Source organism: Mustela nivalis (assembly GCF_964662115.1).
Source record: "Mustela nivalis genome assembly, chromosome: 7".
NCBI classification, from domain to species: Eukaryota; Metazoa; Chordata; class Mammalia; order Carnivora; family Mustelidae; genus Mustela; species Mustela nivalis.
The window spans coordinates 14,700,338-14,987,996 of record NC_139026.1 but is presented as its reverse complement, the minus strand read 5'-3'; the positions used below and the strand labels follow the sequence as shown (position 1 = coordinate 14,987,996).

Below are 287,659 nucleotides of genomic sequence, written 5' to 3'. Positions count from 1 at the left end.
GGGGAGGAAGCAGGCTCCCTGCTGAGCAGAGAGCCCGATGCGGGGCTCGATCCCAGGACCCCGGGATCATGACCTGAGCCGAAGGCAGCGGCTTAACTCACTGAGCCACCCAGGCGCCCCGAAACATGTAGTGTTTTTAAATATTCATGGAAATGGCAGGAAAGCTTGGGAAGGAGTTACGCATCTTCAAAAGGCATCTATTAGGAAGGAGCTTCCTGATCATTACTGATGACTGAGTCTTACTGATCGATGATCATTGCTGCTGCATGCTACTGGTTTGAAACCAAGTGGGGACACAGTTTAACCAACTTGTGTTTCCTTGTAGCTCCACCCATGAGAAAAAAAGCAGAACCAATATGGCTGTGAAACAGGGACGATTTTATTTGAGGCATAATACGTTGTCAGAAGATATTCCCATTGTCATCATATTTAAGGTAAGGCTGCAGGTGCCTACTGAAAATGATAAGAAGCCTTTCTTGCTTTATTTTCATATGTCATTAGAAATTTGGAGGCTAAGGATCTCGAGGAATGGAAAGATTTGTGGCATATGTACATTGTCAGTTATGTAATATATTTTAAATTGAAAGCTACTAAGATCAGGGTTCATGTGTTTTCACTATTTTTTAACAGCTATGCAATAAAAAATCCTAAGGTACGAAAGGATATATAGTGAGAAGTAAGCCCTTCTACTCCCTGGGACCTAACCACATAGTTATCCTACCTGGGACACTGGTGCTCCTGGTTTCTGGGAGCTTCCCTATGACCCTGCAATTGCTCTCCTGGGTATTTACCCCAGGGATACAGATGTCGTGAAAAGAAGGGCCATCTGTACCCCAATGTTTATAGCAGCAATGGCCACGGTCGCCAAACTATGGAAAGAACCAAGATGCCCTTCAACGGACGAATGGATAAGGAAGTTGTGGTCCATATACACTGTGGAGTATTATGCCTCCATCAGAAAGGATGAATACCCAACTTTTGTAGCAACATGGACGGGACTGGAAGAGATTATGCTGAGTGAAATAAGTCAAGCAGAGAGAGTCAATTATCATATGGTTTCACTTATTTGTGGAGCATAACAAATATCATCGAGGACAAGGGGTGTTAGAGAGGAGAAAGGAGTTGGGGTAAATTGGAAGGGGAGGTGAATCACGAGAGACTATGGACTCTGAAAACACAATCTGAGGGGTTTGAAGTGGCGGAGGGTGTGGGAGGTTGGGGTACCAGGTGGTGGGTATTATAGAGGGCACGGATTGCATGGAGCACTGGGTGTGGTGAAAAAATAATGAATACTGTTTTTCTGAAAATAAATTAAAAAAAAAAAAAAGAATTTCTTCTGTGTAGAATTGCATCTCCAGTAGAGGGCAGTGTGTTCCCATGGATCAAAAAGAGTTTCATGGATGTTTTAGAGGCTTAATGTCGCTTTGGACTACTTTCCTTAGACCAGAAATTAAAAATTGATTATAATAATGCAGTAGTCTTATGTTACTCACATGGAAAATACATCACATTTTAACATGGACATGTTAAAATCAGAAAACGTTTATCAAATACTTTTTTGGCTAAGTAGCAAAATTTTGATAAGACAGTTTCTTCTGTCGAATTTAATATTATATTGCAAATGTATACATGTGCTTATAGCAAACTTAAGTTCTTTTTAGAATGGGGCTGTAAATTAATATGTACTTTAATATAACCTGTAGTTGAGATTTCAGATTTCTCCTTTTCTGATTATAAAACAGTCCTTGAATTGTACAAATTTAGAAAGTTACTGAAAAGTAGAACTACATTTTTGGACCTGTTTTTTCAGACCCTTCTTCCTTTGCTTTGGTAATATACACATAGATTTTATTTTTTTCCTGCTGAACAGTGAATTGTGAAAAGCTTTCCATATCTATAAATACAGAGCTACATCATTATTATTTTTAGTAGGTGTCCTACAGGAATTAGCCATGGGTGGTGTAATCTGTTTAACCAGTTTCCCGTAGGGGGACATTTAAGTGTCCTTTTTCCCCCAAGTTTTCACTCTGATACACAACCCTGGGTCTTCTTCTACATACATATTTGTGTATATTGCTGAGTAGTTTGTGAGACTTAACTCCTGGGAATGGAATTAGATGTTTTTTTTTAAAAAAAAATTGGGCATGTGGCCAGAAATTTCTCATGAGACCTAACCATTGCATGCTAATCAGCATGTATAAGAATGACAACGACTATTTAAATTTTTTCAGTTTAAATAAATGAAGTACATTGGTCACAGATAGTCCCGTTTTGCGGTCTCCTGTTAGAGGGACATTTTAATAGCCTGATGGAACCTTGTCTGATGACTTCTATGAAGACTTTTCCATCTGGGCAGCAACACGGAAAATGGGAGATCTTAGCATCAGACAGCTCTAGGCCAAATTCCAGCTTCTCTACTCGTTAACTGTGTGACCTCAGGCAGATTTTCCAGTCTCCCTGCGTCCTGGATAATTCCCCTGCAAAGTGAAAATTTCACCTGGGAGGGTTGTCCCGAAACGCAAAGGAGATCATCTATTTTTTGAAAAATGGGCAGCCTAGAATGAAGATACTGTTTCTCTTGCCTTCGCTCTGCCTCCACGTTCAGTGTCTGGAGCTGGGGAAAATAAACTGGGAGACCAGGAAAGTCACATCATTTCTCTTTCTGTGTTGTGTGGCCCTAACACAGACCTTGACAGTCATTAGGACTTGATGGTTGTTGATTGTGACCAACAATTGGCTAAAAGTGACAGAAGCAGCAGGGTTTCCAGGTTCCATGCTGGGTCTGAATATGACGGCTAAAGCTTTTTAAGACCTAGATCAGCCTTATTTATGGACTTGAATCACTACAAAGGTTCTCCTGCCCATGAATCTTTCCCACTTTACACTTTGTATTCCCAAGTATTCAGCAGGTGCTCTGTGATGGCCTCTGTAGTCTGAAAGTTTTTATGGAAAAGAAGATCAGATTTCAAGGGGGCTGGGCATTGTTTCTTGGAAACAAACTTACATTGAAATTTTTGACCTTTAAAGAGAAAAGATTGCAGAGTTAAAGAGGGCCATCGCAGTTCTTTTGGTATCTACTAAGACTGCTTTTAGTGATAGTAGATCGATTCCTGTCTGAAGAAAGATTAGAGATTTCTGAATATTAGGTATTTTAAGCATTTTCTCCCCATCCCTCCATCGCACAGTGTATTTCAGCAAATCACTGTCAGTGGACGTGTTCGTCTCTCATTAGTATTCGGTCTTCACAAGTCACACTTGTAGTCACACTTAGTGGGTATGCGAAGAGAAGACTATGACGCTTCCTAAAGAGCATATGCCCTCATTTTTGTTCTGTCTTACTCCCCATGGCCAGACTGGGTGACCTGCTGAAACGTATCATCTCTGCTGTTTCTTCACAAGGTCATTATACAGCATTCATTTCTGACTTATTAGTCAGGTGAAATGATTTCAGATATCTGGAGTACAAAGAGTTCCTTATAAAGCTAGTTTTCAGATGTCTAAATTATGTCTGTAAAGCACAATGGTTGAGCATTTTGCTGTCGTTTCCATAGCAATATGTCATTTATTTGTAGCTCTGACTTCCCAAGGCTGAGTAGTCATAAAATCAGTTTGGTCTTCGGCACTGGACCGCTTTCGGTGATAACCTGACCGAGTTACCACCCTGTTGTTCAGTGACCTGGTAGAGGAGGAGTTTAGTCCTTGTAGAGCAGAGCTTTGCCACTGATCCTTCTCCCTGCACATATGGTGTCATTTACCATGTACTTGGCGTATCTTTGCTTCGTGGCTTAGAAATATTTGGAAGGCCTAAGCAGTCTGTTTAGATCCATGTTAGAACACTTGAAAATTTTATGCAGTTATAAAATTACTGCTCAGATTCAGCTTCGGGACAGCTTGAAGCAGCTCCGTATGTCAGATGAGAATGTGGGAGGACTTTTTCACTACTGTTATACGCCAAACCTATGTAGTCTTTTTCACTTAGAAATTGTTGAACTAAAAATTAATTACTAAAATAACCCAGGTGGCTTCGGTTCAGGTGTAGAGGTTGTCCTGCCTCAGGAGAGGGGACTGATCCAGAATGCTACTGGCCATTCAGCTCTCGTATTCCACTTCTGTCCCAGCGAGAACTTCTCCTGCACAATCATTTTGCACGCTCCGGTTGGCATCCGTCCCATGTGGATCTCTTTTAGTGTTTGCACTTTCCCCTGGGGAGGGAAGTGCATTGCTTACAAAGTTTTATTATCAATGATTTTAGGAAAGGGTGACTAGATTCTACTGCAGATTACTTGCCTTGGTGTTGTTTTTTGTATATTTGTCTGTTTTGATTCCGTTGAAACACATATAACACTCTCCTGGGAGATTGAGAGGCAAAAGTTAATTTATATTCTAATTAGCTTTTCGCAGAGAAATACTCTCTTCTCGTGTTTCTCTCTGGCTTCTTGCAGACCAAGGAGAAAATGTAGACAGGCCTACCTACATACCATCACTGTGAGAGTAGATGCCCTCCCTATACTTCATCAGAGGGTAATCTAGGGTGTTTTCCTTCATTGGTTTAAAAATTAGAACTGATAACAGTTTTTTTAAGATTGCTCTCTTTTCATCCATGAACTTTTAAGTGTTTCGAACTTAAAATTTTTAATTATATTTTTAGTATTTTTAAGTAGTGCTGTTTATGTGTGTCCATTTGAACAAATGTGTCCTATCAAATTAGAGCAAAAATGATGAAAATTAAAGTATAGAAGAGATTTGGGTTGTGAGAGCATCTTTGTTTCCAAAACACAGTTTTGAGCAAAACAAGTTCTACATTTACAAAGCTTTTTTTACGTTTAAATAGCAAATTTAATTCCAAAAGTTGGTCTGTTAGATATCTGTGCTGTGTAACAAATTATAGCACAGTTGCTGTTGGTCGGAGATGTGGAGGTTGCTTGGCTGGGTGGTTCAGGCTCAGGGTCTTTGAGGAGTCAAGTTGTCTGCCCGCGCTGAAGTCACCCAGAGGCTGGACTGGAGCGCCGTGGGGTCCGCTTCCATTCACGGCTCCCCCATGATGGCATTTCAGTCCTCACCACCGGACCTTTCCACAGGCTGCACGAGTGTCTGCAGGACATGGCCGCTGGCTTCCCGCCCACGTGCTCTCCACGGGCAAGGGCAAGCAGGAAGCCGCGGTGCTATTCATAACCAGGGCTCCGCAGTTGCACTCTGTGCTTCTTTCTTATAAAAGGGAGTCATTGAGGGGCACCTGGGTGGCTCAGTGGGTTAAAGCCTCTGCCTTCGGCTCAGGTCATGGTCCCAGGGTCCTGGGATGGAGCCCCGCATCGGGCTCTCTGCTCAGCAGGGAGCCTGCTTCCCTTCCTCTCTCTCTGCCTGCCTCTCTGCCTACCTGTGATCTCTGTCTGTCAAATAAATAAATAAAAATCTTAAAAAAATTTTTAAAAATTAAAAAAAAAAAAGTGAGTCATTGAGTTGAGCTTCCACTCTGAAGGAGGAGTCGTCTTTACCTTGTGAAGAGAGCGTCAAAGAATTCGGTGAATGTTTTTCAAACCACCACAGGTGGCCTGAAGGGACATAGCATGTATTTAACTGCCCCCCCACAAAAGTTTCAAACCTTCAGTCAGTTTACATCTGACCCTGAAGTATCCACATCGAATTTCGGGATCACAGATTACTCAAATTCAAATGGAGAGCTGTAGAATTTTGCATCCTCTTGTTCAAAGATATGAAGAAACAGGTGGACAAGGCGGTTCAGCAGTAGTGGTTGTGAGGTCGGTCACTGACCTTGTTTAAGGACGGACACTTCTGATCTCGTGACTCCGAGAGGTGCTCTGCCCGCTGTGCCCTGCTTATGTTCTCCACGTTCCTCCCTGGAACCTGAGACTCGGTGTCCCTCCTTCTCCCCCATGTGTGGGGAAGCAGGCACCAGAGCATGGAAGACTAACAAGACGGTTTATTAATGTGGGTTCCATTTGTTCTCTGGTTCCGTTTTCTCTGCATAGCTGAAGGAAAAATTTTAATGCAAACATAACTTTTCCCGTAACTTCTAAGAAGCACATTCTTTTTCTGCCAAGAGAGGTTTAGTGAGATTATGCTCTATTTCTTGATATGGCAGAAATCCAGGCGGATGTGTGAAGGAGTGAGCCCTAGTGCCATATGGAATCTACAAAGACCGGTGTTGCCGGCTGCCACCTTGAAACACTTAAGATAAGTGGGTTTCTTAAACCTCTTAAGTGTGTTTTTAGTTTAGTTTAGTTTTGTTTTGTTTTTTTAAAATCTTCTTAAAACCTGCATTAAGTATAGCTTGGTATCTCTGGAATAGTGAGTTAAAACATCCTTTAGGAAAAATTCTTCTAGCCTAAATGTGAATGAATCGATAGTACTCAGAAAAATTAGTCTTGCGACAAAACTAATTGGGGTTCTGTTTACTTTCAGCAGTGCGTATTTTCTGATTTACCGCTCTTTGGCTGTTTTGTTTTAATTTTTTAGTTTGCTTTCGTAATTGCGATCAGTGTCTCTGCTCTATCTTCCTACCTCCTTTTTCACGATGACGCTTGCAGGATATTCAAACGTTTTAGAAGATTGCACACATGAGAAAAAAGTGCTTGAGAATGTTTGTTTTCCTCTTCCCAATCAAAATTTCTATTTCAGGTTCTTCTGCAGCTTGGGCTGGGGCTGCCAATGCCAGATGGCACCGTTTCTGAGAAAAGAGCTAGCTTTTGCTTAGAAGTAATACCCACAAACAATGCCAAATTAGCATAAGCAAATGTCAGTGAGTTAACACAAAGCCAACACTCTTTCTGTCTTTTCTTTCCTTCCTAGGCCATGGGTGTTGAGAGTGACCAGGAAATTGTACAGATGATTGGAACAGAGGAGCACGTGATGGCTGCTTTTGGGCCCAGCTTGGAAGAGTGCCAGAAAGCTCAGATTTTCACACAGATGCAGGTGTGTCTTTTCATGTCGTCCTTTGCTATGAAAGGGAATTGGAGATTTAATGTTGCTCGTGCATAAAGCATCAGATGCAGTGACTTCTTGGGGTGTAGGTGCGGGAGGGTGTTCAGGAGTTGGGAGGAACAGTAGAGAAGCTTCTTTGACTGGTGTGTTAGGAATTGGAGGAAGGAGTCTGCCTTGATAAATTATCAGCCTATGGTGTCTAACCCTGAAGGGGGATATGTGTCCAAGAGGCTTTTGTTCTGATAAAATAGCAAGTACTCTTCTTTCAGTTACTTGCCTGAGTGATCTATGTTTTTGTTTTTCTGTTTTTTGGGGTATTTTTAGAGAGATTTATTTATTTATTAGAGTGCATGTGAACGAGTACACAGCAGGGGTTACAGAGGGAGAGAAAGAATCTTAAGCAGATTCTGTTCTGAGTGCAGAGCCTGATGTGGGGCTCGAGCTCATGACCCTGAGATCATTACGTGAGCTGAAACCAACAGTTGAACACTTAACCTACTGCACCACCCAGTTGCCCCAATATATGTTTTTGAACTACAGCAACTCTAGTGTAGAAGATTTTTTTCCTTCATTTCTCCTCAAGTTCCCTTCTTATTCCCTACTTCCAGTTGCTTTCAGTGTCCAGTTGTATATGGTCTCAGTCCCTTTTTCTGAATTCCTGGTGTCATCAGCAAGAAAAGCCAGGATCAGAAACCCTTTACCAGTACAAGCTTTCATCGACCTGCCAAAGAACTTCTAGCTGGACCTTGGGGATTTTAGGACAAGATTAGTTTCTTGTCTTCATATATATATGTGTGTGTATGTACACACGCTAAACATAATAGAAATAAAAAATATTAAAAACAATTTTACTTCCCTGCCCTTGTGACTGGAGCCCTCACAGCCACACGTCGGGTGCCAAGTCCCACATTTGTAAAGTACTTTGCTAAGTATCAGTCCGCGGCAGTGCACCTCATAACCATCCTGAGAGGTAGGGATTCCTGCTACAGAAGCACAGTAGACAGTGCTTACTACATATCTGTATTACATTGTCTGTTCTGGGAGTTACGTACAGTGAAGTATAAATTCCAGGTGGCATTTTTCTTGTTACCTAGGATGCTTATAGAGATAGCATTTTCCCACTTACATCTGTTAGTGTGTGTTCTGAAAAATCACACCTCTATTGATATTTTCATAGACTGAGCCAGACAAACATTTAAGGTTAATCATCATATGTAAGTGTATATAATCCCAAAGCACAAATCGGTAAGGATTATTCTTACCCCTGCCTTCTTTTCATGCAGTTAAGTAAGAGTCAACTCAAGTTCTTGGGCAGGCCGCATCAGGAGAAGTTGTTTGGATTTAGGAGGTTCTATGTTTGGTCTGTATTGAAAATGAAATATGTAGTGAGCATGAGTCTTTGTTACACACTGGAATTTTATTGTCCAAGGGCTCCAAGAACATGAAGAGGAAATGTAAAGAAATACCCAGGAGTTGGCCAAGTTTGGGGAGATACACGCTCTCCTCTAAAGCTGTGTAACGTTCGGGAAGAGCATTCTACCTTCACAATCCTTCAGTGGACACAGTGAGATCTGTTACCCCTTTTATAACAAACAGCATCACCGGTGCTCAGATAGCCCTGTAACCCCGGCATCACAGAGCTGTGTGAGCAGGGCAAATAATGGGTTGGGAAATCATTTACTTCTGCTATACAGGTGCTGACCGGAAACATTAGCTAACACAACGAGAGTTCAGTTCAGAGATGGGAATATGCAGACGGGGTGTGACACGAACATGGCTCATACTCTGCTGTGCTGGGTTAGAGCAGGGATTAATAATCTGCAACTAAGAAGATGCTCTTGAGGCCATGCATAATCCAAAATGGTTGGTAAGTGTGACATACGAGTTAGGGCAACGTGGGTATTGTATGCTATTGTACGTGAGCAAGTAGCAAGTGCGTGGTGAACTTTTGGTGACGTGGCACTTAGTGGATTTCTTAACACCTGAGTTGTGTTTGTGTTGAACGCTTCCGTTGGTGTCTCTCCTCCATGCCTTCTGCTCACAAAGCCACTTGCTGGGTCTTGCTCACGGATATTTTCTGTCATTCTCTTCAAGGGCTGTGGCATAGAGAGAAGAAATTATTTATAACCTTCTTCGGAGGATAGGATGCACGGAGGGGGTGTCACGTTAACCTGTTCATGCCCGGGTCAGGCTCTCACCCCGACTCTCACACGGCACAGCCATGATAACATTATTACGCCAGAAAAAATCTGACTGCAAGCTGACTCAGAAGGGGTACTAGGCCCCTGTGTTCCTCTGTTTCTCTCCTCAAAGTGAAGAATCTTTAGCTTCTTTCCCAAGGGAACTGGAAGATCAGAATTTCATGAGGACAGTTGAGGGAGGACTGAACTGCTTGTCTCTTGGCAGTTCCCACTGACTGTGGGCTGGCTTTTATCCGGTGCTGGATCCTACTTATTGCTGGGTCACGGTGGCAGGGGTTGGCACGTCTGAGGTTTTGTTTTGTTTTGTTTTGTTTTTTGAAGATTTTATTTGTTTATTTGACAGACAGAAATCATAAGTAGGCAGAGAAAGGGAGGGAAACAGGCTCCCCACTGAGCAGAGAGCCCAATGCGGGGCTCGATCCCAGGACCCTGAGATCATGACCTGAGCTGAAGGCAGAGGCTTTAATCCACTGAGCCACCCAGGCGTCCCGAGTGTGAGTTTTTCCATATGCTTTAATGGACACTAAACAGAGAGGATCCTCTGATGTCCTGTCTTACCACGGAGGACTTCCATTCAAAGAAAAAGATGACACAATGTCTAGTAGGAATGACATACCTGTAAATAGTTAAAATATGGCCAGGGTCTAAAGCGGAATGAAAGCACTTAGTTCCTTATGCATAAGGAATTCACATAGCAGAGAAAAGGAGTAGGTGATACCTGAGCTAGTTTTGAAGCACAGAAATTTCCCAGGCACATAACTGGGGACAGGAATTCCAAGATAAAGAATCAGGAATCCCAGCCCCTTTTTCTGACTAACTGAAAGCCAGTTAAAAAAAATGCATTCAGGGGCGCCTGGGTGGCTCAGTGGGTTAAGCCGCTGCCTTCAGCTCGGGTCATGATCTCGGGGTCCTGGGATTGAGTCCCGCATCGGGCTCTCTGCTCAGCAGGGAGCCTGCTTCCCTCTCTCTCTCTCTGCCTGCCTCTCCGACTACTTGTGATTTCTCTCTGTCAAATAAATAAATAAATAAATAAATCTTTTAAAAAAAATGCATTCATTGTTGTTTGAAAATTATCCTCTTTAAAAACTTCTTATTGTGGAAAAACAACATGTGCAAAATATACAGAAGAGTAGTATGAACCCCCTTGTGCCCATCACCCAGCTTCAGTAATTAACGATGGTCTGCCATCTTGTTTCATCTAAGTCTTCACCTACTCTTCACACCCACTATTTGATTAGTTTTAATACTTCATATTTTAGGTACAATTTATGTGTGCTGAAATATACAAATCTTAATTGCATAATTTTACATAATTGATGTGGAATATTTTTCCATTACCCTGGGGAAGTTCCCTCGTGTCCCTTTTTTTTTTTTTAATTTAAATTTTTTATTTTTATATAAGCATATAATGTATTTTTATCCCCAGGGGTACAGGTCTGTGAATCGCCAGGTTTACACACTTAACAACACTCACATAGCACATACCCTCCCCAGTGTCCATAACCGCACCCCCCATCTCCCTCCCCCCCTCCCCCCAGCAACCCTCAGTTTGTTTTGTGAGATTAAGAGTCACTTATGGTTTGTCTCCCTCCCAATTCCATCTTGTTTCATTGATTCTTCTTCAACCCACTTAAGCCCCCATGTTGCATCACCACTTCCTCATATCAGGGAGATCATATGATAGTTGTCTTTCTCTGCTTGACTTATTTCGCTAAGCATGATATGCTCTAGTTCCATCCATGTTGTCGCAAATGGCAAGATTTCATTTCTTTTGATGGCTGCATAGTATTCCATTGTGTATATATACCACATCTTCTTGATCCATTCATCTGTTGATGGACATCTAGGTTCTTTCCATAGTTTGGCTATTGCGGACATTGCTGCTATAAACATTCGGGTGCACATGCCCTTTCGGATCACTATGTTTGTATCTTTAGGGTAAATACCCAGTAGTACAATTGCTGGGTCATAGGGTAGCTCTATTTTCAACTTTTTGAGGAATCTCCATGCTGTTTTCCAGAGTGGTTGCACCAGCTTGCATTCCCACCAACAGTGTAGGAGGGTTCCCCTTTTTCCGCATCCTCGCCAGCATCTGTCATTTCCTGACTTGTTGATTTTAGCCATTCTGACTGGTGTGAGGTGGTATCTCATTGTGGTTTTGATTTGTATTTCCCTGATGCTGAGTGGTATGGAGCATTTTTTCATGTCTGTTGGCCATCTGGATGTCTTCTTTGCAATGTCTGTTCATGTCCTCTGCCCATTTCTTGATTGGATTATTTGTTCTTTGGGTGTTGAGTTTGCTAAGCGCTTTATGGATTTGGGACACTAGCCCTTTATCTGATATGTCATTTGCAAATATCTTCTCCCATTCTGTCAGTTTTCTTTTGGTTATGTTAACTGTTTCCTTTGCTATGCAAAAGCTTTTGATCTTGATGAAGTCCCAATAGTTCACTTTTGCCCTTGCTTCCCTTGCCTTTGGTGATGTTCCTAGGAAGATGTTGCTGCGGCTGAGGTGGAAGAGGGTGCTGCCTCTGTTCTCCTCAAGGATTTTGATGGATTCCTTTCTCACATTGAGGTCCTTCATCCATTTTGAGTCTATATTCATGTGCGGTGTAGGGAAATGGTCCAGTTTCATTTTTCTGCACCTCATGTCCCTTCTTAGTCCCTTTTTATCTCCATCCTCTGATTTTCTTCCTCGCTGTTCTGATTTTTCACCACAGGTTAATTTTGCCTGTTTTAGAACATACGAAATTGTTTAGAATATACTCTTTTGTGCCCAGTTTCTTCTCCTGAGCGTACTGTCTGAGATATTGTGTCATTTGGCCATTATTGCTGAGTAGTATTACACTGTATGACTATCCCATGGTTTATCTTTTCTTGTGGATGGACATTTGTTTTTTTTTACTCTGGGTCTTATGCATAAAATTGCTGTAAACATCCCTGTACAAGTCTTTGCCTGAACAGGTCAGTATGTCTCTTAGATAAATACCTACAAATAGGATTGTTGGATCAAAGAGTAGTTGTGTATGTAACTTTGATAAAGTTGGAACTCCTAAACCTTTTCCCAAAGTAATTAGCATTTTGCAGTCCATCTGCCACCCCACGCACCCCCAGTGCAGGAGAGTTCTGATCGCTTCCTATCCTCACTGATATTTGGTCTTGTCTGTCTTTTTAATTTTTTTACTCTTTATACTAGGTGTTGGATGTTGTGTGTCCCATTATGGTTTTAGTATGCATTTTCCTGATGACTAATGATGTTGGACACTCTTCATGGACTTACTACTCACTTTCTTAGTAATGTATCCAGATCTTTTGCTTATTTTCCTCACTGAGTTATCTTTTTAGTATTGAATTTCTAGTCCCTTTTTTAAAAAAAAAGTATCCTGAGTATAAATCCCTTGTCAGATTTATTATTGTAACTATTTTCTCTCTGTCTGTTGCTTCCCTTTTCATTATCGTAACTTTGTCTTTTGATGAGCAGTTTTAATTTTGATAAAATCTAATTATCAGGGGGTTTTTTGGTTTGTCTTATGGTTATCAATTTCTATGTCCTGTGTAAAGAAATTTCGGCTACCCCAAGGGCAAGAATATCTCCTCCTGTGTTTTTCTCTAGAAGCTTTATAGTTCTAGATTTTATGTTTATTTCTAAAATCCACATAAACTGATTTTTTTTTTAATTTGGTGTGAGGTAGGGGTCAAAGTTAACATTTTACTTAGTATATACTTATATATGTAGATAAAATATGTAGATATTTATATATATTTATATGTGTAGATAAATATGTAGATATTTCAACATTTGTTGAAAATGTTTTCCCTCACCTGTTGAACTGCTTTAGTATAGTACGTCAATCAAAAATCATCTGACCAGGGGGGCCTGGGTAATTCAGTTGGTTAAGCTTCTGCCTTTGGCTCAGGTCATGATCCTAGGGTCCTGGGATCCAGCCCTGCATGCAAGGGAGCCTGCTTTTCCCCTCTCCCTCTGCTGCTCCGCTGCTTGTGCTCTCTCACTCAGTCAAATTTATTTTATTTATTTATTTACAAAATCTTTTAAAATATCCTCTAACCATGAAAGCCTGGGTTTATTTCTGGACATATTGTTCCATTGATCTGTTTGTCTGCCCTTATGCCAGTCTCACACGGTCTTGATTACCATAGCTTTCTAATCAAAAGTAGGTAGTGGCAGTCCTCTACCTTTTCTTTTTCAGGATTGTTTGAGCTATTCCAGGTCTTTTGCATTTGCATGTCAATTTTAGAATCCATTGATTTTTGTTTTTTTAATCTCTCTCTTTTTCTAAAGACTTTATTTATCAGAGAGAGCGAGCAAGTGCACAAGCAGGGGGAGCGCCAGGCAGAGGGAGAAGCCTGATGTGGGACTTGATTCCAGGACTCTGGGATCATGACCTGAGCCAAAGGAAGATACTTAACTGACTGAGCCACCCAGTCATCCCCGATTGGTTTTTTTGTTTTGTTTTTTAAACCCGGGAGTATTAATTTCCAGGAACAATTACGATGTGCCTATTCATCAGTTTGGAGAGAATTTAACAGTAAGCCATCCTAATACTATTAAAGCTTCCAGTCTGTGAAAACAGCATAACCCTTGATTTACTTAAATTTTATTTTTTCTCAGCAGTGCTCTGCAGCTTTCGGAATAGAGGTCTTCACATGGTGTGATTCCTTTTTTGAGGGGAGAAAAGTACAGCTCCGGAATATTAATTGTGGACTGGGGTTCTCTCTGGGTGGAGGGTTGGTGGCTGCTTCATATATGTAATGTGTATATATGTGTGTGTGTGTGTGTGTGTGTGTGTGTGTATACACACATCTTCTTATTTATATATTATAATTTTCCTACAGTGATCATGTATCAGTTTTTTAGTAAGAAAACAAATAATGAAAAGGGAACTAGTTTATTGGACAGCATATAATGCTAGTTTTTATCATTGATTCATGACAAATGTTGATTTTTGACTGAGCTTCATGCAGCATTCTCTGTATCCAGAGCTCATTTTGTGTATAGTGTTTTGTTTGGGTAGGTGTTTAATAGATTCCTTCCGATGGGTGTCATTCAAACATGATGATATTCTGTTTTTATAGGCATTAAAATATATAGGGAACAAAGTAAGGAGGCAAAGGATGTGGGGAGGTGGACCAAAGAAGACGAAGATAGAAGAGGCAAGAGAGCTCCTGGCTTCTACCATCCTGACGCATGTGCCGGTGGGTAGCACTTGTGCCGCTGAGAACTGGGGGCCCCGTGGGTCCGTCTGCCGTGGGTGCAGGTTCAAGTTATTTAATATCTAGTTCTGTAAGAAAAAAGAGAGAGTCTAAAAAAAGACTAGGCTGCCCCATGGAAATAACCTTCTGTTATCAGTAGGTTATTTGTACTTTGGGGAATGTTAGCTGTGTGATATCATTAGCATCATGTTTATTCTCTCTGGGTCTTGTTTCAATCTAAAACTATGGTTTCCTGTGTTCACACATGTATGAGAGCTACTACTCAGTCTCACGGTTTTGAAGGACAGAGGTGGTATTAGATGTTTTTAAATGAAACAAACTTGCAGTGCCTTGCTAATGTATTTTATTTTATTGTAAAATACTTGACATAAAATTGACCGTCTTTAAGTGTGTGGTTCTGTGGCCTCAAGTACGTTCTCCCTGTTGTGCTACCGTTACCACCATAGACCCTTCCTAAAAAGCTGGATAGTTCATCCCTTAGACCTTGAGTTTCAGAGTTCACATTGTCCAGCCTCCTTTACTTCCGTTGAAGGTGCTCGGGTCCAGACAAGCTGGGGGGTTTGTCTTGTCCCCCAGCCGGTTACTGGTCAGAGAGAGAGCTAGAATCCTTCCTCTGATCCTAGAACCCATGCTTGATACAGGTGACTCTTGAATAATGTGTGTTTTAACTACTTGGGTCCACTTAGAAATGTGTTGTTTTTTTCTTTCAGCAAGTACAGTACAGTGCTGTAAATGTATTTTCTCTTATGATTTTCTTGATGACATTTTTTTGGTAGCTTACTTTAGTATAAGAGAAAACAGTATATAACAATCAAAATAATGTGGTGTTTATGTTATCAGGCTTCTGGTCAGCAGTAGGCTATTAGTAGTTAAGTTTTGGGGGAGTTAAAAGTTATACAGAGATTTTTGAATGTGTGAGGGGCTGGTGCCTCTAATGGTGTTCAAAGGCCAATTGTGTTCACTTTTTACTTATTTATCATTAAACGGAGATTGGCCATGTTGGCCTGTGGGGTGTGGGCGAGAGTTCTCATTCGTCTCTAAGGTAATATTACTCTAAGTGACAGAATTATTTGTTAGACAGTCTTGCTAACCAGATAGTCTGGTTTTGTAATGAGTTACCATGTGAATTGTTCATGAATGATCTAATTCAGGGGTCGCACACTCTAGGCGCTGATCATAAAGTCAAGTCGAGAGCTCTGTGGAAATGGGGAGTCACCACATAAACACAGGAATTTCTTACTTTAAAATACCTTGCTGGCTAAAAAAAAATACATATCTCCGATTCTGCCCTTTGGCTGCCATTTGTGTGTCTTTTGAGCTAATTCAAAGAATTAGAAAATTCTTACTATGAAAGCTGGGACTCAACAGAACTTTAAACTCCTCTGGATGACTGGAAAGACCATTTCAAAGTCAAATAGCAACAGTGAGTGTCTCTGGCTCCCCAGTGCCTTTCCAAGCAGGCTTTCTGTCCCCAGCAGTGTCCTGGCCTTCTGCCATGGTGCCTGGGGCCCCAGAGGAAGGAAGTGGCAAGTGCAAGTTAAAGCCCAGGGAGGGTTGGTGGGCGCCACTTCTCTGAAGGAGAGGCGTGCAAGGTGCAGGGAAGGAAGGAGTGGATAGCGGCTAACGTGCATTGTCTCAGAAATTTTCTCTAACTCCCAAATCACAGGTTAAAGAATTCAATTTCCGAGCGAAGTGTATCTACACTGCCGTGATGGTACGAAGAGTGATTCTGGCCCAGGGAGATAACAAAGTGGACGACCGGGACTATTACGGTAACAAGCGACTGGAGTTGGCAGGACAGGTGATTTACTTGCCTTATGTCAGCAGGCCTGCGCTTCAGGCCTGGGGGTCAAGGTTTTCCAGAGTGTGAATGCTTCCTCGAACTCCTCGTATTAAAACAAATAAAAGGGGAGCCTCCCAGCGTGACTCGGAATCTAAGGGCTTATTTCTCTGCCTGCTTGCCCTTCCCCTGCAACTCCTCTGTGGAATTCATGAAAGTCTGACTGTTCTGTAGGGCAGAACATAGTGTCTTGAGCAGGGCTTCCAGGTCCCTGGCGAACTCCCGCCAGCGCGCCTTTCCAGCCCTGCCTCCCGCCAGGGCAGGCAGCTTCCCCCTTCCCAAGCACAGGGTGATGCTCTTTCATCCTCCCTGCCTTTGAGTTAGGCCTTCTGCCTCAGTGGCCCCTGCCTCATCTCCCTCTGTCCTCCCCCTAGTGGTGAGCTCCCGCCCATTCTTCATTCTTTGAGTCCCCCTCTCTGAAACTTCTTCTTGGTTCGGGCCTGTATTTACATGCTGAAGTATGCACGATTCTATACCTGCAAGCCTCTTTCCCCATTAGACAGTAAGCTCATTGAGGACAGGAGTCACTGATACTCGTCTCTCGAAGACCCAGGTAAAGCTGCTAGGCACCAGAGGACGTGTCGGTGAGTGACTTCTGTGACGCACCTGCTCTCAAAGGGCATTTTGGTGGGAGAGAGACCGTGAGCACGTGAACAGTAAAGAAATGAGATAGTAGGAAACAATCTTGTGTTTAAAGAAAACCCCAAATAGGGTGATGTTAGAGAGCTGCGGTGTTGGTGGAGGCAAGGGAGGTTACTTTTATCAGGATGATGAGGAAAGATTTCTTTGACAAAAGTGATGTATTTTAAGCTGAGCCTTCAGACATTCCCCCTGAGACATCAGTGAGGAGAAGCAAATCGCCTGCAACCTTGGGAATTGCATTCCAGTAAGATACCCTTGCGAGTGTGTCCATCCCCTCACGGTGCTAGTGTGGGGAGCTGGTAGACGGTCACTGGGCTGGGCAGGAGCTGTGGGGGTGGGGAGGGAGGACATTGGAGAACTAGCCTGGGGGCCATGCAAGGGGGTTTGGATTGAGTTTCCTTGCTGTGAAAAACCACGGAAGAGTTTTAACCACGCAGGTGACACGCTCTGATTTTCAGTTTAGAAAGATCAGATTTGGAGACAACCAGGGAAGGAAGCGAGCCAGTTAGGAAGCTGTGGCCATCTTCCAGATGACAGATGGTGGTGCCAAGGATAACAGATACTACAACTAAAATTTAAAAACTGGGATTAAAAAATGATGGCAGTTTTAGGTTTTGGAAAAGGGTTAGTGTCTGGACACTAACTTCAGGGGAAGTTCCATGTGGTTCATGGTTGGTGCTAGCAGGTGGGTTTTCTGCCACCTTCAGACTGACCTCTGTTCAGGGTTTTATGGGTGTCCCATCACCATCAGTCCCAATTTTTAGTTTCTTAATAGGGAAAAAAATCATGCTGTTAAATGAGGCCATGAAAAGAAATGTTGATTGTTTAGAGGAATAAGGAATGGAGTCAGGAGAGGAGAGACTATCCTGTTGCTTAAAAATTAGAATTAAAAAAGAGGTTCCCATGCGCAAGAAAACATTGCTTTATAAACAATGTAAAGACATAAAAGGCATTGTGTTGGCAAAAATGTGGAAAAACAATAGCCGCTAATTTCACAGCCCGTGGGACGAGGGAGTATAATGTGCTTCGGCTTTAGATAACGGGGCTGCCTTCCACTGGCCAAGTGGGTTCACAGAGCTTTTCCGTAGTCTCTCTGCCACCGGAGGGCTGGCAGGCCAGGCGCCAGTAGAGGTGTTAGCAAAACCTACCGATTTCAGGCTTAATCTTTTCACCTACCTTTTCTTTTTCGGTAATGTGTTCATTATTTGCTGAGCATTACTCTGTTCTTTGTCTGCAAATTTTTTGTTTCTAATGCAGCTTGCTTTGTATGGGTGAGATATGGAACGGCACCAAAAATCCGGCACCCTGGAAAGCCAGGGATTTCCACCCTGTGACAAAAGAATGCCGTCTTGACTTCAGAGATTGCCTAATCCCAGCTGTTCTGATAATGTAATTAAGGCTGCCTAATGTCTTTAATTTTGCAACCAGTTTGTGTGAAAAGGAGAATTTGGCACTCTGAAGGCTTAACACTAAATAGCAATCTCAAGACGCCTAATTAGAATTCTCTGACATTAAGCTAATTGGTGAAACTGTATTTCAGCAGCTTAACTTCTTTATTAATTTTTTTTTAGCATTTTCATTGCAAATCAATTGATGAGCTGTCAGCATTTTTTCCCTTTAATATAATTTGCTCTTAGTGTTCCTGTCCTCGACAAGCTGGCGGGCCTCGTACGAATATTATCACCAGTGCTTCATCTCTTCTCATCCTTTTACTCTTGACCTAAATAATGCAGCTTATTTTGTGATGTGGCCCGGTAGTTTCTCACTGCCCCATGAACTGGGGAACGTAATTTCTCTTAAACCAAAAATTTAGAGGTGGAGAAATTTTAATGAGGCAGTACTTCTGTTGCGCGTGCCCTCAGGTTTTACTTGTTTAGAACGAGAGGTGTTTCCTTGGGTTTGAATTGGGGCCACAACCATTTCAGCTGGAATCCAAAAATCTTTGTTGTAATTTGAGACACGAAAGTCTAAGTGTGAAGGACTCGTTAAAATAGAGCTGACCTTCTGTGGTTTAGGTGAAGGGCATTTGCTTCTGTTCAGATTGCTTATTCAAGTCCCTTTTGCCAGTTTGCCCAGGAAGCTGCTGCGGTGGCCCTCTCCAGCCTGCTCCCCCCTCTGCACCTGCTTCCCTTCCCGTATCCTTTCTTCCCATGAGTGAGGCTGCTGGGTCTGAGTGGGAGAAAGGTTTAACAAGCTCTCAGAGGAGGAAGTTTTCTTTGTAGAATGCTTCTGACGTCGTACACTCAAGTCTAAAATCCTGGCTTTCTATCTGCAAAGTTGATTTTAGTAGGAAAGTGGGAGAACGTGTCTAACTTAAAATCACATTCCACTTTGGAATTTTTTCAGTAGTAGGTAGCTCGAGGAGAAGACTCATTTGCTTTCAATATTTTCTTCCTTCTGAGTCCAAAATTTACCTATGGGTTGTAAACATTCAAGAATATAGTCCGTATGGAACTTGGGAAATCTTTAGCTTACGTGGTTTCACTGAGTTTCAGAATTCCCTTGTAAGTAAACAGTGTATATGTCACCCCCCATGATAGTACTTTAATGTTTTGTTAGTAATTTACATTACAAATAGGTCAAACTTTTTTCTTCCTCTTTTAAAGGAAGAAAAAAATGCCTACGAAGGAAAAAAAATAGAAGGCAATTAATTTTACAGAGGAACTCAAGTACTTGTAATATGTATTATATTTGATTATTGAAGAAGCACACCTACTATTTATTATACCGAGCCACCTCTCTAGTCTCAGGAAATTTTCGTAAATGGTGTTCCGGTTATCTCTTGCTACATGACATGCTATTCCCAAACAACCACCATTTCAACTCACAGTTGTGGGTCAGGAATTCAGGCAGGATTTGGCTGTTTGATTCTTGTTTCACATGGTGTGGATGGAGGTCACCTGGCAGTGTTCTGCTAATGGTTGTGGGGAAGGCTGGAAGGTTCTTGCCTAGGACCTGACCTGTCCAGTGATGTGTCATTGGTGGCTCTGGGCTGTGAATGAATGTTTCCCATGAACGAGACAGAGCCCAAGGGGCCTCCATAACTTGGTCTTAGGCTTTTAAAATTTCTGTTGTATTGGAAGAAGCAGTTACAACCTCCACCCAGATTTGGGGCACTGGAAAGACGTGGGCCACACCTCAGGGGTCAGCCAGAGACTTGGGCTAAGTTTATACACATAATTTGGGGGTTTTCTCCCATAGCTCAGATCTTTTTCATCTGGGTCTTCAATCCAGTAAGATCGCGGGTCTCTCTCTGAATTGTAGCTTCTCAGCATAGCTTGAACCCTTCTTACCAATGTGGCCTCCCCATAATTCAGGTAGTTTAATATTTTGTCCAGACTTTATTATCAGCAGGTGAGTCCATCTGGTAGGAGCTACTCTTACCAGTTCCGGAAACAGAACCATCCTTGTCTGTTTTTAGGACTTTCTATTCATCCCATTGATTTGGCTTCTGTGGTTATACTGTTTCAGATAGTCCTCATGGTTTAATATCATTTAATTTTTGTTATGTAATTTTAACATGAAAATAAAAATTCAAATGTTACATATATGTCAGTTATGAAGGGGAGGGTACGAATAAAATCAGTACCCCCAGCTCCCCTCTTGAGAAATTCTTAATAATCAACCGTTATTAATACCGTTCCATTCACCTGTGTATTTCTTACTCCATTCATCTTTTTCTCCCATCCTGAATTTTTGCACTTTTTAAAATTACATCTTTAAAATTTTTAAATATTTTATTGCAATAAGTTTTGCTTATTTTTGAGTTTTATAAAAATAGATTCATACCATATTCATTTTTCAGCAACATTTTTCTTCACTCAGCATTGTTTTTAACATTTGTCTATATTGTTGCATGTCACTGTACTTCCAGTTTGGTATTATATTCCGTTGTGTATATGGAATATGATATGGTATATAAGGTATGTATATATTCACGATAAATAACACTTTATTTTGTCAGTCATTCCTTTCTATGATTTTCCCTTTTTAAAAAAAATACTAACATTCTTATTTATATTTTCTGGTGCCAATATGCAAGAATCTCTACAAAGAGGAATGCCAAGTCCGGGAGTCAAGTTAAATCTTTAGTTTAACTGGAGAGTATCAAACTAGTTTCCCAAGTATTTGTCTGTTGTACGGTATAGGAGTTCTCATGACCTTTGTCCTGTGCCTTAGTATCAGACTTTGAACACTATTGCCTAGTGGGTGTAAAGTGGTATCTCCTTGTGGTATTGATTTGCATTCTCTCTCTCTCTCTTTTTTTTTTTTTTTTTTTTTGTAATTCTGGGTTTTGCTGATAGTATCTTCATGGCATCTTTATATTATATATTTCTCTGTCCTCTAAATTTTTTGTAAACCAGGAATCAAATTCAGAGGCTGGGTTGTAGTCAAGATCTCTCTCTCTGTTTTTTTTTTTTTTTAATATTTTTTTGGCTAGAATGCTTCCTGGATTGCATTGTGCAGTTGGCTATTGTGGCCTATCAGGGAGAGTATGACTGGTTGTTTCTATACTTTGTGTCATTGAAATTGGTGATCACTGGGTTTAGGGGTGTGGGGCCCTGATTCATCCATTGTAAAGTTGCCCATCATCTTTTATCCTGATTTTTTTTTTTTTTTTTTTTTTTTTAGTGTTTGGTTCTCTGTATCCCTTAGGATTTCTTTTTTTTTTTTTTTTTTTTAATTTAAAGAGTATATTTATTTATTTGACAGAGATCACAAGTAGGCAGAGAGGCAGGCAGAGAATGCCAGGTTGAGGGGGTGGGAAGCAGGTTCCCTGCTGAGCAGAGAGCCTGATGTGTGTTTCGATCCCAGGACCCTGGGATCATGACCTGAGGCAAGGGCAGAGGCTTTAACCCACTGAGGCACCCAGGTGCCCAAGTCCTGATGGTTTTATTTAACGACTGATGATGATCATTCTATTACCCATTGTTTGATTAGGGCATGCAAAGTAGTGATACTCTAATTTACTCTTTCTGCTTTTTTTAGCTCAAATTTTCAATCAAGAATACTTTTCTCTATCATCTCTTTGGTTACTCTGAGATGTAATTTATGTAGAAAAGGCAGGGTAGATGCTTGCTAGATTTTTTTTTTTTACCCAGTTTATGGAATACTGTTTTAGCTCTCTTGTTTCTTCCACAGATGAAGGTTTTTTTTTTCTATCATCATAAACTTGGGAATTTTAACATTTTTACTTAAATATTAGAATTAGTGTTTTTAAAAAAAGCCTGCTAGTTTTTGATTGGTATTTTGATTGAACTTATAGTATAAGTTGGGGAGAATTGATGTCTAAATAATACTGAGTCTTCTAATCTGTGAACATAGTGTATCTCAGATTCTTTTAAATGTCTCTCAGTAATGTTTTAAATGCAGTTTTTTGGGGGGGTGCCCAGGTGGCTCAGTCAGTTAAATGCCTAACTCTTTGTTTCGGCCCAAGTCATGATCTCTGGGTCATGAGGTCGAGCCCTGCATTGGGCTCCTTGGTCTGCATGAATTCTGCTTGAGATTCGCTTTCTCCCTCTCCCTCTGTCTCGCCCCCTGCTCATGCTCTTCCTCCCTCCCTCCCTCTCTCAAATAAATCTTTTTTAAAAATTTAAACACAATTTCTTTTTGTATACTAACCTTGTATCTTGCAGGCTTGCTAAACTCACTTGTTGGGTCTACTAGTTTTTGTTTTGTTTTGTTTTTTAAGACTCTGGGATTTCTTGTGCGGACATTCAGCTTATCGGCAAGTAATAACAGTTTTACTTCTTCCTTTCCGACTTTTATATATTTTCTTTTTCTTGCCCTAGTGCACTGAACGCTACCCCAAATACCGCGTTGAGTAGAAGTGGTAAGAATGGGCATTCTGTCCTGTTCCCCAATTTGATAAAGCAGAGCTTTTCATTTCCTGCCCATGTCTGGTGTCTGGCCCTTGTTGTGTACCAGTGCAGGATCCTTGACCCAAGCATGTTTCCTGCTTCTCTCCCAGGGAAGATGCAGTTTGGCTTCTCTCGCCTCTTCCATCTGGCCTTGTCCTTTTTCCTGCAGTTGGTAACCAGAGGGTTCGCTGGCCTTCCTGAAGTGGTAGGCTTGCTATTCCTTCTTACTAGATACAAGGCTTATGGTGGGAGCAGGGGGCTGTCCTCTCCAGCCTCAGGGACAGAAGGCTTCTATCCCTCTCTCAGTGTGGGTCACCTTTCCCTGGAGCTGTGTTGGCAGGAGGGTTTCCTGACGCTTCTCTGGCAACTTGAAGCTTTTGCTTCATCTGAGCAGAAGTCAGGGGAGACAGGGTTTTGTTGCTTGTTCCAATGAAGGAGTCTTTTTCAGGTCTTTTGTTTGACACCAGTCTTTTGGGAGCACTCCACGGAAAAGAACTTGTGGGTGTAGAACCTCTTATGTCAGAGGTTCCGAAGGAGTCTAAGCTTGCGTGAGAGCTCATATTTGGTATTTAAGAAGTACTTAACATTTTGTCACATTTCTTCTTCTGTGGCAGATGTCCTCTCTGTCATGTGTCCTGTCTCTTCCTGGACATCCAGACCATAACCCTTGTATTCGGTTCCTCTGGGTGCCTTGCAACCTTAGCTCTCAGCTAAACTCCAAAAATGTATGATTTCATAGTTGATTTATCTTTTTTTATTATTAGAGTGGAGGGGATATTGTCTTCTGGCTTTCTGCTTCTCTTGAATATGGAATTTGCAAATCTTTCTCAAGCTCTCCACGCCCTCCAGAGCCGAGCCTGCCTTCCACCTCTACTGTTCATCTGTTTCATGGAATCATTCATTAATACTCCTTTCCAATAATTTTCGGGTGACAGCTTAAACACTTTATTTATTTTCTTTCTAGCATAGGCTGAACTGTCTTGTTTCAGACTTTACTTTGGTCTCTGTTGCCTTTACGTCATTCTCTGCTTATATAGATTGTACCCAGACCACTGGTTGGAGGATTGGTGTGAGTCCATGGTTCAGTTTTCACTGGTCTGAAGAAGAATGAGCAAGGATGGATGGTTTGAGTTTTATTTGAGAGAGACAAAGGGTGAGAGGTAGTGGCAGATGCAGAGAGCAGAGGGAGAGGGAGAAGCAGGCTCCCCACTGAGCAGAGAGCCCGACTCAGGGTTCTGTCCTAGGATCCTAGGATCACAACCTGAGGTGAAGGCAGATGCTTAACTGACTGAGCCACCCAGGAACCCCCGGATGGTTTGAGTTTTATCAAGCAAATTGTATTTACTTTTTTGTGGTTTTCTTCTGAGATTATTTGCTCTCCCGTTTTTTGATATTAAAATGCCCTTTCAAAGATGAGATGATGTCAGAGTAATTGGTGGGTAATGTATTACAAGCTTTTTATTAAGGAAATATTGCATATAGACAGAAAAGGGGGTGAAACATGAATTTCAGCTCACCAAGTTGTTAAAAAACGAAGTTGTAAGTTGTAAATAGTGCTCAGATCGAGAAATAATATCGTTTGAACACTTCAGTAGCAGTTCCCCCTACAGCATGCCCCTGCCTGATCAAAATCCTCCCCCCACCTGATTTTTATGGTATTCGTGTCCTTGCTTTTCTGTAGAGTTTTGCCATTAAATTAGAGTTCAGTTTTGGTGGTTTCGAACCTTATGTAAATGCAGTCATACCATACATACTCTTCTGTGTGTGGTTTCTGTCACTCAATATTATGCTTTTAAGATCCAGCCATGATCTTACTCATTTCGTTTCAATTTTGATTATTTTCATTGCTTTATAGTGTTCCATTATTTCGAGTCTGCCACAGTTTATCTAACTAAATCTTATTTGTATGGCTTTCAGTTTTTAGCTTATGCAGATAATGCTGCTGTGAACATCTTGTATCTGTACAGACGCACATTTGTGAAGGGCAGTGATGCCCAAGGTGCCCTTCCCCCACCAGCAGCTGGGCATCTCCTGGGAACTTGTTAGAAATGCAAATTCTTGGACCTATTGAATTAGAAACTGTAGGGGTGGGGCCAGCAATTTGCGTTTTAACAATCCTGGAGCATGATCACCATGCTTGCCGAAGTTTGAGCAGCTCTGTGGTGGGGTGGGGATGTACCTAGGGAAGGAACTGAGGGGGTTTAGGAAAGACTAGATTAATGGCAACTGTCCTCCTAGTATTTGTTCTGATACACATTTTTACCAGGGATAGAGGAGAAGTCCAATCGGTGCCACATCTTTGGGGTTGTCAGACTTTTTTTTAACAGTAATTCTTTTCCTCCACCCCTTTTTGGGGTTTTAATGATCTTTATCTATAAAATTAAAACTTAGGTCATTGATCAGAGAAATCTACATGTCTGGAAGTGAATGGTCTAAATTAAATGTCCTTCAGTACAGAAATTATATCATCATTTTTTTGGTCTCATTCCCAGTGCCTCATAAGTGATAAGCCCATAGAAAAATACATGTTTATCTAATTGAATTTTAAAATATTTTTTCATCGATAAGCAGTTTCCCCATCTTTTTAAAAAAAACAATTTAACAAACACCTAACATTTATTAAATAGACTAGTAATACATCTTGAAATTTCACCATATGCTTTTTTTTTTTTTTAGCTTTTGTCACTTCTTTTTGAAGATTTATTCAAAAAATTTAATTCCGAAATGAAGAAGATTGCAGACCAGGTGATTCCTAAGCAAAGAGCAGCTCAGTTTGATGTCGTGAAGCACATGCGTCAGGACCAGATCACCAACGGCATGGTGAACGCCATTTCTACGGTAAGGCTTCCGTCTTTTGGCTAGGGTCTGGGGACTTAGTTATATATCAATTCCGTGGAATGGAAGTTTAAAGGACTTTGGGACTCTAGGTGAAAAAACATATTTAAAGGGTGTTTTTACACATCATAAATTTTCTATTTTGAAAGATAGTCTACAGATGAAATATCAATCACTAGGGATTTTGTTAGAATATAGCTTCATTGCCAAATTGTCATCCCTGTTGTATAAGGCAATAAGAAAACAGATCCTCTTACGTGGAGGGAAAATCTTTTAGTTTAACTGGAAATAGCCGTTCTTTCAATGGATACTTTCCTATTGTTTTCTGTGATAAAACTGACATAGTGCAAGTAGTTTTATTAATGATAACTTTGGTCCAAAACAATACAGAATGTTTCATTTCATTGTAGGTTTGTATTCCTCAGAGGGCATCAGCTGTTCCTCACGTGAGTGATGGATTCAGGCCTCGGCAGCTGCCATATGTGCAGGGCCCCTGGCTTTCATAGAAGGTTATCAGATGGGTTTGGGTTCCCTTTCTTAAAGCATCACGCCTCTACGCCTATCTGATGAAGTCTCGTCGTGTTTTGCACGGCAGACATAAGATTGGCTTTATAGATGGGATTTCACCCCGGCAGAGTAGTGTGGAATAACAACACATTGATTCTCTTGACAACGAAAGAATTCGTGGCAGACTTGCTGCCACGTGTGTTTTTAGAAACTAGCCAGTGGATCTGTGTGAACAGCCCCTGCGGTGATAGCCACCTCTAACCCGGGGTGACCCGGGCCCTTTGTGCCCATCTAGGCACATTCAGCTCTTGTGGCCCACGCCTGTGTGAAAGTAAATCCCCACGTATTAGAAGCGACGCCCCCAAAGAGCACTCGAGCACACGTCTGGTAGAGTGACTTTTCCTTGCGTCCCAACCCATGATTTTCAGGTCACAATAGCTTTTTGGAGTAGTTCTTTTGCCCCCTAGTGACACCGCTTTACCTCCTGGAGAAAACTGCTCACTCAAAAAGTTGGCAGGACACCTTGTTGCAGGTGGACCCCAACGCGTTGGCATCTAGGAGAGGATCAGCTCTAAAATTCTCTGTATTTAGTAGCATATTTTCAACAAACAATGTTTTCTCCAAAGGGAAGTTCTAGACTCCTTGTCTGTTCCTCTTCTCTCCCTTTTGTAAGACTCGTGCAGAATACTAGAACAAACCCTCCCATTGGACATCCGGCTTCGCTCCCCACCTACTTCCTATTTGCCAGCAGCTGCAGCCTTATTTTAGCTCTGTGCAGAATATTTATTTACTTTCCTCACGCCTACTCTCGGGGTGCCAGTTGGTTTACAAGGCCTCCCCCGTTCAGAGCAGGAAAGGAGTTAACTGAAAAAGCAACAGAAGTTGTTAACTTGTGGAATAATGTGTTTGCTCTGTTCCTTTGCTGTGTAATGGACAGTTTATTCCTATAATTTAACTCTCCCAGGTTTTCGGAAACCTCAAGCAGTGATGGATCTTAAATAATAATGATTATGCTTCAGTTTGTGAGAGAACTTCCCCAGAGTCCCATTTTTTTTAGCAGGCTCCCTGCTGAGCAGAGAGCCCGATGTGGGGCTCAATCCCCTGACCCCGGGATTATGACCTGAGCCAAAGGCAGAGGCTTTAACCCACTGAGCCACCCAGGTGCCCCAAGAGTCCCATATTTTAATTCAAGTGGATCACCTTATCTCCTTCTGAAACTCTGACAATTTTTCTCCTGTTAGCATTTTTAGCCTGGGATCCCTGAGTCCTTCCCTGGAAGTGGGATGTAAAATTTTGTGTTTGTGGGACCAGGCACATTTTCCCCAAGAGAACAGACATAGCTTTTATTAGAATCTCAAAAGAAAAATGAAGACCTACCATTTAGCAGATGTAATTTTTGCTTTTGAATCAGAAAGATTATTGAATCAGTAATTTTTTGGGACATGTTCTACTTCACTTTTCTATGCGTACTGTTTTCTACTATTCATGTTGCCATGAACTGAAAATTTAACCATTCCTAACCTTGATCTTCAAATTGTCTTTCAGAGTATTTAGTGTGTGTGTTTAATACAGTATATTCACTGCATAGGAGATAAACTAAATGTTCAAGATTTATTTCCTATACACCTATTTTAAGATTGACATGATAGCCATAGAGAATATATAATATCTCTTCATATAAATATATATGCAATTTTTAACCTTGATTAAGAAGCCTGCAATTTATTCATTATCCCTGATAACCTGCTATTGGAGTCATTCTTTTGGTCATTTTCTATTATATTTTTCTCTAATTCAGACAGATTTTGGAAGACATCCAAATAATGGCATATTCCCACATGAAATTATCTTTTTGAGCTTCGAGCTACTTTTACCTTAAAAATGTGTATAGAAACTTCTAGTGTTCTATTAATTAGCCTACTGCTTCCAGTGGGAATCTGTGGTTGAACCAGCTTATTCAGGATATAATTAGTTCTTTAGAAAGTAAACACCGTGATGTGATAATGTTGATACATCAGAATGTTCTGACCTGCTTGCTGGACATGGGTGATATTCATGAAAGCCTTAGAAAGCTCGAGTTGAGTGACTTGGCTCAATTTTCATTTTAACTGTGATATTTTGATTTTTGAATGTACATCATGGCTCTAATTTCACAAAGAAATTGTTTCTGTGATGAACTTCTCAGAGTGACTGCAACATATCAGGCAACATATGAGCACATCAGAGGTGGTCTTATGTCTTTTTTTTCCCCCTTCACAGGGAAATTGGTCTCTAAAGAGATTTAAAATGGACCGTCAGGGTGTGACTCAAGTGCTGTCTCGCTTGTCGTATATATCCGCACTGGGCATGATGACAAGAATCTCCTCTCAGTTTGAAAAAACAAGAAAAGTGAGCGGTCCTCGTTCCCTCCAGCCATCTCAGTGGGGAATGCTCTGTCCTTCGGACACTCCTGAGGGAGAGGTGAGGTACCCGTGGCGTCTCTGCTGTGTCAGAGCTAATACCTGTTGCCGGTGTTCTACTTCTGCCCCCATTCCTGCAGGCCGTAGCCTTTCTCGGGTCAGCCACTTACCTAGCAGAGAAATAACTGATGCAGCAGTCAGGACATCATCAGTGCCGTCTGAAAGCCAGTGCTAACAGAGGCAGTCGATGTAGTGTCTCACCTCAGTTAGAAATATGGTCCCCATGTTCTTGCTTGTTTTAGCCTGTCCCCGAGAATCAAGCCATGCAATGAAGAGGGGTTGAGATTGTGAGAGAAAATTGAGAGACTCCTCACCTTTGGTCACGGGCATCTCTTTTTAAGCAACTCCTTATTTTCCATGGCTGTACTGAGAGGGCATCAGACTTGGCAGTGACAGCCAGTAGAGGCACAGAACCAGGCAGCTGACGGAGGTTCTGCACCATGGCCTCTCTCCTTCATGCTGACCATTGTTGGTGTCGCCTGATTCTGTTCGTTGTAAACTGCAAACTTCTGAAGGAAGGAACCTTGTTAGGTTCCCGCTGCGTCACAAGCTTCTAGCCCAGAGCCTTGTTTTCAGATATCTGCTGAGTGAATCAATATGCTTGTTATGACATGTGAAAGATGTTCCAGAATGTAGGAATTTGTTATGACTCTGGGGAGGTGAAAATAGAAGTCCATATAGAGTTAAGATTTTTAGAAAATTACCATTCCACTCCTAATTTATCTTAAACCATATGGAAATTCACACTAGAATTATGCGGCTTGTCAAATTTGCATAACTTCTACCCGTTGGGCTTTGCAACACTGAATTTCCCAGAGTTTGTTTTAGCTAACCTTGAAATACCTATATTGTATATCACCACAGCAGATGGTTTGAAAGAATCAAAGATAAACTCTACACGTTACGTTGTCTCAAGTGTTTTGTTTTCTACTTGCTGTGTTATGTCCTTGTTCGTATTTTGTCTTAGATTGTGTTTTGGTTGTATGAAAGTTTAAAAATACTTTATTTCTTTTTCATTTTAAAGTCATTTGAAATGTACACCAAAGTTGCAAAAATAGCAAAAAGAATTTCCATAGTCCCTCACTTGGATTCCCCAAATATGAACATCTTACAGGACCATTGCTCAGTTATCAACCCGAAATTCGCATTGGTAACAGGATTATAATCCGTAGATTATAGAATCTAGACCTTGTTCGCTTCTTGCCAGTTATCCCACCAGTGTCTCTTTTCTGACCCATAATTACACTTGCTTCTTGCCATGCTTCCTCAGTCTCTTAATCGGACCGGTTCTTTGGTCTTTTCTTTGCCTTTTCTACCAAGAAACTTTATAGGATACTGGGCATTAAATTTGTTGACGACTCATTTCTGGCCACTTGTATATTGTCAGGTACCCACACCCATAAGTGTTTTCCTTTACTGTTTCTGTGCCGTGTCGTCTTAATGGCCGTGGCGTTCCGTCGTCAGGGAGTAACAGCTTATGTAGTCAGTTTCTTTTTTGAGGGAGCATTCATGATGCCATCCATATTTGCTGTTTCAAATAGTACTTTGCTAAGCATTTCTGAGGCTAAATTTACGTTTATATCTTTGTTTACTACCTAAGGATAAATTCCTCCATGTATACGTTTTTAAGCCTTTTGTCTGAATCTCCCAAGTGTCCCCTACGAGGCTGTGCTGCTTTATGTGGCCGCCAGCAAAGCAGTGAGCTTTCTTCAGACACAGACCGTACCTGGGATTACTAACGGTCCGTCTTACACATGACTGTCTTCTGTTTTCAGGCGTGTGGTCTGGTGAAGAACTTGGCCCTCATGACACACATCACCACAGACATGGAAGACGGGCCCATTGTTAAGCTGGCCGGGAACCTGGGCGTCGAAGATGTGAATCTGTTATGTGGGGAAGAGCTCTCTTACCCAAACGTGTTTCTCGTCTTCCTCAATGGTGAGTGCGTTACAGAGATGTGTGGTGCCTGATGGGCCTTTGGGTGGGGAGGGGGAGGGAAGCTCTTGTCATCCAGGTGTTTAAGGACAAATAAACTTCGGGGCACCTGGGTGGCTCAGTGGGTTAAACCGCTGCCTTCGGCTCAGGTCATGATCTCAGGGTCCTGGGATCAAGTTCCGCATCGGGCTGTCTGCTCAGCAGGGAGCCTGCTTTCCTCCTCTCTCTCTCTCTCTCTCTGCCTGCCTCTCTGCCTACTTGTGATCTCTCTCTGTCAAATAAATAAATAAAATCTTCAAAACAAACAAAAAAAAAACCACTTCAATTCTGGGTCCAGGAGGCCTTAAGTGAGAGGTAGAAACATGTTGACAGAAACCGTTACCCACCGGCTTGTCCTCAGGGTCTGAGAGGGTCCCGCTATCCAAGTCCAAGGTTACTTTGCAGACACTGGCTGCCTTCTGCCCTTTCATAGCTGCCAGCTGGTCCACTGCGGGAAAGGCTCAGCATGGTATCGTTAAGTTCAAGCTTAACATGTGAGACATTCTGCAGTCAGATCAGCCCTGACAGCGAGTTGACTCACGTTCCGCCGCTCAATGACAGATTGTCGGCAACCTGTGGCCAGAGACCCTCTCCTTCGGCTCATGCTTCAGTTGCTGCTGTTACCCACTGCAGAGCATGCCAGAGTCTCGGCAGCGAGGGTGCCTCATCCTTCCTTCTTGGGATTTGGTGGTCTGGGTGCCTGTCCCCTCGCCTGTCCCCCAGGTGCTCGTCCTGACCCCCTATCTTCCATGCTCTTCTCCCCCTTCCTCCCGCTCCCTGCATGGGCCGCTGAGCAGCAAAACAGGGCTGGCCCCTGGCCACTTGCTTCAGTCTATCCCCGTGGCTAGCGCAGACTGAGCTCCTACTCCGCACTGTCAGGCAGGACCCTCTGAGTCCTCACGCTGACCTGGGGCCCGGCGTCCACCTTCCCCATGTCTCAGATGCCGATCACAGGAAGAGCAGTCAGAGAACAGCAGTGACTCGGCGCTCGCCAGAGCTCGAAGCGTTTCTCGGAGGAGCGACTCCTCACCTCGCTGCAGCCCTTGGGAAGTGATGAAGCCGGTGTTCCAACCCGGGGTTCTGGACCCCGAGGTCCTGTCCCCAGCATGTGGACTCGGGTGGTCGGGCGCCGCTGGCGGCTCCACTCTGCCGCTGGCCTGCAGCCTATGGGCCGGCCTCCTGGCTGGGTGACAGGGTCTGCCGAGCGCGACTCCATGTTACGGCCGCTCTTCCTCGGGTGGAAGAGGTCTGTCGTTTGTCACTCTTAGAAATGTGCTTCTTTCTGCTCAGGTAACATCCTGGGCGTCATTCGAGACCACAGGAAGCTGGTGAACACGTTCCGCCTGATGAGAAGAGCGGGCTACATCAATGAGTTCGTGTCCATCTCAACAAACCTCACGGACCGGTGCGTCTACATCTCCTCTGACGGAGGAAGGCTGTGCAGGTATGAGTGGCTGAGAAGAGTTTTAATGTTTGCTTCTGACAGAAATGTGCTTGTTTCTGTCTTTGAACCCACTTTCACCTCTTGCCCTGTTGAGGGGAGTTGAATCCAGTTCGCGGACACCTTGTGCGTGTGCATCTGGGAGCTGAGGATGCGAAGATGAACGGAATCAGTCTCTGCCCTCAGCTCAGCCCACGGGCAGAGGCAGAACGGTGGCTAGTAGCACCCGCCATGCTAGGAAGGGTGCTTGCTGCCGTTATGATGTCAGTAGGTACACCGTGTGTGATGCTTGAACGCCACTCGGCCGTGTAAGGGTGGGTCACCTTTTCATTTAGCACACGTGGAACGAGACCTGAACAGCTTACCCAAAGCTAGATGGTGGCGGGGTCTGTTCTTTACCTGACGGCCCTTATAGTTCGTCTGCCTCCAGCAGTCGTGATTTTCCCCACTGGATTCTTCTGCTGTGAGCCGAGCCTTAAAGGATGTGTGGGATCGTGTTCCCTGGACAAGGGAGGAGAGGAGAGAGGCTGGGGAACACGGAGGCACGAGCGAGTCGCATTAGACCCAGTGCTTAGGTGCCGTCTCGCCATTCAGCACATGGTAAGGGCTTACTATGCGCAGGTGCTGGCCAAAAGGTTGGGGCACAGAGTTGAGTGTAACAGGATGTCTGGTCTTGGGGGACATCCAGGGACATCAGTTAAGGATGGTATCTTGTTTTGTAAGTCTCTGTGGGTTTTTTTGTAGTTTTTTGTGGACCTCAGGTAGGGCGAGGGCCCAAGTGAGTAAGCTTGCAGTGGTGGGAGTGGTGGGAAGAGCTGGGGCGTGGAGGTCTGTGAGAGGTGAGAGAGCACTGCCCTTGTCTGCCCAGCATCCAGCTTCTCCTGCCAGGGACCCTCCTCACTTGCCTTTGGGAACTGCCCCTCCCCATTGGCAGTCTTGTGAGAACAGTCAGGTGCCCTCTCCTGCTCAGCCAGAGGTCAGACACATGACCCTAGCTCGGCCAGTCACACTCTCTCCTCAGAGAATTTGAATCCCCAACAGAATAACTCAAGGAAGAAGTGGTGGGAGCTGATTCGTGCTGACAGCGACACATGCAGGACACCGCCAGTTACCCTCCCCTTCTGGATCCTTGGGATCCTTTTCTTTGTGAGCCTGGGCATTTTACCTTTTTCTTGTCCCCCATTCTTCTCCTTGTGATAAATTCCTACACTTTCAGTAAATTCTTTCAAAAATTTTTAAAAATTTTTTTATTAGTAAATTCTGTTTTTGCTTCAATTAGCCAGAATTGGTTTCTGTTCTTTGCAACCGAAGAACCCTAGGTGATGACGTACCTCTGAGTCCTGACTACCCCTCGCTGACTTGGGTGGCTCTGACTTTAGTACTTTCCTCGGCTGAAAGATGTAAACGATCATGATACCTCCCTAGGGTTGTCCTGAGAACTAACTGATAGAAGGTGTGGCGAATGCCTTGTGGGTTCCGGGCACATGTTAGCTGCTTATGTACCGCTGTTAACATAGTCAGGGCGGGGAAAACAGTAACATTTTCTTAGGTTACTCTTTTTGGGGATTTTTCTCTTTCATTACATTCAGTATATTATGCAATAGAATGAAAGAAAGGATTTATATTTCAGAAGTCACCTTACAATGGCCGGACAGAGGTCTGGCAGGACGAACAGGTAGTTTATTGAGTAAGTAGCCGGGCCGTGAGGTAGCTGAGTGTGTCCACTCCCGTCTCCTGCGTCTGTCCTTGTCCTCACTTGTGAGTCTCTTGGCCCGAATGCCCTGCGGCCCTTGAATGAGGTAGCAGTGCTCTCTGCCTCCCTCCCCAGAAAAAGCCAGGATTTCGAGGTAATGTTGATTTCCATGAAAAGTTGACTCAGTTCATTTCTCGGCAACTTGTGTTCCCCTTTTGTAATTGTGCAGCTCTTCTTCTTAACTGTTTAAAAGTGCTCATTAGTCCTCGAATAGTTATTTGGACTTTAGGGTAGAGCGCACAAGGGTCTGGTGGTTGCTCGCTCCTCTCTCTGAGAGCTGCTTATCCAAATAGCAACAGCCCTTGACGTTTCAGGGCCGCATGCCATCCTTTGTGTCCGTGTTTCCTGGTGGTGGCGAGGCCCTCAGCAGCGGATCACCGCTGACAGTTACAGGTTAATCTACCAGAGTGCGGAGACCAAACGCTCTCTCTACCTCACACCCATTAGCTCACTCAAAATCACAACGTAAAAAGGCTTTATTCTCTGTAAATGTGTAGCTTTAGGTAACCTGCCAGTGTAGCCTAGTGATATCTGTCCAGAAAGAAGCCCCTCTGAACAGCGGCTGTCCATCAGACCCTGTCTCCTCAGGGAGACATTGTTCTCCTCAGGGACAGTTCCCTGTCTGCTGGCTTCCTGGGCCGTAGACCACATATTCCTGTGTGGCATCCTGTGAAATGCCTCTGGTGTGATGTGTTTATACCGTCCATGTAAAAAAATAAGACAGTAAAGATTTTGTTTCTAGATCTTACTGAGGATCATTTTGTGTGGCCTTTCCATTTAAAACCAGGTATTTCCTAAGATGCTTGGAGGAAGTGCGTGCATTTGTGTGCATGTGTGTACATACATGCGTGCTCTGGCCTGTGCACGTCTGTGAACGTGTATGTGAGGGAGAACAGACAGGCCTTTACACGCTCATATATGCAGAGAACCCCTCAGGTCCAGGAATTGGTTTGATCATGTCCCACTTTCCCTCATTTCACTATAGTCAATGTACTTGCTGATTTAATTCTTGTTTTGAATGCTGTGAATTTGTTATTTTATTTTATTTTATTTTTTTATTTCAGACCCTACATAATTGTTAAGAAACAGAAGCCTGCCGTCACAAATAAGCATATGGAAGAGCTGGCTCAGGGGTACAGGTAAATGGTGGAAAGCAAAACCTCTCAGACTCCTTCATAGTCATAGATATGATTTAAGCAGCAATGGCATCATTTGATCTGAGCTTTTAAGAAAGTATATTTTCATTTTTAGTCCCTTAATTCCTCCCTACTCAGTGCATCAGCCTATTAAAACCTATTCTTCTCTATGTGAACTTGCCTAGACTTACCAGTTTGTATCATGAGGATCAGAGTGTTGTTGTAAATTAGCACACTGTGAAGGAACAGAGGGATATGTTGATGTGGATGCTGGGGGTCTCATCGTAGGGGCTCCTAAAAGTCATAGCAGACATTTTCAGAAGTGGGGACCAGATTAGGGCACCTGGCTGGCTCAGTCGGTTAAGCATCCGGCTCTTGATTTCAGCTCAGGTCATGATCTCAGGATCGCACTGGGCTCTGTCCTGGGCATGGAGCCTGCTTAAGTTTCTCTCTCCCGAGGCACGTGGGTGGCTCAGTGGGTTAAACCCCTGCCTTTAGCTCAGGTCATGATCTCAGAGTCCTGGGATTGAGCCCCTCATTGGGCTCTCTGCTCAGCAGGGAGCCTGCTTTCCCCTCTCTCTTTGCCTGCCTCTCTGCCTACTTGTGATCTCTGTCAAATAAATAAATTACATATTTAAAAAAAAAAAAAAGATTCTCTCTCCCTCTGCCCCTCCCTACTCCAGCCCTGCCGGTGTGCTTGCACTCTAGCTCTCTCTTCAAAGAAAGTGGGAGTGGGGGCAACCAGATTGACAAATATCATAGATGTTTTATTTCAATAATTTGTGATCATTCTGTGATCCAAGAATAACATGTTTCAAGCATCCCAATATATTGATACTTTCTGGGAGAGAAAGGTGCTTTGGGTGTACATGAAAGCCAGTAGCCTCCTCCATTACCACATGTAAAACATTGCAGTGAAATGCTTATTAGTAATGTACATTTCACCAACATTTTCCTAGGAATTTTGAAGATTTCTTGCATGAAAGTCTAGTTGAATATTTAGATGTCAATGAAGAAAATGACTGTAACATCGCACTCTATGAACATACAATTAATAAGTAAGTAGGATCCATAATAACCATAATTAAAACCTGTTCTGATTCTAGAAATCACCTTTTCATTTCATCTCTTCTGTTATGTTGCCTCTTGGTAGGAATTGTTAGAAGTATACTGTCCTGTAATAAAGCATAACCCATCATTTATCCCAATGTGGGGTTATCACAAAGTTGCCAACAATCCTTAGACTTAATAACCTTTTCTATTCATGTTACACTTAGTGTGTATTTTTTAAAAGGAATTGAATTGCTTCTCTGATTCTGATGTTTGGTTATTGTCAAAACTGAACGAGTGGATCAGACTACGTAAGGATGTATTTCTGTCTTCTAGAGAGGACGTCTAATTCTTGTTGATACAGGAATTCCTTATATTCTATGTTATAAGGATGTCTTTGAACTTACATGCAATATAAAAAACGATGATATGCTCACAGTGTTTCAAAAAGAGTGTTTCACAGTGTTTCAAGTAATAGTATTTTTAGAAGCATCTGTTCTATTTGGAATACATTAGAGGATGTTTCTATATCTTTCTGTCTGATGCATGTAACTGGTGGTACTGGTTACCTGAAACTGGAATTTTTGCACTTCTATTGTGAAATAATTAGGGAGCTTCATACTACCATCTGATAACTATTTAAGTCTTCAGTTGAGAAAGTACTTTTCTGTTTCCTATACCAGATGCTTCATTGTTGTCTTATTAAAATTTAGTAAACAATGCTTTTCAGTCATAATCTTTTTCCTTAAAGGTAGGACTATCTCATTTGAAAACAAAAGGAGGGGTAGGACTCTCTCAAAGTGCTATTTTTATACTCCCATTTGAAGATTGAGTGACTACAAAGACTTCTTAGGCAGTAACCCTCCAAAGAGTAGCCCGTCCTTCCTGTTTCTCAGAAACCTGTTTCGGCCTTGACGCCTCTCCTCCTCTACACCCACAGCTGATCCCGTAGCCTGTGGTGTCGCCCCTCAGTGTACCCCTGGGTCTAATCTCTCCTCCACCTCCACCTCCCACCCTCGTCCAAGCCACTGCCATGGCTTACCTGGGGACTTGCAAAAGACTCCTGTCTCTTTTGCCCTTGTTCCCTTACAGTCTGTTCTTCGTAGGTTCAAGTGGTCTTTGCCCTTCTCTTCTCAAAGCCTCAGTGGCTTTCCCCCTCCCTTGGAAGTTCTTACAGAGGCTTCAAGGTCCTCCACGATCAACCCACCCCTCCTGGGGTCTGCAGCATATTCGTCCTTGCCTCCCTCACTCTCTGTAACCACACTGGCCTCTTCCTCACACCTCAGGCATCCTTCTACCCCAGTACCTTTTCACTGGCTCTTCCCTCGCCTGGGACACTCACCTCCATCATCACCCACTCCCTCACCTCCTCCAGGTCTTCCTCAGGGGCTTCCTTCTCAGTGCCTTTTCCTGACGACCCCATTTAGAATGGATACCCCTCCTCTGTGCACCCCTCTTCACTGCTTTATTTTTCTAGGGCTTATTACCTTACAATAAGATCAATAAAATGCATTTTATTGATTTATCTGTGTATTATTTCTCTGTCCACTAGAAACTGCACAAAAGGCAAGGATTTTTCTCTGTCTTGTTCACTGTTACACAGGAATGCAGCCGTTAGTATCAGGAGCACCCAATCACCAAGCCGACCCATGTATCAGACTCATTTTATTTTAAAAATAGAAAAAATTTGGTATTCTATAATTCATACTTGTGACTCTTTTTCAATTGTAGACCTGCCTGAAGTAAAAAGAATGAATCCCCTTCCTTCCCCATCTCACCAAACTCTAGCCTCCAGACATAATCAGTGCCAGTGGTTTAACATATACTCTTTTAAGGGTTTTTCTAAGTAAATACAAACATACATACATGGTCTCAAGGCAACATATTTTAATTATCTTCATTTTTAAACTTAGCATCATTGTCAACTTTATCATTCTAGATACATTTCTATATTAGTGTATGTTTGTATGTTTATATAAATACATTAATTTCTTTATATTACATTGTCTGACTACATGTAGTTTATTTAATCTGTTGATGAATATTTAGGGTGTTTTCCAATTTTTCCGCTGTTGCAAACAACAGGTTACTGAGTCTTCATTTGAGCTAAACTTAAGGCTCTTATACATATTGACTAGAAAGTCTTCTATTTCCTGTTCAGGACAGAAGATTATGGTGGTTATAATTTTGAATAATAGTATCCCTTTTTGTTTCATAAAAATCAAAATCCAGAGCATTTGGACTTTGAAGAATTGTTAGATAACGTATGATCTTATATATGTATTTTTTGGTACAAAAAAATAAGAAACTTCGGTCTGTACCTTTCTTCATTTTCAGCTTGTTTCAATCTATACATCTGAAAAAGTAGTTTTTATTTACATGGGGAAATTGGCCCATATTGTGAAATTGGTCAGTATGTAAACAAAACAGTACATTTAAGACTCTGTTTTACTCTAGGACATAAAATGTCACTATAAGCTGTTTCTCTTTTCAAAAAAAAAAAAAAAAAACCAAGAAAGCAAAACCTAGGCTTCTTTCCCTCTCTGCTGACAAAGGCGTAATGTGTCTGAGAGAGTTGGGGTTCTACTAGGTCATAAGGTCAAAATTATGTTCTTCAAACCAAGAGCTGCATGGAAAGCATCCTCTGTAACCAAACGAGGGGCATAATTCATACATGTACTAAAGAAAAAGAAAAAAACCCAGTGGATAAGTGGGAGGTCTTTTGCCATGTGTATTGCAACTGATTTTTCCCAGTGAGTTGGGTTATCTTGGAAATCACTTGTCTTCACAGGTACTGTAAACCTTTGAAGTTACCGAAGTTATGCTTCACAGGTACTTGAGGAAGGAATAGAGGGTCACTAGAGTCCACAGACCCTGCGTGTAATCTGTAATGTCTGTTACTTCCAGAAACAATCTGGCTGCCCTTTTCCTTTAAAATACCTGAGTTGCTGTATCAGCCAAAATGGGGATTTTCACAAAAATATATTACAAAGCAGCCAGATTATGACACCTACTAGATGAAGTCTTACTTTATATCCAGTTCCTACAGCTAAGCTCTTCAAGAAAAATACCATGTAAGCCCATATATATTTAAGTTTTCCAGTAGCCTCCTGAAAAAAGAAGAAAAGAACCAAGTGAAGTTAATCTTAATAATTTTATTTAACCCACTTTATCTAAAATACTACCATGTTAACATGCAAGCAATATAAAAATATTGAGATTATTTTTTCCTATAAGACTTGAAAACACATCGCAGTTTGAGGGCTAAATGTTCATTGGAAATACCTGATCTGATCATTACATTTCCAGTTGAAAGAATAGATTCACAAGTGAAAGTTGTTACAAACATGAAGGTTTTGACTAACTGAACTGAGTTACTTAAATTTGAGTTTTAAAATGTAAAGTAATTAGAATTAAGTCAAATTAAACCTCCTCCAAGTTCCTCAAGCATGCTAATCTAAGTGAAAAGTGCTGAACAGCCACATTTAGATAGTGGTTATGGTATGGGTCCCCTTAGGTCTAAGGTAACTATTCTTTTTTTTTTTTTTTTTAATTTTTAATTTTTTAGTAAGGTAACTATTCTTAAATGGGATATATTCTTCTCTAAAATGGTGAAGCAACTTTGTCATTGATACAGGTTGGAAAAGTGAGAAAAAATCAGCCCACTCATCCATGTGGATATTTTTTCGGTATTGCATTTGGATATTACCCAGTAATTTCTTTATGAGTATTAGTTATTGTTATGTAATAATGTTTTAATTTTTTTTTAACCTGGACATTCTGTACTCTCTCTTCTTTTGTATTTCTATAAGTAATAAGCTTCTATTACTGAAGAAAATAATTTGTTTTACTGCATTTTATTTAAGTAGGTTTTTTAATCAGTTTTACTGTCATCCAATTTTATTGTTCTTGAAGTTTTATATAAATTACATATAAATTTTTATACATAGCTATATAAATTTACACATTTTATGTAGGTCCTTTGGGGACCTTGGTGGCAATATTTTTTTATGACCTTTCAGAGATTTATTCTAGTCCCTGGTGTCTGAGATGTCTGATTCTTAATTAACTTGACAGAGATACCACCCACTTGGAGATTGAGCCCTTCACTCTGCTTGGTGTCTGTGCTGGCCTCATCCCATACCCTCATCATAACCAGTCCCCAAGAAACACGTATCAGTGTGCCATGGGGAAACAAGCAATGGGTAAGATTTCCTTCTTGAACTTGATTGTAAATACTTGGATAAAAGACTTGAGCCTTATTCTTACTTCACTAGTACTAAATGCTTGGCTAAGTCAGGCGGTGCTGGTTCCTGAGTGTTTCTAACCTGAGGGCTTGCAGGTGCCCCGGGTCTACAGCCTCTGCAAGAATAGAGAAGACCTCTCTGTACTTACTTCTTTGGTCAAACGAGAGGATATGTAATAAATGTCACAGAATGATGAGAGGGTAAATAGAGAAAAGCTCTGTAAAGTGTAAGATGTGAACCAAGAGGAACAGGAGAAAGAGCAGAAGAATACAAGTTTGAGGAAAGAGTGGGAAAGGGAATAGAGCCTCCGGTGCACAGTGTGTATTAGAAGGTGTTCGGGACGGTTGGGTGACAGTTGTTGAACACATCACGTCCTTGCGGTTGCTCCTGTAGCTTCTGAAACATGACACCGGTTTCCGAATTCCTTTTCCTTTCTTCCTTCTCTTCTGTTATCCGTCCCCAGCACTTGTTGAGCATCACGGATAGACCAGACGGTGAGGCTGGCCCCTGAAAATGGAGGGAGGAGAAAGAGCCCTGTCCTCAAGGAGCTCACAGTCTAATGGGGCAGCCCAACAAGTACAACTGGAATTGAATGTGTTTGATAAATGCTGTTGTGGACCGACAGCTAGAACCTTAGGGAAGGAGAGTAGAAGGGGCACTTGGGGTTAGAGAGTAGGTTGCTTCTGAAGAATAGAACTGAACTGAGTCTTGAAAGACCCTGAGTGTTTTTCACAGGCGTGGAAACAGAAACAAGCATTGCATGGGGATCTTGGTGCTTTGGTCTGGCTGTCGAACATGTTGTGGGAATAGTGTGATCTGGAGAGTTGCAATAGATTAGGGAGTTTGGGTTTTATTTTGAAGATGGTCCAGCCCCCCCCCCCAATTTTTTTTTGCTTATAAACTTTTCTTGAAATGTTTTAAAAAATCATTTAAGTCCCAGTAAGTTTAATTTATTTCCATACATATATCTATGACATCAATATGACTTGTCAGTCCTGGTTTAAAGTACGCTACAGGGAGCTTCATGAAGAAACTGAAAGGTTTTTGCACTGCCTTTGGGTAGCATCCAGAATGCATTTAGCATCTCAGTTACCAGCAATCAGCTGCAATGGACCATAGCTTGACAATTAAGGAATCCTACATCTCATCCCGGAATAAAGACTGTGTATTTCTTTCTGAGTCTTTGTATTGCCCTTTTGGTTGGCAAAACATGTTGTCCTGCAACCATTTACCTGAATGATGTAATGCCTGGACGGTTCAGAATAATTCCCAGTGGGAAAATCTAAACAGCGGCTCATCAGTTTCGCTTTTCCCATTCATCTTCAGCCGCAGTGCAGGCTGATTTCCCGCGTGTGCTTGTGACTTGCTAACAAGTTGAAATATACAGTACTGAACCCTGTGTGTCATGAAAGGACTATCACTTCTATTGGGTTTACCAAACCATTTTGTTTCATGATGTGAATCCTGGCTGAAACAATATACCTTTTGTGTAGAACCTTCAGCAGAATTAACGGAAGACTAATCACTCTGTCGCTAATGCCACTCTTTGGTCATGTTTGAAGATTAAAACAGAAGGAGCTATGAATCTGTCTCTACTTGGTGAATCTTTTTTTTTTTTTAAGTAAAGAAGTGACTTGAAGGAAAGAAATATTTTTATTTTTGTAACTCCTCTCCTTACAGGGAAAAAAAAAAAAAGCGCCTTTATTTTGTGGCCATGAGTATCTGAAACGTTTGGTTAGTTACCACACACAGTTAAGCAGGATCAGTGTGTACAGAAAGCCAATTCAGTGTCTGTAGAGTTCTTTTGTAGTTTTCTGTGTGAAGGTTTTTTTTCTCGTTTTGTTTTGAGTGTCATTTGCAATTCATTGTCTGTGTTTTCTGAGGTTGGTGTATTCAGCTGCTCTGACCCTGGGTCCTGCACATTTAGCTCCTTGGATACAATCCTCTGACGTTCCTGCTGACGCTAGGAAGACAAAAGCCACTGAATATCTTAAGTAATTAAAAAAAAAGGCTTTGTTACTGTTTGTTATGATAAAACACCTGACTGGAAAGAAAAGCATCGAGATAAAAGTACATTCAAAGTTGGCACATTACATGACCACATTTCTCTTTGGACACTCATATAGCTAAGTACTCAGCGAGGGGGGTATGAAAAGTCACAAAAGGAACAAGGCCGGCAGAGGGAGAAAACCGCACAGCAGAAACCCAGGTCTGTAAAGCAGACCTAGCACTTTGAGTTGGACTTCTCTGAGTCATTTTAATTCTGCGCAGTCTTGGCAGCTGGTAACTAGAAGGCACGCTATCCCTTTTTAAGCATGAGCCATTGCCGAAGACGGTCTGCATCTCAGAGATTCTCTGTGAATGGTCTGAAGTCATATTTTAGTTGCTGTTCATCCATTAGTCTGTGTGGCAAGTGAAAGTAGCCCGGAATTAAATCACTACACATTCTTGCCAACCTGGAAGATTTGCTATCTCCTTTTCACTACCCAGGCCCCCCCCCACCCCCATCAAGAGTGAAGAAATGAGAGAAAGTCCTTTTCCTGTCACTAGAAAGGAGACCAAGGCAAGCCCAAAGCGCAGAGACTGAAAGCCTCAGCTTTCATAAGAAAGAGCACATTGTAGTCAACATGAAACATCAGCAGAGGTGTTTCTTAAATCTAAGATTCTTTAAGTTATTAATAAAGTGCAGGTTTCCATGTTCTGTTTTAACTGTCTACTGAGGAACACCTAACCTTCCGTGATACAGCTCTGTGGTGACTAGGTTCAGAGCAAGAAACCAGGTAGACGCAGATGGAAATGGCGAGGTCTCTGGGTCACTCAGCACAGCAAGTAAAAAGCTGTGTGTTGGAGCTGCATTGTATGGACTCCCTGGCACCAGACGCCAAGTCCGCATGAGTCACGCTTTCATATCCTGTCCATTTTATTAGTTGGCAATCCTCTAGTGGAACACTTTCTCCTGGTTAAAAGGATCTTGCAGTCGCTATCAGCTCAGTTAATGAATATGCATCACATACCTCCTCTAGCCACAGGCTCTTCCCAACCCTCTTTTACCCCCAAATTGCTGAGACTTTTTTTTTAAGCTCAGGAACTAATGCAGCTTCTGTGTTTGTTTTTGTTTTTGTTTTCAATAGATTTTGTTCCAAAGCAGATAGTTCCTTCTCTTATGTTCCCCAATTTATACTAGGAAGAAATGTCCTAGAAATAACCTAGATTTTGCGATCCTAAAATCACATAATATGCAAAGATCCTCATAAAATTTTGTTTCACTCTATATCTCCTTCTCCTGTTTCATTCAACTTTCTGTTTGAATTTTTTTTTTTTTTTTTAGAAAATTTATTCTTTATCCGTTTGGTGGATACAAGGTGAAAAAAATGTGTTGGCCAAATTATCTCTAGCAGTTACATTTTTTAGAATTTCACTGTTGGTTCAAAAAAAATTGAAATCATTGTAGCTACTTCAGATATAAGATGATACGATATTTCCTGAGACTAGAAAGTTAAATAATGAATACTTAATGGAGATAAAGTTGCAGTGTAGTTTAGTATGTAAAGTTAGAATGGGAGGCAGAACGGGTGATAGTGTAGGGCCCAGGGGTGTGTGTTTGTCGTTCGTAGTATTGTTGGTGAATGTTGCCCCTTACTGACCACTGAAATGACTTAGACACATTTCTTTTAATTAATCCTAATAACCCTGTCAGACAGAATACGGACCTTTTTTGTTTCTGACAAGGAGAGGGAACCCCACTTTGGTTGAGTAACTTAGAAAAGGTTACATTCTGTCTTCTGGGCAAGACATAATGTAGCTATCTGTACTACTTACACAATTCTTCTCAGTTGAAACTAACTTCTTATGTCACTTTTTCCCCTTCATGGTGGGTCCTGACCTCCTCAGCATCAGTGAGGATGTGGAGCAGCTAAAAATCGCACGCCTTCCCTGCTAGCCTGTAGAATATAAGCACTGCGAGGACAGGACTAGGTCTGTGTTATTTATTGTGTCCTTGGTGCCGAGCAGGATGCCAGCTCAGTAGGCTTAGCACATTAAAGTTGTTAAGAAATCTGGTGCATGTTTTTGAAAAGAACTAAGTTGGAAAGCTTATACAACTTGACTTTAAGATTTGCTGGAAAGCCACGGTAATGAAGACACTGTGATACTGACATAATGGTGGATGTATAGATCAGTGGAACAGAATCAGGAATCCAGAAACAGACCCACATGTCTTTGGGCATTAGATTTTCAGTGAATATCAGACAATTCCAGGGGAAAGGATAATCTTATCAACAAAATAACATGTATGTATGTGTATCTGTATAGAAATAAATGATCACCAACTCCTCCCTCATAACCATACAGAAAATGAACATGAAAAATGGATCATAGCTCAGAATGTAAAAGCTAAATCCATAAAATGTGTAGAAAGAAGCATAGGCAAAAAGTCTCCATGACCTTGAACAACCTAAGTGAGATTTCTTAGAACTCAAAAAGCGCAGGCTGTGAAAAAGAAAAAAACATTAGTAATTCAGACTCTCAAAATTAAACTTTTACGCTTTGAAAGACACTGTTAAGAATATGAAAGACATCAAATCCAAAGAATGGGAGCAGGTATTTGCAGTATATACATCTGATAAAGGATCTATGCCCGCTACATGTAAGAACTCTTCAGTGGTGAGACTACTCGGTTTAAAGATGGCAAAAATGAAAATCAGGCGCTTCACAGAGAGTAATAGGAATGACGCGTAAGCTCATGAAACTCTGTTCGATGTTATTAGTCGTCAGGTAGATGTAAATTAAAACTGAGACCCCCACCACCTGCTCATTAGAACAACTGAATTGGAAAAGACGGGCACACCAAGTGTCCAGAGTGGAGCAGCTACAAAGCGCATACGCTGCTGGTGCAAATGTAAACGGTGTAATACTTCCGAAAATTCTCAAGCAGTTTTTTAGGTTAACCATACCCTTACCAAACCACTCAGAAATTCCACTCCTGTGTATTTGCCCAAAAGAAGTGGACACACAAAGTCTTACGTGTGAATGTTCATGGCAGCTTTATGCACAAGTGCCCCAAACGAAACAGTTCACATATCTGGCAGCAGCTGAACGGGTGAACAAACCGTAGAGACACACAGTGCAGTAGTTATCGACGGTGGCAGAGAGTGGACTGTGATACAGCCACCTGGGCGGGTCTCAGGATCCTTAAGCCAAGTTGAAAAAACCCGCATGGGAGTTCATACTGCAGGATTCCATTTATATAAAATTATAGAATATGCAAACTGTAATGATAAACAGAGCCGTGGTTGCCCCGGGGTCAGGAACAGAGGGTGGGATCTTTTGGGGGTGTCGGAAGTGTTCTGGATCTTGATTGTGGTGGTGGTTTTACAAAGGCATGAATCTGTCAGAACTCATCAGTTTTGTACAGTTCAAATGGCTAAAGTTTATTGTATTTAATAATGTTATTACATTTTCAAAAATTGGGCAAAGGGAGACAGAAAAAAATAGTTAAATGCATAAAACTTCATTGTTTTTCAGTATACATTTCTTAAGCTATTCAGTCTCAGCTGTACGTATGTTTACTAACCTTTTTTCATCCCGTCTTAAAATAATTGTAACCTACAGGGACATGCCTTACAGTGCCATCCTGTGGCTTCTTAAGAAAGTTATGAGTAAGAAAATATGATTTTATAAGAAGGATCATGTCCTGGGTAGTAAGGAAATGAGTCTATAGGTATAGCCCCGAAGACTGAAGTTACAGCAACATTGGACAGTGGAGGGAGAACCCTGCCAACAGATACTCTCATCGTGTTGATTTATTACGTACATGCAATGCCCGTTTTAATAAAGAAAGCTGAAAATAGTAAGAGGCATCCTAGTTTGGGCGCGTACTTCACCCAGACTAGTCTTTTAATGTCCGCATGACATTTTCTCAAGAAAAGATCGCTTATTGGCAAAATAGTCATTCAGGATTTTTACAAAAATGTGGGGTGCGATGGCATTTTGAGGTTTTAGAATAGAGAAGTCATAGCTTATAATCTTGTTTCCACCAACATGCCTGTCAGTACAGCTAAACACATATATCCATGTGTGTACCCCTGCGAGTTCTTTAAAAAGTCTTTGAAGAAAATTTCTGATGAGATCATAAGCACCAAACATTTGCTAAACCATTTTGCTGTGCATCCATTCAGTTGTGATGCCTGAGAATTGCGTTCTGGGTCCGGTAGCACAGTTTCCAGCAGGAGCCAGTCTCTCTGGCCATTGTTGGGAGGCGCAGCCGTGAACGCTTCCCTGCTGCATAATCACGCCTGTCTCAGGTTTCAGAAGCCGTGTTTGGCAGCCTGGTGGGACATTGCCTGAAACCTCAGCTCAAGCTGGGTGAAGTGTACAATTGGAGCTGAAATCTTGACATAAATTTTAAGTGATTTCATGTAAAAGGACAAACTTATTGTTAGTGAACTTTACCATGATCCAGGCAACAGGCATTTTATTTCTAAAACAGTAAGTGATCTATTACCAGGTGTCTGGCCCAGTTTATTAGTTGGCACTAAAGTAACATAAATTAATGGGCAGTTTATAAGTGTAAACTCAAGAAACAGTTCATGATAAATTTCCCGAGATTTACGTACAAACATACTATCATGAAAAGTAGGGGCACCTGGGTGGCTCAGTGGGTTAAAGCCTCTGCTTTCGGTTCGGGTCATGATCCCAGGGTTCTGGGATCGAGCCCCGCATCGGGCTCTCTGCTCAGTGGAGAGCCTGCCCCCCCACCTGCCCCCCGCCTGCCTCTCTGCCTACTTGTGATCTCTCTGTCAAATAAATAAGTAAATCTTAAAAAAAAAAAAAAGTATAATGCGGTTCGGTTTCATTTACTGACATTTATGGAGCAGCTGTAGTGGGCTCCCCACTGTACTAGGTGTTCATATCCTAGAGATTTCATTATTTCTTTCAGTAATAATTGTCAAGGAGTGCCATGTCATTTTTGCTGCCTGAATAGGTTATTTTCATCCCTGAATTGAAATCACCATTGATTTTATGCCACAAATGGGAGAAAAAGGTGCAGGAGACAAATACCAAGTTTTGGTTATCTGTTTCTCTTAGAACCGAACTCCATTAAATGATACTTAGGCTTCTTGGGGTGTGTGGGTGTTGAGGATGTGTCGCCATGGAAGCCTGTGCAAGAGAAAAAGAGAAGTAAGGCTACCTTCTTAGCCATTCAAGGGAAAAGAAGAGATACCCAGGAGAAGTTAAAGAGGCAGCGTAGCCCACACGTGGGTTTAGTAGTAGGGCAAATGCGAGTCCCCATTCTAAGATCTCTGAGTAGGAGAGTGTATTGTATTCACAAGACCAGGAGAGTGAAGCCCTTTTTTTGGTGGAAGTCTGTGAACCCTAGTGAACCCCTTTGGGGAAGAGGGAGAAAGGGTAACATTCTGATTTCACTTCCAATTGATAGTAACAACCTTCCAAGGTCCAGTGAGGTGGAAAGCCTGATTGCTAAGGACCTGAAAGTCTATACCTGATTGAACCAGACCCTGGATTTTCCCCTGAGGACCACTTTATCTCTGGTGTTGGAAACAGAGTAGTGTTTATTCAGTACTTTGTAAATGAAGAGTTAAGTAGATGAGTAAATCCACCCTCCTCTGCTTTCACTTTCCTCCTTTTCCTTCCTTCCTTTCTTGTCTTTCCTTGTCTTCTGTTTTCTTTTTTATTTAGAACTTTTGTAATAGTTGATTTCTTTTTATGGAATGGATCTGTTTGTCCTATTCTGTAATATCGTTGCCTGTCAGCACTGAAGTTGGTTTCTAATTACCTTCCAGAACAGCTTTGGGAATGGGTCTGCAACATAGTAGAACTGAGTGCAGAACTGTTGGCCTCCCTGGTTAATTTCACAACCAGTAGGTTGAAGTTACTTATGTTCTAATACCTTGGGTGTGTTTTTTTTCTTCTTCACAGAACTTTTAACATTACTGAGGGAAAAAAAAATGCTTTTAAATGTCGGTAGGCACTGTGAGAGTCTTGCTTTTGAAATATTTAACCTGAAGTTTTCTTCATGTTAATTAGTGAAAATAATGTGGGATTTTCTTTTCCATCTCTATATTCTTGGCTACCTAATTATTTGACATAATAGAATGTTGCATTTTGCTTTCTCCAATATCATGAAGGTACCATTGGATACAACCAGCGGAACAGAATCGATACTCTCATGTATCTGCTAGCATACCCACAAAAACCCATGGTTAAAACAAAGACCATTGAGTTGATAGAGTTTGAGAAACTTCCAGCCGGACAGAATGCAACAGTTGCCGTGATGAGTTACAGCGGCTATGATATTGAAGACGCCCTGGTTTTAAACAAGGCCTCCTTGGACAGGGGTAAGTGGGTTTTCAGAGCTCTGACACCAGAGGCACTCTGCAGAGTTCAGGCATAAGGACAATCTGTTAAAAATCACCTGGTGTCAAAATGTTAACGTTGGCTTCAAGTGATTTGAATTTTATAACATACAAACAGGAGGCGGCTAGGTTTCGGTGTTGACTTTTTTAATGAATATTATGTAGAGGTAATTTGTCAAATGAATTACTGAATGTGTTTTTCCTATATTTTACTTTATTGGTAGTTTGAGACAGTTCCTCAACAGAAAACATGCAAGAATTTATTTCCTAGCAGAAATTCTAATAAATGAAAGGCGGTGTTTAAATCTGTCTAGTTATATGTTCAGCAACAAACTGAGAAGTCAGTAGTAGTATTTCTGTGTTAAAGGCAATTTTTGTTAATTCTGTGTTTCAGCCCCACAGTGTTCATACCTTTTTGTTAGCAAAATGCTGAAAGTTAAAAATACAAACACACAAACGCTTAGCATTTATGCAACCCTTTGTCTGCCTTTTGACAGTTTACTTTTGCAAGTCACCACTTCTAGGTTGGTACCCGTCACCTGACCTGAAGTCTGACTCGTCTCTTCATAATCTGTTTCTCTTTTTCCTCCCTGGCATGCCCACTCTGCCTTCCCCTTCACTCTCTCTAGTTGCTAGGCAGCCATAATAGTACTCCTAGACATGTGTCTTTGGCATTAATGTTGGCTGCACTTAATTTATGCCTCTTTTTTTCCTCCAAATGACAACAGCCATGCTTTAAAACTAGATGTTTTCCTTTCTGATTAACTGGTAACGTTTATGTGGAAATCTGAAGACTTTGTGATATCTGTCAGAAACTCCACAACACAATTTAATGATCTGAGTTTACTGTCGTCCAGCCTTTCAGCTATCACCTGTAAATAAAATGTCCATTTACGCTTAGAGGAAAACACTTTTTGATTTTAGCCCATTCAGATTCCCACTGCACTCCAGCACGTTGCAGTTAATGGCCATTGTATGGAATTTCAAGATCATGTAACGTTTCCAAAGCAGCTGGCTCTCAGAGCGGAGTTTATTATGGCTGTACACAATTTACTAGGGGCCACACTGACATCTTCATCTACCATCCAGATGTAGAAATCAGTTATTTCATCGCACAGTCACCTTCTTTAAAAATTGCATTAGGGCACCAGGGTTTTATTTAGAAATCTACTTTTTCCTGATCTTCCGAACTCCCGTTCTTAGATTTCTTGTAAGAGTTCTGCCTTAGGGAGGATCGTTAAGTGAAGGATTTTACAACCATGCATTTTATCACCTCAGTAATAGCTGGTGTTTACTCCCGAGACTTTTTCCTATTGCAGTGAGCCTCTGACATGGCTCAGTATATCCTGGGGAGGTTAGAGAAAATCCAGCTTAGAGTAACTGCTTGGCCAGAGGGAGAAAAAGGAAAAAAGAAAGACATGCAGTCACAGAATCTTGGGAAATGATATTTAGTGCTGAAGAGTTGACACTTCTTCTGGGCAGCTCTGCAAGCCGTGAATCTTCTTGTGGGATTCAGTGCTGGAAGTTTCTGCTCCATGTGAAGGTTTCCTTCTGTTCGTGTTGCTGATCTTTCATAATGTGCATTTAGCTTGTAAGTTGGTCTCAGGACTTTCCCCTCATGCACTAGACACATGTGATCTAAAAATATAATCAGAATAAACTCTGATCTCTTCTGATCAGGGCACAGGCGAATGATTTCTCCCCTTAGAATCATTTGATTGCAGCTGCTTTTCATTTTCTCACCTCTTTGGAGAAAAGTTAATCTTTTGTTTCCTTGTTTGGGACTTCCTCTGAATGTCAATCAGGAAAAGGAAAACTTCTCAGAGCAGGTTAGCGGAAGTGAGGCACCAGAAGGATGTGTAGGAAGAAGGGTTGTGGCTGACCAGTAGACTTGACATGTTTTAATTCTGCCACCAACTTACTGAGTGACCTTGGTCACGTCACTTCCCTGGACCTCATTTTGTAGCACTCATAGCTCCTGTAGACAGCGAGGGTAAGCCAGGTGGCCTCCGGGGCCCTTTCTAGTCCCCGTACTCTGTGGCTCTGTGCTCCAAAAGAATCACAGTGACACTCAGACAAGGTCTCTTTCATGCTGACACGTGGTTGTAGAGATGTCAGTGTTTATGTAGGTGGGGGATTGGGGAGGGAAGCCCTGAGCCAGCTCTTGAGATGATTAGATCCCAGATTAGCCAAATGTAGAACATGTTTGGGGGAGTGGGTGTTCACTAACACAAATCTCATTTTCTCCTAGTCCTGTTGGTCGTTCTTATCCCTGTTGGGGTTTCATTTTAGGCTTTGGGCGTTGCCTTGTATATAAAAATGCTAAATGTACGTTGAAACGCTATACCAATCAGACCTTTGATAAAGTGATGGGGCCGATGTTGGACGCTGCCACAAGGAAACCCATCTGGCGACACGAAATTTTAGATGCAGATGGTATTTGTTCTCCAGGTAAGGGCCTTTTTAAAGAAACATTTATATTTTTGAAATATGAAAGTTATTCAGCAATATTTCTTAATATTCGGTAAACAGAGAAGAGAAAAGATAACAACTTACAAAACCACTTTCCTAACTCAATCAGTGAGGTCATTTTTTTAAAAAGTGTTTTTTGTTTGTTTTTTAAATTGGAGAGAGATAGCATGCAAACATGGGGAGGGACAGAGGGACAGGGAAGGCATCTCAGGCAGACTGCCCACTAAGCGCGGAGCCGGACACAGGCTTGATACCACAACCCTGAGATCATGACCTGAGCTGAAATCAAGAGTCAGGTGCTCAGCCGACTGAGCCGCCCGGGCACCCAGTGTGGTCCTTTTTGATGAATTTCCCTTCCAGTCTGTTTTTCTGTGCATATATTTCTACATAGTAGTCCTAGTTATGCTTCTCTACTTAAAATTTTGAATCTCAGAAGAGCCACTTTAAGGGGTTGTTTAGAAGAAGGTCCTGTCCCTACATTTACACTGGCACGTCATCATTTGTGCATTTAGCTTAGACCAGCTTTCTTAGAATCTTCTTCCCCTAAAATGTGGGACACCATTATAATTACAAACTTGTAATGAACTTTGCTGATGCAGCCCACAGCAGTCGCCCTTGTGAGTCTTACAGGCAGGCCAGTGCGGAGACAGGCATTGACCAAAGGGTCATATGTGAACCTATATCCAGTCACAGCCGGGTTAAGGAATCCTGTAAAGAACTAGGAGGGCATTTGATAGCAAGAGGATCTGACCTAGGCAGGAAGCTTGGGGTAGCCTTCCGTAAGGAAGCAGAGCTGAGATCTGGCGGATAAGTGCAGGTAACTAGCAGATAGGGAGAAGAGTGTATTCTGAGCTGTGCAAGGGCTTGTATAACTATTAAGCTGCAGGGCTCGTTAGTCAAAACTTCCGAAAGGAGGCCACTGGGAGAGTACAGGGGAGGATGCTAAACGTGGATCTGGAGGGAGAGAGAGGGAGGGGCAGGGCCCAGACACAGGCTTTGCAACCACGCTATTTTCTTTTTCTTCTTTTTTAAAGATTTTATTTATTTATTTGACAGAGAGAGATGGCAGGTAGGCAGAGAGAGAGAGAGGAGGAAGCAGGCTCCCTGCGGAGCAGCCACGCTCACTATTTTCATTATGATCCTAAAACCAATGCTGTGATCCGATGGCATTTTGAAATGATCATTCTGATCACAGTGTGGAGAAAAGAGTAGAAAGGGGCCAAAACAGGGGACACCAGCAGAGCAGGTAATGGGAGCCGCAGTGAGGTGGAGCCCGGGGGTGAGGGGAGGCCGCCGGGAGGGGAGAGCCACGCGACTCGTCCGGATGGTGCACGGATGGTGAGTGCTGTGTCCACTGTGCCCACAGCCCCGTGGTGCACGGCTTCCCCTCTGCCTTGCTGCAGTTGTTTCCCTCTTAACCTGGGTCATGTGGTTTGGAAGGTAGTGCCATGACAGTACTGTAGTTCTTGGCCTTTGAGCTTACCAGGAAAAGATGCAGAGAGAGGTGAGAAGAGCAGAAAAAATCAATGAAATATTTTGATTTCCTCATTGTCCAAGTTAGGTCGGCAGTGACTTACTATTGGTTGAAATAACTACTAATAGAAGTAAGTGGCCCGGACTTGTTCCAACACCCTAGAGATCTATAAAACTGCCACTTACTGGGGCCCCTGGTGTCTCAAGTCGGTTGAGTGCCTGACTCTTTGTTTTGGCTCAGGTCAAAATCTCAGGGTCATGAGATCAAGCCCTGTGTCCGGCTCTGGGCTCGGCGCAGAGTCTGCTTGAGATTCTCTCCCCGACTCTGCCCTTCCCCCCACTTGCACGCACATGAATGCTCTCTCTAAAATAAATGAAGAAATAAAATCTTTTAAAAATAAATAAAATTGCCACTTATTGACATGAAGTTAGTATGGTCCCCTAAATCAGTTTCTTGACCTTTTACACCTGTGTGCTCATCTGATTTTTCAAATGGTCTGGCACAGTTCTAGACGAGTCCTGTTGAACTCTAGCTCACATGGAATTGGCTTTTTCCTTCCTTGTGTGCATTTCATGGACCAATCTAACCGCATAGTTGTAGGCTACAGTAATGTTTGTATTCCACAGAGATGGTAATGACCGGGCTATGATTCCTTTCTCTTCTTCTTAGGTGAGAAGGTAGAAAACAAGCAAGTGCTGGTCAATAAGTCCATGCCCACAGTAACTCAGATTCCTCTGGAAGGAAGTAATGTGCCCCAGCAGCCGCAGTACAAGGATGTGCCCATCACGTAGGTATTGGTTGTACCTCGGAAATACGTAGGAAGATTCAAAAAAGACAGAGAGAGAGAAGGGCTAGGGGAAATGAGAAGTTACTCTTGGAGGGTTAGAGAGGAGAAATGACAGTTCGGGGTAGTAATAGTTCTCCTGTGGAGACAGCATGGCATGGAAGGAAAATCTCATCTGTGGAATCGTGGGGGCCTTCCAGCCTGGGCTTGAGTTCGGGGCCAGATAGGCAGGGGTTCCAGGTAAGGGGACAGTGAGTGGGAAGGCCCCACAGGCAGAGGAGCACCTGGGTTTGGAGGACCAGTGTGCCCTGCTGGGACGAGGCTGTGCAGTACTCGGGAGTTAATTCTGTAGATAGTGATACGATCAGATTTGTGTGAAAGAAGTAAATAAATAAAACGCACTGGCTGCAGTGTGGCGTCACCATCAGGGTGGATGAAGGCTGGGCTTTCATACTGGGTGTGCCGTGGGTTACCTTACGTGGGTGAAGCACTCAAACTCTTGGGCTCGGTGCTTTCATCTGAACAATGAGAGACTAGTGCTTGTTAGTTTCCAGATGTCCTCTGGGCTCTCGAATACAGTGAGATACGAGACCTTATGAGATGAGCCACGGGCCAATGGTAGCAGCCACACTGGCACATAAAACTAAAAGGAGTAACAGGATATTCAGTCTAGGCCAGGAACTGAGTTAATCCAGTTCAAGAGGTGAGCCAGGGCGTGACACAGGAGAGCTGGATTCCTGGACAGCGGAAGGCAGTCCAGCAGATCCTTTCAGCACACAGCCGAGGTCTGCTCCGGGCCAGCCACAGTGCTGCATGTCCCAGGGACACATTGCTGAGAGATACCACCAGCCTTGCCTGCAAAGAGCTGCATCTAGTTAGCAAAGACCTACACAAACGCCTAAGTACGGGGACCATCAGATCATCCTTCATGGTTTAGCCGAGAATGTTCACTGTACCAGCTACCATTCTGGGCATCATACAGGTGTTAGCTCATTTGTTCTTACCACTACCCTGTGAACCAGGCTCTCTACATGGCCTTGTTTGAAAGACAGAAACAGGTTAAATAATTTACCGGGGTCACACAGCTACAAGTGGCAGTCAGGATTTGAACTCTCGCAGTCTGGCTTCAGAGCCCAACTCCTGCCCAATATGCTAAATGCTGCCTTGCTGTGGGTGCCATGGATTTGTCTGTGCAGTCGGAGCACAGGGGAGAAAGTGGGCCCTCTACTTAGGGGAGGGGTCGGGACCCTTGCACCCAATCCTACAGAGCAAAAGCTGTTTCAGAATGACAGAGGCGGTTGTGCTAGCTGGTTTTCTTCCTGTCCTGGAGGAGGAGAGCTTTTTTCCTCTTCAAAGCTTGCCCCTCCACTTTCCTGGGTTCTTCATTTAATCTAGACCTTTTTAGGGACCTGACTGTCATTTTCTTTTCTGTCCTTCCATATCTTCAACGAGTTTTCTATCAATTCCTTCCCTGGAGGCTAGAAAGTGTGCTCACATATTTCTTATCCTTAAAAGAAAAGGAAACCTCCCTGGGAGCTCTGTGATCCTTCCAAGCTGCCACTCTTGGTGTCCAAGCATCCCTTTCCCTTGTCTGCAATAAGGGAGTAGCCGTGTGTGAATATGTGTGGAGTGGGTTACATTGCCTTAAGCCTCCCTCGTAATAAGTGTTCACTAAATGTTAGCCATTTCAGACCAGGACTGTAAAAGGGAAATTGTAACCTTAGAATTTAATGTTGAGAAACAAAAGGCACGTTTCAGAGTCCAGAATAGAAATGTCGAAACATTTTGTGGTTGATATTAAATAAAATATGACCTGTGAGCGATAGGTTCACGAAAGGCAGTTTGAAAACTATTTTGATGACTTCCTCTTAATATTAGCTACAAAGGGGCAACGGATTCATATATTGAAAAAGTGATGATCTCTTCAAATGCCGAAGATGCTTTTCTGATCAAAATGCTGCTGAGACAGACCAGGCGTCCAGAGATTGGAGACAAATTCAGCAGCCGTCACGGGCAAAAAGGTAAATTGTATCATTCTTCAACTTGTTTATAAAACCAGAAACAGTACTTATTAACCACATACACGAGAAATGTTGTATAACCTTCCCCCGTTAAAGAAAATTTAGTCCATTGAAAAAATTATTACATTGGGATCAAAATTATGCTTGCTTTGTGCCTTAGGTTAACCTGTTGATACGTTAATGGCATTGAAAAAATGTACCACAGAATTGCCTCTCTTTGTCTTTATCTCCTTCTCTAGCAACTGCTCCTCCGCCAAGATTATGATCCCATTCTAGACAGTATACCCACTAAAGTGCAGGTAGCTGTTTGAAAAAATAAATAGCAAGACCTATATCTCATGGAAGGTGCATATTTCCAGTGCTGTCTGTTGGGCCATGGTATTGTAGGAGGTCAGCACAGGAAGGTGCCTTCAGGCCCCATGGGGAGGTGTGAGGAAGCACAGAGCCCGGGTGCCGGTAGCCAGGCCGAGGTGCCGACCGGCAGCCCAGGTCTCCCGACACCCACGCAGCGCCCTTCTTGCCCCCTGCCCCGTGGTCCCGCTCCTGGATGGGTTTCTCCACCAGACCGCGCTGCCGAGCCCCATTCCTCGCTGGTGGTTGCCGCTGAGTTCTCCTGCACTCGTGGCTTTGTTTTGTCTTCTTATCTTCAGGAAACAGCACGGTGTCACTACTGATTAACTTATTCTCAGTAGGGTCCCTTTTAGTTGTATATCTACCACGCTGCTGAGTGGAACGTTGGCTCCGCCGGGTTTAACTGTGGCGTGTCTGCCGCTTACCTCGTTGAAGAACCACTGGAGCAAAGAACACTTTGGTGGCACTGACTGTGTGCCGGGCAGTGTTCTCCGCACTTTCCATGTACCGACTTACCCAGTCCTGGGAAGTCAGTGCTGTTTTCTTCTGCATATTAGAGGTGCACTGACGTGACTCGCTTGCCTGGTGTCCCCAGTCGGTGGTAGATGTGGTTTTTGAGCCCTCGCCGTCCGTCTCCAGAGTCCACGCTCCTTCCTGAAAACTGTGCTGTGCTGGGTGGCAAGCAGTTAAGTGTTGTGCCGGGAACACAGTAGGTGCTCAAGAAGAGAACAGCGAGCACTAGATCACAGATGCTGCTTGTCATGCCTTCTGCTTTCCTCTTCACTGGTAAATTCCTAGTGCATTGTCTTCTTGTTTTTAATTGATAGGTCTAGAGATAATTGCATTTTATGTTCCTGCTGATTTCAATTTTTATTTGCTAAGCAAGTGTCTATGACAATTTGTTTAGTCAAATGAATCCAGCCTTAGTTGTCATTCCTTCCATCAGTGAAACTGTTCCAGACCAAGATAACTGTTTCATCAAAAACATTTTTAGTTCAGATAACAGACACAAGATTGTTTTGGCCTGTCAGTATCTTATTAAAAAAAATTCATTTTATTCATGTGAATTTGACACTTCTACTTCATACAATTCCCTAAGATGCTAACTCTTCATACCTTTTCAGTGTTTGTAAACATTTCTTGAGATTCTAGTGTTTTCTGCCGCTAGTCAGTGAAAAACAAATTCTCTGTATTGAAACTAGTTCTCCCTTTCTCTAGGTCTAGACAGTTTCTGAGATGCGCTCCTAAATTATTCCATAATCTTGTTCACAGCCTCTATTTCACTTGACCTGTTCCCTGGATAAGGGCAAAGTTTGGTACTCTTCGTATAAAATGTTGGCACTGGATAATTTACAAGAATGCACCCTGTAAGAGAAAGTTTCCATTCTGAATCTGTTTACAAACTTCAGATATCCAAGTCCTCATGTTTTATTCCACTGGAGTATTACGCAAAGAGTGGAAGGCTGGCAAACATTTCAGCGATTATCCACTCTGTTCTGTAACTTCACTAAACTTGAGGACAGAGGTCATATGCTTGTATTTTCATGAAGCCTGATAGAGCCTTTCTCATGGAGGATACCTGATAGGTAGTTGATAATGGTTGAATATATGAGTAAATTGAAGGTAGGGAAATGAAAGGGGACAGATGTGGTCCTCTTGATGGACTGATTTTACTCAGGTTATCATCTATAGATAATATGTGAGCATGCATGTGTATAGTGTAGACAAAACAGTACTTTTGAAAATGAGAAACACACTTGTTCATAAGCTGCTGTAAACACAGACCTGTACAGGCACAGGTAAAGTGTTAGCAGGTCTTTGTGCTCTCACATTTGTCAGACTATTAGTATGATAGGGATAATGTTCATTGACAGAAGTGGTTTCCAGTCTGCAATGATGTGACACAGCAGATTTTGGAGATTGGTTCAACCTTAGTGGGGCTTGATTTTGTACATCTCCACGAAACAGAAAGAAGCTCTCTTGGGGTTAGGTGACCTTTCACTTGTAGTGAGGAGTTTATCTCACTAGTTTTCTTTTCCAGATGGCTTTTAATCCAAGGATGAAAACCTGATTAGCCTCGATTTCCCTTGATACCCCCTTCTCTTACAGCTTCATCAGATTTATTGAAAAGATGGGGAGAAAATGGGCAAACAAAAAACAGGTAGCGTAAGCCTTAAGAAAGTGATGGAAGGATGATGTAGGACCCGTACCTAAGCATGGTTTTTGTTTAAGTATGTTTTTTTAAATCAGATAATAAATGCACTGGTTTAAAAGGTCAAATAGTACAAAAAGGGGGTTTGAACTAAAAAACTGAAAAACAGTCTCTGCGTTTTCTCCAGTTCTGGTTCCCAGAAGCAATTTCTTCTCCTTTTTACCTTCGTATTTCAGAATAATATTTTTAAGCAGCTGAATCTTCATTCATCCATTGTAGAGATGACCTATTGATTTTCCGTGATGGGTGACAGGGGGAGCGAGCATTTCACTGCCTCTCTTTCTTACTCCCGACCTCCATTCCCTGCACAGATGTGTCATAATTGGGGGCGATTTAATTATTTAATTATTTGAATTGCATTATTATGATCACATAAATATTGTTCACCCCCAAACCAAGTAGTTGAATGTGTTTTCTCTATTGTGTAACTGTACTTTTTTTCAGAAGTTAATAATTACCTTGTTTTTAAAATTTGCTCCATTTTCTTATTCTCGTTCCCGTGTTTCCTACCATCAACAGCCTCTCAACAAAATTTCCCACGTGACCACTCGTCTGCTAGGACCATTTCCCTCCACCAGAAGCCCCCGTCTTCAGCGCCGTTCTTCCTGCTCCCCACTGCAGTGGTTTTCCTCTAAGCCCCAGCTTCCCGGTCAGTGGGTTCAGAATGGGTCCCCATAGGCCAGGGGAGTGGAGCCTGGCTCAGCAGGGGTCCTGAGAGACCTCATCTGTGTGCCCCAGAAATGTTTTCAAGAAAGGTTAGAAAGTACTCTGCGTTAGTTTGCTCTAACCAGATACCACAGACTGAGCACTTAAACAACAGAAATTTATTGTCTCACAGTTCTGGAGCCTGAAGTCTAAGGTCAAGGCCATGGCAGGTTTGGCTTCTCCTACCTCTTTCTGTGGCTTGCAGGCAGCCATGTGGCCCTGTGTCCTCACACGGTCTTTTTTCTCTGTGTGCCTGAACCCTGATGGCTCTCCCTCTTCTTACAGGGACAGCCATATTGGATTACGGCCCACCCCATGACCTCATTTAGCCTTAATGTCCTCTTTAAAGACCCTGTCTCCAAATAGGGTCACATTCGGAGGTCTCCTGGGGGTTAGGACTTCACCATAGGAATCTGAAGGTGGGGGACACATTCCATAAGACACGCTAGATGTGCTAAGTGGTAGTCACGTATGGAATTCCCATTTGAACCCCTTTTGCTTGGCTCATCCCATGTCATCCCCACGCCCGACCTTCCTCCACAGTGGAATAGTCTGTTCATTCAATTGCTTGAGAAAGGATGCACTAGAAGTTTTTTTTGTGTTTTGTTTTTTTAAGATCGTGTATATCTGAACATGTTCTGCCTTCATACTTGATTTCTATTCTGGTTGGTTATAGAATTCTAGATTAAAAAATTCTTTACTCTAAGATTCTAATGACATTGCTGCATTATTGTCTGGATTCCATGTTACATTATTTTTCCTGATCTGTGTGTATGTGCGCCCTGTTTCACTCTCTTTCCCTGCCTTCCCCCTCCTCACTTGCCTCCCCCTCCCCACAAAGCTTTTACTATCCTTCTTCTGTTCTGGGAATTCTAAAATTTTCATTTCTTCTCCTAGGAAATTAGGTACCCTTTCTGGAAGTTCAGGGTCCTTCCATTTTCAGACATTCTCTTATTTTGTTGATAATCTCCCTTCATCATGTTCCTCATTGTCTATTTCCTTACCTTCTTGATTTTCTTTGTAGGAGATTTGAATTTTAGTTTCCAGATTTTTTTAAAAAGATTTTATTTATTTGTTTGACAGAGGGAGATCACACGTAGGCAGAGAGACAGGCAGAGAAAGAGGAGGAAGCAGGCTCATCTCAGGACCCTGGGGTCATGACCTGAGCCGAAAGCACAGGCTTTAACCCACTGAGCCCACCCAGGCACCCCTAGTTTCCAGATTTTTTTTTAACCTATTTTAATTTATAGTAAAAATTTTAAGTTTAATTTTTAGACTTTTTTATAGCAGTGAGTATATATTTTTAGCATTATTTTCATTTTTAGTTTTAGTTTTTTGTTTCTGTTTTTGTTTTTTTCTTTTCAGCTTTCTTCTGTTCCTAATTGGCTATATTCCTTGAGTCTTCCCCTTCTGTGTGTTTTCGGGTCTGATTGTCATTGTGTTTCTGTTAAAATAATTTTATATGTGCTTAAATATCCAGAATACCCTGTTGGCTAACTTAGGTAAGTACATTTTAGGTTCACTGAGGATAGGAAACACACCCTACTAATTTATTTTACTTCCAAAGCACCCAGCACACACTTTGCCTATAATGTGGTTTCCCGTGGCTGTGTTTGTGGAATAATTTAGTAAGTAGAGTATCTTAAATGTACAGACACAATAAGCCAAAATCATCTTCCCCAAATTAGTGCAACTTATTCTTCCTCATAAATATCAGAAGTGGGATGGGTCATCGTTGTCTAGACTGGTGTCGGAGCCTCACCACCCAAGGCTCCAGCTCCCCAGGCATACCTGAAATCACAAGCCCCCTGGGCTTTTCCAGCCGAGTCACTAAGTATTGCATGCCCACCCCGGGCACGGATGGAATGTGTCTTGACAGCCCCAGAGAAATCTGTTTGGTTGTATTTCAATCACCATTGTGGGTTCAAAACTCTGCTGGGCTCATAGGAGCTAGAAAGGACATGCCGCCTCTGCTAAGGCCCAACAAGAGTTGTCTCTGCCCCTGAAGCAGCAAGAGGAGTACAAAGGGTCACATGTGGCCACAGGCTAAATGTCATGAGGAAGACCAGTAGTGAGAGAGCAGGTGGGAGTTATTAGTGGGTAAGAATAAAATCTTGGAGTTCGAAAAGACCTTTTAAAAGTCTGGTCTGGGTCCATCTTCCTGGAATAAGAATTCTTTTAGCTTATCTTTGGCAGGTGGTTTTCCACTTTGTGTGTGCCGGTGAGGGGAAGCCCCTCCTGCTTTCCGGGGCAGCTGCTCTGGGTGCTCCCATTCGGATGGTTCCGTGGCGTTCCATGTGCGCTGTTCTGGAGCGTGTCCTGTGTGGGGCGTAAACGGATGCCTTCCCCTTTGCTGCATGGCCGCCCTCTGTTCAGCATTTAAAGAAGGGCTTCCGGTTGGGAAGTAGTGGGACAAAGAGGTAGAGGTCTTGAGCCCTAACCAAACGAGCTGTTTTCTCTTTATGCCTTGGTCCCCCCGTCTTTGAAATGGGGACAGTTGCCTAGGAGTTGTCCCTGTGATTGAAGGAATTGATGTGTGTAAAGCAGCAAAGCCAGTGTCTGGTGCACGGCCAGCAGCCAGGAAAGGTGGGCGGCCGCTGTCAGGTCTGTCCCCGGTCCCTCGCAGAGCGGGCAGGAAGGGAAGGCTCGAGACTGGGTGAGGTGGATGCAGCGGGGCTGGGGAAATGGGTGGGCGAGTCACGGGGTTCCTTGACCCACAGGAACAAACAGGAAGGAGCCCCTGGGCCTGGCTTTAAGCGGCTTTGTCTCATTGAACTTGAGGTGATAGAGGATCATCTCAGGTGCTGATGTCATTAGCTTGTTCATTGATTGCGCTTTCACTGTGTCCCAGGCAGGCACTGTTCTGGGTACGGGAAATGCAGTAGTCAGCAGGACCAACAGGGTCTGTCCTCTCCTGGATTGGGAGTGTGTGCCCAGGAGGAACACTGCCAGAGTGGGGGCAAGGGATGCCCTCGGGGGGTGCTCTGGAGGCCCGGCCAGCAGGACCAGCTGATGGCTGAGGTGTTGGGCGAGGAAGGGCAGGAGCTGAAGGTGAGGACGAGGCCTGAGCAGCTGCTGCTGCTGTTTACCAGGCAGCGGTGGACTGAGAGGGGGTGTTGGGAATTAGGCTGGGGCAGGGGTTGAGGATTTGGGACCTCAGGTCTGAGAGAACCCTGGGAGCCTCCAAGTAAGGATGTTAGATGTGTTAGATGTGCACTTGGATATGGAGTCTGGAGCTCCAGGGAGCGGTTAAGGCTGCGGATAAAATGTGGGCTTCGTGTGCATGAAAATTTGTAGCACTTTTTGCCTTCTGTGTTAGTATGTTACAAGCATTTTCCTTCTGTCCTTAATCTTCACAGTCTAATTGGTATCGTTACTCCTACTCTGTAGAACCTGAACCGTGAGGCTCAGGGAGATGATGAGTAGCTTGCCAACCGCAGCTCCTTGCTGGCAGAGTCAGGATTCAAATCCAGGTTTTTGGTCTGGGTACATTTCCTACTCTGGTAAATCTCATCAAAGGGCACTCTTGTCTCTTCTGATTCACTCTGCCCCCAGATCGGAGTATTCCCTGGGAATCCCCCCGCCTTGAGAGAAACAATCTTTTCTTGAAACTGACACCTCTTACTTCTTACAACTTTCCTATATCTCCTCCTTAAGGCGGTCATTTTCTCAAAATTCCCATTCTTGGATAAGCAGGTTTACAGGCTGTTCTCTGCCACAAGTCTGGAGTCCATACTAATCCTTGCATACTTCGTTCCAGAACCACCTGCCAAACCCCCTTATTAAGACATACTAGTAACATAAAGCTGTGTTTGTCAGGAACCCCTTCCCTTCTAGCATCAATTCGTTGTAAAACACAGTCCCTGTTCCCTTTTTTCATCAGTCCTCTGGCCAGGCTTTCATGGCCTTGGTTAAAATTCTGTCAAAAATTTGAGCAGATACTAAAAGGAAGTAAATTGTTGCGCCCTCAACTTTGACCCTCCACCTGATTCCTCTGGCTGGCTGGGATAGTTAGGGCCCTAAGGGACAGTGAGGACAGTGAGCTGGTTTGGAGCATTCACGTGCGGTGGACACAGTTCTTGGCATCTGCAAGGAACCGTAATACCCAGCCACCTTAGTGCAGCCGGAACTGCTTCAGGCCTAGGATAGCTGGATGTTGGCAAATGGGATGTGAAGGGGATGGAGAAGGTCGTCCCCAGCCTCAGCCCTGCTCTGTGACGTTGTCGTGAAATGAGCTGACGGTGTTCCCTAATGCTGGGAATCCCACGATTCCTGCAGTGATCTGGTTCTCTTTGGGCCCAGACGCATGCCAGAGGAAGAGCCGAGTTAGCCAGACGTCGTTTTCACTCCTGGAAGGCAGGATTGTCTGTAAACAGTATTTCGTCCTTCATAGCATTACCCACAAGTGGACACATATGTGGGTTCTACGAGCAGATGTGAGGATCATTTTGATTTAATGGATCTTCGTGCCCGTTTCTTTTTCCCTCCTGTGCTGAGAGCATCGCATGTGTTCTCTCTGGTGTTCGGAAAGCAGCGTGTGCTGCAGATTGCCTGATTGTCGCCCCTTGTCAGCGGTTCACTTTGATGAAGCTGTTGTGAGCAAGGTTTCCTCCGGTGCACGTGGCGTGTGGAGATCGCATTTCCACTCCAGCAATTAGAGGAGACTTCAATCCACGTTCACAGAACTGACTGTCCTGCTCAAGCCTGATCAGCTCCAAGGTGGGGGACGTCATGAGTAGCTGAGGGAGACAAATGGGAAGTGGAGGCCACTTGGCCATGGTTCTGGGCCGGGTGTCGTACCAGCTCTGGGGGCCAACGACAGAGCGGGGGGCGGACTGGAGCAGGAGCTCCAGCACCGGGTCGTCGGGAGCGCACGTCCGTGCCGGGCGACAGGCAGAGAGTGATGTCGCTGACCGGAGAAGGCCTGCTGAAGAACCAAAGTGTTGGGGCAGGAGCTGTTCAAAACGTCACAGCCTCGTAAGCAGCATCGCCTTCCATGACCTCAGGAGTGGAGGAACGCGAGCAGAGAGCCAGGTGCGGAGCAGGAAGTCTTGCGTGAAGAAGAGGGTGTCTGAGCGCAGAGACGACTCCAGCCTCAGCGAAAGGCAGGAGTCCCTCTGCGCACACTTTTTGAATGAGGGAATTCAGAGAATTGCAGTGCGGCACAGCCCTCCTTTGGGTTTTCCTGAAGCCTGTTCTGTATCTCATCCCTAAATGCCACTGAATCCGCTCCCCCCCCAGAAGAGCTGGGCCTTTGATCAAGAATCTCTAGAGCAGTCCCTCTTCGGTAGAATGCAAAATACTTCCACACACCGAAGTTGTGCACTTGTTGTATTGGCTTACAATGGAAGGAAAGTTTTGTTCAGTGTGTTTTGACCTCAGCTGGGAAGAGTATTAAAACCCTGAAGTCTTGTCCTTTTTTCCAAGTGTTCTAGACCTCTAGGTACCTTTGAGGGACTTTAGCAGTAGAGGCACAGTGATGCTGCATGGGGGAAAACAGAGCAGAATGCAGATCTAGAATGTTCTTTATGTTTGTCTTCTTATTATTCTTCAGTTTGTACACAGAGTTGAAGGTAGAAGAAGACATTCACATATGTGATTGGATAATGAGACTCTTTATTAAAGTCAAAATTACGTATTTTTGCCTCTCGAGCTTTGGTATAAGTTCTGTATGAAGGGAACTCGTCAAAGGCAAACATTTTTAATCTTGAGCCTTGCTTTTTCTGATGGTTATTTCATTCATGCGAAGGGTGAGCGGATTTCCTGATCTTTTTTTAAAAAGGAATGTTTAACAGAAATTATCTGTCAGCCTAAGGAGTTCCCAGGTTAAGTTTCCCTTCAGAGTGCAGACAAACCAAATTATTATATTTCCAGATTTCCTCCTACTTTTGCTGCCCTTCACAACGAGGGAGGAAAAAGTGGACTCCTTTGATGTGGGGGGAAAAAAAGCAATATATCACTTCCCTGAAAGAACATTTCTCAGTCTCTCATGTGAAAAAGGATTAGCACCTCCAACAAAGGTCCTGTAGATCACAGAATCGGGCAGCAATACCAAATAGTACTCCTAAGGAGAGGAAAAACTGTATTTGAGCAAGAGTGTTTGTCCTGGCAAACAGAAGCTTTTTAATAACTGCAAATCTGAGATAAAGGCCTACGCTCCTCGGAGTCTCCCCGTAAATCCTCAGCCAGTCTAAACAGAGCGAGGCTGACTTTTGTTTTAAAATAGAAGTATAGTCTCATCAAAATACAGTGTTTTCGTGGACCAGCTCCGACTACCTGTGGCTCCTAAGGATCCCGTATTTACGGATAAAATGGTTTGTAAGATTCTTCTTTGACCCTCTCGTGTCAACGGCAGTTTGTTAGAAGGCGGCTTGCTTCTATTTCACATTGATAAAAGTTGTTCCAAAGCAAAACAAGTTGCGGAATTAATGCATTAAAGTTATTCAGCCAAACAAGTTGCTGCGTTACTGTATTAAGATTTTGGTTGAGTGTTTATTAGACGAAATGGAAACCCACCCTGACTTCCCTTATACGCATTTGGTATAAAGAGGCTGTGGGAAGTAAGAAAATGCCAATTCTTGTGCACCAGAAAAGCTGAGAGGGAAGTTCGCTCAGTCAGTCTCAGTGCAAAACTCTGCTTTTTCCAGGTGTTCCTGCACTTCCTTTTTCGGGAGTCTGTTTTCTAAAAGTGAGAGAATGAAAAGGCTCTGATTGAAGATACCATCATACTAATAGCACCTTGTACACATGTGGCACTTGAGGTGCCCCCAGTCCGCTCTGCTAGCTGGAGCTTCAAAGTCTGCATGTCGTTGGCTCCCTACTTTGCTTGATCCTGCCTGAATGAAAGATTCTAAGTGGGAGGGGAGAAGGGGGCCTGTGGAGCAAACAGTGGGAGCCCCGGGACGAAGGGTAGGATGCCAAGTGACCCTTCAGAATTTTGGTCCAAAAACAAATTCTGGGAACTCTTTAATGTGAGAAATCAGGATTATTTTGTTCACATGGGCCCCTTAATTGTAAGATTTTTTTTTAATCTACTTTTTTAAGAACAAATTTTAGTCTCCGGTAGCTAGTTAGTAACCCTCTGACCTTTCAGTAAATACCCAACTAAAGCTTTGAAATTAGGGTGTTTAGTGTTTTATGGCCCAGAATAAAAATCTCCAATTCTGTTTCCAAATAGTGTAGCCTCAACACATTTTATTAAGCTCTTGACACATTCAGCCGTGTGTATTTTGTAAAGTTCCTATGGTTATTGTTTTACAATAGCTGCTTCCAGAAGCATTGTAAGGGTTTCAATTAATCAGCCCTTTGTGTGCTTCAGACTATGCAAATTTATCACATCAAACCATTCAACTGCTCATGGGAAAGCCGTGTAAAAACTGTATTGTCTTCTAGCGCCTCCTCTCATTTAGAGTGATGTTTTAATAAGAAAGCTAATCAAGTTTTCTTATGCATTATTTATCTGTTAACATGTAAGGAAGAGCCGAATTAAAATTATGTCAACCGGGATATGGCAAGAGATGTGATAGATCTGGAAGTGATTCAACGGCAAAACAAAGCTCATATGATTCAACAGTTTTTGTCTCCTCCCCTCCCCCTGGGGATTATTTAAGGTGCTGGTGTGAAAAATAAAAGAAGGTTAATTCAATAACTGGAAAGGCGGGAGAAAGGAGGAGCCACCTGTGTTCGCCTTCACGTTTTTGATTGAGAGATTTACATTTCTGAATATAGAAAGGCTTATCGAGAGGAGGTCATTCAAAGCAAAACACTTCTTCCTTGATACAAACAGCCAAACTGGAAAGCGGCCCCGTTGCTTCCCCCTGCTTTCATCACTTAGCCCCTCTTTCGCCCTAGAAGTCTGCAACCCAGGCCCTGTGGGGAGTAAAGTTAGTCGGGAGCCCCATCCTGCCGATGTGAGATGGTCTGAACAGCGAGCTTTTCGGCCGCTCCTTCTGTTCATTAGGCTGGTCTCTGCTTTGCTAGTTTGCTTCCTGCTGAGAGTAATTAGGTTTCTTATATAATAATAATTCCTTGTATTTAGATGCTGCCTTTCTCTAAGGACCTTAAAGTACCTCTCAGACATTAGCTCATCTGTTCTTCTAACACAATTGCCTCATGAGATAGGTGCTAATTATTCCCATTACAAAGACCAAACAACTAAGGCTCACCAGAAAGTGGTGCTTTCCCTTCAATATCACTTGAATGGCAGAGAGTCAAATTAAGGTCGCCCGATTACTTGGTATCCTGCCTTACTTAGATCTGAGAGTCGGGGGGGGGGGGGACGGTGAGTCCTTTGTAGATGGAACCCCCTGAATCCACAAACCTCATTAACACCAGGCGTGGCCAAGTGGTCACTCACTGAACACCCACACTTTTCTTCCACTGTGACCGATAGAGGGAAATCACAGCAGCCTTTCACCTTCACTAGTGCAGAAACTGTTCAGTTTACAGAATAAACAGCCTTGTCTCAGAGGTAAGCACCTGCAGAAGGTAAAAGTAGATGAGTTAGCCCCCAATTAGTATCATGTCAGGAGAACCTACTCCAATCTGTCTGCCTCATTTAGAGCATTTGAAGGTGGCACGCTGAATGGTATCGGTGTTTTTGTTGTCGATGCTCAGTCGTTTTAATCAGCACAGGACACCTCTCACGTGGAGTTGGGTCCCGAGCCTCTCCCTGCCCCACCTCCAGCAGGTGCTTGTTAAGGGAGGGAAAGGACTGTCCTCACCCAGAAAACAAAGAGGCGCCTCATGGATGAGCCTGGGGGCACTGCACCAATCCAACGGTGGTTATACGGAGAAGGTTAGACCTGCTACATAAAAATTACAACAATTAAAAAGTGAAACAGAGTGTGTTACTCAGATGTGACCAGTTATAGATGAAAACCCTTCTCTTGTCGGCACTCAGCACACTGAAGTTACATCAAAAACAGCTCTTGAATTAAAGATTTCTTTACAGTTTTCTTCTGCTCCCCTTCCTGTCTTGACAGGGTGTGAGAATGTGTTCGTTTTTCCTTCTTTTTTTTTTTTTTAACCTTCTTTTAATTTTTTTTGTTTGTTTGAATTAGGATAGTTCCATTACACTAAAACTAGTTTAAAAAAAAAAAGCCAGAAATGACTGGTGAACAAGTCATTTGCTGTTTATAATTAGAAATACTTTCTAAGAATGATTCATTAGATTAACCAAACTTTTGCTGGGCAAACCTATTCTTAAAATGATTTATGTTATGTTCTGTGAGGGCATGGAAATAGAAATAACAAATTGGCGTTAAGATCCTCCAGTGTCTAGAGCCTGACACAGAGAGAACTGTGACAGTGGGTCCCCACATGTGCCTTTCCTGCGTGGCTTGGCGGTCAGACTTGGGCCTCTAGACTCCCTAAATTCTTCGCCTTTACAATTTGAAACAAATAGTGCGGTTAGTGGAATAATATATTATCTATTGGGTATCTGTGGAAGTATCCTGCTCATTCTGTGTTCTGGTTTGTCTTCTAACCTATTTTCATTTCTTAGAAGGTGTGCAGTGTAGCCTGTGGTCTGATTCCGGGTCGGTCCCTGTGAGTCCTTGACGCGTCTGGGGGCCTGTTCAGCGGGTGTGTTTGCGTTCTGCTGCCAGGAGGTTGTGCTATAAACAATGGGGTGGAGACTCCAGCATGAGCCAGGGGATGAAATTTTATTTTAAAATCTGAAATGCTGTGTAAGCATTTAAGGTATGAATCGGTAATTGTTTCAATAACAGCTTCCATTAGATATGGTTTATTTGTAGTCCGTCCTCTTTTCAAGGGTCCAGGGGAGTGTTAACACACTGGAGCGGGCTGCATATCATTTACATTTTTAAACCAGCATTAAGGGAAAGTGACTGTAACTTTTGAGAGTTCTAAATCTTGGGAGAGATTTTACGCCTCCATCCTTAGAGAAAACTTTTTTAACGTATCACGTGAAAATAAGAAAAGAAACCTTCCTTGGCTTTGATGAAGGCTCTGAATGATTCTGAAACCAAGAAATACGTTTTTTAAAAAAAGAAAAGTCTGGTTCAGAGACCAAGAGCTCTCTTCTCCCCTCCTAATGAATTCCGTAAAATACGAACTTTTTAAAAATCATCTGTCTCATTTGAGATTCAAGATCATCAAATTCTGTCTAAATATTTTGTTTTAACTTCTAAGCTCATTATGGTTTCTTTGTGTTAACTTGTATTAAAATCTGTCAGCTATGACTGGTCTCATAAGCACAGCCAGCGGACCAGAATAAGTTAATTATTTACTTGTGTCACTAGTGCTCTTCATCTAATGAAATGCACAGCTGTGTTAGATCTGCAGTTGGATGTGTAGCTCCCATTGTTCCACGAGTCAGCAGAGGGTAGAAGCCCCAGTGATGGAGAGCCCTCAGTTCTTTCTGCTGTTCTGGCTTTCTGTGTCGATTTCATGGATCTTTTATCATTCACTTTCACACAAAACAAACAACACAGGGCTGTCTGCTATGGGAACCATCTTGGCATATAAAAGGGTTTTCAGAGCCTAAAGTAATTTTAAGTTAGCTAAGATTTAATTTTTGGCTTACAGGTGCCCTTGATTCGGATGTGGCCAAAGCAGTTCCTATAATGGAATGAAAAATTCCCAAAGTTACTTGTCTGTATTTTTAAATACCGTGTCAGAAAGAGGCCGGTAGAATTACTTCCCAAAAAGGAAACTGCTACTACATTTTAATCACATTTCAAGCAAAGTTATTAGAAATTTAGATTTCAGGGGAAGGAGCATTGCTTTCATTTTAATAGCAAAGTTAAATTGGCCTGATTAAATGTGTCAACGGAAACTGAAAATACAAGATGCAAATCCCCTCTCTGCTTACCCTCCCCCCATAGGATTCCCTGCTCCCCCCCACACCACCCCCCCAGCTTCTGTACCTCCTCCTCCTCACTCCCACCTTCTCAAGTTGGGGGGCGGACGCCAGCTTCCCCCTGTGAGCCGCAGCCGCTGAAGGGTGCCGAGGTCTTCCTTTGGTTTTGTTTTTAAAGAATCTAACCAAACCCTCCACGTCCTCACCAGCCAAAGTGACATTCTGTCCAGAGCACATCCCAGGACCGGCCTCCACAGGAACTGCCGTTTTTAACATTTTGTTCACTGTTACACAATGTTGTTGTCGGTGCACCTAGATTTACAATTTGATCTCTTTCAGAGACAATTTCCCCAGTAGCCTGAGTGTTTGTCAGATAATTTCAGTGTGGACAAGATGGATTTGGGGAGGGAAGAAAGAAAGGGTCACACACTCGGCTTAATTTAAATTCTGAGACGTCGTAGTTGAATTTGAAATAAACTGAACTGAGTGATTGTTTCTGTGCTTCATGTCGGAAAGCATACGTTCTTTATGGTAAACAGTACAATCGCAACCAAAAAGCCAGTTAAAGCACCTACATGCTCTTGAATTCAACACCACAAATCTAATTACCGTATCATTGGTAGCCACTAGAAGTCAGAATATCAATAACCAGTACCAAAATAAGCAAATGGCTTTCTTTTTCTTTAGACTTTAGCTCTTGGCGTTTATAACACATCACAAAGATTTTATTTTATTTTAAAACAGTTTGATTTTGTAGAAATCACACTGAGGAATGCAAACTTTCTGGGAGAGCAGTTTCTTCTCAATAGGTACAGATGGTTGATAACTTTATATACAAGGGAAAAAGAATTTGATCTTAGTAGATATAAAAGGATCTTATTTCTTCATCCAATGCCATTGTACATTAGTTTTCTCATTTTAAATTATATAAATTGGGGTTAACAGTCTCAATTATGCCCCTGTCCCTCCTACCAAGAAAAAGAAATCAGAGCCATTAAGAACAACTTAAGTGACAAAATCCCCTACAGGTTGAAGTAATATGAAGGGAGTAAGAAAATACAGTTAATTTAAGAGACAGCAGTGTTCATAGAACTGAGAGGTTTTTGTTTTGTTCGGTTTCCATCCTTAGAATTCTGCTTCTAATTCTAGTCTTTTCTTTCAAGAACAAGTTGACATTTAATTTTCTTGTTCAACTTCACAACTTCCATCAAAGATCACTCTTCTAATGTCTTGTCAGCCATAGGAATTAGAATTTCTTGAGGCCGTTTAGGCCCAGCCATGGAAGCCCCGGGCAAAAGCCAGCCCGCCAGCCAGTGCTCTGGTCGCCGTATTAGCACACCAGCCACCCACGAAGACTTATTGTCACAGCTGTTTCAAACCACAGCAGAAGCACACCTGTCATTCAGGTAGTTCTGTGCTTGATTGATGGAAGAGTCGGAGCCCTCTGACTTGGGTACAGTAGGTAGCAGATCCCAGAGGAGCAAAACTGCCGCGGCCTAGAAGCTTCAAGGTTGGTGGCGGGGCCGGGACCCCTGTGAAGGTGCTGCTTTTGGGTCCCCATGGCAGGAGAGGTTGGGGGAACAGTCAGACAGCACCATCGTGCTTCATGCCCACAGGCCGGTCACAGGCCGTGATGCCTCTCTGCGGGGACAGCTGTTCTCAAATGGTTGCTCTGGCGGCAGGATCGTTGGAAATTGCTTTTGTGACTCGGTAGAGACTGGAGAAGGACACCGAGAGAGCCGGGGGCAGATCCCAACTGAGTCCTGTGGTCGTCTCTTCTGCCGGCACGCTGTACATGACATGGGGTCTTCTCTTCCCCCAGGTGTTTGTGGCTTGATCGTCCCTCAGGAAGACATGCCATTTTGTGACTCTGGCATCTGTCCGGACATCATAATGAACCCGCACGGCTTCCCGTCGCGAATGACGGTCAGTACGTTTTTCATAGGTACCGCTTGTGAGGAAGAAAGTGGGCAGTGAGTTTGTAGGTGGTGCTGGCCCCGGGACCCTGGAATTTATTTTCAGAAAGATCCCTTGACCCTCTTCCCAGCCCCCAACAGTGCTAAGTTACTCTCCCGTGTGGAGGGAGGTTGGAGCGGGTCTGCTGTTCCCTTCGAGAGCAGTCTTCTGAAGGAGGAACATACCCCTCGGCAAAAAGAACCCCTTGAATTGACCCCCACGTATCTCCAGTCCGGTGGCATGGCATCCTGGCTCCACTGCTTAGCAGCTGTACAACTTGGGAAAGCTGCTTAACCCGTCTGTCCCTGAGTTCCCCCGTGCATAGCATGCATCCCATGGGGATTTAGGGGCAGGAACTTGGACCCCATGTGTTAAGCTTTTCCAAGGGCCACACAGTAAGAGAGCGATAAATATTTGCTGCTATTAGTCTGCCTCGCTTATTAATAATCGTCATCTTGGTCTTTGCGGGGAGTAGGCTCTACCTAACTAAACAGACTTCCCGGACCACGAGGAGGTGCTGACTTGGGTTATTCCATCCCACAGGTGGGGAAGCTGATTGAGCTGCTGGCGGGCAAGGCCGGCGTGTTGGACGGCAGGTTCCACTACGGCACTGCGTTTGGAGGCAGCAAGGTGAAGGACGTGTGTGAAGACCTCGTTCGCCATGGCTATAACTACTTGGGGAAAGACTATGTTACATCTGGTATCACAGGGTGAGTACGTTGGTAGACATTTTAACGAAAAAGTTAAAGTGTGATTTTATTAGAATAAGTGGTAAGAGTCCTTAAAGCATACTGTAAGATGAGCTGTTCTCTTATAAGAAATCAGGCAGAAGAAAGTCTAACTTTGGAACTGTTACCTTCTGCTGTAGTGGCCGTCATGTTGGCCTCCATGAGTCTATCAAATCAACACATCGCACACTTTAAACTTGCTCAGTTATATGTCAGTTATATCTCAATAAAACTGGGAGGGAAAGGAAATCCAGATTCACAGAACTGGTAAATTAAGGAGTGGTGTTTTACTGGTGAGGCTGTTATTTAAAAAGGAAACAAGGTAACTTACCAAGGTAGGGATTCTGTGCAACTTTGATTGTATATAATGCAAAATCCCATCACCCTTGAACTTGCTCTGTATTAAGAGGATGAATGTCAGACAGTTCATGCTCTGATGGCCTGAGAGGCCTGACGTGTGTGTACTCGTTCCTTAAGTGTGAGATGGCGAGCAAGACGGACAGGGTCCCTGAGCTGTGCAGCTGACCAGTGAATTTTGTTGCTAGACTTATTACAAAATGAGACAAAAAATAACTTCTCAGCAGGTCCTACCGTGACTCCTTAACTTGAAACTACAACTCCATGTTATCCATTTCCTACCTTATTTTTCTCTGTAGCGTTTATCCTTCTCAAATACCCAGAGTAATAATGCTGTCTAATACTGTATCTGTCTCCTCCCTGAGAGCAGGGTCCGTCTGTCTTGTTGACTGTTTTATTTCCAGTATCTGTGCACACAGGCACTCCATAAATATTTATTCAGTGAAGGAATGAGAACAGATTGGTACAAATAGCTCTCACTGAAATGAAGGCAAAGAATGGGTTAGGACACCTCTGTGAGGTGGTGGGTGTTTCAGTGGTGATAGGAAGGGTGAGAAGAATAGACCGTTTGAAGACTGATACAGAGGAGAGGCTGGGTTTGACACCTTCCAAGGGATAGACCTCAGTTCACCTGAGGTGAGGCTGCAGAAGGAAAGAAGGTTCTCACAGGCAGAATGTTGGCTCCTCTCTCCTCTCTGGGGAGAACCGGAGATCCCTGAAATTCTCGGAAATGACCGGCTTTTGAAACTTGACTCACACGTGGTTTTAAAGGATCAAATCAGTTGCTTAAGTTAAGACGCACATTGTATTTTGTTCCAGATAAAACTCTGGGACATGGTGTTTCTACTGTTTTACTGAGGCTTCACTTGTACTCAAGCAGTACTGGGCGTGGACCCAGGGCTTGATTTGGTGCTGCAGACTATAGTGATGGGATTAAAATGGTCAGAATTGGTATCTTTTAAAAAATACTGGGTGCTGGCTTCTCCAACGAAGACATACAAATGGCTATCAGACGCATGAAAAGATGTTCATCATCACTAGCCATCAGGGAGATTCAAATCAAAACCGCTTTGAGATACCATCTTATACCAGTTAGAATGGGCAAATTTAACAAGACAGGAAACATTGTGTGTTGGAGAGGATGTGGAGAAAGGGGAACCCTCTTACACTGTTGGTGGGAATGCAAGTTGGTGCAACCACTTTGGAGAACAGTGTGGAGATTCTTTAAGAAATTAAAAATAGAGCTTCCCTATGACCCTGCAATCACACGACTGGGTTTTTACCCCAAAGATACAGATGTAGTGAAAAGAAGGGCCATCTGTACCCCAATGTTCATGGCAGCAATGGCCACGGTTGCCAAACTGTGGAAAGAACCAAGATGCCCTTCAACAGACAAATGGATAAGGAAGTTGTGGTCCATATACACTATGGAGTATTATGCCTCCATCAGAAAGGATGAATACCCAACTTTTCTATCGACATGGATGGGACTGGAGGAGATTCTGCTGAGTGAAATAAGCCAAGCAGAGAAAGTCAATTATCATAGGGTTTCACTTATTTGCGGAGCATAACAAATAACACGGAAGACATGGGGAGATGGAGAGGAGAAGGGAGTTGAAGGAAATTGGCGGGTGGGGGGGGGGGAGATGAACCCATGAGAGACTATGGGCTCTGAAAAACAATCAGGGTTTTGGGGGCGCCTGGGTGGCTCAGTGGGTTAAGCCGCTGCCTTCGGCTCAGGTCATGATCTCAGGGTCCTGGGATCAAGTCCCGCATCAGGCTCTCTGCTCAGCAGGGAGCTTGCTTCCCTCTCTCTCTCTCTACCTGCCTCTCCATCTACTTGTGATCTCTCTCTGTCAAATAAATAAATAAAATCTTTAAAAAAAAAAAAAAAATCAGGGTTTTGAAGGGGCGGGGGGTGGGGTGGGGTGGGAAGTTGGGTGAACCTGGTGGTGGGTATTAAGGAGGGCACGAATTGCACGGAGCACTGGGTGTGGTGCATAAATGATGAAATCTGGTACACTGAAAAGAAATTTAAAAAATTAAAAATTAAAAAAAAAATAGGGATGGGATGCTTGAGTGGCTCAGTTGGTTAAGCATCTGCCTTCGGTTCAGGTCATGATCCCAGGGTCCTGAGATCGAGCCCCACATTGGGCTCTCTGCTTAGCAGGGAGCCCACTTCCCGTCCTCTTCCTCTGCCTGCCCTTCTGCCTACTTGGGCCTTTCTCTCTCTCTCTCTCTCTCTCTCTCTCAGATAAATAAAATCTTTAAAATAAATAAAATGATCTATCCAAACCATGATAACATAGATTTCCATAGAGGTATCACACCTGAGATGTTCTAGAAACTCACATTGCAGGAAGAGAGTAATGGTCTGTTTCAAAAGCGACTCACTGAAGTAGCCGAGGTCCACTTCAAAAATTACGGTTGTCGTGGCGAAACTGATAGTCTCGGTCTTCACTCTGCACCCAGAAATAATGCAGAAGTTGACCAGAAGACCCCTGGGGATAAAAATATATGTTTATAAAAAATTAAAAATTAAAAAAAAAAAGTTGACCAGAAGATGTGCAGAACCAGTGAATGGATTTGGCTGGCCTTCTGAACGTAATTTCACTGAAAGATTTGAACGAACGGGTCATGCTCTGCTTCCCGCAGATAGCTTCGCATTCTGTCTCCACCCCCTTCCTCGGTGCCTACTGCTGTTCTCACACCTTTGCCAATGATCTCAATGGCAGAGTTTGAGAAACCTGAGTTTAGCTTGTCAGCTGAAAGTTTCCCAGAGGGCTTGCCAACACATTCACCTACCAGCTTCACAAACCCGTGCCAAATTCTTGAGTATAACTAGGAGTGAAAATGGCACGTGGCTGTCTTCAGTGGTCGATGGGATGGCATTAGGGGGCAGAGTTCCCTAGATTGTACCAGGAGCAGCCATACCGAGAAGGATTGGAATCCTCGATGATCAGAGCTGGGAAGAACCTTGGTCTGACCTTCTTGTTGTACAACTAGGAAAACTAGGATAAAAAGGTCATGTAATGACTGCGTGACAGAGCTGGGACAGGACCCATGTCTCCCAACACCCCGTCCATTGTGCCTTGCACTCTGCTCTGTGTCTTCCACGAATCTGGCTGTCTGTAAGCCAGCACAGTGGCTTGAAGGCCGCAAGCTTCTGTGCGGGTGTTGCTAGCGTGGTATAAGATGAGGCAGGCAAGCAGGGACCAAGTGCTTCTGTGCACCTCTGCTGTGTTGCTCCCTGCCTTTGCTTCCAACACTCGTGCTTCATGCCGTGGCCCAAACACACTGCGTGTGAGCCAGGGAGGGCCCTGGATTCCCTGCACTGCTCACCAGCTCTGATTAACATCCCTGACCTGCTGGGCCTATTCCTTTCTCTTAAATAAAAGAGGCAGGATGGTGTGTCCCTCCCTGGATGGTTTATGGACTAAATGGCACAGGGCAGATTCCTCCTTACTTTTGAGGATTTTCCAGGGTAGGTAGATTTTTTTAGAGGCATGAATTTCCTTCCCGCTGTTGCTCCAGACTAAAGGAGAAAGGTTTCTTCTGTCAAAGCTGTGAAATAGTCACTGTCTTTTACAATTCTTACTACAGTTTTGGTTCATTGAGTCCGCTGTGTTTTAACAGACCTATACGAGCACCAGTCAGAGCCAGGCAGGGTCGCTAGTGCTGGAGACAAAATGCTTACCCTGAGGAGTTTGCTTCCACTGGGGAAATGGGCAATAATCAGGGAAATAATAACTGTGTGTTAAAATATCAAGTGGTGGCAAGTGCTCTGAAGAAAATAAGACAAAGATGAGAGCTGAGACAGCGTGGGGGCTCGGTGATGGGGGGATGAGAGAGAGCTCATCTCACAGGGAGGTCTGTGAGGAGGTGAAATGTTTGATAGCCGTGTGAATACCTGGTGGAAGAATATTTTAAAAAAACAGGAAGTGCAAAGGCCCTGAGGCAGACAGGCTTGCTCCATTTGAGGAGCAATGAAGAGACTGGTGTTACTGGAGTAGAATGAGCAGTGGGGAAAGGGAATAGGGCATGAGTCACAGCTGGGCAGGAACCAGACTACACGAGACCTTATGGCTGTGATACAAAATTTGGGTGACACAGATTCTGAGTGTGGTAGGAAACCTTTGGGAATTTAGAGCAGAAGAAGACCCTGCTATGATTTACATTTTATTTATTAATTTATTTTTAAAGATTTTATTTATTTATTTGACAGAGAGAAATCACAAGTAGATGGAGAGACAGGCAGAGAGAGAGAGAGAGGGAAGCAGGCTCCCTGCCGAGCAGAGAGCCCGATGCGGGACGTGATCCCAGGACCCTGAGATCATGACCTAGCCGAAGGCAGCGGCTTAAACCACTGAGCCACCCAGGCGCCCCTGATTTACATTTTAGAAGGAATCGCTCTGGTTTGTCCTGTGAAAGACAGATTGTTGAGGGCTAGGAGCGGAAGCAGGGAGAGCAGCCAGAAGAGAGTCTGCAGGGCTCCAGGTGAGAAAGGACAGCGGCCTGACTAGGGCGGGAGCCGTGAAGGAAGGACCGTTCTGCACATACATTCTCACCACCTATCTAAGTTTTCATTTCTTAAGTAAACAGGGTGTCTTCTAGGGTATCAGTGGTGTTTTTCTGTTTTCAGATGTAGCCTTTCTATTCAGTGACCAAAAATCCTTCTCTCTCATTCATTCATAAGCCTGTTCTGAAACAAACAAGGCCTTCCCAGGGAGGGGTCCTGGAGAAGGCTGTCTCTTGTTAGCCCAAACCTGGTTTCTTAGCTCAAAACTCTGACCTTTCTTTCAGCGAGCCCTTGGAAGCCTACATCTATTTTGGCCCTGTGTATTATCAGAAACTGAAGCACATGGTGCTGGATAAGATGCACGCCCGGGCCCGGGGCCCACGAGCTGTTCTTACTAGGTAAGAGAAAAGCATTTATAGAAAGAATTTCGAATGCATTCGAGTCTACCTTGCATGCCCCAGATACAGCAATAGGCAGACTCAGCAAAGTTTCCGTTTCCCTGAGATGTCAAAATTTGAAGTGTTAGGCATTGACAAAAATCCTTTATGTCTGGCTAGCATGAAACAGTAGCAACCAATTAAAAATCATTCCACAGGCACAGGCGGCCCGTCCCAGGTCTTGCCCATGGTCGCCTGACTACTGTTTACGAATGCGGGCTCATTCAAAAAGGGTCATATGTCAGAACGTAGACACACTTACGTCCCCACCACATATGTACACGTGGGTACATCTTTGTGCTCCCGGGTGTACACAGAAAACACATGCATACATTATTTGGGAACCCAAGCACAGCTGTCATTTTCTAAAACTTCTGTTATTGGAGCAGAAGGCACCCGTACCTGCACGCAAATCTGAATAAGCTCCGGGAGGTCCACGCGGGCCGCATTGACCAGGGTGTTCTCAGCTCCAAGCCCAGTGTCTACATGTTGATGAATGCGTGGGTATAATTGTTGGAAAGGGAATGACAAATGCTAAGTGTCACGTGTTCTTATTACTACATTTTTCAGTTGGAGAAGAATAGTTCAGGATAGTCGTTCTCAACCACTAGCAGTTTTGTTTTCCAGGGGACATTTGACAGTGTCCAAAGGCATCTTGGGATGTCACAGCTTGGGGGGGTGGGGAAGGGGCTACTGCCATCTGGTGGGTGGAGGCCAGGAATGCTGCTGAAGACCCTACAGGGCACCGGGCGGCCCCCACTGCAGAGAATTAACCAGCTCAGTGGGGGCTTTGTGCCAGGGTTGGGGAACATGGGCCTCGGAGCCAGACAGACACAGATGTGAGCTCCCCTCCACCTCGTGGCTTACCGTGAGCCTTGGACAGATCACTTAGCTTCTCGCGGCTTCGGTTTTCTCAGACATGAAGTGGCAACAATAATGCCCACTTCACAGCATTCTGGGGAATCTCCAGTGTTCAAATACAGAACGTGTATAGTGCCGATCCCTGGGGGATGCTCCAGAAATGGTCTGTTCCCTCCCTGCTCCGCTGATCCCGGCTCAGATGTTCCGGTACAGGGGAAGGGTAGGTATGAAGTGGCAGGCATCCCAGTTTACTTTTTTTTAAAGCCAAGGGAGAGGTGTAGATGACTCAGTCCCGTGACCACTTAAAACTGAGCAAACACACGTGCCTGTTGAAATGGTAGACATACATGTGCTCCAAACTGCGGAAGAGGGAAGAGAAGTCAAGATCCTCAAGGCACTGGTGAGCCCAGCAGTGAGACCCTACTGGGGTTAGGTTTGAGGGGAAGGATTTATTGTTACATCAGGTAATAGTAATCATTTATTATTACCACTTAATAACAGGAGCAACAAGTAGGGAGGCTCTTTGGGAGCCTTAAATTTTACAATTTACAAATGCAGCCCAGGGGCGGGCTGGGCGGCCTGGCTCCAGGTCCCTGACCAGTAAGTGATTTGAATCCAGCCCTGTGTTCATAGCCAGCACGGGATGCTGCCCCTTTGTCGGTTTAATCTAGTAACAACACATTTGTCGGATTTGTTTCAAAGGCAGCCCACGGAGGGTCGGTCTCGTGATGGCGGTTTGCGTCTTGGAGAAATGGAACGTGACTGCTTAATCGGTTACGGAGCCAGCATGCTTTTACTGGAGAGACTAATGATTTCAAGTGATGCCTTTGAGGTTGATGTCTGTGGGCAGTGTGGACTTCTGGGGTATTCTGGCTGGTAAGTGGATACCATATGTCTTTCATACACACACCTTGCCTCTTAAATCACAGCCCACGAGGTGACCCTGGATCATACCCACATACTCTCCAGCCTTCGCCATCCACACATTCCTGGAATTGGGGATTTTCTGTATACCCGTTTAGTTCATCTGCCTAATGTTCTGCTTTCTACACCACTGGAGTTTAAATACCCAAGGAGCATGGACTTTTTCTTTTTCATATTATCTCAAACACCTTTTATTTCTGTTCACCTTTGAAAAATTCCTAGCAAATTCATTGTTAGGTATGAGAAGTAGAGCGTTTTGTAACTAGAAACTTTTTTTTTCAACCTCAATAATAATCAAAGAAATACAAAGTTATTTATTTTTTTTGACAGACTTAATCTCAAGTGAGGTCTGATTTTTTTTTTTAATTATTTCCAATTAGCTAACATACAGTACATCATTAGTAACTAGAAACCTTTTTGAAAACATTGGGTTGAATGCTGTTATTTAACCTCAAATCCCAAGAGCTTTGTATGCTGCCACAGGACATATAGGAAGTTGGTGCAGATCTAGGACGAGGACCTGGTATCCTGACCCCTTAACTGCTCTGTCTGCACAGCAAGCAGCTTTACACTCCGACTGTGAATTGCATCATAGTGGAGACAAGGTCTGTCCCAGTCATTCAATCAACAAACAATTTCTAAGAATCTGCTAAGTGCCAGACACTGTTCTAGGCTCCAGAATACAGTGGAGAACAAGGCAGATGAATGGATGCTCACAGGGCTCTTCTCTTCTAGGTCATTCTAACTACATTTGCCTTGTTTTCCCCCTGCTTCTCTGCTTGGGACCTGGTAGATACTTAGTAACAGATAATTGCCAGATGACACTAACCCTGTGTGTGGAGGATTACTAGTAGGTAAATTGTGTAAGTCATAAAGCTTACAATTTCTGTGGGGAGTTCAGTACACAAAGGCCAGCCTAAAAGGTAAAGCTCCATATTTGTTGGTTTGGTTTGTGGGGGAGGAGCACCTCTCCTTGTAAGCATTCCACCCTACCACCAAGGAAGGGCTCCTCTGCTGAGGGTCATCATTTCTGGGGCCCTGACTTACCCTGGAGGCAGGAGGGCCTGTAGCTGGCCAGGCGCCACTTACTTTCTACAGGAGATGAGGTCTAACAAGGTCTGAAGCAGGGGCTGCAGGGACAGGAAATAGCCTCTACTCCCTGGTCACCCTTCCCCTGCACTCCCAGCCCCCTTCCCCTAGGGAGGCACCATCCCCCGGAGGATGGAATTAGGTGCAGATGAGCTACCCTTGCGAGAATTTGAGGGCTGCCTGAGCCACTTTTTCCCCACTGCGTCTCTCCTCAAAGCCTCCTTCCAGTGAGAGTCCCAGCTCCCTGTCGTCCCAAGTCTCCAGTTCCTTGGTTGAATAAAGCAGATCAAGAAAGTAAGTGGGCATCTTAGAATAGAGTGTATACCTTGCTTGATATATAACAAAGCCTTTGAGCCCATGACTTTATGGGTTTAAGTGTAGAAGAGGTGATGAGACTTGGCTGTGAAGAAGTCCTTTCATTTAAAAACAAAGACGAGGGGCGCCTGGATGGCTCAGTAGGTTGAGCCTCTGCCTTCGGCTCGGGTCATGATCTCAGGGTCCTGGGATTGAGCCCCGCATCGGGCTCTCTGCTCAGTGGGGAGCCTGCTTCCCCTTCTCTCCCTGCCTGCCTCTGCCTACTTGTGATCTCTCTCTCTGTCAAATAAATAAGTAAAATCTTTAAAACAATAATAATAATAATAAAAACAAAGATGAGAGGTGGCCATTCGCAGTGCCTTTCTTTCATAAGGTTGTGGAGGTGGGTGACGTAATTCTAAGCATTAGCCTGGCTTTCTTATGTCAGGGACCGGGCTGGGGGTTTCAATTCGGAGATGTCTGTTCGCCTTTTGAAATGCATATTGATTTTGCCCTTTATTGTCCTGGCTGTGTCACACAGCAACCACGCAACTGTAAGAGGAAGGTGCCTGGGACCAGTGCCACTGTGCCTGCATCTTCAAATTTGGCACAAGGATTTTTAAGTCATTTACTTTGAAAAGACGATACAGAAGAGTCATTTTATTAAAAATAGGGATGATGAAACTTAAAATGGATTTCCTTTTCTTCTCCATCTCCCCTGCATTTTCTCCTGTGCCTCTCCCAAAAGAGAGAGATAGAAAGCAGTAAACCAGATTCACTCACGGACTTTGAAAATGTTCCCCTCTGTTTTGCTGAATATTCAGGGGAACCAATGAAAGCAGTAATCGATCTCAATATGATTGTTACATTCATAGCTTTTTTCCTACTTCATTTCTGTCTCATTTAGAGATCGTGTGATGGCAGTACCTGATTTTGAAGCTTGTGTGTTCTGTGTGTATTGTGTTTGAAATCCTTTGAAAGAGGGCTAAATCAGGTTACATGGTTTAAGGATCTTTACTGTAATTAAACCGACCTGGCTGTACTGTGTCTGGTTTTGAGTGGCCTGCTCATACCCTTGTTGCCAACAGAAAAAAATCCTAATCCAGCCTGGTAGTCTAGCAGTCTCCTTGTGCGGCTCTCGGTAGAGGAGCATAATGATGCGGTCCTTTGCCATCATTACCTGGGCGTGTGCGCCAGGCCGTGTGGGAGGGAGCACAGGCGTGTGTGGGAGGAAGTGGCTCTTTAATGAACAGCACAATGGAGGCTGAGTAATTAGAGCAGTTCAGAACCTTGAAACTGGCCTTTTGTCAGTGATTTGCACATTAGTAAGGCATTGCTATGGGGATGTTTACAGCAAGACTGTTGTTGTGCAGGAGACATGAAGGGCATAAGTCACAAAAGAGAGGTCCGGAAGGAAAACTGCAGAGAAAAGAAGATCCCTATTAAGATAATTAGCTCATAGAGAACATTTTACTGGACAGTCATTTCTCATGTAAAGCCACAGCTGCCTCCTTTTGCTGCCTTTGCCCTAAAAAGTCAGTTTATTTTATTGTTGTTGGGTCAAGTTTCTTTTGAAATCATTCAGACACAGGGTGAGATAATGTAATAGCTCATCATTTATATGTGTGTTATATATGCATACATATTTATATATGTATGCATGTATAATAATGCGTTGGAACATTTTAAATGGTCGAGAAATGTTTAATAATAGAGAAGGTCAGTGGGCTTTCTGGATTGTGAAACCTTCAATAAGCTTGGATTAAAGTCACAGAATAGCATAGAATCAGCAAGAAGTTGCTTCAGGTAAAACCATTCTCCAATTTAATTAAAGCACAAACATGATTCCTGAATAAATTAGGTCAACCAAGCACATTAAAAACATAGTTCTTAAATGATAATGCTTTAGCGAGGTCTTGAGGTACAGTCTTCCAGGAAGAAGTCCTTTACCATGTGGCTAGGACTGTGATTGTTGATGGGATCGAGCACTGCCCGTGTGTCCTCGGCTCCTGCAGGCCACCCGTCGTGGGAACCACCACACCGCGCTGTGCCGGCTCCTCTTTTCCCCGTGGGAACCACCACACCACAGGGCTGTGCCGGCTCCTCTTTTCCCCGTTCCCTTCTCGGGACATTCACGTCTATAGTGTCATTAACCACCGCGCTCGAACTCTTCGTGCTTTTCTTTTCTAAAATAACAAAGGCTTGATTTTGCTGATTTCAGAAATGATCCCTGCACTTTTATAAAGTATTCAAAGTTATTTAAAAGAAAAAAAAAAAAGAAAAATATAAATCATCACATTAATTCCCATCACCCAGAGGTGACCACTGTTCACATTTTAGTGACTCTTTTCGAGACATCTGTTTGCCCAGTACTTAGTTATGTAACATAACCTCCCCCCACCCCCAGGTTGTTTTTTCTTTCTTTAATAATGAACTCTTTGAAATTCTGGTAATAGCAGCAAAATGGAAATACATATTCACACACAAAAAAATCTCATTATATATGACTTTGGGGGCTTCATGTATTTTACGGGAACCCATCTGAGGACCTCCTGGGGCCAGGCCATTAAGCAAACTTCTTTTTTCACTCCACAGTGTGTCTCAGACACCTTATTTCAATAAATACAGGTCTACATCATCACGTTTAATGGCTGCACAGCATTCTTCTGCATAAACATCTTATCATCACAGGACCAGTTTCCTCCTGGCTCTTAGCAGTCTCCCGCTTTGTGCTGTTCTAAACAGTGTGAACATTCTCTTACACTCCTCTTTGCCACTTTTGTCGCACATTCGTGCACATTTACGCTGTTACACATGCTGTCTTACTGCCCCCCACACTGGCCTTCCCCTCTGGTCCCCACTCGGCTTGGAACTTTCTAAGCCCCGGTTGGTGTTCCTCTTGAACTCCTTCACCCCCGCTGTTGACTAGTTTTCCACCCAAGGCTCAGCTGCCCCAGGTTCTTGAGGTGTAGGGTGAGGTCCTGTTTGGGTCTGAAAGCTGGGAGGACTGTTCACTTCCTCCCCGGGGACTCTTCATGAGTTGTGGACACTGATGAAGACCTACGTTTGCTCTTCCTGAAAGAAGAGAAAAGAAGATCCTAATTGGAATAGTAGACGTATTGGTTAGGAGCATGGGATATTGTAGGAACTAAATGACAATATATGCACACCAGGGGAACATGTTGTAAGTACAGTGGCTTCTCCTACTTGTAGAAATCGCCAAGCTTGAAGAGCACTGGAAAAATAAATAGCATTTGGTTGGCCACCACGTTCTCTGTGAAAGTCCTGTGTGTCCCCCATCACACTTCCGGTGTCTCAGTGACCAAATTGTAATTGTTGAACGTCCTACCTTGAACAGTATAGTATAATAGATTTCTCTCAGATACATGGAGAGGAATCAGTTATACAAATTTTCGACATTGAGAAAATCTAAATCTGAGTAACTTGGAGTTGGCTCAGATTTCTGGGCCCCAGTCAGAACAAGTAAATGGGCAGGTGTTTTGCATTTTCAAGAGGTCTAGAAAATGGGAGTAAGTAGTTAAAACTGTGTGCTTTTAAACCTGCAGGAGCGATAGTTGTTTTGCTTTTTCCTTTGCCTCCCTTGGATGCTGCTTTTTGGGGGGTGGGCGGTGGGGGGCACATATGCCCATGTTTGATAGCGAGACTGGACGCTGACAGATGGAATGGAACGGGTAGGATGGTGGTAGGAGCCGCGCGGAGGCCTTGTTTTCCGAGCGATCATCCCTCTGACACGTGCCGACTTGGGTTTCAGGTGCCATTACTGCAAGTCTTCCTGCCATGTGTCCTCCCTCCGCATCCCGTACGCCTGCAAGCTGCTCTTCCAGGAGCTGCAGTCCATGAACATCATCCCCCGCTTAAAACTGTCCAAATACAATGAGTGAAGACGGAAAAGGTCAGCATTTATAGAGAACCACTGAGAGGTCAACACGGTGGAAAACGGGGGATTGAGGACCCCGTCTGCTTCTGTGACTGATTCCCTCGATGGCTTCCCCTCAAGAAAGAAAGATGGAGAGGCTTTCTTGCCTTGCGGACGGACGGCGCAGCCTTGAGCCGTGAGCCTCGGGCTCTGGGAGACATGCCACCCACACGGACCAGGAGGCAGTCTCCTGTTTCTGGGCTGAATGTGCTTCACAAATGGACATGACTTAAAAGAGAAGCAAACTTTTACTTATGTTCTGGTATGTTGAAATCTACTCATGAGAAAGATCTTCCTCCTTTAAAAGACATCTGGTGTTCAGTTCCCCCATGGTGCCTTCCCCGCTAACAAAACACCAAGACTCTTCGGACGTCTGAAGGGTATGAAGAGTCTCTTTGAATGGGTGGTGTGGCCTGTGGCCCTTGTGGAGGTGGCTGACGGGAGCAGGGCGTGAAGGGAGAGCGCCGTGGGAAGCCGAGAGCAGCGGATGAAGGGATGGCTTTCCTACCCGGTACTGTGAGATACAATAAATTCCTCCCATCCTAAGCAGGTTTACCAAGGATGTCCTCGTTTCTTATGGACTTGATTGCTTCTCTTTGGAACCTCCACAGGCAGGCCATGCAGTAAGACTTGTTGAACATCTGAAAATAATTCCATGGTGCTTTGTGGTTTTTTGTTTGTTTGTTTTGGTCCCTTCCATTCCTGCCAGGATGTTAGCTATGCATTTTCTTTTTAATCTGATGACCTTCTTCACTTTTAACTCTAATTTGTTCTTAATTGCTCTACCCTAAAGGCAGAGAATGACTTGTATTAAGGATTGTCTGTAAAGTAAGTCAGAAGAGCTTGGAGTAATGGTCTAAGGCTACAGTTCCAGTGTGTCACGTTGACGTGTTTCACAGAATATCAGTAGGTATCAGATGCCAACAAGAAGCAAACTCTAGTATCGAATAAGATTTAGAAACTGGATGTAACCAAGGTAAACATACTAGGAACTTTTTCAAAGCCTTTATTTACCAGGCTCCTATCCTGAGACTTCTCCCAAAGAGGGATATTCAGGGATATCAGGGAGCCAGGCTAGTCATTGCCTTGAGAACTCAACCTCAACATCATTTCATTTACTTCACAATAAAAAGCTCTAATTCAGAAGTAAAAGTCTAGGCACTTAACAGGAAAAGCAGAAGGAATGAGGGACATAGCATAGGTGAACGGGCCTTCCTCGTTCATCACCCCATGTCTCCGTTCATTTCAGGGGCTCGAAAGCTGTTAAAGAGGCAGAGGGGTTTAAATGCTGGATCAATTGGCTTTGCCGATTGTTCCTTTTTAGTTCTTAAAATTGATGGTGCCTTGGGACACGTGGGTGGCTCAGTTCGTTGAGCGTGCAACTCTGGATTTGGGCTCGGGTCATGTTCTCGGTCGTAGGATCGAGCCCCGTGTCAGGCTCCATGCTGGGCGGGGAGTCTGCGCAAGATCCTCATTCTTCCTCTCCCTCTGCCCCTTCCCTCCACCCCTCCTTCCCCCCACTTTACCACCACCCCCTTTTGTGCACTTGCTCTTGCTCTCCCTAAAAAAAAAAAAAAAAAAAAAATTGATGGGCCTAAGGATTGCACTACTGGACACTGTTCTGCACCACATGGGCTATTCAAGGGGTTTTGGCTATTTCCCATCCCAGGACAACCCCACCGACCCACTTTGCTGGGAGAGGGGGACGGCGGGTGCACACCTGGAGGGCCGGAGTGGAAGAAGCTATGAGGCCTGCCACGTTGATCATTCTGTACCTGCTCTGTACTGAGGATAGAAAGAGAGCAGGACAGGGTCCCCACCCAGAGCTCCTAACCCAGTGAAGGAGCCGACAGTCAGGGCTAGGAATTCAGCCCGGTGAGGCTGAGGGAGCTCCTAAGGCACAGGTCACCTGTGCTACAGAGACGTGGAAACACTTCATAAATGGGAATATTCCCTTTCTCCGGCTGCAGAAATGGAAGCACCACGTGGCTGGCCCCCAGGGCCACACCACTAATGAGGGAACATCTTGGGCCTCGAGACCAGGCTTCCTTACTCTGAGTGCTTTGTTTGGGCTCATCCATGATTGTATTTTTCATTCACCAAATGTGACTTTTTTTTTTTTTTTCTTTTTAAAGTGCCCCTGAATGGTTGTGCTTCTTAAACACCTTTTTTTTCAAAATGCATTCCAGGCAGTTCCGATGGTTTTGAGGAGAGTTGCCTATCCTTCTAGGAAATTCTCAGTTCTCTAAGTTAGCAAGATCTGGGAAGTGTGGGTGTGGGAAAAAAATGTGTCAGGTCGATATTTCAGAAACCAGCAGATAGGACATTTGAATAGGTGTTTGACTCTAAGAAATACTGTAATAGAAAGTGGCCAGAATTGCTGAGTTAGTCCTACAGTTTTATTTTGTCGCGTTACTTGTAAGTTCCTTGTTTTAACAACTACCAATTAGATTTCTATTTTCAGTAAGACAGAGTAAACTTTTTCAGGCCACCCTCGAAGCCCGTTTTCCCCCTCAAGGATTTGCCGTGTTGGGAGTGGCACAAGGAAGAGAGGCTGAGAAGCCACACCAAAGCCACCGAGAGGCCACAGCCCGACCTGAGTTTTGGCACAGTCAGTGAGCTGGGGAGACGAAACTGTGAGCTCAGAGTTGCCAAGACACCAGAACGAGAAAGGCCAAGATACCAAATAGAAAGAAAGCTCATTGAGGTGAGCCCAACTTCTCCACCACTTTTACCCTTGGTTCGTCTGCTCGGCTGTCACAACAGAACACTGCAGACTGGGTGGCTCACACAACAGCGTTATTTCCTCGCAGTTCTGCAGGCTTGAAATCCAAGATCCGGGTGCTGACAGGTTTGCTTTCTGGTGAGGACTCCGTTCCTTCCTGGCAGCAGACGGTCACCTTCCCACCGTGTCCTCACACAGCCTTTCCTTGGTGTGTGCGAGGAAGGCGGGCGAGCGCTGGTGTCTCTTCCACTCCTTGAAAGGATGCCTGGCCTGTCAGATTAGGGCTCCTTGTAACCTCATTTAACACAAACTACCCCCTTAAAGGCCCCGTCTCTAAAACAGTCACGTTGGAAGTTGGGGGCTTCAACGTATGAGTTTTGGAGGCACACAGTTTAGACTGTAATACCTCTCAAGGCATTTGGCAACTAGGGTAATGCACAGGTTGAAATGCTCGAAGTATCTGTTGAAGTTGAACATACCTAGCGGGTCCACTCCTAGGTGTATGTAAGCCCAGCACAAGTGTACCCACATGTGTCCCCAGTGCTTCTCACAGCATTATTTGTGGTGGCTCCAATTTATAAATACCCCCTGCCCCTTAAAATAGGATAAATCTTGTTATGTTCACACCATGGAACACTGTAGACCACTTACACTATCATAGATTGATCTCACAACTGTAATATTGGGTAAAAAGAAAAAGAAGAAATACAATACCTACTGTATTGGTTCCATTCAAGTTCTAAAAGAAGCAAAACTAATCTTAAGATCTAAGAAGTCATGATAACCGTTCCCTGTGCAAAGTGGGTGGCTAATGACGGGGCCGGAAGGGTGTGCTGCTGGTATTTGGCGGGGGTGGGGGGGTGGGCGGAGCTTGAGTTACTGGTTACATGGGTGTGGTTTTTTATGCAAATTCACTAGGCTGTATACACTCAAGATTTTTCATTTTTCTGAGTATGTTATACATTGAGTTTTTTTTAAAAGAATACGGGTTCTAAACCAGTGTTTCTTTCTTCACTGAGTACCTCTGTCACCCCAGGTAGAATATTCTGTCTTTGCTCTTGTTCTCTCGTCTTCAAAATGGGAGTGATAACTGTGCTTGCACCTAGGGCCGTTTTTAAGACTCAGTGAGATGACACAACTAAAGGGCTCAGCACAGTGCCCGGCCCCCAACAGGTGTTCACCGACGTTTGCCATGCTTCCGTGGCTAATACCGTTCTCCTGCCGGCACCTCAAGGACGGGCCTTACCCTCGGCCACTTCGCTGGGAAGGAGGACAGGCAGGCGCTGGGCTTGCTTTGGAAGGAGGTCAGAAGCTAGGACCACGTGCAGAAACTGCAGGGCTTTGCACAGGCTGTTATTCGAGAAAGCCGCCTTGCTCGGGCGGTGATAGGAAAGCAGGAGGGTGAGAGATCAGAGAACGCACGTCCCCAGAACAGCCATTCACTACAGACATCAAAGCGAGGCCTGTCGTCGGCACGGGAGTCCCAGAATAGCTTCATGGAGCCCTCAGAACCGGTTCTCAAAATGCTTCCATGTGGTGAGAGTCAAGAAAAGGGTTTAAAAAAAGAAAAGAGAAGAAAAAGGCCTTGATTGGGTGCTACATAATGGGATAGTTTTCAGCTGCTTTGGAGCATTTGGGGCCAACACCTTTATTTGCAGTAATGAGTCACATGAGAGCACGTTAGGGCTGGTGGCTGGGCCCATCCGCCCCTTGGCCGGCGGAGTAACAGAGAAGCCAGTTTCGGAGAGACCTGTAAATAATTTGTGAAACGGATGGTCGGAAAAGTGACTTGTAAAAGTAGCACCTCTTTACCGTCCATATTTACTCCATATGTTCTTGAAAACAGTTTATTTCATTTGCTGAGCAAAACTTGGAGTTTTACTACATCAGTCCTGCAGGGCCAAGGCTGGTGGGAAATTAGAGTCAAGCTTTAAGTTTAGGCCATTTTCGAATGGAGAGGGAAAAAAAAAGCCCAAAAAACTGGTGGCAATCCGGAAGTGTATACTGTTCGTTGCCAAGACCAAGCTACCAATTTGGATCTCAGATATGGGCCCCAGGAGCAATTAAGAGATTTGCTTCAGCAAATCAGATTCACTGTGACCAGGATGTCATGGCAGAAGGTTTCGGAACAACCCAAAACTCCCATTGCCCCTCCCAAGTCTCAAATCTCGGACCGTGGTCAAAGGAGTTAAAGTATTAGCCCTCGTTCCATGCGCAATAAATTTTAAGTCTGGTTAACTCCCAATCATTCACGTTATTGGAGGCAAGGAACAGTTTGTGTAAATTAAAACATGATGGATCCACACTCTTTCGTATTGGATGCGGGGGTGAAGTTGACATTCACGTTCTGAACAGAACGTGAGTGAAGGTTCGGTTCACTGTACGTGAAACAGCGACGTCCACGAGCCCCGTCTCTGAAGAACCCGGAATGAGAATGTCCTCTGCAGTTCAAAGAATGATGACAGATCTTGGAGGGTCGGGTAGCCTGGCAATGGGGGCCCTCTAGGCCAGTGGCTCTCTTGAGTGTGGTTCATGGGGTGGCAGCATCAGCATCACCTGGGAACTTCTGAGAGATTTGGGTACAACCAGCTATCTGTGTATTAACAGATCCAATGCAGCCTACAAGCTAAGTCCCCCCCCCCCCCGCCGTTGTAAGCTACACGAAGAGCTTTGGGATCCCATCCTGTCTCAGAGCCAAGCGTTGGATTTTTAGGGTGCCAGAGAACGCACCTCTTGAGAACCAGCCGCCCACTTCCCTCTTTCTTGCCTGCGTTACACTCCTCTGTAAGCACTAGCTTGTGCTGGACTGCCCCCCCCCCCCCGCAGGTTCCAGCCGCACCCCTGCTCCTCCCCGACCTCTGCCCCAGCCAGTGGAGAGTCTACACAGAGGACGCTGCCATCAAAGGCAAGATTTATACCGGAAAAGCTCCTCTCCAGCTGCTGTTCACTTGTGCTGACCAGGTCCTGGCTCTGGCCTTGAGCTTTCTGTTCTCTCCTGCAGCTTTCCGCCCCTCCCCGCGCTGCCTGCCAGTCCCACAGAGACAGCCCATATCCAGAGTGGCCCTTCTAGAATCACTCTTCGGAGAGCTCCAATGTCTGTCTCCCGGCTGGTCATTTCGGTCTGCCCTCGCAGGTCCTCACAGGGGGAGCACGGTTGCCTCTTCCAAAGCCAAGCAGAGTCCTCAGAGATGCCCTGGGTGCTGCAAGGCTTCCTTAGGGCCTGTGGAGGTAGTCCGGCACTGTGCTTTTCCAACTCTTTCCACCTCCTGTGCCTACAAGGGTCGGGGAGCCCCCACAGTGACTTACCTGCTCTCTCGACAAAGAATGGGTGGAGGTGTCATCAGCAGAGAGACGGAAGCCACCCTGCCCTTTCTGTTTTGTGTGCCCTGGTCTGGCACTGGAAGGCCCAAGTCTTCCCCTAACAGCAGGAGTCTCATCTTCAGCATTCAGGAGGGGTGTAACCTCCCCACCTGCCGCCTCTACCCCCACGCCAGCCTGTAGGGCTAAGAACAGTACCTCCCCGTAGGTTTGCTGGGACAAGTCCTGAGTGAGCGCAGGTGAACGGTGCCTTAGAACGGAGAACACTGCCTGCTCCGAGGAAAGATTAGCTTTCCTCCCCTGCTATCTGTAAACCTCAAACTAAACCAGAGTTCCTCACTCTCAGCTCTGTTAGCATCTTGAGCCGAATAATATTTCTGTGTAGAATACTGTCCCGTGTACCATGGGCTGTTGAACAGCACCCCCAGCCCCCGCACTAAATGCCAGGAACATGCCCCAGCCGTGACAAGAGCGTCTCCAGACACTGCCGCACGTCTCCTGCGACAGAGCCACGGAACTAGACGATGCTAACGAGAGTGGCGTAAACTGCAAAGCCAACAAGAACCATTCCAGCTTTGCTTTTGGGTTTAGTGCTATGAATTGGTTCCCAGGAAATGGACAGCTGCCGTGCTTCTGGGTAATTGAGTGACTCACGTTAGCATGGCACAGCCCTTGCTTTCTCTCCAACGCACCGGCTGTGAGTGGCGTAAGAGACAGTTGACGTCAGCCATATCGGTCATCAGGTGAAATAAGTTTCAATCCCTATTGTAAAATGTGCTTTTGTATGTCTGATGATAATGTTACAAGGATTAAAAAATAAGGTCGTTATCATCTCCATTTTTATCCACATTTGCCCACAGCCTGATGTTTTAGATCGGACTTTTTTTTCTTTTCCTCAAAGACGCTCCCTGATTTTCATCACTAACCTAATCAAACCTCGGCTGTGCGCCTGTCCACCTGCCTGCTATGTGGTGGGCACTGTTCTGCCCTCAGTCCACCCCAGAGCCAGAGACTGCCATCCCTTTGAATGGGGCACGTCGGCCCAAGAAGTCAGTGGGGCCATAACCCCCTCCTAGCAAGCTTGAAGGTGAGCAGTAGGGTCCCCAGAGCAGATTTCTCAGCAGCAGCAACTGTCTTTCTGAGTTACTGGACAGTTTCCTTCCCCATTACTCTGGGTCCTGCATACTCCAAGTAGGTCTACAATCTGTCAGGACCTGAAATATAACAATGACGGTCCAGAAAATGCAACAGAAGGCTGTTAGTGATTCATTACCTGCTCTGCCTGCAGGGAGAATTGCTCTGATTACTTAGTCAGTGTCAGATGTTACAAAAATCTAGGAGTAAATATTTGTAGAGATTGAAACAGGCACAGTTCTGAGAGTACAGATGCTGTAGGACCTTTGAAATAAAGTCAGGGAGGCAAATACCCGTACATGTGCTTCTAGTCTGTGTCTGGATCCCCTTAGGCTGTTCCCTCATTACACAAGGCAGGCTACTCGGCTAAACCTGAATTTGGCCTCAGACCCTTGAACCCCCAGCTCAGCCAGCCGTCCCCCATCAGCCAGGAGGCAAGAGCGTGCCGGGATCGAGAGAGAGGACTGCAGCCAGACTGCCTACCTTCATATCCTGCTCCACCTTCTCCTGGCTGTATGATCTGGGGCGTTGAGTTTCGCTTCAGTTTCCTCCCTGTAAAAATGAGGCACTAGAAGTACCTACTCATAGGGCTAATGGTATCAATGCATGTGACCCACATAAGAAGTGCTCAGCTATGACGCGTGTTGCAATGGAGACCAAGTTGAAGGGCGAGGCTGACTGAGGGTGCAGCCACGGGCACTCCCGGAAGAGGAACCGCTGATTTACCTCGCACTGGGTTAGGAGCTCCGTCTCCACCTGGGGAGGCAATGCAAGACATGCGCAGGGCATCGGCGGCCTTCCCGTCCGGCGTCCCCACTCCCTCCAGTTACCAGATCACGTCGATACCCTTAGATTCAGCCGTGTGCACTGAACTTCCCGCCCGCATCCCCCCAAGTAAGAATCCAATGACCTCCATAAGAAAGAATTCGTGTATGAAGGAATCTTTGGCTTATGTGCAAAGGAAAAAGTCTCCCTCGGAAACATACAGGCCTTACACATTTCGCAGACCCTCGTGTCCACAGAAACAGTCACTGGCAATTAGGCAGCCGCTGAAAGATCAGAGGCAGGAGCCCGCACATGAAACACAGGCAGCGCCTGAAGATCGCCGCCTTCTATCTGAGTTATGGGCGGCCAAGGTTGCCTCCCCCTGGGCCCAATATGCTCTGAGCTTTTCCTGCTGTGGACGGAGGCCCCGGGGACTTTTATGCACCCCAGTTTTCATGCAGCTTACTGATCCCTTTTTCACATGAATGAAAAACGCCTTTGATTTTGAATACTCATGTCTGTTTTGTGTAACACTTAACTGATGTGCCAGAATCATTCTGTACCTTAAAGGGGGTCTTGCGCGGGGTTATTAAAATCAGTCCTTCTGTGAAGAGTCACTTTGTTCACTTAAAGAATAACCGCCCTGCCTTTCTTAATGATGCTCATCTCGTTAAACCTGGATTAGAGAAGAGAGAGGCAAGCAGGCCAGCAGTCGGAACACGTCCAGAGACCATCGATGAGTTGGTCCAGCCACAGAAGAGGCTACAAAGAAATATTGTCTGCTGATCAGCTGGGCTGGAGGCCTCTGAGCCTCTCAGCCCTGCTCTCTTTCGGGAGCCCTGATTTAGAGCAATCATTCCAGTTACAGTCCTGATAAGCCAATAGAGACCTTGACCCTTCATTTGCTCAGATGGCATAACGTGCTGTTTCATCATCTGTGGAATTGCCCATCGCTGGAGAGGTCCGTGAAGATAAACCATTCATCCACGCAGCCAGCGTTCTCTGTTCCCTCTAGGTGCAGGCCATTGCAAGTCCTGGGAATGAAGTCCTGAGTCCGATGCTCAAAACTGGGAGGGAAGCCAGAGAAGCTACAGGGTTGAGGCTTCCACTCATATATGTAGCTGTGGCATGTTCAACTACATGTTCAGCACCGGAAAACCAGAGGAAGGTAGTATTTACGCAAAGCTGACAACTCTTCTCTCATCTCCGCTCTCATTGTTGAGTCTCGACGAAGTGGCGTGTCATCTGCTGTCTGCTCCCGCCCCTCACAGGGTGAGATTCTCTGCTGCAGTGAGAGTCTCGAGAGTTAAGAAGACTGTAGGTGGTGGCTTTGTCTTTTGTACATTATGGACCCTAACTTTAAGACACCGTTTTTTGGGGGGCTCAGCCAAAGAGCCAACTGTTCCAATGCTGAGTGGCTTAAGGTGTCTTCAAGGGTAATTTTGACTTCATGGGGTTTTCACTTTAAATGCTGTTGGTAGAAGCTACTCCCCAGTGAGACCAGATTCCTCTGTCATAACCGCAGAAGGGGAGCCCAGCTGTGACATCATAAAATGGAAGCCTCCGAGCAGTCGGGACACCTTTCCCAGAGGAGGCAACTGCCAGAGCTGGTTTTGGAAGAACGAATGGACATTAGCCAATGGAAGGAATACCTGAGTGGAATTGGTGGGGAGGGGAAGGAGGAGGATGACGGTGATGATGATGACAGCAGGTGGAGAAAGCTAAGTGACAGGACTCTAGGAAGTCAGAGAAAGAAAGGAATCAAGGAGGAGCTCTGAAGTCACGGCTTGGACACCCAAGTAGCAAACTAAGTAAGCCAAGTTGAGCAGCAGACCAAAAGTCAGTGGTAGAGGGACAACGATGTGCTCCCTTTGGAGTAGGCTGAGTTGGGTGCCTGTGGGACACCTGAATCAACAGCATGCCTGGAGATGAGAGACAGGAGCTGCCAAGGCAGACTGGGAATTCGCCAGTGATAGAGGGCCCTGGAATGAATGTGACATCCTCTCCAGAGACGTACAGAAGGAAGAGGACCAGAGATGGAACCTCAGAGACACCAGCATGCATGGATGGGCATGGAGAGAAGCAGAAATAAAGAAAGCCCAAAACAAAAGTGTCCAGCAACCCAAAGAAGGACGGATTTTGAAACGGGAGTTGGGGATCTTGAGTAGGGCACTGGGGAGACAGGAAGAGGATCAGGAAGAGGAAGTCTGAAGGCATCCTAGGGATATCTAAGCTATGACAGCAGACTCAAGGGCATGAAGGAGCTAGGCATTTGCAGAGGAGGGTCAGTGGCAGGTAGCAATTCAATAGGGTGCCATGGAGCTTCTAGTCTCCCTCCTACTTAGTGGTTCACACGGGCCAACACCAAGGGAACACACTGGCATCTGAGGAGCCTCTTATATGTTTCAGTACCCTTTACCAGAGTTCTTTCTCCATCAGTCTGCCTGAAACCCCTACCATCAGACTCCTGCAGGCAGGTCTCTGGGAGAATGCATTAATTAACCAATGAACACGCTGATCAGTATCATGACAAGAGATTAGCTCACCTATATTCTCAGGTCCCTAAGGGGATGCACAGAGATCAGAAGTGGATGAGGCCAGTGAGAGAGGAACAAAGTGGGCAGACTCAGCTAGAGGTCTCTTTCCCCTACCCCATTCCACCACCACTCCCATAGTGGGGCTCTTGGATTCATGATCAAAGGGACAAGGAGGGTGATATGAGAACCTGATGTTCTCCTCACAGGTTTGACAGTTTTGAGTTTGACAAACTTGAACAATCTTGGTAGTAAAGGAAATTAGATTGAGTACCTACTATGGGCTAGCCCCTTTGTATAAACTATGCCACCACCCAATTCTGCTAGGTGGGCATTATTTCCCCCATTTTATTCCCTCTAACCAGATGTGATGGGAAAGGTGTCTTAATACCAATTAGTAATCTAGACTTTTTTCTGTATATAGTTATACAAGTGCACACACACATACACATGCATGCACAATCTCTTTTTTGAACTTTAATCATGGAAAATTCCAAATATTTACAAGACTAGAGAGAAGAGCATAGTGGTCTCCATGTACCCATCACTCAATTTAAACAATTATCAACTCATTACTGATACTGATCTTGTATCTGTAACCCCAACCACTTTCCCCACCTAGGTTGTTGTGAAGCAAATTACGGATTTACAGTATCATTTCACCCATAAATCCTTCAGTATGAACCACTAAAAGGACTCTTTTTAAAAACTATAACCATGGTACCATTGTCACACTCAATTATAGGTAAAAATAATCTCTTATTATCAGTAAGTATCCAGTTAGTGTTCAGATCTCCTAATAGTCTCATAAATATTTTTCCCAGGTGTTTTATTGGAATCCAAGTAATTGACATTAGTTAATAGATCCTTTAAGTCTCCTGGAATGTGTACTAGTCCCTATGATCTCCCATGTACCGCTCTCTTTTCTTAAGTTGCAATTTATTTGTTGAAGAGCTGGAACATTCATCTTCTAGTTTCCCATAATCTGGACTTTGCTGACTGTATTTCCTTAGTATTATTTATCATCTTTCTCTGTCCTCTGTATCTTCTGCCAGTTTGCATTAGATAGAAAGTCTAGATTGGATTCAAGGTTGATTTTTTTACGAGGACTCCTTCATGGGTGGTTGTGGTCTTCCAGTGGGAGGCACGTTCGTCTTGTCTCTCTTTCTGTGATGTCAGCAGCCATGGGTGCTCCAAGCTCCATTCCTTCCATAGAAGTTGCGGAATGGTGATATTACTGATTCTATCACTTCCTTGTTTATTAGCTAGGATACACCCATTTAGAGGACCCCCCCCCCTTCATCAACTGTTCTGCTGTTTAGCAGTATATTTCATTTAGTAAGGGCTGGATATGTGCTTGATTCTTTACTTACCAGTTTTCAAAATAATGAAAGCATTCTTTCAGTGAGACCAATGACATCTCCATGAGGGGACTCAGTGAGTTTTGGGGGAGGGGGATATTATTATGATTAAACATGTTTCATAGGTCCCAACCCATAGTCATTTCTATCTTTCTGATGCTCCTTGTGTCCCATCTTTGGCCAAGAGAAACTATTCACATCAGCTCCTGAGTCTTTTTGATACAAACCCAGTAGCCCTTGAGAACTTGCCTTCTTTCATGCCATAATGTTCCAGTCTCCTATTGTACATTTCCTGTCCAAGGACTGGACTGATCAATTTCTCCAAGGAACACAGGTTTTTCCGTGTGTGTGTGTGTGAGGAATGATACTTCAAGACCACAATCCAGGTGTTAGGAACACTGATTATTACTAAGCAAGTAATTGTTTCTATGTCTTTTTGCTAGTTAACATTAAGATCAATGAGAGAAAGAAGGGGGAAAGGGGGAGAGAGAAAGGAAGGAAGAGAAAGTGTATCACAAGTTCATGGGAATGCTTTCAGTTCAGGACTACAAGGTTTTCTTAATTTCATCAATCTGACTTCTATTTCCATACCAAACTCCCAGTACCCAATTTTTAACATCAGTGTAATAACTCACTATCCCAGAATGCATGCACCACAGTCTCTGAATAGCAAAACCAACACCCACACGATTACTGAAGAGAGTTTAATGTTCTTGTGGTCTTAGAGTTCTTTATACAGTCTATTCCCTAGGGATATAGAGTTAAATTACTAGTTGAACAGTAATTTAGGATTGTTCTCTCTGAGGTTTCCACTGATAGCATATAAAGTTAGGTTCATTATTTCATTTGGTTTGGGGTTTTAGGGATTTTTAATTTTGTGTTATATGAAGTCTAGCTTCTATCCCTATTCTCTAGAAATAACAATTTAAATTTTTCATGTTTATATTTTCATTGTTTTTGAACTATATCATATAATCTCCTCCTCCAGAAACAAGCATACTACATACACTTTTCCAACATGATTTTTTCAGACACGTTATATCCATGAGACCCTTCCATAATATTTGTGGAACAAATGGGTCTGTCAGTGAGACGAGATACTACATGCTATTCTGTAGCTTGCCTTTTATCACCTCATACTCCAGAAGCTGTTTCCCCCTCCTCCAGTGTTCTGGAAATACCATCTGATGCCCATCAGCTTTGTGGGAAGATCCCCATGGCAATGCTTTTTGGACTTTTGGCTTCATCCATCAGTGAAACACTACACGTATGTAGTCCACCAGTTTTAGGTTGCATTCCACAGTTTCAATACATTTTGTAAACAAAAACAGTATTTTTTAAATTTTTTTTTTAGATTTTTATTTATTTGACAGACAGAGATCACAAGTAGGCAGAGAGGCAAGCAGAGAGAGAAGGAGGGGAAGCAGGCTTCTAGCCGAGCAGAGAGCCCAATGCGGGGCTCGATCCCAGGACCCTGGGATCACTACCTGAGCAGAAGGCAGAGGCCCCAACCCACTGAGCCACCCAGGTGCCCCTAAAAACAGTATTTTAAATTATTCCCACTTGTTTTAAATCTATGAAAGGGATGATATTTGCCATTTTTTACTCAGGATTTATATGTAACTTGATGGTGAATGGCTAAAGACCTAGGCAGGTGTCTCCATGAGTCCTGTCTTGTTTTTTTTTTCCCTCAACTATTACATTTCACTCAGAAAATTTTAACTCACATGTATTTGGTATTTCTAATTGTTCTGGATGCTCATGTGGAAAGTGCCTTAAACCACTTCAAAACTTAGCAGCTTAAAACAGTAATTTATTTCTCATGATGCTCTGGGTCAGGAACACATGCAGGCTTGGCCACGCAGTTCTTTGGCTCCATGCCATATGCGTCCAGCTGGTGGCTGGGCTGAGCTGGGCTAGAGGGCCCAAGAAGACCTCATTCACATGTCTGTAGGGGAAGTTAGGAGTGAAGCTTTGGGGCCAGAGGGACCGGGTTTAAAACCCAGCTCTGCCACTTGTCACTACACACATGGACTGTTGGTTAGGTAACCAGAGTCAACCGGTCATGGACCACATTCTGAGAACTCCTGACACTCCACATGACTTGTTCTAAGAGTCCTTGGAATTGCTTGATGGGGAGTGGTTGGAAGGCAGGAGTGAGGCTGAGGCCCAACTCATAAACTTCTCAAAGGTATCTGTGACCACAAAAATTTTGAACTAATGATGTAAAGAAAACATGCCTTTGTTACCTTCTGAATTGGTAGGGGGCTCCTGAATGAGAACATATCAGAGATTATTATGTTGTGTTGTAAAAGGAAGTTAAAATTGGATGCTTTGGGGTTCTCTGTCTTTTTTTTTTTTTTTTTTTTTTGACTAAGGTCCCAAGGTGAGACTTCCTAATTTGAGGTACTAGACACCCTAGGTGGGGCATGCTGAGATGAAACCTCTTCTGTCAACATCAAGAATTACCCACCTCTGCTCACAAAGGGAAGTGGTTAGAGAGGCCAGAGGGGAAGATTTCTTTGCAGAGAGGAATTGGATTGTTGTGGGATTTTCCCTTCCCCTCACTTATGAGGGACTTGTGGGGAGCCCAATTCTTTCCTCCCTTTAAAGAAGGTTGGATCTGAAGCTTGACACATGCCTAAGAAAGCAAAAGTGAGAGGCTGAGGCATGGGACCGAGGAAGTATAGGACAGGGCTGTTCACATTCACAAATGACAGGGACAAGACTGCGTGAGTTTCCCCAAGGGTCTGTTGTACTCACAGGGGTGAGGCTGCCTCGCACAATTACTGGGGAACACCAGGCAAGAGAACAGCTTCCAGATATTATGCAACTTCACGAAAGTCAAAGTAGGACCATATTAGTTAGGATTTAGTTTGATGCAAGTCAGGAAAAAAACCCACAATAGCAAGGCGAGAAAGAAGCTGGTTTCTCTCAAACAAGACTTAAAGGAGGAAGTTAATTTCTTTCAGGTAAATGTAAGCAGGCCAGAGCTGATATGGTGGTTCCCAAACCATCAGCGATCCAGGATCCTTTCGTCTTGTTCTGCTACACTCAACACATAGCTTACACCAGAGGGCCCGACATGACTTCTGTCTGTCCATCCCTTCTGCTCACAGCCAGCTGGGAGGAAGGAGAAAAGCCGTCTCCTCAGATCTGAGGATCTTGCACATAAGACTCTCACATACCACTGGTGAGAACATGTTTATTACAGGCCATGTCCAGCTATGAGGCAAGCTGGGAAATTTCATTATGCCAATTTGTCATGTGTTCGGCTGGCTGGGGACTCTGCTTCTGAGGAAAGAGGGTAAAATTGCTGCTGGGGAGTAATTAGTAGTCTCTATCACATTGGTAGACTGCACACAGTCGAGAATTGAGTTGCAAGAGACTGGGCATAAGAGAGGCATTACCCAGGTCAAAAGGAATTCCAGGAAGCTCCCAGCAAGGGCATCACCAAACACATTCTCATTGCGCCACATGACAGAAAGAATCCACGCCAGTACAGACAACGGAACTCACCATGTAAGGCTGCGTCTTCTTTTCACCAAACTGTCTTTCCCTGCCAGACCTCAGGGGGGAGGATTTGGAAGCCATGACCCATAAGTGACAGAGGAACCAGGAAAGACAATAAAATCCCCTTTTGCCATACTTCAAACTGGGGTCCAGGCCAAGCTGGAGGAGGGAAGGCACATTATGTAGGTAAGAACTTGGAGTTTTAAATTATTATTCTACACTTTTAAATGACTAAGATAAGACTTGCTGTTTTTATAAGTGCCTGGAGGACTTCAAAAAATCTAACAGTGGCATTTCCACCAAAAGTTAACATAGAATTACCATATGACCCAGCAATTCTGCTCCTAAGTTTATACCCCAAAGAACTGAAAACATATGTTCACACAAAAATTGTCCATGAATGTTTCTAGCAGCATTTTTCATAATTGCCAAGAAGTAGAAACAGTCCAGATGTCCATCAACTGATGATGGATATACAAAATGTGACATATCCATACAGTGGAATATTGTTCAGCCATAAAAGAAATGAAGTACCAAAAAATTTGAAAACATTATGTTAAGAGAAAAAAGCCAGATGCAGTAGACCACATATTGTGTAGTTCCATTTATAAGAAATGTCCAGAATGGGCAAAAGCAGAGACAGAAAGTCAGTTAGTTAGTTGTTGTCAGGGATTGGGACTATTGGTGGGTAACGGGGGAGTGACTGCTAATGAGTATGGATTTTCTTTCTGAGATGATGACAATGTTCTGGGCTCAGATAGTGGTGATGGTTGCTACACCTTGTGAATATACTAAGAACCACTGATTTATACACCTTCCCAAATTTCATGGGATTTTAATTATACTCCATTTTTTCAAAAAATTTAACCTAATACGAGCCAGAAAGTTATCCTACCTGAGATTCTACCTGGAGTTGTGACAAGAACTCATGCATGGGTGTATCTACAGAGAGTGGGAGAAAGGGTTGTTTTTAAATTATACTTACAAAAGCCCAGTCCCTTCCATATAATGGTTACATTTACGGAGCTCATCTCTGATCCTTGATATGATAAAGATGTGATCAGAGCAGTCGAAAGGATTAGAGGGCTTCAGGCTCAGCTCCCACATAGCTTATAGACTGTCATTCCCATTCTTCCAATAAGAAAAAACCAAGTTAGCTGAAAATTAACTTTTTTGAACCCAGCAGAGAACAAAGTCTGCAGGTAGGCTGCTATAACTAAGTACCATAGACTGAGTGGCATACTAACAACAGAAATGTATTTCTCACAGTTCTGGAGGCTGGAAGTTGCAGACCAGGTGCCAGTGTGGTCAGGTTCTGGTGAGAGCCATCTTTCAGGTTGCAGACTGCCAGTTTCTCACTGTGTCTTCACACAATGGAAAGAAGTCAAGTGAGCTAGCTCTCTGAATTCCCTTCTATAAGGGCACTAATGCCATTCATGGGAGCTCCACCCTCATGACCTCATCATCTCCCAAAGGCCCTATCTCCTAATATCATCACATTGCATGTTAGAATTTCAACATATAATGGGGATGGGGGGCACCAATACTCAGTTTATAACAGCAGAGGAAACTGCCACCTTGAAATCCAGAGAGACGGGAAAATCCAGAGACACATCTAAGATCTGCTTACCTGGAGCAGAAACTGCTGGAACCATAAACTAACAGGAAACTTTAAAGGTAATTTTGATGAATTTCTGGAAGATGAGTGGGGACTAGCGTGAAAGTGAAAAACTTCAGGGGCCTTCAGTTTTGGGAGGCCCTCACACTTTTGTGAGCTTTACCTTTAGTAACTCTATCAGGTTACCAGATGAAGATGCTATAAACATCCCCTGGTGGCTCTGGCAGGGGTAGGGGAAGAATTACCATTGTTACTCAACCCTGAGTGTTGTCCATAACAAAGACTACTCCAGGGAAAAAGCCTACACCAGAGCATTATCCCACCTAGGGGAAGGGTAGTGCTCCTGCTTCAGCCCCCTCTAACCTCTGATCTCACTTAGGGAAGAAAATCTATGCCAATAGAGAATCACTTGTGGAGGTCACAGCCAGAGGCATAGCTCACAGGAACACTGAGCTCTGAATGAGGCCATAAAATGCTCTCCTTCCCCCAGTTTACCACCACTCCCACAGAGCTCCAATACAATGACAGTGGAATACAGCATCAAGAGCTGCAAGACACTGACCTTCACTTCACAGATGAGGAGCACTTAGGGAAGCCTAGAAGTCAAGAGAGAAGACAAAAGCAAGAACGCGAAGAGGAATTTGAATCCTTTGGCACCTGTAGCTCCAGGAAACCTGAAACACAGTCCAAATCCTAACCAGATTAACAGAATCCTCATACTAAGGGCTCAGGCCCTGTTACTCAATACAACATGTCTGGCTTTCAACAAAAAATTACAAGGCACACCAGAGGCATGAGAAAAGGCTACAGAGATCAAGCATCAGAACCAGACTCAGATATGACACAGATGTTGGAATTATCAGACTGAGATTTTAAGATAGCCATGATTCATGTTAAGAACTCTAATGGGAAAAGCAGACAACATGCAAGAAATCATGGGAAATATAAGAAGAGAGATGGAAATTCTAAAAAAGAATCAGGAGGAAATGCTAGAGATCAATACTCTAGCATAAATTAAGATTGCCTTTGATAGGATCATAAGTGGACTCACCATGGCCAAGGAATGAATCAGTGAGTTTGAAAATGGATCAATAGAAACTTCCCAGATAGAAATGCAAAGACAAAACAAACGAAGAAACCGGAACAGAACATTCAAGAACTATGAAACAATCTCATAATTTAAAAATATATAACAGATATGTAATTGGAATATCAGAAGGAGAAAAACAGAGCAAAAGAAATATTTGAAATAATGTCAAGAATTATCCAAAATTAATAACAGACACCAAGCCACAGATCCAGGAACCTCAGAGTACACCAAGCAGACTAAATACCAAAAACTATACATAGGCCTATCATACTCAAGTTGCAGAAAGCTAAAGACAAAGAGAGAATCTTGAAAGAATCCAGAGGGGAGGGAAAGGACCTTACCTATAGAGGATAAGAATTACAGTGAACTTCTCATCGCAAAGCAAGTAAACAAAAAGAAAGCAGAATGAAATACCTAAGATGTTGAATGAGAAAAGCCACCAACCTAGAATTCTATATTCTGCAAAATTATCCCTCAATAGAGGGATAATAATAGGAGTACTAGAAGTACTTCTAGAAGTAGAAGTAGTAGAAGAAATAAAGACTTTCTCAAACAAATAATAATCGAGGGAATTCATGGCTGGCAGACCTGCCCTACATGAAATGTTAAAACATTTTCTTCCAGCAGAAGAAAATTATATAGGACAGAAACTTGCATCCACATAAAGGAGGAGGAATAAATGACAGTAAAATAAAACCTTTTGTTTTTATTTTTCTTAACCTTTTGAAAAGATTTTATTTATTTATTTGAGAGAAAGAGAGAGCACAAGTGGGCAGGAAGGGCAGAGGGAGAGGGACAAGCAGACTCTCTACTAAGCAGGGAGCCTGACATGGGGCTTGATCCCCAGATCCTGGGATTGTGACCTGAGCCAAAGGCAGACATTTAACTGACTGAGCCACCCAGTCGTCCCTACTCTTCCTAGTATTAATAACTGTTTAAAGTAATAATGATAATGATGATGTGTTGGGTGGTTATAGCTTATGAATGAATGAAGTAAATGACAGCAATGTCCTTGGGATGAGTGAGAGGAATTCACAGTTCTCTGTTAGAATGTACCTGCACTGCACACGAGCTATAGAGTGTGATTTGAAAGTAGACTTGGGTTAGTTAAAAATGTATTTTGGAAACAGTAGGGCAACCATAAGAAAAGTTTAAAAAGAAGTATAATTGATATCATAACAGAGGGGATAAAATAAAACCATATAAAATGCTTAGTTAAAACCAGATAAAGCAGAAGGAAAATAGAAAAAGAAACAAAGAACAAATGCAAGGAATAGAGCACATGTGAGATGTCTAAATACACCAAAAAATCTAAAATAAGCAAAACAATCCTGAAAAAGAAGAACAAAATACTAGTGTTAGATGTTAATAATAAGTGTTCATGGTTGCAGGATATATGTGAACTCTCTGTATGATCTTTGCAACTATTCTGTAAACTTAAATTGTTCTAAAATAAGAAGTTAATGTTTAAAAAAATTATAGAGAATTCCTTAGAACTGCAATTAGAATGATTTAAGTTTATATTTCATCTCTGCATGCCAGTGAAATAGTAAGCAAAGCAATAGTGAATGCTAAAATTTTAAAGAAAGGATTAGAGAAAATTATAATGGAAATACCAATGTACCCATTAGAATGACAAAATTTCTTGGTTTGATAACATTAAGAGATGATGTTAGCAATGATGTGGAGACAACGGAACTCTCATACATTGCTGGTGGAAATGTAGAAATGATATCTCTTTAGTATAAGTTAAACATGCCCTTACCATATGGTCCGATAACTTAGCTTCTAGGGGATCCCTCAAGAGATCACACAAAGACTTATTCATGAATGTCCATACAAACTGGTAACTGCACCCAAATAGGTGAATGGCTAAACAAAATCTGGTATTTTTATACAATGGAATACTGCTCAGAATTAAAACAGAACAAACCAGGGCTTCTACGTGGCTCAGTCCTTTAAGCATCTGATTTCAGCTCAGGTCATCATCTCTAGGTTCTGGGATGGAGCCCCACATCGGGCTCCCTGCTCAGCAGGGAGTCTGCTTCTCCCTCTCCCTGCCCCAGGCTCATGCTCTCTCTTGCTATCTCTCTCTCTCAAATAAATAAATGAAATCTTTTTAAAAATAAAAAAAATTAAAGGAAGAAACCTACTGATATATGCAACAAAGTAGGTCAATATCAAAAATATTATATCCAGTGAAAGAAGCCAAACAGAAAAGTACCTACTAATCTAATCTGTAATGATAAAAAGCAGATCAGTGGTGGCTTGAGGCTGAAGATGGGAGGTGGAAACTGAGAAGGGGCAAAAGGGAACTGGTTAGAATAATGAAAATATTACCTATTGATTATTGTGGTTATATAGATTTACATGTTTACTGACACTCATCCAACTGTAAACTTAAAATGTGTGCATTTTATTGTATATAAATTATTTCATAATGGAGTTGATTTTGAAAAAGGAATAGAGATAAAATAACCAACTGAAAGATGTTGGAGATGAAACTTATGCAAAATTGACATCCCAAGAAGAATACCAAAGAAATGGAACAAAAAAAAAGTCCTTAAAATTTTAGAAAACCTTTTTGCAAAAAAGAAAAGCCTTAAACCACAGTTTGACAGACCCATCATACCCCCGGAATATTTGATACAGGAGAATCAACACTGAAATTAGAAGGTTTACCAAAGAAAAGTAACAAATATTTGGGGTATCCATGTAAAAAAAAAAAAAAATCACCTATAATGGGAGAAATCATAGCTGGCCACACACTTCTCTTCTGCAAATCAACCCTGGAAAACAGTTGGGCAATGTCTACAAATTCCTCAGAGAAAATAAAGATCTGTACCCAGCCAGTATTCTTTGAAAAATAAAAGCAAACAACAAATATGTTTGAACCTACAGGGAACATATTGCTCAGGAGCCCTTATTAAAGAAGCTGTAGGCAATTCCAGCCAGATGGCCCCCTCCTTGGGCTCCACGCTCAGTGGGAGTCTGCTTGAGATTCTCTCTCCTCTCTTCCTCTGCCGCACCCCCACTCGTGCATGGCGCTCTCTCTCTCTCTCTCTCTCAAATAAATAAATAAATTCTCCTTTAAAAAATGTACTGATTAGCTCCTGTTTGACAACCTGACTTCGAAGGTTATTAAAGCTGAGATATTACAACTAACAGACATAAAAGGATATTTTAGTTATTTAAAAGTTAAAACTTCGGGACGCCTGGGTGGCTCAGTTGGTTGGACGACTGCCTTCGGCTCAGGTCATGATCCTGGAGTCCCGGGATCGAGTCCCGCATCAGGCTCCCAGCTCCATGGGGAGTCTGCTTCTCTCTCTGACCTTCTCCTCATTAATGCTCTCTCTCACTGTCTCTCTCTCAAGTAAATAAATAAAATCTTTTAAAAAAAAAAAAAGTTAAAACTTCAAAAAGTTATTTAAGTTTAGATATTTAAAGTTATATAAAGATATATAAAGGTATAAAGGATATTTAAACATAAATACTAGAAGAACCAACAACCACAGTATAATACAGGGAACTGAAAGTTACCACGGAGGGGAGAAATTGACAGGGGAGGTGGGAAGAGGCAGAAGCATACTAACTTTTATTGCACATAGTCAAGAGCTGATAACTGTTATTTGAAGAAAAAGGTTAATTATATAAAATTCAACCACTAAAATAAAAATACTAGCCATTGAAATAACTAAAAGCCAACTTAAAACCTTTCAAATCCTCAGGAAATATGTGCACAAAGTTAACACAAAAAATACAAATCACATATTAAAAAGATTTTTAAAGGGATAAGCAATATATATTGTGACATAAAAGACCATTAAAAATATCAAATGTATCTGTTGTTATTGATAAATTCAAATGGATAAACTTCCTAAAATAAAAATACCCAAGCTGGATATCAAAGCAAAAGTCAGCTATTTGCAGTGATATAAAATGTGATAATGAAGGAAGTTTAAAACAGAAATACAGGGTAAAACTCTGGGCTATATAAACAAAAAGAACAAAAGTGGTCGCTTAATAAAATTCAGGGGAAAAATATTAAATGGGGGTAAATAAAGACAATTTATAATAAGGAGAATACTATAAGAAAGACCTTATATTTATATATATTTATATATATTTATACACCAATTACAATACCATTCAAATACCATTTGCTTCAGAAAGCAAAAACACAAAGAGGTAAAAGAAGAGGAGGGGTAGGAGACTTTATCTGAGAAGATGACAAGTAAAGTTCATAAAATAATAAATAAGCTGAGAGAAGACCTGCATAAATACTTAAGACATATTTTATGCATTAGCTCACAGAACAAGTAGTCAGTATCTTCTCAAGAACCGCACAAGATAAAACCTTCTCCAGTCACTGTACAGAAAAGCTCACAATCAATGACAAAACTAGAAAACAAAGAAGAACAAGCAACCTCACAACTGTTGAATCAAAAACTGAAACAAAAATAGAATCTTTTAGAAAATAACTGTAATGAAAACAATTCATATCCACGTGGACTTATAAGATATGACTAAAATAGCATACAGAGAAAAAGTCAGAGCTAAAGATGTGGATATTTATAAATTAAAAAATGAACCCTGGCGGGCTCAGTCGGAGGAGTATGGGACTCTTGATCTCACGGTTGTGAGTTTGAGCCCCATGTTAGGTGCAGAGATTACTAAAAAATATAAATACTAAAAAATGAAAAATGATCTAACTCAAGAAATTAGGAAATAAATGGAATAAATATGAGGACAGAAGAAAGAAAAACGGATGGAGACTTTAATGTATTAGAAAAGAAAAGATTTTAACTAAAAAGTAAGCAGGGTTGTTTAGGATAAAAACAACCTAATCAAGAAAAAAAAGGAGAAAGCACAAAAAATACAATAAAGAAGAATGATGAAAATAACCTCAGACTTAGAGTAAATAATTACATATAATTATTATTAAAATAATTACAATAATATTAAATATTAAAATAATTACATGTAAAATAATTACATGTCTTATTTGTTTAGTTGCAAAATGAGCTAAGATGATTTTCCAGAAAAAAAATGAATGTCTAATACTAACCTTAGAAAAGAGAAAAATCTTAAACAGACCATTATTTAGAAAAAAATTAAGTTTTAAAGATTTAGTCAGCTGTCATCCACCAAAAAAAAGGCTGATGTGTTTTTCCCAGGTGGAATTGAACCAAAACTTTAAGGAAGTCTAATGTTTAAAAAAAATTTTTTTCTGGAAAATTAAAGAATACAAGTTCTGAATGTTCATGCATTGTGGCATGTGCCCCCCCTCCTTTTTTTTTTTTTCAAACAGCAATAATGGACAAATACACAAACAGAAAATTAGACAAATAGAGCCAGTTTCAAAAACAAATTAAATATCTCCAGGCACTAGGAAACAGGACAGTAACATGCAGTGAAAACCTGAGCTATGGACACTGGGCTCTGAACCGGCCATGGCAGCTGGGAGCTTACCTTTTGTAGGGTCACAGGGTCTAAGCATGATCATATGTAGCCAGGGTCATCGCCAGAATAGAGGCTGCACCAGGGCTCCTCCATCTAGGAAAGGAGGCTGAAAAGCCATTGCCAACTGTGCCTGGTACAAGGCTTGTGTGAAGCTGTGGTCCTCGGGAGGCAAAGAACACAGCACATTTTATGACCAGGAATTAAATCAAGCTGTCCACTGAAAGCTTGGCAGCCTTTTTACCATTGCTTCAATATCACCATGGGGCAGGAACCCTACATCGCCAGATAAGACCGGCTCAGGAGTGAGGGAGCCGGGTAGGTCCACTGGGCTGGCTGGTAGGATTGTGAAGAAAGGGGGAAGGGGAGGGGAGTGATGACAAAACAGTTTCCAACACACAAAGACTAAAAGAGGTTATTGTACATCAGATGTGTCCTTTAGCAAGAAGAAAGGAAGAAAGCTGTGGGTTTCAAGACACAATGATGAATAAAGCAATTAATGAATGTGTGCCTAAATTTAATTAACTGTAGACTATAAAAACTGTTAACTTTTTTATGTATAGAAAAGTGAAACAAAGTATAGGAATCAGTATTGGGTGGGGTTTATGTTCATGAGGCAATATTAAAGCCTGTTGAGATTCTTATTTTATGACATGGCTTTTTATAAGATTTATTATTTATGTTAAAACGTCAAGTGCAACCATTAGAAGGACAGAAATACAGTCAACACAAAAGGAAGTAAAAGAACATAGGAAACGTTATCAATCCAGTAGAAATCAGGAAAGATAATTAAGCAGAAAAAAAAAACATGATAGGGGCACCTGGGTGGCTCAGTCAGTTAAGCGTCTGCCTTCAGCTCAGGTCATGATCCTAGGGTTCTGGGATCGAGCCCCGCATCGGGCTCCCTATTCATTGGGGAGCCTGTCTCTCCTTCTCCTTCTGCCTCTTCCTCTGCTTTGCTCTCTCTCTCATTCACTCTCTCTCTCAAATAAATAAAACTTTTTTAAAAGATGGTAAACAAAACACAAAAAATAGGTGTTAAATATAAATAAACCCAACTCTGCTATTTACCACAATAAGTATAAATAGAATTATTCATTTTCCAGGTCTGCTATTACCAAGGTACCACGAACTCAGTACCCTGAAACGGCTGAAATTTACTCTTTCAGTGTTCTAGAGGCCAGAAATCCAAACTCCAGGTGGTGCCAGCAGTGTCCTGCTTCCTCTGAAGGGTCAGGAGAGAATCCTTCCTTTGCAGCTCCCACCTTTGGCCTGTGGCTGTATAACTCCAGTCTGCCTCCTTCTCATGACCTTCTCTCTTGTGTCTGCCCCTGGTGTGTCTCTTACAGGAACACGTGTCATTGGGTTTTGGGTCCATCTGAATGATCCAGGATGATCTCATCTTTCCCTCTGCAAAGACCCGTTGTCCAAATACCACATTCACAGGCTCTGAGGGTCAGAAAGGGTTTATGTCTTTAGGGGTCACCATTCAGCCCACTACGCAGGTTAATTTACCTACCATAACAAAAAAGAAAGACTATAAAATTGGATTTTTAATATCAGCTATATACCAATTACAAACTGTATACCTAAAGGTAAATCTCCTATAATGATTGAAAATAAAGGCAAAGAAAAGTATATACCAAGCAAGTGCTAATCAAAAAGCTGATACAGCAGTAGCAGACAGACAGCCTTAACTTGTATTTTCACTCTATTTTCAGTGTCTTTGATGAATAATTCTTAATTTTATGAGATAAATGTATCAATATTTTCTTTCATAGTTAATACTTTTTAAGATATTCTTATCTCTCAAAATAATATATACCTGTGTTTTATATCAAAACTTGTAAAATTTTTCTCTTGACATGTAAATTTGTCATCCATCTGGGTTAAATATCTATGGTGTGAGGTAGGGATAAATTCCATTTTTTTTTACCAATATGAATGACTTTTTTTTTTTTTTTTTTTTTTTTTTTTTTTTTTTTTCAGATCCACTTGTGGATCTGAATAGTACTTCTTTTCACCACTGGTCTTCCATGACAGATAAATAGATCTGCTCCTGGAACCTTTGCTCTATCCAGTGTTTGTCCTGCACCATGTTATCTTCATAACCATAGCTTCATCATAAGTCCTAATTGCTGAAAGGACAAGTCTCTCTGCCCTACATTGTTCCTCTAGAAGATATTGACCTCTTTGGGCTTATTATTCTTCTCTATAAATTAAGAGACAATAAAATCTGAATAAAAAGATCTATTGTGTTCAGGAAGCTCTATTATTGTCAGGAAGATAAGAACATAAAGATGCCAGTGCTCTCCAAAATGACCTATAGATTCAGTGAAAATTCCAATCACAATCCCAGCAGGATGTTCACAGAACTTGATCAGCTGATTCTAACATAGTTGTTCTCTTTGATCCAGCAATTCTATTTCTAGTAATACATCCTACATATATTGCACATATAGGCAAAGTGAACATATAAAGAAATTCACTGGAGCAGTATTTATCCTAAAAGAAAACTAGAAACTACCTACTATCAACAAAGATGGAGCTGATTAAATAAATTATGGAACAGCCCTACAAAGAAAGACATAAAAAATGTTTTTAAAGACCAAGGCTACTCCACATACATATGTCAGGAGCTCCCACATACATTATTAAGTATGTAAAAAGAAAAGAGCAGAGTAATTTAAATTATGCTTTAAAATTATTACTTGTAGTTATTTTCATTAATATCACTAATACATATTGAACATTTATTATGAGATGGGCACTTTTCTAAGTGACAGAACATGGCTGAGATGGTTTTACCCTGAGGGGTGTTGAGAAGTGGCAAAGCAGCAGTCATCTACCATTGCCAGAAGGAAGGGCAGGACACATGTATATTTACCTTGGAGAATTCAGCCCTGTGTTCAGGAAGAGGGAGGCAAGCAGGAAGACATCATGTAAATAGTCTGGAAGTCCTATTTACCATTCTACTCAATGAGCACATGGTCAGAGGAGACGGACCCTCTCCACCATTGATGAACATTGAAAGAGTGATTAAAAGACATTGACCAAAGCTCTCAAAGGAGAAGAACAAGCATGATAAAAATCTATGACATAGAGATTATTCATTTATTTGGGACTCTCTTGTTTGCAAGTAGCAAAAGCCAAACTCAAACAGCCTTAAGCAAGAAGGCAAATTTAATGGTTCATTCATTTGAAAAGTCTAAGAGGAGATCATCCTTCAGGCATAGTTGGATCCAATCATTGGGACTGTCCCGTCTTTCCTTGACTCTGCTTCTGTCTGTCCAGAATTTAGCCTTGGGTAGCCTCTCCTCTTAGTCTACTTCCAGCAGAACCTGCAATTTGCCCTTCCTGTTTAAACTCTTGCAAGAATTCTTACAAGATCCCAGGCTAAGTTTGGGCCACATGCCCACCCCTTGACATGGGAATGGAGTCAGTTCCATATAGGTCAGCCACAGAGACCAAAGCAGATGGTATCAAAGAAAAACTGTTTTTTAACAGAATGAGTGTGCATAGAGAGATGCTGAGTGTGCAAAACCTACAGATATTTATAGTCGGGGCTTAGCCTAGTCTGGAAACCCAGGAGTGGCTATTTTGGGAATGTGGAACTTAAGACAGAATATTTAGAAAATTCTACCAAATATGCAAATGTTTACTGCTCTTCCAAATAAAGACTCCTGGTGCCTTTTATTGCTTCTACCCTTATATGACATTAGTGAAAATTCTCCTAAATTGGGAGGCAGTGGAGGAAGAGGCATGAAAGCCTTGTCTTTCCTTTTTGCCTTTAGCCCGCATCTACCCCCAAGTATAGGAACAATGTCTTATTCTTGTTATATGCCTAGAACATAGCGCAGGACCTGGACTGTAGTGGGGAATAGGTAAGTATTTGACAATCAACGGTAAAATAATGAATAAAATATCATTTCTAAGAGTATCTTTTGTTATTAGATCTGCTTAACTGGATTCTTGTACTGAGCTGTTTCGTCTTTCTGTTCTTCTTGCCATTCTTTTTGCTGGTCTCTCCACCTCTTCTGCCCCTCAATTTTGTATCTGGGCTCCCTTTAGTCACTCCATGCTGTTTATGTTTTTGATGACTCGTTTCTTTAAAAAAAAAAAAAAGGATATTACTTACTTATTTTTGAGAGAGAGAGAGCATAAATGGGGTGGGTGGGGGGGCAGGAGCAGAGAGAAAAGCTTCCTGCTGAGCAGGGAGCCCGATGTGGGACTTGATCCCAGGACCCTGGGATCATGACCTTAGCAAAGGCAGGTGCTTAAAGAACTGAGCCACCCAGGCACCTTTGATGACTCATTTCAACTCGTTCTCTCATAGAAGTTGAACCCTCAGTTTTTATTCAGGTACCTGAATGTCAGTTTAAAAAGTCTGTTTTCTAACCTCCTTTGCAGCTAAGCATGGCCATACAACCTAGACTTAATTCTGGATGATGGGAGGTGAGCCTAGGTGTCCTCTAACAACTTCCAGGAAATTTCTATGATTGCTCATCTCCAAAGACGTCTCCCAACGATTCCAGCCTCCAGGACGTGCAGGCCACTCTTGGCATCAGGAAGTGGAGCGTGTCCACCACCACCACTTCCTTGGGCTGCTCCTGTGACTGCTTCAACCAGTGCAATGCAGTAGGAGAGACATTCCGGGACTTCCCAGCCTCGGCCTTAAGAGAATTAGAGCTATAATTTCCTTCCTCTTGGGACACTCATCCTGGGCACGGTCCTTTTCAAATGCAGCTTCCATGCCTTGAGGGGCCCAAGCAGCTGTGAGGAAAAACCCTCAGGAGGGAGAACTGAGGTTTCAGGCCATGGCCCCATCTAAGCTCCTAGCTAACAAACAGCCAGTGCCGACTTGCCAGCCACGTGGCCGAGGTCTATTTGGACCTGTCAGCTGTCCCCAAATGTTGGCCAACGCCATGTAATCAGAAGAACTGTGCATTCCACTCACAGAATCATGATTTATAATAAATTACTGTTGTGAAAAAAAGAAGAAAGAAAATTACTGTTGTGTTAAGCCACATAGTAATGTTAACTTGTGTTAAGTGTTGGGGTGGTTTATTGTGCTGCATTAGAAAACAAAAGCACATTCCTTAAAAAACATTTCTCATATGCCCTTTGCCTCTTCTTTTTCCCTTTCTCCTTCCGGTTGGCTGTGACAGAGGCATGGTCAATAGAGCTAAAGCAACTCTCTTGGACTATCCCTCATCTTAGGGATGTAGGTCATGAAGGACAAGATAACTACACACACACACACACACACACACACACACTTAAAAGAAATAAACTAGAATAAACCACTGTTCTTTTGGGTCTCTTACTCAAGTTGAACCTAATTCTAGCTGTATTGACTCATTCTCCAGGCACGATTCAAATGGTAACTTTTGCACATTCCCTCATTTTCTTCGGTTTCTTATTCTTTTCATTTTTTTTTTTAAAGATTTTATTTATTTATTTGACAGACAGAGATCACATGTAGGCAGAGAGGCAGGCAGAGAGAGAGGGAAGCAGGCTCCCTGCTGAGCAGAGAGCCTGATGCGGGGCTCGATCCCAGGACCCTGGGATCATGACCCGAGCCGAAGGCAGAGGCCTTAACCCACTGAGCCACCCAGGCGCCCCTCTTATTCTTTTCATTTAAAATTAACTTTTGTTTTATCCAAGAGACACGTATATATGCAGTTTCAAAACTCTAAATAATTTGGGCATTCCAGTCTCTGATAATATGAGGGATAAGCTTAGCCTCCCTGATGCCTTCCTTCAAGTCCCCTACCCACCCACCCCTGCCATAAATGCCACAAAAATCAGAAGAAAGTTCTGTGAAACTGAGGTAAATTTGTGAAAACTCTCTGGAGCACTGGGAGGTGTTTAGGTCCCGGTGTGAGGGAGAAATGGAAGCCCAGAGCCAACATGGCTGAACCTCATGGATGGAGACCAGGGGCATCTGGGTTGCGGAGACTTTGAGATGTACCTGGGCTCTTTAACACTGTCCTGGGCAGACCTTGTCCAGCCCAGTGCCACAGTGAAGCAGAAAACACAGTGGCCAGCCCTGTACTGTCAGGACCGCCAGGGTAACAACAGAGTGGACATGCTAGCCAAGCTGGGTTGTTAAGAACTAGTTAACTGTGGGGGCACCTGGGTGGCTCAGTGGGTTAAAGCCTCTGATTTCGGCTCAGGTCATGATCTCAGGGTCCTGGGATCGAGTCCCGCATCAGGCTCTCTGCTCGGCAGGGAGCCTGCTTTCCCCTCTCTCTCTGCCTGGCTCTCTGTCTACTTGTGATCTCTGTCTGTCAAATAAATAAATAAAATATTAAAAAAAAAAGAAAAGAACTAGTTAACTGTGTCTGAAAACTGACTGGCTAGCCCCTTTGCATTCCTTGCTTGCCCCACTCTGCTTTATGGTGACCCCTGCTTCACAGACAGTTCTTGAAGAAGAATGAGTGTGAACCATTATATACCGAGATGGATTCTCACTCTTCCTGCAAACCCCAAGTCAAACTTATCCGGACAGATAGAAGCTAGGGCTTATGCTTTGGCCCTTCTCATCAGCTCAGACATCTAATATCTCTAGGGTAGAACTTCTCATCCTTGGCTTTAAGGACAGTTTGGGCAGATAAATTATTATTGTGAGAAGATTTCCGGGACCTGGTAGGGTTTTCAGGAGATCGCTGGCCACCACTCCCTAGAAGCCAGTAGCCCGGTTCTAATACTGCATCCCCTCCCCTGAATGTAACCTCATAGGAAACGTAATAATAACAATTAGCTTGTTGGGAGAGCCACTGGGATATGAAAAAAAACAACACATGGAAAAAATGTAGATGAAGCAAATTCAGCAGACCAAACAGATCAAGAAAGAAAAATATATCAAAGCAAAAAGGAATGATTGTAAAGGCAAAGGCATAAAGGAGCTCTGAGAAGAATTCCTGAGTATGGCGGGGGGGGGGGGAGTGAAGGATTCAATATTTTGAATAGCAGAAAAAGAATAATCGAAGAAGTGGAGAATTTGTTACAGAAAGCATCAGGATGGGTTATAGAGATGAAATACAAGAAAGAAAAGAGACACGGAAAATAGAAGCATCAACATTCAAATAATAGAATTCTCAGAAGAAGAGGAAAAATATAGAGTGGAATATTTAACTAAATAACGACAGGTTTTCTCAGATTAGAGAAAGTTTTAAAACCTCGAATTACAAATACAAGGACTTAAAGAAATAACAGATGAGGAAAGACAGATGAGGAAAAACATACGTAGGTACATTTTTGTACCACTTAAGTACATAAAGACAGAAAAAAGCTTAAACTCTTCTAGATGCAAAGCAAATTGCCTCTAACGGAAGAAGAATCAGATCAACATTATTTCTCAACAGCAACATCTGCAAGGAGACCAAACAGCGATATTTTCAGTAAAAGAATTGGGACCTAAAATTCCATAGCCAGCTAAACTCTCATTTAAGTGTGATGTCAACATAATTACTGTTTAGCATACGAAGACCCTCTTTTAAAACCTTCTTAGAAGAAGTGGTCCAGCAAGAAGGGAAAACACTGGGGGAAGGGGAGGGAGGGTGACTGAATATGGAGGTACAAAGAAATAATTCAGTAAATGTCACTGTTGTAAAAGTCAGCAACCATTACAGCAAAATAAGCAAACAAAAATTTTACATACACAGCAATCAGTAACGAAGATTGATCAGATAGATCGGGGCACCTGGGTGGTGCAGTCGGTTAAGTGTCTGACTCTTGGCTTCAGCTTAGGTCATGATCTCAGAGCCTTGAGATCAAGCCGCAAGTTGGGCTCCAGGCTCAGTGCAGAGTCTACTTAAGACTCTCTTCTCTGCCCCTGTGGCCATGCTCTCTCCCTCTCTCCAAAGTAAATACATAGGGGGTGCCTGGGTGGCTCAGTCCTTAGGCATCTGCCCAGGGCCCTGGGACTAGCCCTGCATCGGGCTCCCCACTCCGCAGGAAGTCTGCCTTCTCCCGCTCCCACTCCCCCTGCTTGTGCTCACTCTCTCACTATTGTCTCTCCCTGTCAAATAAATAAAATCCTTTTTTTTTTAAGTTTCAAAAAATAATAAAACAAATAAGTCTTTTAAAAAAAGGTAAAACATTGGTCAGATATATTGAAATTTTTTTGCCTGAAATTATACATTCAATTATTTTTAAAAGATTTTATTTATTTGACAGACAGAGATCACAAGTAGACAGAGAGGCAGGCAGAGAGAGAGAGAAGGAAGCAAGCTCCCCAATGAGCAGAGAGCCTGATGCAGGGCTCTATCCCGGGATCCTGGGATCATGACCTGAGCTGAAGGCAGAGGCTTTAACCCACTGAGTCACCCAGGTGCCCCTTATACATTCAATTTTATTCTCCTGATGGTTGCTCATAACTACTAAACCCAAACTTGGTTTAATTTTCCCCTTTGTAATGGAAAGTAACAGGAAAGGAAAAAAAAGAAAAAGAAAGAATGGTAGATAGATTACATGAAAAAATACTGATGGGTTTTTTTTTTAAGAATTTAAATATAAGAGTAATTGCAGTAAGTAGAAATAGATCAAACTCCGTATAAAAATCTAAAGACTCAGAAGGACTTATCTACAAGAGAAAGCCTTAAAGCAAAAGGTTATAAAAAGATTAAAACCATGGGGATGGAGAAAGTCAAATCAGAAAAATGCGAAATTTTTAAAAATGTAGTGATGTTATCAGAACAAATAGATATGACCAAAAGGATGCTATATATATATTTTTTGATTATTTATTTATTTATTTGACAGAGAGAAATTACAAGTACACTGAGAGGCAGGCAGAGAGAGAGAGAGGAGGAAGCAGGCTCCCTGCTGAGCAAAGAGCCCGATGCGGGACTCGATCCCAGGACCCTGAGATCATGACCTGAGCCGAAGGCAGTGGCTTAACCCACTGAGCCACCCAGGCGCCCAGGATGCTATATTTTTATAAAACATACTTCAATAGATAAAGTGATCATATACTCACCTAAGGATTTTCATTAAAATGGTCCTCTAATGACCATTGAAAGAAAGAATTGAGTGAGCAAGTGTAGTTGACAGACTGAGATACACAGCATGAGAAGCATTTCTCATCCTCATGGAACAGTACACAAGATCTGAGCATCTTACCGTATGGAAATTATTCCTGTTTCGGTAAGGGTCTTCTAAGAAGTAGGAGCCAAAACAAGATGGGACACAATAGAAATTTATTGGAGGGAAATCTCCATAAAAAGTAAAGGGAATGGAACAGAAAAAGGTGGGGAGAATCTTCACCACAGGGCATGTTTGATACCTGTGAAAGGAGAGGAGGAAGGGAAATTGAGTAAAATACTCTCAGACTTCCACTTGGTTCTAAGAATGTTTCTGTTAGGCGGTTAGGAGAAGAGGAGACCTCAAGGCAGAGTCTGCATCCTGTAAGAATGAACCAGCTCTATCACCCCTGCTGTGCCCAGTCATTGAAGTGTGGCTCCTGTAGGCAAGAATGAGAGGGGGATTCAGAGTGGTAGCAGTGGAGGATATGCCAGTCAACCTCATTGCCTGAGCAGGTTCCCTTGAAGGAGACCTTAGTGGCACAGCCCCAAGTCTGTCCCATGCTGAAATAAAATAACCCAAGAGTGTCCTTCTGTACCAGCAATAGCTATGTATAAAATACGGGATATCATGGACAACAGCAGCCCAACCATAAAGCCTCCTGGAATGAATCAAACCAAAGCGAAGTCCTTTATCAAGAAACTCAATTAAAGGGCACGGGACTTTTTTCAGTAAGTAGAAAGATTATACGATGTTCATATGTGGAATGAATAACATGTAAATGTGCTGATTCAACTCAGTTTAACTCAAGTCCATTTAAAATATCTCGGGAAGTTTTAGTAAATCTGATAAATCTATTTTAAAATATATGTGAAATCATTAGTTCCATGAGTAGCTAAATTTTGAGAAAGAATGGGAGAACTTGCTTATATAGCACATATATAAAGAAATGTTAGAGAGCCATAGTGATAAAAACAGAGTAGTGCTGGTCAGGGACAGGCAAAGAGATGACAGGAAAAGACCAGAGAGTACAGGTACAGGAAACTAGAATATGATTGTGAGGGCACCACAGAGGCTGGGGAAAGTATGAATTATTTAATAGATAGTTGGTATGGACTGAACTGTTTTCCCCCTCACACCTCCCCACAAACCTACACGTTGTAGCTCTAACCCTCAATGTGACTATACTTGGAGAGGGGATCTTTAAGGTGGTCACTAAGGTTAAATGAGGTCATAAATGTGGGGACCTAATCCTATAGGATTAGTGGTCTTACAAGAAGAGGAAGAGAGAAAGATCTCTTCATCTGTGTAGGCACGCACACCAAGGAAAGGCCATGTGAGGACACAGAGAGAAGGTTGGCCATCTGTAAGCCAGAAGGGTGGTCCTTCCAGGAAGTCAAGTCAATTAGAACTTGATCTTGAACTACTAGCCTCTAGAACTTTGAGAAAATTAAGTTCTGTTCTTTAAACCACCCAATCTCTATTATTTTGTTATGGCAGCCTGAGCTGACTAAGACAATAGTTTTGGTGGTGGGGGAGGGTGGGGGGAAGTTAACTTGTATTGAAAAAAAAATTGTTTACAAAGATGAACTGCAGACAGATTAAACATCTTTGATGGAATGGTCAAAAGTTTAAGCTAATGAAAGAAAAATGAAAACATGTTTTATAACCTTGGGGACAACAAAAAGATTTCTTAAATAAGACCCTCAAAGCACAAACCACAGAGAGGGGGGGAAAAAAAAAGAACCCTGAAAGTGACATCCCATCATTTTTACCAATTGTATTCATTACCAATAAATCACTAGATTTAGCTTATGCTCAAGGAGAGAGAATGGCATAACTAGATGAATACCAGAGGTGTGGTCCCTGGGAGCCATTTTAAAGGCTGCTCAACACAAAACAGAAGTAAGCAATTCCTTAAGGACAAAAAGCAAAAACTAAATAAATAAATGAAAAGGCACTAAACCCCACTAATATAAATTAAAAGAGCAATTATTCATCATTTTAACTTCACATTTGGCTAAACATCTTCTAAAGTAATGACATTCAGTGCAAGTATGGGCTTGCAGAATCTGCTTCCTTCATATATTGGTGGTGGAAGTGCGAACTGTTAAACTTTTGGGGAAAGCAATCCTTCAAAGTCATTAAAATATTAAAGGACCTCACATTGCTCTTCATAACAATCTATTTGATAGAAATAAAAGTGCCAGTACTTAAGAACATATGTGCAGGGATGGTCTATTGTAACATAATTGATGGCAAAAAAAAATCCAACAACCTAGGAACAACCCAAATCACATTCAAAAGGAGATTGCAGAAATTACAACACAACCAAACTGAAATGTTCTTATCCAGTTATTAATGTTTGAGCCTAGGGAAAGGTATGGAATCACATATACCAAATCATTAGTATGTTATCACAATAGGATTATAGGAGAGAAAAGAGATAATTAATTTTCATATAATTTGAGTTATACAGCTATACATGTTACCTCATTATTTAACAAAGACAAACATAATTTTTTTGAAAAGATAAAACACTTTCTTACCCGTTGCATTGATTTACACTTCCAGATGAAATAAAACCACATTGGAATTTCTCTTAGAATTGCATTAAGTATGTAAATATTTTCTTCCAAGTCATTTATATATTTTAAAAGCAGACATTCACTCATTTGTTCAATGTATAGTTCCTGAGAATGAAGAGCCCTGGCTCCTGAGAGTAAACCATTTCACTCTGATAAATCAGTTCTTCTCATGAACAAGAAGGGAGAGAAGTTTTTGCAGGGCGGGGGACATGGGTTTTATTTACACCCGTCAAACTCAACCAGGGAACCAAGTTTGGAAGATTCCATCTTGAGTGATGAGTGGAGTGCTAAGTTTTTGCCATCCTCAGTGAATATTATTTCTCACAAGTGAACTGTTGATGGAATCAAACAGGAGAGCATGGAAGTCATGTGCTCCCGCAAGGCAAGGACCTGGAGTGAAGGTATTCACGGACAAGATGTATGTTTTGTTAGTTGAGCAGAGAGCCCTTCCCATTACACAGCATGAAGTTATGCAAGGCTGATCCTCTATTGAATGGTATAGCAGACACAACTGGCTACTCATGCCTCTCCTTCTTCCTTGGTAACTGAACGCAGATTTGGTTCATGTACCTGATGTCTGTCTGTTTTAGAGGAAGGTGGGCCCTTCTTTAGCCCCTGGGGAGAATTTTAGTTCATCTTAGCCTCCAGGGTATTTATTTGCCCTTTGTTATTGGTCAAGGGATGGACAGGTAAATCAGTTACCTGATGGGACAGGAGGAAAAATTATCCAAGAGGCTTCTGAGAAAGTTTTCTTACTCTTAAGAAAGGATGGGGGAAGGGACAGCTTCTTTTTTCTCCTTCCAGTCTTTAAGAAATGTATGAGGGAAGCTATGGTACTTTAGCAATTATAGCCATTTTGTGATCATGAAGAATAAATGAACTTGTGATCATGTCCTTAGTAGCAGAAGACAAGAAAAGTGGGAATCTGAGCATAAGTGGAAAGAACCTAGAGCCTGATAACACCTGAACCTCTCGTCTTCTTAATAAGCCAGAGGGAGACTATGTGAATTCCTGCGTGATACAACAGGAAGTATGCATCACCACCAATGTGCTATTTTTGCCATAAACTTGAATCTGAATCTGATCGTGTCTCTAGACCCAGCTAACAATTTACAGGAACTATAGGGGACAGAAGAACATGTTAAATAACACAGTGGGGATGCAACGAACATATTGCAAAATGTTGGGCACACAACAGAAAAGACAACTTGGCTTTTGGCAACAAATAACTGAGAAGGAATGAAATAGGGAGGGAAAATCTCCAGATTCAAAGAGACTTCAGAGACATAGCAACCAAATGCATTGTGTGGACCTTCTGTGGATCTTGATTCAAGCAAACCAACTTTTAAAAAATATTATCAGACAGTTGGGCAAATGTGAACAGTGAAATTTGGTTATGGAATTATTGTTGATAGAGGTGTGATAATGGTAATATGATAGTGATTTTGTAAAAAAAAAAAAAAACCTTTCACTTTAGATTTTGCATTTTGCATTTTCTGGCTATAGAAGACCGTTGTGAACAGAAATTAATTTAACCTTCAGGTGCTTCCTGAGTGAGCTGGGGGAGTCCCCTCCTTCCATGGCTATCCAAGGTACCCCTCTTGTACAGTACTTATCCATCTGTTTTATAGTTTTTCTTGACCTTCTCCTTCACTGAGCCACGACTTAAGGTAAACACAGTCATATCAGACTATTTACACTCAGAACTCACAGAGGTACATAGAGGGTGCTCAGGCAATGTTTATTATTATTATTCAATTATTATTGAAATAATTACTTAGCTAATTAGCAAATTAACCATTTACAAACATAAGGTTGGGGCACATGTCTTTACTATAATATAAGATCCATGAAGGAAAGATTGCTGTCGTTTCTTTGTTTATTGCTCTTAGTTTCTTTGTTTATTTTCAGCTCAGCCAATAGAATGTAAACTCCAGGAGGTGGAGGGGGGAGGAGGACACTTGACTATCCTGTTCACCTCTGCACCTCTACCTTGAGCAAAGCCTGGCACATGGCTTGTTGTTCAGTATTGGAGGAAAGAAAAGGAAAGACAGAGAGAAAGAGGGAGGGAGGAAGAGAGGTGGGGAGGGAGGAAGGAAAGGAAAAGGTCTTATTCTGTACAGGTTTCTCTACGGAAGGTGATCTAGGCTTAGACCCAACCATAATGCAATTCTAAGCTATAGATGTATACAATGTGTACATATTTGGGAGATTTTTAAAGACGAGATATTTTTCCATAGATTTCATTTTTAGAATCAGTTGAACAGAGCTCTGATTTTCACTTAGAATAACTAAGAACCTTTCAGTACTATGCGAAGTGCAAATCTTGTGTCCAGCGACTTTGTTGCACAAGGAAATCCACCTGTGCTCTTGTGGGTCTGTGTCACCTGCTTCCAGTCAGGCCAGGGGATGGGTTGTTCATGGTGGCCAATAAATGCTGTCCAGAGATAAAGATGAGAGCAGTGAGCAAGAAGGAAAGGTCCCAGCCCTCCTGAAGCTTGCATTCTGACGTGGAGAGACATACAACGAACAAGGAAACAAACAAATAATTTTAGATGGTGGTAAGCTGTGTAGACAAAACAAAGCATCAGACAAGCAAACGATCCCAAGACTTTAGGATTAGCAAGTACAGGGCACCACGGAGAGTGCAGCAGTGGTGGCAGAACATACCAGATGACGGAAAGGGAGGAGTCTTGCACCTTCCCCTTGTGTGTGGCTCATGCATCCATTCTGAGGGTTCTAGCAGCCTCCCAGGGCTATACAAGCAGTTCTAACCCCATGCTTTTGTGGGACTGCCTCCTAGTGGGCCACTGGGAAGTTTTATGAGCTCTTCAAGTCACCCAGCTCCTAGACTGACTAGTGGTGGGCACATAGTAGGTGCCAAATCTCTAATCCTGCCATTCCCACCACCTCCCCCTGACCCTCCCCCCTACCGATGATTTCAGGGAAGGGTATAAATAGGCCAAGTCAGAAAATTGGACATCCGTCTTCTGTGTCCCTCACTGGTCACACCCAGGCACCAGCAAAGCTGGTGGATGAGTCACCTCTCCCTGCCCCCACTGTCAAGTCTCTATTCCAGACCACCATGATCTTTTTCCCAATGACCTCCACCTCTAGGAACACCATGTGGGCACACCATGACCACACTGGCATCTCCAAAACACAAATCAAGTCCTGTATGCTCAGAACACTTTCAGGATAAATTTCTTAGCCTGACCCTCCCGATCTGATCCTCACCTACCTCCCCAAGAAATTGCCAGTTACTCCTTGCCTCCCATTGCGTGTGTAGCCATGCCAGGCTCAAGTTCTCAAGCATACTGCATAGGCCCTCCTCATGTCCTTACAGCTGTTGGCAACACCCTCCACCCCTTTGCCTGCTGCGTTTGGCCCCTGGCTTAGTCATGACTTCCGCTTCCTCGAGGGGCCTGCCTCAACACCACAGACTCTGAGCCTCCCAGACTCAGTTTCCCCTCTCCTCCCTTGGTCCCCCTCACACCCACACACTCCCTTCTGCAGGCCTTGCTATATTTGCTTTAGATTTCAAGCTCTGGAGACTCAGCGCTGCATTGTTTGTGATTCTATCCACGGGAAAGACAGCCACGCTGAATCCCAATTGTCCTCCTCTGAAAAGTGGAGACGAAAACAATATTTAATGTTAGTTGTATTGTATGGGTTAAATGAGATAATGTGTGGAAAGGCCTACCACAGTGGAGGCACAACCCACGCATGAAGAGTACATGGTAGCTATTCCTCTTATGTTACTGAACCTGAACAAGCTTTTTATTGAGGTTTGAAATACATTCAGAAAAAAATGCATAAAATCCCAAGTGTACACAGCTCAGTGAATTTCCACCAAGGAACACACCCTTGTTACCAGCCCCTAGGATAGCACTGTTTTTAAACTCAAATGTTATCACCTCAGAGAGGTCCTCCCTGGTCCTACCTGCTACATAGCACTCCTCACTGGACAACCTCTATCATCTAATGATCTATTTTATCTATTAGCTATTTCCCTTCCTTCCAGTGTAAGTTCCAGGAAGGCAGGGATTTTTTTAAAAGTCTTCTTTCTTCACTGCTGCATCCCCAGCTCCTAGACTGACTAGTGGTGGGCACATAGTAGGTGCACAATAAAAATTTGCCAAGGAATGAATGATGCCTGCTTATTTGCATTTCTTTCAGCTCCAGGGTGCTGCAGCACTGTCAGTGGGGAGCGCTAGTGCCATTCCAGGTTAGACAGCACAGGGCAGGATCCCCCGAGCACCAGCCCAGCCCGACCCACCTGAGACTTCTTTTTCTTCACTTTCCTCGCCAGTCAGGCCCACTCCACCTCACCCCACCTCCATTTTCCGTGTATAATTAAAATAATATTAACAACACACCATCTTGCCCCCCACCCTCACCCCCCGCAGCATCCCTTTAGAATTGTCCCGCGGACCCCCAACTCTCCGGGTGGTGGCAGCTCCGGCTGCCCTCTGCAAGCACCTGATCGAGCTCCTGGCCAGTCTTCCACTTCCCGTTGGGCCTGCAGGCGGCCGAAGGTGGGCTTTTATCATTCGTCCCACTCCGCTCAAGGAGAAATCCGTGAGGTAGACCCAGACGCTCAGATCCCTGGACTCCGAATCCCGCTGTCTTCACCACCAGGCACACCACGACGACGTGCGACAATCGCCACCGCCACCTTCGGTCGCCACAGGTTGTCATCGGTTTTCCGGTCGTCAACCATCGCAGCTGGAAAGAACGCCTGGCTCGGTTCTGGGCCTTGGGCTTGCTTGCGCCTGTGAACAAAGTTTCCGCAGAAACGAACGGGTATTGAAGGCGGCAGCGGACCGAGTCAGAGGGGACCCGCACAGAGAGGCTCAGCCACTCCCAGGAGGCAGCCCTTAGCGGAGCCCCGGGTGGTGGGAAGGAGCGGGCCACAGGGCGACATGCTGTTGGGGGGCGGGGGGGTAAAGAGCAAGTAAATGCTCGACTCCTGCCACATCCACTGCCTCATTGGTTCTTCCCCTAAATTGGAGAGCGGACATCTTTGCCCCATTTTACAGACAAGGAAGCCGAGGCCCAGAAAAATGAAGGCATTTATCGAGTCGGAATTCGAACCCAGTGCTCTGAAATATGCCAAACCCGGGCTCTGTCCAGCCCTGGTTCGGCGCCGCCGCCTCCTCCCTCCCGCACCGTGACCTTAACTCGGCACGTGCTGGCCCCTTGCGCCTCCCCCCACATTGCCCCACTTAGCCCTGCCTGGAGGGCAGACTGGGGGGCTTTGCGAGGGACCGCGGCAAGACGCACCCAGCTTGGGGTCCTGGGTTAGAGACCCCCCTCGCCAGGCGTTAGGGACCCCGCCCGCGCGCCCCGCCCCTTCCGCGGCCCGGCCGGCGCTGCCTCTGTCCATGGTCAAAGCACCCGGGGTAATCCGCCTTTCTCTTCCGCCTGCAGAGCCCCATTCATATTCTAATCACAGCGCTGCCGGCCCGCGAACGGCCACTTTATAGGGGCCCTCAGAGACGCAGCCTGCCCCCCCCCATTTCCACTTCCAGACCCCCAGCTCCTCGCCCCCCTCTTTCTGCACTTTAAACTCAGCCGGGGAGGGGGTCCCTGGGAAAACAGCGTCTCCACTTGGACGCCGGGCTTCTCACAAACTTCGCGGCTGGCTGGGGGGCGGGGGAGAGGGCGGGGGGAGGGAGGGAGGGAGGGTCTGGGACACAGACAGACTGACAGAGTTACGGGAAGAGGCGGGGAGGGGGGTGTCAGAGAGACCAAGGGGGATAGAGACAGAGGAGCAGAGTCCTAGGGAGAGACAAAGAGACGTGGGGGCAGGGGCTGGACAGAAATACTGGCAGCCAAAACAGGAGAAATAGAGGGACACAGGACGAGAGAAGGACAGAGTGAGAGGCAGAGACCGGGAGACAGGCAGAGAGCGAGAGCGAGGCAGGGAAAGGGGAGAGACTCGGTGAAGGAGATGGATAAACCCAGGGAAAGACAGAAAGTTCTGGAGGAGACGAGTCCGCCCCTCACACCCTCCCCGCCAGGCGGCCTCCTCGCTGCCCAGGGTGGGGGCTGGGGTCTTAGGGCTGCCGTTCTCTCCCCCACCTTTCACCCTCCGCTCCCTCTACTCCTCCACGCGTGTCCGCGGATCCGCGTGTAAGGCAGTCGAAGCATACCTCCTCCCCATTCCCAGGGCCCCCACTCAAAATCTGACCCGGGACCAGACTGGGAGGGGGGCACAAGAGGAGAGGGAAAGGAGCCCACTCGTGGCCGCGTAGGCGACTCCCCAGGCTCCCCGGAGTCCCCTGCCACCCCCCACCGCCCCGCCTGGCCCGATCGGGGGGAGGGGTGGGGAGAGAGGAGGGGGCCACATCTAAGCCAATTTTGATTTCGCCTATAATGAGTGCCGGGCGAAGGCTGGAGAAGGCCTCTGGAACTTTAAATAAGAAAAACGTTGCTAATGCTATAATAGAAGGGGGAAGTCGGAGGGCTGGGATTGCGTCGCTCTGAGCCCCCCTTTTCGGAGGCGGCTTTTCTTATTCAAAACAGGCCCACAATGGGCTTCACAGTGCGCCTCGCCACGGCCCCATCTGACGAGCGGCCATTCATCAGGCCGGCTGGCCTATCAATGACATTGCTCCCATCGGGGCTCCTATAAAATGATGCTTTTTCCCATGAAACATCCGCAAACATTTTGACGGGTTTGGCTTTGCCCGGCTGGATTACTGAGTGTCCCCTCGCTCACTCGCTCTTTCTCTCTCCCCCTTCTCTGGGCTCTCTCCCTTCTCCCTCTCTCTCCTCTTTCTTCTTTCTCTTTTCTTTCTTCTTTCTCTTTCTTTTCCTTTCCTCCTCTATCCTTTTGCCCTTGCACTCTCTACGTCTCTTTTTCTTTCAGACTCCTTTCCTCCCTGGGCATCTCTAGCACAGGGGATCCCCAAACATCAGGACTTTTGGGGGGCGCCCGTGCTGTCCATGGGAAGAGCATGCATTGTGGGTTACTGGAGGAACCCGACATGGATTCCACAGGTCAGTCCTACTGGTGGGGGGTGGGGGGGGGAGACATTGGGAGGGAAAGAAAGGGGAGAAGGGGAACTTCAGAAAGAGTTGCAAAAAGTTCAGAAGGGTCAACTTGACAGTGGAACCCTAGGAAATAGCGGAGAGCGTGCACAAGTTTTCAATCCATCGCAATGTGTGATGTAAGTGGATGCGTGGAAGTGTGTGTGTGAGCGTGTGATTGTGTGTGTAAATGTGTGTGTGCGCGCGCGCGCGCTCTGACGAGCGCGCTTTTGCTTGTCCTGAACACAAAGTTACGTAAAGATTCTCTGGCTCGCGGCGAGCTCGAGGTGCCGCTCGCAGAAACTTTGCGAGCCGACCGCCCCCTTCTCGGGCCCGGCTCCTCCCCCGGGTTTGGGGGCCCCGGAATAGCGGTGCGCTCTGAGGCTGGTGGCTAGGGCCAGGAAGCCGAGCGGAACTCCCCAGAGGCGGGGGAGGGCGAGGGCTTCGCACAGCGCCTGGGAGGTGGGGACGGAGGCTCCGACTGGTGGAGACGCGCAGCTGGAGGGAGTGGCGGCGGCGAACACGGTGGTCCTGAGGAATCCGCGCCGGGTCGGAGGTGGGAGCCCCCGGCCGTCCGAGGCGGGGTGTAACCTCCTTGCCCGGAACGGCCTTCCGACGACGCGCTCCGCTGCGGGGCTGTAACTCCGCTGCGGGGCTGTAACTCCGCTGGAGGAAGGGCCGGACGCAGTGCGGCGGCAAGGCCTGGCGTCAGGGTCTGCAAAACTCCTCCGCACTTTGGAGGCTGTGGGCGTCAGGTTTTGGGGTGGCGGCGGTGCATAACAACTGAGGAAGGAAACCAAGGAATCTCTTACAACGAAAAAGCCCAGCGTCTTGTTTCTCCAGTAGAGTTTTCTCCACCTTCCTTTTCTAGCACTTAGGAGGAGCCGCCAAACTTCTAGATCTAAGCTATGTACCCTAGCTAGGCTCGTTCCAGGTGGAAGAAGTTCCCTAGAAGCCCCCCCCCCCCCCCTTCTCCAACCACAGTCCCTAACCAGTCCACTCCCATCGCCACTCGGATGCAGCCTCCGGGATTCTTGGGGAGATAGGGTCGGGGAGAGGCAGGAGCCGGGTAGTGAGCGCAGCCTGGGCCGAGGCCGCAGCTTGACGAGATCCTGGGGCTGAGGTCTAGGAGCAGAAGGGAGCAACAAGTGCCTTCTAGCCGCTGCCATCTCTCGCGTCCCTTCCCCGAGCAAATAAACGACCACCACCAAAATGTTTCTTCACCACCCCCCCAAACAAGCTGGAAATAGATGGGGGGTGGGGGTGGGGGTAGAGGTCATCTGGGCGTCGCCCCAGATGGTCTTTCATCAGTCCGCGCAGAGATTTCCAGCCTCTGCGGGCTTCTGCCGAGGCCCTGGTGGCCAGGACACCCATCCTCTCGGGCGGGGGGGATCTTTGGTTTTCCTGGGTAGTTGCCTATCTCTGATCCCGAGAGTCAAGTCCCTCTCCCACTTAGTGTGGGCCGCCTCGGAGAAGGGAAAGGCTGAGCCCCGCAGTCTTCCTTACTGTATAAACCGAGGCAAGGAGAGGGGTCGCCTGCTTCTCGTTCCAGCCTGCAGGTACCCGGCGGGCCCCGCTGGGGTGCTCTCTGCTGGCGGCAAAAAAGGTACCACAGAAGGAAAGCAAGCCCAGCCCACTATATTTTTATGTAGAGCGCTTGCATCAGCACGCACCCCAAGCACCCCAAATTTAGAAGCAAATATCCTTGAATAAAATTAAACCCATGTCTGCATTGTTTGCAGCCAAGTATTCACAAGGGGAGCCATGTATGGACTTGGGGTTTCCCCACACCCCACACCAGCCAAGCCCCAGTTTGGGGTTTTAAGTGCCCTCTCCACTAGATGGGACCTCCTTGTGCGTTCTAGAGAAGGCTTATCGGGCGTGAAAACGTTTTGTTTCTTGTCCTCGATATAGCTGGTGGCCGTGGAGGCATCTGGTCACTTTTACCCCAACCGCAAACACCCCACACGGGATCTAAAACAGAAATCTTTTCCACAGCCACTCCCCTCTCTTTTCCGAAAATCGGAGACATCCTCAGATCGTCATGCTGAAATCAAAATAAAAGTTTTGGGCAATGACAGGGTGAAGAAATGACACGGGGAGCACCAACTGACATTTCACAGTCGCAAACCCGACGACTAGGAAAGTGCAGCTCCGCGCGGTCCGGTCCAGGAGCCTCCCCGCACCTCCCTTTCCGAGAACTTAATCCAATTAGCTTTTCTTCAGAGTTTCCCTTGTTATGTAAAGGTCCTTTCTCCCAGCTCGCCGAGACTAGCGCTCCGAGGAGCAGTTCGATTCTGCTCCTTTTCCAGCAGATTGCGTGCGACCGGAACCACGAGTGTGATGCTCACGGTTTCATCCTCAAAGGGCTCGAGCAACGGATTCGCAGCAAGTGCTGGAGCCAGGCCTCCGATCCCGACTCTTAAAAGGAAAATCCCCGCAAAGTGCCTCGGGCCCGGGAGAACCGTTTTGCAGGGGCCGGGGCTCTAGTGGTCTGCCTCGGGGCCACTTCAGCGTGACCTGAGGAAACGCGCCCCTTTGTTCCGCTCACCGAGTCGGTAATATATTCCCCCAGTTTTCCCCCAAATACTCATCAAGTGCGGGGCTAAGACAATGGCCCCGTCGGGGGAGGCCCGGGAGCCGGCGCGCGCGCCTCAAAGGGCCCTCCGCGCGCTCGCGGCGGAGCGCGACAAAGCCGAGCCCCTTTCCCAGGAGACCCGCGGCGCAGACGAGCTCCGGCGGACGGCGAAGGCCGCAGGCGCGCGCGTGGGGCCGTCGACGCGCCGCCCCGCCGGTGCGCGGTTTGCGGTTGGGGCGGGCGCACGCCGCTCCCGGCCTGCGCGTCGGCCCCACGCGGCCGCCCCACGCCGCTCGCCCGCCGGCACCCGGCCGCCCGGCCCGCCTTCGCCTCGAGAGCCGACCGCGGCGGCCACGCGCGCCTGGCCCTGGGGGTCCGAGCCGGGCCGCCCTGTCCAGGCGAGCGTTGCTCGGTGACTCAAGCCGAAAATTCGAGAACGAGAGAGAAAAGCAGGTAGAATTTTAGGCCACGGAGAACTTGTGCCAAGTGGGCCGGGGCGGGGTTGGTCGGCTACGCAACAGAGGGGTCGTTTCTTGTTAAACGGGATGGCACGTTAGAGAGGGGCACTGCCCAGCCCGAATTAGAAATTTCTGCCTCGACCACTTTCTGCCCGGAGATCCAGAATCCAGAGCTAGGGAGGCCGAAGTACCCCTGGAGCCGGATTTGAGCACCACGGGCCACAGCGGCGGAGAGGCACGGCCTACGGGCCCCGGCTCAGCACAAGGCCTGACCTGGCCCCATGGGCCCCCAGGTGCGGACAGATAGTCAGTGGCCCTGGCTTGGGGACCCCGGGACGGAGAGCGCCCGGGTGGGAACAGGGCCCGGGCCTCCTCCATGCTCTCCTGGCCATGGCCCTAGGCAAGGAGTAGCCTTCTCCCACGGCGGGGAACCGGTCTGCCGGCTCAAGGGAGCAGAGGGCTGGGGTCTGCCCTTCGCTCCTGCGCCCACATCAGGCTGTCCTCTCCCTCTCCGGGCGTATGTGTGTGTGTGGCCGGCGGGGTGGGGGGCATGAGCGCCCCCACCCTCGCCACCTGCCAAGCGCCGGGGTCTGTGAGTTTAGCAGCAGGGTCAAGTGAGAGCCGCGTGGTCCTAGGGTCCCCAGGCCGGTGGCTGCGGCCCTCGCCGACGCGGACGCGGTGCTCAGGACAGGTCCGAGAAGCCCCGCAAGCGACTCCGCGCGGCGGCGGTGACAGCGCGCTTTTCCACCTGGCCTGCAGGATCGGGAGACCCGGAAAAGTTTGTCGGGCCGCAGGGCCTCTAGGCCCTAGGATTGCCTTAGCGGCGCCCTCCCCCCCGCCCGGGCGCGTCGCCATGGTGACCGCTGGAAGTTGGTGGTGGAAAACAGACCCGGCGCAAAGCAAAATATTATGAGTGCAGTTGGGGTGACTTCATGGGGGGCGGGGGACCGGAGGGCAAGAGCGGGAGCCAGAGGCACAGGCCGACAACAAAGGACCCAGTGCGAGTTGGAGAGAGGAGTTTACTCGGGGCCTTCCCGCTGCTGCGTGAGAGCTGGGCTGACCTGCTCCCCAGAGGCGCTGAGGTCTCTAATTTCTCTGCCCACCTGTGAGCCCTTCCTCCCACACCTCTTCTCCAGGTTCTCCTGCAGCCTCACTCCCCATCCCCAGGTTAGGCGCCAGCTGGGCAGTGCGCAGGCCTCACACAGGAGCCACAAGCTCATCAACATGAGAGGTTCAGGCTTTTTTTCCCCCTCATGCCCTGTAGGTCACCCAGGAGGAATTTCTCATCGCTCCTTCTCAAAATCATTCTTAAAAGGGTGAGGGAATGGGATAAGGCGGGAAAGAGAAGAGAAGGAGGCTCCTGGTCTGAAGTCAGAGGGTGGTGGTGCTGGTGCTGGTATGGGAGCAGGGAGATCCTGTCCAGTTTTGTTTTTTTTTTCCTCCTTTGCACAGTGGGAAAGCTCTGAGTTATAATTCCAACTCAGCCACTTATAAATGTTACTTTAGTAAATCTTATAGAGCTTTGTCAGATTTTCATTTGAAAATCTAATAAAACGTTAGGCAGCTTATAGTCTGGGATTTTCTGATAGAGTAGATACAAACCTCTTTATGATAGAATCCAGGAAACCTCTTTACTTGTAGAACCCAGGAAGCAAATAGGAGCCGGTAACCACCATCTGAACTGTGACCCACTGTACAATTAGTGCCTCTCTTCCCACACTAATGATACACTAAAATGTTTCGGTGAGCCAACTACTAGGATTTTAAGAGTCAAGGACCTTGGATAACCACTTTTTAAAGGTCTATAATTTCCTTTCCTAACTATAGCTAAGGTGCATTTCTGAAGACAGGAATTTTATGGGGCTATACCCGCATCAGTTTAGGAAACGCTGAAATGCATCTGGAGGATGAAGCCAGCATCACAGACCCTCATTTGTGTGGGAGACGGATACACACTGGCCAAAGAAGGGAAATGTTGCAATCAAAGGAAAGCCAGACTCCCATTCTCCCTTGCTTTTAGAAGGGGGAGAGGGTCTTCTCACACAGCCACCCCTCCTGGTGATAATTCGAGCAGAGGAGCCCTTCCCTTCTCCCTGACGCTCTGTTACCTCATTTATAGTTGAATGGACTCAATGTAAAGATCGCTAGGGCCCACCTAAAATTTTCCGTATGGTTACCTGCTCGTTTTATGTATGTGGAATCTACCATACTTTGTAAAGCCGTTTTCCAGACATTGATCCTCAAAAGCACCCCAAGAGAGGGATATAATTGTGGCCTGCACCAAGCACAGGGTTTCTCTTCCATTTCTAATGCCGTAAGGTGGTGCTTCTAAGTCAAGTTGACATGTGTGTGTTTGCCTTGGTGTCTGCACCCAAAAGGCTGAGAAGGCATATAATGGTGAAATCGCAGCATGGGGGCGGGGGTGTCGGACAGGCAGGTCTCCCCTTGCACAGGCCCCTGAGGGCCAACCCCATGTGTTCTGCATGTCACTTGGGACTTCCTTCAGCCACCCCTCCAGGGCTCTGCGGGGTGGAAAAGGTGCAGGAAACATCTAATGTTGGTTTTGCCCCTTCCACTCTATTTGAGATATCTGTGCAGTTTTAATTAAGGCTAGGGGAGAGAGAGTGAACTCAAACAGATGATTTGGAAGCATCAGGTAAAAGTAAAAGGAAATAATTCTCGTGAGTTTATTGGAGGTTTTGTTCAGTCTCACTCGCTGAGCACCTGCTGGGTGGCAGGAGGGACAAGGTCACAGTCTCTGCTGTCAAATGCAGTGCATTTGAGAAGGGAAGGCATGGACACCCTGAGAGCCGTGAGTGGCCAGGGGACATAGGAATAGGTGCTCCTTGGAGCCTGAAGGAAAGGATGTGCTTTCTTGTCGAACCCTCTATTGGTCAGCCCCGTCACAGGCACATTTTCACACACGAGTCGAGTAAACCTGACCATAATTCCGCGGCATCCCTTTTGTGGGATGAAAGAGGGTCTGGAACTTGTGTGGGGTCACAGCTCCTATGAGACCAGACTGGGAAAGCCTGCCCCTCGCCACAGCCAGTCCCCCTCCCATGGGTCCCGCTAGAATGCTAGCCTGGCAGGGCTTGGTGACGCCTCTGGCCTTGAGATGGATTTGAATTTCACTTGGAGAGAAGTGGATGAAAGCAGAGAATCATGGAAAGTTTTAGTCTTGGCTCCCAGAGAAAACGTCTCTGAAGGAGTCATGTGACTCTTCATTTGGAGAGGGTTTTAATGGATGGCTGTGATGGAAAGCCATGTATCATTGTGGTTGAATGATGATTTTGGACACATTTTAGCTTTATTCATTCAAGAAAACTACATGTATCCGGTGTGCCAGGCACTCTCCTGGATGCCAGGCTTACAAAAATGCCAGCAGTGCTCTTCTGAAGCATAAATTCTAGACAGACAAACAAGGTAACATACACAAACACACAAAATAGGTAATTTCAGTGTGTGATAAGCACTCTAAGGAGAAAAACCACTCCCTGGAGTGAAGAAGGTAGAGCATGGTGATCGGAAGGTTCCTACCTTCTGGGTACCCCATAAAGCTGGATGCCCTTAATCTAGAAGCTTACTTTAATGAGCCCCAGTGTTCTAATGGAACTGATCCAAGCATCTGAAAGGGCCCTTGTATAAAATGTGAAAATGGCCATACGTAACCGTCAGTACATATCTCTACTGTGCTACTAAGCATTTTTATTTAAATGCATTGGCTGGCGAGCGCTCCCAACAACCCTATATATATAGAAGGAACTGTTGTCATTCACGGTGTAAATGGGGAAACCAGCAAGCAAGAGACAAAATTTAAAGCTAGGAGCTGTCAAGTGTTCAGTGAGTTTCTGAGCATCAGAAGCTGGGCTGGTGAGACGGACTGTGATTGCACCGGAAGCAATGTCCGCTGTGTGTGCCTGACTTTCACTGATGCAGCATGCAAGCGCCGGCTCTAGCTTTGCACTTGGGTGTTTAAACTTTGTTACGTGCCTTTCACGTGCCAGGCATGAACTAAGTGCTTTAAATGCATTATTAGTTGAAAAAAGTAAATGCATTTTTGGCCGCATTTTAAAATATGTGTCATGGGTACTACTATGATCTACTCCATTCTATGCAGTGATTTCTGGGGCAAAAAGGGTACCCATGAAGGGAGTAGGTGGCCTAACCTGCGTGTGGTCCTCACTCTTAGTCACAAGGCTATACTGATGACCTTTTCTTCTTGTTCCTCCTCCTCCTCCTCCCGCTCCTCCTTCCCTTCTGTCTCATGCTCCCCCTTCTCCTCCTCTTCCTTCCTCCCCTCTCCTCCTCCCCCTCCTGCTAGTGAGGGAGAGGGTTGTGTTGGAAAGGATGTCCAATAAGGCATGTATCATTTTAGTGAAAGCGAAGGACTTGTTATTTTTGTCCCCATATGAAAGTGGCAGTGTCGTCCATTAGACTGGAGGCAAATTTTTTTTAACTATTGTTGGCAAAAATAGGGAGATAAAGCATTCATATCTTTACTACAGAGGTGAAATGTACTTTAGTCTTTGGGATTCATTTGAACTTAACATTTGCTTTGTCCCTGAGAATGTCACAGCTTCCTTCCTGCTCACATGCCGACGTACCTCCATAAGATTAAACTAAAGAGGGAACAGCCATTAGGTCATGTGTGAATAAACGTAGTCTTCAGGTGACTTATCCAACAGTGTATTGCAGAGAGAAGTCATTCACAGACATGCATTAACCTGTGACTGGAGGCGAATGTGGTCTGACAATGACAAGAACGTAAGCTTTACCATCACACAGACCAAGGTTTAAGTCTCAGCTCATTTGCTTTCTAGCTGTGTGACCCACGGCAAATGACCCAACTTCCCGAAGCTTTCCGTTTTCTTCTTTGTGAAACCATCTACGCCGTACGTCTCAGGGTTAAGGGAATATAATGAGAAACTTAACACGTGTTAAGTTAAGCCTGGCTTCTAGAAATTGCTCAGTAAGTGGCAGATAGCATTCTTAAAAATATTTATCTGGTCTTCCTACACCCACTTCTGTGTGTCTAGTTTGGAAAAGGGGATAAGACTCCTGAAACAAACGTGGACTGTTTCAGCATAGCTAGATGTTTTCTGTTACTGTGTAGATACGACCTTGACTCTAATGTCCAGATAAATCACTCTTCTCAAGTTTAGAAGGAGGGATTAATTTCATCCTCGCTTCCCTACCTTTCCATGAAAAAGGCATCTTAAATGCTGCCGTTGGCCACGATTTCATCCTTGTGTTGTCCAGCTTGTTAAAGGAAGTAGGAAATGTGTCTTAGCAGAGAGAACACATGTTTGCTGGAATGTGCACCCTGGAAGGAAATTCCATGGGGCCCTCAGAGTAGACCTACGTTCTGCCCCCCTGCCGGAGCCCCCCCCCCACAACTCCCAAGACCCTTCCCATCCTGGAATAGGAAGGCCTACCTTCTCCGTCCCTGCCCCCCACCCCCGTTCTGCTTGTAGGCATCACCGTTTTAAAGACAAACATTTTGGGGTCCTGGGTGGCTCAGTGGGTTAAAGCCTCTGCCTTTGGCTCAGGTCATGATCCTGGGGTTCTGGGATTGAGCCCCACAATGGGCTCTCTGCTCAGCGGGGAGCCTGCTTCCTCCAATCTCTCTCTCTCTCTCTCTCTCTCTCTGCTTGCCTCTCTGCCTACTTGTGACCTCTGTCAAATAAATAAATAAAAATCTTTTTAAAAACCCCACAAAAATTATAAAAATAGATAAAGACAACCATTTTACACTTGATCTTCAGGAAGTGGTAAATTCTGTTTCAAACGAGCCAGTCTCTGAAACTCAGTTGAACAAGATACACAGAAAGAGTTTCCTCCTTTTGCCTTTCTTGCATACTTTTTTCATGCAAGGGGCAAAATGTTTGCCTGTCTCTGCCTTTATCGTGAGTTTTTAAAATCTATGTTGTGATTTGTAAATTTTCTGAAATGTGAACCACTTGTTTTAAAGGGAAAGCGAGAGATCATAAAAGGCAGAAAAGAATGAAACTCAGCCACTAGGTGTTCAGTTGACTATGACCCAGACATAGGTGAACAGGACTGGATTGCCAGCAGACTTACCAGTCTTACCAGCAGACTATCTGGTTTTTGTTTGTTGTGTTAGATAGGATCCTTAGAGCAGAGTAACTTCCAAATATGTATGTAGTTTCCACTTTTGAGGGTGCTTAATCCCCAGTGAAGCATAAAAGTGTGATCTGCCCCTGAGCAATCAATTATTATCAGTAGACAGATGAACCTGGGCGTGGTGGGTTTTCATCTCCGTTAGGGTCTTGTTTAATTTAGAGGGATAACAAGAAAAGCCTTTGAAAGGGCTGCAGCTCAGGGAAGGTCTGTTCGCACTTTGTGTCCTGTGTGCTTTCGTTGTGCTAAACGTCAGTGTTGTTCAGACGCAGCCTAAATGGGTTGGACGAACGTGGCAGATTTTTATTTTTATTTATTCTGAAGCGGAGAACCACCGCTTTAGAAGCGCTGATCCCCTGACTCCGTCTTGTTGGCAAAAATGCATCCCCTCGACACAAGTGAACTCCTCTTGAACTAGATTTTAAATGGTCATTTGAAGAATCTGGAGAGTGACGAGCGATTGCTGATTTACACCAGCAGCATCTAATTTTTGAGGCGTGGATGCGTTTCGTGAAGAAAATTACGGCAGCGCGTTTTTTTTGCTTTTGTTTTTGTTTTTAAACATTTTATTTATTTATTTGACAGAGAAAGACAGTGAGAGAGGGAGCACAAGTAAGGGGAGTGGGAGAGGGAGAAGCAGGCTCTCTGTTGAGCAGGGAGCCCAATGTGGAGCTGGATCCCAGGACCCCGGGATCATGACCTGAGCCAAAAGCAGACGCCTAACAACTGAGCCACCCAGGTGCCCCTCGTTTGTTTTGAACCTTGTGATGGCTGCGAAATCATTTCCTGCTATTATTAGACTTTTAAAGAAAGAGGTATTTCTTGGAACGTTACAGTTACTGAACGTATGATTTTTAAAAGATGAGCACGGGCAATTTTTTTGAGTCCCACGTCCTCTTTTTCAGAATGATTAGGCTAGGTTTGGGGTGTTCATGGGGGACATAATGGATTTCTAATTTGTGTCCTGATTCCAAAGGCTCATGGGTAGGCTGGGATCTTAGTGAAGTTTTTAGGATTTTATAAAGTTCCAGAATTGAGACCAGGGCACACTCCCAAACTTAATTATGATGTGATATCAATAACTTTAAATATTTTGTCATGTTTTCTTGGCAGGGTTCCATTCCACTGCTGATAATAAGTGTAGAGTGGGGGAGGAATTGGGAATTAGTATGTGTCCATTTTTTGTTCCATCCAAAAGAAAACCAAAGAGTTTTGTGTCATCCTTCTGTGACTACGAAAATGATCTCTGTTTCTAGGAGTTTAATTTCTTCTACTTGATGACTCCTTTTATGAAAGAGAAGTAGATTCTCTATAAGAGCATTATTTGACCTCATACAAAATAAATAATGCGGGCTTAGAAAGCCCTGGGAGTCTACATGGAAGAGAGATCCCAGAGGGCTAGAGGCCCTCAGTTAAATCGTCGAAACTCTCAAGCATTGGAAAGAAGATTGAGCGGTTATTGTGAGAGAGGTTATGGTCCCCACGAACTTTTACTTTCAATGCAGTGGGCAGAGTTTTTGAGGTTGCTGTGGTTTGGGTAGAATAGGGGAACTTTTCAGAAATGCCAGGCCTTTAGGAAAAAAAACCCAAAACAACAACACAGCTTTTCTCCTAATCAAGGCTCTGTTTTCAAGTTTGAAAACTTTGCTGTGATTAGAAGAATGAATTATTTCTCTGCTTCACTGGGGTTTCCTCAGGGTGCCCAGGTGGTAGGGCACCCTCGGCTACCCCTCTGGGCACAGCTGGGAGCAGGGAGCACTACCCACCCAGACTCACACCCCACGACAGGTGCAAGCCTCACCTGGAGCCCTGCCGAGAAAGCTTGAAGCGGGGCCCAGAGGGCTGCCGAGGGATCCAAGAGAAGAGCAACCTAGAAAAGGGACTTCCTGTGGGTCTGGGTTTTGTGCAAAGGTTTTCATGATCTCGAGAGATTAGAAAACAAACAAGAAGTCCCATGAAAGTTGTATGATTATAGATAGTACCTGGAGACTATCTGTTGACACATAGATCATTTTTGAGAAGCAAAGAATGGGAGGAAGAAGGAAACTAATTGAAATCACTTTGGGTAATTGATGTCAGGCTGACTGAGTGAGTTATTTTCAAACTGGTTATTTACTTTCTTAATAAAATGATCCCTTTCTTTGAAACTGGGTAGCAGATTAATAAACTGTACCATGTCTTCCAGGCTCTGTGCTAACTGCTCATGCGTGCTACCTCGTTTCATTCTTGTTCTGGGCCTTGGGTATCATTGTCCCCGTTTTGCAAGCGAGGAAGCTGAGATTCAGAGAGCCAAGTTACCGTGCCCAGGCCAAATATATGATGTCAAATTCGGTTTGGAACACAGATTATTCTGATTTTGAAACCAGGCTGCCTCCTTGCCTCCCCAAACCTAGAGTTAGAAGGAAAACCCAAGAGAGGAGGTCCATGCTAGCTCACCTCCCCTACTTCCTACCTAAAGAAGTTCAGGAGGTCAAGTCATCCCTGATCCTTGATGGTGGGGAAGGGTGGGGGATGGCAGCTCACACTGCGGTTCTTGGGAGCTCAGTGTCCCGGGGGTAGCGGGTGTCTGGCTGCCATGGGGACCTCAATGTCACTTTGGCAATAGGCTGACTGAGGACGCCCATGGACGTTCCTTCCTGCGGGGTGCCTTGGTGCAGTGTGTACCTTCGTCTCAAATCATTTCCCCAGCTTCCAAACTCAACCTGGCCCCACCATTCGGAAGGGAACCCCGCTGGCCAGTTACTTTGGCAAATTTGACATCCTATACGCACCATCAGGGCTTCATAGCTACTTACTGACAGGCATGATTTTCCTTATAATAGGTTCAACATTGAAAGTTTGCTGTTCAAATAAAACAGTGCCTTCTATTTGCATAGCGTGTTACAGTGTGCAATCACGGGTATAATCGTCCGTGTGGGGAGTTTGCAGTCATCGACCCAATCATTAACAGCTCTGCCTCTGGAATCCCAAAGGCTTGATGAGAATTGGTTTTTCCATGAGCTGGGATGTCTGAACTCATCAAGCGAGGTAAGCTCTCTGAGCCTCAGTTTGCTTGCCAGTAAAGTGGGACCATGTGTAGTCCCCACCTCATAGGATATTATGAGGATTAAATGAAATAAAGTGTGTAAAAGGTCAGCACAGGGCCTTGGCATGTCATAACAACTCGATAAACAAAAGGTGCTTTGAGTTTCCATGTGATTCTCGTTTTCCCCTAATAGCTTCCAAGACCTGTCTTCTCTCCCCTCCCCACAAGGACGGCATAGGAGAAGAAAACAAAGTTTTATACAACACTTTCACCGTGTTCCGTCTTTTCAATACATGACCTTGTAAACCTATAGGCAGGATCTTTCCCAGTTTCTTCTCTTCCTTCTTTCTCTTCCTCCTCCTCCTTCAAGATTTTATTTATCTGAGAGAGAGAAAGAGAGAGAACACACAAGGGGGAGCAGCAGACAGAGAGGGAGAAGCAGGCTCCTGGCTGAGCAGGGAGCCCGATGTGAAACTCGATGTGGACCTTGATCCCAGGACCCTGAAAGCATGACCTGAGCCAAAGGCAGATGCTTAACCGGCTGAGCCACCCAGAAGCCCTTCCCCAGTTCATTCTCAGTGAAACCACCCCTCAGTGGGCTCAGTCACACGCAGTGGCTCATGTAGCGAGACTGTCCACCCTGAGGTCAGCTATGGCACCAAAACCGATGTTGCTTCCTTTAAACCAGGCCATCGCTATCCCGCTCGAAAACATTGGGTCGTAAGAAAGGAGATGGCGGTTTCCCTTACACAAAGAGCTGTCGTAACCGTGCCTCATGGGGGAATTACCCACGTGTGCAGAAGTGCACACATTTTTCCGGCCTCATTTTTACACGTTTACTTGACGCTTCTTTCTTTGTTTCCCAAGATTCCCCCCGTGTCATCCCTATCTGGGCTTGGCCCAGGACCAAGCATTTTGCCCACCGTGTCTTGCACAAGTCAGTGCTCAGTAAATGTTTACTTAAGAGATCAGTCAATGTGGGACGCCTGGGTGGCTCAGTCAGTTAAGCATCTGCCTTTGGCTCCAGTCATGATCTCGGTCGGGGTCCTGGGATCAAGCCCCGTGTCAGGCTCTGTGCTCAGTTGGGAGTCTGCTTCTCCCTCTCCTTCGGAAGCTTTCAGTTTTCTTCATTGTGAAAACATCCATCCCGTACTTTCCAGGGTTAAGAGAACATGATGCAGATTAACTACCCCCCGTCCCACTCATGCTCTCTCTCTCTCAAATAAAATCTTAAAAAAAAATAAAGTCAACCCCATCTTTCATATTATGAAGAACGCCGCATCTCTCTGCTTGCTTTCTAGCAAGGCTGGCTCGTAGCTCCATGCAGATGAGTACTTGATGAACTCCGGCTGAGCTGGCCCTCTTTGGGGCCCCTGCGTGGTGCCAGGCACGGATGCTGGTGCTGCTTCCTCCCTTTCCTCCTCCCTGTCCTCACTGACCTGCAGTTCTATGCCCAGCTCCGTCCTGACTGCAGGCAACAGTGGGGTGAGTACGGTGCAGTCCGCCCTTAAGGAGCTTATATTTGTCCTAATCCTCCTAGTAACTTCGTGGGGGTAGTTTCTTATTTATTTATTTATAAAGATTTTATTTATTTATTTGACAGAAACACAGAGAGAGAGGGAACACGAGCAGGGGGAGTGGGAGGGGGAGAAGCAGGCTTCCTGCAGAACAGGAAGCCCGATGCAGGCCTTCCTTGATCCCAGGATCCTGAGATCCTAACCTGAGCCACGCAGGTACCCCGTTTCTTATTTATATATAGGAAGGAATTGAGGCTCATGAGGTTAACTCATGAGGTTAATAATGTGCCTAAGGTTGCAGAACTTAGTGACTTTTCCGGGGGTGGGGAGGGCGGACAGTAGAATTAGTGTCCTCCAAAGGTCTTCACTGCACCAAAGATCTAAGAATCAAATGGCAAAAATGCTCCCAGAAGGGACCACTGTCGTGTGCCATGGGGGTGGGCATAATGCAAAAATTATAACAGCTAAGACTTTCATGGTGCTTATCATGTGAACATTCTCTGTGTGTTGTTCACGGAGTCTCATAGAAACTCCATGAGGTGTTGTTAGGACTACCCCCCCTTTTGCAGATTAAAAACAACAAAATGAAGCTTGAGGAGGTTGAGTCCCTCACCCCAGGTCACACGGCAAGGCAATTAGACTTGAACCTGGGAGTTGAGGTCCACGGGCTGTGTGCTTAACGCCTAACCGTGTCGTGAAAACACACAAAATGTCTCTGGCATAGACAGGGCCTCGGGAATCATGGTGGTTCCATGGTTCTAGAACAGGCGCTATGATAAGAGCTTTCCACACCTCCCACCACTAAGATAAGGTTGGCAGATTATTGTTCCCCCCGTTTTACACAAGGGGACACTGAGGTTTAGAGACTTTTTGCCCAAAGTGTGAAGGCTGGATTTCAGGCCACTCATTCCTGGCTCGTTCCTAAGCCCATGCATTTGTTTTTCTTTCTCCTAGTTGACTCTCGGGAAATAATTCAAAAGAGAAAAAATATGTACCAAATTAATTAAGACGTTATAAAAATAGGAATATTAGCTTGTGGGAACACTGGGCATCAATGAGTGATCAATACGAGGGCTGTAGGGAAACAGGAAAAATCTGCGTGATGGAACATTAAGGGAAAACGAATGGAAGCAGCATGTCCGACTGGTCCCTGGGGATGTAGGTCATCTGTGTGCCCAAGACTGCTGTAGTTGCGGCAACACCAGGAAAAGGACAAGTAGTCACATGTGAGAGGGGCAGGATTGTGGATGAATAGGTTTCTCCTTTCAACAATTTAAAATACAGTTTAAAATACAGGAGTGAAAAAAGCATTTGGCCTGTTAGAAGGATGTTTTGGGAAGGTTCAGACTCGTTTGAAGTCTGTTTGGGTCTTGCCATCAGGAGTGGCGGGCTCCTGAGGTTCCGGGGCAAAGCCCCATCCCCTCAGAGAGGGAGTGAGAAGAAATGCAGACGAGGCAAAGCAAACCCCCAGACTGGAAAAGGCAGTGATGGGGGCGCCTGGGTGGCTCAATGGGTTAAGCCTCTGCCTTTGGCGCAGGTCATGATCTCAGGGTCCTGGGATCAAGCCCTGCATCAGGCTCTCTGCTCAGCAGGGAGCCTGCTTCCTCCGCCCCGCCCCCTCTGCCTGCCTCTCTGCCTACTTGTGATCTCTGTCTGTCAAATAAATAAAATCTTAAAAAAAAAAGAATTAAAAAAAAAAAAAAAGAAAAGGCAGTGATGTCAGAAATCAGATACCATCAGATGCCATGCCTAGTGAGGAGCCTTGGCCCCAGGAACCTTTCTCCAGACTTTTATATGTTTTTAGTAATGTTGTAATCATAGAAATAGAAACGAAAGAAAAGTCTGCCAGCATTAGGTGGAGGGGAAGTGAAATTTGCCCAGCATACTCAGGCAAGATTGTACGTTAACTCTGCTGTTCCCAGGGACATTTCCAGAGCAGAGATCTGCTTTTACATGGAATGTGTCTTTGACAGGAGATGGCACTGAACACCTTAGCTTTCATTTTTTCTAGTCTCCAGGGATGTTGGTGAGTCTGTGTGATCTGCGAGCTAACAGCACTGGGGCACTTTGGGGTTTCCTTGTTAATTCTTGTCTGTTACCAATAAGGACACCTCCATCGTCTCTGTGACCGCTTTCGAGTTTTCTGTACTGAGTTTTCCTAAAGTGAGAAAGGGCTTAACTTTATTGAGCCCCTGATGAGTACTTGGCAGTACGTCAGACACAGCTGGGTACTCACAGTGAGACCTTAAGGCATATATAATTACGGGTTTTGTAGTATAAGGTAATGGTTAGGTGTAACCGCTGATGTGTTTTGAGTCAAACTGTCATTCTTTAAAATTATTCTTTCACCGGTGGATGCTTTTAAGTTCTATTTTTGTTGCTTGCGTGTGAAGAGTGACTTTGTGGTTTTGATTTACTGTTGTATCTTCAGAGCCCAGGATAGTGTCTGAGAGTAGTTGCTCAATAAGTAATTTTCCAAATGATAATTGAAGCAAAAAAAAAAAAAAAAAAAGTGAATGGTTAGGTTAGATTTGGGTTCCAAACCCTGGCTTGGCCACTTACCGGCTGTGTGATTTGGGACAAGTCATTGCCACGACGTTCATGAAGATACGGTGCTTGCATGGGGAGGTCACATTCCAGGAGATGGCATTAGTGTCGCCTTGGGCTCCCCTGCCTTCTGCGGTGGTTGAGACCCCGGCTGATGAGGAAGACCTGACAGGACACGGGGCACACGGAACAGCCGGGAGAGGGAATTTCATTAGCCAAAAAGAAGGCAGAGGCCTCAGCTCTTTTCATCCAGGCCTTTCTCTCTGGGCCCTGCTCCCCCCATCTATGAAAGGAGTTGATAATTCCTGTATATGAAGTAATTACAAGACGAGGTATGGAGCAGTTTCGCTCAGTGGTACAAAATGGCGGTTCGCACAGTGGTAGTTACTGTAACTGTAACAGAGAGAGAAACTGAGGCTCAGAAAGGGGTAAGAACGTGGTCACGTTCACAAAGCAGTGAGACAGCGAGGCTCAGCAGTCAGGCCTCCTTGTCCTTTTCTCTGTATCGGATCCCGCCCCGGCTGACAGGAGGGGCTTCCTTGCTGCCGTCGGCCATAAGGGGGCTCAAGCCTTGATGCTTGGTCATTTCCAGACCTGCAGGAGAGGCTCCCCAGGGTATGGATGGGGGGACAGCACAGCCAGCAGGTGAACTCGGGGAGTGTGGAGAGGCCCCTAGGAAAACAGAGTGAGTGGTTTGGGCAGATGAGAGAGCACTGAGGCTGAGGGGATTGAGGAAGAGTGGCACAGCCTGCGGCGGAAGTAAGAAGGCCTGGTGTGCCGTCAGCACGGCCGCCTTCCTCAGAGACTCCCATCCATTGTCCACATCCGAGGAGTCTCAGGGCAGCCTTCTGAAGCAGGAATTATTTGGCTGAACTGGATACTGAGACATACCTACAGTGGGAGTTGGCGGGGGGGGGGGTGTACATTATTTTTTAAAGGAAAATACTAGAATTGGGAAAGACGTGAAAACATGGCTCAGATTTTTTTTAAAGATTTGATTGATGGATGGATGGATGGATTTTGAGAGAAGAGAGAGTGAGCGAGCATGGGGAGGGGCAGAGGGCGAAGGAGAAAAGAATCCCAAGCAGACTCTGCATGAGCGGGGAGCCTGACGTGGGGCCTTGGTCTCTGGACCCTGAGGTGGTGACCAGTCTTGTTGTGACTGACGGAGCCACCCAGGTGCCCCCCTCCCCTGCCACTGCTCAGATTTTTAAAGAAAAGAAAAGTAAAGAGGAAAACTGGGGAGGGTGTTCTTTAGCAAGTACTGCTAGGAGAGTGAGTGGGGTTGTGGATTAGGAATCTCTCGCAGTAAAGGGTTGAATTGAAGGAGGAAGCGAGTCCTCTCCCATCTTCACAGAGAGCCAGGCCCAGGCCACTGAGTGTTGAGGGGATACTAAGTGGACTGGTGTTTCTGAGCACCCTGGCCTCTGTGTGCGATGGGTACCCATCAGCTACAGGGACAAAGAGGACACAGTGGACACATCCTGAAGCCCGGGGTGTGGGGATAATGGCACCAAGCCATTCACACTCCTCTCTGTCCTGGCCATGCGTCTGTGTAACCTGTACCTTCCCCATCTGCACTGTTGCGACCGAATGAGATCATCCCCGTAAATGACTAGGAGCCCAGCGCCGATGCTCTAACAGGAAGCTACCATGCTGCTGGTGGTGAGGATGGTGGGCAGCACATTCCAGGACGTGTCATTACTGTCACCTCAGATTCACTTCCTCACACTGTGCTTGAGACCCCAGCAGGTGAGGAAGAGCTGTGGGGACATGGGGACACCTGTGTCTTGGACCAGCTAGAGTAGTGGATCCCGTTAGATGGAAAGAGGGCAGAGTTCTTATCTTTTCTCATCTTGCTGCCTCTGTCCTAAGCCACTCTGAATTCATGAGGCTCTTGCAGTGACGACCTACCTGGGGGGCCATTAAGTGTCAGTTTGCCTGGGACTAGCTTGCATATGTGGTCCTGGCAAAAGCAATCTCCAAAGTTTGGATAATAATCATGTGGTCTCCTGCTTCCCTTTCTCTGCCCTCTGAGGTTGTGTTCAGTAGCACCCAGTGGAGCTGCCCACAGAATGGCTTCTGGTTTTGTTTTTTAGAGATTTACTTATTTGGGGCACCTGGGTAGCTTGGTTGTAGACCCTTTTCACATGACGCTCCTTCTGCCAGAAACACTCCTCCCTCGCTGTTGACCTGGGGTGGCAACAAGATGCCTTCGGAGTCTTCAGCTGTCGGTTTAATGCCACCTCCTCCGAGAAGCTTCCCTGACTCACACATTAGGTCAGACTCCCTTTTCTTTTCTCTTCCGCGGCTCTCTCAGGAACCCCATCTCTATTATCCAACGGCTGACTCTCATGCTAAACTCTAACCTTCCCTGAAGGCAGAAGTGGTGCCTGCCTGGTTTGCCATGCTGCCCCTCCCGTGTCGCAGAGCGCCTGGCACGCGGTGCCCCACAGATGCCTCACCAACAGGCCGTGGGGTAGATGTGTGTACGGCCCCTAGCAAGCTATACTTTCTGAGCCTGTGCAGCTCACGTCACCTGCTTCGGGCCCTCCAACAGCTTCTTAGCACATGTGGGGTAAATGTGGGGTTCTTCCTAGGGCCAGCAAGTGCCTACATGCATTCGGCCTTTCCTACCTCTGATTTCGTTTCCTGCTGCTCTCACCGGTCCTCTCCGCGCCACACTGGTTTTCAGGCCCATCCCTCCTCAGGTCTGTGCCCCTGCCCCAACATCGCCTCCTCCAAGAGGCCCTCAGTGTCCTGCTACCTCAAACAGCTCCCCCATCTCTCTTTATCTCATTCTGGGGCTTCATTTTCTTCCTAACCCTCCTTGTGTTCTGAAGTCATCGTGCATGCTTGTTTCTGGGCATCACCACCACAGAATCCGAGCTCCCTGAGCGCAGGGACCTTGTCTGTGGTGTCCAGCACGAGAACCTACCTCAGTGCCAGGCAAACAGTTGGTGCTCAAGCAATGTTTGGTGAGCAAGGGAAGGAATACAGACAGGGGCAGAGTGGGGTGGCCCCCTGGAGGCAGGGCAGGCACCCCTTCCTGGAACCCAGCGGCCCCTGGGGCAGGGCCTGTGGTGTTGTCATGGCGACCCACTGACCTGTGCTGCCCCCCCTCCTCCAGAGGCCACAGCTGCCTGCCTCCTGGAGGCAGGCTTTCCTGAGTGTCACTACGGTGGGGACCCCAGGGCAGAGGGAAACTGGGGCTGAGTGAGAATGATGAAGAGGAGATCACGCCCTGGTGCCGGGGGAGACAGGAACAGGCCTTGCCGGCATGGTTCCACTGGTAATGGCTGCACCTCGGGGAGGGGAGGAGGGGACAGGGACACCCTGACACCTCCTGGACCTGGGGTCTGGCGCTCCCTTGGCAGCTGGGAGTGTGACGTGTCAACTTTTTGATGTAACATTTCTAGAGCTGTGAGTTCCTAAAATAGGCCCCAGCACAGGGCCCTGAAAGACTGTTGATACAAAGAGTATGAATAACACCTTCTATTAAAACCCGGTGACAGTTTGTAAGTCAGGCAGCATTTTCTTCAGGTGTTGCATAAGTCAAGAACTCCCTGTTCTCATCCAGTTCCTCAGAAACAAAGCTCGTCGTGTCACTCCCCCACTGCTCAAGAATGATGGCTGGCTCCCAGCTGCCTGCAGGCTTCTGGGTCTGGTGGGTGAGGCCTTGGCAATCTGCTCCTCCCAGACTCTCCCACCGGGCCGCCCTCCCTCCCCCCCACTCCTCTGATCCCGGGTCAGTGGGCTTGTCGCCTTTCCCAGAACCCACTTTGTGCTTTTGTGTCTGTGACATGGCCCTTCTGGCCTCTTCTGTCTGGCCGGGGCTGAATCCTTTAAGGACCAGGTGAAATGCCACCTCCTGTACGAAGGCCGACACGGAAGCTTCTCTGTGCTTCCCGGGCATGGTATTATAGTAACAGACTGCTCCCGGTTACCTGCCAGCTTCTTGAGGCTGTGTGTCCCAGTGAGAGCACACCAGCCTCAAAGGGAGCCAGACCGGACCCTGGCGTGGCCACCAGCTAGCTGCCTGCCTTTACCCTGCGTCTCTGAGTCTCCAGTGCCTCCTCCCGAGTCAGAATCCTTCAGGTCTCTATTTCAGAGTGTCGTGAGGAGATAAAGGGAGGCATGTGGCACAGGGTGACTGGTGTGGGGGAAGAAAGGTCAGGAAATGCCGGACGTGGCCTTTACTCTCTGTCCTGCAAAGCCACGCCTGCTAAGCGCTTCACCTGTATTATTTCAGTTAATCTGCGGAGAACCTGGAAGGTAGGGCTCCTGGAAGCTTCGGGAATCATCCTGGTGTTACACAGCTAGTAAGTGGCAGGGCTGGGATTTGAAATCCAGTTGTTCTAACCCCGAACCCCGCGTTCTCCCTGGCCTGTCTCTGTCTTCTCTGTCATCTTGCACTGTCTCGCCCTTGGTCACTCCATGAGCCACAGGGCCTTCTTGCCGTCCTTCCCATGATCACCAGCCGCCCAGGATCTAACCTCAGGGCCTTGGCCTCCCTGGGCCCCTCCCTGTGGAATTTTGGAAGACTTATGCCCTCCCTGCGCTCAGTCTCTGCTCAGATGCAGAGTCTGGCACCATGCCAGGTGCCTGCGAATGACGCAGGGCAAAGATGGACAAGGTTATTAGACTTACCTGTGTAAGGTGGGGAAAATAAATAATAAATTAAGAATAAGTAAATAAGGTATTCTCAGGTCCTGAGACCCTGGGTCCTCCAAAGATATCTTGCTGTAATATATTGGCCCCCAGTTGAAGTGTATGTGTCGTCTCTTCCATTGCAACTTTACACTTGGTAACGACTTGCAAAATGCATGAGTGGATGGATGGCTAGCCCAAGATCACTGTCTGTGCCCGGTATGATGTGGCAGGCAGAAGCAACATAGGCTTTGGAGATGGAAGGTCTGGGATTGAATTCTGGCTTTAATCCCGTCTGACTGTGGGACCTTGGACCAGCCACTGCCATGGTCTAGACCCCAGTTTCCTCATGTTTAAAGTAGGGTGAATTTCAGTCTCATGAGGTGCACCGGGAAGCTCAGATCATGTTCTTGTGTCAGTGTGCCCTGTGAACGTCAAGGATTAGCTGGCTTTGGGCCACCATCTCTGTTGGGCCCTCCCGCCAGATCAATACCTGTTCCCGAAGCTGCTCTGAGCCTTGGACGTGCCATTTTCCTGATGCAGTTCCTTCCTGGTTGCTCTTTACTGCTGCACAGGAGCCCAACCTTCTAGAAAACCCAGTCTAAAGTGGGAAGGCCTGAAGATCTGCCTCGGAGGAGTGCGGGTTAAACTCCTTGGAAAGTAAGAATCTACAAGCATGGCTGGTGTCTTCCTTCCTACCCGTGACCCCAGATGAGTCAGGGGAAGTGATGCGTTGCAGCCCAGAAGCCCAACTCACAGCTGTCCGTACATCCTGTGGACACTTAGAGCACACGGGGTCCTTACTCAAAGATCAGATGATTTATTTTTACAGATCAAGAATGAGGCAGTGGGGAGCAGGGAGTTAGCCAAGTGTGAGCTGTACTCTCTTTGTCCCATGCCCAGGTCAAGGGCACAGATAGGGCAGCACTGACCACAGCCTGCCTTCTCTTGGAACTTTTGCTTCAAGCCTGAGTTTTCATGTCTATTAGTAGAGATCTTAAAACACACTTCCTACTGTTATTCTGAGATCCCTGTAATGTAAGCCACATTTGTGAAAATATCTTGCATAGTACCCGGCACACAGTGGGAACTTAACATTTTTCAAAAAAAAAAAAAAAAAGAATGCACTGAACAACACATTTATTGTGTCACAGCCATGGGGTGAGGCACAGTGCAAGCTACTGGGTACAAGGTGGACAGAAAGGACAGCCTTCCTGCACTTGTGAGTATGGGGCGTAGCATCTGCCCTGCTTTCCAGTGACTACTGCAGGCCGGAAGCCAGTCTTCCTCATGTCTGTGTCACTCATGACTTTTATTAAAGCTGCTTCTTCCAGAAGGCACAACAGAGATACTTGTTTGAATGTTGCTTTCCTTATTTGAAAAATCATCTTTGATGTACCATTTTGTGCCTTCTGTGGTAAAAAAAAAAAAAAAAAAAGAAAAGATTAGGAAATTCTGTAGACATGCAGATCTGCTTATATGCTGTGCATTCTTTGATACCACGTGTGTCAGTAACATGACATTTCTCGGGACGGTGCTATCGGAGCAACTTCAGACCAGGTGCTAGTGAGAGTCGAAAGAAATAGAATAACACGGACTTCATCCTGAAGATATTTAGGACCTAAACAGAAGGGCCTGCTATGTATAGCAAAGGCTGGCAAAGAAATACATGAATGAATTTAACAAAAAACAGTAGTAGGTACGTAGACTTTCAGTGAAAGTCTGAATGCCAGGCAGACTGTGCTCAGTGTTGCTGTGTTGGTACCATGTGCTGGGGACTGTGGGGGGCACAGGAGGAGGAGAGCTCAGCCCACCCTTGGAGAGAGCATTTTGGTCATGATCTAAGTCTAAAGACAGTCTCCCCGGGGCAACACAGAGTAGGGTGGCCTGTCATGCACACGGCACAGATCAGAAGACAGCCACCGCGGCTCCATCTTTCTGGACAAAGTACCCCCACACACTTCTGCTTTTGCCTGGAGAGAGCTGTTCCCACTTCCATGCCATCCAGTCCACCTGCATCTGGCTGTCTTCTAGCTCAGGACTGTCTTAGACAGTCTTGCTCGTATTGGCAGGGTGACTTCAGACAAGTCACCTAATCTTACTGAGCCTTAACATTCTTAATAACACCGACTTCAAGCTCATTACGAGGATTAAGTACTCTGGTTTATGTAATGTATTTGCGTAATGCTTGGCCCATAAAGAGCCAATGGACAGAGACCTTTATTATTATTATTAAATCACATAATCTTCAAGTAAATAAGTTGGCACAGGGCTTTATTAGAAATGCAATATTCCTGTTGCTTTGGTTGAGTAATTCTTGATCTTTGTAAGACCAAAATTCATTGTTAATAGTTTTCAAGTAGATGAAGTTTCCTGCAGGTGACCTAAATAGAAGACTTGCAATCATGTGGACCAACCTGACTTAGGGGGCGTCGACTGCAGATGCCGCTGTTGAGAGACCCGCCAGGGAGGAGGACGAAGGTCAATGAGCCCTTGCAGGTCCAAGGCCAGTGGCCTGTTTAGATGTCCCAGTGACATCTGATGTAAGACCTCTGAATGCTCTGAGAACTCCTGATGTCCAGAACAGCAGATGCTTCTGCCATATTTGGCACTGCTGGGACCATGGTCTGGACCCTCCAGAGTGCATCCTGGATGCCACAGGTGCAAGTGGCCAGTGATGAGCTAGAAGACAGCCAGAAGCAGGTGGACTGGATGGCACGGAAGTGGGAACAGCTCTCTCCAGAGAGGTCCCAGAGACCTCCAGAGAGGTCTCTCCAGGTGGCTGTCTTCTGATCTGTGCCGTGTGCATGACAGGCCACCCTACTCTGTGTTGCCCCGGGGAGAAGAGTAGCAGGGTGGCTCCCGGCATGGGCCGTGGGGTCGGAGAGACCTGAGTGGGTGCTGTGAGTGGAGGGAACGGTTACTTGGTGAGTTTTCTTCTTTCCTTCCGGCACTTGAGTCCCCTCTCTCTTCTCATCACTCTGCTCTCATTTCTCTCCAGTGTTGGGCAATCGGGTGGGGGGAGCACAGCTCTCTGGAAAGTTCTTCCTTGACTTGAGCTCTTGTGGGTTGGTGTTGCGCTCTCTTGGCCTTGGGTGTTCAGAGCCATCTCCCTTCCAGAATGTTAGCATGAGTTCTTCAAAGAGTGCCCCGCCAACCACTGGGGCTTCTCACCTGCAGGAACTGGCCCTTTTGAGGACTCCAATGTTAACAGGCCTGATCTTTTTTTTTTTTTTTAAGATTTTATTTATTTATTTGACAGACAGAGATCACAAGCAGACAGAGAGGCAGGCAGAGAGAGAGAGAGAGGAGGAAGCAGGCTCCCTGCTGAGCAGAGAGCCCAATGCAGGGCTTGATCCCAGGACCCTGAGATTATGACCCGAGCCGAAGGCAGAGGCTTAACCCACTGAGCCACCCAGGCGCCCCAACAGTCCTGACCTTGACACAGATGAATGGGTGAGAGGGAGGGTATTTCTCTTAGTTCCTTGTGTCTGCTGAAAAGGGTGTGTGTGTGTGTGTACATGTACATGTGTGTGCACGTGCATGTGCATGTCCATACGCATGTGAGAGTCGCCAGATGTGACTAGCTAGGAAGACCAGGGCGGGCTTGAGAAACAACAGCAGTTGCTCTCGCGGGGGTGCGCTGGTGGAGGAAGGGCCACGGATTTCAGGAGCTGCCATCCCAAACCAGCCGCGCCTGCCGCCAAGGAAAACGGGCCAGAACTCGAGGGGATTGGAAGATCCGAGTGGAGATATTCTAGAGCGTCCTGAAAAGAATTCTGGAGATTCGTACCCCAAAGCGTCTTTGGAAGCAATGCGGTGACAAACACCCACCTTCTGTCATCACACCTTTGACAGCCTCACACGCCGCTTGTTTCTGCGTTGCACAGTTGGTGTCTGGGAACGAGTGGCATTTTAATGTTTTGAATTTCTCTGCTACTCAGTGTTTCCTCAGAAATACCAGCTTTCCATTTCCGCTGAACAAGCTGGCTCGGGTTCCTCCCCTTGGATATTTCCCCCTACTTATTTACAATTTAGGGAGCAGCTTTTAAAAGAGCAGTTTGTTGGGACATAAAATGGAAAACAAAACCCCAACATTTCTCCCTGCTGTTTGTGTTTGATCCTTCCCTGTCCCCACACCCCCGCCCTCTCCCCTGCCCCACGGTTGCCAGCGTGCCTCCTTTCTGGAATATGTCACCTACAGTGTTAACTCATGATCTTGTCCTTGGCTCTTTGAATTACAAGGAGTCACATGACTTAAATCTCATGCTTTCTAGGAAGAAAAATGGAGATTAAAATCTTTCCTTCTGGGAGTTGTCAGAATTCTGTGAGATGACATATGCAAAGTGCCTGGCAGATTAGAATAGGTGCTCAGTTAATGCCAGCTCCTAAATTCTAAAGGCAACACGGTGTGGGGGTGGGGAGACTGCCCCCTGCAGAAACACAAAGCTGTAGTCAGCTCTGCTCTAACACCATATAGGCATTCCCCAGAACCACTACGTTCTACAAAACAACATGATAGAAACCAGTTTACTAGAAAAATAAATGAGGGGCATAACACTTGAAAGCTCTTAAAAAATTAAGAGTCTAGCTAAAATGACAGCAGAGTTTTGCCCACATTAATTCAATGTTTAAGAGGTGCAGAAATTAAGCCTGGCATTTCCCCTTGGAAAAGACCTGAAGTCTGATTTGGAAGTGGATGTCCAAAAGGCTGTCACTTGTGGGTTACGGTGAAGTGGTAGAAGGTGGCTTATCTAGGCAGGTGTGGCTCAAAACATGCATGGTGAGCTCAGGTAGCTGGTAGATGTCTCAGGCGTGAGCACGTGGGATTTTTGCGTATTCCTGTGGCTGGGGGTTTGGTTCAGCTATGTGTGGTTTTCTGCATTCGCCTGATGCTTCTTAGGGAAGAAATGAGCGTTAGCAAACACAAAGCTTGCTGTCTGCTCAGATCACTTCCTAATGTATTACCTGCACGGGAGCGCATGCTTATTTTCAAAACAAGCATTGTAGGAGAATGGCCTGCAGTTAGCGGATGTTGTTGAATGAATGAAAGAGGGGAGTGGTAGCCGGTCTACCCAATGGACTAACCATCGTGCTACATTGTGGAAAATACTTTTGTAGACTTTGGAATCTGATGAAGAAAACAGTCTTTTGGATTTTGAAAGTACTACATACCTGTTATATAGCTTTTAATATCTCCTCCCACAGTGGTTTTGGGGCTTTGCTTGGAAGCGCTCCTTGGGCGGAGGGGTGGGGGGCGGTGGGAAGGGTCACCAGGCGAAGGGAAGGGAGCTGTCAGGTTCCCTGCCCTCCTCCTCCAGTTCATCCAAAACCCTCAGGTTATATCTGTTTTCCTTTTTGTTTTTCATTTGAATGAAGGGTTCTGCTGCTAATTTATTTATAAACCACCACCAGCGGTTTAGTAGACCAAACTTTGTTTTACAAACGACTTCTCAATGCAAAGAAAGATAATCCTCAGTCGGTACTATTGGGATGTGACTACTCCAGAAGTAGTAGAATCTGACCAAGAAATACTCAAGGGGGCTTCAGTCACCAATTTGTCTCCTCCGCAGTGGCACCTGTGGGGCTTTGTGGAAAGCCCAGTTTCAGCCGGGGCAGGTCTCAGATGAAAACCAATGGGCAGTTGAGTCGAATGTGTTTATGATGTTCCTGCCTCTTCACAAACACCAATAGCAATTCTGCAATTCTGTGATTTTCTTTCCTCTTTCTCTCTTTCTTTCTGTTTTGTTTTTTGTTTTTTGTTGTTTTTTTTTTTTTTTAGAGAGCTGGATTGAAAGATGTCTCAATGAAAGTGAGAACAAACGTTATTCCAGCCACACATCTCTGGGGAATGTTTCTAATGATGAAAGTAAGTGCTTGAAATTCCTTCTTCCATCATGTCCTAGACACGGCCAGTGTCCTCATGGGAGGGATGGTGTTTCTCGAATGTTAGGCTGGGGCAAGTCACCTGGGGCAAGAGACTCTGAAGCCATTTATGGAATACACTAGCCCCCCAACGCCGGGACATTCTGCACTGGGGAGTGCAGTGCAATCAAGTAAACACAGAAACGAGCCACAGCAAACACCTGCTGTTTATACGTTCATATTGTCGGAGTCCCCAAAGACCGTGTTACAGTCACACTCCAGTTGGGCAAATGTGGACCCTGAATGGGAAAGGCCATTCTCTGCTTCCCTGTAGATGCAGGATTAAATCAGTGTGTCACGGGATCGTTGTTTCAGAGTCAGAAATGTCCTCGCTCTTTGAAAGTAAAGATTTCTCCCAGATCTTGAACTAGAGATTTGGGAGTTAATAGGACGATATAAACTGCTGTGTTTTTTTTTTTTTTTAAAGATTTATTTATTTGACAGAGAGAAATCACAAGTAGACAGAGAGGCAGCCAGAGAGAGAGAGAGAGGGAAGCAAGCTCCCTGCTGAGCAGAGAGCTCGATGCGGGACCCGATCCCAGGACCCTGAGATCATGACCTGAGCCGAAGGCAGCGGCTTAATCCACTGAGCCACCCAGGCACCTCTAAACTGCTGTGTTTGTACCTTTCCCTGGGTTATGTCAGATTGGGTCTTCTGGGGACCTCATATTAAGAGAGAAGACTGATGGGGGCTTGTTTTTGCCCCCTAATCACTGAAAAAGTGGGGCAGCTCATCGTAAATGTAATTTCCAGCAGGGACAGAGTGCCTTTCTCCCTTGGCTGGTAAAGTACATCGCCTTAGTGCAGCTTTCTCAAAGCATGCCCAGGGACCATCTGCTCCACAGTCCCCAACAGTGCTTGCTGGACATGCCAAACAGCTTTCTTCCAGGTTCTTTCTGGCATTGTCATTCTATCATCACGATTTTGCATCATTTTATAAAATTGAGATGAATTGAACATAAAGTTTATAAACCTTATGTGAATGGTCTGATGAATATCTTTTGTTCTCTCATTTTGCATCTACTTATGTAAGCACCACCCAGAAAAGAGGCAGAATGTTTCTAGAACTCTGGGAGGTTCCTTTGTGTCTCATCTCTGTTAATAATCACCATCCTGAATTTTATCACTATCATTTGAGTTTGCCTGTTTTTGAAGCATTATATAAATGGACTTATAGAGTCTGTATGTATTCTTTTGTATGTAGCTCCTTTCACTCAATGTGATATCTGTGAGATGCAGCCACACTGTTGTATGTAGCCCGTACCTTTTTGTTGTTGTATAGTATTCCACTGTGGGCATATGCCACAGTTTACACATCCATTTAAATGTTGATGGTACATAAATTGTCTCAAGTTTTTAGTTATTTCTAAAGCATCTCTGAGCATTCTTTGTCTTGTGCTAAAATAAATTGGCCATTTTAATCATTTTAAGTGTACAATTTGATGGCATATTAAGTACATTCATCCATCACCACCATCCATCTCCAAAACTTTTTTCATTTTCCCAAACTAAAAACTCTAACAGTAACTCCCCATTTTCACCTCCCCCTTCCCATTTCCCAGTCCCTGGTTACTACTGTTCTACTTTCTGCCTCTATGAATTGGACTATATAAGTAGAATCATATAACATTTTTTTTGTGTGTAACTGGCATACTTCACTTAGCATAGTGTCTTCAGGGTTTATCCATGTTGTAGCGTGTATCAGGAATTTCCTTCCTTTAAAGGCTGGATGACATTCCATTTTATGTGTATACCCCATTTGGTTTATCCATTCATCCTTCGATAGGCATTAGGGTTGTTTCCACCTTTTGGCTCTTGTGAATAATGCTGCTGTGAACATGGGTATGCAAATATCTGCTCAAGTTCCTGCCTTCAGTTCTTTCGACTGTATACCCAGGCGTGGAATTGCTGGAATGTGTGCTAATTCTATTTTCAATATTTCAAGGAATTTTCCATACCATTTTCCATACCAGCTGCACCATTTTACGTTCTCACCAGCAAATAACAAGGGTTCCAGTAGCTCCATATTCTTGCCAATATTTGCTATGTTGTCTGTGTTTTTTAAAGTAATAACCATCCTAATGCATGTAAAGTGGCATCTCATGATTTTCATTTGTACTTCACTAGTGATTAGTGGTTTGAGCATCTTTTCATGTCCTTATTAATCATTCACATATCTTTCTTGGAGAAATGTCTGTTCAAGTCTTTTTACCACTTTTTAATTGAATCATTTATTTTTTTGTTATTGAATTGTTGGATTTCTTTATATATTTTACATACAAACCCCTTATCAGATATATGATTTGCAAATTGTTTTTTTTTCCATTTCATGGATTGTTTTTTTTTCCATTTCATGGATTGCCTTTTACTCTGTTGGTTGTGTCTGTTGACACGCAGAATTCTTATTTTGATGTAGCCCAGTGTATCTGTTTTTCTTTTGTTGCCTGTGCTTTTGGTGTTATATCCAAGAAACCATTGCCAAACCCGACACTAGGAAGCTTTTCCTCCATGAGAGTTTTATAGTTTTATCTCCCATGTTTAGGTATTTGACTCTTTTGAGTTAGTTTTTATATGCAGCATAAGGTAAGGGTCCAAATTAAATTTTTTTTTGTTTTTGCATGTGGATATCCAGTTTTCCAGCACTATTTATTGAAAAGACTGTTCTTTCTTCATTGAATGGTCTCAACACCCTTGTTAAAAATCATTTAACCATATATGTGAGGGTCTATTCCTGGTCTCTCTGTTCTATTCTATTCTGTTGGTCTGTATGTCTATCCTTATGCCAGTGTCACACTATTTTGATTACTGTAGCTTTGCACTAAGGTGTGTGTGTGTGTGTGTGTGTGTGTGTGTGTGTGTGTTGCATATGATCGTCTTGTCCAGCTGCTCTGACTAAGCCTTCCAGGACTATGTTAAATAAAGTGACATAAGTGAGCATCCTTGTCTTGTTCCTGATGTTAGAGGAAAACCTTTTCATCTTTCACCGTTGAGTATGATGTTAGCTGTGAGTTATTTGTATGGGCTTTTAGTGTGTTGAGATAGTTTTCTCCTATTTCTGTTTTGTTGGGTGTTTTATCATGAAAAGGTGTTAAATTTTGCCAAACACTTTTTTCGTACCCATTGAGATGACCATGTGGCTATTCTGTTAGTATGGTGTACACACTGATTGATTTTCCTGTGTTGAACCATCCTTGCATTTGGGGAATAAAAAACCGCACCTGGTCATGGTGTACAGTCCTGTAACACACTGTTGAATTCTGTTTCCTAGATTTTGTTGAGGACTTCTGCATTAATATTCATGAGGGCTATTGATCGGGAGCTTTCTTTTCTTGTAGTGTCTTTGTCTGGACTTGGTATCAGGGTAATGCTGGCTTCATAGAATGAGTTGGAAAGTGTTCCCTCCTCTTCCGTTTTTTGGAAGAGTTTGAGAAGGATTAGTGAACATTCTTGTAGATACTGCTTTTGTGATCTGCCTGCTCACATCCTTTGCCTGTTGGTTTCTTTTTAAGTTGTGCTGTTTGTCTTTTCCTTAATGATTTGTAAGGGTTGTTTTTATATTCTCAGGAGGAGGTATTTGTCAGATAAAAGTATTGCAAACATCTCTGAGTTTGTAGTCTGCCTTTCATTCTCTTAGTGGTATTTTTTTGGTGAACGGAGTTCTTAATTCGAATAACATCCCGTTTATCAGTGTTTTTCTTTTGTAGTTATTGCCTTTTGTTTTGCATTAAGAAATCTTTGCCTACCTCTGGGTCATTAAGATAGTTTTCATATTATTATCTAAAAGTTTTATTGTTTTGCTTTTTACTTTTGTATCAGAAGTCCATCTGGAATTTTTGTATATGGTGTGAGGGAGGAGTCAACAACAAAAAATAAAAAATTTTATTTTAAATTTTTGACTGATAGAGCACCTTTTGTTGGGAAGAATCCTTTACCCACTGTCTGTAAATCAGGAGACTACACATGTGGATCTGTCTTGACCTTTATTATATATTCTGAACCATTCGGTCTGTTTTTCTGTTTTGGGGTCATAAGATTCTTTAAGATCTTTATGGTTAATTTAAATTATTAACATTTCCATACAGATTTTAGAACCAGTTTGTCAATTGTCATAAAAATCCACAGGATTTTGATTGAGATGACACTGATTCTATAATCAGTTTGGGAAGAATGGACACCAACATCAAATTTCCCATCTACATGTGTGGCCTCACACCTCCATGTGTTAAATGGCCTTTAATTTCTCTCAGCAGTATTTCATAGATTTTAGTGTAGAGGTTTTGTGCATCTTGCATTAGATTTATTCCTAGGTAATTGATGTTTTTCAGTATGCTTGTAAGTAGTCGTATTTACAATTTTTTTTCTCATTCTTTGTTGCTAGCATATGAAAATGCAGTTGATTTCTTAGATCTTGACCATATCCAGCTGCTTTGCTAAATTTGCTTATTAATTATGAGTTTGCTTTTAAAATTTTTTCAATGGACATAATCATGTCATCTGAGAATAGTGAGAGCTTTCCACCTTCTTTTATAGTCTGTATGTTATTATTTTTCTGTGCTTTAGAGACCTTAGTGCAACGTTGAGTTGAACTAGTGATAGCAGACATGGTCCTGTTCCTGACCTAAGGAGGAAAAGCATTTTGTGTTCCAGCATTGAATGTCAGGCTTACTGTGGGTTTTGTTTGCAGGTATTCCTGATCAAATCCCTGGTTTGCTGAGAGATTTTTCTTGAACGTATGTTGACCTTCATTAAATGTTTTTCTGCCTCTGTCGAGATGATTGTAGTTTCTCTCCTTTATTCTATTAATATGGTGTATTATATGGATAAAATTTTGAAAGTTAAGCCAATCTTCCATTCCTGGCATAAATGGCATTTGGTCAGATATATTATCTTTTTTATCTATTTCTAGGTTACATTACTTGTTTTGTTAAGAATCTTGGTACCTGTTATAAGATTTTATTGACTTCTGATTTTTCTCTCTTATGATTCCCTTCTCAGGTTCGGGTGTCATACAGGCCTTCTAAAAAGAGGCAGGAGTTTCTTCTTTTTTGTTTCTTCTGAAGAGTTTGTGTAAGATTGACACTATTTCTTTTTTAAACGTTAGGAAGAATTCAGCATCAAAGTCCTCTGGGTTTGGAGTTTTCTTTAAGGATTATTTTTTTTTCTTGATTTGTTACTTTTAGCAAATTGTTATTTTTAAGGAATTAATTTCATCTAAATTTTCAAATTTCTTTATATGACACTGTTTAAACTTTCCTTTTGTCACTTTTCCTCATGTATTTTGCACCTAGAACGATGACTCCCTCTCGTTTCTGATATTGACAATCTATGTTTTTCTGTTTTCCTCAATCAGTTCTGCCAGAGTTTATCAATTTTATTAGTCTTTTCAAAGACACAACTCTTAAACTTATTGCTTCTCTCAATTGACATCTTTTTAAAATTTCATTTATTTCTACTCCTCTATGTATATGTCTTCTTTTCTTCTAGTTTGTTTGAGTTTTGTCTTTTTCTAGCTTTTGAGACAGACTCTTAGATCATGGAATCTAACCTTGTCCAAGACAGGCATTTAAAGTTACAGATTTTCCTTTAAGAACTGCTTACGTATATCCCATAATTTTTCTGATGTCATACTTTCATTATCATTAAGTTAAACTCCTGTTTCAATTTCTATTGTGATTTCTCCTTTTTCTTCTGGCTTACTTAGAAATCTATTGCTTTGTTTTCCAAACATTTGGTTATTTCCCAGTTATCTAGTTATTGGCTTCTATTATAATTCCACCTTGGTCAGAGAACACATTCTCTATGATTTCAATCTTTGAGATTGTCTAGACTTGCTTTTTGTCCTGACAGATGGTCTCTTTGGCAAATGCCCATGTACACTTGTGAAGGCTGTGTATTCAGCAGATAATGGATGCAATCAGTTAGATCAAGTAGGTAATGGTTTATTTTTTTTCATCTTCCAATTTCCAACCTTTCTGAATTGAATATTAAAGTTTTTAATGTGTGTTTTTAAACCAGTCTGATCATCTGTAACTTAAATTGTAATATTTACATCATTTAAATGGAATGCGCTTAAATTACATTGTTGGGTTTAAATCCACAAATTTACTATTTAATCTTAATTTGTCCCTTCTGTCTTTATTCCTTTGTTACTTCTTTTCTTGCTTTTTTGGGAGGGATGATCCAGTTTAAGATTTTTTTTTTTTTTTTTGATGTTTTCCTCTGCTGACTTTCCGGTGACAGATTCTTTCTCAGCGGTCCTCTCGGGTGCACCTCACGTTACCCCTCCTCTCCTTTCCAGCCCAGTCATGCATATGCTCGCACTTGAACCCTGTTTAGCTCCGTCCCACCCTCTGTACTATTGCCTTAATGTATTTTACTTCTAAATGTTTCAAGCCCCGTAAGACGTTATTATTATTGTTTTAAACCGTCAACATTTCTTTCTATTTATTCACATATTTACCCTTTTCAGGGCTCTTGATTCACGCCCTAAGTGCTTCCACTGGGACCATTTTTACTTCAAGCCAAATAAACTCCTTTAATATTTGGGTAGTACAGTGTCAGGTAGTGGAGAGCATGAAAAACATCTTTATTTCACCGGTATTTTTGAAGGACATTTTTCCTGGATATAGAATTCTAGGTTGTTAAAATCCCACCCACCCCTCCCCACTTTCAGTCCCTTCAAGTTGTCATCCTATTGTCTTCTGGCTTTCAAAAGTTAGTCTTCAGACTTATTTTTACCCCTTTGGATGCAATATGTCTTTTTGTCTCTGGCTGCCTTAAAGATTCTTTAAGCACTTTGACTACAGGTACATAGATATGGTTTTCTTATATTCTTTCTTCTTGGTGTTGACTGAACTTCGCTGTTCACTGAACAACTGGATTGTTGTTCATCAAATTGGTAAAATTCTTGACAATTGGTTCTTCCAGTAGTTTTCCTGCCCCATTCTGTCTTACCTACTTCTGGGACTGTAGTTATGGGACTATTAGACCTTTGACTGTACCTCCTATGTTTCTTAATCTCTGCTTTGATTTGTCCATTTTTCTCTTTTTACCTCAGTTTGGTGTTTTCTATTGACTTCCTGAATTTCTAGTTCTTAAATCTCATTTTCTGTTTTGTCCGGCCTGATAATAAGTCTATCCAAGTGACCTAAATTTCACATTTTCTTCTGTGGTAGATATCTGTTTGATTTTTCTTTTTTTTCCCTGAATCTCAGTTGGTATTCCCTGTTTTTCATCTGTGTTGTCCATCATTTCCTGTATTTTGACTGTCTTTTCCTTTGGCCCCTTAAGCATATTAACCATAGTTATTTTAAAGTCTGGTAACTGTAATATTTGAGTCCTCTCTGGATTAACTTCTAAGACCTGTCTTTTTTCCTTTGGATTTCAGGGTTTGGGTCCTGTTTTTCAGGATGCCTTATAGTTTTTGATTTGATGCGGGTATTATGGATACAAAGTGAGAGAGGCTTTGGGTGAATTATGTTAACTTCCTCTGAAGGGTGTTAAATTTTGTTCTAGCAGGTAGTTAGAGAACCAGCAGGTCTTCTCAATCCTGTCTAATCTTGATTAAATCTGATGTGTGTTAGTCTTGTCTATGCTCCTACGATGGGGTCTCTACTCCAAGCTCACAGCTAAAAGCTCTGGGTCCACAGCTAAAAGCTCTGGGTGTTTACTAAGTTCCTTCTTCCTCATTCAGCTTGAACTCTAGCCTCTGACTCCCCACTAGTCAGTGGTCAGTTGATCAGTTCTTCAGCCTCTAAGCTGATGTGCTCTCCTTGGTTTTTTGGCTTCTTACTCTCTGCATGAGTCAGTGGGCTTAAGATTTAACGGGAATTCGAATGAAGATATGTTTCCTTCTCTGAGGTTCTTCTCTCTGGAAAATGGTTCCTTAGTTGTTTTGGTGAATGAGTTAAACCAGTGCAAGCAATCTCACCATGGAGAGACCAGGAGTCTGGTTGTCATTAATTTTAGACAGGGAAATTTAGACTCGAATTGGTGAAGGAACTTTCTATGACTGCACAGCGAGTCAGTGCCAGTGCTATGTCTAGAATGGGGCCACCTGACCCCTATCTGGATAAAAGAACAAAGAAGTTACTGTCCACATGTTGTTTTCATTTTTGAAACACAAAGATTACATTAAAAATATATATTAAAGATTACATTAAAAAATATATCTCCTGGCCATGAGTTATGTGTATATATATTTTTGGAAAATCTAGGAAAAAATAGAGGAGGAAGAAAACTAATTGCCTCTAATTTCACTGTCCAGAGGCAACCACTCCTGACGTCCTTCTAGTCTTTATTCCTTAGCATGTATTTTTAAGCAAACTTTTATATATATATATATATGTTTATAGTTACAGGTATATATGGTTGTCATTTATTGAGCAAGTGCTCTAAGTCCATGACCTCATTCAAATCTCATAATAGTCTTAGGAAGTATCTTAAAATTAGCTTCTTTCTTTTTTTTTTAAAGATTTTATTTATTTATTTGACAGACAGAGATCACAAGTAGGCAGAGAGGCAGGCAGAGAGAGAGGAGGAAGCAGGCTCCCTGCTGAGCAGAGAGCCCGATGCGGGGCTCGATCCCAGGACCCTGGGACCAGGACCTGAGCCAAAGGCAGAGGCTTTAACCCACTGAGCCATCCAGGCGCCCCAAAATGAGCTTCTTCTTAGACGTTTGAACACCGAGGCTCAAAGGCCCAACATTAGATAGCTGAAAGTGGTAGAGCTAGGATTTGAACTTGGGTCCGTCCATCTGCTTTGAACGTCGGTCATTTTGTCTTTGCACTATTCTGTCTCTCAGAAGGCAGTGCATCAAAGGCTTGCTGTTGACAATTTCATAGCTTGTTCACAGGAAAATGAGACCAGAGCTAAGAGTACTCATCACTCCTTTTCAGTGGCTGAAGGGTAGACCAGCTTTTGTCTGTGCCTTGTCACATTTTCTACACAACCGGAGGCTCCATGAGGGCAGATATGTTGTGGGGTTCACAGTTGGAATACCAGGGCCTGGAACATAGAGGGGGCTCAGGAGATGGTTGAAGTTTTAAAAAACAGGAAAAAAAAAAAACCCAGATCTAATATTTTAAGAATGCTTTGGGGGATGAGAAACCTCACAGTGGTTTATCATCTCATGTAACTAAAAGATGGGATGTCGGAGATTCCAGGGTTATTTATGTAACAGCTCAGCATCATTCAGGACCCACCCTGCTTTGCCTCCACCTGCGCTCTGCCTCTTTACACAACCCCCCCAGGTGATGGGCATGCACGTGGAAGTTGGGAGAGGTCACAGCCTGGATGGTGACCGTGGAAGCATCTTGGAGGAAGTGGCATTTGTTTTGGGCCTCAGAGCATCCGTGTGGTTTGTTCATTTAACTGGTGATGGTCAAGGGCTGGGAAGCAGAAAGCCCCGAGGAGGTTTTTGAGCTTGGAGAATTTTCCAGATTGGTTTGAGCAGAGAGGTTGAAAGACCGTGGGAAACTGGGCTGGAGAGGTGAGTTTGGGCTGTTCTGTCTCACCTGCCTCCCTGGGCACACAGCCCTACTCCCGTCACCCTCCCTGGCCCCTCACCAACTCATCAGGGCAGTTACCGACAGTCTGCTTGTGATGGAGGATTTTTACAGCACAAGGGAGGGGAAAGTTGGCATTCAGTGCCATGATGGCCTACGACCGGGGTCATAGCAGGTCACAGCTTCCTGTGACTCATCATTATCCTATTAAAATCTCCTCACATTTCAGGCTGTGTCATAACTCTGTCACCCCACTCCACTCACTCAGCATGTCAGGTTATTATCCAGTGTGAGATCTTGTAACTTCCTAAGATGGGTTCTGGAGAAGAGGAAATGTAGCGAAACACTGTCATATTCCCACCGAGTCGTGGACAAAAGCCCCCTACCAAAAGCAGAAAGGCATTCTGATAACTTCTAGGGCAAAGGCACAGACTTAGAGCGGGAAGTTCTTGGTGGGGGGTGGGGGGGTGCCGCCACAGGGAGTCCCCCCATGATGGCTTCTAACAATCTGATTGCCCTCATGGGGCATCTGCTGCAGTTCTATTCCTGAGTGGGAAGCCAAGGACAAGACTGCTGGCTGGCCGAGGAGGCCACGGTTTAAGACAACCCACCAGACTCCTCCCCTTCCTCAACCATCCACTCTGCCACCACAGGCTGCCCTTCCTGTCCCCCTGAGTGTCCATCTGTCCTCTCCTCTTGCAGAGAAGGGGCTAGTCTGTCATCTGTGACTGGGCCCCTCGGTACCCCCATGGGCCATAACCACCCGAGGGGAAGGGAACATGCCTAATTGAGTCACTTACTAGAATAGGGTCTGGAACAAAGCAGGTGCACAGTGTTGGTTAGGAAAATGGATATTAGGAAAGCAAAATGCTGTAAAGTCATGCATGGCAGGTTATGAGTCTTTGTTATTTTGCTTATAGTTTAGGGCATCCCAGGACCACTTAACCATATGACCAGATTCTTCCTGTAGGTGCTCCCTGCCCAGTAGAGGGGTTTTTCATTTGTCCACACTGAGAGTATTTCATATGCTCAAAACCTAAAATGCCTTAAAGATACTCAGTGAGAAGTCTCGGTCCCACCCTTGTCTTCCCACCTCAACTCCCTAGGGGTGCGTACTTTTATTTGTTTCTTGTGTTTTCTTCCACTATTTCTGGTGCTTTTTGGGGGTGCATTCTGTCAGTATTTTATTTCTTTATGCAAATAAAAATTCAAACTTATGTTCTTATTCATTTTTAAAATGTTCTTATTCTTTTTTAAAAAAGATTTTATTTTTAAGTAATCTCTACACCCAATCCGGGGCTCAAACTCACAACCCCCAAGACCAAGAGTCGCATACTCCGTGACTGAGCCAGCCAGGCACTCCCTTTATTGCCACTTTCTAACACAGACAAGGGCACAGCCTATAGACCTTTTGCTGCGACTTGCTTTTTTCACTTAATAACAACACCCGGAGTGTTCCTTATCAGTAAGAGCAGAGAGCATCTTCATTCTTTGCTTGTTTTTAATCTTCTTTCCACAGCCGTGTCGCATTCTGCTGTGAGGGTGTATCCTCATTTAGTTCACCAGATGAGCACTGGGCTGTTTCTGAACTTTGACCGTGTCGGGCAAGTTGCAAAGAAAAACCTTGCGTGTGGTCATTTCCTACGTTGCCAGAGGATCTGTTCCCAGACACGGGGCGGCTGGGTAGAGAGCATGTGGGATTTCAGGAGATTCTGCCAGATGACCTCCTCGTGGGGGGGCGGGGGAGGGCACCATTTCACACCCTCCCCGCCCCTGCGAGGCGGGAGGGCACCTGTTCCCCCGTATAGCCTCCGCAGAGTGGTGTGGTCGAGTTTGGATTGTTGCCAATCAGATTGAGAAATGGTATTTTAGTCCAGTTCTCATTTTCACTAATCGAGATTAATCATCTCTTCACATTTCAAGAACAATTTGTCTTTTTCTCCAACTGTGTGTCAGGTGCTTTGCCTACTTTTTTCTCTGGGTTCTTAGCCTTTTTCCTTCTGGTTTTCCTGGAACTCTCTCTGCAGCGAGGAGATGAAATCATCTGCGGTAGGACTGCGATTTTCCCAGGCATGTTGTTATCTTTCTACTTAAGGTGTAGGTGCCCCCCACCCCTCCCGCCCAACACACACACGCAGAAGCTTTGGATTTCTTATGTAGGAAAGTTTATCAATATTTTCTTTTATGGCTTTCAGGTTTAATATCAAAATTAGAAAGGTCTTTTCTTATTCCAGTGTTCTGAAGGAATTCCCCCAGAGGAGGTAAAAGGAGGCAGGTGTGAGGCCCCCTCAGAGCAATGCTGCCAACATCACAGTTTTGTTTGGGACTGAGCCTTGTTCCCACGGGGGGGAGGGTATGCTGCCAGGGGCTGTGCCCACTGCCAAAGGCTGGGTCCAGGCACCCCGCTCATCAGCTTTGCAGTGGCTGGGAAGGGGTTGGATAAGGGGAAATGAAATGTTTGGCAGGCCAGGTGCAGCCAGGTTAGTATAATGAAAGGAAATAGAATTAGAACTTTGAAGTGAAACTCGAGACTCGCATAAACTTGAACCTTTCCTGGGATTTGAAGAGAAGTAATTAATTTACAAACTTTCTCCTTCTATATTAAACTCTACCACACTGGCTCTGGGCAGGAAATATTCTAGAAGACGTTCCCAAATATTGTGAATTCCATCAGCAGATATCAAGCAGATGATATGTTCCCTAAAATATTTAGTACAGTACTAGAGTTTGGAAGAGAGACCGAGGCTCATGATGGCTGGGTTCGAGAAGTTTCGGTGTCAGCTAGACTGGGTCCTCTCCTGCCCCACCACTAGCTGTGTGACCTCAGACCAATTGCTTCCCACTTATCTGAGCCTCAGTTTCTTTCTCCCTTAAAAGGGGATACTATTAATCAGACCTAAAATTGATTAAGCACCACGTATCCATCAAGCACCGTATTTGACGTTTTATGTCTGTTAAGCTGTTCACTGTCTTGGGTAGCAGTGAAAATTAAATACAGTGAAGTAAAGAGTGCCTGGCCCCTTACACATTTTCAGTAAAGATTCTCTGGTGGTAGTATTATCTGTATGCTTATGAAATCCGACGGGTAGGCTGAATTTAATTGTGGTATTATCTTAGCCGGTCATTCATTCATTCATTCATCCCACAAAGGCTTCTTGAGCCCCAACCCTGTGTGGGTGCTGGAACCATAGTGGTGAGGCAGTCTGTGCCCTAAAGAACTTACAGACAAGTGAGGCAGACACACTGGGGGCAAGCAGTGACCACACCCCACGAGGACTTTTCTAGGGACCAGCCAGGGTGCTGGAGGAGCACTGGGGAGGAGCAAACAGCCTTGTCCCAGAGGCTGGGCTTGCCAAATGTGGACAGGATGGGGGGCCAGGTGCCTGGCCCCTCCAGAAGACTGACAACTATTATAGGAATAGGAAATACTTAGGGTAGCTTGTATCTTGTGCCAGAAGTGGTTAATTAATCCCTACAATATGTGCCTGGTGCTTTTATTATCCCTGTTTCTCAAACAAGAAACTAAGGCACCAAAAGGCTGTTGGAGGTCACACAGCTGGCGAGTGGTAGAGCCCGGGCTGGAGCCTGGCAATTCAGCCTCAGAGCTTCTACCGGAAGGTAGATGCAGAGAGGGAAGCAGAGGAGCTCACCACCGGGAAGTGGGCTGTGGTTTCCCGGAGTGTGTTTGTAGACAGGACTGCACAGGGGCAGCGGGACGGAGCAGGTGAGCGGCGTCTTGCCGGGAGACGTGTAAGCAGGCGGTTGCTCTCCGACTTGGGTAGGACGAGCACGGTGGGCTTCACAGATGGACGGCCCCACCTGGGCCGTGAGCACCTCCAGGAATCTGCTGGCCTGAAATTATGGCGTGAATCTCATTTGGCTTGAGGCATTTTTGCCTGTTAAAAAAGAAAAAGCATTAGGCAGAACCAGTTCCTGAAGTTTCTATCAGCTATGGCTCTTTTTTTCTACCTAAAATGTGCTCTGCTGTCCTCATCAGCCCGATGGCTCCTCCTTCAGCTCCCAAGGCTCAACTCACAGCCCACATCTGGTCCTGCTCTACCATCCTGGACTCTCCTGTCCAGTTTCTTTGCTGATAGTTTGACTCTGAGCTTGAGAGAGCAGAGATACCCTGTCTGTCTGTCCTCGCCCTTTTGCCCCCGGCACAGGGCTGGACTGTAGCAGACCATCAATATTTGATGCACGAATGAGCAACCAGCACTTTTGGTGAATTGGGATTGACAGTCCCCAGAGAGGAGGCATCTGACCGTGATACACACCCCTTTCCAGAAGAAAGAGGCTGGGCATTCTGACCCTGAGCGCCAAGCCACTAGTGTTCTAGAAAGGGGTCTGCAGAGGTGGAAGGCACCTGTTTGATGACGGAGATGGAGAGGCCACACTGGCACCAGGGTAGACCAGTCCTTGGTTAGTATCATCGGTAGCCACCATATGCCGAGCGTGTGGTGAGACCCCGCCTTCCCTGCAAGGGAGAGACTCCCCAAAGCTCGGCTTCCTTGTTTATAAGGTCAGAAGTAAATAGCACGCTCAGGAGGAAAACAGTGGGATGGCGTACGAAAAATGATGCCTATCCCTGGCTTGAGTCCTTGGCCAATAAATGCTATTGTGATTGTGACGGTATTCTTTTTTTCATGTGTCTGGTTGGTAGATACTCTATTTAATTTTCAAGCTGTCCTTGGGATCTAAGCTATGATTCTCATGTTTTAGGGAGAGGACCCTCAGGCTTTGATGAGTTAAGGGACTAACTGCTCAGGGTTCCACCCAGAGTTAGGGGCAAGGCTGGGATTCAAACCCAGGTCTGCCTTGCCCCCAAAGCCAAGTCTCTTTCTATTCACTGGTATCCGAAGTGGGCCATCAACACAATAGAGACAGGTCTCACTTGTGTGGGAGGTGCTGGACAGAATCCCAAAATGAGGGGCTCTTCTGGCTACGGCCAAGTGGAACCCTTCCACGCTGCCTTGTTGCTCTGGGTTTTGCCCTCCCAGCCTTTCTCCTGCTGCCTCCTCTCCTGGAATGCCCCTCCCTCAGAGTCTGCCCCTCAAAGTCTAACTCGTCCTTGTAAAGGGGAAGGACGCAGCCACAAGCCAGTGGCCCTCTCTTGTTTTAAGTTAGGATTGTGTGCGTGTCCTCGGGTGTGAAAGAGAACATTGAAAACAGACTGGAGGTAAATAAGATAAAACAATAGTTCGCTGTGTTGAGAGGGGCTTGGATTTACAGAGATTTTTCTATTTTCCAAAGTTAAAAAAAATGAATGTGGATGATTTTGGGGAACAGGAAACAAAGTTATTTTAAAAACCCAGACTGTTGTCTTCAAGGCACAGCTCAGATGCCCCCTCCTGTGTGGAGCCATGATGTGGCCTGGAGTGTGTTCACCTGGCGGGGTCTCCGTCCCTGCCTGTCTTTGCCGCTGTGCGTATCTCCGAGCAGAATGGCTCCAGGTATCCTGGCCCCCAGGGCAGCTGAGGGCAGTCTGGGGAGGTTTGGGGGCTCTTAGTCTCTGTTAAGTTCATGTCATCATTCCCCCAACAGCCTTTTAAGGTAGGCGTGATGATCATCCTCAGTTTCAGAAACGGTCTGGAAGCTGAAACAAACTCATTCAAATGTCCGAAAAGTCCCTTTCCAGATCTCGTCCCCGTCCCCCACAGGGACCCAAGCTGTGGTCATCATGATCGTATGGGTCCCCGTGTCTTGGTCTGTCCCTCGCCGTCTCTACTTTCTTTCCCCTGACTTGGTCCCACCTTCCTTGCCATCTGGTTCCCATCTCTGACACACTTCAAGGGTTACAGCTCACTTACCACTGCCTTCAGGAAGCCTTCTGTGAAGCCTCTGCTTTCTCAGGCTCCCGCTTGCCTACCTGTATTACAGCATTTATCGCTTCTTACTAAACTTGGCCTTTCTCGCCACTGTTTGTCTTTCTCTTTCTCCAGCCAGACTGAAGGACAGGAGTCTAATTTCTTTATTCCCAGTGTCTAGCTGGCATAAATTAGGTATTCAGTGAATATTTGTTGAATTAATTAATATAGTCATTTCAATGGCCCTGTAAAGTGACCATTTACAAATGAAGAAAAATGAGGGGTTTGCTCAGTCACAGCCAGTGAGTTTTGGCACTGATTCTAGAACATAGATCTTTTGATATCTAGTCCAGCTTGGCTGAAATGCTGAAATTTAAAGAAGCAGAGGAGAAAAATTCTGCCAGTTCTAGGCGAAATGGAAACTGGTCCAATCGTGGTCCAACATAAGCTGAGAGGTTGTTTATATGCTTTTCCTTGTTTAAGGAAAAAACTCAGTTGATCGTGTTTTTTAACACTGCCTTTTATTTCTTTTCAATTATTTGCTTAGTATAATTTCTAGGAGTTGGAATGTGAGGTCAGGTGACCATGCATTTTAGATGGCTCTCAATATTGGTAAGCAGTTGGTAAATTGGTAAGCAACTGCCGAATTGATTACCAAAAACTTTGTACCAGTTAACACTACCTTCAGAAGTATGTGAGTATCAGTTTTACCACTTACACACCAGCACTGGGAATTATCATTACTTAACATTTTCGTTACTCTCAGAGATGTAAAGTTGCGCCTCATTATTATTTTCTTTTTTATTTCTCTTTGAACAGCTGAGGTTGAGTGTTGTTTTCTGTGTCTATCTATATTCTTGTGAGACTCACATGTTTGTCCTCCTTATTGTGCTACTTACTTTCTGATGATAGTCGAAGGCATTTGTGGAAGACAGACCTGGCTATTTAGTGGAACAGGCACTGTTAGGAGGAAACACAAAGATGAGTATGAGAGTGTTTGTATCCATTATGAGGCTTTTGGTGGCAGGGAAGAGAATATCCAATGAAAAGAGGTTTTATGAACTAAGAAAATTTTATTACCTCACAAAACAGGGAGGCAGCTGCACTGGGGATTGGCTAATCAGGCACAACGTGACCCTCAGATCCCCCAGTCCCCCCACCCTTTCCTCTCTGCCACCTCAGCAAGGACTTCATGCTGAGGCTGCTCTCTTCCCAGCTGAAAGCTCACCGTTCTGGGTCTGCTCTGCCATGTTCAAGAACAGGACAGACCAGACTCTCTTAGCTGCTAGTCTGTTTGCTTTTGCACAAAACAGAAGATACTGTTTTTTTTTTTTTTTTTCCACAGTTTTGGAGGCCAGAAGTTCAAAATCAAGGCCTCCAATTCCTTTTTGGTAGGGAAAAATATCTTTCCCAGAAGCTTGCAGAGAGCTTTTCCGTAAGTCTGATAGGCCAGCACCAAGTCACCTGCCACACCGACCCCATCAGTGGCTCCATGGGTAGATTTAAATTCATCAACATTCAGCTGTTTGGGATTCAAAGGGGAATCACCCCCCCCCCTTGACACGTGGTTCCCTCTACACTGCGGTTCTGTGAATGAGCAAGAAGCTGAGTATGTACAATGGTTGAATAAGCAGCCGCAGTATCTGCCACAGATACTAATTAATCAGAATTATACCAATCTTTTTGTTTTTTAATTTTTTATTTTTAAATTATTTTTATTAACATATAATGTATATTTGCCCCAGGGGTACAGGTCTGTGGATCATCAGGCTTACACACTTCACAGCACTCACCATAGCACATACCCTCCCCAGTGTCCATCACCCAGCCACCCTCTCCTTATCCCCTCCCCCCAGCAACCCTCAGTTTGTTTTGTGAGATTAAGAGTCTTTTATGGTTTGTCTCCCTCCTGATCCCATCTTATTTCATTCCCCCTTTCCACGACCCCCCGCCCTGCCTCTCAAATTCCTCATATTAGAGAGAGCATATGATAATTATCTTTCTCTGATTCACTTATTTCACTCAGCGTAATACCCTCTGGCTCCATCCACGTCGTTGCAAATGGCAAGATTTCGTTTCTCTTGATGGCTGCGTAGTATTCCATTGTCAGATTTATACCAATCTTGATAAATTTTCATCAAGAAAATATTTTCTGAACTCTATTAGGCTAATTCATTTAAAAATTTCTTTTCACTAAGCATACTTCACTTTCGTCCACTTTCATTTTTGTTTCATTGACATCTTTTCTCTGGGTACGGATCCTTTTCCATATAAAATTTATGCCAGAGATTTATTTCACTGACCATTTTACATGTTCTTTATAAATTTAGTTGACTGTAGTTGTAGGCTTTGACATCACTAATTTTCTCTTGAGATTATAATCCATACTGGTCTTCTTGGGTCAAATTTTGTGGACCAAGAAATTTTATGTTGACTATTTCTATAAATAGGCTTTATCAGGAATCAGATGAGGGTTGTTATATGTATTTCTCAGCTAATCCACGATGAAATTATGAGGGTTCTTTTTAGACGCAAAGTTGGATCTGTTATTCAGGCCTGGCCTGATGCCTGTTTTCATAGGGCTGTAAGCCAAGAATGGCTTTTATAGATGAATATTTGTAATCTGCTCAATGGTAGAGAATATGAACTTTAAACCCCAGTTTAGAAAAATGTTAACCTCCTCCCCCAAAGCAATCTCATTTATTCTTATTAGTAGACATATTACAAAAACTGTACTCAATTGCTAGCTATTATTTTGTTTTGAATTTTATCAATAAAAACTTTGTGGAAATTTGTCTACCCTTGTTATATAAATATGACATGGTAGTTTTGATTTTGCCTCTTGGCCCCCAAACCCTAACATATTTAGTATCTGGCCCTTTACAGAGAAGTCAGCTGGTGCCGCTCTGTGATCTTGCTATCCCGAGTCTCCTGGGCACTGACTTCCCCTCCCTTACCCCATACTTCTCCGTGGGGCTAGCAGGAGCAAATGGTGAGTTCTTAGGGTCTGAATCATAGAGTCCAGGCATCCAGCTGCAGTTGGAAAAATAGTATATTGGGTGAACACAGTCATATTGCTCAGTGATAGAGACAGCTCTTCAACTCTGACGAATTTCATCAAATTAAAAATGCCAGGTACTCTAAGAGTTTTCTGTATAAGTCAGTTTCCCTTTGTCCTTATTCAAGAAGATATCTAACATGTGGGAAGAGCCCAACTGTCACTGCTTTCAGAGCATCAGCTTTTGAGTTTTCTTCAAACCCTTGGGCGCCGTGGGCTGCTTGGGAGAGTACTTTCCCTGCTGAAGGTCACTCCTTTTTCTTTCCTTTAACAGATGAGGAAAAAGAAAACAATAGAGCATCCAAGCCCCACTCCACTCCTGCTACTCTGCAATGGTAAGTTCATTTTCAGCAAGTCCTCTCTTGATGGGGCCCTCGCGCAACTGTCACTTCCTACCCGCGGAGCAGGGTGTCACTGGGAGGTCTGATATTGTCCTGAGAACTTGATATCCCGCAGCTCACATGCAATCAGTTTGATTTGCGACTCTGTATAAAATACTCAACTTAGATCCTGCCTAGAGATTCGGATTTCCATATTTGTTATATTTTGGGGGAGATTTTGTGTCCCGTCATCAAGACCCTGGCAAGGGCTGGATCCCCCAAGGGTGTTGCTCACTGACTTTCTGGAATGAGTTGTTACAATTAACAACGTTGCAGCAAATTACAGAAACATAGGTCTGTTCACCCCTACCAAAGAGTCCTTCATGGGTTCATATTTAATTGCAACTATAATACAATTATTTTAACATTAATAACAGGAACAAGCCTTACCTACTTCAGTGGCTTTCCTTTCGGTATCTGGAATTCCTGGACTTGGTCAACACCTAACGGATGTTGTTTGAGTGGCTGCTCTCACGTTTGAGGTTTACAGATCAATTCTCCTGTAAGAGGCTCACTTAGATCGTGTTGTAGCTTTCCCCCCAAACATCGTTTCTGTTAAGGCTGTTATTTCCACTGGCAGCCCAGCCCAGCAAACCTGAGGAGATTAAGGAAGGAAGGAGAGGGAGGAAGGACTGGGGAAGGGAAGGCACGAAGACCTAGTATGTGCCAGACTCCATGCGAGGAGCTTCCAATACGCGCCTTGTGCCTGGTCTCAGTCTCACGGTTCTCTGAAGTTGATATTGTTGTGCCCATTTCACAGATGAGGAAAATAAAGCTTAGACAGTTAAGTCATTTGCCTAAATCTACACAGAGCCATGAAGGGGCAAAGGCAAGAACCTGGCTGGGTCTCTCTAACTGCAAAGCCCCTGCTTTGGAAGAAAGGAAGAGAAGATTCGGGAAGGATAGAGAGGAGAGAACAAATGAGAAGAGGAAGCAGGTGGGCTTTAATGAGCACATCGCATTAGATTCTCTTGATTAATCCACGCACAGGTGGGGGGAAGACAGCATTGGGGGAAAGCGTGCAGGAGCGTAACTCAATCTTCCCTAACGAGGGTCTCCACATTCGGCTCGCTTGGCTGCCAGGAGAGTAAGGTTGTTTGCAGGAGCTTGATTTCCAGACTTTGGCTTGTTTCCATCGTTTTGTCCCTATATTCTTTTCCTTGTTGCATTTGCTGCTTTGGGTTTTCTTTAAAATTCTACTCTATTCCCTGGTCACACCTCTGCCTGAACCCTTCCCCCTAAATTATGATCACACAAATTCCCATAATGCCAGGACATCTAATGAGGCATCCATACGAAGGAATTAGGGCACGGGAGTTTCTAGAAATGCAAGGCACCAGCAGACACCCTGACTTAAATAACCTGAACACGGCGCATGTTTCAGAATAAACGACGTGAATGGGAGCAAAAGAAAATCACCATTATTCGTGCCTATTTCTCTAGGATTCTCGACATCTGCCTGGCAATCGTGAGGTGGTAGACAGTGCCACATCTTAAGTCCGACTGCCAGAATGAATGTCCCGCTGTGCCTCTCCTCAGCTGGGGAACCTTGGACAAGGTCCTTAACCTCCCTGTGCCTCAGTCTGCTCACCTGTGAAATGAGGAGAGCAGTGGTGTCTAACTCCTAGGGAGAATCGTCAAGAGGGAACGAATTCATGCAGACGAAGTGCTTGAAGTGTCTGACGTCAGATCCGACTTCGCGACATATCCTCCCTTCTGAGTCGCCTGGGCATCCTGGGGTCAGGGCTTCTCTCCTTCCTGCTGTAGGCACCGGCGGTTCACTCCTACCCTCCCTAATATCTGTTTCTACGTAAAGGGTCACATAGATGATTCCAGAAGAAATGACATCTTCCAATTCACAAAGTCAGGCAGGAGATTTTTTTAAAAAGTAACTTTTAATTTCAAGGCCAAATCAGATTTGAGAATTTGGCAATTTTTGTTTTATTATTATCAAAAGACATCAAGTTGTTTGAAGAACATCAAATTGCTCTCCAGTTCTCTTTCTATGTAGAAGACAGAATTTTAGTCACTAATTCAGGAAATGTTGGTCAAGCACCTTCTATTTGCCACACCCTGTTTCTAGGCTCTGATAATGTATCAGTGAATCAGACAGCCCAGGAATAGGGACCGAGGGGAGGTGAATTTATAATGATGTAGAAGTATCCTGTTAATGATAAAGAAACAAGGAATACATTAGATGCTGACAGGGGCTGTGCGGAGAATTTGAATCGGCTGACAGGGTAGTGTCTCAGAGGGTATTTTAGGTGGAGTGGTGAGGGAAAGCTTCCCAGAGGAGGTGACATTTAAGTGGACACTTGCATGACAAGAAGTCCTCACTGACAACATGACAATGTGAGAATCAGGGTTGGGGAACATTCTAGGCAGAGGGAACAGCTTCTAAAAAGGCTGTACTATTGTAGGTCGGGCTTTCCCAGAGGCAGTCTGAGCAGAGACCTGCTCTCTGCAGGTCTCTGGGTGTTTTATTCTGGTGTGCCCCCAGTATCGACACGTGGGGGTGTGAGGGACTCTAGGGTAGGTGGGGCTGGGGGGTGTCAGCTTAACAGGAGGCTGTGGCAGAGCCTTCAGCAATCTCTAAGGGACTTCTGAGGCTGGGCTGGCCCTTCAGAGAGACCAGAATCTAGGCAATGGATCCAGGTCTTTACCTCCTCCCCACCTTGCCCATCACTGGATGTCAGCGGTTCCCTGGGAGGAGGGTGAAGCTTTGGACAAGTCAGTGTTCTTCACATTCTGCTGAGGACAACTCCCTGGGACAGATTCAGGCTCAGTACCAACCTCCCAGCAGTGAGGAAGGATGCCTCAGTCCTCAGGAGTAACCTGGGCACACACCACAGTGTCTGCCACTCCCTCCAGGATGGGAGGCAGGCCCAGCTTGTTCAAGGAACCATAGGAAGCAGCCAGCGTGGGACACAGCAAGAGATAGGAGAGAGATAAAGATAGGGAGAGGGAGTCAGGGGGGAGGATCTGTGAACAGCAGGAAAGACTCTATTTTTAAAAGATTTTATTTACTTGTTTGTTTATTGAGTTGGGGGGAGGGGCAGAGGGAGAGAAAAAATCCCAGGCAGACTCCATGCTAAATAAGGAGCCCGCCGTGGGGCTCAATCCCACAATCCAGAGATCATGACTTGAGCCAAAACCAAAAGCTGGGCGCCCAACCAATTGAGCCCCCCAGGCGCCCCAGTATTTCTCTTTTAAAATTTTCTTTTATTTAAAATTTTTTTTAAATGATGTTCAGTTAGCCAACATATAGTACATCGTCCGTTTTTGATACAGTGTTCAAGGATTCATTAGTTACATGAAACACCAAGTGTTCATCACAGCATAGGCCGTCCTTAATACCCATCAGCCAGAATTTCTCTCTCTCTCTTTTTTTTTTTTTAAAGATTTTATTTATTTATTTGACAGACAGAGATTACAAGTAGGCAGAGAAGCAGGCAGAGAGAGAGGAAGGGAAGCAGACCCCCTGCTGAGCAGAGAGCCTGATGTGGGACTCGATCCCAGGACCTTGAGATCATGACCTGAGCCGAAGGCAGCAGCTTAACCCACTGAGCCACCCAGGCACCCCCAGAATTTCTCTTAAATAAAAACAGAGTCGTGCTTCAGACTGTAGTGGAAGACACGTGACCTCCTATATGTAAAGTTGCACTTGAGCAAAATTTTGAGAATGTAGTTTCAGCGCAAATACTTTGTCTTTGAAAAGGAACTGGACGCACCCTCCATTTCGCAAGGGAAAATGGTATCATTCAGCCCGCGTACCCTTCCTGCTCTGGGCGCCAGCGAGTTCAGAGCTAAATCTGTGTTCATGAATTTTCCCCCTCTTCCCTTGTCTGACTTTCTTCTCTTTCTTTTGTTAACATTGTAGAAAAAGACAAGATACAAATTCAATACTTATTTTTGCTTCTATTTTATTTTATTTAATGTACACGAGGGATATATTTCCTCTTTTAAAAACGGAAATATCGTTTATGAGGCTAACTTGGTTGTAGTTCCTGCCTCTTCCCCCAGAGCAGCCCTGTCACCAGTGAGAAGTGTGCTTGTGTGTTTACTGTCCTTGTTGACACGTTTACGTGTCTGTGTACCAACACAAGTTTCCAAATTCTGATTTTTAGGATTTCGTATTTCTTCCTTTCTGAAAGGAACGCAGACATATTGCACTAAAAATACGCTTCTACACTGTATTGACCCATGGCTTGGCTTGCTCTTTCCTCACTGGAAGGTCCCGAAGCCATCCCCGTGTCAGTCGGTAAAGAGCAGCCCCATTGTAACCGCTGCGCCCGATTCCATGGATTTCGCCACTTGCCTTTTGATGGGCATCTAGGTTGTGTCCACATCTCATCTGCGCCCTTACAAACAGCGCTGCTGGGAACCTCGCATACCTGCCCCCTTGCCCACCTGCGGGAATGTTCTCCATGTTGAGGTCAAGAAGTAGAAGAGTTGGGTTCTCAGAAAATATTAATGGGAATAAAATTTGCCCTCTCAAATGGTTTTGCCATTTTGTATCTTCACCCACCATACAAAATACTTAGAAAAAAAGAGTGGCGGGGGGCACCTGGCTGGCTCAGTCGGTTAAGTGTCTGACTCTTGATTTTGGCTTAGATCATGATCTCCGGGGTGTGAGATTCAGCCCTGCATCAGGGTCTGCGCTGGGCTTGGAGCCTGCGTGGGATTCTCTCTCTTTCCCTCTCTCTCTGCCCCTCCCCCTATCCCACTCTTTCTCTCTCTAAAGAAAAATAATAAAGAAGTAGGACCCTAGCTCTACACCATTGCATCTCATTCTCCGAGGCACGTGCATGCTTCACGCCATCCCCTCTCTGCAGTGGCAGTGTGCAGCCCCTCAGGACCGCAGGCCCAGAAAAGGACATTGGTTTCCTTGCCAAGGAGGCCCGACTGTGCTGAGCTCTCTTGGGACGCTTGGCTTGTTTTGGGAATTGGGGTAGGGGCTATTTGCTTCCCCACCTTCTCCCTCCTTGCCACGAGGCCCCTCACCATCACCCTCGAGACCACCCCCCCTCTAAGAACCAATAATACAGTGGCCAAGCAGCCTCAAATAATTGGGGCCACGTGATCTGGAGGCAGCTCCCAGCAGAAAACAGGCAAATATTGTCAAATGCCTTCTGCCGAACACTTTCCAGCATCCTTGGTCACGAGGGTTAGTAAAGCCCAAGCCGCTGGGGAGGGTGAGCGCTGCTGGAGACCTGGCCGCACAATAACCTCTATTCAAGCAGAGGATTTGGGAATGGAAAGCAGCCTGTTCCTCTATCCTGGCCCGCTCGCTGCCGGCACATGTCCCCCCCTGCACAGCCCTGCCCTCTCACACACCTCCCTGTCGCCTATGGGCGCCAATCAGTGTTTGAGACATCCTCCCTTTCAGCAGGTCACAGAGGGAGGGAGGTTCTTCCCCAATGGAAGACGGTAGAAGACCAAACTGTCACTTTGTTGGGGAGCATTTTTTTCCTTTTCTTTTGAAAAAACTAAAATGAAGTCTTGGGTGATTGACAGCCTTTCAATAGTTCAAATTAATATGAAACAATATAAATTAAGAATTTATTATATGTATATTATTATGTAATAATATATATAATATAATATAGATTAATAAATTAAACAATACAAATTAATACAAAACAAAATAAATTTTGTGTTTCCCTTTAAAATGCTCTTGGGGGCCAGAGGTAGAACGCTGGGCTTCGTGCTGTTCCAAAGAAGCGTGTTGAAGTTTTACACCAGATCACAGCTCCTAAACCAGAGTCATTGAGTGTGACCGACGCCTGACGTTTTGTACCCCTCTCTGACTTGATCCCTTACTCAACAGTGACATGATCTTATTTGCTTCCATCATAGGAGTTCCCCCACCTGGTTCTGGAAAGGCAGGCCAAACGTTTTTAGGTCAGACACAGCCAGAGCTGTTAGGTAATGCCAGGAGGTGGGGTGGCGTCCTCTGCTGCCGATGGAGAGACGAGGTCAGCGCCCCATGAGGGGTGGGACTCAGAGCATGAGAAGGTGTGGTGTGGCGCTAGGAGTCTTTTTTTTTTTTTTTTTTTTTTTAGTATTTTGTGCTGTGGTTAAAATATAATACAGTAAAGGCATTTGAGCGGGCAGTTCTGTAGTCCCACTAACGTTTCCCTGTGTGTCCCGACCACTCCCACTTCTTGACCCCAACATGGCAAACACTCCCACAGGTGTTCATGAGGGTGAAGGAGAGATGCGTAGAGACAGGGAAGGGATGGAAAGAGAATATCAAGAGGGGGGATGGCTCGTGGTGGAGAATGGTGCCCAAATCACCTCAGCTGCCAGGGGTGCCCCCCAGAGCTCTGGGCTGCCCTCCCCCAGGCCGGCCCCGAAAGAAGCATCAGCAACAGTGCAGAACTGTGACACGGTACTGTTAGATGATGCTGAATTTTTGTCCAGGAAAAAAAAAAAAAAGTGGGGGGAGCGACTTAAACCAAAAAAATGAACATAAGGATTCTAGAACCTGGCTAATCCCAGGCCTTTCTGGAATACCAACCCAGCAGTTTATAGGCCAATCGGCCAATCACAGGTTATGGAGGAGCCTCAATTCCTGGAGGTTCTGATCCAATTCCAATTCCATAATTACAATGGCAGCGCTAAGTCCCTGAGTCAGTCCGTTGCTCCCCGTCAGCCAGACCTACAGCTCAAGTGAGCTTGCACCAGGTGGCATCACCAGTTGAGCTCTCTTGTTCCTTGTGAGAACCCTGTAGAGTCAGCAGGACTGTGAGCCCTGTTTAAAGAGGAGGAAACCAAGCTGGCAGCTGTATGCAGCAGAGGGTCACAGTCTCACTCCATCCGAGTAGGGGAATGCCTGACTCCCAAGAAGGCCCCTGAAGGGGAAGCAGAGTCAGCTGAGGTCCTGGGACAATTACCAGAGCCACCTCAATGCGGGTGTCTGGTTGGTGTGTCTACCCAGGAGCAAATCGTGGACTTAAGTGCTATTGGATAAAATGGATCGGTTTTGTTTGTTTGTTTGGGCTTTTTATACTATCAGCCTCACATCTGGTCGGAGCCAGAGCCCCCTATTTCGTATGTAGTTATTGTCTGGTGCTGTTCTCTCTTTGGTTCCCATCTTCTTCGGATCAACCATTGGCTTCCTAAAGGCAATGGCGGGAATTGTGTATTGGTGTTCAATGCTGTCTTCTACAGCCTGGCACATAGTAGGTGCTCAATAAATGTGTGCTGGCTCACTGACCCCACCATGAATGTCAGGCCATAGCATAGTGAGGGCTTTAGAAGTTCAAACTGCAAGCCTAGCTTTTCCCAGCACAACAACTTTGGGCAAGTCCCTCCCCTCCTCCATGTGATGGAGATAATGTTACCCACCTTGCGCCAGTAGCTATAGAAAACGTAACTATGCCTGGCATACTGTAGGCACTGGAAAATATAAATACGTTCATATGAATCAGGGTTTTTCTTTAATCACCTAGGTTTTAAGATTAAAAAAAAAAAACCAACAACAACAGAGAAAAACAAAGCTCTTCTGATCTGTACAAAAATCTGTTTTCCTTCCTTGCCACCGCCTCTGTTCTTCCTTCTGAAGTATTGACTGCCTGTGTTCAGGGCTAGGAACTCTGCTAACATAAACAGGGGTTCGGTTTGGTTCCTGCCTTCGCAGGACTCTCACTCCAAGACGTGAAACATTCCGGGAATCTTCCGCCTTAACCTAGAATAACATGGGCAGGTGTCCTAACCTGGGTTCCTCTCTGCCGGCCGGCGGGCTGTTGGCTGTGCGGGGATTCTCGTTGAATCCCTCTGCGGCCTTGGGGAAATCATTTGGGTCATTTTACCAAAGAAGGAGGCAAGAATCTGAGAGTTCGAGCAGCACCGCCGAGACCGTGGCGCTTGCGAGCGGTGGAGGCGGGATATAAACCCAGCCAGTGCCACCTGGGAACCCACCTCGGAACCCAGTGCTGCTGCTCAGCGAAGGCGGCGGGAGCCGCAGAAGGATCCAAGGGCCATGGAGAGGCCCAACAGGCAGGGAGAGCTATACAGAGGCCGGGCCTCCTGTCCACACGCTGTGCACCACGCATGGGGCTGGGTGCCGCAGCGCCCTGCACGTTACAGAGCGCACGAATTAGGGAATCAGGCGAGGAGGAAGAACCGGTGAAGAGGCCGTCCTCGGGGGCTGGGTGGGCATCAAACACGGCGTCAGGAGAGAGGAATCCGAGCTGGGCCGTGGACCCATTGGCTGGAGCCAAGTGTGTGTGCAGAGGAGTGGGTCGGCGGAAGCCTGGAGAAGTAGTCAGGGGTCCGATGTGGGGGTCTTAGATGCCAAGGGAAGGAGTTAGGACTTCACAGAGGCAGAGGGAAGACACAGCTGGGTTTGGATCACCATCTGGCCTCTGATCGCTTAGCAAGCGTGTTTTCACAGATTTTGAAGTCTCGGACAACTCTGAAAGCCTCAGTAATAAGTTACTATGTCCAATGAAGTTTTTAAAAAAAAAAAAACAAAAAAAAAACCCTGCTGTCTGATCTTCTGGGAAAATGGAAGAGGAGGACTTTGTTACAGACATGTCTGCAAGGACCTGGGGAGAGGAGACTTGGAACTGAATGCTCAGGTGTGCCTAGAAGAGAACAGGTTGCTCAGGCGATGGGCAGGGCCGGTGTGCTGGTGCGGAGATGTTCACTGCCAGCGCGGACACAGAGCCTCCTCCCGCGCCCCGCGCCCCCAAACCTCGTGAGGAGGTCTTCCTCAAACTGTGTATTGCAGATAATGACTGCTGCTGGCTCCTGGACGGAGTTCATTATCTCCGCATAATAGGATTGGCTCGATTCAAATATGATCGCGTTATTAAATAGAAGATCAGAAAATGGAAGACGTGGGGAATTTTTTGGTGATCATTAAAAATATCCAGGTATAATGGAGTATTGTTCACCATGTCAGACTAATGATGTCCTCCACAAGTGAGGAGGAAAAGGGGAGATTTCATCAGATATGAAGAGAAATAATTAACTGCCTTTCTTTCTGCGGTGCCTTGGTCAGCGAAGCGGACATTCCAATTAGCAACTTGAGTACACATGCGGACCTCTGGACTTCGTAAGGAGGTTTGGGGAAAGGTATCATGACGCTCTTTCTGTGGAAACTCATCAAGCATCGAAGTCACCCTGAATGCCAGTTACAACTATTCAGTCACAGAGCTTATTAAAATGCTTCATAGTCATAAGCCACCTGGATACCTTGAGGAATAAAACGTGCGTAGAAACGTTCTTCTTTAGAAGGCTCTGGCCTCTGACAGGTAACTGCTTAATTAACTCAGCCTGTGTGAATGTGACTTGGACCCATATGGATTCAAATAGTTTGTTGCTGCTATGGGTGTATTTAATGGGATACTTTTTAACCTTGGTCTTCCATCTTAATGCTGATCAGTTGGCCTTACTGAGTGAGCAAACAAGCCACAGGAATGTCCAGTAGAAACTGAGGCATGGGGGGGGGGCTAAATAAAATAGCTAATGGGAAAGGGACTCAGGAATTTACCTGGGAGCCTGTGCTTTTTCATACCACATCATGCCTGCCCTCCATAACTCCCTTGCAGTCTTTAGTCATGAGGAACGGCCCCTTAGTCATGAGGAACGGGGCCCCCAGCCATGCAGTTGGCCCAGCCAGGAACCCCAGAGCATGCCTTGGTTTCTCCCATCCACCTCACATCTGGCAGCCACAGCCTAAATGCTGTCTCTGCCCCCACGGCCACTCCTTCACTCCACTCCTCGCTCTATCTCTTGGAGCAGCTCTTAACTGGTCTCATTTGTTCATTCATTCATTCAACAGATACTACTAGTCAGCCGCCATGGATGTGCCAGGCCTCACTAATCACCCGTGGCCTCCCACCATCATGGCACCATCGTGACCTTTCCAAAGAATGAATCTGATCAGGCCACAATATGCTGAAGAAAATGTAACTGGCCCCTGTCATTTTAAAGGATCACATGCCTTTCATAAGATGAGCTCTGAATGGCTTGAAATGCATGCGTGTTGAATGTACCCATGGATTTTTCTGGCCAAAATTAATTTTAGGAAATTGTTAGCGAGGATGAGCAAAAAGGGATACTTTTCTCCTCCCCACAGCTTGTCCTGCACAAAGTTGCAGCTGCCCAAGTTGTGTGTGTGTGTGTGTGTGTGTGTGTGTGTGTTGGTCTGGAAAATGTTCCCCCATAGTCCAGAGAGTTGAAATCAAAGCTTGCAAAGGAAGTTGCTCAGTAGGACTCTCAGGAGTCTGAGATGGAACCTACGAGACTTGGGTGTTTTTTGTGTTGATTGTTATATTCTCTTACAGTCAGCCCGTTGCTGCTTAACAGATGACATTAAGCTTTAAATTAATATTAGTGACTCTTGTTACTGATGACACAGTGATGACTTCTGCAGCATCCCAGAAACACTCTGCTCTTCCCTCCTCTGAGTCTTTATTTTTTCAGTTCTCTGAGTTCTGCTTCACCACCCCCCGAAAATAACACTTTTGTGTAACTCTTAAACTCCAAGGACTGCCAGACTCCTGTGCCAGGCCCTATTCTCTTGCGGGCACCAAAGAATTCTCCATACCCCCTCCCCCATGGTTTCGTGTTTTCAGAGGTTCCTCTGCAAGCCCGTTCTCTGCTCATACCGTTGCCTTCATCATCCAAAGCGCGTGTCGGTGTGTCCTCATCCCCCCTGTTCTCCTCGCCTGGAACCCCTCCATCCACCAGAGCAAGGATGCTGTCCCACAGAGTAAGACTGTCCCACTGACCGGCTGTTGACCACAGGCACATGAGTTCCACTCCCTGAGCCTCAGTTTTGCCTACTTCAAATGGTTTTTGTGAGGATGGAAAGAGATACCAGATACCCAGTGCCTGGCATCCTTTGAAGAGAGCAAGAGATGCTAACCGTCCTGGTTGTCACAAGGTTCAATCCCAGTCCATCCACGAACCTTTACAGCATCTTCCACCGTCCACCGCTCCTGCTGTGCTTAAGGATTCCTATCTCTGTGCGGTACCCTCTGCAGATAGGCTGCAAAGTGAGCTAGGGCCTGGGTCGTGCCTCATGTCGACATAAGAGCCTACAGGAGCCAGACGCGGAACAGAAAATAGGTGTCAGAAAAGGAGGGAGGAGTGGGGACTCTGCCCAACTTGAGGGCACACATACCTCTGGCCTGTTATTGGTCATGCGGGAATATGGGCTCAGTGTTGCCAGATCTCAGCCTTTTCAAAGGAAGTTAGATTCTTATATGAAGTGTCCTTGGGCCAAGGCTGTTTTCAGGTCAAACAAGGCATGTCTGTGAGACCGTCGGATTCAGATGGCCCACACAGGTTTGTGCATAAGCTGGTTCTCTGGACCTCTGAGCTCACTTTTAGTGAGAAACAATGCTGCGCATGGCATGCAGGGGTCCAGGCTAAGCTAGAAGGCTGATTCCCATTCGTAGCTGACCTGAAACTTAGGACAGTCCTACGAAATGTAATCTCTGTATGAAAGCCTTTCCCCACAGGGAACCACATTTGGAGTTCTGATTTACGATGTTGGGGATACGTGTACTAGAATGGAAGCCCTTTCAGGACAGGGCCTTTGTTTTGTTCACTGCTATTTCCTCAATATCTAAACCACCACCTGGAACTCAATAAACACTTGTTGAATTAAATATTATTTGTGTCTTTATCCATCTGCCCACCAGTAATCTGCTCTTTGTATGCAAACAAGGACGGTCTTGCTCCCCACGGCCTCCCCAGCACTTGGCAGGAGCTAGATCAGTAAGTATTTGTGGAATGAATGCATGACGGCAGCGATCTAGCCATCAAACACTTATGGAGCACCTGCTGTGTGCCAAGGTCTATGCTGGCCTTCGGGGATGCAGGAGTGACTCAGACACCGTGCCAGTCTCCAGGAATTAGGTCACACAGAAAGGACCGCACAAACTGTTTCCTGGAACGCTTCTAAAAACGGTCAGGAGTTACTCAGCATCCCCCTTCCCAGAGAGAGGGGAGTGGGTGAGACCACTCCGCACCAGGATTCTTCATTCATCTGAGCATGGCTGGGGTTGAACTCATCCGTAGGGTCTGGATATGAAATGATTGAATTGATTCTCTTTCAACCGCGTGTCAGAATGAGCCAAGCGAGTGCTGCCTTTTCAAGTGGGTCCCTCGGGAGGCTGCGTCCTCGCTGCACTTCATAGTTACGACAGTGCTGGACCCTTTCTTTGGCCAGTGCTCCCGGAGAAGCTAGAAGCCATTTGAGGATATTTGTTTCACTGCTTTAGGATCACGCCTTATTTTTGCTCCTTCCCCTCCCCAAACTGTTTGGGATGAAAGCATTCTTCCAACCACTTTATCCCTCCAACTTGGTTCCAAGTGACTTTGGGCTGTTTCCTAAAATCCAATCTGTGATCAAAAGAGAAATATTTTCTCTTGAGTTAATTGAGCAGCGTGTGCCCCAGGCTGTGGATTCGGCAAGCCCAAAGAGAAGTCCCCCAGTTGTCACGTACCCCAGCAGCTCTATCGGAAGAAGTGTTCAATCTTCCAAGCTGTCTGTGACAAAGGGGGCAGGATTCTTTCTGATGCCTCCACTCTGGTGTTTGTGTTAAGGAGGAGGGGGAAAAATAACAAACTCTACCTAGTTTACTTTTATGTGCCCAAGATCTAGCACAGATTCTGGACGTGTAGGTACCCAGAGAGGTTTTATGGAGAGGAAAAGTGGAGGATGATGAGGTCCGACATCGAAGTGTTGATCACGTTTCTCACGGTGCTGGCTCAGGTCACACGTCACATCTGATTGATATGTGATCTAAGGTGATCACAGGCAGCACCTCCAAAAGGAAACTGAGGTCTGAGGTTAAATAACTTGCTCAAGGTCATCAAGCGAGCAGGTGACCACACTGGGGTCTGAGCCCCTGTAGGAAGCCCTCACCCTGGGCCGTTACACTGTACTCATTGAGAAGGTGATGGGCATGGAATCACAATGATCCCAAAGAGACCAATGGGTTCAGCCCCCACTGTGGTCATAAAACCTCCCTTCAGTCAGTGGGTCCCTGGCTGTCCAGCTGTCTGGCTTTTCCTTTAGCATTTGTGTTCTCAGGCCATCCCACCGCACTGCTCTTGTTAACAAAGATGCTCCAACCCTGGGACCCCAACAGAAAAGGCTGCACAAGGGAGTGTGTGGTTCGAAGCTCCGCTGAACGGGGCGCCTGTAAGCTCCTGTGTATTTTTGGAACATTTCGGAACCTGCCCCACCCAGAATGGGGCTGACCAGTGACAGCACAGGAGAGAGGGACTGGGAATGTGAGCCGAAAGTGACCCAAAGTCATACCCACAGGGACCACAAGTCTGATCCCGCTAACCTACCGGCAGGTTACTTGGTCCTCCTGGGCCTCGGTTTCCCCATCTGGAGGAAGAGTTCTCTCCTGGTCAGGACCAGAAGGCGCGTGCCCTCTTGCCTGAGGTTTGCTCACTGAGCGTTTGTCCACAGGCTGGAGGAGAACTACGAGATCGCGGAGGGGGTCTGCATCCCGCGAAGTGCCCTGTACGTGCACTACCTGGACTTCTGTGAGAGGAACGACACGCAGCCTGTCAACGCGGCCAGCTTCGGGAAGGTGAGTCGGCCTCCCCAGCCCTCCTCTCCTTCCCATGTTCTGAGTCACTTACACACCATTCTTAAGCATTGCTGACATCTTCGTTGCTTTGGTTTTTGCCGCAACCAACACATCTTAACAAGGTGATAACCAAGCCGAATACCAAATGAACTAATTGCCAAGTATTGAAAACTCCAAACGATTCGGACAGGTCCTCGAGTGAAAAAGCGAACACCTAACTTGAATTTCCTCAGTACTTAATTTGCAGGAAATGGCCTCTTTCCTCCGAGAGGCCAATGTTAAACTCCCCAGCGTGTTGCGTGCGTATCAGTGAGGCTGGGGCGGGCAGACTGCTTGGCATTGTCCTGGGAAAGCCTTGGGGAAACCGGAAAACGGCCTCACATCGTTAGCCTGAGGATCTGAAAATCCTCTGTGGGGGGCGATGCTATGTGTAACATGACTGCCAGCCTGGCTGCTGTCTGTCCATCTCATGATAAAAATACATTCCACACTTCAGGCAATGTCCACAAAAACTCCTTGTCGCTGGTCATTCATTTTAACAGGCCAAGGAGCACTGCTGGAACACTCGTCTAAGACTAATCTTTAGTCTGTTTGATAGAAATGCAGGTTTGGGGGCACCTGGGTGGCTCAGATGGTTAAACATTGGACTCTTCATTTAGACTTAGGTTATGATGTCAGGGTTGTGAGATCGAACCGTGAGTCAGGCTCCGTGCTCCGTGCAGAGTCTGCTTAAGATCCTCTGTCTTCCCTCTCCTGTGCCCCTCCCCCACTCTAAGTAAACAAACAAATAAATAAGTAAAATCTTAAAAAAATATATATATATGTTTTTATACCTCTAAAATACCTAATTTAATTTGAGTCGGTACATCCAAACTCTTCCTTATTTTATTAGCTGCTTTCCCCATGTAGAAGTTTTGCTGCATCTGCTCTTTTTGTGAGCAGATGCAGCAAAACTTCTACATGGGGAAACACAAAAGAAATCCTGTGTTTTGCACCAGGATTCCTCACTAGGTTTCCGAGTGCGCCCATAACAAGGACTGAAGTGGCAAGAAGTAGTGACCTTTCATCAGTCATCAGCTGGGTTAGGGGACAGAGAGCAGCGTCAGGCCTGAGCCAGCAACCACCCCCTGCCCCTCTGCCAGAGAGTTCAAAGCCACGTGGCTGAGAATTAGCTCCACTGAGGAAAGGGGAGGGTACTCCATGGTGACTTAGGGGAGGGCCTATGGTTTTGTGATGCATTCCACGTGCAAATAATTGTTTAAAAAGTTGAGTGGGGAAACCAACTTTGCCGTTTCTTTCATTCATTTCTGCGTTCCTTCGGTGTGGGTCGAGATGGGCTGCATGGCAGGCACTGTGTTCTGCGGAGACCAGGAGGAAATGGAGTGTGGGTCCCACTTGTGGAGAGCCTCACAGTCGAGGGAGGTCGGCAAGCACCTCAGTGGGTGCGAGAAGGAAGGGCATACCAAGAATGCAGGGGGAACTGGAGCTTTGTCACGCCTCTGGGGTCCGGGGACATTCGCTCGCATCCCCCCTCTCGCAGCGGCCCCAGTGGAGAGCTCAGATAAGGCCTGCAGTGGAGGGAGAGGTTGGGTGAACCGAAAGATCCAGAATGCTAACTGTCCTGGACTTATCCCTTAACTTCTCTGAGTCACTCTGACCTGGGACTCTTCCTTCTGCCCAGAGCACCTCTCTCCACCTGTGCTGTTCAGGACAGTAGCCACTACGGTTGTTTAACATAAGCAGAAGAAAAAATTCTGTCCTTCAGGCACACTAGCCCTATTCCACATGCCCACTGGCCACAGGTAACTGGAGACTGTCCTACTGGGCAGTGCAAATAGAACACTTCATCACCACACAAGGTATTATTGGACAGCCCTGTTCTGAACCATTGTGAGCCAGGGATGAAACTCACAGCCCTCTGGGCTTTGCACCAGACAGCCCGCAGGAAGCACCGGTGATCTCAGGAGACCGAAGTCTGCAGGAGGGACTTAAATCCCAGACAGGGTCCTGTGGAACGGGTATCCCCAGCTCAAGACTCCCCACCACACTGGAGGCCTCCCCCTGCCAGTTCCCCACAAGTGGTCTCAGCCGTCTCTGCTTGGCTGCCTCCTCTTTCCCCCTCCACCACCTCCCACAGCTCACCTCCCCCGCCTTCCTCCTCCCGGACCACCTCCACCAAATTGCCCCTGTTCTCTGATCCGAGTTCCTGCTGACCTCTATGCACCAAATGGCTTTTCAGTATCTTTTTCCAAATAATAACTTTTCCTCTCTAAGAATTATAATGTCAGCTGCTTCCAAAATAGTCACTGAAAAGGCAGCCAAACGCTGTCTTATCTTCATTCCAAAAGCAAGGACATAGTCCAGTGGTATTAAAAACACAAATGGAAGAGCTCTTTGCAGGTATCTAGACATTGATTTCAAATGTACTGGGAACCGGGGCTGTCTTTCCAGCCACAGAGGACAGAAGGGGTCCGCTGAGGGTTTCCGCACTAAACTCCTCGAGCTGGAGCCCCAGCCACGCTCGCCCTTCCTGAGGGCTCCCAGCTGCTGCCGCCCCCACCCCCCCAGAAAGGGATTGGTTGTTCTGTGAAGCCTGGGATTGTCATCCTGGGCAGCCTTGCTTTGAACAGATCCATCCAAACTTTCGATTCATCTACGAACTTTTAACTCTGAGTAGACAAGGTTCAATACTTGGGCTTCACGTTTAGAGAAAAATGTCACTGGTGGCAGCTTCCCCCCACCCTACCCCCACGTCCCCAGCTTGCAAAGTGGGCTGAAGTGAAGCCGGCGTCAGCCCCGAGGCTGTCCTGCTGGGTCGCCTGGCTGGGCTACCGTCCTTGATAAAGTGAGTAGAGCGCAGCAACTGTTTTGCCCCAAGTACGATCCGAAAGAGATCCTCTTTCCAGCACGGTGGCCACACACCATAAGCCCTGGCTTCCAGTAATACCGTATTGATTTTGGGTCCCAGAATTAATTTAGGCATCGCAGAGAATGCTGAGGCTTCGAGCCGAGCTGGTCTTGTGCCTGCTTTTCTGCTGGCCACCACAGAAGGTGACCCAGCTTGGAGTCACTGGAATTTTCTGAGCTCCCATTTCCTTACCTCTAGATGGGAGTAGTTACTGTAGGGATAAAATGACAAATTACTGTAGGGATAAAATGACAGAGCGCCTATGAGAATATTTTTTAAATTGTGACGTGTTCTACCAATGGAAAAAGGCGCCGCTATCTAAAACTGGCCTCCCTTCATCTGGCTTTTTCTGTTTCCCACCATGCTTTTCTTCCTTTCTTTTCTAAAGATTTTATTTATTTATTTGACACAGAGAGAGAGATCACAAGTAGGCAGAGAGGCAGGCAGAGAGAAAGGGAAGCAGGCTCCCTGCTGAGTAGAGACCCCCCCCCACCCCCCGATGTGGGATCATGACCTGAGCGGAAGGCAGAGGCTTTAACCCACTGAGCCACCCAGGCGCCCCATGCTTTGCTTTTCTTAGTAGCATTTATCATTGTCCCGACTGTTACCTGTATGCTACAACTAATGTATTACATGTTGCATGGGTAGTTATCTACATGTCATTGCCTATTATTCTACCACTACATACTACAGATAGTATAGAGTGTATATAACTAGTTATATACTGGTTATGGACTGTATATAACTGTATAACTATCATATATATGACATAACTAAAAAATATATATGTGTACGTATATGTCAGTTGCTTGTTTTTTATTTGCCTCCTCCTCTAGAATGGAAGCTCCATGAGGACTCTTTTGTTCACTGTGAATCCCCAGCTCCCAGAATAGCCCCTGGTGCATAATAGATCTTCAGATATTTATTGAAGATTGAATGACTTATGTTATGAACAAGGACACTGAAATCCTTTGACACTTGTGAATTTGTTTGACCCATATGAAGCAGACATGGTATCCATTTTCCATTAGCCCATTTGCTGAGCAGGGATGAATTTGTTCAGGTACCAGTGGAAACTTGTTGTGTGTTCCTGTACTCTGAAGGGCCACCTCCAGAGTCCTCTGTTGAGCCTTCCCGCTCTGTCCTCTGATGACATCACAGAGAAACCCCATAACATCTAATCATCATTTTGGTCTTGGTTGGATAATTAAAACTCCCTCTCAGCTATGAAAAAGTCCCATTCGGTCCACTTTAAAACCTCCTTCTGTGGGTGCTGGGGGGCTCAATTGGTTAAGCATCCGCCTTCAGCTCAGGTCATAATCCCAGGGTCCTGGGATGGAGCCCCACATTAGCTTCTCTATTCAGTGGGGAGCCTGCCTCCCCCCTGCCTACTGTTCTCCCTGCTTGTGCTTTCTCTCTCTGTCATACAGATAAATAAAATCTTTTAAAAGACAAAAACAAAACCAACCAAACAACAAAAACCTCCATCTGACAGGGAAGTCAGAGTCTCTCCCTTCCTGAGTGAGGCGCAGGATTTGCTCTGTGCCAGGAGGCACGGTGGGCCCTCCCGCTGTGCTCCGACTTCTCCAGAGCCGGGGCAGAGGGATGTCGGAGAAGAGCGGAAGGAGGAAAGTCAACGGGAGTCACTCTGACCAGCTGGTGCCCGGCAAGGTCTCCTCCTGCTAGTGACCTCTGCTGGGCTCATGGGTTTGGGGGACCCTATGGATCTCCATCCACACTGGCTAAAGGGATGGGCTCTGCAGCTGACCTCCCTTCCACCACCTACCCCCCAGGCCGCTCTTGTTCCTCCACTGAGTTGTGTCAGAGGGTTTTGACTAGCTCACTGCATACTGACTGTTACACCCCGACTCTCAGAGATGCTCAGATGAGCCCCCGCAAATGGAGCTAGTGTATGGGACAGGCTGAACTCAGCAGTGTGCACACATAAAGTGACTTTGCTTTGTTTTACCATGTTCTGGCCAGGCCTCCTTCCCTGACCCTGATGGTTTCAGGGCAGGTTTAAGAGCTTTTGGGTTATTGATTATAAGAGCAAGCCTCTTTTCAATAATTCAGACTCTTTTAGACATTCAGACTCTTTTAGTCCAGTCCAGTACAAACCTGCAACCTCAAATCCGCTTGAATATGCCTCTCTGACCTCCAGCTCAGCCTTGACCATGTGTGGCCTGGGGACCTGCAGTGGGGAAGAAGAAAGCGTGATCTGACCTTTACTTTTCCTTGAACTTTTCCTCCTGCTGCTGGAGTCTGCAGGCTTGTCAGCTTGAGAAAAAAGACTTCCAAAATAGTAACCCTAGTTTTCCAGAAATAGCAGTAAACTAAATTTTACAATGGAACTGTCCATTGAAACAAACACAAGATCATAGGGATCAGTTGACCTACCCGCGACATCATACCCAGCTAAGTTGCCAGAGCCTATTAACATATCATTCTTGGGGCTGCTGGGTGGCTCAGTTGGTTAAGCATCTGACTCTTGGTTTTGGCTCAGGTCATGATATCATGGGTCATGAGATGGAGCCCCACATCAGGTTCCGTGCTCAGCGGGGAGTCTGCTTGAAGACTCTCTCCCACTGCCCCTTCCCCCACTTGCCCACACTCTCCTTCCCTCTCAAATAAATAAGTAAATTTTAAAGAAAAATGGGTAACTCTTTAACAGATGTTAGAAGTACTTAGCTATGTCTAATTATGAATGCAGCACTCAGACTTTTTTTTAAATATTTTATTTATTTATTTGACAGAAATCACAAGTAGGCGGAGAGGCAGGCAGAGAGAGAGAGAGAGAGAGAGCAGGAAGCAGGCTCCCCGCTGAGCAGAGAGCCCGATGCGGGGCTCGATCCCAGAACTCTGGGATCACGACCCGAGCCGAAGGCAGAGGCCTTAACCCGCTGAGCCACCCAGGCGCCCCAGACTTTTTATAAAATGAATAAAAATTGCAAATACATAGAGCTTTCTATGACCTGGTACTGCTGTAAGCATTTTACATAAATCAGCATTCTCCAAACTACTATTTGAGGTAAGAACTGCTATGAACCCCCCCCCATTTTAGAGATGGGTAAACTGAGTCCCAGGAAGGTAAATTGCCCAAGGCTACATAGCCGGTAAGTGGACGGGAACCTGGGAAGTCTGGCTCCAAGAGTCCAGGCACTTAAACTTATGTCATTACCCAGAGCATTTATTTTTGGGGGAGTAGAGTATGTATGTCTAGAGGCGGGAAGTAGGTCTATGTGGACAATAAAACCATGGGAATTTGGACTTCAGTGTGGTCATTAGCAGCTACGTGCAACCTCTTATATGATGGAATTTGGGAGTGAAGTTTTGGCCTCTCTGTCTCTCAAGGGCAAGTGTGCTGGTCATTGCAGTTGAGAAAGGCCCCCCAAATCTTGCCCCACTGGAGGGTTCTAGGCACTGTGAACCCTCTCGCCAGTATTCCCCATGCTGCTTCCCCCTTAACACTTGGGTTCACCCAGTTATTAGATATTCATTGACCTCATCCTGCTGTGGCCTCAGCCCTGTATGGGTAGGTGGGAACTGGAATGAAGAAGATAGTCTGTCCTTGGGGCGCCTGGGTGGCTCAGTGGGTTAAGCCTCTGCCTTGGGCTCAGGTCATGATCTCAGGGTCCTGAGATTGAGCCCCGCATCGGACTCTGCTCAGCAGGGAGCCTGCTTCCCTCCCTCTCTCTGCCTGCCTCTCTGCCTACTTGTGATCTCTGTCTGTCAAATAAATAAATAAAATCATAAAAAAAAAAAAAGAAGAAGAAGAAGAAGATAGTCTGTCCTTGAGGGGTGCAGGCTGCAGAAGGGACATATCCCTACAGGAAACCACAGAGCACAGTGGCAGATGTGCCCCTGAGCTGGAATGCCCATGAGTGGAGGGGTGCAGAGAGGAAACTGCGGCCTCCTCGGGGTGGGGCAGGCGCGGCAGCCGGAGAGCGGGGCCAATCTGGGAGGAGCCCCAGACACCCACAGTCATCCTCTCCCCACAGCAGCCCTGTGAGAGCCACAGAAGCTGAAGAGGGTGTTTTACTGTCACCAAATACTTCTTTTTTCTGCGGCTCCACTGGTCTTTTGGAAACTCTTAGCAAAAACTCTACCTTCACAAAAATGGAGCATCCCCGCTTAGCAGCGAGCTAAGCTTTTTCAGAAACAAAAAAGCGTCTCAGATCTCAGAGTATGTCTCTGACTTACCAATGGATTGCTTTCCAAGCATCTATTACATGCGTTGGTGAGAGGTTGAAAGGCAAAAACAGGTCTTTAACAGACCTTGGTTGAGGTTCTACTGTGTGCTATAGGCCAGGAGTTTCCAGTAATGCCAGGTGTGGAGTCTTAAACTTGAGGATAATCACCCTTGCTCTCTGCACCTCCATCCCTCTGTCTGTCACATGGGAAACTTACATACAACGGTCTCTACCACATGAGCTGGAAGTACTTTGCAGCCAGAAACAGTCACAGCAGTGTCTCGTGTCCTCCTCATACGGCCCTGTGAGCTAGACGCTGGTTGGTTTGTTCATTTTGAAAGTTGACATGGCTGACTCTGGCCACTGGAACCTTCTCTGTGAAGTAAATCCTGGGTGGAAATCAGAAGGTGGAACACTTAGGAATTGTGCTGGGAATGTGGCTTTTAAAAAATGCTATTCTCCATCCCCAAACAGTGACATAAATAAATGAGTGATTTTGCTTTTCTTCACGTAGAATAAGTCTAAGAGTTACCCAGTGCTGCCATTACAGGTCTAGAAGAGCGTCAGGGACCTGGGAACCTTCGATCTTTCTGTGCTCTGGCCTTTGTAGCAGATGGCTTCCAACTTTGCATTACTTCATACCTCATGGGCCGAAGTGGCAAAGGCTGTATTCCAGGCAACAAGTGGGAGAAAATGGGGGGAAGAAGAGAAAGGTCAAAAACTCCAGCCAAATCAGCTGTCTTCAGGAGCTTTGCCAGAGCCCTCCATCTTGCCTGCCGCCCCTGGTTGTCAGGGGAGCGGGAAACTGTAGAACGTTGCCCCCTGGAATAAAAAATTAGAGTTTGGTTAATAAAGAAAAAAGGGGAAACAATGAGACATTTTAGCCACATAATGACACTTTAAAAATCCATTGTATTCTGTTTTTTAAAAATTGAGATGTAATGGACATATAACTGATTAAAGATGTACAACATAATGATCTGATATATGTGTATATTGTGAAATATTCACCAGACAAGCTTAGGTACCATCTCTCATTACTGTAGTTAATAATTTTTTATTGTGATTAGAACCTTTTTGGTGATAAGAACTATAAGGTCCACTGTCTTAGCAGCTTTCAGATGTCCAGCAAGTCGACAATAGCCACCGTGCTGACCTTGGTGTCTCTGGGACTTACTCGTCTCCCAGCTACAAGGGGGAACCTGCTGACCCCTTTTCCCTACATGGCCCTTGTGTATCCACTATGAAATGGAACCCAGGATCGTGAAAACGTGTACCAAACACCCTCAGATTAGGAGCCCATGGGAAGGAACAGAGGCAGCCCAATGCGATCTCTTAAGGCTCGGGCAGGGTAACGTGATTTACCGTCAGCCCCGTCCAACGTGTCAGCGAGAGACAGATTCGTGGACAGCTGTGACACAGAGTAATTTGAATACATGGAAAGGCCAGGTCACCTCAAAACTGCATGTCCCCTGAAGACTTGTTGATGTCTCAGAATCCTCAGTTCCTTTTCTTGAGGAAATGCAGCTAGAACAGAGCCGGATAATTCATTAATACGCATGGGTTACTAAGATCTCAAATGGAAAGTGTTCAAGCTATTCAAGGGCCTTAGAGATTGGTTGGTGGGACCCAACCACCTTCCTTTTCTAGCTGAGGAGATGGAGAGAGGGACTGAGTGGTTCTCCTGAGGTCACATATGTCTTGGCAGGGCTGGGGCTTTGGGGTGGGGGACACCAGGAAGCAGTAGGGAGACTGAAGAAGGGGAAGCTGGGGTGCCGGATGTATGAATTGGGTTCATTGATAGCCTGCCTTTTCCCCTTGAGGACTTGAGGCATTGGCAGTTTGGGCTTTGGGTGGCTTTTCCGTGCATATTTGGCTCCTTCCTCATGGCTGGCCATGATTGAGCAAAGTCAAGAATCGCCCAGCATGTTCTGGGGACCCATGCTTGGGGCAGCTGCATATACCTTGAACGGAGAGGGAACCAAAGGTTCCTCTGACTTTACCGTCTCTCCTCAAGAGCGCTGACGGGCCGCCCCGGCCTGGGGTCGTGTGCACCCCCCGTGCGGGGCCACTGACCAAGATAAAGGTGCTCTTGGGACATTAGGATCCTTCAGGAACGGTCTCTGTCCAGTTTTCAAAGGAAACCCTTCGGTACATCGATAGAGTTTCTCAGCTTTAAATTCTCGTGCATGTTTTTCTCCACTTTTAGTACCTGCTGTGGAGCGTCTGTGTCAGGAGGTCTGATGTCACCCCAGGTCCCATAGTTTGTTATTTCAGGTATCTCTCCTGTCATGCCGTGTGAGAGCTCAGAAGTCAGATTGTGGGGGCTCAGATCCCGTCTCCACCATTTCCCCGCCGCGTGAGCTCAGACAGTTTCTGAATCACTCGGGGCCTCCATTTCCCATCCACAGAATGGGACAGTGACAGCGACCATGTGGAGAGATGTTGACGTGATGGCGGTCAGAGGGGCTTCCTCGGCTCAGCGCCTGGTAAATACAAACACTGACGCCACGGGAGCTGGAATCATGATTTCAGTTTACCATGGCAACCGCTCATGACTTTCCTACATGTTTTTAATATATCACCGCCAGCATCGATGTTTCGACTCTTCCTCCTGAACAATCTTGAGAACAATTGTTCTAAAAATTTCCTGCTCGCACACATGCTGCCATTGCCACCCTCACCCGCTCTTGTTATCGCCCTCAGAGTTATTCCAGGTTTGACTTAACCTGCTGCTTATGTAACTCACCTCATTCCAAGTAAGTCGGCGTGTGACGACTGGCTCTTCTCATACTCTCACACGTGACACGTCACCAAGGCAGCCTCGGGACGATGCTGGGCTCACCTACGGAATCTGAGACTTCTTGGAATTGTCATCCACGGTACTTCTTAAGGGGCAACACAGTAGCTACTACCCTCCTGGCCCTGGGGGTGTCCACAAAGTCCTGCATCCATCCATACGCGTGATTTGAAATTCCATTCCCGTCTCATTGCACTAGATAGGAGTTTCTTAAGAATGTTTGAAATTGCTCTTGGGGGATTTCCTATGAACCTACAGTATCCTACTCCCATTGACACCCCCCCCCCCACCAAGTACCTAGTGCCCAGCAGGTGTGACAAAGAAACCATTGAATGGTGAGGGTTATACAGCATCGTGTAACCACTCTGGCAAACACCCATTTCAAAATGAAAGAATTGAGGTAGGCTGTTTAAAAATCCTTATTGGTAGTACCAGATTTAATTTTTATTCTCTTTTCTGTTAAAGGGGTGAGGTTTCTTGTCAACAAAGACAGTGAGTCCATATCTCACTTTCAGACTTAAAGTTGTGACGGTATTAATTCCTTTAGCGAGTCAGGATCCCTCATCATTTCTTTCTTGTGCTCACAAAATAGCGTGTGTGTTTTAAGAGAAGGCACAAGACGTTTGCAGTATACAGTTACAAAACAACAACTTGTCACGGTACTGGATTTCTCATTTCTTGCTATTTGAATCGTCCCTCTTCTCTTCCCACACCCAGGTAACCTCTGAACTAAGACTCACAGCTCTTATTTTTTTTTTTTAAAGATTTTATTTATTTATTCGACAGACAGAGATCACAAGTAGGCAGAGAAGCAGGCAGAGAGAGAGAGGAGGAAGCAGGCTCCCCGCTGAGCAGAGAGCCCGATGCGGGGCTCGATCCCAAGACCCTGGGATCATGACCTGAGCTGAAGGCAGAGGCTTTAACCCACTGAGCCACCCAGGCGCCCCTCACAGCTCTTATTTTAAGCACACTTGACTCTTTCTAGCCACAGAAGTTTTCTCCTTCAAAGTGTGGGAGGATCTGCACTTATCCCATTACCTTGAAACTCCTTTTGGACCGGTTTTTGTTGGTGGCAGATCTTTGCCTGCTGAGGGTGGATTGAATTTTTGGAAACAACCAAAGCCTTTTTTCAGAGCCATCCCTGGTGACTAAGTTTGGAGACTAAGCTGGATCAAGATCATACGGTTTGAGGTCAAAGTCAAACAAAGCCAGTCTGTAGGACTAAGGAGATGGAGTGGCTCCAAAGGTGTCCCTTGAGGCAGCATCTAGAGAGGACATCAGGGGTCTCATACCCCTTGCTGGCTCCCATGGGTGCCGGCCATACTGAGGAACAGGAGAGACAGTGGACCTGGGATCCCATTTCTCCCACTGGCAGAGTTTGTGAATCTGAGCGGCCTTGAATGGCCATAGATCCCAGTACGTCATCTGTGAAACAGGGATCTTCATACTTCCCTCCAGTGTCATTTTTAGGATAAAATCAACATTGTGTGTAAAATACCCCATCTGGTGCCTGGTCCTTGTTGGCGCACAGTGGGTGGCGCCTCCCCTTTCCCCTCCCCCATCTTAAAAGAGGCCAGTGATTTGAATATGCCAGTTCAGAAACATATGCCTAAAACTCACATTTATTTCAAAACTGCACCCTCAAGATGAGGTCAGGGTAGCCCCCACGCGGAGTTTCCTCTGACCTGGAGCAGTGTATTGGTGGCTGGGGAGAAGCGTGGACGAGGGAGACAGATAACCTGGCCGCCGCCGCCACCACCAACGAGAAGAATCCCGGCAGCTCCAGGGAAGGGAGATGGGCAGAGCTGCTCTGCCTCCCACTCTGAGCCCCACGGAGCCCCCTGCCCCAGCCCGGCTGCCTAGGCTGAAAGGGAGAAGGGGGGATTCCTGAGTAATTAAAGGGAATTTGGAAGGCTGGGATGTTGCGGAATGTTAGATCAGTAGCTAGAACAGCATGTGGCGTTCTTTAGGCAGGCTTCATTGAATCCATACAAAAAAAGAAAGAGGGGCTGCCTGCCGTCTGCTCATTTATCAAACAGCGCAACTCAGCTTTCACAGTTCCACAAAAGTGTTTGGCTGTTGGCTGAGTCTTGCTCCAGAAATTAAAAGCTGAACAGCCTTAGTGGTGCTCAACCGACTCCGCATTTTGAGACTCAAACCAAACTGTGCGGGGCTTTCAGGTTCTGGGACCAGCTGATTATCTGGTGAAAAGAGAGGACAATAATTTGTAATTTGCTGCCCATAAGAAACACTGGGGAAAAAAAAAAAAAGGCAGTAAACCCCCTTCCCACAGGTTTTTGTTGTGGCTGTAACAGCCCTTTCTGTGCGCAGAGTGGGAAAAGTCTTGACCTCCATTTGGGCAGAAGGGGCTGCGGTCCAGCGCGCCTTCCCCCATCCCCCACCCCACCCCCCTGCTCGGCCTCCAGCCCTTCCTCTTAGTTCTCTGTTGGAAATTACCTTTCCCTCTTTTGGAGGAGGAGGGGAGGGCTTGGCCTTCCAGTACTTCTAGATGAAAAGTATTTTCCCAAAGGGAACTAAATATTCTAGCAGCACAAATATCTTGCTTGGGAGACCAGGATATACCACAAGAGCTTGAAAAAAACGAGTTGGATCCTCCAAAAACCCATCAAAGGGTAACTCCGTCAGTGAAGAGAATGCAGGAGAGGTTTGAGGAGACAGAGAGGAAAGTGTGACCACACGTGGTCTCTTCTCTCCAGCCCCCTGCCCCTCAGCGGGTCAGTGCCCCCCTTGTGGCTCCAGGAGAGCCCGTTGAGGCAGAGCCTTGCTGTAAGCCTGCGAGGTTAGCTGAGCAAGTGTTTTATCCCCGTTTTACAGACAAGAGACCGGATGTCAAATGGAAGGTCTCTTTTGGCTCCTCAGTTTAGCACAGATAATCGCCTTTTACCCTTCACGGAAAGCAACTTGATGGTATCTTTTACGAACGTTGAAATGTTTCTCCCCTTTAATCAAGCAGCTCCACACTTGAGAAACTATAATAAGGGGAGAACCTCCAAAATGCTAGCAATAAAAATAAAAATCATTCTGCAAAAGGTACTGCTCATAGCATGATTTATGTCAACAGGACATCGGAAGCAATGTCCGTGGCCAGCCCAAGAGAGATACTCACTTATTCTTTCATTTACTGAATCGCCGAGTTAATGTGCTGAGCTGTCATGTCTCCTCTGGGGACTACACAGTGGCCTTTTAATGGCCTCCCTGCTTCCACCCTTGGCCCCTATGGTCCTTTCTCCACCCAGCAGCCAGAGCCATCCTTTGGGAAGCTAAGTCAGCCTTGTTCCCTTTTTTCTTGCTTGGAGCCCTCTGACGTCTCCCCATCTCATTAAGGGTAAAAGCAAAAGTGCTCACAGAGGCCTACAAGGCCCCGTGTGAACTGTGTTCCATCACCCCTCCTGGCCTCCCGACCTCATTTTCTGCTCTCCTGAGCACAGAAAGTGCTCACTGGACTCCTCGCTCTTCCTGATGCGCGTCAGACAAGCACCTACCTCAGGGTCTTTGCACTGCCTGTTCTCTGGGCTTGCACCCTCCCTCACCTAGAGATCCAGAAGGTTCATTCCCTCACTTCTTTCAGATCACCCCTCAAATGCCTAGTACTTAGCCCTTATCACCCTAAAAAATAAGCCCCACCCCCACATTTCCCCTTCCCCTCCCCCTGCTCCTTTTGTTTCTCTCCGTAGCACTTACCTGATATAAGATATATCGACTTTTTAATGTATTTATTTTTGGTCTTCTCCCACTAGGTGTAGGCTTCCTAAACAAAGGCTGTTTCTGTTCAGCTCAGTGTGGTGTCCCTCAGACTGGCAAAATGTCTGGTGTGTAGGAGGAGCTCAGTAAATGTTTGTTGTTGCGTGAATCCTAACTATGCACCGGCAGGCAACCAGTTGTAGTTGAGGCTGTAGCTTGTCGAACATGGACAGAGCCAAGGAGACAAGGCTGCAGGTCCCATTCCTGGAGAGTCCCATGGGCCTAGGCAAGGACTTGGTGGGGCTGAGAGGAATTGAAAGTATTAAAAGCTGGATAATTGGGTCCTATGAACCATGTAACTACAGTCCCTTCAACCCAACTGTGGCCCAAGGAAGATTTTTGGAAAGGTATAAGGTATAGGTTAATATTTCAAAGGTGAGTAGACAAGAGGCAGCCATGAGGGCATGGGGAGAGGGTTCCAGAAAATGAGAACAGCCTGCAGGGAAAGCTGGAGTAGGAGAGAGCGCAGTGTATTCTCGAAACTTGAAAGAAGTTGCATATGGCCTTGGGGACCGAGAGAGGAAGAGTGGAGCGGTGAGCTAGAATGAAGGCCGGGCCAGTCTAGCAGGACGGGTGGGTGTGGACTTCATCTAGGGGGTTCACAGAGAAGTGGTCGTGGTGCCATGATTGGAAGCGGATGTGGTGAGGAGACCATGTTCACAATCCAGGCTCGAGATCGCGGCCTTGGGATTGGTGGTAACGGGAGGATGTCAGCAGCGTCCGGGTATGTTCACGATGGAGGGAGGATGGACGTTGGGCACAGATTGGAAGTGGCGGGTGCAGTCCTGGTTTGGAGCAGGGAGAGCACTTATCTGGCCGGAGAATCAGGAAAGGGGTGTGGAGGAGCCATGTACATGCTGGGTGCCCGGGGACTGCTACGGGGGGAAGATGCTGGAACATGGTTCCTGGGGCAGGTGGGGGGGCACTCGGAGAACTGCCGGGCGCCAAGTAGTTCAATTTGGATGGAGCACGGGGTCACGCAAGGACATTGTGAGAGCAAAATTGGCAGTGGAGCGAGGCGTTGCACAGTGCATCTGAGCTCCAGAAGAAGGAGTCTCTGCTCAGGCAGCTGGCGTGGAGAATTGTCAGAGAGGCCTCTGAGGAGACAGGTAATGATCTGGATTGTTCTCTCGGTCAGTCCGTCAGGGCACTCTGAATCGTCCAAACAGAATGACTTTTGCTTACTGAGTATTTCTATTAAGCAGAAGATGTGTTTAATTGTCAGCTGTTTCTCCCTTTCCCTGGGGGATTGGGGCCTGGGCCCTCAGCGGCTGTTCATAGCAGAGGCCACCAGAACGCTGCCAAGAGTGTCACAGTGAGGCAAACTGGAATCCTCATTGAAGAGCCGATGGGAACAAGTAATCATTTCATTCCTCACCTGATGTGTAAATGCAGGAATATGACATAAAAGGGAAAAAAAAAAGGTTGCTGTTAAAAGAGGGGATGAGGGGGCCCTAGGACCCTTTCATTCATTCAGAAGCAATAGTAGTGTCATGGTAATGTTGAGTCAGACTGGGTGCCTTTGAATCCTGTGTCCACGTCTCGTGAGCTGCGTGGCTCTGTGTGGGCTACTTAGGCTCTCCAAGCCTCTGTTCCCTCATCTGTACGAGGGTGTAGCAGTGGAACCTGGACTGCTGTAATGATTAACTAAGATAATACACGTAAAGTTGTTGGCAGAGTGCCTGAACCAGGACTTGACCCCAAAGCAGGTGTGCTTAACCACCATACAGACAGCTTCGCCCTTTGCCAGGGAAATGGAGACGGGAGCATCTGAGGTCATGTGGGAAGGTCCCAGGGAAATTGCACAGGCTCAAAGAAAGGAGTTCCTCCAGTGTGAACGGGACACAGCGTGGGTCTGGTGTTCCAGGCAGAGGGAACAGCGTGTGCCTGGAGCTCAGGAGACACGTAGGGGGTTGGGTAGCGGGATTTGAGGCTGAGGTGTTGAACTGGGGCAGATCACAGAGGGCCTCATGGACCAGCCTGAGGAGGCTGGATTTTTATCCCGTGTAGGCCACGAGGACGCATCTAGCATTTTCAACATGTAAATGAAATGATCATATTTGCATTTTAGAAAGGCGGTGCTGGGCTGGGCAGCAAGACTGGGGGCAGGCCAGGCAGTTCAGAGGGTGAGGCTGTGGGTCCCGGTGAGGGGTCGCGGCAGGTGAGGGCAATGGCTGGGGGGACAGGGAGAGATGGCCAGGCTCAGTGGGTGTCTTCGTCAGAATCGGTAGGACATGGGGCTGTGCGGTGTCGGGAAGGGTGTAATCTCTCCTGCTTCTGTCTTGGGTGACTCAGCGAAGGCTGGTGCCGGCCACGGAGTTGGTAAAATGGCACGTATTGACCCATACAGTGTTCAAAAGGAGCAAGTAAAACCCATAGGCCAGCAAGGAAATCGTAGGATTCATTGATTCATGGAGTCAGAGGCCCCCTTCCACAACTCGATAATTCCCCAAGACCACAGCGTGGAGAATTTCAAATGCACTGTATGCTTTATTGCCTCTTGGAGGTAGAACAACCAGCTTCAGAAATCTGTCCTTGTTTCCTGGGGGCTTTCTGGAACATCTCTAGACCAGAGTCTGCGGCCCTGGTACCTTAGCCTGAGGCCAGGACATCATGTAGGATGCTGTTTGGCTAAGTATGTAGAAAGATTCAGAAATTTGCCCATTCTCTTCAGTCATGTATGATCAGGCTTAGGAACAACAATGACAACAACAAAATGCTACTTTTTGATTATCTACATATGGTTTTCAGGGAATAGGCCATGATTTTTTTTTTTTTTTTTTTTTTAAGAAAAGTAAAAGAGCCACCAGAACCTTGTGGAAGATTTCTGGTGCTTCTTTCAAGGTCATCTTGGACTTCTTTTGTCAATTAGGAATATTTGCAATAAGAAAATCCCTTTTTTATTTACAGAAAATGTTGACCTTGTACAAAATGTTAAAGAAAAATCTTTTTGTTCTCATCACGATCCTACTAACCTAACAATAGCCATTTTTACTTTTCCTTCTTCCCTTTCCATTCCTATATTTGTAAAATAAATTATAAGCATAGCATCAATGTAGTCTGAGGGATGCTATTTCATTTATCATTATGTCATACATAGACTTCCTGTGCTGTGACATAGTATTTGTTACTCTCATTTTTTTTTTTTTAAAGATTTATTTGAGAAGGGGAGGTTGGAGGAAGGGCAGAGGGAGAGAGAGAGAGAGGATCTCAAGCAGATTCTCCACTCAGCCTGGAGCCTGAGCTGGGGCTTGATCTCACAACCCCGAGATCAGGACCTGAGACAAAACCAAGAGTGGTACTGGGACGCTTAGCTGACCATACCACCCAGTGGCCCCTGTTACCACCATTTTTAATGCCTGCATCGTGGTCCGTTGAGTGCACATATGATCATTTAGCCAGCTCCCTGCCATACACACTTACACTGTTTCCAGTTCCTCTTCCAGTTCCTCTGCAGGATCTCTTACCAGTGGTCCTGCACATAGCTTTTTGTTACTTCAGATTAGTTCCTGGGATTTCATAGACCGAAAGGTATGTATGTATGTTTTGTGAATATACGTATGTATATTGTGAAGGGTCGTACCCATAAACTGTGTCACCAGCAATCTGTGAGAACCTCAGTCTTGCCACACCTTGGAAAGCACCTGACATTCTTTTCCGAATGTCTGCTGATATTAGAGCATTGAACATGGTATCTTCCTGTTGTGCCTGCTGTATGGGGAGAATCTCCCAGACTAAAATGAAGAAAAATCTCTGCTTTTTCCAAAGCAACTCATCAGTGTTTATCTTGTGGGGACTGGGGCTCTTGCAACTTTATTGTAGTGGCTAGATAGGAAACTCTGAACCCAAATCATAATCCCATGTTTAACCAAGTGCAGACTCCATCCATCTTCTTGCTTTCTGTATTTCTCTGCGATCTCTATCCGCATATCTAGAAATGGTCAGTACTGCAGCTTCACGAACAGCTGCTTCGTATCTGGGCAGTTCGTGGGGGAGACAAGTTCTGTGATGAAAGTCCGAGGGCGTCCTTGGCCAGACGTTGTGAGGCCAACCAAACCATGCCACGGATCATGGGCAGATCACGTAGAAAGCCCTGTCCCTGACCCCATTCAGACCCCCCCTCCTCGAATCCTGCTTTTCCTCAGGTCTCAGCCGTTTGAGAGGGACATAGACAAAGTGAGAGCCCATCGCCGCAGCTTCCAGGAGTTAGGCTGAAAGAAACCAGGTCTGTGTCAGCTACAGATATGATGTCCTCCAAGATTTCAAAGAATGACTACATTGTTTCCTGCAGCATCATCACTATCAGATAACATTTTAGAAGCCCTTTTTATTTCCTAAAGTGGTATCGTCATGTTCTCTTATTAGATTTTCTAACCATTCTTGTAAGCAATGCATGTTTTTCTGCTTGTTTGGTTTTTTTTTTTTATCCATTTTCAAATGAGGAAAACCTGACCCATTATTCACACTGGAGACAGCTTCCTAATGAACAGAAATGGTCGACCTTCATGGCACCCATTCCAGAGTCTCAATTTCTCTCTAATTTGTCCACTTCCTTCCATCCCACTGATGCTGACTTAGTTGAGGCCACCATCACCTATCCCTCGGATCTGGGGAGGAGCATATAAACCCCAGTGTCCCCAGGTTTCAGAGGAGGGAGCTAAGCACAGAGAAGTTAAACAGCACGTCCAAGTTCAAGTAACTAGCAGGGTCTCAGTAAGTGTCTGTCGAGTGGCTGAGCAGATCCATTAGTGAGAGCATCAGTGTGGCTGGAAGAGAATGGGGGTGGATCAGGAGAGACTCCCCCACGTCCTTGAAAGGCACGCAGTGTTCACGCCCCGCCCGTGGGAAGTCGGCAGTTCGGTCTCATCTCGCAAAGGGCAGCCAGCAGGCCGGCTCTCTCTGACCATGCCTGCCTGCTTGGTGAGGTACTAGAAGAGGAGGGAGGCTGGAAGAGTTTGGTGAGAGGAGAAAAGTCCCTTGAAGTAAAAGGGAATAAATTATCAGGATAATCCATGGTACTAACGGATAATTTTTACTGGGCCCTTACCAAGTGCAAAGCATTGTTGTAAATTATCTGCATACGTTTGCTACCAGATTTTACAAGACTTCTCTAAGGTCGGGGTTATTATCATTCCCATTGTACAAATGAGGAAACTGAGTCATTTGAATGTTGACTTGCCAACAAATGGCTAAGTTTGGATCTCTCTAACCCAGGTAGCCCAGCTCCAAAGCCCTTCCACAGAACCCCGTCGTCCCCCTGCCTCTCCACAAACATCATCTCTGTGAACACCAAGGCTGAGGCCTGCTGGTTGTGTCTTTACCTTGGCAGATGGCTTTGCTTCCAAGCTGCCTGCAAATCCTCAGGACTGTACCAGGCAACACTGCGCATGAGCGGATTGGACCCCTGGGCGGGGGTGGGGCTTCATCCCTGCATTCAGCAACAAGCGCAGAGCCAGGTCCCTGCTCTCAGGGAGCTTACATTCAAGTCAGGGGAGGCAGAAAATCGGCACGCAGGGAGCAAGTGCCAAGATAGTTTCAGAGTTCAGAGTAAGAAGAAGACACGAAGCAGGGCCACGAGATGGTAAAGGACTGCTGGTTCTCCTCCCCCCTGGCTGGTCAGAGAAGGTCACCGGGCAGACATCTGAATGTTGTAATGAATGTTGAATGAGTGGGAATGTGGATGAGGTCGCATTCCGGGAAGGAGGGAGCTGCCTTACAAAGGCGCCCAGGGGGAGTGAGCCTGGTGTGTTTCAGAAATAGGGAAAAGAATTTAAAAAGCCAGCGTGGCTGCAGTCTGCTGAGTAAGGGTGAGTCAGAGGAGAGGAAGACCAGGAGGTAAGAGCAGGGGCTGGTGACAGAGGCCAAGGGTGGGTCTTCGTTCCAGGCACAATGGAATCCATCGGAAGGCTTTAAGCAGCAGGGCAGACACTTTCTGCACGCACTTCCCCCACATTGTGAGCAGTAGGGCAAAGCACAGGGCAGCCGAGTGAGACCCCTCAGAGTCCAGGGCCTCACGGTCACTCCCATGCTCGGTCCCCTCCGCCCCACTCCCGGCGCTGGTGTCTTCTCCAGGGTCCCTACCGACTGCCAAGAAGTCATTGCAGTCAGGGTCATGTTTTCCCTTTTCTTTGGATTATTGTTTGTAAAACGCAGTGACTATGCTCCCACCTTTTCCCCATGGGTAACTGATTCTTGTGTTGACTTACAGATCATAAGGCAGCAGTTTCCTCAGCTAACCACCAGAAGACTTGGGACCCGAGGACAGTCAAAGTAAGCACCAGCCGCCGTGCCGTCCACAGAGCGCGTGTCTCTGAGTCAGATCCGCACTCTGGGCTGTTTATCCCCAGCTCTGTTCCCAGGCCTGGCGGGAAGTCTGGGTCTGGCACAGAGAAGACAGCAGGGCCCCCTCTCCCAGGGCCTCTGACAGAGAGGCTGTGAGAAGGCCCAGGGCAGTCGGGCCCAGCCAGCTGCTTTAAGGAATCTGACTTTGGGCCACCCTGCCTTTTGGTGTTTTTGTCAAATGGTCTTGGCCATCACTTAGAAGAGCACTGGAGGCTTCGTGGACCATCTCTAGTTCCTTGGATTGCTTTGCTGAGCACATTTTCTACTCTGATAGTATCCAGTCGACCAGAGAAGCTACTTGCACCAATCCCTGTAAAAGAGATGGGGTGGAGGGGTCCAGCCAGACCCTGGTACACAGGGCGTGCCATCAAGCAGCCAGCCCGTATCTGCTGTCACACTTTCTGTGTGTCTCATGGACAGAGCAGGTGCACATCACCTGTCCTCCCAGAGGGTATAGTCTGGTGGGGAAAACAGATCAAAACAAGATACACAGATTATGACAAAGAGGCTTGTCATAGGAAATAACCAAAGGAGAGTGGCCTAGCTTAGAAAGGGTAGCCCAGGAAAGGCCCTTTGGGAAGAGTCCTGGAAAGTTAGAAGGATGCATGGACCTCTTCTTCTATGCGGGAGTTGTGGGGAGGGAATCTCTGCCTTCACTGCGTAGCCTTCACTAAAATCTGATTTAGAAGGTTTGCCTCAAAGGGTGTTTCAAAAATTATTGGACATTAACAGGTATTCTGTGGAAAAGCTCTGTTTGCCACATATATTTGGAAAGCACGGAGTTCATTCAACAGGTTCCTTTATGCAGGACTTCTCAGAACCTTTATTATGTTGATGTACACGGTGACTCCACTAGAGGGTGCCTTATTATGTAGCATTTCTAATGCTTTGACCATGTCCAGTAGCAGATCAGCACATACTGATACACAAAATATTGACACTTAAAAAGAAAACAAAAACAAAAACAAAAACCAACTATATAGGACTTGTTAAGACTTGAAACTGAGGGTTATACTTCAAAAAGCAGCATGTCCCGTAATGTCCCCCAACTCCCCCTGCTCCTCCTGTCCCTGGGCAGCATTCCTGTCCTCCCCAGGTGGATTTAACTTTGGAGCCAAGTTAGGTTTAAAAAAAGGTGATCAGGGGCACGTGGGTGGCTCAGTGTCTTAAAGCCTCTGCCTTCAGCTCAGGTCATGATCCTGGGGTCCTGGGATTGAGCCCCGCATTGGGCTCTCTGCTCAGGGGGGAGCCTACCTCCCCCCCCACCCCGCCCCCATGCCCATTGCCTGCCTTTCTGCCTAACTGTGATCTCTGTCTGTCAAATAAATGAAATCTTAAAAAAAAAAAGTGATCAAACTGGGAAAACCCCTTTTTTGGTGGGGGGCAGTAAAGCTCTAGAAAATAACAAGACTCATTTTGTGTGTATGTGGCTCAGAAGCTCTTGGGGCAATTTCCAATGAGCTTTACAGAAATATTTTGAGCAGGAGATATTTTGGAATAAATTTCTAATAATTTTCCAAAGTAACTGCTCTAAAGTACAAATCTCATCTGTAAAGAAAAAAAATCCAGTATTTGTTTAAAAGTGAGCCTTCAGCCTTGGTAAGAAGAGTAGGGAGTACAAAACCACACCCCTCCTTACTTATTTGCTGGTAAGCCCAGGGGTTGGCACACAATGGGCAATTCAGTCCTCAGATTGGTAGGAACAGTGTTGCATGAACGGAAATGAGTGGGTCTTTGAAAAGTCCCTGGGTCTAATACATTTTTGCTCATCTCTAAGAGAGAGGAGTAGAAATAAGACTGCAAAAATAGCACCATAGTAGAGACGGGGAGGAAAGGTGGTAAAGATGGAATAGAACTGTTTCCCATCCTTTATAAACTTGGAGAGAGTTACCTTCTGCCTACATGTGAGAACCTGTTTTTGTTTTTGGTTTTCTTCTTCTTTAACCCAGAAATAGGCAAACTGGGCACTATCTTTTTTAAAAATTCCGTGGTGTCAGTTGCATGGTATCCCTTCCACAAGGAACCCCCTGCCCAGGTTGGTCACACTTTCAACCGTTTGAAAGGTAACAGGAAGCTCTCATCCTCCAACCTGCCAGTTGGCCTTAGGAGAAAAAAAAAATCCCTCAACAAATTTACCTTGACAGAATATATGGTGGGGGAGGGGGGAGTGTGAGTTGTGTTGACCTGTCCTACAGAACTGAAACAAAAAAACCGAGACATTTTTCAAAGCAGAGCAACAGCTTCGCTGAAATGGCTGCTCTCAGCAGCATACTCTCTGGAAAATCAAGAAGTGGTCTGATCTGAATATGCTATCGGTCCCTTGATCTCAAGAGATTATAAAGGGGAACTTTGTTAAGGTTCAGGAGGCGTGTCCTAACCGCCTGGCTGCCTGGAGGACAGTCCTGGAGCCACGGAACCCGCCCCTCCCCCGCCCCTCCCCCGCCCCAGGGTACCTCTCCCTGCCGCTGGCAGTTATGACAGTTGGGAAGTAGAAGGTGCAGAAGACAGAGAGCAGCTCAACACAAAGAAGAACTTTCTGATAACTGTCCCGACCCAAAATGAACTGGGCTGCCTTCGGAGGGCCTGAGTTCTTCATCCCAGGAGGCATTCAGATAGAGGCGAGATGCCCACTAAGCAGAAATATCACAGAATGGTATCAGGATAAGGGGGGCAGGGAAAGGGGAGGTTATGTGTGCTCATCTCCCTTCCCCGTGAAGCCTCTCCCCTAACTCAGAATGCTTTCTTCCCGGTATTATTTGAGGACTACCCCCAACCGTACCTCCGCGAGCAGCAATGAGTAATTTATGTGCTGTACAGCGTTTCTGAAAGCGAGGTCCATGAATTTCTTCCACTAGCATTGCCGTGTGGCTATAGAAACCTACTCTAGATCTACTGAATCAGAATCTTTGGGGGTGGGGTGGAGCCCAGGAGTCTGTATTTTAATGTTTTGTAGGTGATTCTTATTAGTAGCTAAAGTTGGAGAATCCCTGGCTTAGTAGTTAAAGCACTTCAGAGGTTCAAATCCTGCCTCTGTTCAACTGGGGGATCTTGGGTGGGTTACTTCAATTCCCCAGGCCTTAGTTGCCTGGTCTGTAAAACGGGGCTAATAGTTAATTCCAGATATACGGGGGTTTTGTGAAATTAAATAAGGTAATGTGTCTAGAGTGCTTAGCACCACATTAGCTGCTGGGATGAGCGTCATGTAATAGTAAATCGTGACAGCATCTCCAGTGACTGGGGATCATAGAGCTGGGAATGTAATTCAGGTGCTCTACAGAGTAGGCTGGTCAGTCTCAAATTGACGTGCGTCAGAATGACCCGAGGTGCTTGCCCCAGTGCTGATCCTTGCGTCCCACTCCCCTGTTCTGAATCTGTAGGTCTATGAAGGGCCTAGGCATCTGTATTTTTATTACGCTGCGTAAGTGACTCAGAGTTTGTAGTCGCCTCCCGTGGTGTTTTCTGCTAGGGCAGCATAGTGCCTTCGTGGTCAGAGAGACGGGTGTTCAAGAACCTCTTCTAGAAAGCTGGATGACCTAGGGCACGTGTCATAAGCCTCCTTCCTTCCTTTTGCTCATCTGTAGAAAGACTGTGTAATAATCCCCATCTCCTAGTAGTAGTTTCCAAAGTCCAAATGTAGGTAAAGCGGTTGGCAAAGTGCTTAGCATGGGGCAAGCACTCAGGAGTTTCTGTAGCTAAAATCTAAACAAAATGTAGCTTCTGTCCCTTCTTCTGTCTTCATGGAAAATGTTGCTATTACTAAGCCCACTTGAGTTAATGAAAAGTTTCGGCCTTTTACCTATCCAGTGCCAAGGGAGCCGCTGACTGTATCTTTTGAAAATCCAGTTAAGACTATCTTTATTGACTAAGGAAGATCTGGGCCAGTGAATTGGTGGCAGTGGTGCAGTTAGGGCTTGCAAACACACCCTTCTTCTTGGGTCTTCACCGAAAAGGACCCCCGAGTTCTGTTCCTCTGAGATCACACTGGCACAATACAAGAGACTAAATACCAATGGAAATTTTTTGCATCCCCGCCTTTCTGCTTTGCAAAGTATTTGACTTAACATTTTCTGTAGGAGGCAATTTGGGTTATTTTTACCTGCCTGATTGATGGCTGGCAACTTGGAACTTTGGTTTAATTCTAGATTTCTGAGATGTCAAGTCTCCCAAGAGAGTTAACTCTTCTAGCCCAGGGAGGGTGGGCCCAACCATCCTTGGCCTTGGGGACCCCCTCCCTGGAAGCCACACTTGATAAAGTACATATGGGTCTCCTCTCTCTCTCTCTCTCCCTCTCCCTCCCCCGCCCCCTCCCTCTCTGGCCCAGGTATCATTACTACGGCATTGCGGTGAAGGAGAGCTCCCAGTATTATGATGTGATGTATTCCAAGAAAGGAGCTGCCTGGGTGAGCGAGACAGGCAAGAAAGAAGTGAGCAAACAGACGGTGGCATATTCACCCCGCTCCAAACTTGGAACGCTGCTGCCAGAGTTTCCAAATGTCAAAGATCTGAATCTGCCAGCCAGTCTGCCTGAGGAGAAGGTGACCACATCTGAGGTGTTGCTGGGAGTGGGTGGCTTCCCTTTCTCTCTCTCTCTCACAACACACACAACCTCTCTCCCTCTCAGTGCAAAATGGTGACTTTAAAAATATAAAGATAGAGGGGTGCGTGGGTGGCTCAGACTTTTGATTTTGGCTCAGGTCTTGATCCTCAGGGTCATGGGATCGAGCCCGGCATCGGGTTCTGCAGTGGGCGTGGAGTCTGCTTAGGATTCTCTCTCATCCCCTCTCCCTCTGCACTATTGCCCCCCCCCCCGACTCACATGCTTACACTCTCCCTCTAAAAAAAATTTAAAACATATATAGAAATCAGAATAAAATATGGACCTTAGTTAATGATAATGTACCCAAATTTATTCATTAGTTGTAAGAAATGCACCGCCCTAATGTAAGAGGTTAGCAATAGGACTTATGGGTGTGAGGCATATAGGAGCTCCCCATACTATTTTCAGAACTTGCCTGCAAATTCAGTACTCTCCTAAAACAAAAAGTTTATCTACCTATCTAACCTCCCTACCTCCTCATCTATGATGCCACACTGTCTCATGTCACGAAGGAAGAACCCTTTTGGCTCTAGATTGTGGATTGGTTTTTTAATAGGATTGAGTTGGTGTCCCTGTGTGCTGCAGAGGATGTGGTGAAATCATAGTCCCATAGACAAAGAAGACTTTATAGGGTACCGTGAGTCAGATAGTTTGGGTCATAGGGCATTTGGAGAAAATGCCTGAAAATACATCTCTCACCTGCGTATCTTGACACAGCCCAGTGCACTAGCAAACGCTGAGCGTCTGCTGTCTACGGATCCCCTGGGAGCTGGGACACGCTGTAACTGAGGCATGAATCCTGCTCCCAGGAGTTTCATGGTCGAGGCGGGGAGATGGATGTCCGTGCACAAGTTTACATAAATGAATGCATGTCTGCATTCTGGAGCCAGATGAGTATCTGTAAATGCTTTAAATCTAAGAACTAGTAACTTTTTTCCCCTTAAAGTTGCTTTTTTTAAAATATATCAATAAACTTCCTATATTGTAGCTTTAAAATTCTTGGATAAATAGATCTGGAGATATTCTTCTACTGAGCAGATTCCAGGAAATTTCTGAATGTCTTTTTGTGATTTTTGGCAAACATCCTTCAATAAGTATTCATTGGGTTTTAATTCTTCAGTATCTCAGCTGATGAGGAGAATCTAATAACGTCCTACTGAACTCTGTGGTGGGCCAGGGGCCGTGCAAAGCGCTAGATACACGAGTAGGAATAATATGCCATTTAAATTTTCCCAGGGCCCATGGTCTCAGGTGTGGGGACTGGGAGAGAGAGAGAGAAGCCCACGCTTTCCACTGGATCCCAGGGCAGGTGCTCTGCTGGACAGAGACATGTCCAGAAGCACAGAGGAGAGACCCCAGGGCCAGAGAGAACCACAAAGGAAAATCAGACTTACTTGGGTCTTACAGGATGAGTAGGTGTTAAGTGGATTTCATCCCCTCAACAGGGAATAAACGAAAATTGAAATTCCAAGGGGAGACAGTGGTAATGTCTATTAATTATGCTTTTATTGTTGACCCCCCTTCTCCCCACAGGTCTCTACCTTTATTATGATGTACAGAACACACTGTCAGAGAATACTGGACACTGTAATACGAGCCAACTTCGATGAGGTAGGTCGGTCAAGGTTGAGCCACAGAACACTCTGTATTAAAATATCATGGTAGCAGGAGCTCCTGTTTTGAGAGCCCCTACTGGGTGCCAGGCCTTTGGAAACCCCTGTGGTGCGTCAGCTCCCATCATCTTGCTGGTGATCCCGGGAAGCAGATGCTGTCCTTACCCCCATTTCACACATCTTCTGTGTGGACAGCAGGTGGCATGGCCCGCTCCTTGATCTGACTCATGCACTGTCGCCTGCCCCACTGGCTTACGAGGTAGACGGTTTCGCAGGGTTACTGTTATCCCCGGTATTATAGGTTCGGAGAGACAGGAGGAAAGCTTTCCTATATTTTGGATTTAATTTTTTCCTGAGGCCCCATTTTCTTTTTATTTTAAAATAGTACAGTTAAGGAATGGAGAGGAGAAACAGGAGAGGATGAAGGACAAGTTACATAACCAGAGAGACCGTAAAATAAACCTTCTTGCCTAAAATGCCAACCAAGAAAGCCTTCCAGAGGGACAGCCAGAAGCCACTCGTTTCACCGCATAAACCTGAGGCCTTTCTGATTCCAGAAAATGCCTTGAGGCAAAAAAAAAAAAAAAAAAAAAAAAAATCCAAACCCCTCCCCCGCCCCACACCTCTGGCATAGGTGGTAGACATTGAATTAGAGGACGATGCAGGCTCCAGTGGGGCTGTAAAAACCAGGAGCTATTGGTGGATGAGATCCCAGAGACTCCCTGGTGTGGGTTTCAGAGCGGGGGTGTGGGGGGGGGGGCTGGGGTGCTCCCTGTGGGAGAGGGGAGGGTACAAGATGGCATGTAGCACAAAGTGCTCTCTCCCGCACATTCTTGTGCCTTTCTGCCCCCGTGGCTCACCGCAGTGAGCATTCACTGAGCACTGTGCTTACCTGTGAGAGGTCACGGACTGTTCCCTCAGTAACTGGGGCGCAGGTGGTCGCCTGCGAGCTGGCACTGGGCTCATGGGTCCAAAGGAGATGGCAGGGTGCTGGTAGAGAAGGACTCCTGTTCCTGCTCTCGGCTTTTATTCATGAGATGGTTGGAATCTCCCAATTCATTGAGCAGCCATTTAAGCGGGTTCTCTTATTATTTATTTTATTTATTTATTTATTTATTTATTTATTTAAAGATTTTATTTATTTATTTGAGAGAGAGACAGTGAGAGAGAGCATGAGCGAGGAGAAGGTCAGAGAGCGAAGCAGACTCCCCATGGAGCTGGGAGCCTGATGTGGGACTCGATCCGGGGACTCCGGGATCATGACCTGAGCCGAAGGCAGCTGTCCAACCAACTGAGCCACCCAGGCGTCCCTAAGTGGGTTCTTTTAAAAAAGAAAAAAAAAAATCACTGCTTTCTCTCTTGTTGTGGTTTGGCTGTTTATGTCTTACACCCCAAGGTCACTGAGATGAGAGCAAATAGAGGTTCGTGCTCCGTTCAGACCACACTGGCTTCTGTAGCTAATAACCCCAAGTCTAAATACATTAGAAGTTTATTTCCCACCGCTGTCGCGACCCAGCGTGGGCGCTCACAGGGGGCAGGCTGGTTCCTGGGGGTAGTTGAGGGACCCAGGCTCCTGCAGGCCTTGGCGTCCTCATTGTTCAGCCGACAGATGGGGAAAAGGTTACAGGGAAGACCTACCCGTTTCTTAACATTGTCAGCCTGGAAATAAAAGGCATCATTTTCGCGCATGTTCCATTGGCAGAAGCTGTTCTCTTGGCCCCACCGTGATGTCCTCACTGGGCGGCATTTCTCTCCCACAGAAGAGGAACTTGGGGAGCTCTAGTGGCCAGCTGTCCCTCTCCATGACAAGTACTAGCCACAGAACTAGAGACAGGGTCCCCTTACATTCGTATGTACTTTACTCATCTCAAAACTCAGGCTCATCCTCTCAATACACTTAATTCCATGCATTAATTCCAGCACTTACTGGGCACTTAACGGGGCCGTGCTCCTGCTGTAGGTCTCAGGAATGGGGCAAGAAGTAAGACCCAGCCCACAGGGGGGAAAACAGGAATGCACATCAGGAGTAGGATGCAGAGTATACAGTGAAGGCTGCGGAAACCTTGAGGGGGCCACGTTTCTTGTGGGGAAAGTGCCAGACTCCGAGCCCAGGCTCTGCCGTGAAGGCCGTTCTTGTTTATCCTAGAAATAAAGGTAAAAATATCATCCCTGCCTTTTTAATGCAGTGGGTTCCTGGAAGGTGAAGATGAGACAATGCTTAGCAAAAACCCTTTGTAAACTATACAAGGTCATAGGAATGCTTGTCAGGTATGTCAACCAGAGAGTTATAAGACTGGCTCAAGGACACACATTTGGTTAGGGCCAAAGTCATGGCTACCTCTTTTGTCACCTGACACCTGCAGTCCAATATTCTTCCCATGCCCTTGGCAGGGATATTTGGTGGCTGTTCTTAAAATGGGTAATCAAAGTGTGGTTCATTCACCCAGCCACAAAAGAATGAAGGGGGTTATTTTCCTTTTGATGGGCATGGCTTTCTCCCACGGCTGAGGAAAGTCATGGGTAAGTGGATGGTAGGTGCATGTGGTACACCTTGACCTTGCAGTTTGCTTCAGGTCTTTAAGATCTTTAAGGGTTGAGGTTATAACTAATGCTGGTATCACATTCTTAAATGATCTTGTTGGCTGACTCACTGTTTGTCTCCTACCGTGTTTGTCTGTCTTGTTTGCTCCTGTATCCACATTACCCATATTCTTAGGCTTTCGGTAAATACTTGTTGGGGAGATGAGAGCATGGATGGATGGGTGGAGGGATGTAAAAGTGCCATGGCCTTGTGGCCCAGTCAGGCAAGTACAGAGAGCCCCAGTCTGCACAGAGGGGACTCCCTGCAAAGCCTTCTCCAAACTACATTGCATAAAGAGCTGTCAAGTCCAGAGGTCTTGTGTTTGAGTCCAAATCCACTACTTACCAGCCTGTGACCTTGAGCAAAGTACTTAATCCCTCTGAGCCTCTTTTTCTTTGGCCCTAAAATGGAGATGATCATTTTATCTACATGAGAATTCCTGGAAGTGTCTGATTTTGAAATCAGAGCATAAGATATGATAGATATTTTGGTGGCTAATGCTTTGTTGAGATCCTTTCAATGCCGTAGCAACTAAGCACCCCTGACTGGAAGTTATGTGATGTGTTTTCAGAAGGTGCTAGTATATTTCAGGATGAAGTAAAGAACAGATATGGAAAAGAAATAGAAAGCCCACATAGGTACTCATAAGGAAATCTTCTCCTGATGCTTCACTGAACCAAGAAGGAAAGAACTGGGAGTTCAGGGGACTGAAGTAGATAATCCAGAAAACTCGTGCTTTTCCCTCCTTTGCCTCTGACGATGTCGCCTCTTACAAGGAATAAGGAAACCTCCTCCCTTTGGACTGATAACCCCTTTCTGTTTGTTAGTTCCCTACATGCTACCAGGCATTTTGCCTCCATGATCTTATTGGGTCCTGTACTGGGTAGACGTGATCTCTATTTTACAAAAGCCAACAGGTTTCCTATTTAGGTATTTCTGCGTGAGCTCCAGACTGTTGACTTGACATCCAACTTAATGTGGCTAAATCAGAGCTCTGACTTTCCACCTGAACTTGTGTTTCCCTTCTCAGAATCCCCCCCCCCACCAGTGGCTCATGCTGTGAATCTTGATGCTTCTACTCCCCTTACCCTTCATACCCAGCATCCTAGGAGGTCCTACCTGCTCCCCCTCCTGTGTAACACTCTGCCTGTCCATTTCACACCCAACTTCCAAGTCTAGGCTCTTGAGCTTTCCACTGTTCTCCCTTCTTCCTTTCCTCCTCACTCTGAAGAAAGAGTACCGTAGGACATTAAATGGCCTAAAATGTGGAGGGTGAAAAGGGAGGTTAAAACTGACCCAATACCCGCCTCTCCAAAGGCTGCTCAGGAGACTGAGGACTGATCAGGGCTCCCTGTGCAAGCTGAGCAGGATTAAAACAGATAGATGCCTGCTAAAGACTGATTTTCCACAGATTAGTTTTAACTACACAGCCGCTGATCTTTTCCAGAATTTCAGCTAGAAATTGACTGCTCACATATTTAAAAAAAAAAAAGAGTAGGGCTGCATGCAAGGAAAGCTAAGAAAGACAGATGAATTCAGAATCTAGCAAATCATAGGAATCAACTGGGCAGAGGTTTCTAGGCAGTATTAGAAGGGCAGGCAGGGAGGTCTAGGACCCGGGGACCCTGATGCCCAGGGACAAGCTGGCCTCAGGGAACAGTGGAGGGTCCTCTAGAAAGAAAGCACTTAGCCAAGAGCCCTGACCATCTCTAGGCTCAAGCCAGCCAGCAGTCAGTCACCAGCCATCCCAATGTCAGAGCAAGAGCCTTGACAGGCGAGCAGAGCTGCGGTGGGCATCCTGACTGGGTAACACTCAGAAGCTTAGGCAAGGTATCACAAAGCTTAGGGGGAGCCCATGGATTTCTTGGGGCCAGTAGTGGCTGTGTCTGCATGATGTAATCACCACTGCCACTAACCTTTAGTAAGTATCTACCATGTGCCAAGCATTAACATAGGTACTTACAGAAATCTTTACCAAAACCTATGCTGTAAGTGCTACCTTTACTGCCATTTCACAGGTGAGGAAGCTTACCTATCTCTAAGCTGAGAGACAGTACACCCCTGGTTGGTAGTGGGGTCTGGGTTGGAACTCTGGAAGATAGTTTTCGCTCATCTGCATTTTCTGTTTTAAGTTCTAGTCTGCCTGAATACTCTGCAATATTGTCACTGTTATAGAATAAAGGGAATCAGTGATTTAAGTGTCACAGTTTACAAACCTGAGCTTCATTCACCACATTGATCATGGTTTTGCTCGATACCATGGGCCCCCTACAAAGCCCAGGGGCGTGCTTTCTCCCCATGCCTGATCCCATTAGCCTTGCACCCAGGCCAGGCCATGGATGTCAAGGAAGTCTGTCCACAGGAGGCTGATCTCAGGTCACCAGGCTGGAGTCAGAGGTAGCCTGGTCAGAGGAAGGCGAGACCCTACCCCTGAGAGGGGCCTGAAGGACACTGCAAGTCGTGAGGACAGGGGTCATGAAGACAGGGGTAATGAGGACAGGGGTAGAAAGCTGGGAAGTGAGCAGCAGTCCAAGAAGAGCTGTGGGTGTCAGGTATGGGGTAGAAGAGCTGTTACCATGAGAAGAACAAACTAGCCACAAGACTGATCTGTGGAATGATCTGTGGACAGACATGGGCTCCGACTCATCCTTCCCTGACATGCTTGCTGTCTGCATTTGGACAAATAAGTTAATGTCTCTGCAAAGTGGGAGCAAGGATTCTCAGCTGTAGTAATACAAGTATTCAGTGAGAGCACCCATGCAAAGTGCCTGGTCTGTCGTAGTGACTTGATAAATAAAACAGATGCCCAAGTAATCCCATCTCCAAAGTAGGAGACGGGGAGGGGAGAGGGAGGGTACCAAATTATCTTTTGCGTTGGATCAGGGTTGATTTAGGAGCCAGGAATGTGGGTAATGCTGCAGGTGGGGGTTTGAGAGAACCCATCTGTGGGGGAAAGAAGGACACATAGTCCAGGAACCAAGTGGAGCCTATGAGAATTCACAAAGATTTAGTCATTTGTTCCCTGTCTTCAAGATGAGACACTCCTCAGTGTTAGCTAAACTCTACAAATGTTTTTTTAATTCTAGGTATTTTAATAGTATCAGGTACATTAGTTAACCGTCTCTGCTGTTTCCCTCCACTTCCCTTACCTTGTCCTGCACCCCGGGCCCACACCCCGCTGTCTCCCTGACCTCCAGCTCACATGGGAGAAGATGGAGGTGTACAGGCCCCTGAAGAGTTGTCTGCCTTAGACACGTGCTCTGCCACTTCCTCAGCAATGGCACAGCTAGAGCCCCTGCCTTGATGTGGATAAGGCTCTCTCTCCAGTGCCGCTTGTATTTCTGCTCTGTGCTAGTGGTTGGGGTGGGAGTGCCCACATGGTTCGTCCACATACTACCATCTAGCATCCCACAGCGGCCACAGCCAGCCAGGGCTCTTTGGAGAGATGGAGGAATTTGGATAGGAAGAGGTCCTTGCATTTTCTTCCGGTTTGGGTACGCAAAGTTCAAGATACATTCCAGATACATTCCTTTTAACAGCACCTCACACATCATTCCCTTCTTTTCGAGAACACCCAAAGGCCCCAACAGGCCCAAAGAATAGTGAGCACTGGGGCTCTCAGTTCCTTAATCTTTCCCTGGACCACGGGGAGCCTGAAGGGGGGGATGGGTTACCGTGCTCGTCCTCTCTGGCAGGACAGACTTGACCCCAGGCTGTGAGGCCAGGTGGTTCTGCAGCCGGAAGCATGCCTAGATGGGCAGGGGGAGGATGGGGCTGGGGCTGGGGCCACCCCTGCACAGCAAGGGGGAGCAGACGACCCCTCTGCAGGCTGGTGGGACCCCTGGCTTTGATGGAAGGGCCTCCTAACCTCATGGTTCTCCTTTCTGGGTGTTGATACAGGTTCAAAGTTTCCTTCTGCACTTTTGGCAAGGAATGCCCCCCCACATGCTGCCTGTGCTGGGCTCCTCCACGGTGGTGAACATCGTCGGCGTATGTGACTCCATCCTCTACAAAGCTATCTCGGGGGTGCTGATGCCCACCGTGCTGCAGGCGTTACCTGACAGGTGGGTACGCTTCTTCTTGTGACTCGTCCTTAGCTCGTGCTGTTCCTGCCTCTCTCTCACTGAATGTAATCACGCACTCTCTGGTGCTCTCCCTTGTAAAGGCCGCAGACATTGGGCTTTTAAAAATTCAATTTGATTTACAGTTTTTAATATAAATAAAAATTGGAACATTTTGAACCATTTGTGTGGTTCAAAATTCAAAAGGTATAATGCGGAAATGGTGAAAAGTCTTTCCCTACCAACTCCTGTTCCCTAGGTACCCCAGACTTCTCCATAAAGCATCAAATTGAGTCATTTTCTTGGCGCGGGATGAGGTTCAGCAGGGTCCATCCAGATCTACTGAGCGCATATAACCAATGCATACATCATATTCTTTTTTTCTTTCCCACTGAAACGGTGATATACTCTATTATACTATTCTGCACTTTGCTTTAAAAAAAAATCATGGAGCTTATGCTGGGGCTTCCTTGCGCCTCCAGATCACTCCCTACCATGCCCCACACTGCCCCCTTCCCCGGGGGCTGGACCAAAGGGAGTACCTCACAAGGCTCTGTTTCCCTATCTTCAAGGGAAGACAGCATCCAGGAGGGAGGGAGAAGAGGGAAGTCAGGAGACGGACTCGTCTCTCTCCCTGGGAGGTCACCTCAGGCTGGCCGTGGCCATCCACACACCCCCACCACCAAACCACCAAATTCAAATTCTCCCGGAGTACCTGTGCTTAGGTTGGAAGCTTGTCTCTTGGACATGGGATGGGTGAGAGCCTGCTGCCCCTCACCCCCCACCCCACAGCAGAGTCTCCATCACGGGCTCCTTTGTGCCTATGGACACCTTCATGACGTGTCCCTTGTAAATAATCTCTCCTATTTTGAGTGGCCTCTGTTTCCTATTAGGACTGTTAGAAAACATTTCACATCAGTCTGTAAAGAGATTTTATTCTTTTTTTGTGCTTGCATACTGTTCCCACTGGACTGGATGTAATCAGTTGTCTTTATGTTTCCAGCCTTGTTTTACTACAAATAATGCTGTGATGGATGCTGTACATTCTTTTTCAGGGGGCAGGGTACATTAGCTTTCCCAGGGCTGCAGCAACTAAGTAGCACAAACTGGGTGGCTTAAAATAACAGACATGACTTCCCTCACGGTTTTGGAGGCCAGCATTCTGGAATCAAGGTGTTGGCAGCATTGGTTCCTTCCAGAGACGTACTCTGTGCCTGTCTCCCAGCCTCTCGTGGTGGCTGGAGTCCTTGGTGTTCCTTGGCTTGTAGATGCTTCCCTCCGGTCTCTGCTTCTGTCTTCACATTGACTCCTGCTCCCTGTGTCTCTCTCTGTCGCATAAAGACACTTGTCATCGGATTTAAGGCCTACCCAGCTAATCCAAGATCTCATCTCAAGACCTTTAATTTAATCACACTGCAAATAAGGTCACCTTCACACATTCAGGTGGACATACTGGGGAGTGGGGAGGGGGTACCACTTATCCCACTAGATGACATATGTGTGCAGAATAAGTTCCTATAGGGCTGAATTTCTGGTTCAAAGGATGTATGATTTAAACTTTTCTCATTCTTTTATTATGAGTGAAGTTGAGTATCTGTTCATATCTTTAAGAGCAACTTCTGTTTTCTTTCCTGTGACCGCTCAGTTCTTATCTTCTGATCATTTTTCTATTTGGTGGTTGATGGTTTTCGCATTGATTTATAGGAGTTTTTTTTTTTAAGATATTATTTATTTGTTTGAGAAAGAGAGAGAAAGCAAGAGAGATCATGAGCAGGGGAGAAAGGGAGAAAGGGAGCCCTGACGTAGGGCTCCATCTCAGGACCCTGGGACCATGACTTGAGCCAAAGGCAGACACTTAACTGACTGAGCCACCCAGGCATCCCCAGGAGCTCTTTATTTATTAGGTATAATAACCATTTATCCGTGTTAAGAGTCGCAAATAGTTTCTCATTTTGTTGTCATTGTTTTGTCTTTGCCACCCAGAAATCGATTTATGTAGTTGAATTTATCAGTCCTTGCTTTATGGCTTTTGGATTCGGTATCTTAGCTTTAAAAGTCCTCCCCATTCCAACGATTAAGTAATTTTCCCATGGTTTATCACACTAACTTTATGGTTTCATTCTGTACTTTTGAATTTTTGTTCAATCTGGAACGCATCCTGGGGTAAGATGAGAAGTATGGCTTTGTTTTCTCCTCAGCAGCTCTCCTGTTCTCCCAGCACCGTATGCCAATTATTCCATCTTTTCTTCAGAGTGGAGATGCCCTTTTTTTATATATAGTGAATTTTATATGTATTTGAGGCAGTTTTTGGACCATGCCATTGATACTTCTCTGCATTCATGTTCCACGGTCACTCTGCTTTAGGTTTTGTACTTTTAAACATATTTAATAGTTAGTAGGACAAGCTCCTCTTACTTACTTTCTTTTTTTAATAATTTAACAATTAAAAATTTTTTTAAATTTTTAAATAATTTTTAATAATTTTTAAAAATTTCCATATGAACTACCTTGTCATCAGTTTGCCTATTTCGATAGCTCATAGATCGCACTTACACATGTATTCTTACTGGGATTACATTACATTTAGAGACCAATTTAGGGAGAATTATGTATTTATGATACTGAGAATTCCTAACAACATGGTTTGCCTTGACATTTATTCTGATCTTCATTTTGTGACTGTAGGAATACTGTAAATGTTTTTCTTTCTTTTTTTTCTTTAAAGATTTTATTTATTTGACAGACAGAGATCACAAGTAGGCAGAGAGGCAGGCAGAGAGAGAGATGGGGAAGCAGGCTCCCTGCTGAGCACAGAGCCTGATGTGGGGCTGGATCCCAGGACCCTGGGACCATGACCTGAGCCCAGGGTAGAGGCTTTAACCCATTGAAGCCACTCAGGTACCCCTGTAAATGTTTTTCATTTAAATCTTACACATTTAAAAAATTTATTCTTAGATATTTATCTATCTGTTGCTATTGTGAGTGCAGTCTTCTCCTCTACAGCTCTTGACAGTTGGTGGTTTATGTCTATGAAAGTTATTGATGTCTGTGGTTATATTTGGAGCTGGCTATGCCAAGCTTATCTTGTTGTTGTATTTCTTTTTTCAGGTTCTTACATTTTCCATGTTTAGAATCCTATTATCTATAAATGCAAATAGTTTTACTGTTGTTTTTCTAATTTTTATACCTCTCATTTATTTCTCTTACCTAATTACATTGGCTTATGCCTCAAGAACATGTTGAAGTTCTTGACTTTAATGAAAATGCATCTAGTGTTTCTCCATTAAACATTGTGCTGGCTTTTGAATTAAGATTGATAAACTTTATCATGTTAGGGAATGTCTGTATTTTCTTAATTCATTAAACGTTTTGTGAAGGATGTTGTTGAATATTATCCAATGGTTTTCATCATCTATGGAAATTATTACATTATCTGTTTCCTAATACTGAACCTTCTTGCATTCTTAGAATAAACCCCACTTGCTCATAGTATATTTTTTTAATGTGCTACAGGATTTTATTTGTTAATGTTTTATTTAGAGGTTCTGCCTCACAGCCATAGAGTGAGATTGGTCTGCAGTTTTCTTTTTTTTTTTTTTTAAGATTTTATTTATTAATTTGACAGAGAGAAATTACAAGTAGATGGAGAGGCAGGCAGAGAGAGAGAGATAGGGAAGCAGGCTCCCTGCTGAGCAGAGAGCCCGATGCGGGACTCGATCCCAGGACCCTAAGATCATGACCTGAGCCGAAGGCAGAGGCTTAACCCACCGAGCCACCCAGGCGCCCTGGTCTGCAATTTTCTTTTTGTGTTTAATCATCATTAGTTGTTGGTATCAATGTTATTCTTGCTTCATAAAAGAAATCTGGAAGCTTCTCCCTACCCCCATTTTTCCCTGTGCTCTGACACACTTTAAATAGCATTGAAATTATTTGCTCTTGAAGTCTCTGAAGAATTAATTCCCCTTTGAAGGCATCTGAGTGTGGTGTTTTGTGGGAGTAAGTCTTTGAAATTTTTCTTATTTCTTTTTCCATAGTAATTGGTTAGTTTAGATTTTCTGTCTTCTCGGAGGTAAGTTTTGGTAAATTACATAATATCCACTTCTAGATCTTTAAACGTATTTGCTGAGGGTTGAGCATAGTGGATTTGTAGTCTCATTGAGTGTCCTCTGTGTCTCAATATTTCTGCTTTAATACATTTCAGTTGGTGTACTTGGGCTTTCTGTTGCTTCTCTGTGATTAAGTTACCGGTTTCATTTTTTCAAGACCCACGCTCTTGGATATATTTGTTGGTGCCATTACTCTTTATTTTCTAATACAGCAAGTTATTTAACTCATCCCTTTTACTTTCCTAAGTTTACTCTGTTCTTCATTTATTCAACAAACACTTTATTGAGTGCCCACTACATAGTTTGTTGTTTCATCAGTGACCCAAACCAACTGACGCTTGATTTACTTACTTTCTTTCATCCTTGTTTAACAACATAAATATTTCAGACTTGAGTTTTTCTTTGAGCACTATTTGAGCTGCATCCCATAAGTTTTGATATGTAATATTTTAACATTGTTATTTCCTAGATATTTTGCAACTTTGGTTTGGAGTTCTTCTTTGCCCTAAAAAATTTTTGAAAGTTCTTAAAAACTTACAGTTGTTAGGAGCTGTTATTTTCTGGCTATGTTATTCATTTTAGCTTTTATTGCCTAGTGATTAATGACTGTTTTCTGAACTGTTTTTTCTTTTGATATTTTATGTGTTTTCTAATACATGGTCAATATTGTGACTCTTGGGAAAATGAAGCACTATCTATCTTCAAAGTGCAGACTTCGACAGATCTGTATCTGGGTCAACATTATTGTTATTTATTCTGTTGTCTTAGTACTGGTCCACTTGGACTGTTATGGACCAAGACAGGTAAATAGGTTTCAGACTTTTTACTAATATGTGCTTAACTATTTGACCTTGAATATCCCTTAATTTTTGTTTTTGAATGTTGATGCTATGTTGTATAATGTTTTGATATTTCTAGTTGCCTTCTCTTCAGTGTAATACCTTCAGTATGAATTGCAACATCTTCATTGTAAATTGTACTCCTAGCATTATTTTTTTGGTACACTTAACATTATAAAGTCTAATTCAAAATTTTTTGGCCCAGAATTTAGGTTGTCTGATATTAAGATCATGACCTCTACGTTCTTTTTGTTTTCATCTGTCTGAATACCTGAATACCCTGTCCATCTTCTTATTTGTGGCCTTTATAACTTACTTATGCGGAACCATTCAGAATTTGTTTTATGGTTCAGTTGACCTTTTCTCTTGCTAGGTAAGTATAGCCCAGTTACATTTCTTGACACAACAGATAATTTGTTCTTAGTTCTATCATTTCATTTTACATTATTACATATATGTTTATAGCTTTTTATTTAATTTTATTTAAAAAATTCAGGCTTATTGAAATATACTTGATATATATCAACATTAGCCATTTTTAGTGTATACAGTTGACCCTTGAACAACACAGGTATTGGGGGTGCCAAACCCCTGTGCAGTTGAAGAAAGTGTATAACTTTCAACTCCCCCAAAACTTAATGACTGATAGCCGACTGTTGACCACAAATCTTACCAATAACATAAACTGGCATAAAACAAAAACACAGATTTTGTATGTTACGTGTATTATATACTGCATTCTTACAATAGAGTAAGCTAGAGAAAAGAAAATGCTGTTAAGAAAATCATGAGGAAGAAAAAATAAATTTACAGGGCGCCTGGGTGGCTCAGTGGATTAAGCCGCTGCCTTCGGCTCAGGTCATGATCTCAGGATCCTGGGATCGAGTCCCGCATCGGGATCTCTGCTCAGCGGGGAGCCTGTTTCCCTCTCTCTCTCTCTGTCTACTGTGAACTCTCTCTGTCAAATAAATAAATAAAATCTTTAAAATAAATAAATAAATAAATAAATTTACAGTGCAGTATTTATTGAAAAACAATTCCCATATAAGTGTGCTCACACAGTTCACACCATGTTGTTCAAGTGTCGACTGTACAATCAAGATGTAGTTTCACCACTTTAAAAATGTTCTCATGCCCCTCTTCCTTATCGTTCGGGGTTTGCATGGCATATCCTTTTCCACCCTGTTACCCTGTATCTTCATAAAAAATAGATTTCATGTAGCCATTATAGTAAGCGCTTGATTTTTTATTCAATCTGACAATTTCTACTTCTAGTTGCTATGTCTAGACCTATGCATTTAATATTAATAATTCAGTTCATTTAAAAATTCCTTCTAACTAGTTGTTTTCTTTTTTTTTTTTAAGATTTTATTTATTTGAGAACAAGCGAGTGAGTGAGCATGATCAAGGGGAGGGGCAGCGGTAAAGGGAGAAGCAGACCCCACTGAGCCAGGAGCCCAACGTGGGCCTCGATCTTAGGACTCCAGGGTCATGACCTGAACCAAAGCAGATGCTTAACTGATGGAGCCATCTGAGCACCCCTCTTTTCTTTTCTTTTCTTTTTTTTTTAAGATTTATTTATTTATTTTGAGAGAGAGAGAGAGCACAAGTACATGGGGGAAGGTGTACAGAGAGAGAATTTTCTTTGCTTTTTGTTTTTTTTTTTTTTAAAGATTTTATTTATTTATTTGACAGAGAGAGAGTACAAGGAGGAGATATAGCAGGCTACAGAGGAGAAACAGCATGGGGCTTGATCCCAGGACCCTGAGATCATGATCTGAGCCAAAGATAAACACTTAACCAACTGAGTCACCCAGGCAATTCAGAGGGAGGGAATTTTCCAGCAGACTCCCCACTGAGCACAGAGACCCACATGGGGCCCAATCTCACAACCCATGAGATCATGATCTGAGCCAAAACCAAGAGCCGGACGTTCAAACGACTGAGCCACCCAGGCGTCCCCTACTTCCCCTATTATTTTCTATTACTTCCTTCTGTTTTTATCCCATTTTCCTCTCTTTGCGCCTAGTTTTAGGTTAAATTTTTGTATCACTCTATTTTTTCTCCATAATCAGACTGTTCTTTATACCTGTTACAAAAAAATTTTTAGTGGTTGCCTTCCTTGCTGCCTACCTTCAGATGATATCCTGCTGCTTCCCACGTTGTGTAGGGACCTCACAACAGTCTACCCCAATTCATCCTCTCATTTTTTATGCTGCTGCTGTCACACGTTTTGGATTCGTATATATACTCAAAACTCACATGTGTTGTTACTGTTTTTGCTTTAGATAACTATCCTTTAGACTGGTTAAAGATACAGAAAACAATCTTTAAAATTTACCTTCAGTCTAGTGATTTTTGATCCTTGTTTCTTTACATAAAATCCCAGTTTCTGTGATATATTGTCATATCCCCTGCCTGAAGAATCTTCTAAAACCTCTCGTATTGCCGGTCTGGTGCTAATGAATGATTGTGGCTTTTGTTGGTCCAAAAAAGTCTTTATATCTTTTTCATTTCTGAAAGATACTTTCAGTGGGTGGTGTTCTAGATTCACAAGTTTTCTGTTTTGTTTTGTTTTCAGCACTTTACAGATTTTAATCCATTTTTTTCTGACTTGCATGTTTGCACATCTTTTCTACTCGGTATACAGTGTGCCTTCCCCACCCCCCCACCCCCCGACCCCAGCTGCCTTCAAGATTTTCTCTATCTTTGGTTTTTAGCTGTTTGAATATGACATGTCTAGTTGTTTTGTTTTGTTTTGTGTTTAATCCTGCTTGAGATTTTCTCAACTTGGATTTGTGCTTTGATGTGTTCCATTATATTTGGAAAACTCCCTGCGGTTATCCTCTGCTCTGTCTTCTCTCTCTCTTCCTTCTGTTATTTCAGTTACGTGCTTGTCAGACCTTTCCATACTGTTCCACTACGTGGAGGCTCTGTTTTTTGTTTTTTGTTTTTTTTTAATTTTATTTATTTATTTGACAGACACAGATCTTAGGTAGATACACAGACACAGATCTTAAGTAGGCGAAGAGACAGGCAGAGAGAGAGAAGGAAGCAGGCTCCCTGCCAAGCAGAGAGCCCGATGCGGGCCTCAATCTCAGGACTGTGGGATCATGACCTAAGCCGAAGGCAGAGGCTTTAACCCACTGAGCCACCCAGGCGCCCTTGGAGGCTCTGTTTAACTTTTTTTTTTTCACTCGTTTTGTGGTTTGGTTTAGGTCATTTTTTATTGGCCTATCTGCAAGCTTACTGACTTTTTTTCTAGTATATGTCAACTTTACTGATGAAGCTGTTGATGGCATTCTTCATCTCTTTTGCCATGTTTTGTTTTTATTTTCATTTCTAACATTTCATTTTTATTATTGCTCTTTCTCCTGAAATTCCTCATCTGTTCATCCTTATTGTTTATCTTCTCCATGGGAGCCTTTGGCATATTAACTATGGTTATTTTAAATTCCTTGTTTGATAGGTTCTTTTGATTGCTTCGTCTCTTGAGAGTGGACTCTTTCTCTTTTCAAAATGTTTATTTTTGGAGTGTAGTTGACCTACAGTGTAACATTGGTTTCAGGCATACAGCATCGTGATTGGAAAATTCTATACATTATCAGCGCTCACTGCAATAAGGGTAGTTACCATCTGTCACTATCCAACATTATTATAATATTGACTATATTCTCGGTGCTGTACCTTTCATCTCTGTGACTGACTTGTTTTAAAACTGGGAGTTGGTCTGTCATAATTTCCCTTCGCCTGGTTTGCCCATACTCCCTGTCCCCCTTCCATCAGGCCACCACGAGTTTGTCCTCTGTATTTATGAGGCTGTTGCTGGTTTTTTGTTTGGTCATTTGGTTGGTTTTTAGAATCCACATATAGGTGAACTCCTAGGGCATTTGTTTTTTTGGTCTGATTTATTTCACTTAACATAATACTTCCTAGGTTCACGTATTTTGTTGCAAATGGCAAAATCTCATTCATTTTATGGTGAAGTAATATTCTGTTATGTATCTATGCCACATTTTCTATATCTATTAATTGATGGACACTTGGGCTGCTTCCATATCTTAGCTATTGTAAATATGCTGCAGTGAATATAGGAATGCACATAGCTTTTCAAGTTAGTGTTTTGATTTTGAGTCAACAGCTAGAGTGGAATTACTGAATTGTATGGTATTTCTATTTGGAACTTTCCAAGGAACTTCCATACTGTTTTCCACAGTGATTGGACTAATTTACATTCTCACCAACAGGACGGAGGGTCCCCTTTCCTCCACATCTTCACCAACGCTTAGTAGTTTTTGCCTTTCTTTTTTTTTTTTAAAGATTTTTTATTCATCCATTTGACAGAGAGAGATCACAAGTAGGCAGAGAGGAAAGAGAGAGAGAGAGGAGGAAGCAGGCTCCCTGCTGAGCAGAGAGCCCGATGTGGGGACTCAGTCCCAGGACCCTGAGATCATGACCCGAGCCGAAGGCAGCCGCTTAACCCACTGAACCACCCAGGCACCCCAGTTTTTGCCTTTTTGATACTAGCTATTGTGACTGGTGTGAGGTAACATCTCATTGTTGTTTTGATTTACATTTCCCTGGTGATGAGTAATGTTGAACATCTTTTCCTGTGTCTGTTTGCCATCTGTATGTCTTCTTTGAAAAATGTCTGTTCAAGTTCTCTGCTTATTTTTAATTTGATTACCTGTTTTTTGGTGTTGCGTATGTTCTTCATATATTTTGGATGTTAACCCCTTATTGATATATCATTTGCAAATATCTCCTTCCATTCAGTAGGTTGCCTTTTTGTTATGTTGATGGTTTCCTTTACTGTGCAAAATCTTATTTTATAAAAATTATGTTATATATATTATAAAATGTATATTTATATATAGATTTTGTTATATGTATCTATATATAGATACAGATATATAATAGTTTATTTTTGCTTTTGTTTCCCTTGCCTGAGGAGACATGTCCATAAATGCCTAAGACCAGTGTCCAAGAGCTTACTTCCTAGGTTTTCTCTCTCAGGAGTTTTATGGTTTCAGGTCTTATATTTACGTCTTATTTTGAGGGGGTTTGTGGGTGTGCTTTTGTCTTGTTTTCCTAACACCATTTGTTGCAAAGACTGTCTTTTGCCCATTGTATATTCTTGCCTCCTCTGCCATTGATAAATTTACCATATGAGCATGGCTTTATTTCCGACTCTTTATCCTGTTCCAGTGATCTGTATGTCTCATTTTGTCCCAGGGCTTTACTGTTTTGATTACTTTAGCTTTGTAGTTTATCTTAACATCTGGGATTGTGGTGTCTTTGTTCTTTCTCAAGATTGCTTTGGCTATTTGGGGTACTTCGTGTTCCCATATAAATTTTAGGATTATTTGTTCTAGTTCTCTGAAAAATACTGTTGGTATTTTGAAGCGATTGTGTTGATTTTATTGATTGCTTTGGGTATTAGGCCCCTTTTAACAGTATAAGTTCCTCCAATCCATAAGCATGTATTTCTTTATATTAGTTTATGTTGTGCTCTGTTTCTTTCATCAGTGTTTTATAGTTTTCAGAGTACAGGCCTTCTACCTCCTTGGTTAAAATTTATTCCTAGTATTTTATTCTTTTTGGTGCATGTGTAAATGGGATTGTTCTCTTAGTCTTTTTCTGGGATTTAATTATTAATGTATAGAAATGCAATGGATTTCTTTATATTTATTTTGTATATTTATCCTGTAACCTCACTGAATTCACTTATTATTAGCTCTAATAGTTTTATGGTGGACTCTTTAGGGTTTTCTATATATAGTATCATTTCATCTGCAAATAGGGACAGTTTTACTTCTACTTTACCAGTTTGGATGCCTTTGAATTCTTTCTCTTATCCCATTGCTGTGGCTAGTGAGGATGTCCAGTACTCAATCGAATAAAAGTTGGTGAGAGTGAACATTCTTGTCTTGTTCCTGATTTTAGAGGAATAGCTTTTAGTTTTTCACTATTGAATATGTGTTAGGTGTGGAATGGTCATATATAACCTTTATTTTGTCAATGTAAGTTCCCTCTAAACCCACTTTGTTGATAGTTTTTATTATGAACTGATGTTGAATTTTGTCAAATGCTTTTTCTGCATCTATCCATCCTTCATTTTGTTAATGTGATGTATGATTTTGGTTGATTTGTGTTAAATGAACATCTTGGCAATAAATCCCTCTAGATCCTGGTGAACGATCCTTATAGTGTATGGTTGAATACAGTTTGCTAATATTTTGTTGAGGGTTTTTGCATCTGTATTCATCAGGGATATTGACCTGTATTTTTCTTTTTCTGATAGTGTCTTTGGTTTTAATATCAGGGTAATGCTGGCCTTATAGAATGAATTTAGAAGCTTTCCTTTCTCTTCTGTTTTTGGGAAAAGTTTGAGAATAATAAGTAATAACTTTTCTTTGGTTAATGTTCGGTTGAACTCACCTGTAAAACTTTGGACTTTTGTTTATTGAGAGGTTTTTTTTTTTTTTTTAATTACTGATCAATTTTGTTACTAGTAATCAGTCTGTTCAGATTTTCTGTTGCTTTCTGGCTCAGGCTGGGAAGGTCATATGTTTCTAGGAATTTGTCCATTTTTCTTATAGGTTTCCAACTTGTTGGTGTATAATTTTTTGTAATAATTTCTCATAATTTTTTTCTGTGATGTCAGTACTTTCAGTTCTGATTTTATTGAGTCTTCTCCCTTTTTTCTTGATGAGTCTGACTAACGGTTTATCAATTTTATCTTTTTAAAGAACCTGCTCTTGGTTCCATTGATCTGTTGTTTTATATGTATCTGTTTCATTTATTTCCACTCTGATCTCTATTCCTTCCTTCCTTCTACTGACTTTTGGGGTTTTATTCTTTTTCTAGTTCCTTTAGGTGTAATATTAGATTGTTTGAGATATTCTTTGTTTCTTGAGGTAGACCTGTATCTCTATAAACTTTCCTCTTAGAACTGCTTTTGCTACATCCCAAAGATTTTTGGACCATTGTATTTTCAGTTTCATTTGTCTCTATGTATTTTTAAAATTTTTTATTTAAATTTCAATTTTGTTAACATATAGTGTATTATTAGTTTCAGGGGTAGAATTTAGTGATTCATCAGTTACGTGTAACGCCTAGTGCTCATTTCATCAAATGCCCTCCTTAATGCCCATCATTTCTTCTTTGATTTCTTCATTGACCCATTGGTTGTTTAGTAGAATTTTGTTTAGCCTCCACATGTTTGTGGTTTTTCCAGTTGGTTTTTTTTTTTTTTTTTGCAATTGATTTCTGGTTTCATACCATTGTGATCAGAAAAGATGCTTAATAATATTTAAATATTCAATTAACGGAGACTTGTTTTGTGGTCTCACATATGCTCTATCCTGGGGAATATTCCATTTGAACTTGAAAAGAACATGCATTCTGCTGTTTTTAAACGGAATGTTTTGAATATATCTATTAAGTCCATCTGGTCTAATGTATCATTCAAAGCCACTGTTTCCTTATTGATTTTCTGCCTGGACGATCTACCCATTGATGTAAGTGGGCTGTTAAGTTTCCCTACTATTAATGTGTCACTGTCAACTTCTTCTTTTATGTCTGTTAATATTTGCTTTATGTATTTAGGTACTCCTGTGTTGGGCGCATAGATATTCACAATGGTTTTATCTTCTTTTTGGACTGATTCCTTTATGATTATGTAATGCCCTTCTTTGGCTCTTGCTACAGTCTTTATTTTAAAGTCCTTTTTTGTCTGATATAAGTATTGCTACCCATATATATATTTTTTTTTTCGTGTTTTCACTCTCATTTTGCATCCCTTCACTTTCAGTCTGTATGTGTCTTAGATCTGAAGTGAGTTTCTTGTAGGTGGCATAGAGATAGTCTTGTTTCTTTAATCCATTTAGTCATCATCGGTTCTTTTCCTTAATTTTCTGTGTGTCCTGTAATTTTTTATTGACTTTCAAACAGTGGTTAGAGTAGAGACTGGAGTAGAGAGTATTTATGCCTGGAAATAGACACACTTCTTTTCTCCTAGTCTCTTAATGTGAGGAATTGAGTCCGTTGATTTGGGCATTGATTGCTTTGGGGTTTTGTTTTTGCTATGGGTACCCTCAGTGAACTACCAGATTCATATTCTTCTGGGATGCCCTGTGCTCAGGTTGGAAGTTTGTTTGTAGAAGGGGTTTTTCTCAATGTTGCTGCTACACTGTTAACATTGGGTCTTCCTTGTTAGGGAAGTAGACCTACTTGTTAGCCTCTTTGGGGCTGAGGTGGAGGTGTGGGGGTCCCCTGCTCTCCTGGCTTAGTCCCAACAAACCCTGTGTTTTGGGGGATTCTCAGTGATCCTGTCCACCCTCCCCGTCACCCTCCCCCAAGAGAAACCTCTAATAATCTAAGCCTGTGATGATTTCTACCAAGGTTAGAGAGCTTTTTCTTTTTATTTCCCCCACCTGCAATGGGTCTCTTTGTTTGCCCATGGTCAATAGTGTTTCTGTCCTTCCCCTAGCCACATGAGGCTTCTGTTCCAAAAGGGAGAAGGCTGGCTAAGACTTCATGCTTTCCCCCACAGCAGTGGTTGCTCTCCTCCTGCAAAACAGGCACCTCAGAGATAGGCTTTCTCCATTCTCTGTCTCGGGGACTCTTCTTGAGCACTGGGCACAGTTTGTGGCAATCTTGTGAATAGATGTACATTTCCTTTGCATCCATGGCTCTCAGAGTTCTATACCATCAAGTGAGCTCACACGTTGACTTTAGCAATTTGTTTTAAAAATTGAGCTGAATTCTTTTAACTTAGATGTCCCACTTTCCTCCCTCAGACATAGATGAACCAGTACCCAAGTCCTCCTTTCTTTGGAGGTGATTGTCTTTCTGTGTACTCCAAGCTAAGCAGTTGTGACCTCAGCTATCCAATGGGTTAAAGAACAGTTAGGACTTTGCAAATTATCTGGTTTTCTCTTGTTATGGTGGGAGAGTTGCTCCTTCTAATTTTCCACATTCTAGGTGGAACAGAAACACACCTAGAAAGGCAACAAAGAGTACATCCTGGTGGGACTGTGGTCAAATTTTAATCTCATGCTTTTCTGTATTTTTCTAGTGTTCTAATTAAGACTAGATTATTTTTATAATCCTATATGTGCATATGCATATATAGCTGATTTCAAAATTTAAAATATGCATATAAAAATAAACAAACACATATTTTATATCTATATATAAACTACATATATATATATATATATATATAATACATATATATATATGGACCCCTTTAAGCTTTGAGTTATTCTTTCTTGTGCATTGTTGAAGGGAACTAGATAGTGGCCAAATGTGTATATTTGTTCTGTAGCAGAAAGGTACTTCTGGGGGTGGGGAGACAGGTCAGCAGAAGTATACACACCATTACATGAGGGCTTCATATTCCACTAGTAGTGCTTACTGGGTATTACACACAGGCCAGGCATCCTGGTTTGTTATGAAGCAGTTTGTGGGGTGCTAATGAAATGCTAACCCCTGCTGCCTCTTCTGTAACTGGCTTGTTTTTATAGACATAAAAATTGAAGCTTAGGAGCTGAAATAACTTAAGTCCATCCGCAGTTGCAAATAAATGAAACAGCCACGACTCAGCTGTTTATTCCACATTAAATAGTGTTTATTGATTCCTACAACTCGCAGGGTGCTATGCGGAGTCCTGGAGCATCACATTAAAGACGACAAATGTGCTCCCTGCCCTCACTGAGCTCACAGTCTGCCCCAGGAGACCTTTTTTTTTTTTAAATGACATTGTTAACTGATTTGTATGATTTTGCCAAAGTGATCCTTGACTTGGAAATCCAGCCCCTTTCTCATGAAATCAGGAAGAAAAAGTTACTCCAAAGACAGACTTCATCAGACAGCTAACTTTTCACAATTTTATGTGCTCCTTCATCCCTGAAACTTGTTTGAGTGTCTTCTGAGTGCCTGGCGCTGTGCTTGGCCAGGGTAGAAATGAGATATGACTTGCAGGTTCTCACCAGCTGACTAGCTCAGACCCACCCCTTACCTTCTAACTCAGTAAAGCATATTGAAATTCTCTCTCTCTCTCTCTCTCTCTCTCTATATATATATATATATATATCTTCTTCAGTGAACAAGTGATAATATAGAGATAACCATGAACCATTTGCTGTGTATTTATAAGAAAAGTAGATCATTCTCAGACTTGGGCTTATCACTTCCGATCCTGGCATAGTGGTTGTTGGTGATGATTGGTTTATCGGAAGTAAGGAAGCGTGAGTGTGCATGTACGTGTGCACATGTGCGTAGGAGTGGTGGAAGGGCGAAGATGAGATAGCAGAGAAGCAAAGAGAAGACTGAGATGCTAGAGCTTTGGAGGCACACACATGCAGTCTGCAGTCTTGGCTTGCCCATTTGCTTGTTGGATCTCCTCGGACAAATCACGTAACTTCTCTGAGCCTCAGTTTCTCACCTCTCTGCTGGGACTAACAATAGTACCGACCTCACAGGGTAGATGTGAGGGTTAAATAAGAAAATACGTGTGAAATGTTTAGCACTTGACACACTGCACTCATTAACAGCAGCTGGTATTAGCGCTGTTGCTGTTGTACCAGCGTCAGGGCTGGAAGTCATTCAGAGAGTTACAAGTGTGGAATTAAGATGCAGGAAAAAGGGGCACCTGGCTCAGTTGGTTGAGCATCTGCCTTCGGCTCAGGTCATAATCCTGGTGTCCAGGGATTGAGTCCCACATCGGGCTCCCTGCTCAGCAGGGAGTCTGCTTCTCCCTCTGACTCTTACCCTCTCATGCTCTCTCCCTTTCTCTCTCTCTCTCTCTCTCCAATAAATAAATAAATTAATATTAAAAAAAAAAAAGATGCAGGAGAAGGGCTGAAGCAGCAGCTATAGACAAGAGAGCCAGCTGCACCAAATGGACAAGAAGGTGTAACACTGGATTTGGGGGACAGACCTGGGGAGTGAGATGGAAGGAGATAGGGTAGTCAGCAGAGAAAGGGGGTCAGACCACAGCGTGTATACCATCGGAGGAGAGTCTGTGAGAAAGAGGTGATGGTCAGGGTCATCTGAGGCTGCAGGAAGGTGGAGTGGGCCGGGGGGACATCTCCAGGCAAGGTGATCAGGAGGCTAGCTCCTCACTTGCTCATGTTCAGATCACTCCTAAAAGTCTGTCCCAGTTCCAAGTCCCCAAATAGAATCCTTTCCAAGATGAGTCTCTTCCTACTTTTCTTCAGTGTAATAAAATCAAATGATTGCACAAAGCAAAAGGACCATCCCTGGTCCTGCTGCTTGCTTCCCGCTCCCATACAAAGGGCAGCTCCTCTACTCCAGCTGCAAGTAATGGCCCCTGGGCAAGGTGTCATGGGTGAGCAATGGCAGCCCGCCCTCCTGGATGGTACAGCAGCTATCAGATGATTACTCCACGCACTTCTCTAAATGTTGACCTCTGTCAAGAGTAGCCAACTACTCTGAGAAGTCTTCTCGCTCCAAAGCTGGATCCAGTGTGCTAGTCACTGAGAATGTGCTAGGGCTTTACTACATGTGCAGTACTTTTGGTTCACTCAGTATTCAACATTTATTAAGTACCTCCTGTATATCAGGCACTGTGCTAGGCACGAGGGTACCTATACCACTTTTCTTTCATGAAGACATCTTTGACAACCTTCTTTCCTCATACACCCACAACCACTCACCAGGGCATCATGGTTGGCTCTGCCTTCCAAGTATTTTAATCTGACCATATTGCATTATTTCCACTGTTAACATCTTCATTCAGGATGCTTTCTTGCCTGGATTATTGGGATAGCCTTCAAACAGATCTCCCTCCTCTGTCCTTGCCCTTCTAAACTCAATTTTTATCTCAGGAACCAGGCTGATCTTTTTAAAACATATGGCAGGCTCAATAGTGTTGAGATAGTTGGTAGAGCTGGAAGTGTGAGGACACTGGCAGTTTCAGATCCTGTGGTCAGCACTTGAACCCAACCTCTAAAGTTGTTAAGGAAGGGAGAAAACTGGCTACAGTCTGGGAGCTTTCCAAGCTGGGAGAACAGCAGATGCAAAGGCCATGGTGAGGTTGTCAAGGACCTGAAGAAAGAGAAAAAAAGCTGGTGCTGTGTGAATTGAGTAAGCTGGCGGGAGTGGGGTGGTGAGAGGGAGTGGGAGGAGCTGAAGTCAGAAAGATAAAGGGGACACAGTGTGGTGACTGGCACTATGCTTAGGTGCTAAACACACAGTGATAAGCAAAATAGATACAGCCCCTTGCCCTCCACATCAGAGTATACAGTCAATGGGAAAGATGGACATGAACCAGATAATCACACAAATCAGTGTATAGTTACCAACTGTCACAACTTGCCCCTTCCAAGAGGGCTTCAGAGAAAGTTTTTCTGTGGACATGACACTTGCTCTGAGATCAGGTCAATGAGGAGGAATTGAGTAGATGAAGAAGGGTAAGATGCTCTTGGATGGAAGGATGCCAAGGTCAAAGGCTCTGAGGTGGGAAGGAGCTGGGCAGAGGCAAGAGGGGTTGAAACATGGTGAAGAGAGAGACTGCAAAGTGAGGCTGGAGAGGAAAGCAAAGCTGGAATGTGAGCTTTGGGGGATCATGGTTAGGATTTTGGTCTTCACCCTAAGAAGAATGTGAAAGTATTGGGGGGTTTTTTAATCAGAAAGTGAACTAGATCAGATTTGCAAGTGTTTTGGAGAAATCCCTCTCGCAATGTGGAAGATGAGGGAGAGGTGGGGAGGTGAGCAGAGCAGGTAGGCTCTTGTACCCACTGTTGCAGAAGCTGCAGTACTGGCCCGGGTGAGAGGTACTGATAGCTGGGAGAAGAGGGAAAGACTGGCTGAGGTTGAGAGAAACTTGGAGATAAAAAATCAGCAGTACCTGCTCATGGGACAAGAGACTATTCAAGTGTCAAAAACCAGATACAGTAAAAGAGGAGCAAGCAGCCATTATAAGCCTTATGGTGTGGTACAGAGGGCAGACATGGACCACCTGTGAAGTTCTCGTGCCTTAAAAATAATTGTAACTTCATTCGATCTGTTCTTTTGGGCTGTCAGTTTATGAGAAGCACGCAGGATAGATGAACAGGTTAAATGGCACTATGAGGATGTCAACCAAATCAGAGGGTGGGGCATTCCAGGGAACAAATAACAGGAGGGGGGCAACAAACCAATGGCATGAGAGAGGCTTTTTAAAAAGTCTTTAGAAATAGAACAAGGTCATTTTTTTGTGCAATGTGTAGACCTTGTTTGGATCCTGATTCAAAGAAACCAAAAGACTGTTCTGAGAGAAATAGAAAATTCGAGGACAGACTGGGCTTTAGATAATATTAAGGAATTGATGTTCATTCTGTTAAGTATACTAATGGCAACGATGGTTTTAAATGTGTGTGTGTGTGTGTGTGTGTGTACATGCACACACATAAGTACATGTTTAAGTGCATGTTGGAAGATGGACACAAAGTTTCTGAAATGATACATCATGAATTTGTTTATAGCATTCCAGAAAAGACAGAGCAGCATGTGATAAACTGAACTGGGTCGGATTTACTTGGAGGTTTATTATACCATTCTGTCTTGGGGTATATTTGAAATTTCTCCATGCAAAAAAGTTGAAAACAAAAATTTTAAGAGTTCCCAGTGAAATAGGCAACATAAGAAAAGCAATGGAAAAGCAATGAGTTCAGTTTGGACATGTTGAGGTTGATGTGCCTTTAGAACATGTGGCTTGTTCTTGCCTTCACACAGGCTTGTGCAGCAGCAAACCAATGACACCCAGAGTGAGGGCGTCCACCGGCCACCAGCGTGGGCACCAGAGCACGTTGCCTCCAGGCCCTGCTCATGCCCACAAGCGCCACGCGGGGCCACCCATCTTGCCCCTAAGGCCACTGCTCCGAGTGACACTGGCATGGCCAAAACACGATTCTAAACAACCCAACCAGGTCGGGCAACACACGAGGCACTTAAAACGGATCCTTTCTTCCTTCCAGCTTAACTCAGGTGATCCGAAAGTTTGCCAAGCAGCTGGATGAGTGGCTAAAAGTGGCTCTCCATGACCTCCCAGAAAACTTGCGGAACATTAAGTTTGAATGTAAGTACGGAGGTGGTGAGCTGAGGGGAAGGGAAAACAACATTTTAGGGTCAAACAGTCTTACATTGATTGTTCATAAAATAATAATAATAATAATAACAACAACTTCCACTTACTGTTTGCAAAGCACCAGATATTAAGCCTAGTGCTTTTCCTGCATGAACTTCATCAGTGCTCCCAAAAGGTGTGTTACAAGTGGCGCCCTTCTTTTATGGCAAATGAAAAGGCTTAGGGGGGTTAGTCAGTAGCAGAGGCAGGATTTCCCCCCCGCAGGTCTGTCTGTCCACACCAGAGTGTCTGCTCGTCACCACTATCTCGACCCACTTAATCCTCATGCCACCTCTATGATACAGGGGTAGCATCCCCTCCCTGCAGATGAGGCTCCGAGAGGCAGAGAAACCTCCCGAAAGCCACCCAGCCACCCAGCCAGCAAGAAGGGGCCAGGAGTCAAACTTAAGTCTGTCCAACCCCAAACCTTGAAACCCCCAAAAAGGTGGTGATGGGAGCCAGAGAAAGGCTTCAGGGCTTCACATATTCAATTCTCTGCCTAATGAGAAAGCCAAATTAATATTTCTCCTACGGGGATTAGGGCTGTGATTTATTTATTATTTTTTAATTTTTTTCCTGCTGAGCATCACCAGCCATCCTCCCCCATTCGTTTTGCCTGAGAAAACCGGTCCTATTCCTCTGTCTGGTGTTTCCATACTTGTGGAAAGACGCACGTGCTACTCCACAAAGATGAAATGATTTTAAGCCAAACAAAGTTTTAAGATATAGGTTTCTTAAAGCAGCATTTGAATACAGCTTGCCATTCTTGCCGGGGGAGTAAGTGGCGGCAGGGAAAATGAAGAGGATCAAATTACCCTCTCTGGGCAGGCACAGGGAGCCCTTTCAGACCCGCTCGGGGGCTGAGGCCGCCTGCAGCGCCCAGCACCTACTGATAAAGCCTGCTTTATTTCACGGCTCTCAGTTCTTTTCTTTTCATGAGCACTAAATTCCACATCACAAAGTTAAAGAAAAAGTAATTAAGGAGAAGGATTAACGATTGATCGGTCTGGAAAATTAGAAGTTCATCTGTGCCCCCACCCCCCCATTCCCCCACCCCACGCCCTATTTTTCAAACCAAGCTGGCTCTGAGTACAAATTAGAATAATCCCAGGGAAATTTCTGCTTCTTGACCAGTTCAGAAATTAATGAGAAGAATGCCCTGCACCTGTTTTAATTGTGCTGACAAAACAAACCTGTTGAAATTGGCAGCGAGGAGGTCTGTGGGACCTTCCACCTGTCGGGACCCGCGGGAACCCCTCTTCCCAGGGAACCTCAGGGGGACTTCGAGGGGAACACTCACCACTCCAGACAACTCTGTGAGAGCGGAGACCTGAGGCTGGCACATGACTTGACTGCCTGGTGTTGAAATCTTCAGGTCATCCCGTTTCGGACCATTAGCCTGTTTTATCACTGTCGTAAACAGGATCCGTGAAACTCACCAACAGGTCATAGAGATCATTCGATAAAAGTAGCAGATTATGAACGCAAAGCAGCATTCCAAGATACAGCCCAGGGTCCCATCCTAAAAGCTACCCCTCGCACCACCACACCGCTGAGGCTCAATCAAGTTTCCCTATTAGATATACTACTTTTAAAGGGCCTTCTTCAAAGCTTCCACTTGATTCCAGCAATTATTTATGGGGAGAAGCGATTGAGCTTGCAATTAGCGAAATGAAAGACAAGTAAATAATTGCTTTTACTTACGGTTGATTGACGCCACAATTTCTCACACCTGCCAGTATGGCATGTGGTTGACTTTGAAATATGTACCCCAAATATCGCCGCTTTAGGAAATCATTGTCCACATGGGAGAACAAAGAAATGCAGGGTTTTGCCAGCGGGTGCATAAAAAATGGGGTTGGACAGCGAGACAAATTTAGGCCAAATAAGCCACTTTTTGAAATCCGCCCCTGGAAAATCTGAGGTGGGACCATACAGCGTGCAAATACTTACAGACTAACTCTTCCTTCTTGCAGTGTCGAGAAGGTTTTCCCAAATTCTGAGACGGCAGACATCACTGAATCACCTTTGCCAGGTACGTGTCCTGCGGAGTCATCAGCTGTGAGGGGCACATGCACAGAACAGCTCCCGGGAGGAACTGCTGTTGGGCTGTTTGGTCTTTGAATGCAGCATAATAGGTGTTTGATACATCCTTACCATTACCTTTAATTTCTACAGATAAAGAATAAAAGCATTAGGCAATCACGAAATAGTTTTGATTAACATACAGAATAGCTTCTGACGTCAGTTGCCCCTTAACCATATCACGTTCTCGTACAAGTTTGCATTTCCCTTGACTGGATGAGGCTTTCTCAGCCGTGGCTGGCACATGAGCCTGGACCATTCTTTCTCTGGGAGAAAGAATGTTTGGTGCAGTACAGAGATCTGGTGGCATCCCGGGCCTCGTCCCGCATGCCAACACCAGATGCCCGGCACCGCACCCCCAAGTACCAGCCCCAATGGAGTCCAGGGAGCCCAGTGTCTCCTCCCTTCTTGGGAGTCCCAGAGACAAATGATTCAAATGCATAAAGGAGGTGATTTGCTGTGTATGTATCATCCCGAGGAGTTCAGAGCTTCACAGTATGTTAAATATTTACGCACTTTTATTTATTTTCTCCGGATTTTTGTTCTTTTCAGCACTAAAGTGACATATGCTTCCTATAAAAAATTCAGCAGTAACAAAAATGCATACAGTGAAAGGCAGAATTTCTCCCCATGACTCCTTGGTGATGATTCAATGGCATAAAGCTTTGTGTTTCTCTTAAGTTTACACCTTAAGGAAGGGAATCGAAGCATATTAAGGCCCCAGTTAACATTCGTTAGAACATTAATGATCTTAAAGCAGAAGGGGCAAACTGGTGGCTACAGGTCAGATCTGGGCCTCAGAGGAGTGGGGTTATTTTTGTTTGATTTGCATGTGTTCAAAAATTGTTTTTACTTCATTGTTAATAGTTGGCCCTAGGAGATGTCAGCTAAACAGCCCCTGAGCCACATTTCCCAGGGCAGGAAGCGAGTGGATGGGCTGAGCTCCTCTCCATCAGGCACTGTCCTCTTGTCAGCCCCACTGCTTCTTAAGCTTGGCAGGACCCCCTCACTGCCGCCTGCCATCTGCCTGCCTTCTTTGTATGGGTGGGTTTTGCCACCTTTCCCTCTTATTGTGGGTTCTGGGTCAGTGCTGTTTATTCAAGGTCAAGGTTGGAAGGAGGGGTTTCTACTTAGAGTGACCTGCAGGAAGCCTCCAGACCAGTTCTGTATTCTGAAAATACAGAACTACAGAACTTTCAGAATACAGAACTACACTCCTGCACACCTCACTGTTGCTACCCTGCCCCCGGCATAAATGGCACAGCACGTGATTTGGAAGATCTGGAAACCAGAGTTATACCTTCATGTTCATGCTGGTTGTGAGAGAAGCCACATCCAGGCACTGTTCCAGAATAGGGCAGAGCCCTACCAGATTAGAGGGATTTAGGGGAGCAAACAAATATTGGCACAACAGAGAAACACTGCTGTATTTCTGTGGGTACATGCCTTCCGGTTCTTTCCCCAGCTTAGAAGAGCTGGGGTTGGATCATATTGGAGAACTAGGCATGGCTTTGATGCCTCCCTCTGGGGCTCAGGCAGTTTAAGGAAGCCTTTGAGTCTTTAATGCATGCAGGTAAAAACATCCGTACTTGTCCCTACAGCTACCAGCACGCGTGTGCGCTCACACACATGCACGCATAAGCTCACTCTCCGCTTCCCACACAGATGGTACGTATTTTAATCAGCATGTGCTACCTTTCCCTCTTCATGGGACAAGCTCGGAGACACACTTCTGGACCAGCCAGAGGAACTGGGGTTGGTGACAGGAAGGAAACTCTGTGGAACTTCCCAGCTAATATCCATCCCAGCAAGCTTTCCTAAACACATACAAGACAAGTCATGTTGAAACCCGGGATCTAAGCACCCAGGCCCTTTGGGGTTCACTAAACAAGCAGCTTGGCATTCCTGCCTCAGCCATTCATTGCACAGAATCTTTTGAGCGCCTACTATATGCAGACACTATGTTTAGTGGTATTTGCCCTGAGCGGGGGAAAAAAATGTGAATGAAAAAATAATTGAAAGTGCTAAGTGTTAGGGAGGAAACACAATGGAAATAGAGAATAATGGGGCACGTGAGTGTGACTGAGACGCAGGGGTTAAGGAGGCCGCACCTCGGGTGTGACCTTGTAGTTGGAGCGTGCGTGATGGCAGGACTGCCAGGCAGGGTGCGAGAGGACCGCCCCCCCTGGCTCCCAGCCATGAGCCCTGGCCCTGAGGTGTCCCTGCATCACCACAACCAGCACGGACCTGAGTAATAGTAGCTCCTGTACTGAGCTCTTCCTCCCAAAACTATGCCCTTTTCAAACATCATCTCACGGAGTCCCCCAGCAGCAGCCTCCTTCCAGAGGCAGAGCCTCTTCCCTCCATTTTCTAGATCAGGAAACCGAGGTTAAATCTGCTGGCCCGCCCCAAATCAGCCAGCTGGTTAGCAGCAAGGCCTGGACTCGAACTCAATATATTTGAGTCCAGAATCCCAGATCTTTACTCTGGTTGTTTTCATTATCATTAGAGATGGGCCCAATTCATAGATTCATATATTCGAGGCCACTGACCTTTAAAAAGTCCTATAGTGATTTAAGTAAGAGTTTACTTGTGCTCGGAATGGGAAGAAAGGGGTTGTCAGTATTTACCTTTGCCTGGAAATTCACACTCATTAGGAGACTTTTAATGTCCATGTGTATCAGAAATCTTTTTTTTTTTTCCATTTTGTTAGACATTTTAAAAACATGCAAGCAAAGGAAATGATTCTGGAAATGTTTTCCTTTGCTTATCAACATTGTTGAACTTGGTGGTCCCAAGTACTGTTCCCATTCACCAACTGCAGGTTTTGCGGAGGAAACCAGAGGTTGAATGTGCACACGAGCGTGCTCGCACAAACACCACAGGCACGTTAGTGAGCAACCGAGTCTCAAGGTTTTATTCCCCTTCCCTTCCTCTCCTCATGATACTCACCTAAAAACCAAAAAGCAAAAAGAGAAAGCTAGACCATAAACTGCTTCAGAATGCATTTATATGAAAAAGACACATGGTCAGATTGCTGAGATGGAAACCGTCATTGGCCCACGGGTAGCAGGACCATTCCAAGGTCTGGGCCCATTGCTTCTCGGACACGAGAGACACGTGGGTTACTAAGCACAGCGCTTCCATCCTGCAAGCTTACATCTGTAGGCTGACTGGTCTCTGGCCTTCATCCCACTGTTCCCCAGGGGTCAAGACCAAAGGGGCTGGGAACAGCAGGGTGTGGTCTGGCCTCTGCCACCCTGGAGAAATCTTTTACACAGCTGACAGAAGAGAACCACGAGAGAAAAGACCGTACAGGTCTTCTGAGTGATGGGCTCATCTGCTGATTTCCTGAAATGGGGTTTTCCTGAATTTCAAAGCAGTTTGCAAAATACCCTATGCAGATTCATTCAAAAGAAAATAACATGCCGGGGTTTGAACCTAACAGCCCTGGAGTTAATGAGTTAATTGGCTTGGATTACAGGCATCTCGTACAGTGATCCACAGTGCAGACATCACATTCCAAATGCTGGAAGACTGGAGGAACGTGGACCTCAACAGCATCACCAAGCAAACCCTCTACACCATGGAGGACTCCCGCGATGAGCACCGGAAACTCATCATCCAGTGTAAGACGCTCCGCCAACGGCTCTGTCTGTTCTTTGTTTTTAAAAGAAAGGAAAAGTATCTGCGTAAATTTGTAAGTGGCATTCCCATCTTGTCCTGCCCCCTAGGATCCCTTCTCTCTTATTGTTCCTGTTAAATGGGTCAGCCCAGATGGAAGGGCTAATTGATTTAAGAGGACGTGTGTCAACATCCCTGGGGGAAAGGGAGCCAGGGGCTGCTGGGCAGTGCACAGTGTCAGGCAGAAGGCCCCCCACCCCGGTGCCGGGCGTAGTCCCATAGGTGACATAAAAAAATGAGAACAGCATTGTGTTGCCTGTCTGCGTGTACATCGGCCTGGAGTCAAGCCGGATACGCTGCACCTGTATCCCAGCAGAGGGTCGCACGAGTTAGCCCAGCTACGGGCCGGCGAACCTGCCAATCACATTCAGTGTTGGAGTGGGGAACGGATGGTGGTGCACTTCTGTGAACATGTGCTCCTGTCCCGGTGGACAAAGACTGCGGGAATGTTCCAGCTGTTGTCTGGATGAGGTCAGGCCGGGTGTTGTTAGCAGGAGCGGACGACGTGCAGGGGCCAGAGAACACCGCCACCGTCCGCACACCTCTGCTGTTCCTCACGCGCCCACCGCAGCGTGCGGCCCCGGCCTCCCACCCCAGTGGCCTTGGATGCGGGTCTCCTGGATGCGGGTCTCCTTGGATGCAGCTTCCTGGCTTTGCTCAGGAAAAGCAAAGCCTGGTGGGGCCAGGAGTGCGGAAACGGGAAGCTGCACGGAGGTCGGCCATCCCCTGAGAAGTTCAGCCTGTTCTCCTGAGCACCACGGTCCCCTCAGACTGCCAGTCTGTGCCTTCTGCATGTCCTCTTGAGGGAACTTTCTTCAGCCAGGCTAAGCATGTGGTGGTTAAAAATAACTAAGTTCAGAAAGATGTTCCTGTTAGAGACCCCCTTCCCACTGAGTCCTTTTCGGAAGCCACGGAAGCAGCTGAAACCTGAACCCTAGGGTCCTTCCCTGGGGCGCCTTGTATACTCGTTCCTTCCTCCACAGCAGCCGCCAGCCTGCTTGCCCCTGGTAAGAACTTAGAGGTGGTCACTAAAATAAGACGGGAGCTCACAGATGGCCTCCTCCGTGCAGGGTCTTCGGCCAGACCTACCGTGGGCATAATCTCGTTAATTCTCTACACCAACCCCACGAGGAAGATACCTGCCCCCATTTTACAGAGCACAAGGCTCAGCCTCAGAGAGCAGGTGACCCTTACCCCCAGCAGCAGAGCGGGGCCCCTGACCTACGCCTGACCTTGGCTTCACCACCGTGCTCCAGTGCTACTCACTTGGAGGAGAAGAGAAGACAAAAATGATGAGATATGGGCAAGTTCCAGAAGCTGCGGGGTCTTTTCAGATTCTTACGGTCATGCTCCTGTTCTGTTTATCCCCGCTCCCTGCTACAAGGCCAACAGAGAGCTTGGGTGTCCGCTGCCTACCAGCACTAGCTGTACCTCTGATCACTGTGTCTCCAGGACCTCAGCCCAGGCCAGGCATGGATACATGGGAACCGAGAATGACACGACTCCCAGCAGCATGAGACGCAGCTCTCTCCAGACCCCCGGCACCTTTTGTGGAGGAGGAAAAGATCACCCATACTCATAGGGGACAATGCAGTCCCCATGGCTTGCTGTAGGGACCACGCTCTGAGCCTTTGCTGGAACACCTTGGGGATCACTGCAACCTCTCCAAGAAGAAAACGTTTCAGGATTTCCTTTTCAGGTTCTCCTCAGCCCAGGACAGAACGGCAGGCACCCTTTAAACACATTTTATTTTTAAGATTTTTTTTTTTAATTTGATAGACAGAGATCACAAGTAGGTAGAGAGGCAGGCAGAGAGAGAGGGGGAAGCAGGCTCCCCGCTGAGCGGAGAGCCCGATGTGGGGCTCGATCCCAGGACCCTGAGATCATGACCTGAGCCGAAGGCAGACGCTTAAACCACTGAGCCACCCAGGCGCCCGCAGAACGGCACCCTTTAAAGCTGTGAGTGTGCTCTTCTTCCAGAGGAAGGGAGTGCTGAGGTTTGATTCATCCCAGCTGATACTGAACGCCTGTCGTGGGCCAGGTACTGTGTTAGAAGCGGGGCAAAAAGCAATGAGTAATATGGACAGTGCACTTCCTGTGTGGAGCTCAGAGTTAATGAAAGATCAGACATTGAACAAGTAATTCATAAATGGTGGCGTGTTACCCAAGAGGACACCTCTGTATGATGCAGTGCCTGGAAAGGGGGCCGCAGAGTGACAAGGGCACTCCCAAGGCAGCAGGCCTGGCACGTGAATATCATCCCTGCAGATCCCCCTCCCCCCCACCCCAGACAGCTGGGCAGTAAGTTCTTGAACACAGCTGTGTGCTGTGCCCTCCTTTCCTTATCAGCAGTTGACAAGCCTGCACGTTCCTGCTTTAGGGGGTTTCCGTCTCCTTAGTAAAACAGGTCCTTCCTGGGAATGCTCGCTTACCCTAAATTAAAGAGTGCACATTCGGACTTGAGCGTGCTGGTGAGCATGACCGTGGTAAGAGCAGGGGGGATGGGTGCCCCCAGATCCCTGGCTCTTGTGCCCAGTGACCCCGGCCTCCAAGTCTCTGACACGGGGAGACCGTGGGGTGATGGAAAGGGGCCTGGGACAGTGCTGTGCGTGGGAGGCGAGCGTCGGGTCTGGCTGGCTTTGAAACCCGCCTCTGCCATTCGCTGGCGGTGAGACCCGCAGAGGGTCACTGAGTGCCTCCGCCCCCTCCTTTGGAAAACGGGAGTGATAACAGCACTGGCCTCCTTGGGTGGTTCGTCTGTTCACTCAGCCAGCACCTGAGAATCTGCTGTCACATTCCTGAGGTTGCTGCAGGCTTAGGCTAGAGTGTCCCTGCAAAGCAGTGAGGAAGGTGCCTGGCACACGGCAAGACCCCAGGAGGCATGAGCCGTAAGCGCTCTCTCCGCCACTTCTGTCATCCTCACCATCATCGACAGAAGCATGATAGCGCCTGATGCATCCATGGGGCCATCAAGAGGAAAGCACCCCAAAGAGAAATCAGATACCTGGGCTCTGTCCCAGCTCTGGCACTCGCTCACCCTCTGACTTCGAGGGGGACCTTTAATCTCATTGAAACACAGCTTCCTCCTCTGTAAAAGGACACTGATATTGACGCAATGGACATTTAAAGCCCCTTCGGTGCACCTGGGTGGCTCAGTGGGTTAAAACCTCTGCCTTTGGCTCAGGTCATATCCCAGGGTCCTGGGATCAAGCTCCATATTGGGCTCTCTGCTCAGCAGGGAGCCTGCTTCCCACCCCCTACCCCACCTGCCTCTGGGCCTACTTGTGATCTCTGTCTGTCAAATAAACAAATAAAATCTTTAAATAAATAAGTAAATAAAGCCCCTTGTCATTCTAAAACTGCTCTGATCTCCCAGGCCAGTGGCTGATGTCTTGTGTTTTGTCGCAGTCATCAACTCAGGAAACAGGAGCACCTCAGCTGGGCCTGTGAATGGGGGACCAAACGCGGTGTGGACAAATGAAAACTGTAAAAAATAAAAGAAATTTTTAAAAGTGTGGATCTAAAGGTGTGGTTTGGCTCACAGAGCTCCACATGCAGAAAGCACAAAACGGTCATGAAAAGAGATATTTGAAACTGGAGGTCACCCCAGCGGGGTTTCTTTTTTCTCTAGTGCTTCACACATTCCATAGCCCTTCCGGACTGGTTATTTGACGAGCAGCTGAAGATGGGCTATAAAGTGGCACCATTATCCTCCTTTTCCTAATGCAGAAACTAAGGGCACAGAAATTGTTCCCTTTGCACTGCGAACATTTATTAAGCATCTACTGCATGCTGAGCCCTGAGAGGCTGGTTAGGCGACTTGCCCAATATAGTTGTGGTTTAGAAGCATTGAACTATCAAACATGCCCTGCCACGGGGCAGGGAGCAAGGAAACAGGGCTGCCTGGGTCTTTTCAAGCAACCAAACACATCCTAGATAACAGCTGCATACGGGAAGGCCCTGGCTAGGAAAGATCCTGGATAGAGAACTGGCCCGGGAGACACACCACAACTGTCACACAGCATTAGCAATGCAGCGAAGGGGTGGATACAGATAATAGAGTGCTATGGAAGCTCGGAGCACAAGTGACCAGTTCTGCTGGAAGCTCGAAGGATGAGTGACCAGTTCTGCTGGAAGCTTCAAAGACAAGTGATCAGTTCTACCAGTGAGGGTCCTGCGGAGGAGGAAAGGGATTTCATGGGAGGCATCATGTGGGCTGGGCACTAGGAGCCAGACAGTCCAGGCAGAGAGAACTGCCTGAGAAAGCAGGGCTTGTTGAGGGCATGGCAAATTAAACATGGGAGCCAGGTTCCCACGCACTCAGAAGTGGCGAAGATGAGCCTGGAAAGGTAAGTTGGGGCGTATTTTCTAAAACCTGAATGCTCTGTTAAGACTGGAGTTTTGTTCTATTCAGTTTCATTCCTTTGTTCTTTTAAGTTGTATCTCTGTGTAGACACAGCTGCAGGGATGTATGGGGCTCTCTCCTTTGTTTGACAGTGTACCAGGAATTTGACCACCTCCTGGAGGAACAGTCTCCCATCGAGTCCTACATCGAGTGGCTAGACACCATGGTGGACCGGTGTGTTGTGAAGGTTGGTAACCCAGAGTGGAAGGAGCAGCCCGGGTACTGTGACCCACCATCCACCTTTGTGGCACTTGGGAGATAGAGAGCCCCACGCTGAGCTATCTGAATGTTCCTTAGCAGCCACGGAGCCCTGGGGTTCTGAGGAGAGGCCTGGGCCCCCTCTGGAGGTGGGAGTTGCAGGAGGCAGGACCATGAGTCTCCTTTCCCTGACTCAGCCGGGTCAGCATCTCTTTTATCTGCTGTGTGCACTGGGTTTTGACAGAAGATTTCGTTCTTTAAAGCATATTTTTTGCTGGAAGACAAAGCAAGTCAAAAACCATTGTTCCATAGCATTGAACTTGGAGACCCATAAGCCTTCCTGACATTTTTCAGGCAGTCAGTAATAAACGAAAGGTTATGCTGACCACTGTTTAAGCTGTTCCCTTTTTTGTAGGTGGCTGCCAAGAGACAAGGGTCCCTGAAGAAAGTGGCCCAGCAGTTCCTCTTGATGTGGTCCTGTTTTGGCACAAGGGTGATCCGGGACATGACCTTGCATAGTGCCCCCAGCTTCGGTAAGGCCGCCCCAGCCCTTTCCACATCCAAACACTTTCTCTCTGGACTTGGTGCTTGAATGTCACCTCTCTAAATTCAGCCTTGATCTCACTTGCTGTGTCTGAGCCTACAAGGACATCACCCTGAAATGTAGCTGTTCTGGAAGGAGTCAACATTGTCTGGACATTCGGGGAGAAAGACAGCATTGTGTGCTAACATATGCAAATCTGAAGATGGAGGTTCTCACCCAGCTTGTATTATTGGAGTTTAGAGGGGACTAAAAAACACTGGGTACACTCCCCGTTGGCCAGGTGTCCCCAGTGAACACTGTGTCCCAGGACTATTGCAGAATTTCATAGTGTGGCCTTCCCAAGACCGAAAGCCTCTGAGTAGGAACATTGGCATATAGCTTGGCTTAATGCTCCAGGAGTGGGGAGAATGTCTAAAGGTTTCTTTAACGCTGTGCCTCAGTCGGATCCCTAGAAAAGGACTTTCATGTTCATTTTCCCTTTGGTTTTGCTGACCCTTTGGGTGCTCCTCACCTCCCTCCCCAAGGGCACACCTGCTGCTCCCACAGTAATATGACTTGGAATCTCTGCCTAGAGGTACTCACGCTGGTCCACAGGTAGGAACCGAACCACCGACTCAGGGTGAATGCTGTGTTACATTGTGGGACACGGTTTACTCGTTTTCACGGAGTCCAGGCCCTCGTTAGCAGACATCTGAAATCTCCACAAACACTTTTGCCTCAAATTTTGAAGCTTTTCGGCAAAGGGCTGTTGGTAGATTTTCTGGGTAATTGCTTCAGTTCACTACTTGACTTTGCGAGTAGAGATGTGGTTTCATTTCTCATTACCTCCAATTAAGCCAATCGGCTCTGGGTTTCGCTCCGGGTTTAATTTGACACTTTTCCATCCAGCTTTTTTATGGTCTTGTCACCATTTTCCAGTTGTGCTACACAACGAAGCGAGTATGTGGTAAAACAAAGGCGGCACTATTTTTTCTAAACAGCGCTGCCCATGAAAGACTGTGTTTCCCTAGTCGGAGCAGTGTTTTGTTGTGGATTTCTTTAATCTCGGCCTTGGGAAGTTCTCGGCACTGGCCTGAGCCGTGGCTACAGATGGAAATTCTCCGTGAATGGTGCATGGAAATGCTCTGGTGGCCGATACCTGGGCAGGACCATCGGGCACGGCGTTTTGATAACTTCCAGCAGTTAGTGTTAGCACATGTCACCTCTGGTTCTGGGAAAACCATTCGCGCATCGCTGCTTTCAAGCCAGCGAAGGGCTGAAACATTTTTGCGGTCTGTTCACTACTTCAAAATCAAAGAATCCACAACATCGCACCCAAATATACGTACCCACGTCCACAAAGCGAGCCGCCTTATTCGCTTTATCCCTTAATCTTCAGTGTGCTCATTCTTAAACTGATTATATAGATTACGGAGGCCCCTTCATTAGACGGGGAAAGTAATTTACTTGGCAGGATTCTTTGGAACTCATTTGTTTTTACTAAGTTAACAACATGATAGGAAATCAAGACAGTAGAACAGCTAGGGTTCTGTGAAAAGGGCTGGATTTATTACCAAGAAACGTTTTCCTTGAAATGTATTCCTTTCTTTCTTGAACCATGCACTGGTTTAGGATATACCGGAAACTCGGGCAAATGGCAGAAACGGTCACAGATCTCTTAGGAAAGGCAAGGAGTCGCTCACCCAACTTCATGTTGTCAGTATTTCCCAACCCGAGGCAGGCTGAAATAATACCTGTTTCCAAGTCCGTTTAGCACACTGTCTGCCGTGGTCCTGCTCATCCGACTCATTGTGGAATTCGGCAGCTTTGGGGTGACAGGCAAGTTGAAAGAATCCGCGGCAGACAAAAGCCCAGCTCCCCCTTTCTGCCTGTATATGTCAAAGACACAGTTGGTGGTTGTGTTTGGGTCATGTGTTCCCTGTATAAAAACAGCTAATTAGGAAAAAGAGCCCTCTGTTCACCGGCCCCCTCCCCCAGTGGCAGGGGCCAGCTCTATCTGGCTCGTAACTCCCACAGGATCCCTGCCGCCCCAGTGGTGCGGGCTGACCGCGCCGTGAGGGTGGGGAACATCACAGCAATCCTGGGGAGGGGGGTCCTCTGCCACCTCTGCCCAGAACGGCCTCTTTCAAAAGGTAGTTGACTCCTTTCTTCTCCTTAATTCCTTTTCACTCTTTTCTTCCTAATTCCTTCTCACTGAAAAGAGCCTATGCTGTGAACTGAAGTAGCCAGACGATCTTTCTTTGCCGCCAGCAGCAGTTTCTAGTAAAATCAGTCAGCAAAGGCAGGCTGGCAGGAGATGAACTTTGAGTCCTAACGGGGCTGAGGAAAATAGTTTCTACTTTGGAAACACACACACACACACACACACACACACTCACACCCATGTATTTTCCGTCGACGGCTGTGATTTCCATTCAGAGGACACCTGGATCCCAAGTCAGTGCAGGTGTCTTTACCCTTTTACTCTGGGTTTTCACCACATGCCCCGGATTTCACTGCTGGCATCTGGAGGCAACTGTGGTTCCTGGAAGTACTCCGGCATCAAACTGTTGGAAAAGCCACCCCAGGTTTGCCCACCAAGGGGGCAGGATTGCTCACGGCCCACGTTCTCACCTGCCCACGCACCTGTTTTCTGGCTTAGTGTCGTAGTTCTGCTGCTCAGGAAGGGCTGAGGGGGCCACGTGGGAGCAGCCCCGTCAGGCACCCTGCTCCCACACCAGGTGGCCATGACCAGAGACTTCAGACTGCTTCTCCTGGTGTAGGTGACCAGGCCTGGCTCTCTTACCCAGACCCTGCCAAACGTTGCACACATCAGCCAGGCCCCTGCCAAGCGCTCGGAGGCAGGAACTGCTTTTCCTTGTATTCAGGAGGAAGCCAACCCCAGAGGAGAGGGGCTGGCCCACAGGTGCACCACAGACTGTGCTGAGACCCCTGAATCTTTTCCATCCTAGAGCCCTGTTCTACCTGCTCACCCACCACCTCGTCTAGCTTTCTGCAGCTGAATACTACTCATAAAAACAAGGTAACATTGATGGAGAGCCTAGCACGCACAAGGCAGGATACTGGGCACATCCTCATTTAATTCTTGCAACAACCTGTGAAGTCTGATGGAGAACGTGAAGCAAAGACAGGATAATGCTGCTCATTGTAGCAAATGCTTAGAAGGCATGTACCACATTCTGTCCTCACATGAGCTCTTCGAAGCAGATAATAATAGGTAGAAAAGAAGCTTGGAGAATTTTCGTGCCCAAGATCAGTATGGCAAGGGGCAGAGCTCTGTTTCAAAATCACATCTGCCTGACCATGAAACCCATGCTGCTTCAGTTTCCACAACTCAGACAAACACCCTGGACTCAGATGCTGAGCACCGAAAGGTAAGACAAATTTATTTAATCCTCACTGATGGATTTTTAAAAAATCCATATTGATAGATTTAAAACTGTTTTGAAGCTATGAGAGAACAAAACATCAGAGTAATAAGGGATGCCAGAAATGATATCTTTCAAGTGTTGAGAACAAAGAATTGTCAACCATCATTCAGGACTGAGGGCAAAGTAAAGACACACTCGGTTCTACAAAGACTAAGAGAATGTGGCCCCACAGAACATCACTTAAAAAGCACTTAAAGGATGCATTTCAGCAAGAAGAAAAATAAAGGTCTGGGATACAAGAAACAACCAGGTTCTAGTTATTATTGCTGTGTAACAAATTACCCCAAAGTTTAGTGACATTAAAATAGTACTTTCATTATGCATGTGGATTCTGTGGGTCAGGAATTTGAACATGGCACAGCAGGGCTGGCTTATCCCTATGATGTCTGGAACCTCAGATGGAAACACTCAAGGGCAGTGGTGCTTTGACAGCTGGATGCTGGAATCATCTGGAGGCTTCTTCTTTCCTGTGTCTTTGCTTGGGTTTGGATATCTTGAAGACAGGACTGCTGTGATCAGGGTGCCTTCTGTGGGCACTCCATGTGGCTCAGTGTCCTTACTGCAATGGTGGCCTCTAAATAATTAAAATTCTCACATGGTGGCTCCCTCTTCCAGGGGGGAAGCCACATTGCCTTTTATGACCCAATCTCAGAAGTTGTCACCTCCCCCATACTCTGTTGCTCAAAGCAGTCACAAACTGACCAAGTCTGAAGAGGGTGCAGAGACACTCAATTTTCCACGGAAGGAATGTCCAACAATTTGGGGGCCCTTTTTCAAGATGAGAGAAATTCTTAAATTTGCAAAAAAAATTTAATTACTATCATTTAAAAAATATTTTTCATGTTTAAAAAAGATAAAAGCAAGCCCCAGGCTACAAAGTAACATGAGGTGGTGGGAAGAGAAGCTTCAAGGACTGGTTAAGGCACGCTAAGGTTTTTGTCTCTGAATGCTAAATAATTTTGGAATTCACTGAAAAAAATACAGTTCGGATTTAATGTGTGAGATGTATGTTAATAAATCAAGAGCTCATCACTAAATCATCATAATTTACGAAGGAAAATGGAAAAATTTGAAAAGAGATGGCAAGATAAAAGAAGCATAGAAACAGGATGGCAAACAAAAAACATAAAATAGGATGCTAGAGAAAAGATCAAGTAACAATCGCAGTAGATGTCAAAGTCTCTTCCTTCCAGAACATAAGGCATAAATGTTTTTACAGATAGCTTTTACTAAACTTTTAAGAAATATAAAATCCTTAGTTAATGAAAATGAACATGTTTAGACAATAAAAACAAAAGGAAAGCTATACAACTCACAAAGCTGATGTAATCTCAATTATGAAGCCAATACAACCTCAACTTCAAAATCTTGGAAGAATGGTAGAGGAAAAGAAAATTCCAACCCAACCACACATATAGATGAAAACTTCTAAATAAAATACTAGTAGGTCAAATCCAGCAGCAAAATTTTTAAGATCATGATTAATAAGGTTTATGGCAAGAATTCAAGTATGATTCAAAGTCAGAAAAATTACTTATCAACATACATTATTAAACAGATTAAATGAGAAAAGTCATATGGTCCTCCCTATAGATGTAGAGGAGAAAAAAAGGATTTGATATAATTCAGCTCCCAGGTATAATTTTTAAAAACTCTTAGCAAACTAGGAATAGAGAGGGATTTACTTAGTATGTTTCAAGGGCAACCAAAACCCTGCGGTGAACATCATACTAACTGGTGAAACTTTAGAAGTTTTCCCATTCAACTCATTAAGACAAAAATGCCTTTTAACACTGTTTCTAATAAATATTGACTGGAAGTCCTAGCTGATGCAATAAGAAAAATAAAAGAAATCTAAGAAATGGAAAGGAAAACACAAAAACTGCCTTTTGTTATAGATGTCATGATGGCCGACAAAAGAGTCTGCAAACTAATAGCGTAAAGAAGAATTCAGTGAGATCATTCGATTGAGTTTTTTTTTTTTTAAATCATTGGTATTCTTAGCATAAACCAGAACCTAATTAGAAAATATAATTGAGGGCGCCTGGGTGGCTCAGTGGGTTAAGCTGCTGCCTTCGGCTCAGGTCATGATCTCAGAGTCCTGGGATTGAGTCCCGCATCGGGCTCTCTGCTCAGCGGAGAGCCTGCTTCCCTCTCTCTCTCTCTGCCTGCCTCTCCATCTACTTGTGATTTCTCTCTGTCAAATAAATAAATAAAATCTTAAAAAAAAAATAAAATAAAATAAATTAAAAAAAGAAAATATAATTGAGTGTGTGTATATAGTAAGCATATACTAACATATATTAAGTATATATCATAGTATATATAAATACACACTCATATACCATTCAAAATAGCCAAGGAAACTAAAAAATACCTATAAAATAATTCTAACAAAAATTGTTTGAAGAACTTCAAAGAGAAATTTCAAAAATATTATTGAAATCTACCCTGTTCATGTTTGGAAAGAGTCAACATCAAAGAGATTGTTCTACCAATTAATACACAAATTCAATAGAATTCTAGACCAATTCTTAATTTTTTTCCCTTTGATTTTGACAATCTGATGTTAAAATTCATGTGGAAAGGCAAAATGCCAAAGATAGTAAAGACATTTTGAAGATAAAGAACAAGATGTAGGGTCTTGGTTATCTGATACTCACATTTGTTATGGACTAAGACAGTGCGGGGCTGTAACGTAGTGAGACTGGTAGAGCCGTGAAACAGAACAGAGGTGCCCAAGACAGACAGATACAAAACTTGTCTTCCCCTCATCAGATCCTCTGTTAAACAAGAGGATTGTATATATAACAGAGATGGCATTAAAAATCAGTGGATTGGGCAAATTTCTTCTGAACAAGCCTTTTTTTGTACAGGACAAGTACAAAAAAAAAAAATTAGACCCCTTGTCTACAGCTTCTGAAAGGAAACATCTCAATGGGGGGGAAAAAGACCTTAAACCTTTTGGAAGAAAACAAGGAATGATATCTTTATGATCTTGAAATAGTATATTATTTATTTTAAAAGGCACAAAAAGGACCAATCATAAAATATTTCAAAAATAAATATGTTTGGATTTCAAAATTGTGTTTATTAAGCATACCATAAACAAAGTTAAAAGATAAAAGCCACAGAAAAGAACATATTTTGCAGTGCATATAACAAACAACCTGAATATATAAGAAACCCCTGTAAACAAATTGTTTAAATACTCCAATAGAAATTCACATACCCCAATATTATTCCAATACCCCAAAGGAAAAATGAGCAAAGAATATGAATAGGTGATTCCCAGAAAGGAAAATTCAAGTTGACAATAATCATTTGAAAAGATGTGTACCTTTCTAGTAATTAGGGTAATACCAATTATAAAGAAAATAAGATAACACCTCACACCCTTCAGACGACAAGGATTATATATATATTTTTTAAGATTTTGTTTATTTGACAGACAGATTACATGTAGGCAGAGAGGCAGGCAGAGAGAGAGGAGGAAGCAGGCTCCCCGCTGAGCAGAGAGCCTGATGCGGGGCTCGATCCCAGGACCCTGAGATCATGACCTGAGCTGAAGGCAGAGGCTTAACCCACTGAGCTACCCAGGCACCCCAAGGATTATATTTCATACACTATCAGTAGGATGGTAAAAAATTTTGGTGAGCAATGGAACACCATCTCTTAAGACCGAAGATGCAGGCACTCTTGGACCCAACAGACACAAGAAAAGAGGTACAGAAAATATTCGTAAGAGTCCATTTCCAATAGTGGAAACTTACAAACAACATAAATTCCATCACCAGGAGAATGGATAAATAAAGTATGGTATATGCGGACAGTGGCCATCGGACTTGAGTTGCGTGCCTCCATGTGGATGGATTATCAAAAGCAAGTAGTAGACTGCTCTGTGAGGTATGATACCGTTTACGTCATGTGTGAAAACAGAAAACAGCACCATATGTTATTTATGGGTACATAATTATATGTAGTAAGAGTAGAACAAGTAAATACCAAATTCAAGTCAGCGATTACCTCAGGTTGAATGCCACGAGGCAGAGAAATACAATTAAGGAAAAGAACACAGAGGCTTCATCCTCATCTTCAATTAAAAAACAAATCTGATTCAAACACAGTAAAATACTAAGACGCTATAAAGCCAGGAGTTGAGTACACTGCCATTCATTTTAAAATTCTGTGTACTTTTCTATCTATTTGAAATTGTTCATAAGAAAAGAGAAATGCTTTGATGCTATGAAATGTGTTCAACTACGTTAACACGTTGCAACAGCAACAAAAATCTCCTTTGTCTGTGTCCTAATACCTTTTTCCACAGCAGACTCAAGTGCCAACTCTGTGACTTTAGGCAAGTTGTTTAAAGCCTCTGAGCCTTCATTTCCCCGATTATTAGTTGAAGATAATAATAACGCCCGCCTCACAGTGTTGCCAGAAAGAGAGCTCAGTACAGTGCATATGGTACACGGGGCTTGCGCGTTTGATTGGTTGATCTAACAGATAGTCATTGAGCCTCTATTCTGTGCCTGGCACTGTTGTGAACACTGGGTATGGAGAACAGTTGGGGGAAAAAAAAGATAAACATCTGCATTTATGGAGCTTGTAGTCTAGTGTAGGGAGGCACGTGATACAGGTTATAAAGTACAGGGAACGGTGATAAGCACTAGGGAGAGAAAGCCCAGGGTATTAGCTGTAACTACCTCTCTCCCATCTGTCTGTCTGTCTTTGATGTTTCTCTCTTCCTCCCTCCATCCTGCCCCCCCCATCTCTATCTCTTTTTCTCTCTTTCAGTCTTTATTTCCCCCTTTTCACTTTGCCCTCTTCTCCTTGCACTGTTCCTGTGGCCAGCCGCCCCGCCCCGCCCCCCACTGCCAGCACTGAACTATTTGTTGCCCAATTATCTTAATGATTGACTTCTGCTACGCAGGACCCTGTAGCTTTTGTGGAGTCAGGATCTGAGCTTTAGGTTTCTTGTGGACTCAGAGTACTTGGCACAACAGTAGGCAGGCAGCAGTAGCTCTACAAACTCATCAAAAGGTGATTTAGTTGGGTAACTGATCAGAGCCATTAAGGAAGGGACCTTGAAGCTCAGAATCCACACTTGCCCCAGAGTACTGGCCCCCCAGCCTGGATATGATGCTTCTCCCTGTGCTGTCTTGGGTAAATTTCTTCACTTCGTCAGATCTTTGTTTCCTTGTCTATAAAGGAGAAGGGTCTATAGCTGACTTCAAAGGCATCTGCCTGGGATAAAACTGCAACACCCATTTCCATTATCTAGAGTTTTCCATTCTAATTCGTCGCTCCGTGTTTCTATCTTTCTATCCTTATGGACCTTGAGCAACATTGCAGCAAATATTTTTTTCATTTTGAAGACCCTTTTAAGTATTTGATGCTGTCTTTTGACCTCTTTGGCTATATGAGCAAAATGTTTTAAGATCCTACGGGATCTTAAAACCTCAGGAGCAAAAGGGACTTTACAGATAACAGTAGTTACCATTCAGTAAACATCTAGTGTGTCCTTTTCCTCATTATGGTTAGTACTTCTGTAACCAAAACAAGGGGTTGTACTACCCCCCCTTTTAGAGAGCTATGTTGCCAAATGAGCTGCACAGAATCAGACAGTCTTAGGTTCAAGTCCCAGTTCTGCCAGTTACTAGTTGTGTGACACTGGACACTTATTTCACCTCTCTAGGTCTCAGTGTTCTTCTTTGCAAAAGGAGAGTATCACTCATCTCCTATAGTTGTGATGAGGATTAAGTGTGATAATAAATTTGCGTATTTATACAGATCATGAATCTGTCATAGAGCAAGGGCTCAAGAAGTGGCTGATTTTGTTGTTAACATTTACTAGGAGTAACTCATCCAGGGTCTAAGTCACTAAGTGGCGGAGCTGGGTGTCAGCCTGGGTGCACTGCTCCAGCGCCTGTGCTGTTACCCACAATGCTGAGCCTCCTCAGTGGTTCATGGGACCCATTTTGGAGAAGTGGATGGAAAGTTGGGTTTTAGAGGCTACATCTCTGACTTAGAACAATCTACTCCTTTCTGAATTTCAAACAGACACAACACCCTGGGGATGAAGGAATAATGTGGAAATAGTATAGGACAGGGACCCTGGCTTGAGCTTTGTGGATACCAGGACCAGAGTTTGTGGCAGGCTCTAAAGAGAGGGGGGATATAAGAGTTGGTGTATGTGACCTGTTGGGCATCCACTGGCCTCAGAGTTAAGCTGAGGATTTTCCTCTATAGTCTTCTATAAGGGTGTGTGTGTGTGTGTGTGTGTGTGTGTCCGTGTGTATGTGCAGAAGCCAGATGCAATTAAAAAGAAAATTGACAAATTCTACCAAGAAGGTGGAATTGAAAAGGAAAAATTGATGAATTCCACCAAGGAGGTTTTATCCAGTTAGCCCCTGCCCCCCCGGCCCCCAGCACCTTCTGACAAGTATCAAGTACTAACCAGCTGTGCACCTGGAGCCATAGCCCTAGCACCCTATTAGTGAGACTTGAAAAGGCACAGCTCCCAACTCAAAGGACCCTTCTGGGACCTGGTCTTTGTGCCATGAGTAGACTGAACTGGATGATCTGTAGGGGACAGGAAACAGATTTGGGGCCAGACCAAACCGAGGCAAATCCCTACATACCGCTAATGGAGGGACTCCTTTCCTGCTCCCTAAGGAAGGACAGTGCCACCTATCCCAGTCTGTGGTAAGGAGGAGATGTGTGTTAAGTGCTCCGTACAGTTTGGGCACATGGTAAGCATTCGGTAGACCATGACGGCAACGATGAGGACTATGACTAGGACAGTGATAACAGTCATGGTGGTGATGATGGAATCACAGTAGAAGTAATACCAGAGGCTCTTCCAGGTCTTCTAAAAAAGTAAACTAGAGGGAAATGGGAAGAGGAGGTCAGCTGTACATAGGTGGGTGAGAAGTTTTGGACATTTCATGGGTAGCAGAAGAGCCACATGGAGATGTCCCGTTGGGAGTTGGAAGCATGGGACTAGAGAAGAAGGTTTGGCCCTTCTGGCTCTGGCTCTCCTGAGGTTTGACTACAGCAGACATGAATCGAGCCCCTCTCACATGTGGATCATTCCACTGGCCATGGTGGCAGCATGACATGCAAGAAAAGATTGTTTTGAAATAATGTGTTATAATAGGAACATAACTACCTTATGGGGTGGTTGTAGAGATTAAATCAGAGGATATGATTTTGAGCACATAAACTGGCCCTTGGAAAAATCCCTGGGGAGGATTGTTGCCATCCCTTTTAGTAAGCAATCTAAGAATGAAGAATGCTATTTGAGAATACCATACATTCTCAATCTAGTACCTTTTTTTTTTTTAAGATTTTATTTATTTATTTGTCAGAGAGAGAGAGAGAGAGAGCACATAAGCAGGCAGAGTGGCAGGCAGAGGCAGAGAGAGAAGCAGGTTCCCTACTGAGCAAGGAGCCCGATGTGGGACTCAATCCCAGGACCCTGGGATCACGACTCTGAGCCAAACGCAGCGGCTTAACCAACTGAGCCACCCAGGCATCCCCTAATACCTTTTCTAATAACCATGTGTTAAACAGATGTCTCAGAAACATTTAAGGAAATAATTCAGTTGCAATTTTTGATTTTCAGTTCTGCTCCCAGAATTATGTCAGGTACATCGGTATAGGGAACTAGAAGGCAAAATCCCTGCCATGGACATCCTTAAAGTCCAGTCGGGGAAATAAGACACACTTGTGGTAGAGATAAAAATGAAAGATTTTTGAACAAAGTGAGTGGTGCCCAGATGAGGATGAGGCCAGTGGCTCGGCAAGGGCTCAGACGGCTCAATGGCATTTGGACAGACGGCTCAATGGGTGCCATTTTGGAGGAACCAGATTGAGCAAGGAAAAAACTCACTTGCTACAAAGTGTTAGTGACCCTTACCTGATGTCAAGCACTAGCCTAGGCTGAGGATACAGCAAAGAGGAGCAACTTTTGACCATGCGGAGATGATTATGGAGCGGAGAATGAGAGACTTGAGCAGAGCATTGGAGCCCAGTGTACCTGCGGGAGTCCCAGTGTATGGACTGCTGAGCAGGTGGAGGGGTGTCCCTGAGCTGCCCTGACTTACCTTTCTGTTCGGATCTTCTCTCATCAGGGTCTTTTCACTTAATTCACCTGATGTTTGATGACTACGTGCTCTACCTGTTAGAATCCCTGCACTGTCAGGAACGTGCCAATGAGCTCATGCGAGCCATGAAGGGAGAAGGAAGCACCGGTAAGCTGCCATTTCCCTGGGAATTGCCCTACTTGGCAACTTGATTTGTATCCTTACTTCCATGTTCTGTGTTTCTTCAGCTCTGTCTTCCAAAGAATTTAGCTATAGTTGGCAGGCCAAGTGGTGTGAAACCAATGATGTCTTCTTCTATAGAGTGGGCACACGCGTGTGTGGAATTGTCTTGCCCGCCGTGATGGTGGTGCCCAAATCATCAGAGGGCTTGAAGCAGGGGGTGACATGACACAGATGAGAAAGAATATTCCAATTGTTAAAGTCCTTTAAAGACAACTTGCCTTGACCTTTGGTTCTGAGGACCTACCCTTTCTCTACCCGTAGCAGAAGTCCGAGAAGAGATTGTCTTGACAGAGGCCACCCCGCCAACCCCTTCCCCAGTGCCATCGTTTTCGCCAGCAAAATCCGCCACGTCCGTGGAAGTGCCACCTCCGTCCTCCCCGGTCAGCAACCCGTCACCTGAGTACACTGGCCTCAGCACCACAGGTAATGAAAGGCCTCCCGCAGGCTCTGAATGCGGAGTTGGTATTTAAAGCCAGAGCTTTCTGGAAAAACGTTCTTCCCCTCAGCCCCCCCGCCCCTCACAATGCCAAGTATTTGCCTGGATTTACAGATGCCTTGCAGTTACTCATTTATTCATAGGTACATATTCTTCTTGCTTCTGTTTTCAAGTTGGCAGATGGAGTACATGATAACCGCCACCTTCCCCAACTAAGCCACTGAAATGATGAGAATGAAATGACATAAATTAATACACAGCCAATTCTTTCTTGAAAACAAGAAAGGGAGTTCTCTATGAACCAGAAATTGAGTGGCAGGCATCTCTGGAAAGTGGGGCAGCCAGAAAGTCATATGCTAAGACATGACAACCATGGCAAGGAGGGGGGGCGGTAAACAAGGTGCGGACTGGTGCTCTGGGGCTCCCGAGGAAGCCGAGACTCCCTCTGGTGGGAGGCCCCGAGGAGGACCTCACACAGGAGTGGCTCTTCACTTTAACTGAGGATGGCGGAGCAGAAGGGCCTTCTAGACAGAGGGCGGTGCGAACAGATGCACAGGGCTGGGGCGTGTGAGGCTTTCTCAGGGCACGGGAGACTTTTCAGTAGGAGGTCCGCGAAGGCATCCTGTGAGGCTAGACGTGTAAGCTGCAGTCGCATCCTGAAGGATCTCGAATGCCAAGACACGGTTCGGAAAATTGAGAAGAGGTGATGCAAGGATAATAATAGCTAGTTGCTAAGGTCCGGTGTCACTGCGGTAGTTGTCTCACGAGAGATACTTGCAGTGTCTCTCACTGCAAGGTTGTGGCGGAGAAGTGAAGGGGGAGACAAAGCTTAAGTCCCTTGTTCTGGGCACCGCACTCACTCAGCCATTCAACAGATGTCCTTAAGACATTGCTCATGAGACTTGTGGAAACGAGACTGTGGCGGTGGCATATTCAACACGTGTTCGCTAGTGTATGATAACACGTGTGTGTGTGTGTGCGCGTGCATGTGCCTCCAGAGCAGCTCATGTGGCTGCTGTGGGATCAGAGGAGGTACGAAAGCCAAGAGTGCTTTGCTAATAGTGAGGTTCGATCCAGATAGAAGGGGTTACTCTGATTAATGCCTAGAAGGTGGGGGCGACGGGGAAGCTCTGGATGCCAGAGGAAGCCGCGGTCCTCTCCCTTCCCACCTGAACTCTGGCAGGCAGGAGGGAAGCCAGCAGTAGAGAGGGGACATGCCAAGGCAGTCTTAGAAGCTGACAGAGAACCGACAGGAGAGCAATGAAAGGCAGAGACGACCTTCTGCTAGATGGGCCCTGGGTCGGGCTGGGCCAGCCGAAGCGCCAGTCCTCGCAGAGTGGAGGGCTTCTAAGACAGTGATGATCCGTTCGTCATCTTCCCTTCCAAACCTGCTTAACTGTTCTCCCCATTACCCAAATCGAAATCTGGGAGTCGGCTTCAACTCTTTCCCTCAGCTCCTGCATTCGTTAGGTTAAGGTTAGCTAGGGTAAGCTAAGCCACTGTAACAAACAGATCCAAAAGTTCGAGTTAACACAGGAGAGAGCAATTTCGTGCTTAGAGACAGTCCTGGCAAGGTGTTCAGGTAGAGAGGAGGCCCTCTTAAATGCAACCATTTGGAAACACTTGGTCTTTCGGTATTAGGTTGCACCACACCGCAAGGCAGTGGTTCTCAAAGTGCGGTCTGGGGACCAGCAGTCCCAGCTTCTCCTGGGAATGTCTTAGAAATGCTCGTTATCAGGTCCCATCACAGACCTTCTGAATGAGAAACTCTGGGGGCGAGGCCCACAGATTGGCTCACCACGCCTCCTGGTGACTGGGATGCACACCAGCTAGAGGCCCACTGCCTTTGGGCTTTGTCAAGTCTGCAACCAGCTGACGGAAAGAGAAGGTGGGTGGGGAAAGGTGAGCGCATGCGCTCAAAGCTGCACCTTCCGGGCCTGCAGGGCGTGCGGGTCCCTTCCACTTCCATCCCCCCAGCGAGGACTCACTCACAGCGGCTCATGTAACTGCAGAGAGCAGCTGGGAAACAAGGCTCCTTTGACCTGTTTCTTCCCCTCGCACCGTCGCGGCGTGTTCAGGTCTTCCCGCACCTCTTGCGGACGTCGAGCGGATTCTCAAGCTGGTGACCTGCCTCTCCTCTTGTCTGTCCACATTCTTGCTGCCCATTGCACTGGTTTCCCTCAAAGTGCAGCGGCCGAGTCCACCACCCCAAACTCGGGCCTGTGAACAGGCTCGTTCTCCAGTCGCTGCTGGAGCTTACTTTTATCCTAGTTCTACTTAGAATTATTTTCAGAATAGACTAGGGACTAAATCGCATGGTTTTGAAGACCACATAAATAGGGTGAGATTGCCCTATTTAGGAGGTTGTGTTTTACCCATTCGTTTACCGGTCCATCCGTTTCTCTACCCATTTATCCAATAACTATTTCTCCAGTGGCTTCTATGTACTAGGAACTTCAGATCCTTGCCTCCTGGGACGATGTTATTTAGAGGTTTGGGATCTGATGGGTGCTAACTAGGGCTGATTTGGGAGCAGGGAAGGGAGGAGCACAAAGGGAGGCCGTGTATCTGGAGGGTCTGTGAAGACTGGATAAGGCGAGAGCAGGTGGTCTGGGCAGTACAAAGACCTGGAGGCAAGAGACAGCATGTCTTTTTCAGAGAAGCTAAAGTATATATCCTAGGAATCTTCTATTAATTCCTTCCCTCAAGTCTCCTTCTCCAGAACTAGCGCTACTCAGGGAATGAGCAGGTGCTTAAGTGCCTATCGGGTGCCTGCCCTCGTGTGCACTGTGCCAGGGGCGGAAACTTGCCAAGGAACTCAACGTCTTTTGTCAGGGACTGCTAAGGAGACTGGATTCTTCAGAGTATTGTGAAGGAAGGGGGTCAGAAACTGGCATTAGATAGATCCTTAATTTTGCTTTGGGTACACAGCTGGAAAGCGCCCTCACCTTCCGTGGGAATTTACATTCCGCCATCACATACATGTTTACATGGATGCACTTGGAATCGTGCTTTGTCTCCACTTTGAGGAAGAAGAACACGGCCCCCCTCCCCTAACGCTCCCATTTTCCCTCCATCCTGGGCTGTTGTAGCTCCTGCTTAGAGGCTTGGGAAGAGGAGCCGTAGGGGAAAGAACCACCTTAGTCACGGGGAGAGAACTCTGAGCCCTGTTCACAGCTCTTTAGCTACTCGGTGGTCCTTGCCAGGCTACAGCATGGGGCAAGGCAGGAGCCAGGATGGTAAGAAGGGCTCTCAGCCTCACCCCCATACCCCCGGGAGACACACGTGAGCCAATCGGTGACAACGTCCTTATTGTGAAAATAAACAGGGAAACCATGCACACCAGACAGTCGTGCGTTGTGGAGCAGGAGTGGTTTGTGGGGGGGAACTCTTTGGCAGCGCGTCTAGCCAGGACACTGTGAGGCAAGAAGGGGACAGGAGGGCTGCGAAGGCAGAATGTCCAGAATCTCTTCGTAATTCTCGTCCGGCTAGTGGGTCTGCCTGGCTTTCCTCATAGCACTGGGGAGGCCTCGAGGTGCGGCAGGTGTGACCGTCAGACCCACAGGAATATCGTAAATGTGTTCAGAGATTTCTGTGCAATGTGTTCAAGAGTCATAAAAGTAGCTTCTTAGAAATACAAATGTGAAACAGGTTCTCTTCAGATGATCGTAACCTTTGAAGATTTTGGCACATTCCTGCTTTGTTCTCAGACATCTCCAGGGAGCATTAAAAATGTCATCCTAGATAAAACTATGTGTAATATTTTTCCCAAGCACCACTTTTGAAATATCCCACGGCTAAATTGGACTGGATCTTGGCATGCATGTGGGTCATGGTCTTGGAGGAGACATAAACATAATTTCCTAACAACACGGATGGTTTTATAGATCTTGCATTATAAAACACATGTATCCCTGATATATACCAAAGTATTAGGAAATGTACTGTGGTAGGTTTCTTAAATTTGGGGACTTGGGCAAATATTCCATTAACCAATATTGTGAATTGGAAAACAATTATTGTATATCTTATAAAATGCATTTGCCATGTTTCTTTTTTTCTTTTAACAAAAAGTTAACTCAACATATGGTCTTCATGCCCAGTTAATTTTTATTTTCGTCTCAAAATTACTGGCTGATTTATATACCATGACTTTCCAGAAAGTATCTGAAGTGATTAACAATTAAAAAAAAAAAAAAAAGAAAAAGCATTTTTTTAAAAAGACCCAAACCAGAAAGTAAGAAATAAAGAAGTGGGGAAAATTAAACAAAACAAACCACCCCCGCTAAAAACAGTTTACTAATACATTAAATGAAATTGTAAGTGACCTAGTTATTTTGCTGGGTCTCTAGCATTTTCTGGATATCATCACTCAGATGTTGTACATATTATCAAGTTCGAGTCAGAGTCAAGGCCAATCAGGTGTCTGCAGTTCTTCCACATATCAGTGTCTCACTGTTGATGGACACTTCCCCATTTTTCAGCTGTGAAAAAGAGAACGGTATTATGTCTGCTTGGTGAGCACAAAGAGAAAATTAATTCATTGCACATAATCTCTCGGCATCCTTGGTACAAGCTCTAGTGAATACAAAGTCCTTTATTATAGATAATGAGTTATGACTTACTAGGGAAACAGCCGCTCTGCTTATCTATGGCTTTGTGTCGATCTATGTCCGTACCTACATGTATTTCTAAAAGTGTTTTCTTAGGACTGTTTTCATTAATTGTTTTTAAAGGGGTGGAGGGGGGTGTGGAAGAAAGTGAAAGGAAAGGATATGGGGCACCTAACATGGAACCCGATACTGGCTGATTTTGATTGGGCACGTTCAAGTCTACGGCAAGGCCATGATAGGTGACTGGGTAAAGGTTTCTATTTCAACAGATTTCCACAAGGTGAAAATCTAACCTTATTTATCTGTTTTCTTCCCTTACTTTGTGAGCTTGCCGCCTCACTTTTGGCCCAGCAAAGGTCAGAAACCTTCATTTTTGTTAAGGGAAAGTGGCTCTTTTCCTCCTCAGGGGCGTGGCAGGTGGTGCCACACTGACCAGCCCACTTAACATGACATTGGGCTGCAATTCTTTAATGTCATTTAACGCAAACTGTAAAGCTCCCACTCCATCCCTCTGAGGCCTCGGAAGGGCTCGAAGACCTGGTTTATGATGTCATTTGAAGTATTCCCTCCTTTAGCAATGACAATAAAAGTTAACTATTAAACGCGTGTTTTCACCTTCCCACCATGGTTTCCCTGTGCAACAAAACCGGCAAATTAAATCACTGAGATTCTAGGATCCCTATAGAAATAAAGGCAGATTCCCTACAAATGGCCTGAGCTGTAGAACATCTGGCCTGCCCAGCTGCATTTTCTCTCCGGCGGTTGAGGATATAACAAAGCTAACTGGCCCCTACTCTTTCCAAATAACAAAAGCTCAGTTATGCCGAGGGGAGCTAAAAGGAATGGGCCACGGGGGCCACCGCGTCTCCGCCCCAGAGCCCATGATGACTCATGGACACATCTTCGAGTTGTCCCTGCCAGCGAAGGCCTCCTCCTCCAGCCCTGCTGCTTCCTCTGTCGACAGGAATGGAATTAGGAAACATAAGCTGGGCCTGAAAACAAATTGCTGAATCTCTTCTTGACTTCACTTCATCGGGTCTTGGCTTGGTGCTGAGGCCTCTGGAGTTGCTCGTTCATTCTCCTGTTGACTTTTTCTAGGCCTCGTCTGTGTGGTGTCCTGGGGGCACAGAGTGATAAGAACAGGCAGAGGTGCTGACTTCGTGATACTTAAATCCTAGTGGGTAAGGGGATTCAATCCAGAAGTAAACTACCAGGTCAATAAACCATTTCAAACGCTCATAACAAGAATGAGAGTGTGCTAGGAAATGGTCAGAGGAGGCCTCTCCGACCCGGAATATCAGAAAGGGTCAGCCACATAAAGTCTGGGGAGAGGGAAAGATCATTCTAGGTCATAGGGAACAGCATGGGCCCAGGCCTGAAGCAGAGAAGAGCCTGTCATCGTGAGGACTGACTGCTGTGGCTACCTAAGTGGAAAGTGGCAGCCGAGGAAGCTGCGGAGGGAGGCAGGTCCAGAGGCCGAACCAGCATCTCTCTCTGGGAAAGAATCCCGGTCAGCTCTGTCAATGAGATTTTGGCCAGGGAGCTACTGATAAAGTCACCCGAACAGCTGAGGTTTTCAACTTGAGCAAGTATTCTCCTTAAGCACTGTTCCCTGGAGGATGGGGAGCCGGTGGGGTGAATATACCTATGAAGTCTTTTCCTGTCTCAGTGTTGAAGGTTATACCAAATGTTTGCTTCGTAGCAAATGCTGTAAGAGGACACCGTTCAAACAGAATTTTCTGTGATAATGGCAATTTTTTTTTTTTTTTTAAATCTGAGCTAACCAAAGCAGTAGATGCTGAGCACACAGGGCTACTGAGCACTTAAAAGGTGGCTAGTGCAATGAAGGAACTGAATTTTTTTTTTATCGTATTTTGTTTTAATTAGTTTAAATTTTAAGAGCCATCTGTGGCCTGTGGCTACTGTCTAGGCAGCTCCGGAATCTAGACATACTTAAGGGAGCTTATTTTTCAGGAAGGTACTAACAAAAGGCTTAGGTTAGATCAAAACCTGAGCAACATCTGTGATGGTTCATAGAATCCTTGCAGGGGGCAAAGGTTCAAACAGTTTAGGTCAAGATCTGAAAGAAGGCTACGGCCAGGTAGCCTGAAAAGTAGCCTGAATTTTCTCAAGTCTGTACCAAATCCTTACAACCTCTGATCTTGACGGGCCCGCTACACGCAGTGTGCGTGACCGGAGGCAGTGGCTTAGAGAACCTTGCGACTCAAGAGTGTGGTCCACAGACCAAGAGCATTACCATCGTTTAGAAGCTTGTTATAAATGCAGAATTGCTAGCTCAGCTCCCAACCTGTTGAATCAGAATTTGCCTCTTAACAAGATCTCCAGGGATTCAAAGGCACATTCAACTGTGAGAAGCCGCTGCTGTTGTGGAAAGGCTTTGGAGTTGGGCAGAATCTGGGTTCAAATTTGAGTGAGTCTTGGGCCACAACTGTCTCACCTGCGAAAAGGAGGTAAGACCACCTACCTCAAAAGGTTATTGCCAAAATTCAGTGAGTTAGTGTATTAAAAAGGAAAGTAGCTTGAGGTCTGGTTTATGTTGGATGATTAATCATTCATTCCTTCATTTATTCAACAGATTATTCTTGACTACCTGTTTTATTCCAAGCCTACTTCCTAGCCTCTGTTTAAAACCCCCTCCAGGAAAAATGACAACAGTAACAAAAACACAGGGAAGAAAAACATTTTGTTGGGGATGGGAAGGAAAGAAAATCTTGCTCTCCCACAGTTTTAATACTAGAACATGGACAAAACTTAACTTTATAGGATTCTTGGATCTTTTGGGATCTTTATGGATTCTCAAAGCCAAGGGGATTTTCTCCACAATCCTCAGACTTTTAACTAAGGATGAGTGTGTAGGGAGGGAAGAATAAGAGATGTGGGAATTAGGCACATAGGGAAGGTTTGTTGTTGTCTTGCCAAAAAGTAAAAAGCATGAGAGCGGTCTTAAAAATTAAGCACAAACTGTGAACCACACACATTTTCTTTTATTAGTTTCCTGAAAAGAGCAGCAGCAGCCGTTCTCCCTGGAGGCCCCACTGATAGGACAGGAAATGTAAGGGGTGTTCTTTTCTAGGCCGGAGCCTGTAGGTGTTGCTCTGCTAAAGCCTGCTTGAGTGGGTCTGTTCGATGCCTGGCACATGGCCATCTAGGGGTTTTGTTTCCCAGACCACAGGAGCCCATTTTTCCAAGAGTTCCTCTAGCTTTTTGTTTGATAACGTCTATTTCTAGCAGCATTTATTCCTTCAACAACAACTTCTATGAAACAAAGATTTACTGAACACCTACTATTTGGCAGGCCCTCTGCTGGGGATACAGAGATGAATAAGGAACAGTTGCTCCACTCCAGGGGCTCGGACAAAAGTAACTTCCACGGCATTCCCTCAGGTGATGGCTGTTATCACCACTGTGTCTTCCTGTTGCTGGGTGGGGTGGAAAAAGAGAAAATCTTTTGGCGAGGTCCAGGGGCTTGAAGGGTTAATTACTTGTTTGCTGTGGGTTGTTCTCCTGTACTTCCCACCCTTCTCCAATTCTATCTCCAATTGTAAAATTTGTTTAGTATATGTTAATAATGTTTTTCTTTTCACAGAGGTAGTGTACATTCATTCTAAAAAAATACAGATAAACAAAATGAAGAAAATGTTTTAAAGCCTTTCTCAATCCCACTGCCTAGAGATCACCCGTTTTAATAAAAAGGATCTTTTTAAAAATTATAACAGTAATATAATTTCATATGAAGCACAAAATATAGAGGAGGGCAATCAGGCATAATCCAGTCTTCTGGGGCATGATCATTTTGGAATTTTGTCTTTCCAGTCTCCTTGCAGTCGCTATAAATGATACCTAACAGATAGCCTGCTAAAGTCATTATCTCCTTGTATGTGATGTACACGTGCAAACCAGGAAGGGGTACTTTTAGGCACCCTGGTGAATAAGAACATCTATGATTTTATGGGAAAAAAACGTGTTTAGAAGTTTGGTATAATTAGCTCAATTTCTGCTGCTGTTCAAATTTCACCCCGGTGACAGAATCTGACCCAAGAAAAGTGTCTTTCTTCCCTGTCATCTGAAATGGGACACAGAGAAATCTCTACTTTAAGAAAGTCCAATACAAGATTCCTAGTGAATTCACAGGAAAGAGCGCGTGAATATCGTTGAGAGCCTCCCCCGTGCCAAGCTCATGTCAGTTACCTCTCACCACAGTTCTGCAAAATAGCTATTATCAAAATAGCTATTATCATGCTATTATCATTCTGCAAAATAGCTATTATCAATCTGAGTTTCCCTGAACTGGACTTGAGTGTGATGCCACTAGCCTGAAGGGCGGACCTAAGGAACGGTCCTGAGAATCAAGTGTGGAGTCCACAGTAAGGGTGTTGTGGGGATCACCCTTGGGCAAGTCCCAGTTGTCTTTTACAGGGGCATCTGAAAGAAATTCCTGCTTGACAGGTGACTCCTGAGCACCTTGTTTGCTATCTCATGGCTTCCAACTTGTCAGGTTTCCCTGTGGCCTGGTTTCCTGGAAAATCTCTTGAGCCCAGGTTAAGGCCCACCTCTACGAAGAGTTAGAGTGGACACATTTAGCCTTACTCCTGTTTCGCTCCAGTTTTAATTTCTTTGTTCACTCCCACATTTGCATGATTTTCTTGACTCCTTTGTATTCCTAAGCGCTCTCTTACATTCTTTCAGATTTAACTTTCTGTTTCCTCATCTGTGAAGTGGGGGTAGTATTTTAAGGGTATCTGTAAGGCACTTAGCACGGTGCCTGGACCATATTAGATGCTCAATAAATGGTGTGTCCTTCATGCTCTTGGAATAAACCTTTGTCCCTTCATTTAAAAGGGGCGCTGTTTGCATTCTGAAAGATTCTCTGGTATACAAGAGAGTTCAATACAGAGTTCTTTTAATAATAAATATGTTCAAAGTCAGACTCCATTTTCACTTGCCTTCCAGAGTACCCCTCAGTGAACCTGTCTGTAATTGGCAAAGGGCTGGCCCACCAGCTCCTCCTTCCACCTGCTCCACTCCAGTGTTGCTACTCGTGTGCTATCTGCGAAGTCCTTGGGACAGAAGGGACGGCATTCTTCAGTGAAAACCGTTCCTTCAGCTTCGCTCAGGGATGTTAGGATAGAAAAGATCTGCTGCAGAAAACAGAACTAAAGCACCAAGTTTTACTTCCCCTTAAGAATGGCCTCCCATAACCAGTTCTTCAATTTTCCCTGTACCTGCAAGGGGCTGTTCAATTCTAGCCCCCCCCCCCATCTCCTACAATAGGTTTCCTTATTTCCCCTGATCAACATTTTGAAATTTATCAGAAATCGAAGTGTATTATTTAGTGATTTCTTAAATTACCATTTTTATAGTCTAACCATCTCGTAAAATTCCTAAGCATCTTGAGGGTTTTAAAGTTTGTCAATTTCCCTTCCCAATCCCTAGCACTTTAAAGATATCCAATTAAAAAGTAAGTTAATGGAATTAGTAATATGTATGGAATAGGTCACCGTGAAGGTCACTGTCTAATAATCTTCAAAAAGACCTGGGCAGGCAGAGCCCAATAATCTACTTAGGGCTACTTAGAGCAGTTTGTTGGCTCTCTGACACCTGGTTAGTTGAGTGTTGAGAAGTTACTTAGCCGTGCTTCTCTGAGCTTTCTTTTGTCCTCTCTCCTTCCTTCCCTCTTTCCTCTCCCTCCTCTTCTTTTTAAAATGTTTATTAAAAAATTTGGGGCCACCAGCCTCTGTATTAAGCACCAGCGTTCCAACAGGGGCCAAAACAGACAAGACCCTATCCTCATGGAGCTTCTAGTTGATAGGGGATAAGCATTAAGTAAATCACATTCATGAATGGGAGTAAGATGACAAATTATTGTAGACACCACAAAAGACTATAGTGAGGAGGGGATCAGACTCCGTCTGGGGTTAGGATAAGGGGTTAGTATCTCAATAGAGCTTCTCGCTATTGAGTTATGAGGAATGAGTGGAAACTAAGGGAAGAATACAGTTTCAGGCAGCAGAAAGAGCATGTGCAAAGGCCCTGTGGTGCTGGGAATTGTGGTTCTCTGGGAAAAAAATGAAAGAAATCTATTGTGGCTAGATCAGAGAGAACAAAGGCGGGGGTAGGGGATGCTTCTCATGAGGTCAACTAGGACAGAGACACATGTTCTGTAAAGATTTTGACTTTCAGCTGCTTAAAGAGCATGGGAGGAAGCCACTAAAGTGTTCTAAGAATGGGGCATGGAGGAACTGCGTGAGTGACGTACATGTCTTAATTTGTCTCTGCAGGAGCAATGCAGTCATACACGTGGTCTCTGACCTATACGGTGACAACGGCGGCAGGGTCCCCAGCGGAAAACTCCCAACAGCTGCCCTGTATGAGGAGTACCCATGTGCCTTCTTCCTCCGTCACACACAGGATACCAGTTTATCCGCACAGAGAGGAGCACGGGTAGGCGAACTGTCTGAGATGCCATTGGACTTTTACATTTGGGGTCACTTAGCAGCTGTTTTCTCAAAGGGCAGGAGGAGTACTGTCCTCTGCAGGCACTCAGTACCATCCTGAGTATAACAGACTCTTGCAGTCCCCACGGGGCCCTGGAGGTGGGCATTAGCAAGCCCATTTCCCAGATGCAGAAACTGAGATGATGGCTCAAGTTCAGTCCCTCGGGGTCACACAACTGATAGATGCAGGGCCCAGACTGAGCATCTGTCCTGTCATATCCAAAGCCTGTATTCTTCCCTCTCTTCTGCTTCAGAGCCCCTGCAGTTTCCCCAGGCTCGTAGAGCCTTGTGGTAGGCCCAGGCCTCCTGTGACTGGATTAGAGGAGGGCTTCCCCACCTGAGGGCTGAAGGTCTCTGGACAGCAGCAGTTGTTAAGGGGGCTCAGGGAACCCCCATGGGTTCTACTGGTGCTTTGTGCCCAAAGAAATAAGTCATTGATTTTGCTCATTTTTTCCCCAAATCTCTGTTGGGGAAAAAATGTTGTTGCTGTGATGAATGAACTACAAGTCCACTAAGAGGTGTTACCTGAAAGCAGAGGAGCTTCTTGTCATCATGCAGTGTCTTCATCAAAAGACACTAATCCTAGAATGTCTAATGTGCAGTCATCTGAAAACTACATGACATTAAAAGGGCCCTTATTCTCAAGAAGGCGAGATTCTGCCACATGGGTACTAGGAGGCGTTTCCAGCAGAGCAGCTGTGCGGGACACAGGAGGCGACCCCCTCAGGTGTCGTCCACATGGTGGCCCAGCCAAACCCAGCAAGACGCCAACCCCGAGGCTGGACGTCGGCCTGGCTACTGGCTGACCGACTCCAAGATCTGTCCCCAGGGTCAGGTCCTCCTGACCTTTATTTTCTCAGGGGATCTCTTAGGATATCTTTCCACGCCTTTAGAACAGACTTTGAAAATGGTTTCAGGAAGCCTTTTGATTCTGGGGCAATGGCAGAAGAAACACCCACGTGGTCTTAGGTCCGTGTTTTTGCTGAGGAGATGTTATTAGGAAGAACAGTGATAAGAATATCCTGTATTTCATAGGACTTTCTATCTTATAGAGGGTTTCCACATATCTGACCCTCAGAATAACCAGGGCCAGCATTTTTACATAAGTGAGAAACAAGGCTGCGGGTTGCCCAAGGCTCCCACAGCTAGAAAGGGGCAGAGGCAGGCTCTCTGGCACCTGGGTGAGCGGCCCATGATGCATCTCCCGTGGGGCCTGGACGATACAAAACATAAATCCCCAAGTAATTTCTTCTTTCTTTCCTATTTGACTTCAGGCTATAATATGGGGCTTTCCAACAGAACAGGAGTAGAAGTTTCTGTCCCTAATTATGTTTTGCTCTGGGCTGCCTTTCATTCCCTGAGCGCGCTCCAAATGGTAAGGGAGGTGTGCCGAGGAGAGAAGGAAAATCAGCCTGGGAGTTTAAACCCACAACAGGGTGGCGATGGTAAGAACCAAAAAGAAGGAGAAAAATGGAAAAGAAGAAAGAGGACCAAAAAGGAAAGAAAAAAAAGATGAGGTTGATTTTTGGAGGCATGAAAGTGATCCGCCAGCCCCGCCCTGACTCCCACTCTTCACTGTGTTTCCTGCGTTTCAGATACACGGGAAGCTACAACTATGGGAGCTACGGCAGCCAGCACCCTCCCCCCATGCAGAGCCAGTACCCGGCCCTCCCCCACGACACGGCCATCTCTGGCCCGCTGCACTACGCCCCTTACCACAGGAGCTCCGCACAGGTGAGTCCACGGTCCTGCTTGCTGGCCCGCCCGGGCCTCGAGTCCCTTGGTGGCAGGTCTAGTCAATTTCACACAGTTAATAGGTACCTTCTGTATACCACGCGTGTCTGTCACCAAGGAGAGGGGAGGATCCTTTCCTCAGGGTCACGTCCACCTTTTGGTGGCTGCCCACTGAAGTGGGTGCTCGGCCACTGTTCAGGCTCCACTCCCTCTTGCCACGTGGGTGCACACCACCTGTCTTTGGTTCCGTCCTCTCTAATCCCAGGATCCAGTCAGCCGCCGTGTCTGCTGCCCTATCTCAGGCAGCCGCCCGCACACGGGATCTCTGTCAGCCATCTTGCTGGTGGCGGCCCTCGTCGAGTCCTGTCAGGACGGTCACCTGGCAGCATTCTAACTGGTCTCTGGGTCTCATGTCTGTTCCTTTCCAGTCTGATCCACACACACAACCTCACCAGAAGAATGTTCCTGAAATGAACCCTATATCAGATTGTTCTCAGGCCACACACTTCCTTTGGCTCTTCACTTGTCTAACAAACCAAACCAACCCTCTGTGGCCTGTGGTGAATGGAACTTGTGGTTGCACCTCTAACGCCAGTGTTGGGCCCTCTGCTTGTCTCAGACACTTCCTGTTGCTCTGGCTTCACAGGCAGCTGGTCTCCAGTTCTATTCAATTCTATATCCTCAACAGCTCTGCACCCCGCACTGTCCTTGCCTCAGCTCGGGGCTAAGCTAAATGGTGACCAAATCCTCCCACCGGTCTCTGTGTCACTGCACCTGCCCCTCTCTGGCCCATCCTCTAGACTGCAGCTGGAGGAGTCTTTTGGAAAAAACCCGACGGGCCGTTAACACTCTCCCTCTTTTGACGTCATCGCATTCAGAGTCACATTCAGATCTCTTGTCTCTTATGACATGTTACCTTACGACGTGTCTTGGCATGTCTTAAGACTTGTTACCATCAGGCTTTTGCCTGCCTCTGTGGCTGACCAGCCACCCCACTCCATTTCCTCCAGCCATGCCAACCCCTGTGCGGTTCACAGATGCTCTTCTCCCAGGGTAGGACTTTCTTTCCCCAGACTTGGGCGTGTTGTTCAGGAGCCACACTTGTCTCTGCGGCACCTTCTGACACCAGTCCTTCCTTCCTCCAGGACCTTATGAGGTCCCACTGCTCTAGACTCACACAGCGCCTCACGCCCTGTTATCATCACTGACTTCTCTGACTCCTGCAGGAGACCCCAGAGCAACTCGAAGGCCAAAAAGTAAGTCTGGTGTCCTTGGGTCACAAACCCTGGCACCTGTCGAGAGCCACAGCTACCTCTGACTGAACACTTGTCATAGGCTAGGTACCATCCTGAGCACTTTACACATCGTCACGGTAATGTGTGCAGAACCTCCTGCCTGAGGATCTGAACCCAGGCAGTACGACCCCCGTGTGTCCAAGCTCCTACACGTGGCCCTGTGCCCCCTCTCCTGTGCCAGCATTCACTAAGAGTTTCTGGAACCAGTGAGACAGGAAGTGAGGCATCACAAGCAACGGGAGTGCAGAGGACCCTCACTCCATGCTGTGGGGGGATGGGCAGCCAGGCAGGCAGGATGGAGCGCGGCTCGGCTCGAGGCGGGGAGTACTCAGGATAAACTGGAAAGGGGCCCAGTCTAGGCAGGGAGCTCTGCTGCGGAGCGCTTGTGGGAGTCTAGAAGAGAGATGGCAGGACCCGAGCAAGGGTGGAGGCCAGGATTGCATCAGCTGCTAGCCCGAGGACCAGCCTCAGAGGGGAGGCACTGAGGAGCCTGTATCCACAATACACGGGCACTCGGGGCAAACAGGCCTCTGTTTTGATTTCCATCTGCAGTACCAAGGGAAGCCCCAGTATAATCCCCAAACAAGCCAAGAAGTTGATTCCACTAAACCATCACCTGGGGCATTCATTATAGGTCTCCCAACTGCGTCACGCAGAGAAGCCGGTTCCTGAGGTCCTGCTTCCCTCGGGAGCAGAGTCTGTGCTCCTCACTGTGATCTGCAAAATGCCTCCGAGCTGCTCTGAGGCCAGCTCACATTGAACAGAAGCAGCTCACGTGGGCCTTCACTCACTCACTCATTCATTCATTCACTCCTCAAATGATTGTGGGATGCTTGCTGTGTGGCAAGTGGGCGCCAGTCCCTGATCAGACAGTGGAGAAAGGGACAGAAGCGCACCTGCCCTTGGAGAGCTTAGGCTCCAGTAGAAGACAGTCATCTAAGCCGCAGTGGCCAGATCAAGCTCAAGTCCTAAGCCGCAGTGGCCATCATTGTCCTCCCTCTTTCCTCCAGCCCTTGTCTTTCCTCGTGAAATTTCAGGGGTGATATCTTTAAAGCCATGGCCATAAAAAGAAACCAGGGTCTCCTAAAGGCCCATGTGGTCCCTGGTGATCAATGATAGGTCTGCAGCTTCCACTTCTGTGGAAGCCACAGAAGTCCCCGAACGGAGCACTATCATTTAATAGCAGCTCTGAATCAAAGGACCAAGGACTAATTGAAAGCCCACGGAGGAGCCCTTTGAATCCAGACGAGGGGTGAGAGGTGACAGGGCCGGGCAGCACCATGCCCTCCGCCCCTCTGACAAGGCCTTTTGACAACCTCTGACCCCCACCACACACTCACATTCTGTGCTTGAAGGGTTATGCCTTAGCCTCCATTTGTTAAGTGGGGTGAGAAGTTAATTATATCACCTCTCTACCCGAGTTGATTGGGGGTGTGTGTGGCCAGTACAACACAAAGAATCCTTTGTTTTTTCATTAGCATTTATGCATCAAGTCCTGTTGTAGACTCTTGCAAATACACACTCTCACATAGCAACCTGAGGAAGAAGGCAGTTTTCTCCAGGCTCTAAAGATGAGGAGATGGCCTCATAAGGTAATTTGCCCCAGCTTATGCATCCAGTAAGCAGCAAAGCAGACTCAAATGCAAATTCTCCAGCTCTGAACCCCAAGCCCGGGGCCATGAACACTACCCCCAATGTGTTTTTGGAGGGTAGATGTGAATTCAAGAAGTTACTGCAACTATTCCCAGTCAGTTTCAAGGGACCAAAGAGAAGAATCCCCTACCCTAGACTCCCTCTTTCTTTCTTCCTGTGGTACTCTGGTTTAACATTGAGCATAGAGGGGAAAACCCACCGCAGGGCTGATTAGTGCCTAAGAACTGAATATCACACTTCATTATATCAGACTCACTGGGGAAAAGATCAGTCTGAACTGGAGAAAAACCACAATTCTAGAACACGGTTAAGGAACGCAGGTGGCCATCAGCACTAGAGTAACTAAAACCAATCTCGGCAAATGAACGCCCGTCTTCAAGACGAATGCACTGTGCCCCCATCCTGCGTCCCAGCCCCAGCGGGTGTATGCTCGGAATAATCAGAACCCACTTTTTTTTTTTTTTAAGATTTTATTTATTTATTTGACAGAGATCACAAGTAGGCAGAGAGGCAGGCACAGAGAGAGAGAGAGGAGGAAGCAGGCTCCCTGTTAAACAGAGTGCCCGACGCAGGGCTCGATCCCAGGATCCTGGGATCAGGACCTGAGCTGAAGGCAGAGGCTTTAACCCACTGAGCCACCCAGGCGCCCCCCCCCCCATTTGGTTTTTGAACTGGAGTATGTGTATGCCCTTATCTGTAGTAGTTATTTGCACGACACATGCTTTCCTCTTGGGTAATAACAAACATAGACCTCCAGTCCTGCTTGAATTCTCGTAATTTCTGAATTAGTCCTGATGAAGGTTTCACACTGTAAGGCTTGAACGATTTCAGAAAAACACCCTTCTTGCGACTTGCCATACTTGTTCACATCCAACTAAGTGAACGAGGGATGGTCTCGGCTGCCTCTTCCCAGGTGCCCCATTCCCATGCCCGACCAAACAGGGAAAACCAACCAGACCAAATATGTGCCCGCAAAATATTTCTGAGCCTCATTCAACACACATTTGTGGAACTTCTACCCTCCTCAGCGGCCATGAATGTGCACTGGGCCCTGGAGCCCAAAAGCCATTTGATCAACTAGAAGCTGGAGGGCTAGAAATTCCCCGAGCGTAGACTAGAAAGCTGTGCTTTATCCCACATCCGCATGGCCAAGGCCAGGCCTTGCCAGCCAATCCCGCAGCTCTCACACAATCTCCAGTGGCCCCGCCCTGTCCCGGGCCATTCTGCTTAGGGTGTTCCCCTGAGCCAAAGGGGAGAAAAGTCAATCAGCCAGAGTAGTGGAAGATCTGTGACTACAGAGCCAGCTTCCTGGGTTCAAATCCCAGCTCTGCCTCTAATCAATTCCCTTATCTGAAAAATGGGAAGGATTGTAGTACATATTTCTTAGGGTTGTGAGGGTTAAGTGAGTTGATAAAGATTGGAACAGGGCCTGGCTCATGGATAACACTGTTTGTGTATATCATCTTTCAGGACACCAATTGTGTAATTAAAGAATATCTATTTCTCTCTACTAGCTCTACAGAGACAGGGACCACATCTTTTCTTCCTGGCTATTATATCCCCAAGGCTCAGAATAGATGTGGCTTTTAGCAGGTGTTCAGTTAAGTATCTGTCCATGAAACGAAATGAATGAATGGCTCCTCACTCTGATACTAAGTTGCTCTGTGACCTCAAGCAGATCGTTTCCCCTCTCTTGACCTCGGTTCCTGCATCTGTGGAAGGAGAGGTAGGATCAGATGGTCCGTCACTAAGGCTCTTCTATCATTAACGGATCATGATCCTATGATGCGAAGAATACTAGTAACAGCTAACACATTTTGAAAACTTACTGTGTGGGAGTTCTGAGTGTTTCATGTGTATTAACTCATTTAATCCAGACCCTAAAAGCTCAGCGGATGTGGCTTGTCTGGCCAAGATTTGTGGGGGAGGGGGAGCTACATCCTCTTCCAGAAGAGGCTAAGAGGAAGCCTGCCCAGGGGCAGGCCCACTGGCAGAACCTCGGTGCGGTGTGAGAGCCGCCTTTCATAGGAAAACAGTTTGTGCTTCTGACTAGGCCACCTTTCACCCCTTGCTCAAGGAGCAGCCCATTTGCAGAGGGTCAGGGATAAAGGGCTCATTCTTCCCTCTTCATGTGCAGGACCATCGAGTCAGCCTCAGGGTGGGGACTTGTTTCTCAAAATAGAACTTCCTAATGTGATTCCAAAGAGGCCCAGAATCCATCACAGCTGGGATGGCCACCTGACAGAAAGTCGGGCTCCTGATGCACGTGCACACGCACGCATATGTGCCCACAAGCCTCCCTCAACCCCTCTCTCACCGGGTGGGGACTGGGGACTTCTCCCCAGCTTAACATCAGTGACCACAGCGTGTGATTTAAGCCAGCAAGTGGTAACTTCCTGTTACGGGCCCTCAACAAAAAGCGCCTTTATTCTGGGCAGAGCTCTCTGGACCCCAGGGTTTGTGCCCAGCATGCTGGAGGACCCCGCACGAAACCGGATGTAAAGTGTGAAAGGTGAGGCGGGTGCCACAGGCCGGCCTCAGCCGCTCCCACCAGACTGAATAGAAGCTTCATTGGTGGCTTTAATCACCAGGCTGAGGCAGCGGGCCCTTCAGCCTCTCATCTTTCAATGGTCTCTTCACCACGGGGAAAACGAGTCACTGACTCATTTGCAATTAGCTGACCTAACGGGACAGATTTTTCCATGCTGGATTCTGTGGTAACAGGATTTTATTGTCCCATTAGAGATATTTTGAGCCAGTCTCATTTCCAGGCAATTACGCTTTTGAGCCTGTGACACCACCCCTGGGCACAGCTGCATCTAGGGTCCTGGATTAGGCACAAAAGCCACACTCTCTTGGGTTCTGTGGGAAAGAGGCTCCACAAGTCCATATGGCGACATTTTACCTACACAGGCCAAGCCAAGGCAGGTTCTGTCTGAATGAGCAAGAGGAGGCCTGGTCAGAGGAGGCCCTCTGACCTCCTTAGAGGAGGGCACTTAGAGCAAGAGGGACAGAGACATTAAGGTATAATGGGGTGTGTTCCGAAACAGGCATGTCTTCCTCTCTCATGTGATTCAGTCATGGCCGGTTATGCCTAGTTTGTGCCACAGCGATGTGGGGGGACACGCTACCCCAGCCCCGGGTTTCCGTGCCAGCCTCACGTTAGCCTGCTGGTGGCTGTGGCTCTCATGTGCATACACGGCCTGGAGTATGGGATCCCTAAGCTGCTTTCTAGAGGTAACACCCTAGTGTTCGGTTGCCAGATAGCTGCTGGGATGCCCGGCATCCTTCCAGATATTGGGAATATGGTAGTGAACATGGCGAAGCCCAGCCAGGAGCTTATGAATAGAGAGTAGTGGAAAGAGACAGCTAACAAGCAGGATGGTAAGGGCGTGGCCTGAGAGGCAGAGTGTGGAGCATTTAGCATCCTGAGATAGGATGTCCAGAAAAGTCTCTGAGGAGATGACGTTTGAGCTGAGATCTGAAGGAGGTTAAAAAGGCAGGCCATGCAAGGAGCCTGGGGCTAGGATGGAAACCAGTGTTCTAGGCAGCGGGAACAGGTAGGACGAAATTCCCTGAGCGGGGAACCAGCCTCGCATGCCACAGGATGGGAGAGGGGGCCCCTGGGCCAGGGAGAGCCCCATGAGCCAAGGTGACATGCACGTAGGGAGCTTACTTGGGAGACTATCAGGAGGGGGAAGCAATCTTTTGGGAAAAATGTAAGACTGTTTTGTAATAATATTAACATTACCTGTGTGATACCTGGGATCTTGTTTTCTTGGGCAAGGTCAAGTACAACTATGATCTCAGGCCTGAGACTTCACCATGGCTGCCACACACACACAGGACCATGTAGATTCTCGTACTGGGCACATGGGTGCACTCAAGGGTTTCTGATCCGATTTGGGGATATGAAAGCCTTGGTATGCATTCAGAGCCCTGGGTGCTTCTCCCTTGACTTCCCAGACCCCATCTCCACTCTTCTCCCTCTTTCTGACCTGTTCTTGGGCTGGGAAGTGGCTGCAGTTTCAATACGAGAAATGCTTTCCCATAAAAAAAAAATCCAGGAGTTCTTACCAGGAGTTGGAGCCGTCTCTCTTGATCCCTGAGTAACTGTTTCTCTCTGCATGCTTTGGGCCTAACAGCCTGCCCCTGCTTTCCTCAGGCTCCCACTCAAAGCAGCAGAATGGTTCCGTGTGGCCCCCTTGACTAAAGGGAGCAGCCACTGTTGTCAGAATCCCTTCTCAAGGCTGTCTAGGCTTCAGCCTGTCTGTCTCCCCCCTACCTAATCCCTCGGGGATCCACTCTCCAACTGTCAGGGAAGACAGATGGGGAGCAGAAGAATTCCTACTTCCTCTCTCGCCCCTATTCGCTGCCTTTGCCTCCTTGTTGACTGGCACCCATCCTTGCTGGGGTGGCCCTTCTGTAGCCCAGGGAGGAAGTCTGTGTGTGAACCTGCCGGCCACTTGGAGCTCTCAAAGGGAGCCTGAAGCGCCACACGTTCCTCCCCTCTAAAAGGGGCTTATTTGCATAGCTGTCTTGGAAACAGAAAAGAATGTGGAAGAAGCACTTCTCTTATTCCCAGTTCTTTCTAGAGCTACTTCCCCTCTTCTGTCCTCCACAAAAGCACCCCTCCCATCCCCTCACCATTGGCTTATCTCGACTCCTTCCTCCACATTCACACCAAGCCCCACAATTCACCATTTCCTACTTCGTGCCTCTTTCAGGACTTCAGTGAATGTGAACCAAAAAGAGAGATGTTCTCTAAATGATAGGCACTAATAATAACCTTTGAAGCTGTTGGCTTGCTTCCTCTTCAAAAGCCTGCTTTTAGGCTGCAGTTCATAATTGAATTCAACTGTAAAATGCTATTTTTAATAATGTCACTGTATTTTACTTGGTAGTATTGTTCTTTTGGGTTGATGAAATGAGACCTATCACATCTCCTAATGGTAAAATTCACAGCCATACCTCCATACATCTGTATCTGTTTGGACATGCTGTTACTTGTATACACACACACACACACACACACACACCTGTACTCCCAGTGGGGCTCTTCCTTCTTTTGGATTTGACTTCCCCAAATATTCTAGATTCCAAGCACAAAATCAGTACTCTTACTTGAGTGAACACCAACTGTGGATATGAAATCCTTTGCATTTCTCCTGTTGGTTCCTTAGAAGTTTCCATCTTTCAGAAGTTCACTGATTTCCTTCCTATCAACTTTTATTAATAGCATCTTAAGAAATTAACTTAAACTGTGAGCATGACCAATATTATGTATATGCAACTTGCAAGCTAAGTTTAACTTTGTGGAATTTCTTTCCCCTCAACAAGTACCCTTTCAATGGCCCTACTTCCCGGATGGAACCCTGTTTGATGAGCAGTACTCCCAGACTGCATCCCACCCCAGTCACCCCCCGATGGCCAGAGGTGCCCACAGCCAACACGTGCTACACAAGCCCGTCTGTGCATTCCACGAGGTATGGAAACTCTAGTGACATGTACACACCCCTGACCACGCGCAGGAATTCTGAGTACGAGCACATGCAACACTTTCCTGGCTTTGCTTACATCAACGGAGAGGCCTCCACAGGATGGGCTAAATGACTGCTATTGCAGGAATCCATATTTAATATTAATAATAATTATTAATAATAATAAACCCAACAACCCACCCCCAGAAGACTTTATCTCTATACATCATAACTCATGGACTACTCCTAGGTGTCCATTTCCCTAATGAACGTGAGTCTGGGATTCAGTGTGGAATGAATCAACTTTAGTTCAGAAACAGGACTCACTGAAAGTCCGTGAGATTGGGTTCCTGTAGCCAAGCCAGACTTGACTGTTTCTATAGAGCACTATTTTGGGCAGGCCAATCTGTGCCTTTTCCCTCTGTTCCATGACTTTGCTTTGTGTTGGCAAACACTCCCCGTAAGCTACTTATTTTCCTGTTGACAAAAGTTCATTAGTCTTGATGGATACTAGAGACAGAGTCTGGTTTGTGTTCTTGGATGGGCACATAATTCACCAAGAACATTCACCTTGCCATCTGTCAGTCATCTTACTATACCACGAACAGCCCTCAGGTATGTTCTACGCATCCCTTCTTCCTGGTGGTGCCATCACTGCTTCCGGGAGCACCAGAGCAAAACGCTGGTGTCTGGAAAACTCTAGGAGTCCCTGTTACCACACCCATGTCTTTCACAATACCTGCATTGTCTTGGAATGTAAGCACTGTCTAGAGGGAAGGAAGAGGCCTGTTCTGTATGCCTTAAGTTGATTGAGGTTTGTAGGGGACCGGGTCTTCTACATACAAGTATTTGTCCTAAGTTTGCACAATGCCTAGTGTCAGCAAAAGGCAGGAGAGGGTTTTTTAAAATTCTGTGAGAATGTGGGTTTATGGTATTGAGTATCACACTCAGCTCTGCTGTATTAACTTTGTGAAACCAGATGGACCAAACGTTCACTTACCAAGCACCAAGTGTGAAAACGACTTTCATGGTTCCTTCATAAGACCATAATAATTTCCGACACTTTGATAGAAAAAAAAAATTCAAAGCTGTGCCTTTGAGCCTATACTATACTGTGTATGTGTGGAAATAAGAAAATGTATTGTACTTTTGAAAAATTTTTTTTGTAGGCATTTTTCTGTCAGATTTGTAGCAATTTGTGAGGTTTGTTAGAGATTAACATAGGTTTTCTTTCTGTATTATAAAATGCACCAAGCAATTATGGTGGACCTATTACCCTATGGGTAAGAAATAAATGGAAATATGACATCGGATGTTTTAGCAGTTGTTCTGTAAATAAAATCTTTGATCACACCGCTCAGTGTGATAATCATGTCTACAGCTAAAATGGAAATAGTTTTATCTGTACAGTTGTGCAAGATATGAATGGTTTCACACTCAAATAAAAAGTATTGAAATGACCTCTTTCTTCATTTTCATTTTGCATTTGACATTTGAAAATATGTGTGCACGTGTGTGTCAGAGAGAGAGAGAGAGAAATAAAGAGTAATACATAGCATTGTGAACACTTAGGTTGAAGCAGGCAAAATTAGGTGGCCTCATCTGATTGTGCTTATCCACTTCCCCCGTCATCTTGTTGTAAAACAATCACTACCATTTGGATCGGCCACACATCCGGTCCTTGAATGATTTAGCATCAATAGCCTAATGGAGGTTTGTAGGGGACCAATCCTACATACAAGGATTTGGCTTAGGTTTGCACGATGTCTAGCGTCAGCAAAGAGCAGGTCTTATAGGGAATATTATTCTTCAATACCAGCATCATGAAGAGGTCCCCTGGTACTTAGTTCATTATGCTTTAATGAACACCGGGTGCAAAGGTATTACAAGCGCAGGGCTTTAAATGCTAATAAACTTCTGGGATAGAACAGTAACATTACTGAATACTTAATAAGTTTCAACAAATTCTTCTCCAGCTCTTCATTTTAACGCTAGGGCTGAGGAGTGAGGATACAGAGGCAAAATGACTATTTTGTCCAAACATTAAAGAGTAGGATCTATGAGAAATTGAGAGCCACAGATTTCCAGAAATGGCAGCAGTGACTATTTTAACTAAAAGGCAAGAGAATTTGACAACTCAATTTGCATGTTGAAAGATTTATTTTTAAAGCCAAGCTCTTACTTGCCATTACATAACATATTTATACCTAAAAATGATTTTAGGATTAAAATGATATATTTTACATAGCATCCCTTAAAAATATTTCCCTATGTTGTTCAACAAAAAGAAAGCAGATGTTGGATTTCACTCTCTGAAGGTAAATTAGTTTGATCTCTCGGCCACGATGTGTTAGTTGGCCCAGTCTGAGGAAAGCAGCACTGGGGGCGGGGGTGGGGGTGAAGAAGAAAAAAATGTCAGATTTAGTCACCGTGTAACAGGAGCCCAAGAAGAACCAGGCCTGTTGCTCTCTTACAATAGAAAGCTAGTGCTCCGTAAAGGAAAGGATGTAGTCAGTCTGACATTGGACTTACCAAGCACGAAAAAAATGAAGCATTTGCCAAATTTTCTGGCCAGGTAGCACATAACGAACAATACTTGTGTGCAAGTAACAGCCCCAAGGTCGTTAAATGGACAGATCTTGAGGCAGAGATCGTCTCAACCAACAAGGGCCCAATCCCAGAGAACAATGGTCATTGCATCGACTTTGCAGGGGAGAGAACGCATGCCTCCTCCTCACCACAGAGCCGAGGATGGGGTTCAGCGCTGTAGAAAGACGGCAGCTTTCCATGAAGACAGGGGGTCGCTGGGCGCGCTCTCCAGAACGCAAGGAGCCCGCTCTTGGGAGTCGAGTATACTGCCCGTGTTCCCAATTGTTCTAAACCTTCCAGTTCAGAACTGAGAAGGATCTGATTAGGAAAAGACAACAGCTGCTGTGAACTCGTGACTCAAATGCACCTTCTCTCCCCTCTGATGGTTCCTCGCCAGTGACCAGAATGGGAACGGGCAAGGTTGGCAGCTGGGAGTAGGGCCAGTCACTTGTCAGAGGAAGAACAGAGGAGTCTTGGCAATAAAGGGACACTCCCCTCCTCAGGACTCTTTTTGAAAAGGACTCTGCCAGCTTGAAACTGGCTGAAGTCATGAATGGCAGCCAGGACGGCTCACCCACGTTGCAGGCCTGTGGCGTCCTAGGCGTCCGCCCTGCTGTGTCCCTTTGTCAGGCCTCTCGTGTGCCCCAGGTCTGGGAAGAAAGGGAATCTGTGGCCCTTCTGAGATTGCAACCCAGTCAGAGACCAATCAGAAATGTGTGCCATTGGGCAAGCCCAACCCGAATGGAGAGAGGGACTGAAATCTTGGAGAGAGATCTGAAAGGGAGTCTTGGCTTCACCACCATGTGACCTCGGAGGCATTACCTCCTCAGTGAGGACCTCAAGTGGGCAGGTTCTAGGACTATAACATCTCAGATTATACCTGTGCGCTGATGGAGCAAGGCCGGCAGATCCCGGTGAGGAGGGCAGACAGCTCAGGGGAGACCCAGAATGGACTGGCAGCTGGGCAGTGACTCAGAGAGGGAGCCACAAGAGAGAGGCGACGGCTCCACCAGCTGGTGCTCAGACACAGCCCAGGGTTCGTGCCCATGAGCCGGGCCCGTAAACCTGCCCCCGCCACTGAGTGAGGCGTACCCCCTTCCTCAGAGCCAGTCCCCCCTCTTCCACGGCTCTGGACTGCGGTCTTCTGCTGTTTCCCTGCCTCCAGCTCTGTCCTTCACACTTGCTTCTAAGTGACATCAATCAAAAGGTCGGAAGCGAATCTGCTGATGGAAAGAGCAAAAACAAACGGGCTGTTTGTCCCAACGTCTTGTACGTCTTTTAGGCAGAATCACAAGATTCAAAAAAAAAAAAAAAAAGTAAATGCCGGGTAGGGGATAGTATAAATACTCCCTTTATTAAAGGGAAAAGGGCATGTGTGTGGGGTGCGGGGGGGGGGGGTGCTTGATGTAGGTCTCCTGAAGCACAGAGTTCACACTTAGTCAAGAGCCCGAAATGTGCAACACGTTGTCACTGGAAGCTTAAGAGAAAAAGATGGCTCTCCTCCTTGGCTTCGAAGGGAGGAAGCCCCGAGATTAAATCTCGCTCCCACCGAAGATGCTATAGAAGGGACATTCCTGCTCTAAGTAGGCCTGGACTTCAGCGGCTCTCAACTCTGGCTGCCCAGTGGAGTTAACCCTGTCCACGTTTTTAAAAATACTGACGCATACGTCCTATCTAAGTAATTGACCAGGAATGCGACAACCTCCCCCCCCCCCCCCCCCCCGGCCTCCAACAACAGCACCAGCAGCTTTCAAGCACCCCAGGTGATTCTAATATGCAGCCCAGGTTGAGAACAAACCCTTCCACCTTTACGCTCTAAGATCCAGGGGTCTGCTACTCCCTGACTGTGCACCCCAGGGTTCCAGTCTGTCCAGAGTGGAGAAGGGTGCCACTCCCCATAACCTAGGCCGCCTGGGTTCCCCGCAGCTGACGAAGCTGCCCCTAAGGGCACTGTGTGGTTTGCCCTTCAGCCCAGCTCACCTCCCTACCGCCGCCTGCCCTCCTAACCTGGACCTTTTCTGCTTCAGTTCCTTGCCAGCCTCCCAAGCTGAACCCGCTTGGACGCGGCCCCTGTGCTTTCCTCTTCTTCCAAGGAGCTCAGAACCTTTTGTGCTTCGTCAGCCTCCTCCCTGAGGCTCGTCCCCCGGCTGTCCTCCTGCACCTCGCGCCCCCCCCTCCCCAGCCTTCTCACCCCCATATTTTGCTGCTGCTGGTGTAGGTGCGACAGAAGACGTGGGCCCCAAGAGTTGAGAAAGGAGCTGTTGCTAGGAAAGGAGTGTGGGTGAAAAGAGGTGGTGGGCGGGAGAAACAGGGCTCCCCAGTCCTATTCCTCCCTTCGCCATCATAAATGCCTAAGAGCTAAAACCAGTTGTTTGAGAAGGATGATGAGAAATGATGAGGTCTGACCGCGACAGCAGGGGTGAGAGAATCAGCCTCAGAACAGCTGCAGGGCTGCCGCTCGGTGTTGAGACTGGCCTCCGGACAGGAGGAAAGAGCCTCGGAGAGAAGCTGAGAAGGGTGGATTCTTTGGGAACTGCCAGACTGTGCTCCCACTGGGGCTGACCTCCGGAGTGTCCCGGCCCGCGCCTCTCAGACCCCATCAACGGCGAGAGGTGAGATGAGTCAAGGCAAGTGAGTCTAAGCGAGGAGCCCCGCAACACGCTCCCCTCCCCTCGCTCTCGGCGACAGGCGGCGCATCTCCGAATTGGGTCTGCCTCCCTGGATGGAGGTCCCCATTTCTTGGGGTCTGCTCTGTGCCAGGCATATCATCAGATGGCCCGTCGCCATCCCTCACAACCTCCTTGCAATGCCAGTGGCGTAATCGTCTCTGTGTACAGATGAACAGACCGAGGCCCAAAGCCACACACGGTTAAGTGGCAGGGCTGGGATCTGAACTCACAACGGCCCCACTCCAGCGTCTATGCTCTTCCTACAACCACACTCC

The 287,659-nt window shown here is 45.3% G+C and overlaps 3 protein-coding genes across 9 annotated transcripts in view; 2 read left to right on the top strand and 1 right to left on the bottom strand.

Moving 5' to 3' along the window:
• The window catches only part of POLR3B (RNA polymerase III subunit B), a 104,438-nt gene extending 18,848 nt beyond the window's left edge, over positions 1-85,590 (top strand). The window contains exons 9-28 of the mRNA XM_082740562.1: positions 326-434; positions 6,808-6,930; positions 14,235-14,354; positions 16,039-16,173; positions 25,392-25,553; positions 28,317-28,517; positions 30,292-30,454; positions 31,781-31,934; positions 34,749-34,823; positions 35,780-35,878; positions 39,948-40,075; positions 48,265-48,474; positions 50,785-50,943; positions 53,108-53,225; positions 55,101-55,243; positions 71,159-71,262; positions 71,836-72,002; positions 77,181-77,294; positions 78,897-79,070; positions 84,274-85,590. Of these exons, the coding sequence (XP_082596688.1) occupies positions 326-434; positions 6,808-6,930; positions 14,235-14,354; positions 16,039-16,173; positions 25,392-25,553; positions 28,317-28,517; positions 30,292-30,454; positions 31,781-31,934; positions 34,749-34,823; positions 35,780-35,878; positions 39,948-40,075; positions 48,265-48,474; positions 50,785-50,943; positions 53,108-53,225; positions 55,101-55,243; positions 71,159-71,262; positions 71,836-72,002; positions 77,181-77,294; positions 78,897-79,070; positions 84,274-84,403 (2,788 nt within the window). The 3' untranslated portion in view covers positions 84,404-85,590. The remainder of the gene's footprint in view (positions 1-325; positions 435-6,807; positions 6,931-14,234; positions 14,355-16,038; positions 16,174-25,391; positions 25,554-28,316; positions 28,518-30,291; positions 30,455-31,780; positions 31,935-34,748; positions 34,824-35,779; positions 35,879-39,947; positions 40,076-48,264; positions 48,475-50,784; positions 50,944-53,107; positions 53,226-55,100; positions 55,244-71,158; positions 71,263-71,835; positions 72,003-77,180; positions 77,295-78,896; positions 79,071-84,273) is intronic.
• A 36,047-nt stretch (positions 85,591-121,637) lies between these two features.
• On the bottom strand, positions 121,638-125,101 carry LOC309869442 (uncharacterized protein). 3 transcript variants are annotated; one of them, XM_082740583.1, is made up of 3 exons: positions 124,861-125,101; positions 124,057-124,349; positions 121,638-122,079 (listed from the first exon to the last, which is right to left on the bottom strand). In XM_082740583.1, the coding sequence occupies exons 1-3, from the start codon at positions 124,961-124,963 to the stop codon at positions 121,993-121,995; spliced, it is 483 nt and encodes a 160-aa protein (XP_082596709.1). In that variant the 5' UTR covers positions 124,964-125,101; the 3' UTR covers positions 121,638-121,992. The 3 variants fall into 3 exon arrangements, with proteins under 3 accessions (XP_082596709.1, XP_082596710.1, XP_082596711.1); XM_082740584.1 differs by having other exon boundaries at positions 121,638-122,011; XM_082740585.1 differs by lacking the exon at positions 121,638-122,079 and adding an exon at positions 122,579-123,197.
• Positions 125,102-126,127: 1,026 nt separating this feature from the next.
• Positions 126,128-283,579, top strand: RFX4 (regulatory factor X4). 5 transcript variants are annotated; one of them, XM_082740565.1, is made up of 18 exons: positions 126,128-126,582; positions 153,314-153,400; positions 172,102-172,162; positions 185,661-185,784; positions 205,653-205,714; positions 210,108-210,321; positions 211,917-211,994; positions 218,478-218,641; positions 237,572-237,672; positions 239,697-239,755; positions 243,290-243,434; positions 247,987-248,081; positions 248,508-248,625; positions 260,206-260,325; positions 260,662-260,823; positions 271,749-271,911; positions 273,560-273,698; positions 281,987-283,579. In XM_082740565.1, the coding sequence occupies exons 1-18, from the start codon at positions 126,540-126,542 to the stop codon at positions 282,257-282,259; spliced, it is 2,208 nt and encodes a 735-aa protein (XP_082596691.1). In that variant the 5' UTR covers positions 126,128-126,539; the 3' UTR covers positions 282,260-283,579. The 5 variants fall into 5 exon arrangements, with proteins under 5 accessions (XP_082596691.1, XP_082596692.1, XP_082596690.1 ...); XM_082740564.1 differs by lacking the exon at positions 126,128-126,582 and adding an exon at positions 146,020-146,173 and having other exon boundaries at positions 260,665-260,823; XM_082740563.1 differs by lacking the exon at positions 126,128-126,582 and adding an exon at positions 146,020-146,173.
• Positions 283,580-287,659: the final 4,080 nt, after the last annotated feature.

Excerpts from the sequence above, each read along its gene's own strand:
- RFX4 (XM_082740563.1), top strand. The coding sequence starts at position 146,104 with ATGATGAAGAGGAGATCACGCCCTGGTGCCGGGGGAGACAGGAACAGG. Across the intron at positions 185,785-205,652 it reads ACGCGGCCAGCTTCGGGAAG|ATCATAAGGCAGCAGTTTCC; the intron begins GTGAGTCGGCCT and ends GTTGACTTACAG. Across the intron at positions 248,082-248,507 it reads TGGACCGGTGTGTTGTGAAG|GTGGCTGCCAAGAGACAAGG; the intron begins GTTGGTAACCCA and ends CCTTTTTTGTAG.
- LOC309869442 (XM_082740583.1), bottom strand. The coding sequence starts at position 124,963 with ATGGACAGAGGCAGCGCCGGCCGGGCCGCGGAAGGGGCGGGGCGCGCG. Across the intron at positions 124,350-124,860 it reads AACCCAGGACCCCAAGCTGG|GCGCAAGCAAGCCCAAGGCC; the intron begins GTGCGTCTTGCC and ends CTTTGTTCACAG. Across the intron at positions 122,080-124,056 it reads CTGGCCAGGAGCTCGATCAG|AATGCAAGCTTCAGGAGGGC; the intron begins GTGCTTGCAGAG and ends TCTCCACGTCAG.